The sequence below is a fragment of the Hesperophylax consimilis genome, chromosome 22, assembly GCF_061612785.1.
Source record: "Hesperophylax consimilis isolate HC1 chromosome 22, BYU_Hcon_1.0, whole genome shotgun sequence".
In the NCBI taxonomy this organism is placed as follows: Eukaryota; Metazoa; Arthropoda; class Insecta; order Trichoptera; family Limnephilidae; genus Hesperophylax; species Hesperophylax consimilis.
This window is the reverse complement of record NC_142857.1, coordinates 22746414-23034771: the sequence shown is the minus strand read 5'-3', so window position 1 is coordinate 23034771 and position 288358 is coordinate 22746414. Positions and strand designations below refer to the sequence as shown.

At 33.8% G+C, this 288358-nt stretch overlaps 8 protein-coding genes and 3 non-coding genes across 12 annotated transcripts; 5 read left to right on the top strand and 6 right to left on the bottom strand.

Annotated features, from left to right (window-relative positions):
- Positions 1–33919: 33919 nt before the first annotated feature.
- LOC149413265 (uncharacterized) lies at positions 33920–39042 on the top strand. The gene is made up of 3 exons (XM_089645647.1): positions 33920–34039; positions 36194–36415; positions 37841–39042. The coding sequence occupies exons 1-3, from the start codon at positions 33986–33988 to the stop codon at positions 38150–38152; spliced, it is 588 nt and encodes a 195-aa protein (XP_089501773.1). The 5' UTR covers positions 33920–33985; the 3' UTR covers positions 38153–39042.
- A 17667-nt stretch (positions 39043–56709) lies between these two features.
- On the top strand, positions 56710–62405 carry LOC149413264 (apolipophorin-3-like). Its single transcript, XM_089645088.1, has 3 exons — positions 56710–56841; positions 60080–60295; positions 61785–62405. Exons 1-3 carry the CDS (start codon positions 56794–56796, stop codon positions 62091–62093), a joined length of 573 nt encoding a protein of 190 aa, XP_089501214.1. The 5' UTR covers positions 56710–56793; the 3' UTR covers positions 62094–62405.
- A 29551-nt stretch (positions 62406–91956) lies between these two features.
- Cdk1 (Cyclin-dependent kinase 1) lies at positions 91957–112035 on the bottom strand. Of its 2 annotated transcripts, none has more exons than XM_089645553.1 (7): positions 111909–112035; positions 111489–111655; positions 108203–108482; positions 106075–106184; positions 104072–104185; positions 97543–97645; positions 91957–96073 (listed from the first exon to the last, which is right to left on the bottom strand). In XM_089645553.1, exons 2-7 carry the CDS (start codon positions 111635–111637, stop codon positions 95927–95929), a joined length of 903 nt encoding a protein of 300 aa, XP_089501679.1. In that variant the 5' UTR covers positions 111638–111655; positions 111909–112035; the 3' UTR covers positions 91957–95926. The 2 variants fall into 2 exon arrangements, with proteins under 2 accessions (XP_089501679.1, XP_089501681.1); XM_089645555.1 differs by lacking the exon at positions 111909–112035 and adding an exon at positions 111742–111788.
- A 19078-nt stretch (positions 112036–131113) lies between these two features.
- On the top strand, positions 131114–150552 carry LOC149413259 (apolipoprotein D-like). Its single transcript, XM_089645343.1, has 5 exons — positions 131114–131460; positions 136787–137009; positions 146523–146674; positions 146864–147041; positions 149704–150552. Exons 1-5 carry the CDS (start codon positions 131338–131340, stop codon positions 149871–149873), a joined length of 846 nt encoding a protein of 281 aa, XP_089501469.1. The 5' UTR covers positions 131114–131337; the 3' UTR covers positions 149874–150552.
- LOC149413262 (5S ribosomal RNA) lies at positions 147776–147894 on the bottom strand. The gene has a single exon (XR_016304481.1). It is a non-coding gene; the product is annotated as a 5S ribosomal RNA (ribosomal RNA).
- LOC149413261 (5S ribosomal RNA) lies at positions 148218–148336 on the bottom strand. The gene has a single exon (XR_016304480.1). It is a non-coding gene; the product is annotated as a 5S ribosomal RNA (ribosomal RNA).
- On the bottom strand, positions 148660–148778 carry LOC149413260 (5S ribosomal RNA). The gene has a single exon (XR_016304478.1). It is a non-coding gene; the product is annotated as a 5S ribosomal RNA (ribosomal RNA).
- Positions 150553–156829: 6277 nt separating the features above from the next.
- On the top strand, positions 156830–195280 carry LOC149413258 (phospholipase A2). The gene is made up of 6 exons (XM_089645529.1): positions 156830–157018; positions 186056–186222; positions 186374–186534; positions 187228–187422; positions 188259–188346; positions 193395–195280. The coding sequence occupies exons 2-6, from the start codon at positions 186068–186070 to the stop codon at positions 193498–193500; spliced, it is 705 nt and encodes a 234-aa protein (XP_089501655.1). The 5' UTR covers positions 156830–157018; positions 186056–186067; the 3' UTR covers positions 193501–195280.
- Positions 195281–195533: 253 nt separating this feature from the next.
- Positions 195534–221328, bottom strand: LOC149413257 (uncharacterized). Its single transcript, XM_089645564.1, has 3 exons — positions 221192–221328; positions 205219–205400; positions 195534–198784 (listed from the first exon to the last, which is right to left on the bottom strand). The coding sequence occupies exons 2-3, from the start codon at positions 205359–205361 to the stop codon at positions 195871–195873; spliced, it is 3057 nt and encodes a 1018-aa protein (XP_089501690.1). The 5' UTR covers positions 205362–205400; positions 221192–221328; the 3' UTR covers positions 195534–195870.
- A 14653-nt stretch (positions 221329–235981) lies between these two features.
- LOC149413256 (phospholipase A2-like) lies at positions 235982–241583 on the top strand. Its single transcript, XM_089644896.1, has 3 exons — positions 235982–236154; positions 239165–239317; positions 240527–241583. The coding sequence occupies exons 1-3, from the start codon at positions 235982–235984 to the stop codon at positions 240612–240614; spliced, it is 414 nt and encodes a 137-aa protein (XP_089501022.1). The 3' UTR covers positions 240615–241583.
- A 2577-nt stretch (positions 241584–244160) lies between these two features.
- On the bottom strand, positions 244161–265328 carry LOC149413255 (uncharacterized). Its single transcript, XM_089644863.1, has 6 exons — positions 264955–265328; positions 248374–248541; positions 247778–247859; positions 247577–247697; positions 246280–247016; positions 244161–244250 (listed from the first exon to the last, which is right to left on the bottom strand). The coding sequence occupies exons 1-6, from the start codon at positions 265117–265119 to the stop codon at positions 244171–244173; spliced, it is 1353 nt and encodes a 450-aa protein (XP_089500989.1). The 5' UTR covers positions 265120–265328; the 3' UTR covers positions 244161–244170.
- Between the last annotated feature and the right edge of the window lie 23030 nt (positions 265329–288358).

Here is a 288358-nt window from a genome sequence, read left to right as displayed (position 1 = left end):
AAATGAAAATGCACACGGTGCAACTCGTCAGGGTGGCTGGAAGTCCACCCTCACACTACTGCCTGAGGATAAACCGGAGACACCGTTCTCACTTCAGGATCCGCCAGAGGATTCCACGGCTGTGATAGAAAAGGCACAGCTACCGTTAACCCCTGTGCGGCAGCTTCATAAAAATGAAGAAAATGAAAATGCACACGGTGCAACTCGTCAGGGTGGCTGGAAGTCCACCCTCACACTACTGCCTGAGGATATACTGGAGACACCGTTCCCGCCTCAGGATCCGTCAGAGGATTCCACGGCTGTGATAGAAAAGCCACAGCTACCGTTAACCCCTGAGCGGCAGCTTCATAAAAATGAAGAAAATGAAAATGCACACGGTGCAACTCGTCAGGGTGGCTGGAAGTCCACCCTCACACTACAGCCTGAGGATATACCGGAAACAACCTTTGTGCAGCATCTTGATAAAAATGAAGAATATTACGAAACATTGTCGCTAAGTAATGTTGGCGAAAAGAAACGACTCGCAAGGAAAGGGGTCGACAACCAGGCACATAATATGGCGCTGATGGAAAGCGAAATTAATGATGCCGCATTATCATCCGGAGGCGTATGGAGCCCCGGAAACACCATTCACGAAGACGATTCAAGATTTGTAAAAATAGTGAAATCTGTGAAAATTGTGAAATCTTTGAAAAATGTGAAAATTATGAATCTGCCGAGTGACATTTATCAGCAAATTAATGTACGTGAAATCAGAACACCGGTGGAACAAGAAGTGTATCAACACCTAATATTAATCAAACGAGAGAATGGAAATGCCTTTGTTCCACAAGAAAAAAGTGAACAAACTGTTTATGTTAAGCCTATAACGACGCCCGAAGACACAAGCCATGAAAAAATAAACAATAATAACATGATTGCGCACGCGGCAGTTGTGCCTACAAAAAGTTTTGAAGAAATCTTCCAATATAAACAATGGAGAAAGTCAACTTGGTTCTTAGATACCGGACAAAGAATCGCCATTGCAGCGTAATTGAAATAAAGATTGGAATAAATAATAAGGAACCAGATAAGGTTCAGATAAACCCAATAAAAAGAGTCACATGAGAGACAGTAATAACAATAACACTGATTCACGAACTTGAACTACAAACGAAAGAATTGTTTATTATAAACAAATACCTCACATGTAAACACTTGACATGTGGGTCACATAACCGAAGGCCGCCCTTTACTTAACAGGCGATTCGTTCATTCATTCTGCTGAAATATGAAAGCTGATTACTTTAACGATCACTTCATGCCGTCAAAAGATACGGATTTTTAATTGAAATTGAAGACAACATAGCAGTACCTCTCAACGACAGAAACTTCAACGAATATCTACACTTGGAAAATACCAACACACCTGCTGTGAAAACCATTGTTCTTCACACCTTAAGAAGATACCTTGCTGTCCGAGGAAACTATTTGGTGAAAAATACTTTTTCACGTTGGGGGTGTACCGGACAGCAGGCGGATGGACATAATCATTAAAATAATTAAGGAAATGAATATTTACTGTTATCATGCAATTAACGATGCCGAATCCCTTTTGAAGCTTATCACCGGACACGTATCATGTTTCAAATGGGATTTAACCGTAGTAATTAAAATTTAGTTATTTTTTCTTGGTTCCTTAATGCTCTCATGCATCCTGTTTAGAGATAAGAATATTTGATGTTAATACACGTGTTGAATTCGAACTCAATAAATATGCAAACAACTGCCACAATCAGTCAGTTGTCCGACGACATTCGCAAGTTGTGTTTCTTTGAAAATCCTTACATAAGGTACCCCCGAGAGGAAACCGGCATTTACAGTCGATGTTACTGGCGTAGGTGTCCAGTACAAAAGGTTTAAAATTCTATAGCCCAATATTCAAGAGATATTTTGATGAGAGTTTAAGAGATGATTTTGGAGAGAGTTTTCCAAAAGTTTAAATTCTTGATTGAATTGATTTTAAATATGCTGAAACATGAATATTTTTTCAGCTGACATAAATAACAATATTTATTATTTTGAAAACAGGTACCTGTAAACCTGCTTATATCATTATTTGTTCCCTCCATCTGATACATAGGTATGTAAGCACCTACTTATCCACACCATCCATTTTTTTCCATTTTTCAAGGCTGTGGTGTAAAAAAATAAGGTTGTAGATAGAGGGAAGGTTTTAAAAGGGATCTTTATCACAACTCTCCTTGAATTTTCAAAACAACAACAAAGACTTTTACAGTTTGGCTCCTAGATCAGGATTTACCTGCCCTTTCGTGGAAAAAAAATACAGGTGCAAATACAGGTGCACTAGACAAACCGTGATGTTTAAAAGTTTTATTTTGTCAGTGGTCTTCAAACTTTATACTGACTGTGTTTTGGTAAAACACGTCAACCACATGTTTTGAGAATGTCAATTATGTTAATTTTTTTTTAAATACTAAACTAATGTTTATAAGACAAGGTTTTATGCATAGCACAAAGGATAACAAATAATTATAAGCAATAATTAGTCGCCTGAAATGTCAATACAAATTGAAAATATCTTCTCTTTATGCAAGCATAAAACCTTGTCTTATAAACATTAGTTTATTATTTAAAAAAATAAATAATAATATTTAACAAGTCAAATTATTTCCCTTAGGGCCTATGTCATCTCTGGGGATGCTGTATGGAGGGTATTTTAGAGAAGAGGTAGGAGTGAACATGGGTCTTGAAGAGACCCGTGTTGTAGGAGGGAGGAAACATAGAGGCCGTCAAAATGGCAAACTTGGTAAAGTAAGACATTTTTAATACTAAAAAAAGCATAGATTGGATTACTCAACCCTCAAATTTCTCAAAAGTATTAACTGAATTTCAATATTTTACATCAAAATTTTGAAAAACATTTTCATAAAAACTTCAAGATATCTAATTTTTCTTGTTAGAAACTTATATCCATAAATGGTGTTGTTATAAATAGAATTTACATATTTCCGCTAACTGGTTATTATTTATCTACGTTGTAAATTACAAAAATATAAACCTTTTTTTTTTTATTTATTCACATTTAAACCCGCTAAACTACTTATGTAGTTTGTCAGCAGGGACATAGAGACAACGTTTATACACTCATAAAATACAATTTGAACGTTACATAATTACATAAATTGGTTACATTGCAGAAAAGTTTAAATAGCAGCATAAAAGCCTTATATAATAAGCAAGTAAAAATAAATGTATGAACAAATTAGTATTATCAACAAGTACATCAATAGTTTCATAAATAGAGGTAGGTAGTCAAGAATATGAATTCCATTTCAGGGGCATCAGTATAGATCATTATTATCCAATAACCATTTCCTTAGATTATATTTAACATTAGCAGTATACATGTTATTATTTTTAATTGTCATTGGTAATAGGTTAAAAATTTTCGGTACTATTTAGTTTAAAGTTCTTTCACCATATTTATTAGTACATTTCGGAACTACCAGTCCTTCATTTTGAGTGAATCTTGTGTTATGTTTATGGCAAACTCTTTCCCTATATTATGAATCAGACAATATAACATGTTGACTTACAATATTATAAAACAATAATCCTCTGACAGGTAAAATATTCAGAGACTTGTATATTAATTTAATGTTACTTCTGTGTTGATTGTCATATTTATGGATTAACAATTTTATAATGGAGTTTTGTAATGTTTGTATATAGCTTATATTAGTTTTACAAGAATGTCCCCAAGAAGTAATTCCATAACGTATAGTGGATTCAGCCAGAGATAAGTAGATTAACTTTAAAGTACTTATAGGCACGAAATATTTTATTTTATAAATCCTACCCACAATAGCTCGAAGACGTTTACAAACATTAGCAATGTGTACATCCCATTTCATGTAGCAGTCAATAGTAACACCCAAATATACATAACTTTTGACAAAATCAATGGTTTCACATGAACAGGGCTGTGCAACATTTTTATGTATGCAGTCAAATGTGTGTGTATGTAATGAAGGAATTACATTACATCTGGCGTGTGGAGATCTGATGTGCATAATTTTAGTTTTTTTGGCGTTTATAAAGAGGCCTGCATCATGCGACCATTTCAGTATGGCAATAAAATCATGTTGCATAAGGTTCATTGCAGTAACCAGATCTTCGTGCGATATTACGAGCGCCGTATCGTCTGCATATACAAAATGTTTAACGAATGAAAACAATTTTCTCATAATTGAGACATAAATAATATAAAGGGTTGGCCCTAGAATTGATCCCTGTGCAACTCCTGTTGAGATATATTTTCTTTTGCTAAATTTTTTAAGAATTTTTACTCGTATTTGTCGATCAGTTAGTAAATTTTTTAATAAAACTAGCAGCTTTCCTCTAATTCCTATTGCCTCCAGTGTTTCTAATAGTTTATTTGTATCAATGGTATCAAATGCCTTAGAGTTATCTATGAATAAAACCAACACTTGTTTTTTTAGATTTAATTCATAATTTATGTGATTTGAAAATTCCTGAAGCAGCATTTCCGTACTTTTTTTCTTTTGAAATCCATATTGGTTGGGATCCAACAAAGAGAAAGATTCTAGATATTTATTAAGTTTTATGGAAATGTATTTTTCAAGTATTTTTTCTAGGGCTGGCAATATGCTTTGTAACGATTTGAAACTACTCGCCCCGTTGTCAAGCGCTTGGAAGAACTAATTAACTCAAGAAGCGTGCAATTGTGAACACAGCCACGGCCGGGTACTTAATCATAGACATCTGAGATTGCAAGCCAGTTCTAGGGAATTCGGACAACTGTCAGGACGTACGTCACGGAACAGATTCCAGAGAGATTTGCGCCGTTAAAAACGTGAGCGATTGTCATCATGCTAATTAGATTTTACAAAATGGTTTACTTTAAATAATATAAATTTGTTCTTCACAAGATATTTGGGAAGAGCTGGCGCCCTACATAATCAAGCGGGTTTAATATTTGAGATGTGAAACTTATCCTTTTAATTTTTACTACCCGCAGATTAACATTTTAGTATTGTATACTCTCATCACTAGTCAGATTTTGTTTAACGATCTGAACATGCCCTGATCTTAATAATGAACGTAGAGTCTCTTGCTATTTAACATGATATTAATGTAATTTAATAGATGAGTATTTTGATAATTAAACTCAATAAACTTTGTTCTTAGCATTCACGCAATTCTTTGATTTCTGATTCCCTTATTTAATATTGTGCAACACATGAGTTTTATGTTTACACACTTTTCAGAAATTACACACCAATAAATCTCGGTACATTTGGCCTCCCAACGTGGTTTAAACCTAGTGATGTGTTATTTTGTGGGTAGGATGTAAATTTGTGCTCAATGTTTTTTAGTGTAGTTAAAAATCTCAAGTGTTAATCTTGCTAATTTGTGAATTTATGATGACAGTCGCTCGCGGTTTTGATGCTCCGGGGATCTGTTTCGTGATGATATTCCATTAAATAATCATTCTACAAATTTTATATATTTGAGTGTCCCCTCTAGAACTCTAGCGCTCTGCGTTTTTCACTGTTTATTGACTTACAGTACGCTGTAGTCAAATTTTTTTTTTTTTTGGTACGAGGCAAGATTATTGTCGTCGTGTATATTTGGTACATGTGCTAATTATTTATTTCATACCTACAAAACCATAGTTTCTTCACGTCATGTCGGAACCGCAAATTGTTACGAGGAGTCAGGCCAAGATTCAGGATTCTGTGACAATGCTGAATAAAAATGAAGCTTCGCCGGAGGGACAGGCGGAAACGCAATCCTCTTCCTGCAAGCCATTCCCCGTGCACAAATGGAATCTGGTTTTTGACGGATCCACATGCGTACGCAATTTCATAGAACGTGTAGAAGAACTAGCAGATTCTCGTGGTGTAAGTACCAATAATCTATTTTCTAGCGCGATTGAATTTTTCACAGGCGATGCTTTGAACTGGTTCAGGGTGAACCGTTTTACTTTTAATTCATGGTCAGAGATTGTTGCGGGTTTGAAGGAGGAGTTCGAACTCTTGGACCATGAGAAACGTCTTGTAGCTCAGTTAAGAACTACATGTCAAAAACCCAAAGAAAACCTGGGTTCATTTATAACTACAGTCTTACTATTGAATAATCGCCTCTCTAAGAAATTGCCGGAAGAGGAAATATTAGAAATTCTAATGTGTAATATGTTGCCAAGATACATACATAAACTTTCTCTTACAGAGGTGACTAATATTACTGCTCTAAAGAAATTTGGAAAAATGATAGAATTGGCAGATAGTCGCACGGATACTAGAAACCATCCTGCAAATTCAAATTCTTACAATTCCAAAGCCAATAATTCTGCCAACAATACTCCATCTAATATTAATAACAGGGAGGCCTCTCGCAATAATAACAATTATAATCATAATGTCAAAAGAAATCAAAGGTATTTTTATAACAATAATCAAAGCGCTCAAAACGGGAATTTCAGAGAACCAGTGAGATGTTTCCGCTGTGGTCAACCTGGTGTAAAGACTCCTGACTGCAGATGCAAGAACCGAAAAAACTAGCAGCCCGGGTTACCTGTGCAGTGGGCGAGGAGACATCTTCATCTACTGTGCCGTGTGACCCGGAGTGGTCTAATTGGCTTGCTGTCGTGGAGAAATTCTACCAGGACCTTAGAACGTCAAAGGCGGAGAGAGCGGGTAATGATGGCCGTCCTCACATATCATTTCAGGTTCGAAATACTAAATTTTCTGGTTTGCTAGATTCAGGTTCTCACCTTTCTATTTTGGGAAATAACTTTCACACACATTTGGTGAGATTAGGATTTAGTTTGGCGATTTTAAAAAGAAAATTTTCTCTAACTTCTGCGACAGGTCACTCAGTACAATGTACACAACAGATAACAGTTCCGGTGCTGTATAAAAACATTGTCAAATATTTTACTTTTGTAGTTATGCCTGAGATCACTTCAAATGTAATTCTAGGTATAGACTTTTGGCAACATTTTAATATTTGTCCGGAAATTTGCAAATATATATCACCACGGGAATCAAAATCTGAGCCGAAATCAGTCACAGAGATAAAAGGATTAGAAAACAGCTTAAATTTATCGAATAGACAGAAGCATGAGCTTAAATGCGTTATAGACGAATTTAAAGATATCTCGGGAGACAGGTTAGGTAAAACCGATTTGGAATATCACGTCATTGACACAGGTGATGCTCAACCGGTAAAACAAAGATATTACCCAGTTTCACCACACTTGCTACCGGCGGTACATAAAGAATTAGATAGAATGTTAGAGTTAGGAGTCGTGGAACCAAGTCATAGTGCGTGGAACAGTCCGATCTTACTTGTTCCCAAGAAGGATGGGTCATTTAGGTTATGTTTGGACAGTAGAACTTTAAACTCGCTGTCGAAAAAAGACAGTTTTCCTATTCCTTATGTTTCAAGCATACTAGATTCCTTAGGCGGCCGACGTAAAATCATTCATTAGCAAATGTCACACTTGCTTGGGTCATAAGAGTACGAATCAGCTACCACCAGGTCTAATGGGTGATCCCAAATTGGTTCAACGTCCTTGGCAAATGATTGCCACAGATTTATTAGGTCCTTTCCCCAGCTCCTACAAAAAAGGCTATACATATTTGTTAGTAATCTCTGACTTCTTTACAAAATACTCTAAACTTTTCCCATTAAGAAAAGCTACTGGAAAGAATATTGTTGAGATCATGGAAAATGAGATATTTTACAAGTTTGGGGTGCCTGATACAATAATTCTGGATAATGGTCCCCAATATATTTCAAAAGACATGAAAGCGTTAGTTAGCAAGTTTCATATAAGACACCTCTTTTACAACTGTAGATACCATCCGCAAAATAATCCGGTTGAAAGGATTAACAGAGTGTTAGTGTCTGCTATTAGCTCGTACGTCGGTGGTGATCATCGGAGATGGGCAGATTGTCTACATGAAATTGAACTAGCTATTAACACGGCAGTACATGAGGTAACCGGATATACTCCCTTTTTCTTGAACTTTGGTAGGGAAATTATTATTTCAGGAAACGACTACAAGTCTTCAGACTTCAACCCCGAAGATATCAGATTTGCCGCACGGGATTCTTGGGCTTCGGATTTGGACGAATTGAACGATATTTTTTCACAGGTTCGTACGTCTCTAAGGCAGTCGTATGAAAAGAACAAAACTCAGTATAATCTACGTCGTAGGGACATACAATATGAAATTGGTGACATCGTTTGGCGCCGATCGTTCGTTCTTTCAGACGCTAGTAAGTATTTTTCAGCGAAATTAGCTCCCAAGTTTATTCGCAGCAAAATCATTAAGAAATTGTCTCCAGTTGCTTACATTTTAGCTGATTTAAATGGAAAACCTGTGGGAACCTTTCACATTAAGGATATAATCAAACATGAAATCTCAGATTAACGTCGGGTAGGTCAGGAGGGTATTTTAATTATTTTATATACTTTTGTTTCCATTATGCGCAATAGTGGAAGCGATTAAAAGATTCCATTTAACGTGAGAGCATGACTAAAACTTATGTTCTCACATTGAATGCAATTTTATATTTGTTTATGATGTTATTTTGTTTGTCCGTGTCCAGGTATTACTAATATATGTATTTTGCTATTTTTATACTTGTTCAGTGTGCAAGGGTGACCTACCCTTACCCTTGCGCATTGAATGTGTGCATATGAATGTACATAATACTAAATTTTGTAAATTTATATATTCAAGTCATCAAATATTAAGTTTGGATGTGTATGAGTACATTGTACATCCGTTTGGGATTTTGATGATTTTCATATGTACTTTTATAATATTCATTTTGAAATGGTTATGTAATTAACTGTTTTCAAGATGCGCTTGCTAGTCCGGAATGGTGGGCGTATCTTCAAGATAGTTTATAGTAGAATACGGTTGGGTTTTGTGTTTCGTTGTCTTGTTCTGTTTCTTTGTCTTGTTCTGTTTCATTATGCTATTATTAATAAGTTTTTTATGCCCTTTGGGGATGTCACATACTATAAGCTGGAGAAATAGTGCATTTTCAATTGCATGTGGTACAATACTGTGCCTATATTTTATCAAATTATTAATGTTAATTTGGGGTTATCCCATTCATTAATCTATAGTATCAAATGAGTATGTATATTCCTTGCAGGATCTGCTGGATATTAGTTACAATTTTCTTATAATAGATTAAATGATTTATAGTTAGTACTATTTATTATGTTGCTTTGAGTTAGAAGGCAAACCGAAGAGTTCATTAAGAATCTTTGGCATTGGGTTACTATTTTCATCACATGATAGCAATCAGATGCTTAGAATATCTATTTAGTAACTTTAGGAAGTTATGAAACCCTGCCAACGGTTTTCTATGTAATTTCTTTTGGTAGTGCTTATTTTATCCATTTGGGTTTTTTTTTCTTTTTGGATTCACATTTTATGTTGTTTTTTATCTTTACAAATTAGAATAAAAATAAATATAAATTAATTAAATAGAGAGATTTGAAATCCTCAACACAAAAAAATGCATGTGGCATATGCCAACGTCGGTTTACTTTTAATTTTATTTTAAAGATAATAAAGCTTCCTTCTTCGGGTTGCGGGGGCCATTCTTGAGCTCGGAATGACCTCAACAAGTCGAACTAGCATTCGATAATTCAATCAATACCTTGTTCTTGATCGAATCATGGAATGTTAATTGGTTCTTTATTCTTAGAGATTTACAAAATAGAATAAGAATAATTCAATCTTACTGCTAATTTCATCATCGGATTACATTTTAACTGAAAATTTAAATTTTGATTTATACTATACTACAATGGGGTATTACAGAATTTGTTTATTCACAAGCTAATTTATGTCTCAAATTTTATCAATATCAAAAACAAAACTTATTTTCACTCAGATCTATAGGAAAGATAATAATGTTCATCTTCATATAGAAATCTTAATATCTATTTCACAGTTAACAGCTTAAATTTTTAAACTTTGAAATAACTTGTTAGTAAAATTATAATAAAATTTATTTATAAAGATATTTAAAATATCATTCTATTTTAGAGGAGTGACATCTAGGTGGGCTGTTTTGAAACTTCAATTTATAACTTTATAACTAAACAATCAGTTCTAACTTAAATTTTTTTTTTCTAATTTTCATCAGTAAACCATTTTATAGTATAGCTTAGTCTTCGCAACATCAAGAATTAACATCAACGTTAAATCGCAATCATCACTACAAATTCAAGACCTTAACATATACTGCCCGGTGGAATTCATTGCTGCTTTTGGCCAAAACAATTACAATCTACATGGAAGGAAGAACTTCATATTCATATGGACATCTTTATACAAAATGGACCTGTCATCTGCACTGGACAATATCAAGAAGACTATCAAAATTGAACTTCAACTTTCTTCTTCTACATTGATCTTCGGCTTTCATCTGTACACTCTTTGGATGCTCATCCCAGCAGTTTCAAAATTCATCATGGCCAGATTAGGAGGAGGAGTTTCGCCTTCATACAATCACCAAACAAACCTCTAAGCTGATAATCACCACTTCTGCCTTCAAGACCTGGACCCTGTACGTGACCTTCATATTGGATACAAATTACCTGGTTTCAAGGATACATTCTGAAATCAATTCTTCCAGAGCATATCACCTATTGGCATGATCAGCAAGCTTCCTGTCTTGAGATGTGTAAAGGCGCCAGGAGGGCCTCAAATTTCCTTGGAAATTTTTTTTGGAGGGAAGGGAGTAATGTAACGATTTGAAACTACTCGCCCCGTTGTCAAGCGCTTGGAAGAACTAATTAACTCAAGAAGCGTGCAATTGTGAACACAGCCACGGCCGGGTACTTAATCATAGACATCTGAGATTGCAAGCCAGTTCTAGGGAATTCGGACAACTGTCAGGACGTACGTCACGGAACAGATTCCAGAGAGATTTGCGCCGTTAAAAACGTGAGCGATTGTCATCATGCTAATTAGATTTTACAAAATGGTTTACTTTAAATAATATAAATTTGTTCTTCACAAGATATTTGGGAAGAGCTGGCGCCCTACATAATCAAGCGGGTTTAATATTTGAGATGTGAAACTTATCCTTTTAATTTTTACTACCCGCAGATTAACATTTTAGTATTGTATACTCTCATCACTAGTCAGATTTTGTTTAACGATCTGAACATGCCCTGATCTTAATAATGAACGTAGAGTCTCTTGCTATTTAACATGATATTAATGTAATTTAATAGATGAGTATTTTGATAATTAAACTCAATAAACTTTGTTCTTAGCATTCACGCAATTCTTTGATTTCTGATTCCCTTATTTAATATTGTGCAACACATGAGTTTTATGTTTACACACTTTTCAGAAATTACACACCAATAAATCTCGGTACAGCTTATTGGCCTATAATTTTGAATATCTGTATGTTTGCCCCCTTTGTAAATTGGCCTTATGATGCTACTTTTTAGTTCATCTGGTATTACTGCTTGCGATAAAATTAAATTGATAAAGTGTGTTATAACAGGCCCTAAAATATTAATATGTGTCTTAATGTCAAACATTCGAATGTTGTCAATCCCTGGTGACTTTGAATTGTTTAATTTGCTAACAATAATATTGATTTCTTGGCAGGTAGCTCTGGGTAGGTACATACTATGTTGCACTTCATTCGGCCTGACGGTCGATGCTAAATAATCACATTTATCTATCATAGAGCTAACACTATTTGTAAAATATTCAACAAACTTATCTGCTACGGTTTCTTCATTATTCGTATTTAACATATATTTCGAGATTATTTCGTCACAACTACTTTTAGACTTGCGTCCTAATAATTTATTTATTTCATCCCAAGTTTTTTTTGTATTTCCAAAATAATTTTTGAATTTATTGTCAAAAAAGGTAGACTTACATTTAATAATTTCTTTTGTCACCTTATTTCTGAAAGTTTTATATTCCAATTCAAAGAATTGATTGCTAGGAAAATTCTTCCACTTTCTGTACAATGAATCTTTTTTTTTAATGTTTTCTAAGATATTAGAAGTTATCCAAGGTTTTATTGACAGAGGTCTTTTTTGGGTTTATAATTCATAACGATTTTACTCTGTTCATACAAATTCTTAAAGTTGTTTTTAATTTTACTATATAGTATATTGCAATCTTGTTCCTCAAGCAAGGAGTGCCACTTAAAATTATGAATGTTTTTGTCGATTTTGTTTTGCGATAAAAACGAAATTCTTTCCCCGTGTTCTGGGGCTTCTTTCCTTGCACTATATTTAATATTAACTGCAGTTAAAAAGTGATCCGCTATAGTAATATTATTACATACACATGAGGAAAGAGAATCGCTTTGTTTACATCCACTGTTAAATCGGACAAATGTGTGGTCTAAACAAGTACGAGTAACTTTTCCTGCTAAAACTGCTTCTCTAGTTACATCACAAATACATTTGATTAAATAATTATCCGACATTATATTTTCATATGCCATAATAATAGGGTTTTGACAATTTAACAAGTCTAGATTAATATCTCCTATAAGTAAAACATTTTCTTTGGGGCTTATAGTATGCAGAATGGCAGATATTTCATTAAGAAATTGTGGTTGGCTAGAGTTGGGGGGGCGGTATTTTGCTATGATGTTTAAAATACTCTTGTTTGGAAGTGTCATAGAGCCAAGCACACATTCAAAATGATTTGTTTCTATTGTTTTCTGTTGAAATGTGAATTCATTTCGAACATATAGCAATATACCTCCTCCAGATTTTTTAGTTCGGCAATAGTTGTAACAATTAAATCCAGGAATATTATACAGACAGACAAGATTCGGTGTTATAGCCGTTTCACATAACATTAACACATGAATATGCTTCCAACAAGTATTTAAGTAGACATTCAAAGTATCCCAGTATTTATAAATCGATCTAACATTCAACTGAACAATATTAATATTTTCCATATTGTAGTTGCTATGAAACTTTAGCCAATCACAGAAATTATGAGTATTTTCGTAATCTACCTCGTCATCTTCTTCAATGTAATTAGACGCCATAATCAATGGTTGCAAAGTCCTTGGCAAGGGCAGCCTTGTAGGCCGGGCAGGAGTCCTTGTCTCCAGTCGGATGTGCAGCGGGCTTCCCAAATCTTGTACAGGTGGCGCAGACAGGCTCGGCGGCGGCTTTTGGGCAGTTTATCCGGGCGTGACCTTCGCCTGCGCAGTGTCCACATCTTTGCTGGTCCTTGCAAAACTTGAAGGAATGTCCGATCATTTGGCACTTGGAGCACACTGTAAGTCCAATGAAGACACGAACACGGCACACATTCCAGTCCACAAAGACTTTCCCTTGCTCCACCAGCACGTGACGAATGTGGGCAGGAACCTCGAAGACCCGGTGGCAAGTTGATCCAGTTCGAGCGCCAGCAAGGTGACTTAGCTTGCAACTTTTTACTGCGAAATCTAGGCCTGCTTTGTCCTGGGCTCCTGCTAAGGCATTTTTCAGGAAGCACTCGTCCGTTAGGTCACGAGGAACGTTGAAGAAGATCACCCTTGGAAGCCGTTTTGTTGGTAATCGAGCGCTTAGAGTGTCCGAGTTTGCTAGACATGGGGTTTTCAGAATTTTGATTGGTGGTATCATCTTCTGTGGGCCATTTTTCACAATATCGGCAAACGAAAGGCTTGCTTCCGTGGCATCGGCTACTCTACGCATCACTGGTCCTAGATCCGACTCCAACTGCAATATTTTTTCTAACCTGTGTTGGTTTTCTGCTTTTTCAATCGCAATCTCTCCCTTTGCCACTATTAATTTGGCATTGACTGTTGCCAGATCAGCTTTGAAGCCCTCTCGTTCCAATAACAGCTGTGAAACTGATCTGAATACAGCGGATACATATGCGCTTATCCGCAGTTGTTGGTCCTTTGAGACTCTTGACTGCTTTTCAGCAAGGACATCTTGGAGTGCTCTTAGACTTGCTTCAGTGTCGTTCAGTATCTGAAATGAGGACACTGGGATTTCACTCACATTTTCAGACACGTCGGAACAGTCCGATGCTCCGTCAGATTCCTCATCTTCAACCACTGGAGAAATCATTCCTGAGGCCTTTTTTTGTAATGGGGACGTCATCATGTCCAGCATTCTTTTTTTACGCCGATGGCAGCATTCATCAGGCATCGGTGGGATGGACATTTCAATGAGAACAAACACACAATCTTAGGTTGTTGTAAAACTTTCGATAAAAATGTTTTCCGCTAGAATAGTATTATTTTATTACTGTTTTATCAAATAAACTTTTTTGGCAATATATACCTACATCATGTATACACGGAGTCCGGAAACTCGTAGTACAAGCGGGAAACTGGAGAATCTACACCACATGGGGAACCCAAATAAACATAAAGTTTTTTGATTTGAGCATTTTCACAAAAAAAAAAAAAAACCAAAAAAAAATATTATTCGGCTATTTTAGGGTTAAAGTTTTTTCTGGTGTTTAGGGTTGAACAACAGATGTTTTAACCCTGCAGAGCAGAAATATTTTATGATTACACCGGATTAAATGAAGGGTGATTTCAAAATAATGCTTCAAATCCGAGTTTCTTCATTTGTTTTACTTTCAAATAGTTTTAATTAGTTGGGTACTTTGATCTTCAGTAATAATTTATAAGAATTTGATTTAAAAAAATAAAAAAAAATCATCTTCTAACTCGATTTACTCGATAACGAAAGCTCAAATCAAAAAAAAATATACTACAAAATCGACTCCAAATGTGATGTAGATTCACCAGTTTCCCGCTTGTACTACGAGTTTCCGGACATCCTGTATATATATACTTTTTTTTTTGTATACCGTACAAGCGTCAACTGCTCCCAAACGCCTGAAGCCAATGAGATTATGGTATTCCCAATTGAGGTATGTTTATGTTGTGAGGCTAAAAGTTATGGGTAAAGGAAGGAGATGGAGAATAAGAAGTTTAGGAAGTGCCTGGCTATTCAGATCTGGTCACCAAACATGACCAAAGCCATTTCAAGCCACGTTTCAATTCTGAATGGTGGTCTTACAAAAGGACGATACTGATAGTATTATTTTAAATTTATTTAATTATACTGGGTTTTTCATCTTACTTACGTGAGAACAACCCTTTTATAAAAACTCAGTTAATATACAAAAAGGTACAACAATTACCAAAATCTACTCAGCCATAGGACACATTAATTTTCACATACCCAAATAAAGATTAAAATATAAAACAAATAAAAATAAAAATTTCAAATTAAAAATATATATGAAACACACATATTACAGAAAAGTAAGAGACGCAAGTAATACATAATATCTTCTTCTTCCTAGCACTATCCCAACTCATTGCCTAGGTAGGCTGTTGGGGTCGGCTCTTCTCGTTCTCAGGTTATAGCTTCTTCGGTTCTGAGTGTCGCTTTCATCTAGGCCGTTTCTTTGTAGGATTTTGGAGCATTGGGTCATCCAGGAGTTCTTTGGTCTACCTCTGGATGACTGTCTTTGAAGCTCTATAGACATTGCCTGCTTCACTGTGTGGTCTGGTGGTCTCCGTCTTATGTGCCCATACCATCTTAACTGTCGTTCCTCTAGCTTACTGTTTATGTCAGTGACACCCAGGCTACCACGAATGCGTGAGCTTTTAATTTTATCTTTTAATGATACTCCTGCCGTCCATCTAAGCATTCGCATTTCTGCTGATTCGAGTTGCCTAGAGTAGGAGTTGTACATAGTCCAGCATTCGGAGCCATACATTATTGCGGGTCTAACAATAGTCTGGTATGTCTTTCCTTTAAGTTTTATTGGCATTTTCGTGTCGCACAAAATTCCTGTTACGGATCTAAATTTCATCCATCCCACTCCTATCCTATGGTTGACATCCGCTGCACATCCTCCGTCTCTGTGGATGAGTGAGCCCAGATACTTAAATGAGTCACAGTTGGCTAATGTTACTCCATCCATTTGCATCGAAGGAGTTACAGCATTTGGGTCTTCAAATGGTAAATACAAATATTCCGTCTTTTTCCTGCTAATACATAATATAATCAGTGCAATATATTTTTTAACAATAGCAGTATTTTTTTCTGAATCCCTATAAATTATCGACTAAAATGTCTACTTCAGCACACTCAATCTTATTGTACAGTCGACACATTTGGGTCAGAGGGCTAAAATAGGCGATATTATTTTTGAAAATATTCAGGTGAAAAATCCTATGGTGTCTTAAACAGTGGGAATTGGGGACATATTCAAATAATTAAATAACACAAATCGATTAAATAAAATTTACTTGCGCACGCCAGGGTTTGAACCCGCAACTTCCAGATTACTAGTCGAGAGGTTTACCCCTCTTCAACGCAGAATATGTAAAAATATATTATGTAAGTGTGTTTATGTATCTCTTTGCTCATATATAAATCCTAGATTTATTATTACTAGCGCAGACTCGTGAAAAATCGCGGGATAGTCTGTATTCTTGATAAATGAATTACAATTCCGAAAATGAAAATTAATTTTCTTTTAAAAATATTATATTATAGGTATCACCGCTTTTGTTCACATAATCAGTTTGAATTTAAAAAATGACACTTAAATGCAAATCAAAATTGAGTTCATTGAACCAAAGTGACACAAGCCACTCTATTAACCTGATCACGAATGTCCGAGGGTATGTTTCTTATAATATTAATTCTATGAGTGACAGATTATTCAAACAGTTTGGTGACCACTGGTTTTTACCTGTGTTTATTATATTTTTGGTTATCTTTGAATATTTTTTGCTAAACAAGAACTTCACATGTTCAAAAATTAAAGGTTTTGAAGCATTGACTTATAAAACTACTAGAGGAACCCTAGCCATTAATTTATACCCCAGCAAGAAATCTTATATTGGTTACGTATTTTCCACGATAAGAAGAAAAATATTTTCACTGGAACTGAGTATTTTGACGTCGGGGAAAAATTGGAACGATAATAATAATAATAATAAAATGTTTGGCTTTTCCAGAAACTATAGAACATATTATATCAGGATATTCTATATTAGCACCGTCCGAGTATACATTTAGGCATAATCAAGTATTGAAAATAATTCACCAAAGTTTGGTAATTAAACATAACTTGATTGACTGCCGTAATAAAGTACCATATTATGAATACGAACCAAATTCATTTTTAGAAAATGAATTTTATAAAACATATTATGATAAAACTATACTAACAGACCGAACGATTAGTCATGATAGACTTGATATAGTTTTACATGACAAAATTAAAAAAAAAAAACTTATATCATTGATGTCTCTATTCCAAATTCCTGTAATATTCAAAAATCTGTTAATGAAAAAATAAGAAAATACACAGATTTATGAAATGAGATTAAAAGAATTTGGCATTCTCAGACTGTAAAAATATTACCATTTGTTATTTCGGCTACTGGCATTATTATACCTAGCTCTCTCATTCAAAATTTAGGCGTATTAGATCTATCAAAGAATTTATAGATAAAAATGCAAAAATCAGTCATTTTAAATACATGTAGGATTACGAAAGATTTTTTCAATATTTATATTGAGGGATCAGTAGGATTTATAGGTCCAATTAGAAGTCCTACCGAGTCGAACACTCTGATATGAAAATATCTGGAGTCGGTGAATTATTTTCCCATTTGATCTCTGGTGATTTGACGTATTGTTCTTGTATTGTTTTGTATTTATTACGCTTATATAATGCACTTGCATAATGTGGACTAGATGATTATTTGTGGAAAAGTGTGTGGAAAGTCTTAGTTTTTCCTGTGGGGAAGATTTAACCCGGTCATAAAGTCGGAAAATAAAGTATTGAAAGGATGAAAACTTATTCATTTAATAAAGTTATTTGTACAGCTACGTTGTTGTGAAAAATCACCTCAAAGGCGCTCTACAAATATATAATCTATTTATATAATGCTTCATATTATTACTAACTATAGACTAATCAAACTATTATCAACTTATGGCTAACATAAGACTAATGGCTAAGATTGCATCCACCACAGCTTCGTTGATCACCAATACGAAACTATATATACAATGCATTTGACCAATGAAGGCGATGCTGCGTTAGAATATACATATTTTATTATTTATTTTATATTCTGTACAGGAAGATAATATACAGGACCATACTTACCTCAGAGGTCACTTGAGATTAAAGGTGCTGCCACACGCAAAGCTCACATCAACAGATAATATAAAGCACAATAGCGCTCGCCATACAATCCCATACAGACCCGACACACGTAAAAAGATAACGCGCTATAAGTGTGGTTCTGAACTTCGCTAACCGAATTTATTTTACGTAACCGCTCCCGACGCGATATTTGAAAAGTTATGCGTCCCCCTCTCCGCCGTAAAAAGGAGAGGGGGTCATTTTAATTACGGAGCTACCAACTAAGTTCCGTGTTCCCTTTGACAGCAATGACATAAGCAGCCTAATAATGCATTTCTTATTTATTATGTTAGCTCATATCGTCATGTGTGCTAGTAAATTTAGAAACATTAAAAAAAAACTTTATTTGGCAAACACACTTAACATATATTTAAAATATAAATATAATCAATATTTGAATTTGAAGTAAACAAATTTTCGCCCTTTCAAAATTAATCATATTTTTAATCTCAGTATGTTTATATGGTAATATCATTCGGTTTTTTGATAAAAGTTGGACGGCTTGGACGAAAGTTGAGCTTATTTTACAATAATTTATTATATGTCGCTTTCGTCGATCGGCGTGCGAACTGCGAATTTCCTGATTCGACGGAGAGGTTATGTCAGGTTATGTGAAAATGCGCTATTTACGCGCTGATTGTTTAAAATCTAAAAAGTTTATAAATAGCATTTATAATTATATAGTTGGCGGCATCATCATCTGAGGATGAGCTGTCCAACAGATCCAGCAATAGGCGACAAGTATCATCCATTTCGAAAACGTGCTCAAGCTGTCAGTAAGTAAAGTTGTCACTTTGACAGATGAAATTATGTTCCTCGGCCGCTCTCGAATTCAACTGACCCCCTCTCCTACCATAGGAAGAAATATTTGATAGCGTCGTGTGTCGGTAGAAAAGATGATGCGCTGTACATTAACTTTTGATGTGAGCTTTGCGTGTGGCAGCAGCTTAACACTGCTTATTATTTATTAGAGAAATTTATATACAGTTCAACGCAGAGGAAATAATTTGAACACATGTAATTGGAAATTAAATTATTAATTCTAGTATTCATTTTAATAACACATATTATGGTTTAGGAAAGGAAAAGCAATATGTATGTTAGGTAGTACAACAGTACGAGGATTCGATTAGATTTATCTTCCTAAATGTGATTCGTCCCTTGGTAGGATAAAGATTAAAGGTGTAAGGCTTTGAATAATGTAAATCCAACGTAGTTTATTACCTGCGTAGACAGGTTACCTACATTTTTTGTGGACATATTACCCATTATTTGTTGTGAATACTATACAATAGTTCCAATTTCCAGGAGTCAGTGAAACTATTGCATCCTAAATTAGAAGTTTTGAGAGGCTGAAGGATGGGAAAGAAAAGACAAAGGATGGTAGACAAGTATAATTCAAATAATATAGAAAACATGGGGAATTTCTTGCACTGCTAATACCAGCCTTGTGTGCTGTTTTTTCAGTGTATTCAATACCTTTAAAGGTTTCCCTTATCGTTGAATACTTTACAGTACTCACTCAGACGTAAAACAAACCATATTAAGGGTCTACAAAGCCAAGTCTAGACGATTCTACTTATCTGTTAGCTGTAAAAAATGTACTTAGGCGCCCATCTAATGCACTTTTTTCGATGCACTTTCGTAGACTGTGTCACGTTCAACTAAACCCCATTTTTTACGTAGTTTTTTTTAAGCGCTTTAGGGATGATAACCTTGAATTTAAGTGGATACAAAGGGATCCAGGTAATTTTTTTTTGGTTTGTTGTTTAGGATTTAAGACACTATTTTGTTATGATTTTTTATGTAATTCTACGAGTCCTTTTGGGGAACCAGCTGTTCCGAGGTAATGCAGGTAACAAGGACTACCTTGGACATAAACAGCTGAGATACAGCCTTGAAAACAGTTTCAAAATAAAGAAAAAATAATATTGACTTGAAATTATGAGAGTTTTTTTAGTTTCTTTCAATTTCGTGACTTTCTCTAAAGGAATAAAAAAATTGAGTGGGAACTAATTTTTAATATTCTTACATCTTATACTTGTGTATTACATGATATCCATAAATGTTTTTTTAATAGAGGATTTATTAAAACAATTATTTCAATACAGATTTAGTTTTCTTCACTTCCCGACATTCCATCTAGCTGAAACTCAGCAGATAAAGTCGTTGTCGATGACAATGCATTAAGTCAAGTCGATTAAGTCAATGCGAAGTCAAGTCGAATATAACTCCTCGATATGGTCCCCCCATTATAAAATACATTCAGATTCAAAAGAAAAAATTCAACACAAATTTTTAAGACACATTAATTTTAAACTCGGTATTCCCATTGAAAGTATAAATTACTATAATTACTTCATGAAAAAATTAAATTTACTATAACTCTCAGATCGAAGAATTATATCCGACTTAATATTTATTTTCAAAATTGTAAATGGTAGTGTAGACAGCCTTAATTTAATTAACCTCATTGAATTTCATGTACCCATAAGAGCTACTCATTTTAAAACCATGTTTAATTGTATCTGTTCAACATCAGTTCTTAAGGCGATGCAATACGTAGTAATGCAAAATCATGTGTTTTTGGTTTGAAAATTTGGTCGCCTAGAAATGTTTCAGATCCTTCAATTAAATACTGCGAGTAGAATACATCTTGGCCTTTGAAATAATCGAGTATTTTTTAGATAAGTCTTTTTATAAGCCCAGAAAAAAATAATGTATAAGGCCTATGAAAACTGCTTTAAAGTTCAAAATCTATTACTTACGAACCCATTTACGGTTATGATTTTAATGTATAATGTGGACAATTAAGTTATTTGTAAAATTATCGAAAAAAAAATATATTTATGCCTGAACATCAACAAAATAAAATAAAAGGCACTTTTTGGCCATGTTTTTTTTTCTTGCATAAATCAAAACAGGTGGATGGTGTTAAGCGGGAATTTAAACCTTATCGCCATCTACGTAAGGGGTGTTACCGATAGCGGCTCGATTTAAAATATTATACGACGTAGTGCATCGCCTTAAGAGGGATTGCTAGGAGGCTAGGATTAGAAAAAGGCAAATACTCATATGATGAAATTGAACTAACTCTAAACCTCTCTCCTTTGGAAGTCCGTCGGGAAAGAAATGACCTAATTTGCTTCTTCAAAATTATAAATGGTATTATTGATTCACCTTCTCTACTGCAACTCATTCCCTTCAATATCCCCTCGCAAAGACTCATAAATAATGAACTGCTCTTCCTCAACCATCATTCGACAAATTATGGATATTATTCACCATTGTCCAGAATGTGTAGACTGGTCAACTCAAGTCAAAACTTAACTTTTTTGGGATAAGTCTGAATGATTTTTGCCAGTCGCTAAACAAGTGACGGAATATTATAAGTGTCCTGTGGTCCTGACCCACGGCGTAGTCTTGACTTGATTCGACTTGTCACTTTATTTTCTTATATTATATCTGCCTTATGTCTTTGCTTTCATGTACCTTTGTCTACTCCTGTATGTTTCATTTTACTGTATTCGTGTTATTATTTTGTAATTTGGACGATGTCCGTTAATAAATAAATAAATAAGTAATTCATTTAAATAAGTAACAATTCCAAGAGTGAGCATTTCAAACACTTGCTTGTGTACCTAGATTATAATGAAGTTCTAAATCATTACTAATACAATGAAAGTCTACTCATACTTGTTGACAATATTTTGTATGTATTTGTATCTCCTTCTAGTATTAATTTTATACTTTCTGTCATCATTTTATGATCAAATTCCACAGTTAATTGTTATTCTGTGACATGAATTATGATGTATGGAATATTTATACCGTTGATATTCAATAAATATCATTGTACTCATGCACGCACGTATTTGCTGAAATTGGATGACATTATATTTATTGAATATAAATTTACAGCAGTTAATATACGAAATAAATGTCGATACTATTCAATTAGAATTTGGCCGAGGTGTCAGTGGTGTTGACTCCAGTTCGTGGGGAGGATGGTTTAATCCTCAGTCAATTTTTTATTTTTTTTATGTCAAAAGTTATTTTTTTAAAGTTTACTACAGTTCAGCCCGTCCATTGGGAGGAAAGTTAGAGGGTAGGGAGGAAGGAAGTGCATATATTAAAAAAGGGCATCCCATAAAAAAACTTTGTTTCATATCCTTATATACTTATTTTCGTGAGTATTGCATTTATGATAAAACCATGTATGATCGTATGAGAAATGAGTAAAATTAAGAAAAGGAAGCTTAGATGGTTTGGGTATGTAGAGCGAATGAGCGAAGAAAGGAGTTTAAGGAGAATATATAACCCAAATGTGAATGGTAGCATGAGTCGGGGAAGACATGGCACGATCAAGGGAATCAGATACTCGAGTCGGGTAAGAATAATAGAAGAGTATGTATGAGACGATGTTTGAATGTGGATGAGGCAAGGAGTGTGTGCCAAGACGCCCAAGACCGAGTTGTTTCGTGGTCCGTTCTCCCTGTCGTCCTACGTGTCTGTAACAATCTTTCGCATATAATAACACTGAAGCGAGGGATTACTAGACTTGATTTGTTTAAACTTCTTGGTTCTGAAAATTCGTACGATTCATGACTCGACGATTATTTTTTTATTATATTTTACACACTTTACAAATATAAGGCAAAAAAAGTCCCGTTAAACTGCTTTTAGCAGTTTTTTTCTAACGGGTTCTTTACATTATAAATCTTATTAAAGTGAGTTTACAGTTAATGTTTACAATTATATGTATAACAAAAAAAAATTACTGAAATATAACAAAAAAAATTATGAAAAACATAAATAACAATTATAAAAGTCTTTAGAAAAATATATCATTGTAAGCTAATACAAATTAATTCTTTCAGTAAGCCTAGTCTTCAGTAAGTTCACCAATTGTTTGTTTTGGGCACAGTTTTTAATTTCAGCAGGTAACATATTAACAACTGGGAATCATATAGTTTAACATTCTTTGTCCATATTTATCTGTGCGCTTAGGTACAATAAGTCCTTCAACGAGTATTAAGATTGTGTTATAGCCTGTTTATATATAAGGGGTTATTTATATGCTGAAATATAATTTTGTACTACAGAATTGCTCTCACTGAAAGAATTTTGAGACTCTGATAGAAGTATGGAATATTATGCTTTTCTCTGTATAATTTTTTTTCAGCTAATAATTTAACCAGTGAATTTTGCACGGATCGAACATGGTCGATATTAGTTTTACAGGAAAATCCCCAAGCTTTTATTCCATACCTTATAACAGATTCAGCTAGAGATAAATAAATTATTCGAAGTGTGCAGATAGGAACAAAAACTTTAGTGTATACAATCTGCTTACAATTGATCTTAGTCGTGCACAAACTTTGTTTATTTGCATATCCCACTTGAAAAAGCAATCAATATTGACACCTAAATAAACATATTTTTATTTAGTTACTTTTTTAAATAATGAGGTACATTTTTGTATGGCACATGAAAAAAAATATATATATATAAAATTAAAACAGATCATTGAAGTCCTCCTCACTAGGAGATCCTGTGCTGAGGGGGACTATATATATGTTAGTATACGTTTTCAGCGACTAAGATGATGTTTTTAATATATTAGCTAGTTCTTCTTCCGATATTTCCTTAAGCCAAGATTTGATGTCTTTAATGTAGTTATTTTTCGTTTTCCTTTGTTTGATGTTGAGAGGGAGTTTATTATATAATTTTATTGCTAAAAATTCAGAGCTTCTTTGTCCAAAGGTAGAATTACATTTAGGAATATTTAGTATGTCTGTTTGCTTGGCTCTGGTTTTATGATCGCGAGAGGGGTTTGCCTCTGGTTTATGTTATAGGTGATGAACTAGAATATTTTTAGCATAGATTTTTTGTAAACTTGGAACATCAAACAGATTAAAAATATCAGTAGTTGGCGTCCTTACGGGGAGCTTTAATATGGTCTTTATGAACCAATTTTGAGTTTTCTTTAATTGTTTAAGATGGGTTGATGATGCTGAGCCCCATCCTATTATTCCATATTCCAATAGAGAGTGGCATAGAGCATAATATACACTCTTTAGATCTGTAGTTGACAAGATATTTCGTAATTTTTTGAAGAAATAGATGAGTTTTGTTAGCTTTTTTCAGGTTCCTTCGATGTGTGCATCCCAATGAAGTTTGTCGTCAATTACGATCCCAAGATATTTAATTGTTTTAGTTTGGACTATATGCGGGCAAGAACATTGCGGATATTTGTTTAGACGTTTACCTAATTTGAGTGTATGCTCATTCGTTGGTTGACCTCTTTTGTTTTTAAAGAATGTAAGATATTTAGTTTTACTCAAATTTAATGTTAACCAGTTTTGGAGTACAGTCAGACCTAGTTCCATATTTTTACATGTACACATGCAGGAATACCACCGTGTAAGCAATCTGAGGTATGGGTCTGTATTTCCGGTGTAATATATACCTTAACATTAGGGGATCTTATGTGTAACAATTTAGTTTCTTTGGCATTTATGATTAAGCCAGAATCATGAGACCATTTTAAAAGTTCAATGTAGTCTAGTAAAAGGTCTATAGAAGTTTGCAAATCACCGTTAGAAATCACTAAAGCAGTATCATCCGCATATACAAATTGCTTTACATGTCTAAAAATGTCAATTACACATTTACGTAACACAGAAAACTTAGACAGACAACAACAGTTGGTATCTTTCATAGCAAAAAAATAATAGTCAATAAGTGTAACGATGGTTCAATGTGTTGGAAGTTCAACGATTTGCAGGGGAGTTCAATTTACTAAAAAATATGCTTTTAATATCATGTTTAATCTCTTGTTCAAGCGAAATCAAGTTTTAACTCAACAATTTAGCATTTCATCTGTCTTTAAATTGGTTTCTAACGTTCCGTTCCGGTTCAAGGTGGTTGCCTTGTTGGATACAACCTTTTATATCACGCAAGAGTTCGCATAACGTGGTTCTTACTGATTAATCACTATTATGGTATAACCTGAAAAAATAATAGTCATTGAGATGGTGACGTTTCTTTTGAAAAAATGTATTATTCCTTTTTTGAAATAAAATAAAACTGATTGTTTAGAACGTTTGAGAATATTTAGAATTTGAGGTAAAAAAAACTCTTCTCTCTCTCTCTCTTCTAAATATAACACATCAAAGGGGATCAGTTCCAATTTTTAAAAAAGCAAATAAAATAATTTTCTGTTAAAAACTTATATTTTACGTACGTACTTTATCGCTTGGTTGGATTCTCTAAACAAATACTTAAAATTAAGCTAAAAATCAAAGCAAAATCTCTACAGTTCATTGAACCGAGGTTACAGACAGAGGCACAACCGAAATTAGTATTTTGAATGAAATTGATATGACATTAATTTGCAGAGTTTCCTCGGTGTTATAAAACACTTACTTTTTTAATGTGTAATGTGAATACTGTGCAAGAGTCCCAACTGATCGCAACTGTCGGGAGCGACAAGTACTAGTAATGATAGAAGATGGAAAATAGGAAATTGTGGAAGTACATGGTTATTGGAAGTAAATTTCAAAATGGTGTTTTTCCTGGGTGATACTGAGAGTGTGATCTACTCTATTTTTTCTAATTGAACTTCTAAGAACAATTGAAAACCTGCGGCACAAACACATATTAGATGAGGAAAAGAAACGATATAAGACTCACATTCAGAAAAAAACCACTGAGTCAAAAGTCATCGATGTACGAAGCATATATCTTCATAAAAATAATTATTATGATAATAATATTTGCGGAATTAATAAACAATGCAATCACTAATAATTAAATGCTTAACTCTCCATATAATATATATTGTCATAAAAACTCACATTTATAATATAAACATTAGACTATTTATAATCAGATAAACTAATAATAGGTACTTTATCGGCATAAGATATTAATATGTGAGCTGCTGTTTTCTCAGTACCAGACATAGTATATATCAAACTATTCTTAGGATTATTTGTCAACGTATCTCGTAAGAAGGTACGAGAAAGAAGCTGACTGAACCAGTTAAAACTATAACTGAAGCCAACGGATTTCTCTGATCACAAGCAACCTCCGATAGGAAAGGGCACCGGAAGAAGATGAATTATCGAGAATAAACTACACACACCATTCACTATTCATTCATTCCATTCACGCTATTCCGAAGAACATGCACGAAATGCATAAACATTCGCTTTTTTGAAGAAAATTCATCAACATTCACGTTTCCGAAGAACATGCACAAAACGCGTCAACTTCAGTTTTCCAAAGAATTTGCACGAAATGCATAAACATTCACTTTTCTGAAGAACATGCACGAAAGTCCTCAACATTCACTTTTCCTAAGAATATGCACGAAGAGCATAAATATTCACGATTCCGAAGAACATTCACGAAATGCATCAACATTCACGTTTCCAAAGAACATGCACAAAATGCATAAACATTCACTTTTCTGAAGAACATGCACAAAATGCATAAACATTCACTTTTCTGAAGAACATGCTTGAAACCCCTCAACATTCACGATTCCGAAGAACATTCACGAAATGCATCAACATTCACGTTTCCGAAGAACATGCACAAAATGCATAAACATTCACTTTTCTGAAAAACATGCACGAAATGCATCAATATTCTCTTTCCGAAGAACATGCACGAAATTCTACAACATTTTTTCAGAAAACGCATTTTTCTACTACTCACACTGGAGGACCTGAGGAAAATATTTTCTCTCAGGGGTCTGTCATTCTGAGTCGAGGACCTTTTAAGGAAAGGAAGGATTGGAAGATCTGAGAAAGGGTATGAGGTATGGGTTTTAGTTAACAATACTTTTAATCCCTCCTTTTCCCTCTCACTGCGGTGCAAGCCGTTGGGTCGAGAGAGCCTGGCTGGAGAGGTCAAAGAGCCACGTAGTTGGTCGGCAGACGCATCTGCCGTCAAGACCTGGACAAACCTCATCCCATGAACCCGGGCACTCCTGTTAAGTCATCGAACGTAACTTGGAGGTGGTTATGGCAGAGGATTTGGTTATCCTATGCATGTTTCCCGGGGCAGCGGTACCCATACATCCCCCCTAAATTAAAGTCAAACACATCTGTCTTCAAATAAAAAAATACTAAAATCACAACAATAACTTACTATTTTTCAATTTCAATTCAATACAGTTTTTTCATTTTAAAAATATTACAAAATTGTTAATTTTAATGCGTTTTTTAAAATACATTTGGTAATAAGAATTTTTACATTAATATTAACAGTGTGTATATCAACTATACCAGTAATAATAGAGCTTGCCTTTTAAAGGAAGCTTCATTGCTTTTATGTTTAATGTCCACCTATTATATAATATTTTAATTTTTTCCTGTTTTATATAATATTTTAATTTTAAAGTTCTTATTTTTCGTGCACTGTCACTGTCTTTTATTGTTATCCTCTACTAAAATAGCACTGTTATTGTTAAATTTTATTCTCTGCTTTTGTGTAAACCGTTTATTCTTTATTTCATATTATGTAATTAATTTTTTTTAAAAGGAACACAATAGGAAATTTTATTTTAAGTTTATTATAGTTAAGCGCACTTGAAGTGAAACAACACAAAACTGCGCTATATAAATGTTATGTTATTATTATTATTATTGATGCTAAAAATGTCGATATCCGAATCGATTCTGTTCAACAGCAAGATTGCTCTCCCCACAGGGATGACCAGCGCCCCTGAGGTGATATCTCACAAAAGCGGCGCTTTACAAATTATTATTTATTATTTTATTATTTATTATTATTATTATTATTTATTATTATTTTTTTTTTTTTAAACTTCTGATTTAGTTGTCCGGGTTAAATCTTCCCCAAAGGAAAAACTTAACCCTTCCACTCACTTTTCCACAAATGATCATCTAGTCAATCAACATTATGTAAGTGCATTATATAAGCAAAAAAATACAAAAAAATACAAGAACAACATGTCAACTCTCCAGAGATCAAATGGGAAAAAAAAAATTCACCGACTCCAGATATTTTCATATCTGAGCGTTCGGCTCGGTAGTACTTCTAACAGGGCCTATAAATCCTACTGATCCCTCAACATAAATATTTAAAAAATCTTTCGTTATCCTACATGTATTCATCAAATCAACATCAAAATGACCGACTTTTGCATCTTTATATATAATTTTTTTGATAGATCTAATACGCCTAAATTTTTAATTAGAGAGCTAGGTATAATGCCAGTAGCCGAAATAACGAATGGTAATATTTTTATAGTCTGAGAATGCCAAATTCTTTTTATTTCATTTCCTAAATCTGCGTATTTTCTTAATTTTTCACTAACAGATTTTTGAATATTACAGGAATTTGGAATAGCGACATCAATGATATAAGTTATTTTTTTAATTTTGTCATGTAAAACTATATCGGGTCTATTATGACTAATCGCTCGGTCTGTTAGTATAGTTTTATCATAATATATTTTATAAAATTCGTTTTCTAAAAATGTTTTCTAAAAATTTTCTATTATTATTATTAAATAATAAATATTAATATTATTTGGTCCAAATATTATTATTATTATTATTATTATCATTGGCAAGTTAGTCCTGCAGGCTGGGAGATAGAACAGTCTATGTTGTCGGTGACGGAGATAACCATCGGGAACATAGAAATGAATGCGCGCGTCCTTCCTGACCCGTGGATAGTTCATTCCGAGCATCCCCATCAGATAGATCCACGGGTAGTAGCCATACTCCGTAGAGAAATCTCAAGAATTTCTTCTGAACTCTCTCCAACATGAGAGAATACTTTACCTGTTGTGGACTCAAGTCTACTCCTTACTAAGGAATTAAATAAAACTAAAAGCACCCGATTATCTCTAAAATTCCTTGCAGTGCGTAGAACAAAGCCCAAAATTCTCAGTGAAGTGCTACAAGCCGTCTCAATATGAGCATGAAATGTTAGCCTACTATCAAACATGATTATAAGATCCTTCATTGTCGAGACACGTTTTAAACTTCGGGCGTCCATTGTATACCGGTAATCCCAGGTATGACTCGCCCTAGTGAATGACAAAATTAAACATTTAGAAATATTAAACTCATTCCGATTTATTTTACACCAGTCAACAATTCTATTGGAGTTGATTGCAGGCTTCTAAAGTTAATTTTTCTAAGAAAAGTTTTAGGTCATCTGCAAAGAGAAGAAACCTAGAGTGCAGAATTACTTCTGAAATTTCGTTATATTTATGGAAAAGAGGAGTGGGCCTAAATTACTGCCTTGGGGTACCCCCGATCGTACAAAGAAATGTCTAGATTGGAATAGTCCGTGAAACACAAAGTGTTTCCTGTCTGCGAGATAGCTAGCAAAAAAGTAAGTAGTCTTATGGGGAATCTTATTGTAGCCAGTTTATTGAGTAAAACGTCGTGATTAACACTATCGAAGGCCTTTGAAAAGTCATTGTATGAACAATCAAAATGAATACTTATACATTCCCACCTTCCTCTTCCCCAGTCCCCTCACCAATTCCTTCAGTCTCATAACATACCCCTATTGGGGATGCCATAACAGTTGGGAGAAGTTGAAAATCTTGTACGTTTTCACATAAAAATAAAATGCCTACCAACTTCTAATAATTGCAAATCATTTTTTGTCGCTCAATAGATGATACACCCTAGAAATGTAGATTTTAATGGAAACCAATGTCGCCACTGACTTAATAACTTTTGGTTCTAACCTATTTAGCACGCGCTCTGTCTCTTTTACACTTTCTTATATTATTATTATTTAAAAATATTACTATTTGTTATTTCGGCTACTGGCATTATACCTAGCTCTCTCATTCAAAATTTAGGCGTATTCAAACTGTCAAAGAATTTATTTAAAAATGAAAAAATCATGCATCATTTTAAATACGTGTAGGATTACGAGAGATTTTTTAAATATTTATACTGAGGGATCAGTAGGAATTATATGTCCAGTTAGGAGTTCTACCGAGCCGAACCCTCTGATACGAAAATATCTGGAGTCGGTGAATTATTTTCCTATTTGATCTCTGGTGAGTTGATGTGTTTTTCTTGTGTTGTTTTGTATTTATTATGCTTATATAATGCATTATAAATCGTCGGTAAATTATTTTCCAATTTGATCTCTGGTGAGTTGACGTGTTGTTCTTGTGTTATTTTGTATTTACTATGCATATATAATGCACTTACGCAATGTGGATTGACTAGATGATCATTTGTGGAAAAGAGTGTGGAAGGGTTTAGTTTTCCCTGTGTGGAAGATTTAACAAGGATATAAAGTCGAAATTAAAATAATATAAACATTGATGTACTTCATTCATTTCAGGGCCATTGAGATGATTTCTCACGAAAACGGTGCTACATAAATTAGCCAAATATTTAATATTATTATACTTGTTAAGGTATGTTTTAAACATGGAATATTTTATTTATAACGTCGAAATTATGTGTATATTCGTTTGTTGAACCATGTAAGCGAGGATTTGGCGAGTTTGCAATATAATTTATTTGTGAAGAGTGACAATTAAATAGGTCCTTATGCCTAGTGTGTCGAGTAGGTACTAGGTACTCTTAAAATAACTAGAGTTCGCAATAGTTGAGCTCCGAATTTAAGAACAATTTAAAAAAGAAGCATAATTTCCTTATTCTTCGTCCATCCTCAAGTGTATGTATATTTAAGTTATTTGATGAAAAGTGTAGTTTTTTGTATAGAATTTGACAGTCACCGTGGTCGAGAGGTAAAGCTCTGTACAAATGTCGCGGGTTCAAATCCGGGCATGCGCAAGTAAAATTTATTTAATTAATTTATGTTATTTCACAATTAATTCATTAAAAATAATATAGAGTATATTTGCGTCACGTTTCAGAGTGGAAGATACTCTCAGTATCGCCCTAATGTAGACTCAGAATTAAAACTTTGCTTGAAATTGCTTTGGCCGTGTTTGGTGACCAGATCTGAATAGCCAGATACTCTGCCCCATCTCCTTCCCCTCCCCGCTACCTTCAGCCTCACAACATACCCCAATTGGTAATGCCATAGTCTCACTGGCTCCAGGCGTTTGGGAGCAGTTGATGTTTTTACGGTATACACATAAATAAAAAAAATATGTACGATGTATAAATTTCATACTGTTGGGAACAGTTGGGACCTTTGTGCGGTAGTCACGTGTATAAACAGGATTTTCCAATAAGAGGTGTTATTTTGATATTCAATCGTAAAAGATCAATGGTTTCATTGCTTGTGTGGCACGTAGCGCCGTCTCGTTGAAAGTAAACGTTATCCAGATCAATACCATCCAATTCCGGCCATAAAAAATCATTAATTATCTCTCGATATCGCAATCCATTCACCGTAACTGTTGCTCCAGCCTCATTTTCGAAAAAGTAAGGTCCAATGACTCCGCCGGACCATAAACCGCACCAAACAGTCACACTTTGAGGATAGAGAGGCTTCTCAACAATAACTCTTGGGTTTTCCGAGCCCCAGATGCGACAATTTTGCTTGTTGACGAAGCCACCGAGGTGGAAATGGGCCTCATCACTCAAGATGATTTGCATTTGATTCACTCAAGTGAATTTTAATAATTTCAATGCGTTGTTGAAGCGTGTATCGTTTCATTTAATTATAAATATTAATGGCGTAGTTTCTACTTGTCAAATGTTAAAAAATGACAGCTTCAAAAGTAACATCTACCGAAAAAGCTGGCTATTCAAAATAACACCTCTTATTGGAAAACCGTGTATAAAAAAATCGCATTCAAATTAATAATTCCATTTTTAATGAGTTTTTTGTAATTATTTTATATTTATAATTTATTCATATTTATAATTCAACTTTGAAGAGTTCTTTTATTTTAAAAAAATTCTCGTTTAATCAAAAAAACTTTTTTTCTGTCGATTTCTAGGCTACAAAATTTTTTTTATCCACAGAAAACATAGGTTGTTAGAACGTATCTATAGTTGACTCGCTAGTTTTTGTAGCGGAAATAAATTAAAATAATGTTCAACCATTTTAATTTTAACCATTGCTTAAGAATTGTCTTCTGATTTGCTTTGAATGTCGCTTGTGGGGTGAGATTTATCAAAAATTGTTAAGTTTTATTACTAGATGTCATAACGTGTTTAGTTTATCTCTTGGTCATAATAATGTTCTGTATATATGTTAACGAAAAAAATATTTTTTTTTTGTGATTCATCCTCTGCACTATTCATGCACTGTATGTATGATGCATTCTTCCTGTAATGAATAAATTATAGAATGTTTATTTACGCTTTTAATTATTTCTGTAATATTAAATTAATGTTACAAGCAAAAGTGAATAATACAAACTTTATAGGAGAGCGAAAACAGAGATAAAAATCAACCAACAATTATGTTTTTTTACTGTAATACAACTATTTTTACTAATTATTTTCTCCCCGGGGACTGGCTCTTAATTATATTGAAATTTAAAAATATCTTTTAAAATTATAAAAAAATAAACGTATATTTGTTTGACTGAGGATTGATTCTTCCTCCCCAGGGACTGGCTAAAATGAGTGAACCGCGCTATTACTTAAGCAAAATTCTAATTGGATGGTACCGTGGTTTTATTTCGTATTATTATTATTATTAGGTCTGTAATTTTTTAATTAGTCATCCAATTTCAGAAAAAACGTGTGTGCACTCGTGTGTATGTATGATATAATGCATCGTCATCGACAACGAGTCTATCTGTCGATTTTCAACTCGATCGGATGTCGGGAAGTGGTTTAATTTCAATTTCCAAGATTCCATTCCATTCATTTATAAGATAAAACAAAATCTATGTTAAATTCCCATATAATGTAGGTATGACCTATTAGTGACTTGTTTATGTTTTTATTATAATTATCTTTATCGTAAAGCTGGTTATATGCGGAAGCCTACTGAAAAATCGCCAATAGACTGAATTCACGAGAAATCAGTTCCAGTATTGAAAATGGAAATTAAAATAATTTTCTATCAAAGTGGGTAGATTAACCATTTTTTTAATATTGTCACAAACATTACATTCAAGCCAAAAGTTCTAGAATTCATTGAACAGGAGTTACAGACGGTGTCACAATCGACAATATTTTAATAACATACATCAAAGCGCCCCTGAGGTGATATCTCACAAAAGCGGCGCTATACAAATTGTCCAATATTATTATTATTATTATTATAAGTAAAACGGTAACCGTACAACTCAACACAGTTAGATATAAAAACATTTTTAAAGGTGTGATGATTTGTCATTGTATTGAGCTGTTAGGGAACCAAGAAAAAAAACATAAAATTACACCCCTAAATAAATTATTTCAAGCGAAAAACGTTGGTTATTTTATTTTGTAATATTTATTTCTCTTTTCACTCTGTTGAAAAGTTTCCATAATAGACTAAGAAAACGTAGATATACAGTTATAATTCACAAATTACTTTACACAAATCAGGTATTTTATTATTATTTTGTTTAAACCCGGCCTCCAATTTAACTCCCCTACAGTTGTCCAGGTCAGAACAATTGATGCAAATAGCCCCCAGTCATAGTCAGGGGTATATAAGGGCCCCTTCCAGTGCTCCATTCAGTACGATTTCAGCTTCCTAACTGAAAGCACACTAGGTATATCCTCAAACTATCAGTTTTTTTTGTTCCTGACAAGATGGCAAACAAGCAATTCTTCTTCATCGCAGTCGCTGCAGTGTGCGCTTTACAGGTCAGTGAAAAAAAAATCATTGTATTTTTTTATAGCTCTTCTTTTGTGAAAATGGTTTTCTCGAGTAAAATAGAATAGTTTTTAAACCCTTTTAAAACATTTTAATCGAACTATAACATATTATGATAAGTTCACATAGAATTCATAACTCTTAAAAAAATAATTTTTTGCGCAAAATCACATATTATTATTATTACCTGTTAATAATCTACTAAACAAATATACGGGGTGTTCGGGGGTAAAGTGCGCTAACTTCGGGAGGTGATTCTACATGATAATAGAAGTGAAAAAGACGAACAACTTTTTTCGAAATTCCATTTTTTCCCATACAAAAATATTATACGTACAAACAATTCAACGTTTTTTTAACCTAAATACTGTCTTAAAACGTTAAAATTTCTAAAAAAGTGTTTTAAAGAGGAAAATCTCTAATTTTAATATTTAACCACAGATAATTTGAACAACTCTCAAACGAAAACGAAACAAAAAGATTCCTTCGAATCTATGAATTGAACACTTGATCAGGTAGAATCTTGCAATCACATATAAAGATAGCAGCCATTAAAATATGCGTTAAGAAAATGAAGATAATAAGCTCTCGGTACAGTTAAAAACAGTTGAATGATGTTGTCGAATTAGCTCAGTGGTAGGAGCACTTTCCCGGCAAGGAAGAGGGTCTGGATTCGGTTGTATATATTATTTTTTTTGTCACATTTAATTAACATCCCAGAGATATCAACATTTTATAAATTATAAACTATTTTTAATAACCGGTTTCGCTTTTTCATTTTTAACAATCATTGGAATATGACAGAATTAATATGACAAGTCAAGAGTCGGAATAACAGAAAAAGTATTTAGTATGTATGTATGTTAAGGTTGGAGAAACATTACGCTATACGTATCTTGGCTTGGTCTATTTCAGTACATCGCTCACCATACATTACCAATGCGAATGTATGATGAGCGATTCGCTGGAATAGGCCAAGCCGCGAAAATATAACGCGCTTATAGCGTTGCTTCTCACAGGCTTAATGCAGCAATAGGGTATAAGCCAAGAGTTGTGTGGCACTCAATGACACCTGCCTTCCCTGCGGGGAAACGGTGTGATGGTTAGTTAGTTTTTTAGAATTGAAAAACTGGGCAAAATCTGTATGTAGCGATTTTTTTTAAATTTAAGACATAAATTTAAAGCTCCATAGCTCGTGACGGAAATAATTTCGTGATCTAGGTTTTTTGCATTAACCCTTGAACATCTAGAAAGACAGAAATCTAGACTGTGGAAATTTCATGACGCCAGATCTTATTAATTGAGATTTTATGCAACTTTTTTTATATTAGCTCCACACAGGGTGAAATAATTTTCCTCAGAGCCTATGTCATCTTTGGGGATGCTGTGTGAACGTTCTGGGAAGGAAAAATTAGTGAAGGTTGTGTAGGAATCTGTGGGTCAGCGTGTTCAGGAGCGGTGGACTTATGAATCCATCCCTCCAACTGCGGTGTAAGGCGATGGGTCGAGAGAGTCCGGCTGGAGAAGTCAAAAGTCCTCCCTCAACCAGTATTTTCTCCATCCGGCCCACTATGTCTTCTGTCCACAGTTGGTGGACAGAATACATCAAGACCTAGAAAAGCCTCACCCCATGAACCCGAGCACCCCTGCTAGTCACCAAACGTAACGAGCACTTGGGGTGTTCTATGGCAGAGTTGTTGGTTATCCAATTAATGGTTGTTCCCAGGCGCTGGAATTTTGTGATTTTAATTCTAATAAATATTTTGTTTGAACAAATAACAAGGAAAATAGCATTGAACTTTCAGTTATTTCATGAAAAAATTGAAAATATGTTAAATTTCTCACGGTCAAGGTAATTTTTGTTGGCTACTGGCTTTAAATTTTGCGAAAAGTTTTTAGCTTGTAGAGCTTATGCACGGATAAAGACTATCACGGACAGCCTGTGCAGTGTCTAGATTTAATGGGAACCATTCAAATACTCGGCTTTTGAGATATTTATGTTCGTCAAGATTTAGTAGTAATCCTGACTGTAATTGAAATGAGACTGTAATGTTCCTGGGTACACCTAAAATACCGATCCTAAATTGCACGAACATAAAAAACATAAAAATAATGAATCTAACTTTTTTTCTTAAATTTTCCAGCTGTGCATCGCAGGCAAGGTGCCCGTGAACGAGCCACCAGCGGTGGTGAACATCTTTGACGACCTCTCCCAACAGACGGCGGCCTTCCTGAAGACCCTGGGCACGCAGGTCAATGAGGTGGTGAACTCCAAGGATGCCACTGCTCTGCAGGCCATCTTCCTCAACAGCACGCAGCAGTTCGCTGCTAAGGTTGGCGACATCACCAAGACTCTGCAGCAGCAGGTAATTTTGTTCTCCTTCTTCAGTCTTTGGACATCGACCTGTTTCTGCTTCTTCCTTGTAAGTCTTCTAGAATCCTGCTTTTTACCTGACCTATACCTTATTTTTGTTCAGGCATTCTTTTTCTTATTCTTCTGAGTTTTCTAACGGATTGCTTTGGACCTATATCTTTTTTTCTTCTGGCTACCTGTTTTGGATCTTTTTCTTCTTCTTTGTGGGTCTTTTAGAGTCCTGCTTAAGACTGATATCTTCTTTTTTCTTCTGGCATCCTCTTTTTAACTTTATCCTTATTCTTCTTTGTGAGTCTTATAGCGGCCTGCTTTAAACATATATCTTCTTTTTCTTCAGAGGTCCTCTTTTGACATTTTTCTTCTTATTTGAGGGTCTTCTAGCGTTATGCATATCTTCTTAACCCTGGAACCAATAATTGTATAATTTTATTTTCAACCCAGAAGAGGTCAAATTGCATGTCGACCTTGGGGAATACTACAATCAGTGCAAAAGTGATATCAGTAAACAAACTGAAATTACTTTATTGTGTAAAGCGCATTTAACATGATAACTATGGAATCAATTTTGTGATGTACGTTATCATAAATAGTCATAGATAGTCATAGATACTAAAATTGGTGAGTTTGGTGTGAATTTGTTTCAAAACTCTCTGCTACTAATTTCGTAGTGAAAATATAATAATCAAGCTTTATTATTTCCTCTCTTTCCATTGAAAAAAAATCATAATACGAACAAATAATTAAATCGCTCGATGTAAAAAACATAGATTTGGATAATTCCGCTAATCAGGAACAAACTTTATTCTTCGATCTCGATTTGATGAACCTTACAAAAATGGCTGAATCATTTGTATTATTAAGTGTGAACATAACACTGGTGCAGCCGGATATGATAGCTGTTCATTCATTGTACGATGATACGAGGTAATAATTAATGTACAATTTTGCATAGTCATTAATACAATCATGTCGAGGATGCTTTACACATTGGCGTGTTTATTTGTAATATTCATTACGATCAAATTTCGATGGAATTCCATCACGAATAATAACTATCAGTTTCAAATGCAGAATTTTGATAATATTTAGGTTATTTCATTGTGATGAACAATATTATATTTGAAAGGTTTTTATTTTAGTCCAACTCCACAAGTTTCCACCAGTATCAAGATACTACAAGCAGAATATGTGCCAAATCTAAATGACTCTCAAAACTTTCAATTAGCTAAATATCTTCAGCAATCTCAGCATCTACCCAAGTCCTCCACCCACTCTCATCCACCATACGAAGAGAAAGTATTTACGTAAATCGAATATCAAAATATCGCCAAATTTGCGAATTGAAGACAGTAGGCAAAATTCCATTTATCTTCCAACGATAAAAAACTCATGTATCGATTATTTCGTTTGCTTCCAGCTCCTGACTACCAACGGCGAGGTCGCTAAGGTCTTCAATCAGGTGGTGGCCAACCTAAACCAGACCGTGACCCAGTTGCAGACCCAGAACCCGGAGATGTCAGCCAAGGTCAAGCAGGTCGAGGAGAACCTGCAGAAGTCCTTCAAGACCGTCCTTGGAGAGGCAGACCGCGTGGCCAAGACAGTGGCCGAAAGCACCAAGGGAATCCAAGATGATTTTGGCAAGATCGTCAAACAGGCCTATGATAACATCCTGCAGTCAGCTCAGACCCTACAAAAGAAGCTGCATGAGGCAGCCAACAAGAAGAACTGATTGATTTTTGACTTATTTTAATGTTAAATATTTCCAGAAAAGTTGTTCGTGACATTGTGACATGTCAAAAGAGGTATCAGGTGTTGATTGTGAATTTTTGTATTGGGTTCCTTTACAATCATTAACAGCACATGATATGCATTCAGACAACTTTCCAATATATATAATATGTTGGAGGTTTTTCTGAGATTTTTTGGGGATTTTGAATGGTTTCTGTGAAATATTTTAAGCCTTTGGGAGATTTCTTAAAGTTTTTTTAACCCCTTTAAAGAATTCAATGAATTTCTTTAGAATCTTTGAGAGTTTACGTGAACCTATAAGTGATCTCTTGTATTGAAACCCTCATGAGGAATTCTATGGATTTCTTTAAGATTTTTGGGACTTTACGTGAACCTCTCGGAGATTTCTTAAGGTTTCTTAGAAGATCTTTCATAGGATTATCAAAACATTTCTTGGAGAATTTAGAGAGATTTCGTTTTTCTGGAAAGTCCTCATGGGTTCTCTAAACGGTTTCCTACTCGATCCAAGCGGTCCAAGGGATCGTTGAAAGTCTCATACAGTACCCTGACTGTTTTATTTGAGATTTCTTTCAGATATCGGGTTTTCTGAGAGATTGCTGGTGGACTGGTTTTAAAGAATTCTGGTCTTTAAGAGATTTCTCGTGATCTTCTGTGCTGGGAAATATTGTCATATAATTTATACTATTGCATCATTACCATTTTCATCATAATGTATGTGAAATGTTGCAGACTCCTGCAACCGCATTATAAAATATTGATAAAATTTCATGTACCTTGCCTCTTGAATGTATAATTATACTGATAAGTCTTTTTCTAAAGACATTGTAAGCAACGCATTTTTTTTCTGGATTGCTCAATAAACAAACAAACAAACCAATAAAATGTATTATTTCGATCGCCTAATCATTTGGCAGAATTCTGCTAATTTATTATTATTGGTTAATGAATAACTTCTAACATGTTTCAGTTGAATTATCAACAGATGTCGTTATGAGCAAAATACATACACGAAACTTTAATAATAATAATAATAGTAAAAATATGAATGTTGCTCCAGTAAAAAGGTTTCCCATATAAATATAAATCAGATGTTTATCCGAGACACTATCCAGGTTAAAAATAAATTCGTTAGACCTTTGTAATCATTCAAACAGATATTAGCCAAAAATATATTTTTTTAAATTAGTTGAAGGTGAATAATTAGAGTCGTTATCGTGGTAAGATGGAGATTATGGGTTCGATTCCCCGTTGCGACCATTACGTTTTTTTTCTGTTTATTAGTATTATTTTCTTCTTCAATGATAATTAACTAACGAACTAACCATCACGCTGTTTCTCTGCAGGGGTAGGCAGAGAGGGTGGACTGCCAAACAACTCGGTATTGGCACATACTCCTTACCTTATCCACATTCATACATCGCATCATATATAATCTTATGTTATTCCGACTAATGATATGGCCCGACACAATATCGGTTTCACTTGATCGTGCCATGTCTTCTACAGACATCACTGACTTCTTCTACCATTGTCATTCGCGTCCAATGCCCAAACTATCTAAGCGTCCTTGACTTAATCTTACTCATTACGCTTGCATTCTTTGAGAATCTCCACATTTCTCACACGATCATACACGGTTTTACCACACATATGCCTCAGGGATCTCATTTCAACAGCATTCAGTCAGCTTTCTTCCTTCTACCAGGGCATCGATTCTCGAAGAAGTCATTAAACTAGATTCTAGTGACTAGAACAACGAGTGGTTCGACCCACTAGTTATTCGAGTGGAATGACTTTTGACGTTTGTCGTATGCAAGTGTGTACCTTCGAAGAGAGTCAAGAAAAAGAATATCAACCAATCTACAATGTACACCAGAGGTTCCCAAAGTGGTCTATATGGACCCCCAAGGGTCGATATCGGCTTGCTGGGGGTCTATGTCAGAGAGAAAAAAATTTCTGGGTCCACGAGATTCAAATGGGGGTACATACGAGCGGACCCCCATTTACCTCAAGTCAACATTTAGGAGTTCCGTAAATGACACAATTGACCTAACACAAATATAATAGAAATTACTTATTTGATATTTGTATTTTTATATTTCGTAAAGTTGTTAATTGAGGTATATAAGAATTCAGAATTAATATATTCAAGCAAAACATTGCACATTGGAAGCCGCTAATTTTTCTAGTTCCCCAACTTGTTTATGAAAAACGTTCAGGGTAATAATAACGTTGAACATTTAAATGCACTTCACACAGACTACTTCAAAACTAAATTTGAGGACATTTGACTATGGAAATGGAACGTTGAAGAATCGGATATAATGTGACAAGAAGAACTGACCGGAATAAGCACTGATAAAGAACTTAAGGGGCAGTTCTGTAGGGCCAGCTACAAAAAGAAATTCCCGTTGCTTCATTTTCATTTGGTGTAATACCTCACAAGGGCGCCCCTGTCTGCACAAACAGATGATCTACATCGCTACCCGGTTGTTGGACAAGCAAGGGAAGGGAAACTTTTTACGAAAAAAATAAATGATTATCACATGGGGCGTTAATAATTTTAGGAAAATTCAATATTCGGCAGGCAGGGGGTCTACGGAAAAAAAAATTTTCGGCAAGTGGTCTACGGGGCAAAAAAGTTTGGGAACCTCTGATGTACAACTAAGGCGATTGCGAGCGGCCTGGTTTGGAAAATCTATACCCAGTACTACATTGTAGACTGCTAGTTTCTTGCATTTTCCCTTCTTGTAATGTCTCACTATTTCAATAATTATGCATTTATCAAAATAAGAAGAAAGGATTCAGAAAAAATATTACATTAAAAAAGTACTTCCTAATTAAAGTGGAGAATCGAGCCCCAAAAAGATTGTTCAGCAATTTCTTGGCGTAAAAATGCTGAAACAATATTTCGACTTCTATATTAGATAGGACATATAGGTCAATAATTCATCAATCTAGAGCACCTGACTTAGCGAGAACTTTCTGTTACCTAAATAAAATTATCGGAATCTGACTTAGGCAGTTTTAGCATTCACCCCCAGATATATAATTATATCAATATTACTTATATACATTGTAACATATTTATGGTAAATTATGTAAGTAACATTGAATACATAAATATATATTTAATATGTATTTATGTATATCTCTAAATGGTATAAAATAAAGTCGCTATCCGCTTCTGTCTGTTTGTGCGCTTAGTTCTTCTAAACAGCGCAACGGATTTCGATAGGGTTTTCGCTATAATTTAGACTATTTCTTCTGGATAGTGTTATAAAATAAAAACAGAACTTGAAAAAATCATTCACACAACTTGAAAATGAACTTTGAAATTTGATGAATTGTTCAAATTCTCCGAAACAACCCGTCCTAATGTCTAAATAGTATAATACAAAGTCGCTATCCGCGTCTGTCTGTTTGTGCGCTTAGTTCTTCTAAACTATGCAATTTAAAGTCGAAAAAAGTAGAGCAACGCCGGGTAAACGTCAGCTAGTAAACATTAAACAAAAAAGCCAATTGATAAAAAAGATAGGATACATAAATTAGAGACTTGAATATTTTCCTTTTTTAATAAGTACTGCACAAGAGTCCCAACTGCCATATTGCCACTAACATTATTGGAATCATCTCTTTTTCGGTGTTTTAACGAAAAAAATTTCGCTTGTTTATATTTTTAAGGCATAATTTGATTTTAAATATCAAACTTAAAAAGATAAAGACTTAAGGCGATGCCATACATAGTAATGCAAAATCATATGTTTTTGGTTTGAAAATTTGGTCGCCTAGAAATGTTAAAGGTGCTTGAATTAAATACTGCGAGTAGAATACATTTTGGCCTTTGAAATAATCGAGTATTTTTTAGATAAGTCTTTTTATAAGCCCAGAAAAAAATAATATATAAGGCCTATAAAAACTGATTTAAAGTTCAAAATCTCCTACTTACGAACCCATTTTCGATTATGATTTTATTGTATAATGTGGCAAATTAAGTTATTTATAAAATGATCGAAAAAAAAAATATTTATGCCTGAACATCCACAAAATAAAATAAAAGGCACTTTTTGGCCATGTTTTTTTCTTGCATAAATCAAAACAGTCGGGTGGTGTTAAGCGGGAATTTAAACCTTATCGCCATCTACGTAAGGGTTTCAATTTAAAATATTACACGACGTAGTGCATCACCTTAAAATAAAATAAAAATAAAAAAAATAATCTAAAAGCAATAATTGTTGAATGAAAAATGTGCCGACGTAGCACAGTTGTCCTGTGCATCTGACCGGCAATCAGAAGAATATTTTTTTTGTTTATATTTTTGTTTCAGGCTAATAATTATAGCTTATGACAATTCGTTAAAAAAGATAATTCTAATAAATCTAAATAAACATGAAACAGAACAAGGCACAGAAAAAAAAGATAACTAAGAATTGAACCCTGGATCTGTCTTACCAGTACAAGCGTCTTAAACCACTCGACCATTGGGACCACAGACATAGGAATTAATAGACGAGAAGATAATGGCGAGGGGTAAAATCAACTGTTGAAGAACGAAGGGCGTAAGGCTGACTGTGATTCGTCAATAAATCAATCTGACAGTAAATAGGCATCTCGCATTATAATATCACCATTTACTTCTTAAAAGTAAAATCTGCTTTTGAATGAATAGACATTTTTACATGGGAGCGCAAATTACTCGCCACGTTATGAACAAATTTGCGAAGTCCAAATTCGGCAAAAAAATTCGGTTCTATTTTCAGAGTCGAATATTTCGTTTAAGTATTTAGTTAAGACACTTTTATAAATGTTCATAATTTACTTCCCAGCAACCAACCAGCTTTGTGTTTCGCGTCCAGACGTTTCTCGATGTGATAGTATATGTTTCTAAAACTGATCTATATTATACGATGTGAATATGCTTAAAATAAAGTAAAATAATGCTTATATATGGAATGTAATACGACAATTGGGTTTATTCTCTTTTTAACATCTATTTTTACAAGTTTTCATAGTACAAGTCAACATTTTGCCGTGTTATTTCGTAAAATGAACCGATGATGCCTCGACCATAGTTCGCACAAGAATGATGACGTCACGTTTTCAAATTTCACTTGAGGCCATACGCGAGCACAGCCGGCTCCAATGGAACCGGTATGGGGAGTGGGGATAATACGCTTTTAATCACTTAGGGCAGGTCTACTAATATTCATATGTCTATGATTGGGACCTATATACTAAGTGTCATATTTGTCAGTGGCATTAATGCTATGTCCAGGGTTTTTTAGATCCATGGTTGAAGGTCTAAGCATAGACATGAGAAATCTGACGTCAATGGGTCTAACCAATACCTCCTAGAAACGGTCTAACCCGCTGCACTCCACCGACCATATCGACCAAACCGCAAAGGTTTTTATACCTTTTGCGTAACCAGGAATCGCACCCATGACGGCCTTCACCCGGAACAGATTGCCAGCATAAGTTGACCTTCCAAGTCGTTACAATAATAATTATTCAACGCAGATAAAAATTACGTAATATTAAATTGTCAATGGACTAACTGAACTAAGAGTGAACGATCTAAATTGGCCGGTAGGTATTTCTTTTGATACCATTATCAACAAGCGTTCTTAGAACAGCTGTATATTTCATCAAACGGTACCCGGATTTGCACCAATTTATTATTTTTTGTTTATACGATTACCACATCAGTGTGATTATAGGTTAGGTTAAGTATCACTGACTTCAATACATTTTATTTTTATCTGTCTGACTAGACTGGAAAACTATGTCGCCACCCGGTTGGGCAGCGTTGTGAGGCGGGTTAATGTATAGGATGTGGGAACGGATTATATGAAGGAGGAAATACAGAAGCGACCCGTTCTCATGAAACAAACTCAATGAAGGATCTATTGTTAGCCCCTTAGAGCAGGCTCCACTAAAATAAAATTGTAGAAATGGAAACAAATTTCGCCACTGTCTTAGTACACGGAAAAAATTGTGTATTGGTAATCCGGTTACAAACTGGACTGCAGGCCAATTCCTTACAAACTTTTAGTAAATTCATAAAATATCGGAACACGTGTTCATGCAAGTGCATTTGTCTTGAAAATATAGAATAAGGGCGATAATATTTTGAACACATTTGTGTTTTACTGAAAGTTTGTAAGGAAACTGATCAATTTATTTGTTAATAAAGGCCTGCAATCCCGTTTTAAACCGGATAACGAATAATTTGAAGAGATTTATAAACAAATATTTTCTCTGTGTGCGCTCTGTATCACTTACACTTGCCTGACATTGTATATTTCAATTGAATTTCGTAATCTTTGTGTAAACTTAATTTGTGTAATCTTAATGTAAACATTAAGGCGAAGCTTAATGGTAAATCACTATTTTGATTAATCTTTATAACGAATTGGTGTACATTATGAATACCAAAAATTATGCTTTAGATAAATTGAAGGTTTTCCTATCGTTTCGCTTGAGTAGAATACAAATAAATTACTCAATAAAAAATATAAATGTAAACTACTAAAAAAAATGTTTTTTCAATAGAAATGTATGAACGCGTAAAGGAAACAACTTTTTAAAAGTTCAGTATTATAGATAAGATTATCTGTGATAGTTTCACTTGATTAACTTTTTTGCTTTCTTATAAAATTATTTACAAAATAAATAAATACCAGTTTTGTGCTTGAAATCGAACGTTTCTAGACTCCGTTTGTCAAGCGATTTGAATGCCTATTACCTACAATATAAGGTATACGGCTGCTTCACTTACGTGTTTTATCTTTCTTAAGATTCGGGCTTTATTTTCGGGTATCACAGAGAGAAGAAAATCACAGGAAAATTGTGAGAGTGCAAGAATCGGGGAGGAAAAGGGATGAAGAAGTGAAAGGTTGTACCTGACTTTTGATGTGAATGCCACACAAGAATTCCAGCTGCCCGGAGCCAGTGAGATTATGGTATAATAATATAATTGAAATCTGGAAATGAATAGTGAGGAGGGATGGTGATGAAGAGAATGGTAGGAAAATAACCGAATATGAAATTAACTGATTAAGGTTCTCGACTAGCAATCCATAGATCGCAGTTCTAATCCCGACGTGCGCAAGTAAATTTAATTGAATTAATTTGTTTTATTTCATTTATAATTAATTTAAAATAAGATGATATTTAGTATATTAAGTACACGTAAACCGGCATTAAAATGCACAAAATAAATGACAACCTTCACGCATTTATAAAAATTTACTGATACATTCTTCTTGGCAGTAGAAATAATGATCTGTCAAATCTGCCAAAAACAGAGTTATGGAACAACCCTATGGGGGGTTAAACCTTGTTATTTTTTTTTATTTTTTACAAAAAAACCTGTTTTATCTTACTAAATATTGATTCTATCGACTTGGGAATGGTCTCATTCGATTCAGCACAGATGAATACGTAGTAAACGATACCTCACTCGACCTAATTTATAGTCATAACTTAATTGACAGTCCTGCCCGAATTTAATAGTGGCAACGATTTGCCACTATTAAATTCCACGTGCCAACTAGGAATACAAGACAAAATATAACATTCTTCTGCAATACATACACAACAAACTATCAGACACACTCACTGACCAATAGGATGTATGATCTGGGCAAATTGATATATTTACTTACTCCATTTAACTAAACATAATCTATACCAGAAGTTTGTAGAATCCTACAAATTAGAGTAACGTTGGTAACGCAGTTTTAGTGTTTTGTCTTATATTTAGTGTTGTTCTAGTATTATTTTTTTAATGTTACTCTTACGCTTTACTAATATTGTTTCATATTTAGTTTTTTTTATTATTTTTTAATACATTCTCATTATACTTGAAATCACATTTTTACATTTGTGTAATCATATATTTATTTTGTAACTACTTTATAATGGATTACATCTTTATACTTTTAATTTTTCCTATTTAATACAGATATTCTCCTATGTACACTGCATCATGTATCACTTTTATGAAAAACCCTTTTTAAGTGTATAAATAAGTTATACTTGCTGGACGTTCCAGAGAGGAAAATACTCAGTATCTGGAGAAATATCACAATTATAAAACGTTGCTTGAAATGGTTTTGGCCGTGTTTGGTGACCAGAACTGAATAGCCAGATACTTCCCCACCTTCTTTTTCCCTTATCCTCCCCCTCCCCCTATCCTATATCTTCACAACGTACCCTAATTGGGGTTGTAATATTCTCACTGGCTCCAGACTTAACACTCCATAGATTGAGAGCAGTTGGAAATCTTGTGATGTAATCACATTAAAAAAAACAGTTTTCTTTTATTTACATATCTTTAAAATGCACTTCTTAGTTTTATTTTTACTTGAAACTATTTAAATAAAGTTAGATTTTTTAAAAGAAATGTATGTATAATTTTACCATTTCATTCTTATAATTACATTTGTTCGTTTATATCTATGTTTTTATTTGAAGTTGTACCCCATTAAAAATATGCATGTGAAGTTGTGGGGGTGTTATTGATTGAAAAAAAAAATGATCGAAAAAAAAGTTTATTTTAAAATTTGTAAATCTGTCCAGTTCTTTTTACGTAATTTCTCGTGATTATTTTAAGAACAGTTCACTTCCGTTATCTTCTGTCTAGCCTAGATATTTCCAGGATTCTTCCGTAAACTATTTATAAGTTGTAGATATACACAATGTAAACAATCTTATCACAAAACACATTTGTTTATGTCTAGAATTGAAAAAACAAAACTGCATAGAAGAAATAATAGGATTAGGAACCTTGATTAATATTTTATTGGTTTAATTGCCTAATCAACAACAGCTTCTCACTCGACCGCATTTATTTTTGACTTTAGAGAAGGATTTTTTAGGACTTTAACATATAGTGGGTTGCTTTGAATTTATGTTTGAATTTATACATTTATATGTTTACATAAAGACTTATATTGTAATTATGACAAGCCACAAAGTAAATGTATTTATTGTTTATCAAGTTTTATTTAATTAAAGTCCATTTTAATTTTTGGTTTTTCATTCATTATGGTTTTTCATTCATATACATACATTTATCATATTATTTAATTTATGTAATTTCTATATGGAAATATATGAACTGCTTAATGCGGCTTAAAGCCAATGAATTCACCTAAATTTCGCTGTTCATTCGCTATATATTTTTAGAAGAATTCGCCTAAATTTCGCTGTTTGTCATTTATTAAGATTCGTTTTATGTAAACGCCCTAAGGGTGTAAACAAATTAATTAAAAAATATTTTTACCTTTGAATGTGTATATTTACCTTTTTATGTTGAATCTCCTCCCGATATTAGTACACTTTTCATTCCTTCATGCAGCACCTTGGTGTATTTATCTCAATTCTATGAAAAACTACTGGACTAAAAAATTAGTGAAATACAAATGCTCCGTTTTGATCTCATTTTTGTATACTTCATATTATATTTTATTTATTTATTTGATATTATAGGAACAAACAGTACACGAGTTACAGAGATGAAACAATATACAGGAATTACACATTTCATTTTTGTTACCTAGGATATGTTTCCTTGAAATGTCTGCTAAGTGGTATATTTACTCTTTAATTACCAGGTGACGTGTGTGTACATAGGTCTCTGTGTATGTATATGTATGCGCATTAAACAATTTATATTATTGACATGATGCCACGTTTAAATTTGGGTAGTGAATCCGAAAAATGTTAATGTTTGAGTTTCGACAAATAACACTTAGGACGGGTTGTTTCGAAGAATTTGAACAATTCATCAAATTTCAACGTTCATTTACGGGTTCTGTGAAAGTCCTATTCAAATTCTGTTATTATATTATTATAGGCTAGTTGCTTGACAGAGCTGAAATAAAAACAGAACTTAAAAATATCTTTCACAGAACTTGAAAATTAACTTTGAAATTTGAAGAATTGTTCAAGTTCTCCGAAACAACCCGTCCTTAGAGTATGAAGGCATATCGTGTACTTATCAAAGGTATGTTAAAATTAAAAAGGGAAAAAAGATCGGTACAGTCGATGTTAATTTTTAAAATTCTATGTATAAACGTTAAGTCAGCTACTAATCGCCTTTGCTGCAAAGATTGAAATGTACATTCAAAGTTTTTGTTGAATTTGGAGGTAATATATTTTATAAATTTGTTTTGGATACGTTATATCCTATCTATACAAAGTTTTTATTGTGGATTCCAAATTAAGATATGAATTGTATTATTCTCTTTCCAGCAGGATTACTTGGCTTGTTCGTATCTAATTACATATTACATTCACCTATTATCTTTATAAATGCTAATCATTTCTTTGGGCATTGTAATCCAAAGTAATTAAAAAATAATATTATTTTTTAATTTTAATGTTATTTAGTAGATAATATTCAATCCCTTTAGTTTTGGACAAAGACGTCTTTATGAAGAAATTAAAACTTTAATTAAAAACAGTAATGTTTATATTTTTACCTCTTTACTAATGGGCCTGTTTTAGATTTTTTGCAGCTGAGAATCAACCATTTACTCGATATTAAGGGTTAGTTATCAGTTGTGTAAGGTTTGAAACACATTAACCATCATGCAGCCAAGTGGGGGAGTGGGTAGTACCCAAAATTACTATCCTCCTTATATTAGCTTAAATACTTGATATATCATTTTAGTATTTTACGTATTCCTGCGCAAATACATTTTAGCGCAGTTACCTGCCAAATCACTATTTAGATTAATCTTTATAACGAATTGGTGTACATTATGAATACCAAAAATTATGCTTTAGATAAATTGAAGGTTTTCCTATCGTTTCGCTTGAGTAGAATACAAATAAATTACTCAATAAAAAATATAAATGTAAACTACTAAATGAATAGAAATGTATGAACGCGTAAAGGAAACAACTTTTTAAAAGTTCAGTATTATAGATAAGATTATCTGTGATAGTTTCACTTGATTAACTTTTTTGCTTTCTTATAAAACTATTTACATAATCAATAAATACCAGTTTTGTGCTTGAAATCGAACGTTTCTAGACTCCGTTTGTCAAGCGATTTTAATGCCTATTACCTACAATATACGTTATACCAAGAATATACACAGTAATCAGTTGTGTAGGGTTTGAAATACGTAAACTATCCCGCAGCCAAGTGGGGGAGTAGGTAGTACCCAAAATTACTATCCTAATTCTATTAGCTTAAATACTTGACATATCATTTTAGTATTTTATGTATTTCTGCGCAAATACATATACCATTAATAATTGGGATTTCTATATTTTAAAAGCCCATATAAGACAGAAAAATCCATGGGGTCGTCGGAAGACCCAATTGGCTACAGACGATTTGTTTGGCATCTTGGCCTGTCAAGAGTTAATTGGTAAGGCCCAACTTTTTTTTTCTAAATAAATATAATATATTGGTCATCATGAAACAGGCGGTTGGCTAGTAAGGTGAATCAATGAACCAATGCCTATTAAATAACCATGTACTTTAAATAAATAAAACTTTACTCCCGGATACATTGTATATAAAATCTACCCTATAATTTAGCTGAGTTATATTACTCACTTTATATTTTCATTTTCCAATGTCAACATTTATATCGGAGTCATACTTACCTATGTATCTACGAACATAATACAAACATTATTAAATTATTAATCTATGAGTGATATATCTAGTTATTTATAGGTTATAATATCATATTATTGTAAACCAAACTCCAACGATAATACCAATATTGTTAATTATGCCAATAATAAATATTTATCATTAAAATTATTTTTGTTTAATTTTACGATATCTAGTAAGTACCTACGTTTTCCTGACATGCTCTAATTAGTAGTTCAAATGGGTACTTTAGCCGGCATTGAGAAGTGTCGAAGAAATCAATGGAGAATTCATTTTATATTGCAGACATAATGTCTGATTTCTAATCTAATCAACACCAGTCCGATGTCAGATCGATAAGAGATTAATCAGAAAGAGTGAACAGATGTTAGAAGTGTGAAGATGTGAAATATGACTCGTAACTTTCCTCTTATCCGTCTCCTTACATTTCCGACTGCTTTCAGCCTACACACTCCAGTAAGGGATGCCATAGTTCCACTGGTTCTGGACAGTTGAAAACAGATAAGACTCTTTTTTGTGAGTACCACATAAGAATCTCAACTGTTTCCAATCTTCAGGAGGCAGTGAGACTATGGAATCCCCAATTGGGTTAAGTCGTGAAGCTGAAGGTAGCGGAGACGGGAAGGTGATGGCAAAGAGGAAAATTAATTGGTTTCGAGTTACATTTAAACTCTGTGAGTCGATTTGTGTGGATGTTTTTTTTATATATTTTGACAAAGAAAAATTAAAATACTAATTCAAAGATTATAATAGTTTCATTTCATTTATATTGTACATTATGTCAGCGTCTATCGATATATAGGGTGTCAGGGGGTAAATTGCGCTAACTTCTGGAGGTCATTCTACATCTACATTATGGTAGAAGTAAAATAGATGAATAACATTTTCAAAATTACAATGTTTATTTTCTAATATCAAAATATTTTTCCACAGATGAATATTTATTTTTCCATACAAACAATTCAACTTTGTAACCTAAAAACTACCTTTAAACATTAAAATTTTGAAAAAAGTGATTTCATCTTTTTTACTTCTAAAATCATGTAGAATCACCCCCGAAGTAAGTGCACTTTACTCCTTTTTTGGGACTGGTGTATCATTGTAAAGAGCTAAAAAAATCATGGTAGGTATGTCAAATTCGCCCCACTCTAAAAGGTCCAGAACCCCCCAAACACATATACAATTACCCCTCAAACACATATACAATTACCCCCCAAACAAGTACACTATTATTCGGCAAACACATATACAATTATCCCCCAAACACATATACAATTACCCCCCAAACACGTACACTATTATTCGGCAAACACATATACAATTATCCCCCAAACACATATACAATTACCCCCCAAACACATACGGTAGGGTAAGGTGGGGGAATGGCGGTCACTTAAGCGAAAAACGACATAATGCTTTTATTAAAGAATTTTGTGTAAAAGTAATAAAACTTTCATATAGCTAAAAAAGTACACTTTATGTTTACTATGTTGTAAATAACCCAGCTAAAGTAGCTTAATTATTTTTATACATTTTTTAAACCTTTCATTGACTGGTATTTCCCGCACTTTGCGGGAAATGGCAGTCACCATGAGGGGTAATAACAGTCGCTCAAAATCAGTAGAGCTTTGCATTAAAAAAAACTAATAATGACTAGAAATCAGTAAAACAATGTTTTAAATGTAACACAATGTTTTTATTACAAATATTTACCAAAGTTCTTATTTAAAAAGCTATACCTAAATCAAGGCGTTTTAGAACTTTATTTCTACGCACACGTATCGCACGTAATCGCATTCGTATTTGTCAGGAGAATCGGTTCTGGTGCATTCTTTGTGTGCCCACTTTCCACAACCTCGACATCTGAACCAAATTTCATTTTTCCCAAATTCTTTTCAAACGCAACATATTTCTTGCTCACTATCATCTATACTTTCAAGGTTCTCTTCATCTGACGAGTCTGGGATTGACTTTTTCTTCTTAGAAGCCAAAACTTCTTCATCTGAAGAAAAATATTCTGAATCGATCCTCGATTTCTTACAGGTCTTAAGCTGTCTTCGTTTGGTGGTGGTGTTTGTCTTTTTCTAATCAGTTTTCTTGTCAGTTTTTTTGTCCGTTTTCTTGTCAGTTTTCTTGTCAATCTTCTTGCTATCTTTTGACAACTTCTCTTGTCTTTTTCTTTCCTTGTTTTCTAAGTCTGCTTTCAGGGGTGTTGCTGTTAAGATAGCAGAGTGTTGTTTGGTATTTGCACGTTTTATGGCTTGAGTTGTCAAAAGTGGCAACGGAGACAATACAGCGTTCTGTATTTTGGCGCTCGTTCCTGGCAAATTATTGTCCTCGGGAGTATTCAGTAATTGGGCGCTTGTTTCTGGCAAGTTATTGGCCTCAGGAGTAATCTGTACTTGGGCACTGAGTCCTGGCAAATTATTGGCCTCAAGCAGAAAGGTAAAAGATGTTGCTTGATCATGGTCCAAAGGGTTAGCTGTGGAATCATTCATCACAGTAACAGTGTCGTTTTGAAAATCTAATAGATAGTCTGAGGCCATGAAATCTTCTTCTCCAAAAACGGCAGGATCGATAGGCATAATTCCACTCGCCTTAAATCCAGAAACTCCTTTCTGAATTGTAGCCGTGTCACAGTAGGCTTTGTTGAATATAGAAACCACATCATGTAAATTAGCCCTATATTTTTATATGAGGTAATGCCGGTCGGTGACTGACATTACCCACTTCGAGTAACTGGCATAACCCCAAAACAAAAGAAATGTTTTCTTTGACATTCACTAAAAATCTAAATAAGCTATCAAAAATCAAACCAGCACATCAAAAGTGATAACAAATTTATTATAATTGGTGATTAAAGCAAATCCAGCCGTAAATAATATACTTAAGCTTAGCTTTGATTGAAAATTCCAATTTTTAACAACAAAACACTCCGAAACATGAACGACGCACTGCCATACTGACGTGCGATGCAAGATGGCCACGGCCATTTAAATTAGTTGTCCCCAGTGAAGACAAGATGGTGGTATAGGAATCATTTTTTAAATAATTCAGGAACTTGGTATTCCACAGTGACCGGCATTTCCCGCTGACCGGCATTCCCCCACCTTACCCTACCACTTTTATATATATGTTAAGTCTCATCGTTTACTTCTTTCAGTGTTTTGTTTCCTAAAAATGCTGCATTTTTTTGCAATAGTAAGCAAGATAGGATATCCTTGGCATTCCAACCGGGCGATATTGTTTTGTTTATAAAACTTATGCTGATACCATTTAATAGTGGAAAAAACTGAGACATGAAGCAGAAGGTACAGTTGTACCTTGTACCTAATGTGACATAAGAAGGGAACAGTACAATAATACCTTATTAACCTTCAATATATTAATATGCCCTCCATGTGAGGGTTTTAAAAAAATCATTTATAGTAGTATGTGAAATTATTATATTTTTTCATTAATTAATTTTCATATCCCTGATATGAAGCGAATAGAAAATTTTAATGATTACAAATCAAGAATAAAGAGAGCTGAAAGAGATTAAAGAAAAAACTCTGAACAAAACATTAAAGACGACATAGAAAACTAATAAAACAGAAATGAATAACATTAGTCCACCTCAGCACAGGTCACCCTAGTGAAGAGGACTAAGAAATACAACTTACTATACATATATTTAACATCATATTTATCATCAAAAATTATTCATTACAAAATCATTACAAAAATACAAAACAAAATGAACCTTTGTCTGTCAAACTGGGAAGGATTCCCGTTTCAGGACAGCCAAATTGTGTATTTAGTACATAATATTCTTACAATAGTTATGCTGTCAAAACAGATTTTGAGAACATTGTTGATTGCGTTTGAAGTAACAGGATGGTTTCTTTATCCTTGAAAGAATCGTAAAGATGTAATTTATTACCAGGGTCAATTTATTAAGTAATTGCATTCAGAACAGACGAATGGTTTCTTTCGGGACATCACAAGTCTGAGATTCTTTCCAGGGCATTTTGGAGAACATTTACAATTGTATAGTTAGAATTTCCACATTTATAAATCAGTATAAGACATATGAATCCTATTGTACTATATTTTTAGAATTTCTTAGGTGATATAAATTACACATTACTAGACCAGAATATATGCCATTATGACATATGAATTTCCAATTTTAAAATTTCGAATCTTTATTTATTGAATCTTTATATAAATCCCTATTTTTTCAATCTTATAAAAATACTAGTGGATTCCCCGCAATGCTTCGCTAATGCCAATGTCTTTAAAAAAAACCACAATACATTCGACTCCGTATCTCATTACAGTGCAGAGATATTGCGTTAAGTATTAATCGGATGTCACTGACTTCTTCTACTATTTCAACATCTCTAAACACTCCTGGCACTAATAACAACAACATATCGGTCAGCTGCTTTTCGAGTTTTGCGAGCACAAACATACGAAGGCTGAATTTTTATATATTAAGATTAGAAACCATTTAGAATTTAACTCAAAAATTTGGAATACATTTTATAATATGGGACGTTGTCCTGCCAGAGATCGTTTTCTATGTAGGGAAGTTAAAATTTGTGGTAGTGTGTATTTTTGTATTTACGAACCAGCGACAGGTGATTTTTATATATGCAGATTAATTTCAGTATCCAATTATTTAAATGGTACTTTTGCAAAACTGACTTATTCCAATTATGATCAAATTTGACCAGTGAATGAAATATTTATATGTATGTATATATTTCTACACAATATTTTGGCAATACTTGTGAAAAATGAATTAAAAAAAAACAATGTTGTGTGTGTCTGTAATTAGTGATAGTATCAACCAAGTTTAACTAATGTAATTGTATTTCGAGAGCTTTGATATGAATCACTGTTGACAAACCTAAGAAAAAAAAAATCAAAAAAAAAATTAAAATACTATGTGGCAAAAGCTGCGTATTCCTATAGAAAAATAACTTTAAAAATGAGTGTTCTTGCAAACTCGTCTTATTCCATCTAATGTTAGTATTAATACAGGCTTATTCCATCTTATGTTACTATTAAAACAGAATTATTCCATCTAATGTTACAATTAAAATAGGATTATTCCATCCAATGTTACTATTAAAACCGGATTATTCCATCTAATGTTACTATTAAAACAGGCTTATTCCATCTAATGTTACTATTAAAACTGGCTTGTTAAATTTCAGCCAATAGAAACGGAGCATTTTGTCACATGAAAAAACGGCCAAAATCAGCTTGTTTCAAGACAGTTGGTAACAAAACTGGAATATTCCAAGATTTTCTCGCAAAACAGACTTATATGACGTACATTTTACGATTCAAAGAAATATAATAATGGAAATATATCACATATCTATTAGCTATTACTAAATAAACTAAGATATAAAATCACATATTTGACAACTGTATAAGTTTTGTGCCATTACCCAACAAAACTTTCAGATGGAATAAGTTAGTTTTGCAAAATACCCCTCATTTAAAAGTAAATAACTGAGTGTTTTGAAGGTAGGTAATTTAACTAGATTTTTTCACAGCAATTATAAGTAAAACGATGAATAACAAATAATATAACATCTATTTCATTATTAACATTAAAAGGCCCTGTCTAAAATGAAGAAATATAAAATAAATTGTTTAAAAAAAGGATAAAAGTACGAGTTCGAAGTCTGCGATAGACTGTAAACCAGTAGTGCAGACCGCAGACTTCATACAAGGCATAATCATGTCTGCGGGCTGCAGCTGTAGTTTGCAGTCTTCCGCAGACCTCGTTGTCATACCTTTATGATGGTCCAAAATTTAAATTAAATTGATTTATTTTTGGGGTATCACGCCGTGTTGCGCTACCTCCTACTTAGGCAACGTTTCGAACAGATGTGACTAGAGATGGCAAAATTTCGTTTTAACTAAAAACACGAAAAAATATTTATGGTTCGAAAATAGGGCATTTATAAGTTTTCTTTGCGTTTCAAGGCATTTGAAAGTGTTTCCAGTGATTTCTATTTCGCGAATTAACGCGAAAAACGTGATTTTGGCCGTATTTCAGCTAAATTATTCTATTTAGCGAAATAGGCGCGAATTCCCCGAAAATACTGGATATTAAAATAATATGTGAGAATTTCAAAAAATCGAAATTTATCAGCGAAAATAAGTGATTAAAAATCATCTCTAACTTCAGCTCGCGCTGTGAAGGTTAAACATATATTTTACCAAAAATACTTAAAATATGCACTAAAAACATTCAGGAAATACATTTTTCTCTATTTTGCTACAAAACGCTAAATTATGCCACAAAATGCTATAAAACGCTAAATTTTCAATTGTTAATGCGAAAAAATCTGAAAATTAATGCTGAATTTTGCCATCTCTAGATGTGACACATCTGCCCTGATGATGCACACTGTAATGCTGTCCGAAACATTGGCTAAAGAAGGAAGTACCCCAAAAATAAATAACTTTAATACTTTGGCCGTGAAAATCTCAAATCATATCTAAAAACGATCAATTTACAATAATTTTTCGTGGATATATAATTTAAAATATCCACCCGAAAAAAATTTATTGAAAACATGTCTTTTCCAAAGTTGCATTAAAATCATGAAATATTGTCTTCTAATAGCCTACATTATCAACAAAAAATAAATAAAATATTTCTACGCAGTACTAGTTATTTGCAATATCTTTTGAATAAAAAAGATCATTCAGTTGGTTGTGTATTTTGCATTTTGACCTCAAATCCAAAATTAAGTTTTGTGTGAAAAAGGCAGCTCAACCGTTTCCCTGATTAAAAAGAATTCAGTTAGTTTGAATGCTCAAAGCCCCCTCCCCCCAACCCCTCCCTCACTCTCCAGTCGATATAAAAGGATCGCATTTGGTGGAGAGATCAGTACAACTCCTGCTTTGCGAGAGACATCTTCAGTTTGTTCAGACCTATTCACTGAAAAATATTCAAAATGGCCGCCAAGTTCGTGTTCCTCTTCTTCACGGTGTGCATTCTGCAGGTATGAAAACAAAAGTTTAAAATATATTTTATACTGTTTAAAATTCAAATTAATTTAATTTTACATCAAATCTTATTTAAATATAGACTTGATGTTGTATCTTAAATATAAAACACCACTAACTACATCTTAACAAGATTCTAACAGAACGTTCAATATATTCGTGTATAATTTCAATACATTTTAATTATTTCATTTAGTGTTTGATATATAACGTTTGTATATCAACGTAATTTTAACACAATTTATTGAGTGGTAAAAATTAATGCCTCGCTTTGTATCAACGTAAAAAACTTCCTTTTTAGGCAAATTTTTAAAGAAATTGAAATGTTAAATTGGGGTGAGTCAATGATTTCCTGAGACATATGAATTAACTTAAATTAGAAAACAAAAATATTAGAAATTATTTAAATTGTTAGGGTTCTTCTTTCCATGCAAATCATAGAAAAGATAGGTAACTATTGCTTTTGCTGTAAGCAATTTTTAAAACGAAATTATTCATTCATTCATCCTTTTCATTTTTCACAAAAACTTTAGTAGATTTTATTTATTTATAGTCATTATTATTTCAAAGCAATCTTAACAATATCGGTATGAATATGCTATGTGCAAATTCAAAACGGAACTAACACAATGCATTGTAGTGAAGTGTCAAATGGGGTAAAACGTTAATAATGAATATAATTATCATTTATCATGTTCGCTTCAAGGGCGCTGTAATTGACGTAAATTGAAATATAAAATGTTAGTTTTGAAAGTATTTCGAAATAGGATAAAATTGTGAGGTAAATCAAATATGTATTACAGATGTATGCTATTTGTTTGTGTTTTAAATTATGATAGTATTATATAGGCCATTAAAGAATTGAACTTTTATTATTTTTACATTTTTTGTGTGCGACAAATTTGTGTTCAAATGTCAATCGGTCGTACGTAATTTAAATTTTCGTACATCAAAATGCTTTTTTAAATCAATCAAATTTTTTATTCCATCATATTTTTATTGAAAATAAGCCAAATTATTTTTTTAAATAATTATAATTCACTCAAAATAATTTTTAAGTTGCCTCTAAAATCATCAACTTTTGATTTTAACAAAATATCTTTCAGTTTGGTTGGTTATTTTAGCATCATATCCAAATTTAAATATTATATGAAAAGGGTCGCGCATTTCTTTTAATTAGTTATTTTCAAAGGTATTATTTTTTTCCGTTTTCTGTGCGTTATTCCTGCGTGAAATTTTATTAAATGAACTCAAATTTTGCTTTGAATTTAATTATCATTTTCGAAATTGCAACTGATTTTTTGATGAATTCAGACAAGCGATAAATTACCTACCTATAATATAACATTTTTAAAAAAGAATTATTTTGATTCCCATTTTCAAAATTCATACCATCCCGTGATTTATCGCGTGTCTGCGCTAGTATGCCTATAAATTGAACGAAAAAATTTATTACCTTACTAAAAAGTGGGGAAAATTTACATAAACAACTTTTATTAAAATTACCAAAAATACTCATTTTGTTTGTCTGTGCGTTAATCCTTCGTGAAATCTGAAGAAATTAACTCAAACTCAATTGGAAATGTTTTTTGAAAAATTCAGACAAGCGATAAAGTGCCTGCCTATAATTTAACATTTATAACAGAAAATTATTTTAATTCCTATTTTCAAAATTCCGACTATCCCGTGATTTTTCGCCTGTCTGTGCTAGCATACTTATAAACTGAACAAAAAATATCATTAACTTACCAGAAAGTGTAGAAAATTAAATAAACAACTTAAATTAAAATATAAATATCGTTTACAAAATTAAAAATTATCTTCTTTCTTACCTAATGAAATGTTTTATCTCTTTTCATAATAATAATCACGGTTGGGTCATGACCCATGACCTATACCCAACTAAATCAGTGACCCATCTTTCCATACATACATAATAATATATAAACTTATGCATATCAGTCTATGTACTCATATTATGGGTTTTAAAGCTGATAATTGGATTGACTCTAATTGGTTTGAATTTAATTCTGTTGATCCAAGCATTGACTTCTAGTTGGAATAATGGTTCCACAATCGCACATTGTCACAATTGCACTTACATGTATGACAGCAATCTGTGTTTGCACTGCAAATGCATTGGGATAATCTGAAATCTATTCATTTGCGCATTCATGTTTAAGTACAAGTTCATTTGAATACACGGAATAAATCGTTACAATTACAAAACAATTACACAGTGTAAATAAACTAATATGATTCAAATAAATTCTAATTTACAATTATGCTATTGAAAACAAAACGTAAACTAATAAAGTTACTAATTAGATTCTTACACGCCCGCTTAACGTTGGTGTGGTAAAGCTGGCCTAAAAGTTAAAAAAGTTTTGCGGTAAAGGTTTAAATAAATAAGTTTAGTTTTTCACTGTTATGCGCCGCGTAATATTTACACCACGTTTGTAAGGCTGTTATTGTTGATAATAACAGGAATAAACCTGCGGTTGAATTTTCCTTATTAAATATCAAAAATATAGTGGGAATCATAACGACATAAGTGATGAAGACGTCTAAAAAAATATTCAGCCCGCTGCCTGGCGTAATGGACGAACATACGGTCGACTTTGCCTTAGCAGGCCTAAAAAAGCATCATATTTTAATTTTCTATACGATGAATCCCTCTAGAATCATTTGAGATTTTAGTAATACGTTCATTAGAAATAATTAAAATGTGAGCGTCGAGCAAACCCCCGTTATTTCAGTCTTAAAACAAGAAATCAGTTTTCTGAAGCAGTACAAAAACCTTTGTCCGGAATTACTATTCAATGGGACTATTTTCAACTAGTTTACTTAATTCATTACCGTCCAGTTTTGAAGATCGCGACTTTCGTCTATACAAATATTATTTGGACAGTTTTAGCACTTTGAACAATTTGATCAAGTCCTTTTGAGCTGATCACAATTTGATCAAAAGCTAAAATAGGTCGAGTTGTTAAAAGGTCAAAAATGGCACTGATCGTCGATTTTATGATCGTCAACTGTATAATGTTTGAAATACCACAGTGAGAACGACATCATTAATACTAAAAATAATATATAAATGTTATTAATTTGTTACGAATTTAATAAATTGACAGCGAAGTAAACCCTTCCAATACCAGGTGTCACTGATAGCCAGCGTTCCATCGAAAAACTTACACCAATACTAATTTTCAATGTTAACCCTTTTATTGTCAGGTGTCTCTGGGAGCCAGGTTCGTCCGCGATGCTCCTGCCGCCGGGGGTCTGGATGACCTCTCCAAGCAAGCCGCTGATTGGCTCGCCAGCCTGGGTGCCCAGTTCTCCGAGGTCGCACAGGCCAAGGACATCACCGAGGTCAGCGCCATCGTCAAGAACGGTACCGAGAACCTGACCACTCAACTGACTGGACTCGTCACTGGACTGCAGTCGAAAGTAAGTCTTCTATTACATCTGATTTCATGCCTGCTAAAAAGCAGTCAATCATGATTTCGTTTTGGAGTATAATTCTCCTGGTCTTGCTAAATCAGGATCTCATTTTATCCGCTTTTTTAGCAACAACCTACAAACAATTTTTTGATTATTACACATTTTCTTTAAAATTTTATGCAATTATGCAACCAAAGTCTTTTATACTTTTACTAATATTGTTATATGGTATTTCATGTACACAATTTAAAAACCTCATGGGCGTATAATAAAGTAAATAAATAATGAACCTACTATTTAAAATTTGCCTGACATCACTGCCAATAACAATAATAATTCAAGCAATTTTTATACCTTATAATTTTTTTATAAAATTCATCTAAATGTTATGAGGTTTAAAAGATATTAATAATCTTCCTGGCTTCAGAAAAGTACTTCATTTCCTCTGCGTCCGCACAATCATTTACGTCTTAATTACCATGACTGTTAGATTGGACTTGGCCTTCTTCACAACCTCTAGTCTCTAGCCATTCGTCCTCAGACCTCCCATCCTACTCCTATATTCTTCCATGCTGTCAGTTCACATCTTCCTAGATCAGTCTCTGGATCGCTTCTTTTGCTCTTAAATTAAATTTCAAATATTGCTAATTAAATCTCAATTTTTTGGGTTAGGAGATAACGACCAAATTAATTGTACTGACCGTTTTTCTCCAAAACAAGATCAATGCCATTCATATATTGTTACAAATGTTTAATTTCGATACGATTTATCTATTTTATTCAAAAAATTGTTTAGATTATATAATCAGAACCTCTATTCCTCGATAATGTAATTTATTAAACGGGTGGCTCAACATTTTCAATTCACTCTTTCAATTGATAATAGCTGACCTGAGACAGTCTTCAATTGTGTCCAACTGATAAAAGCGTTATGCAAACTTGTGTTCAAATTATATCACAATTTATTCATTCACGAATGACATTGCGATAATGAACTTTCCCGATAAAAACCGTTTGAAAAATTACCTCACTTCAATGACCTCGAAATATTCTTGTCAGTGCGTTTTTACTTCCAAATTCGTGCTCTATACCATTCATGCTTGACTACCGTTGCAGAGTGGTAAGCTGCTTGGGTAATGGTCCAGAAGTTACTTGTTAAAAGCTTGGTAACACAAATTAAAATACATTTCAGTGAAACATCACTGCTGCTATGATCAGATACAGCCAATGTCCTTCACAACCTTTGTCTTTCATTTCTTCTTTTCCACTCTTCTTGTATGTGGGTGGAATTGTGCCAGTTTGCTTTTTTGTTGAAACATTCGAAACAGAACTTGAATTTTGGATTATTTTAATCTAGCTTAGATTTCTTTAAATCAGATAAAACATTGGGATATTTCAATCAACATTGTTGTCCAATGCCTATTGAGAAATTAAAATGGTTCATATAAACGTGATAGTCAATGCCCACGGAACTAATGATGAACTGCTTTTCCAGCTTACTGATGCCACCCAGGACCAGTCCACCGTCATTGGACAGGTAGTCGCCAAGTTGAACCAGACCATCGCCGACCTCCAGAAGGCCAACCCCGAGACCGCCTCCAAGGCCAAGGAGGTCAACGATCAGTTCCAGAAGGGACTGGAGACCATCGCCACCGAGTTCGCAAAGGTCCAGCAGACATTCACCGAGAACACCAAGGGTGTCCAGGGAGATCTCGAGAAACTGACCAAGCAGGCTTACGATGGCATCGTCAAGTCCGCTCAGACCGTTCAGGAACAGATCAAGGCTGCTTCCAGCAAGCAATAAATTGATTTCAACACTTTTAGAAAAAGCAATAGTGACCTTTTGATGCTATTTTAAGACAATTGACATTTTAAGTTCTATTCAGACAATTGGACACAATTTTAAGATTTTTCTTAAGGTTTGTGAGCAACTTTATGAATACTTTACTACTCGTTAAAACAGTTTCGTTGCTTGAGGCTGTAGTAGCGAAAAAAATAGATTGTCTTAGTTTCTGTGTCAAATGCAATAGTAATTCACGTCTAATGACAAAGTATTAATGCTATTTTTTAATGTATTTTTTTGGAAAAATATAAAAACCTACAACACTAAATATAATTTTATTCCATAAATCCTTCCTTTTTCTATGTATCTGTTTCCACTCCGATCTCTCTGCCCGAAGCCATTGGAGCTATGGCCACTCCATTTTAGGGATGTTGTTATTAAAAATGGGATAAAGAAGATTTCGAAACCTATAATTTTTTAAGATCTGTGGTTACTAAACATAACCAAAGCAAACAACAACGTTTCAATTCTGAATAGTGGTCTCTCAATAGGGCCAATTTGAGATAATCTTTCGAACAATAAAGATCATTTTTATGAATTTTTTATTTTTTCAAATTGTAAAGTTTTTATGCAAAAGAGAAATAAAAACAAAATGAAAAATATTTTTTTATAATAACATAATGAGTAAAAGCTCAAATTGTAATATTTAATTGTTGAAGACAATATTAGCGATTCCTAAACGAAAATTTGATACATAAAAATCTAGGACTCGAACCATTGGGTTATCGAACTTATCCGAGGTCCATACACCATATAGACTTACTTGAGTCAATGAATAGAATAAGCCTAGAAACGTGTATAAATCTATTGATAGTCCATTCCTCTTCAAATGCTATGGCTTATGCGTACATGAAAACTCTAGCCGTAGGCGTCATTTATCACCACGCAGAGAATGACAAGAGAAATTGTGTCTTTAAATGAATTTTCTCTTTTAATTACTTAATCAAGAGTAATTGCTTTACTTCCAACTTTATTAGTATAAATATGGAAACAATAATTTGATGTGACCCTTGATCAAGGGGATTATTGTTATGTCTGAGAATCATCTCAGTTTATGAACCACAGATAAACAACAACATTATTAATTACTGGTTTTGTATCACTTTGGACAAAGTTTAAAATCTTGATGCAAACATAATGTTATTCCTTATTACAAGGGTAACAGGGGGGGAAAAGCTTAAGGCGATGCACTACGTCGTGTAATATTTTAAATTGAGCAGCTATCAATAACAACCCTTACGTAGATGGCGATAAGGTTTAAATTCCCGCTTACCACCATCCGCCTGTTTTGATTTATGCAAGAAAAAAACATGGCCAAAAAGTGCCTTTTATTTTATTTTGTGGATGTTCAGGCATAAATATTTTTTTTTTTCGATCATTTTATAAATAACTTAATTTGCCTCATTATACAATAAAATCATAACCGAAAATGGGTTCGTAAGTAGGAAATTTTGAATGTTAAAGCAGTTTTCATAGGCCTTGTACATTATTTTTTTTCTGGGCTTATAAAAAGATTTATCTAAAAAATACTCGATTATTTCAAAGGCCAAGATGTATTCTACTCGCAGTATTTAATTAAAGCATCTGAAACATTTCTAGGCGACCAAATTTTCAAACCAAAAACAAATGATTTTGCATTACTACGTTTGGCATCGCCTTAAGGGGGGAATACTCTTAAATATGGTGGAAACAAACTATTAATAACTTTAATAATTTTCACAATCACGAGAAATCGTTTTGATGTTTTTTTAACCATTTTTGAGTAACATCTAAATGAATTTCATTTGTTTTCGGGAATGAGCAATCAACGCAAATCTTGGAAGCGAAAACTAACCCACTTCCAAAATCCCATCGAGCTGATAGTCGGTAGATAGACTCGTTATCTACTGTAATGCATTCTGTAAACTTTTGGTGACAATCACGTATATACACGCGAACATATATACATTTATCTGAAATCGAATGACATTACAGCAGTTAATATAATTAATAAAAGCAGTAAATAATAAAATACAGGTTTTCCAATAAGAGGTGTTATTTTGATATTTAATCGTAAAAGATCAATGGTTTAGTTGCTTGTGTAGCACGTAGGGCCGCTCTGATGAATTTAAACGCTGTCCAGATCAATACCATCCAATTCCGGCCATAAAAAATCACTAATCATCTCTCGATAGCGCAATCCATTCACCGTAACTGTTGCTCCAGCCTCATTTTCGAAAAAGTAAGGTCCAATGACTCCGCCGGACCATAAACCGCACCAAACAGTCACACGTTGAGGATAGAGAGGCTTTTCAACAATAACTCTTGGGTTTTCCGAGCCCCAGTTGCGACATTTTTACTTGTTGACGAAGCCACCGAGGTGGAAATGGGCCTCATCACTCAAGATGATTTGCATTTGATTCACTCAAGTGAATTTTAATAATTTCAATGCGTTGTTGAAGCGTGTATCGTTCCATTTTTATTATTGCGTAGTTTCTATTTGTCAAATGTCAAAAAATGACAGCTTCAAAAGTAACATCTACCGATATAGAAAAAAATAATTTAAAAGGCCTATGAAAACTGCTTTAAAGTTCAAAATCTCCTACTTACGAACCCATTTTCGGTTATGATTTCACTGTATAGTGTGGAAAATTAAGTTATTTATAAAATGATCGGACAAAATTAAATGTTTATGCCTGAACATCCACAAAATAAAATAAAAGGCACTTTTTGGCCATGTTTTTTTCTTGCATAAATCTAAACAGGCGGTTGGTGTTAAGCGGGAATTCAAACCTTATCGCCATCTACGTAAGGGGTGTTATTGATAGCAGCTCGATTTAAAATATTACACGACGAAGTGCGTTTGTGCCATGCATAAAAATATCATTATCCTGTCTTTTAAACGTTGGTTTATCATTATGAATAAACGTATAATATAAATAACGGAAAATAAAACACGGGCGAAGACGGACACGAAAGCTTGCTGTATATATAATATAAACAAATTTAAAAGAAACAGCTTTGCCAGCAACGCTTTCTTTGTAAACATATTTGGAAAAAAACTAAAAACGTTCTCTTTACTGACTTTTCTTTCTGAGAGCATATTAGGATGGGCCTTACCTGGGCGGGGACTATGTGTATCTTTAAAGCGGTTAGTCGCCGATTTGTTCAAGACGTAGGGTTCCTACACAGGCTGCCAACCAAATTTGGATGATGAACGAGAGTATGCGGATTTGACGGCCTCCGTGGTTGAGGGCTAAATCTCTCAACGTGCTGGCGTGCGCAAGTAAATTTGTTCTCATTAAATTGTATTGTGTCGCAATTTATTAATTGATTATCAGTGCCGCCCTGGTGAAAGACCACCATTCAGAATTTAAATGGTTTTAGCCGTGTTTGGTGACTAGATCTGAATAGCAAGGTACGTTCCCCACCTTCATCTTTCCCATCTCCTTCCCACTTCTGCCTCTTAACATACCCCAATTAAAGATGCCATAGTCTCACTGGCTCCAGACGGTTGGGAGCAGTTGGAATTCTTGTGATGTGCTCACATAAAATGACGATGCTTCATCAACGAGCCGCTCAGAGAAAGGTTGCCCCAATTGCGCCTGCATATGAATGAGCATGCTCAAGATTCTTTAAATGTGAAATATTCTGAGATTTGATGAATTGGTTAATTGGAACCCGTTATGGCATGATATCGATAGCTATCAGTTTTCTGAAATTGAAAGTCTGGGGTCATCCTGAGATGAAATTATTTCTATTGGAGAAGTCGACTTAATCAGTAGTTGACCTCTGCAGGTCACCGCGGAATATATTTATTTATTGAGATTACTGTTGACCTTCGACAAACAGAATAATTTCTCGGTAAAACAGATCGTTAATAACAAATGAGATAATGGAAACGGTATCACCCTGTTGTTAAATGATGTAATTGTGATCAGTAAATATAATTCGTTAACCAAAAGGTATAAATTTGATAACAGCTGTTTTGTGTCTTAAAATATAAGAAAGGGCTTATTAATTTAAAATAAGTATCTCTGTTGAATCTATTTACCTTTTCGGAACGTCTGTGTATTTGAAAATACATATATTTCAGAATTTTCTCCTTGTCTAGAGAGAATATATATTGGCGTTTTTCGATTTACAATTGCTGCAATTTTTATTGAATTTTACCTAATGTTTAGGCGGTAAAAATTTTCACATTTTGAAATGTAATGTTTTTGATCAATTTTTTTTAAATGTAGGCTTTGGAGGTATTTTTTCAATAATGATTTTTATAAAATATGATTTAAGATTTTCACGGCCAAAAGTATTTTTGTTATTTGATTTTGGGGTGTTATGCCGTGTTGCGCTAACTCCTTCTTTAGCCAACGTTTCGGACAGCATTGTCCATCTGTCCGAAACGTTGGCTAAATAAGGAGTTAGCGCAACACGGCATAACACCCCAAAAACAAAAAACAAAAAATGATTTTTTTTTAATTGAATAACTAACTAACTAACCATCACGTCGTTTCTCCACAGGGGTAGGCAGAGAGAACGGACCGCCAAACAAAAAAGTTTGTGTCTGTGTGAAGTGTGTGTCTTGAAGTGTGTCTTGGTGTGTGTCTTGTTTCTTGTCTTAAGTGTGTCTTGTGTCTTGTCTTTCCTCTTTCCGAAGTGTGTGTCTTGGCACACACTTCTTGCCTTATTCACATTTATACATCTTCTCATTCCCCGACTGCTACCATTCGCATTTGAATAATATATCCTCCTTATATTCCTCACACAATCATACATGGTAATTGAGTAAAATGTTATATTTTTTCTACACATTGTGTGCGATTTGTCAATGTTCTTTCAAATGAAATTATCAATAACTCAAATAGAATTTTCAAATAACTCTACCAATTGTTATCAAATATTTTCTACCACTGCCAGCTATAATTCATAATTAGGTATAACTAGCGTAGGCTAAAACCCGAATCTCTCACTTATTCATTTTTTTAAATGACGATTTGGTTAATTATATATATTTGGTTAATATAACATATCTATAAATATCCCTTACGGCAACGGTCCGTAACCTTCTTGGAGCTGCGACCCCAAAATCAAAGAAGGTTTGTTCTGAGACTCCAGAATTAAAAAATCGCACAACTTGGTTCGTGTATGTTCGTGTAACAAAAAGCTGGTCCTAGCTGCTTTTCATTATTTCATACGCAAATTTTCAAAAATAATAGGAGAGAGTACAAAAAACATACATTTTTATATATTTTTGTTACGAGGAAATAATTTAACATTTTATTTAATAGAATAAATTAGGTACACAATTTATTTGAAGGTGAAGATATCAATTGGCCTGAACACTTAGGACGGGTTGTTTCGGAGTATTTGAACAATTCATCAAATTTCAACGTTCTTTTCTAGGATCTGTGAAAGTCCAATTCAAGTTCTGTTATTATATCACTATAGGCTAGTTACTTGACAAAACTGAAATAAAAACAGAACTTGAAAAAATCTTTCACAGAACTTGAAAATGAACGTTGAAATTTGATGAATTGTTCAAATACTCCGAAACAACCCGTCTTTAGAGTCAAACCATTGAATCTTGGTGATATACGTATTAGAAAAAATAGTCTTTCTCAAATCCGGTTCTATATTTAGTCTGGAGCAATATTTTTATTTTTTATGGCACTCAATGCGGAAAAAGCTGTCTCACGCAGGAATGTAGATTCAAGTAGTAGTTGGGGATTTTTTAAAAAATAACAGTGGATACTCTTTTGCAGTCACCATCCAGAACTTGCATGGAAAGACCAGTGCTTTTGTAAATATCTCGAAAGACAATAAGTCCATTAGCGGCTCCTTTTCTTTAATGTTTAACATTACACTTTCATCCGAATCGTATTTTAATAATTAGTAAGGAAAAATAACTTTACTGAAATTCGATCTGTGCAAAATATTGATAATTTTTTGGCAATCTTGTTGTTCTGATCGCGACCCTATTTGAGATCGCGACCGCTGCCTTACGGCAAAAAAACTTTTCGAAAGGTCGAAGTAACCTAATAATCAACAATTAAACAACATTCAGTTTCTTTTTAGCAATATAATTATTAGATATTTACAAGAACTTATATTGGAGAATTTTCTAGAAAGCAGATATGTCTAGTAACTCTTCCACGTCTTCTTTCCTGGGTCGTCTCATAACTTCGCAACATACCCGAATTGGGATACCGTGGCTCCAGACGATTTGGACCAATTAAGACTTAGAACACACCCAACCTCGCCAAGGTATTTTAAGGGTTCCCCTATCCCTAAAACCTTATCTCTCCTTGAAAATACCATTGTAATAAAGATAATTCCTTCTACGACCCACAACAATCTTCACAATATTTATCTGGACTTATTCAGACGACATGTGACATTTTTGTCCATTTAGTTAAGTCATCATTTGCCTCATCAATGTTTAGACGAACATTCGACCATCCTTCAGGCAGATAGCACTATCTTTATGTATTTGTGGCTACTTTGCCATTAAAATAAATGAATGTATGAATTCCAGGGCTTGTATTGTCTAGGCCAGTACTTCTAAAACTTCAGGCCGTTAAGAGTAATAAATTCCTACGTTTTATCGTAGTTTCCATGGCAATCGACTTCTAGTTAGAATCTTATAAGAATTTTTAGTTTTAGTTGACTGGTGACATCCAAAATCTTGAGAAAAAATGAAAAATCGTAGAAAAAGTCTAAGTAATTATTACAAAGACGTCAGAGAAGCTGCATATTTAGCGCAAGCGATTCAGAACTTATTATTCCTACAGTTCCTTTGTACATAAAGGTTAAAATCGCTTTAAAAATGTAACCTTCTTTTGTATAGAGGACACTGGTTTCCGATCCACAGTTGCAAGCTAAATCACCTGAAAGGACTCCTGAGAGACAAGTGCAATCGACTAAAATTGTCAAAGAACCGTCGTCACACAATAATCAATGTCCAATCAACAAACTCCTTTTTCGCCTCCTATTTGAAATCCAGAAACCAATATGTGAGGATAAATAATCATGTATCCTAACAATTTCCAGCGTTGTCAGGTATTCCCCAGGGGTCAAACCTTGGTCCTATATTGTTCCTCATAGACTGAGGACGTGTGGATGTGTGCTGTGGACGACACCCGTCAGCGTAAATTAGGGCAGATATGTTCTATTTTAAATTGTTAATTTTGTTGAACGACTAAAGGACATAGCTATTCAGATCTGGTCCCCAAAAACGGTTAAAGCTATTTTACTTTTCACCAGGGCGATCCTAAGAGTAGGTAGGTACCTATTTACAACTCAGAAGAAAAATATTAGGAAGATTATTGTAGGTAGGTACAGTTTGTATACGGTGGGTACTTTCGTTATATCTAACTATCCATTACGCTGTTTCCTCGCAGGTGTTCAAGACGGATCGCCAACACTCGGTATTGGCACACACTTCTTGCCTCATTCACATTCATACATCGTCTCATTCATGCTCTTCTATTATTATGACTCTTTACATGGCCCGACTCAAATATGTGATTCACTTGATCGTGTCGTATCTTCCTCGGGCTCACCCGACTTCTGCTACCATTCACATTTACGTCATATATTCTCTTACAATCGTTTCTTTGCTCATTCGCTCTACATGCCCTAACCATCTAAGCGTCCCTTTCTTAATCTTACTCAATACGCTTATATAAGCCTTGGATTTTCTGCGGATATCCACATTTCTCACACGATTGTGCATATCTTATTATTGAGATCTTATTTCTACAGCATTCAGTCTACTTTCATACTTCCTCTGCCAGTTCCATTCCTCAATGCCGTATATCAGGGTAGATACCAGCACTCCATTAAGGACTGCTAGCTTATTTGAACAGTTTCTTGCTAGCGCCAACCGTATCCAGTCCTCCATTAATTGTATTACCTGCATTTACACTTCTTTCAATATCTCTGTCAACCTTCCCATCTCTCGTAAACATACTTCCTAAATACACAAACTCATTCACCTGCTCCAAGCATGTGTTGGTTCACTGGATATTTAAAAACTCCACAGTTTATGAAGGAAATAACGAATATATCTGAAAACAAACAAGATATTACAGATATTTATAAGAAACTAGCATATAGTAAGTCTTATTATTTATTTTCATTTTGAAATAAATTATTATTTACACATTCACATTGTCCGCATCAAAAATAAAAAAACTTTTTTTTTTTTTCTTCAATTGTAAATTATTTTCTTATTTAATTTTAAAATCTTCTGCTTCCTCCAATTCTGCGTCTTCTTCCAAAGACTCTCGTTAATAAACGAAAAAGTTTCCCCAGAAGAGAGATGATAGACCTCAGACCTCCGTTGGCTCCGCGAGGTTCATTGTAACCGTAGTGGTCCTCTGACATCCCGGCAAAGAGGTCTTGGTCCTCGTAGCGTTGTAGACCTGCCAGACCTCCTCGGTGACCTGTCAGACCTCCGAGACCCAGCAGACTTCTCTGACCTCGTAGGCCGATTGGACTCCTTAAACCTCCTAGATTTAGATCAATTCCCTGAAAAGGATACAAGAATATTTTATTTTACACAGTACATTTTGTTACAAGTGATAAATATACTAGTAGATTCTCATAGTTCACGTATGACCCTACAATACTTTGGTAATTTCATCTGGGAAAAAAATTGTTCTTACTCGTTACTAATGATGTAGGTACCAGTAATTATAATAGATAACAAACAATACAAAATAGAAATTAAGTGTGTGGAGAAATGAAAAACTAATGTTTATGAGACAAGGTTTTTTATGCATGGCACAAAGGATAGTAGAACAGGTGAAAAAATATAATAAGCAATAATTGTTAATTGTTGGAATAAGCCGACGCAGCTTACTGGTTCAGAGCACCTGCCCGGCAATCAGAAGGTGAGGGTTCAATTCCCATCGGCGGCATTTATTTTTACTCGGGAGATATTTTCAATTTGTATGGATATTTCAGGCGAGTATTGCTTATAATAATTTGTTATCAAGCATTTCATACTCACGAATTGTAATCGACTATTAGTAAAAATTTTATGAAAAATTGTGAGTACGTATATACAGGGTTTTCCAATAAGAGGTGTTATTTTGATAAAAGAAACTTTTCCCGTAAAAGATCAATGGTTTCGTTGCTTGTGTGGCACGTAGCGCCGTCTTGTTGAAAGTAAACGTTGTCCAGATCAATACCATCCAATTCCGGTTATAAAAAATCTTTAATCATCTCTCGATAGCGCAATCCATTCACCGTAACTGTTGCTCCAGCCTCATTTTCGAAAAGTAAGGTCCAATGACTCCGCCGGACCATAAACCGCACCAAACAGTCACACGTTGAGGATAGAGATGCTTTTCAACAATATCTCTTGGGTTTTTCGAGCCCCAGATGCGACAATTTTGCTTGTTGACGAAGCCACCGAGGTGGAAATGGGCCTCATCACTCAAGATTATTTGCATTTGATTCACTCAAGTGAATTTTAATAATTTCAATGCGTTGTTGAAGCGTGTATCGTTCAATTTTTATTAACTCTTAAACCCTACCTGGGGTACTGCAGTACCCCCCTGGTGTTTAAAATATCAACAATTTTAACAATATCGCACTGTTGCAAAAATCGCTCTAGCTAATCTACTCTCGATAATTGGCGCGTAAGTACGTCAGAAAGCCATGACCGCCCGGCAAGTGCAGTCGTGTCCACAGGTGTTCCGGGGTACCCCAGTACCCCGTGGTAGGAATAGTGTTAGTTCTTCCTTCCAGTTATACTTGAATTACTGAAGTTGTTTTTCGACATCTCTCTGGTAATTTTACACATTATTTATGATTTACTTTATTTTGTGATAATGGTTAGGTAACAGTGTTGATAGGGAGGGCCTGCGCCCAATAACGAGACATTCATGGACTAATAATGTGTTATGAATGTAATGACAGTGTATGCAGTGTAATGAGATATGACAATTAACAATTGGTTCACGTCTATACCCACAGCCAAGAAATTATTGGAAAAAGGGATAACATTAGTTGGAACTGTAATGAAAAATAAACGAGAAATTCCTCCGGTTTTCTTGGACACTAAAAATCGAGAGAGATGCACATCAATGTTTGCCTATGACGGACCTCTCACACTTTTGTCGTATTGTCCTCTGAAGTCAGCTAAAAAGAAAGTTGTAATTATGCTGTCCACCATGTATGACAGCCCTGACAAGGATAATGAAGTGTACCTTCCAGAAATAATACATTTCTATAGTAAAACCAAATGCGGAGTGGATGTGCTCAACCATCTTTGTAAGAAGTACTCGACGTCCAGGAAGACCAAAAGGTGGCCCATGTATCTCTTCTACGGGTTGCTAAATGCTGTTGATGTCAACTCTTGGGTCTTATTCAAGCTGTCAACTAACATTGATAAAGAGAAAATCACCAAGCGGCGTGAATTTCTAAGAGTTTGTCAATGGCACTCATAAAGCCTCATATGAGAGCAAAATTACAATAGGAAAGTTTACCCCGGGATATCAGAGAAACTATACGTGCAGTCTTGAATATTTATATTGAAGATCATAGGCCGGTCCCTGATAATCCCAAACCTGGTCGCTGCTGCTTTTGTCCGCGAACATAGGACATAAAATCTTGATCTGTCTGTAACACTTGCCGCAGCCATATTTGTGCTGACCATTTTTACAAAATCAGTCCTTCATGTAAAGTCAAATATGTTTATTAGTTTTTATTAATAAATTTTATTGTCTTTTCATATTACTTTGCCATAATAAAAATAATATTTAAAGAAATATCAAAAACTTCTATTTTATTAATCTTTTTTGCGCGGGGTACTTCAGTACCCCGTGGTAGGAATAATTACATTCCCAGAGTGGTAGGGTTTAAGAGTTAATGACGTAGTTTCTACTTGTCAAATGTCAAAAAATGAGAGCTTCAAAAGTGACATCTACCGAAATAGCGGGCTATTCAAAATAACACCTCTTATTGGAAAACCCTTTAGTTTTAAAACATACATATACCACGTTAAAAAATTAATAAATTAGTTTTGAATGTTAATGTTAGGGTACGTATACATTTGCGAATCGAAACGCGAACCGTACCATGAATTACGGGAAAGGGACGAATCAACTGCAAGCGGCGTTTCGCGCGATTTGCGGTTGCTTCGTTCCTTTCCCATAAGTTGAGGTTCAGGTCGGCAGTTCGGCTCGCGGATGTATACGTAGCATTAGCAAAGAATGTAGTAATTTTCCTTAGTGGGCATATGTTGTGATTGAGTGAGTAATTGGTGATTTATTTGCTACATTCGTGTTGTTGACTTCTGTGGGAAGATGTATAGTGTGCCTGGTACACCTCGTTGGAACATTTAAACCAATTACATATAGCAATTCGCGAATATATATTTAATTATCAAGTAGATTCTGTAGAAACAATAGATTTAACGTTATTCTTAATCAATCAATTGCCCTTAACTGTTTTTTAAATGTGAACACAGCACAATGATAATGAACTATGGAGTTCCATGATAACTCCTCAAAATGACAATTCAACACACCTTTCAAAGGTGAAATAAAGTCATTAAAAGTGATGAAACAAAAACTAGGTTAAATAGTTACATGTGTAACCTATTTTATAACGCTTTTTATAGGTGTGTTGAATTGTCATTTTGATGTGTTATCCGGTCACCGAACTATGGCATCCTCAAAGGAATATGTTTTGAGGGTGAAAATAGTGGGGAGAGGAAAGAGATGGGGGATAGGAAGGTTGGGAATCGATCGCTCAACAGTTCAGCTGGGGATGAATTGCCGACTTTCTTGTTTCTTCCCTTCAACAACATTAAATTCAATCTACAATCTCCTCTAAGGCCCCGTAGTAAGCGTTTAAAGATGGTTTGAAAAGGAGATAAGTAAATACGAATGTTAGAGGGAGCGCGCTAATATAAAAAAAAAAAATAATTGAGCGAAAATTGTGAAAATATTTAATAAAACGTCGTTTGAAATAGAGCAAAAATCTCGCAAGAAATGTTTTAGTTGCATTTAAATATACACTGTGATTTTTTCATGCCTATAACATATTAAATGACAAAACATTTTTTTTTCCATCGAGTGAATTTCATATAATTAACGTTTCGGGATAACATTTTTTTTGTTTATTTGTTATTATTTGTGTTTTTTACAATAAATATACAATTTTTACAAGTACTGTTTTAATTTATACTAAACTTCCATTAAAAGCATTTGCTTGTGGATAGACTCTTCCATCCACAAGCATCCACTCCTCTGAGCGTACTTTTGCGAAAAAATAATATAACTAGGTTACAAAGTTAAAAAAATTACAAAATTAAAATCCATACAAATTATTGTATTTGGAAGGAAGAAAAAATATATATTATGGAGGATAAATAGAGTATAGTAGGATAATTTGTGAGATTTTCAAGTGAAATAATGTATAGATATTATCCTTAGATTTTTTTGGAACTTAAAAACTGAGAAACTTGTTAGAAATCGGTAGAAATTAAGTATTCGGCCCTCAAGCCCTCCACTCAGCATACTCAAAAAAGACATTTTCCCTGAATTAATTAAATAAGGAGTTATTCTCTTCTGTCTCTTCACAGTGTTGAGATATTGATTACCGTTATAAGAAAACGCACAAAAATTATTGGGCAGTTGTAGGAACAACGATAAATAAAAATATACATTAACCAGTTAGTAGCTATGTGAACAAATGCATCGGTTCACCTAGGAACCGTTGGTTTAATTTATCTTCTAGCTAAGTTCTCCATCATCGCACAAGCACCATTTTGTTACAAAGTTATTAATATTGTCAGGTTATTCGTAACCCGGGAATATTTTTTTCTTTCAATTTAAATATCGAAAATGTGCATATTGTCGATGTGAGTAAATATATGTTTTTGCCAGTGCCAAGTTTATTTCCTGACAAAATCTTCTTGCGTATGTAATTTTTAATTTTTAATTTTTTAATTTTTAATTTGCCATTATGCACAATATTTCCGTAATTTTTAAACCAATAATATTATTGTAAATAGTGTTCATCTTTGTTAATTGAAAGCAGGGTGTTTCGAAAATTGCTTGTTTAAGATAAATCTTGAGTTGAAAGCACGTGATTAAATATATCAATGACTCATCAACGTAATATATCATCTTTTTATATGCGAATACCGCCCAATAGCCTCAACTGGTTGTGAGGCTAAAGGTAGTGGGGAGGGGGAGGAAATGGGTTAGAGGAAGGTCGAGAAGTACCTGGCTATTCAGATCTGGTCACCAAACATTGCTAACGCCATTTCAAGCAACGCGCAACATGCTGAGAATATCTAAAGCTCTCCTGTAAGTATATAAAACTTTCCTGTAAGTATATAAAACTCTCCTGTGAGTATTTAAAACTCTCCTGTAAGTATTTAAAACTCTCCTGTAAGTATTTAAAACTCTCCTCTAAGTATATAAAACTCTCCTGTAAATATATAAAACTCTCCTGTAAGTATTCAAAACTCTCCTGTAAGAATATAAAACTCTCCTGTAAGTATTTAAAACTCTCCTGTAAGTATATAAAACTCTCCTGTAAGAATATAAAACTCTCCTGTGAGTAAATGAAATTAATAATTAAAATATACTTACGTTCGTCAATTGAAGAGAAACCACTGCAAATATCACCGATATTAAAAATACTTTAAAATTCATATTTAAAGTTAAAATAACAGCAATACGAACTTCTTGGATAAACTAATTCCTTGCAAAAATAAAACTCTATTGACTTAAAAACGTGTTTTTCATTCAATAAATACCTAAAAATCTCATTTTAAAATATATTTCCATTCAGATAGAGCACGAAGAGAAAACTCTAATTCATTTTAGTCACCTTATCAAAACACGAAAAATATAATATATATATGCATATTATGCAAAGATGTCATTTTGTAAATAAAACATCGTATAAAAATGCCGACTTGCAACAATTTGTCAGTTACGATGGATATAAAATTAGTATTTGGCCTATTTTTTGTAGTTTTAACTTGAATTTAGTGTGATAAGGCTGTTTGTTATAATGGCCAGAAGAAGTTTTGTAGTGATTTTTTTGATAATTCTGCAGATTTTGCAGGTAAACGATAATCCTATCTTCCTTTAGATTGCTTAATATTTTCAGTTATCATAAAGCAACGTTTTTTTTATTCAGTATTATCGCAAGTTATGTGTCTATTTCGAATTATTCAATCAATCTACAAGTTTTTTGCTAAATCATAGATTCACGAGTGAATAGAGATAGTTTTTTTGCCTTTTTATTAAATTAATGGTCACACTTTTATTATTGATTAGTACCTAATACAAATTTAATTATCTTAAATTTTAAGGCGAAACTCAATGCTAAATCACTATTTTGATTAATCTTTATAACTAATTGGTGTACATTATGAATACCAAAAAATATGCTTTAGATAAATTGAAGGTTTTCCTATCGTTTCGCTTGAGTAGAATACAAATAAAAAATAAATTACTCAATAAAAAATATAAAAGTAAACTACTAAAAAAAATTTTTTTCAATAGAAATGTATGAACGCATAAAGGAAACAACTTTAAACAAATACAGTTTTATAGCTAAGATTATCTGTGACAGTTTCACTTAATTAACTTTTTTGCTTTCTTATAAAATTGTTTACAAAATAAATTTAAAAAAAACAGTTTTGTGCTCGAAATCGAACGTTTCTAGACTCGTTGTTTGTCAAGCGATTTTAATGCCTATTACCTACAATATAAGTTTTTTTTTGTTTTTTAATGTTTATTTATTTTATAAAATACAGTATAATTATTTAAATTTACATAGTAAGAACATATTTCAATAAAAATTAACATGTTTACCTTTACAAGACTCGTGTGTAAAGGGAAAAAAATAAAAATAAAAACTTAACATACATAATATGTAAATAGAAGAAAAAAAGAATCATAAAAGCATATAAAGTGAAGAGATTTTAGTTTTTTTATACAATAATTTATAAAATAATATAGTGAGATATCATCGTCATTCTAATTCGTTAAATTATTTAAGGTAGTGAAGTTTATTTTATTTTTAAATTTATTATACTCCGGTTCTAATCTCATCTCTGTCGTTAGTTGATTAAACCACACCACTCCAGTGTACGTGTAATAGTGTTGTGCAAAACTGGTGTGCATTAATGGAGTGCATAAGCGACCCATTGTATTTTGCCTATTATGCCAAGAATATACACATTTTTGGCTTGTAGCTTCCCCTTAACAATGGCTCGATAACGTAAGATTGTCAGTGAAGGAACTTCCTCGAAAAACATTAACAAACACAGGTCGGTAAAGTATCTACAAAAACCGTGTGCGGTATGCCGAGAGCTCACCGATCCATATATTTGTATTATAACTATATTTGACAGCAAGCAGTGCAGTGGGTCGGGGGCGACGATAGCTTTGGGATATACTTCCCGTCAGAGATGTGCTTTATTTCAAATAAATCCATTTCAAATGGAAATGCATGTATTTTGCATTTTAAATGCTTTTCTCAATGCATTTTCCATTTTAAATGCTTTTTTGCAACATTCTTCCTACTATCTCCACTCATCTTTTTTTCATAAGCCCCAAATATCAGTCGTTCCTCAGCCTCGCTATGAGAGATAATTTACATTTGTCAAGTTGCTCCCTGGTAGGAGCCCTGGCAATTGAGTGATACCATTACAAAAAATACTAATTATTATTTTTTTAGTAAACTAATGTTTAAGACAAGACTTTTTATGCATAGCACAAAGGGTAACAATTATTTTATAAGCAATAATTATTAGCCTGAAACACTCATCCACATTGAAAAATCTCCTGATAAAAGATACATGACGCCAATTATAATAAAGCCAAACCAAAATAAAGTTGGTTGTTTCAGGTGAAAAAATGTAACAAGCAGTAATTGTTGAATGAAACACTAGTATATATTGAATTATTTCGCGGACAAGAGATAAGCCGCTATAGCTCAGTGGTCAGAGCTGTCGACCGGAAATCGAAAGGACACGGGTTCAAGTCCCGTTGGCGTCATGTATCTTTTATCAGGAGATTTTTCAATGTGGATGAGTGTTTCAGGCTAATAATTATTGCTTATAAAATATTTTTTTATAAAAAATACTGATTCAAATACTGAACATGGGGCCATGACGCTGTAATATTAAATGTTAGATAGCAGTTTCTATGTTTTTACGTTGGCAACATTAGTCCCGCGCAAATTTTTTGTGGTTTCATAATCCGTAGTCGTGGTGTTTTTGGATTTACCATCATGTAATATGTTTGTTCTACATTGATGTCCATTATTAAATGACAAAATTGTTTAAAAATTCTATAATTATTTTGATTGTTTGACCTGAGAAACCATTTTGCATTTTCAATGCATTTTGAAAATAGGTATTTTGCATTTTGCATTTGAAATGCTTTTCTAAAAACCATTTTGCATTTTGCATTTTCAAATGGAAAAGTTTTGACCCATTTCCATTTTGCATTTCAAATGGTTTTGGGTACCCATTTTGCACATCTCTGCTTCCCGTATACAGCTAGCGGTACCAGGTTTCAGTGGACGTTCGACATTTATCCACAATTTCGTCGTCACTTGGTGACTGACTGGATTCACAATCGTTTGTTATTATTTATATTTAATTCGGCCGTCTCCTCAATCTCTTTCTTAATGTTCTAATTTATATTAATATATTAAATTACCTGTTACCATAGTACCCTTATAATAGTACCCGTGAGTCAATTTGACGATGAGAAGATAACGACATTCAGCATACAGGCGGTAAATGCAAAAACAGAAATCTGCAATACCGACAGTTTTCTAAGGTACAAGCTACATAGTACTGCCATGTGCAGAGATCATGCAACATATATCGCGCAACATTTCTCGCGTCTTCACAGCACTCAGTTTTTGTCGATTCCTTGCCGACCCGTGGGACGACAAGTTTAAGTTAGCATATCAGAAGCTGGGCATACTTACTGTGCGTAGTACGCAACTGCTGATCCATTTTTAAACATTAACTCCACACAGGAGGCCCTGAGGAAAATATTTCGCAGGGGGCCTATGTCATCTTTGGAGATGCTGTGAAGTGAGTCTTTTTTAAGGGAAGTAAGGAGAGGAAGTTCTGAGACGGAAAAGTTATGAGGGGTGGGTAGGAATCTATGTGTCACTGCGATGCAAGGCATTAGAAGACCTAGACAAACATCACCCCATGAACATGCCCCCCCTGCTAAGTCGCCAAATGTAGCTAACCACCTCAGGTGACCTACTTGAAAAAAACCCTTCACTGTGCAAAAACGGATGTACCGTTTGATAGATTCCCTATCAACAAAAGGATTTTTGGATTAACAATCTTTAGAGCAGAGGCGTCATTTAGGCATGCCGTCCTTATTCTACCGGTATTTCAATGGAAGATATTCTGAGGAACTAGCTAACATAGATCCTTTGGACACCGGTGCATAGTAGAGAAACATGCAAACACGCTCTCAGCATTTGTGCACAGCTAACATTTGCCACGAAAGAACGGGTCGTTTCTATGACTCGTTCTTGAGTTCAACAGCTCAGCTGTGGAACGACTCCTCACAAAATCTCTTCAAGACCCATGTTCACTCCTTCCTCTTCTCAAAAAAATATTCTTTCTTGAAACATTTCATTCTCATGTTTGGTGCCTGGATTCAAAAGGTCTTATGTAAATTGGCGACATCAGTTTTCTTTTAATCGGTATAAATCACACTTCTAGCTATTAGCTGTTGAATGGCGTAGCAGCAATCTTAATGTCATCCATACGAACGAAAGAGAGCTATTGCTGATTACTGATTTTTTTTCTAAATACTTTACAGGTTTTTGGAAATGATGACAAAGGCTGTGAAGTGCGCAGGGTGCCAAGATCAGATCCTGCAACCCCCAACATGATTAAATTCTCAATTGAGTGCTCCAATCCTCAGCCAGACGACCAAGTATCCGCCCCATCAGACATGGCCCGATCAGTAGTCGAACCACATCCAGACAGTCCGTATAGGTCAAAGTTTACTCCTAAACTCCCCAAACTGACTCCACTATTCAAGAATCGCTTGGCAGATTCATTGGATCCAAAGCTTTTTAAGGATCCAAAGATACCCTTACAGAAGTTCAGATCGATGTTCAAAAAAGCGCCAGAAGAACATATTCCTGCAAATATCCCAGACAAATTGTTCGAATTGCCTCAGGATATCATGGCAGCATTACCAAAACCTAAGACGTCACTGTCAGAATTGCTGAAGAAACCAAAAGTGCCAACATTCCGAACGCTTGACACGGCATCTTCGAATGTGGACCCAGTCAAAGCCTTCAGAAATCAACGTCCAAGATTTCCGTCTTTGTTCAAAAAGGCCGCAGAGGAACCAGAGAAACCTGCCGACTTGGAAACCCTAGAGGAGGCTTTGAAAAATACGAAACTTACCCTTCCCCGTGCAATGGCTAAGCTTTTAAAGAAAAATGCAGAAGATCCCACAGTATCTGCTACTTTTGACGCGAAACCCGTTGAAAATGCACCGGAACCGTCCGCATTCCTTCCAAAGTCCAAACTTTATTCGCTGTTGAAGAAACCAGCAGAAGACCCCATTGTGTCGGCAAGCTCCGATTCAGCCATGTCCGAGAAGCTTCCAAAATTTGAAAAACCGAAATTACCAAAACTTCGATCGCTCCTAAAGAAAAATGATAACGAGCCGGAAGTTTCCGCAAGTTCGCTAGTTAGGAAATTTTCTGAGGCTCCACAATTACCCATACTGTCAGCACTTGATAAAGTTCCAGAAGAAAAAACTTCACTGTCTGATAAACTAGCGGCGCTTAGGAAAGCACCAGAAGATAAAATAAAATCGACACTTTCAGAAAAACTGGCAGCACTTAGAAAGACAGCAGAAGAATCTTCCCTCCTAAAGAAAAATGATGACGAACCTGTAGTTTCCGCAAGTTCCCGAGTTGATAAATTTGTAGAGGCCTCAAAACTATTCGAACTCTCACCACTTGAAAAAATACCAGAAGAATTAATAAAAACTTCACTGTCTGACAAACTGGCGGCGCTTAGAAAAGCCCCAGAAAATTTAATAAAAACAACACTTTCTGATAAATTATCAACACTTAGAAAAGTACCAGAAGATTCAATAAAAACGACACTCTCTGAAAAACTGGCAGCACTGAGAAAGACAGCAGAAGAATCTTCCCTCCTAAAGAAAAATGCTGGCGAACCTGTAGATTCCGCAAGTTCGCCAGTTGATAAATTTGCAGAGGCATCAAAACTATCCGAACTCTCGCCACTTGAAAACGTACCGGAAGAATCGATGAAAACTTCACTCACTGACAAACTGGCGGCGCTTAGAAAAGCTCCAGAAAATTCAATAAAAACGACGCTTTCTGATAAACTGGCAACACTTAGAAAGATACCAGAAGAATCTTCCCTCATTAAGAAAAATGACGACGATGCTGTAGTTTCTGCAAGTTCCCAAGTAAATAAATTTTTTGAGGCTCCAAAATTATCCGAGCTCTCAGAACAAATAAAGGCACAAGAAGAATCAATAAAAACCTCACTTTCTAATAAACTGGCAGCACTTAGAAAAGTACCAGAAGATTCACTAAAAACGACTCTTTCTGATAAACTCGCAGCACTTAGAAAAGTGCCAGAAGAACCGTTCAAACCTGATATACCAGCATTCATAGAATCATCAAAAACGAAGACAGGAGAGTTGGCAGACAAGGTCAGATCTTTACTTCGAAAGCCTGATGATGATCCAAAAGAACCTACCAGCTCAGCAAGTGGACAGGTTCCAGCAATCAAAGCAAAGTCTCCATTGAAAACCTTACTTGAAAGATCTTCAAACAAAGATACGGAAACAGCAGCTTCTGATCTGGAACCCAAAAAATTCAAACTTTCGTCTCTAGTCAAAAAACCTTTATTTCCAAAGAAATCCTTGACACCTGACAACGATCCAATAGTGGAATCTTCTTTATTTAGCAAATTAACTCCTAAAATAGAGACTCCGAAAGCTCGAACAGCAGAAGAAATGACAACACTGCTCGACAAAATAAAAAATACACTAAGTGAAGCCGTTGTAAACGGAAAAATGGATCCACTAAAAGGAAGGTCACTACTTAAAAAGTTATCTTTGACTAAAGATTTAGATGACGGTGCTTCAGAAGTAAATTCAGTAGTTGCTGAAACAGACCAAGTTTCAGACGCAGCGAAGTCCGCATCAAACGCGGATGTCGTTGGAAGTGAACCAGAAAACGATATGATAGGACTAACACAGAAAGAGCTGGACAGCAAAAGCTGTGATCTTTGCAAATGCTTCATGAAAGCATTTCCGCAAAAGTTCGGAGACAGTACCAGTAGCAGAGCCGCTAGCGAAGTAGAGGAAAAAGTCTTCAAACCGACCAAATTCAAGAGACCGATTTTACCATCCAAGATATCCGACAGATTAAGAGAAGTCTTGAAACCGATCGAACCTGACTCTTTAGTCGATGCTGATAATCAAGCCCCATCGTTCTTGCCCCCTCCGGAAAATAGAGAAGCCGTAGGTGCTGATAACGAACTACTGGAAATTGAGAGAGGAGAGAGAATTCAAGAAGGAATTGAGAGACTTATTAATTTTGTATCGTTGGTGGGAGAGTTGGACCAGTATATATCGCATAAAACAAGAAACTTTATAACGAAGATGGCGAGATTATACGATGGGGACGAAAACCCACAACTTCTGTGAAAATAACTAACATATTGTAAAATTCGAGACATCTATAATGAAAATCTATTTATTTTACTTTAAGGTTAAACGAAACACAAGTTCTGTTCATAGATCTTCGTGTTCATAGATTGCGCCAATTATAATATTTTAGAAAAAAAAATGTTTCGCACGTTATGCTTTAAAATGTGTGATTGAATCACCAATACAATATTTGTTTCTTGAAAGAATTGAGTTTTTGTACGGAAAAAAACTATTTATTTATATTCATATTCCGTACACTAAATATTAAGATAGATGGCTTGCCAACAAGCAATTAAAATTAATATTTTAAAGCATGACATGCTAAAATGTTTGTTTGTATTTCTTACATGAATGTGTTTTGTTTAACTGACATTTATTTATTTTAATTTAAGACCTCTTTAATTAATAATACCATTTTATACGATTTATTTATTTCATTAGGGTAGGAAATATATGAAGAAAAAAAAATATTTATGTTATTGTATAAGTTGTACATTTTGGAAGTGAATAAATTAAATTTTAAGAAAGTTTTATAAAAGTAGTTGTCGTCATTTATTTACCCCAGATGCTAATAATTTTGTTAACTATCCCGCAGCCAAGTGTGTAGGTAGTACCCAAAATTACTATCCTCCTTATATTAGCTTAAATACTTGACATATCATTTTAGCATTTTACGTATTCCAACTATTAACAACTCACTGAATAATTGGGATTTCTATAGTAAAAACCATAAGACAGAAAGTCGTTGGAAGATCCACTTGGTTACAGACGTTTTGTTTGGCATCTTGGCCTGTCAGGGGTTAATCATAAGAACAATTACAATTGAAAAATACATATTGACTGTGTTTCAGTAAATCCCTTCAAACCTCATTTATTCAAGTTTTTTTTTTTCTTTAAAAGAAAGACAAACATTCTCGGGTTACTAATATCCTGACAATATTTGAAAATCTTGTACTACCACCACAGTAAGCGGAAAATGTTGCTTGTGTTGTGATGGGTCATCGACAGGTCAATGTTACTTTTCAGTGGTTTCATATAGAATAGTCTTCAAAGTACAACATGGTAAAGTTATTTTTGCTGATTAATAGGCATTTTTAATACTAAAAACTAAATTTATGCACACAATTTTTTTTACGTTATTTCGAGAAAATTCGTAGATTGTTTTTTAAAATTTACCCCACACAGGAGGCCATGAGAAAAATAATTTCCTTGAGGGCCTATGGCATCTTTTGAGATGCTGTGTGGAAGGTCTTTATTATGGAAAGAAAGGAGAGGAAGTTCTGGGAAGGTAAAAGTGTGTCCAGGAGTGACGGCCATATGAATATATCCCTCCTACTGAGACGCAAATCGATGGGTCGAGAGACCAGTTGGAGAGGTCAAAGGGTCTCCCCAAACCAACCTCTTCCGTTCTGGCACGCCACGCAGCAGGCAGGCGCATCCTGAACACACCTCACCCGATGAATACGGGCACCCCTGCTATTTCACCAAATGTAGCAAACCACTTTGGGTGACCTATGGCAAAGGTGTTGGTTATCCAATAAATTGTTCCTGGGGCGGCGGTACCAAAACTCGCCTCTCAAATTGAGTAGATGGAATTACTCAACCCTCAAATCTAACATAATTATAAATAGGGTTGTAAAATTAAACGTAAAAATTTTGAAAAACAAATAACCGCTTTCATACAAACTTCAACATTTTTTATTAATTTTTCAAAATTGTAAATATTCGTTTTTCTCGTCTCCTGTTTTCATTTTGTGGCTTGAAGAGTTTTACCAAACTACAGTCAATGGAGTCGCACAGTAGATTAACCGAACAGCATGACACAATTAAAAAATTTAAAACAGAGAGACATGGCACGATCAAGTGAATTAGATAGTTGAGTCGGGCCATGTCAAGAGTCAGAATAATAATGCATGAATGTGAATGAGGCAAGAAGAGTGTGGTTTAAATTCCGACATCAAAAATTGGCTGGTATCCTATCTATCCAATCGCTTACAAGCCGTGAGGGTTGGAAATAAATTGTCTAACTTCGCAACACTTTCTTCAGGGGTACCCCAGGGATCCGTTTTGGGTCCACTTCTCTTCATCCTTTTTACAAATGACGTCGCCAAAATAATCGAGTCATTTGTTCTCTTGTCTCACCGCTACGCTGACGATCAGCAAGTTTATTTTTACTGCGCTCCAAACGAAATCAATAGTCTCAAGATCCGTTTAACTCAGAGGTTCCCAAACTTTTTTGTTTCGTAGACCCCTTGCCATGTTTTTCTGTTTTTGGTAGACCCCCTACTTACCAGATATTGATTTTTTGAAAATTTCTAACTGTAGTGAAGTTTAGTGTTAAAAACTTAAAGTAAAAACACATGTTCAGTTTTATACATTTATTAATTGAATTTAAATTAAAACTACTCAAAATAAAATTTTGTATCTGTTATATAAAATAAACGTAACATAAAATAAACTAACCATTAAGTAAATGTTTTTAGTGGGAAGGATGAACCTGATGCTTTAATAATAAATTATCAACATTTGGCGTCAATTTTGTAAGGTTTAATCTTAAGTCTCCTCGGCTAATGATGTCCAGTCTGTTTCTTTTTTTCGTTAGGAGATTGGTAACAGCGCTGAACCCCCTTTCCACTAGGTATGACGATGGAAAGGAAATTAAAAATTTCCTCGCTATATTCCATAATACGGGATAAGTAACGGGTATGTTTTTTTGCAGCCAGAAGTGCTGATATCCGTGCTTAAACTGAACCTTAAGTTCTTCGTTTGTACTTATTTCAGTCAGTTCCTCTTGTTTTATGACATTCGTTTCTTCTATGTCACCATATGGGTTAATTATCCACGGTGGTATTACCATAGTCAAAACATCCTCAAACCTAGTTTCAAAATCTGAATAGAGGGCATTTAAATGTTGAACGTAGGTTGAAACGTCTTCTTCCTGGCAGTTTGTCTGTGACAAATTGGGGAACTGGGAAAATTCGCCCCGTCCAATATTTTGCTTCATTAGTTTATCTCTGGCAAGAAACGCTGATAAGATGGACTTTGTTTTAATCAAATTTAGATTGTCGCCTTGTAACTGCAAATTAACCATATTAAATTTTGTAAACAAATCTGTTAAATAGGCGATGTCTGTTTTCCACTTCATTAAATTGTCTTTTAAAATTTTATCTTTAGTATCCAGAAATTCTAAAATAGTCTCAAAAAGTGCAAAAAATCTTGTCAAACATAAGCCTTTCGACAGCCAGCGTACTTTAGTGTGAAGGAGTAATTGATGAAAGTGTTCGTCATTTTCTTCACACAACTGCGCAAATAACCGCGTATTCAAAGCGTTGCTTCGGATTCGGTTTACTGCATCAATGACTAATTGAAGAGATTCATGTAATCTAACACTCAAATTTTTAGCAACTAAATGTTTTCGATGGATGACAAAATGTATTGCTAACACCTTTGGCACATTTTGTTTTAAATAGCTTATAAATCCACGATAACGTCCAACCATGGCAGGTGCTCCATCTGTAGCTACTGACATTATATTTGATAAAGGGATTGCTTTTTCAATGAAGTAATCCTTCAAAACATGAAATATTGATTCACCTTTAGTGTCGGTTAAGTGTAAGTAAATAGGTACTATCAGTGTATGTTGAGATCCACTATCGTGGACCCCCATTTTCATTTCATGGACCCCCATTTTTTTTTTTCGCTGACGTAGACCCCTTGCAGGTTGTCATAGACCCCTGGGGGTCGATATAGACCACTTTGGGAATCACTGGTTTAACTGAATGTCTAGAAGAAAAACTCGTTGGATGTCTTCAAACAAGCTGAAGCTGAATCCATCTAAGGCTGAGTTACTCTGTAGTCAATCAACATCAGATCCATGAGAGATTTCTATTTAAATTCAATTACCACATAAGAGTCCCAAGTGTTCGGAACCAGTGGGATTACGGCTAATGCAACAGGGATGGAAAGGGGACGATAAAGAGCAAGGTTAGGAAATACCTGTCCATTCAGATCTAATAATTCTGAAGGGTTGTCTTTATAAAGAGTGTCAATGTGTATAAAATATTTTTATGCAGGTAACCTACTAAATAAATAAAAAATACTGTTAATTTAAAATGTTTTATTAATATTTTTATACATGGATTAAAAAATATTGTTTTAAATATAGTATTAAGACTATAATATATTATTCACCATTAAGATTCCAATACTAATTTACTTTTCATATAATATAGGCACATAGGAATGGTAAAATATTTTTTTATTACGTATCAATCAAATATGGCCGAAAGTAAAAAGGAATACTTCCATATAATTTACTTAAAATCAAAAAAAAATCACTTTTTTGTTATATTACATTATCCGTGACAATCACTGAAGAGATATTAATACCAGCCTAGTGCTCGACCGAGACACTGCTTTCGGCCAAGTGCTCGGCTGATGCGATAAGAACAGTCAGTACTCGACCTAATAGCGGGCGAATGATTGAGACGATGGTGGATGGAAGCAAGCCCCATGACTCGGTCGAGTAAATACCCCCTCCACCTGCATATTCAACTTGCTGCCTCCGCGGTCAGTGCGATCAGCCGAGTCAGTCAATAAAAGAAAAAAGATTCAAAAATTTAGAATATTTAAGGTTTGTGTGACGTTTGTTTTTCTCTTTATCCTCCAAAGCGAAACCACGTTAACAGCACTTTAAACTAATCTCAATGAACTGACTTGCTCACTGTTTCTTCTACATGTGATCACCTCTACTCCTCAATAAGTTAGTCAGCCGACAAAGCGAGTGATCGGCCGAGCACTCGGCAGGTGTAATTCGGCCTTAACTGATAGAAGCATACTACCCGCAGTAAGTTAAATTTTCCCTCACTTGAATATTTAAATTCTTCTTTAACCCTTAGAAGACGGCAAATATTTGTAAATATTGAAAATTATATTTGAAATAATTGAGAGGCATCTACAATGTCAACGTTTTACTTAGGAATTTTCATGGACACTATTGAAATGCGCAAAACTTCTAAAACCTAGCTCTGTACACTGCACATAGCAGTGCACCTGAAGGTAGTCATGATTTCGCTGAACTGCTACTGTAGTTGGTCGTATCCTAAGAGTTAAACAGATAATCAATTTCGTAAGCCTGTTTGGGGCCTAAGAAAATTGTATTCACCCGATTCCTCATGCTATTCTGTTAAAAGTTTACCAAATCGATCATATTATACTTTTGAGAATTTTAGGTTTAAATTAATTTTTAAAGCTCTGTATTTTTTTTAATTTAAATAGTGGATTATATTTTTTTGCATTTATTTTGAAACCAAAAGCTTATATAATTGATTTATATACAAGTTTTATAAAATAAGCTACAATAAGTACATATCTACCTAAAGCTCAACTGATTCGGTCCAGAATATTTCTCAAAACTTCGGAGCAATCCTTCAAATTAAAAATTTCTTCAATATCTCATTTCAAAAGTGTAACAATCCAATCATGGTTCTGAGTTAATTAGATAATTATTTAATCTTCTATTGTATATCGATTTTTTTGAAGATTTTTATAAAATTTTAGGTTGTCTAAAAATAATTGTACCCGAGAAGCAAACGGAAGCAATTCCAAAACGAAATGTTCAGGAGAGCTGAAAAATTGTGTGGTTTTAGCAAATCTCTCTTTATTTCCACAAATATTTTGATTGGACAATCGAAGAGATATTGTTTTTTATCAATGATCGACAATCGAAGAGATATTGTTTTTATCAATGATCGACAATCGAAGAGATATTGTTTTTTATCAATGATCTCTCAAAATATTTGTGGAAATAAAGAGAGATTTGCTAAAAACACATGGGTTTTAGAATCTCGTGAACATGTAGTGTTTAGGGGTTGCATCCGTATGCTTCTCAGGTACAGATATTTATAATATTATAAACATTTTTTTAATATTAATGAGTTTTTAAAGGTTTTTAAAAAATTTTCGTAGTTGTTATAGTTTGGATCTAAAGTAATTGTGGTATTTTTGATTTAGTGTATGGTGGTGATTTAGAGTTATTATAGTATTGAACTGGTAAAAATTTAAAAAAAAGTATAATTCTAAATAATAATAACCAGTAATTTGTGGTCAAATTACCACTTGAACTGGAAAATATCAGTATTCTAAGCATTTCCTCATACATAACTCAAAACTATTTTAGAGTTGTTACGCTTTGGAACTGAGGTATCGACTTGTTGATTCTGGATCTTACTAACTAAAACCTTATGCTAATTTGTTCGCTTTTGGGAACAACTCATATGAATGGTCTCATAGAAATCAATGCATCTCCCTCACTCTCATGGTGAGAAATTTGATCTAAACTGTGTTAGAAAGAGAAAACCTCACGCTTTACATTCAAATCAAGAAATTAACCACAGAAGAATTAAAATGTACACCTCTATGAACCAAAGGTTCTGGCCACAATTTGAAAAAAATTATGAAACTTTGCAAATTTTTTATCAATTATTTTATTTGAAACGACAGAAAAGTGAGGAGACATTGTTTGTAATACATTTGTCTAATAAAATGTGTGTTTGTATTTATTTTTTTGCTATTAGTAATTTAATTAGAAAAAACCTAAAGTGAACCATTTTAATTTTTTTATATTACATTGAAAATTTTAATATTTCAAAAATTATATGTTTATTTCTAACAATAATATTTTAAAGTAGATTTCATTTCCTTTCAAAAACAGTTTTTAGTTTCGGACACATTCAGAAATATTCCATTTATTTGGATTTTATTACAAAGCGGAAATACTCTGATCTTCTGACAGAATATGGCAGAGCCCCGAGGGTTAAGAAATCACATAAATAACATTTTTCAAAAGTAACAGATATTTATAAGAAATTTCTTTATAAGTACAGCAGACATACAGGTCAAAATAAGGATAGACATACTGAAGAGAGAAACTGATAGAAGTATGTTGTGGGCATGACTGCTCGAAGTAAGCTCAATTATTCCTTACTTGCTGAAATTGATACAAATATTGAAAAATTTTCATGACAGATAATCAATTTCGTTGACCTCTCTGGTGCCTAAGACTCGAAAGGTCTTATATGTATCAGCTTTTTTTTCAAATCAGTTCAGTTCCCCTCTTCCTAATTCACACTTATTTTCTCCTATAAGAATATGTATTAAGGCGATGCCATACGTAGTAATGCAAAATCATGTGTTTTTGGTTTGAAAATTTGGTCGCCTAGAAATGTTTCAGATGCTTTAATTAAATACTGCGAGTAGAATACATCTTGGCCTTTGAAATAATCGAGTATTTTTTAGATAAGTCTTTTTATAAGCCCAGAAAAAAATAATGTAAAATAATATGAAAACTGCTTTAAAGTTCAAAATCTCCTACTTACGAACCCATTTTCGTTTATGAATTTATTGTATAATGTGGAAAATTAAGTTATTTATAAAATGATTGAAAAAAATTAATATTTATGACTGAACATCCACAAAATAAAATAAAAGGCACTTTTTGGCCATGTTTTTTTCTTGCATAAATCAAAACAGGCGGATGGTGTTAAGCGGGAATTTAAACCTTATCGCCATCTACGTAAGGGTTGTTATTGATAGCGGCTCAATTTGAAATATTACACGACGTAGTGCATCGCCTTAATTGTGTTAGTGGTTAGCACTGACATCAGAACACATAGACATGCACTAAGGCAAAATTTTAGTATCAAATCGACAAGCTGGAGGCAAACCTCATAACAATCTTTTTTGCACCAGGAGAGGTCAAGTATGCCTTAAATGAACTACGAGATTCGTACAAGACGCTGCGCAGAAAAGTAAAGTTCGCTAAAGCTATAGTAACGGTTTGCGGCGCAGTCCGTTGTGGGACTTTTCTGCGCAAGACCTGAATGTTTATTTCTGACCAGACCGTCCGAGCGTTCACTTATTCATGTATAAGTGTCAAATTCAATGTTGGAAACAAGCCAAACATTTTTCACTCAATTTGAGATTCTCAATTACGTGTAATACATAGCGAGCAATTCGCATGCCGTTGTAAAAAGGACTAGTTATTCGTAAGCAGATTTAATTTTCGAACACTAAATAGTGAATCTATAATGCGAGTTGTCTGTAGATTTTTGTAATAATTTATTGACAAATCTTTGAAAGGGACACACCCAAGCCACATCCCCGCTCTGAGCAAGTTGGTTTGTTTCCCTCGCCCCTATGGGCAGGTAATACTCTTCTGTAGTAGTTAGACATTTTTCAAAAAAAAAAATGTAACCAATATACCGGTACGTATAAGTTGGGCTTGATAACTTCCTCATTAGGCACTACCCAATCTAAAACGAAATATTTAATAATCCAAAATTTATTAAAATATTCTTTCTTACCATAGACACACAAATTGATAGAGTTGCGTTAACATAAAATCTGTCATTTGCATCATTTCGACGAGCTGGGAACAAACCACGTGACCATATTTTTGGCACCAGGCACCATATATTTGGATGTCTTTGTTTCGTGTGCATATTTTAAAGCAAAAACTAAAAAATATGTTAGTACATACTATTATTGTCCTTATATGTGTTTCTTTCTCCCAATAAAACACTCACTTTCAATTGGTATAAATCACATTTCTAGAGATTAGCTATTCAGTTGTCCAATACATACTTCAGAATATTACGCTTTCATAAAAATAATTACATAAATATTTCATATAGAAATGCTGAAATAATTATTCATTTGTACTCCAAAATCCACATCTAATAATATTAAAAAGTGCAAAATTAAATAGAGCCTCGATAATTCGTACCCAGGCTAATCTGAATGCGGCTGTAATCCAAACTGTCAAACGATCCGACTTTCCTCATACAGAGGAAGCTAATGACGACATGAGAAAATTGGGCGAGCTGAGCCACAAATATCAGGAAAGGAATGAAGGAACGGCAAGACAGTTCGTTCCTTTTCAATAAGTCGTGGTTCAGCTCAGCTGTTTGGCTCGTGTGTTTGTACGCAGCCTAAGAGCTCTTGCGCCGTGTCCACGCTACTCTGTGCTGCACGTGCGTCACATGGTGTTTTAGGTTAACGAAAATAGATCAGTTTATGACTTAGTAAATGTTGAAACACGCTGTTAACATCAGTATGGTATAGTCGTTTTGACCATGTGCTGCATTATATTTACACCAAGTTTAAGTGAAAGGGTAAGAATATTGGTAGAAAAAGAAACTAGTGTTTTTAGGTTTGTGTTAATTTCGTGATTCAATTAGTTGGGGAGTTTTAAATAAGGGTAGATTTTTCGAAATTGTTATGCGTAAAACTTGAAAATATTGGAATATATTATGGAGAAGAAAGAGACTTGGGTAGAGAAGAGTACAAGGCTGATGTAAGCGTAATGAGTAAGATTAAGAAAGGGACGCTTAGATGGTTTGGGCATGTAGAGCGAATGAGCGAAGAAAGGAGTGTAAGGAGAATATATGATGCAAATGCGAATGGTAGCAGAAGTCGGGGACGCCCGAGGAAGACATGGCACGATCAAGTGAATCAGATACTTGAGTCGGGCCATGTCAAGAGTCAGAATAATAGAAGAGTATGTATGAATGTGAATGAGGCAAGGAGTGTGTGCCAAGACCGACTTGTTTGGCGGTCCGCCCTCTCTGCCTACCAGGAAACGGCGTGATGGTTAGTTAGTTAGAAAGGGACTTCAACTTTTCAGCACAGATAAAAAAAAACAAAAAAACATTGAAAGTTTGGTGGTTTTCAAATTATTGCTGTTTTACAGCATTTTATTTAAATTAATTTTTTTTTTCAAAAAATCAGTAGGTACTTGAAAATACAATACAATTTTTCCAGACATTTTTCATTTTACTTCAATTTAACTTTTTTTTTTTATCCTTCATAAAATCCTACTTTTTATCAAAAATTTAATGTATGTTACAAATAACCTGACAATACCAATAGTGGTAAAATTTTGCTTGTGCAGTGATGGTGAACTTAGCTAGCAGAGGATTGAACTCGCTACACCTTGGTGAGAACCCGACGCATTTGTCCATTCATCTACAAAGCGGTCAGTTTAGTCGTCGACGGTATGTTGAACAATTTAAAAGACGGTTAAAAATTTGTGTTTTTAAACAAAACTGGCTTTTTATTTAATATGTACAGAAAATAAAATAAAATCTTATTGTAGTATTACACAATACGGTACACGCAGCATCCTCTGATATATCCAACTTGTCTACATACAAAATTACTGGAAAACCAACACTGTTTACACGTTATGAACACGTAACGCCATTCAAGATCTTGAAACCTGAGGAACAAAACCAAGATGCTGAATTCAATAGTATACTGTGATGTCATCCAATTTCTGTAACAACGGGTTTCAAACAACGACAAAATATTTCTTAAGGCGATGCACTAGGTAATAATGCAAAATTATGTGTTTTTGGTTTGAAAATTTGGTCGCCTAGAAATGTTTCAGATGCTTTAATTAAATACTGCGAGTAGAATACATCTTGGCCTTTGAAATAATCGAGTATTTTTTATGTAAGTCTTTTTATAAGCCCAGAAAAAATAATGTTTAAGGCCTATGAAAACTGCTTTAAAGTTCAAAATCTCCTACTTACAAACCCATTTTCGGTTTTGATTTTATTGTATAATGTGGCAAATTAAGTTATTTATAAAATGATCAGAAAAAAATTTAATATTTATGCCTGAACATCCACAAAATAAAATAAAAGGCACTTTTTGGCTATGTTTTTTTCTTACATAAATCAAAACAGGCGGATGGTGTTAAGCGGGAATTTAAACCTTATCGCCATCTACATAAGGGGTGTTATTGATAGCGGCTCAATTTAAAATATTACACGCTATAGTGCATCGCCTTAAAAATAAAAGAGAGAAACTCTTGAAAACCCGCTGGATGACATCACTGACCATTAAGTAAACTTTAGTTAATACAGGTTTCTGAAAATATTTCACATGATGATTTCCGGACACCCTTGGAAACCCGCTGGTTGACAGCACCTGCTCACTCAATAAATACAGGTCACAATGTGATTTTGAAAAAAAATGCGTTTTCAACTAAGGGTTTTCCGGAAACCAACGGTTTCCAGAACAGCCTTGGTTTGATGACAGCATTGGCTCTCTAAACATTTTGGCACACTTCAGTTAATACAGTCCACAATAGGTTTTCGAGAAATAATACATTTTCATAAAACAGTTTCCGGAAAACCATTGGACAACACTGACGACTCTCATAAACATTTGACACAATTCATTAAAAATTCAGAGTTTCTTTTAAAATTAAAAACGGGTGTCCCCCGCAAACATAAAATTCCAACAAATGCTTTCCAGAAACCCGCTGAATAGCGGCACGGTTGGGGTGTTTCAATTGATGACCCATCACCATTTTGAATTTCTTATTCTCAGCCCGTTTCAGCTTTTTATCAAATTATTGATCGTAATCAAAGATATTGGAAGAACGAGATATGCTATGTTGGCCGCCGGACCGTAGGCGGAGTACTACCTAATTAGGGTACTTTGAATACTATCGGGACGTGTACGCACAAAAATCTGTTCTATGTATTAGTGCGGATACCTTAGCGTAAGCGAAGGTGTGCAGTAGTATTGGTGAACAAAACCGGCGACACTGGGCAAAACAATTCCACACAGTATGAACTGCTCATAGCACATCTCGTTCTTCTAATATCTTTGATCGTAATGGTCATGTTGTTATGCTTGTCAGCTGATCACAAATCCATCAGTTCGAGAATTGGCATTTAATGATGACATTAAATGATCTTTGATTTGACGCTAATCAAGTGGGATCAAGCCAACTTTTGAACATTTTCAGTTCAACTCAAAGCAGTAGAAGTGTGGCTTGTAAATGCAGAATTTGTCATCTAATAATACTTACCTACTCAGACGTGGAGAGATGTGGAATGTTAAAATCAAACTACATGGACTAACAAAGCTCCTTCCAATGCATATATGCATTTGGTGTGTACTCAGAAACAAAAGTGGGTCACTGCTGTGCGTAGATGCCATTTGCAGTAGTATGGGTAAACGATGTTAGCAACACTTATATGCAATTCGCTTCATGCTACTAAAGGTCCATCTCCCTTATTTATTTTATCTACGTCCCAAGCTGACTCTCCTTAAAACCGCAGATACACATTCTAGTGACTCCCTCAAAAGAATACCCCTAGCGGCCTTCAGCGTGCAAGCGTGTCGCTCTTAGTAACTCCCATGCTAGTAGAACGTATGACATTCATGCATGGTGTTTGAGAATGTCTGAACGCACTCTGCCAGTAGAGTGAACACCAGCGTGCGCTATGTTTTTGCTTTTTCTTCAACTTTGAACTTCATTATGCACTATCGCAGCTACCAATGCTTGTGGAATACAGATGCGCAGCCTTGCAAATATAAAACTGCGGTTCGTATATTATTTCTTCCGGAACCTAAATCTCAGCCAGCTACGTGCACGAAACTAGAGAGTAGGTATTATGCCTGTGTCTAGCGTGTGTATATTGACCTACAAGCACGCAAGTAGTTAACATGCCAACTACTCGCCAAAAGCATGCTTTTTCACTGGCATGTTTATCCACGGCCTAACACGTTAAAGGACACATGCAGGAAAATGACGGAAAACAGAGATTCGTGATAGGACACATGCTATCATATGTCTTTTGTCACAGGAAACATGTTAGTATACGAGTGTTTGCGTTGTGAATGGGTTTACATTTCCGACTTCAACTCAACTGTTCAACTGTACTACTGCAAATCGCATCTACGCGCAGCGGTGTTCCGCGTAAACGCATACCTTCCGTTGCCTAGCCCCACTTCGATAGTGCATGCAGTTTGATCGTAGTTTGCTGACAATCGGAACGCTTCTATGTCATATCTCCATGTGTTTCTTTCTATTATCTGTGAGTAAGTATAGTTAAACTTGGAGCAGTGAAAACATGGCTTCCATCATAACTAGTAAATGCAGAGATTGTCATCCAATAAAAATATTACCTATCTTTCCGACCATTCAGCCGATGGCATATTAATCTAACTTAAAACGAAGGGGAATTGGTTTCCGGGAAGGTGTGGTGGTTATTTGCCGTTCACGACACTGGCGGGTAGCTTCACGTCGGAGAAGTAGGTGTGACGCTGGGCCTCCAGGGCAGAGATTCGGGACACGGGGTCGTAGATCAGCATCTTCTGCAGGAGGTCCATGCCGAGGGAGTCCATGTTGCGTACCTGGGGATGCCATACAAATTTACATGTTATTATTTGGGTTAACTTGAAAAACAGTTGAACGTCACAAAAAAACACAAACATAGATAAAAGCATGTAACGTGTGGATTACTACCCAATAGTCACATAACTGCACACCCCTACTGATGCTATCGAAGGCTCCCGAACGTCCGAGCCAATGATAGATAATATCTTTGTACGAGCTAATCGGGCTCATTCAAGAAAGTACTTTAAAGGTGAGCGAAGTCCGGCACTCCAGCCGGGTTTCGAGTCCGGCCGCCATTCCAGTTGGATCCATAAAAGGAAGAAATTCACAGACTTGAGACTGGACGTTATACTGTGAAATCATGAAACAATATAGATATATAATCATGAAACGATAAGCTGTAGATGGATTCCATAACTACAAGATCCTGATCTTGAGCTGACGTATTCTCGGCTTTGCTCGCGGACTTGAATGAATGATTTGGGGTAAAGTTTTGAGGTTGTGATGATCTCATAAGGTTTAGCCAGCATTAGCAATGTAAGCGCCTGAAAATATTTTTGTTTACAAAATAAAACAATGACTTTTCTCTACTTTCTATACATATAATATGCATGTATTATACAGGGTGTATCGGCACTAACCCGACAAACTTTAACCAGCTATTCCTTAGCACATTTGGAGTAAAAAATGTTTTGGGCACTTTGCTGTCCGGTAGCATTTTTTTTTTCAATTAAAAACAAAAAAATTTAAAATTTCCACACTACATCACTGTCATTGGCATTGCGTTTCGTGTTCAACAGCTGTTATTAGCAAGTATGTCAAAAAGCATCTTCGCTCTTTCGCACACACTAAATAATAATAGTTAAAAATGAGACGAATGGTGCCGTGCCATTTCGTTGTGACTGTAAAAGTGCGCCAATATAGGTACACACATGCATTATTCAATGGAATTCGAATAAAATATTTGCCAGATGGGTTTTCAAACTTTGACAAAGGATAAAACAGTGGTGACATGTGGTGAAAATATGAATAATAAATTTTTTATTAAAAATAAACGTTACCGGACAGCAAAGTGCACATAAGATTTTTTACTCCAAATATGCTAAGGAATAGCTGGTTAAAGTTTGTCGGGTACGTGCCGATACACCCTGTATATACAAACCTTTCAGAAGAAATTCTCTAAATGATAGTGAAAACCCTATCAAAATCCGTTGCATAGTTTAGAAGAACTAACTGCACAAACAGACAGATGCAGATAGTGACTGCTTTATACTATTTAGAGATAATGATTGTCACTGGTAAAGTGGAAGGTGGGAGAATCACAGACGATGATCGATGCATTGGAATAACCATCTCTCCGTGTATGAAAAATCAGTATAAAAAATTTTCAAAAACTTTCTGTGAAGGAACATACTTCAAGAATACCGGCATAAGAAACATGATCATTGGAATGAGGAAATTACGGGTAAAAGGTAAATCAACATACATTATTCTCGAGGTTGTTGGTTGTCCAGCAGGGGAAGGTGGCTTTGTAATCTGGCAAGGCCGTCACTCCGGGCCAGATGTCTTCGGTGGGGGTTTTCAGTACCCTGCAAATTCAAATTAAATAAATTAGTAAATACTGCGATAGTTCGAGCTATGAGACATAGATGGCTCCAGTGTAGAAAGATAACACAGTTATCCAACAGATGTCACTAGTATATAGGGTCGCCACTCCACGGGTGCCAAGGCAAGGGAAGCCGCAAGGTTTCGAGAAGCAGAGATTTTGAGAGATAAGACGTTGGCCTCCAAGCCTGTGATGAAAGGCTTTAAATCACAGTGAAAGAAAAAACAGATAAACCATAGCTGCAAGAAAATATGCAAATTATTTATGAAAACGGACATGCTAACGACATCTGGCGGAGAAAGAATTGATCCAGCTTGCTTGCAGTAGACTCCTGTAATAGTTGAAATTAAATCAAGGTTCCGGGACGAGAGCAGAGATGTCGTAAAATCGTCTAGGACGACTGGTACTTCCCCTTTTCCTAGGCCTATAAATAAATATTGAATTTTGTCAACCAATAGATCTGAACAAAGAGCTATAAAATTTTGAGTAACCAATCAGTGAGCGGAGGGAGGTGTGTCTACGACGGACAAAGGAATAAACTTTGGATCGGGCAATAAAAAAAGATAATTAATGGCTTCTTCTTTCCCACAGAAATTAGAGGTGAACGCACTTTAGGGTCAACGTCGACTTTCAAGGTGACAAACTCCTGGAAATGTTTACAATAACTGAGGCATTTAGGTGATGGCGAACCATTGAAATCGAGTGCTTTGAAGATTTTACAAGTTGAAAAACACACACACGAAAATGCAATGGAAAAACTATAAACGTGATAGTATAAAAAAGGACGGGAAAAGCGAAGGAAAATCACTGGCAGAATTTTCAACTGTAGTACAATTATTTATGATAGAAGGAGGGTGTCATGTTCGATAAAAATCGTACTAAAGAGAGGTGAGAGTTTTGGAAACAATGGAAATTAATCGTTATCAATTTAAGATGAAACGGACATATTGGTAAATCAATTTTGAATGAAAAATCTCGCAAAAAAAATACACTTTTAGAAAAGTGCGGCGATCGAATGGAAGGATAGTACAGGGATTTTGGACTGCTACGAAGGTTCTAGGAAAATGAAAATTGAGTATTAGAAGAAGACAGTAAAATTAAACATATAGCGATAGATTAGATTCAGGAAAAGTAGACATTTTACATAATTATTAGGTTAGATATATATTAGAGTTACCCAATATTACGGAGGGATCGAAACAAGATAAAAGGTTGGCGGTCTCATGTATATTTTGAAGGATAAACAATCAAAATCCGAACATGATTTTTATTTACGTTAAGGTAATAAACGATTAGAAAAGCGATTAACTTTAACGTGGACCTTATGGAAGTATTTAGATTAGTCAAAAGAGATTAAAATTAATAGGTTTGAAATTAAACTAAATTTACGAGTCTGGTACCAAAATTTTAAACGTAAACAGGTGTCCAGACATATAATTTATGTGAAATCTTGTAAGTGAGGGATGGAGGATGGGGCGGAGATTGGATCAGGCAATAAAAGTGACAGATATCCCAGAGTCAAATTAGGTATATCTCCCATAGAAGTGTGGAAAACTATATATTAATTAATAATAAATGAAGTATGAAATTTCCCAGGAGACCACACACATCGGGAAAAGTGAAGAAAAGATAAAAGGAAGGGTAAAGAACGGAGATAGGAAATGATCCAAGTGGAAAAAAGTGATACAATTCAAACTTATCCGTGAAATAAATAAATACGACTTGGAAAATGAGTAATTATAAGAGTTATGAGAAATGACATAAGAATCAAGAAGAAATTGTGCAAGAAAACGTCGCGGATAAAAATAAAATTCAAAGATAAAGGAAAAACTCAAATCTACGTCATGGAAATAGAAAGTACGGGTGGAAATGGAAAAGCTCATATAAGTAACAATAAAATTAAGTAGAATTTAAACAAATCGAAATTCAAAAATGCATAGTAAAGATTTCGACATGGATTTAAACAATTTTCGCACGAGATGCATAAAATTGAGATCTGTATATATGTTATTGAGGACGGACCTATCGCGAATTGAGAAAAAAAAGGAACACAAAATCATGAGATTTTAACTACATTTTTGTATGAACAGAGGACAAAGGGAGCTTGGGCGATTAACGCAGACTTACCCGATTCGGACCCTATCGACTTAGATTTGTGAGATAAAAACTAACTACCGCCCAGAGCCGGAAAGCAGAACATCTTATGGAAGCAGAATCGATATTGATGGGAGGGATGTTCGGATTTACGAGTTGATAGGAGATAGAATTAAGCATCAAGAGAAATTCAGATACGTCTTTTGGAACCTGAGAGGGGTATAAAGGATGGAACACATCAGTCAGGAGGCAGTCGCGCCGAGGGTTTGAAAAGTTGTTACGTGGCAGTACTACGTCTATTGGTAAAATTCTAGTGAAATAATCTAAGTGTTAAATTCTGAACAAGTCCCCGGACTTTGTAAAAGTTTTGTAAAAAGTCTTAAATTCAGTTTCTAAATTCTGAAAACCCCACCAGTGAAGTTTTGTTAAATCAGTTTAATTTGGTTAAACAGTGAAAATAAATATAATTTAAACTCAGTGCTTAAAAGTGTTAAGTGAAGTGCAAAAAGTGAATTGTGAATTAATTAAAAATTTAAAAATAATTATTTCATTCAAAGTGAAAACATTCAAATTAAATTTAAGAGTTTGTTATCGTTAATCTAAAGTGAACGTGATCGCGTATTGATATTTAAAAATAGATTATAATTTAACGTCAATTTGGTTAAAAAATAATAATAATAGTAATAAATACTTCATCTTAGGTTAAAAGAAACACAAAAACAAAAAAAAAAGGATTCGATAATAATAAACGTTTAAATCTTTGTTCTAAAATTAACAGTTAGAAAAAATTTTATTTATTAATAGTCGAGTAAATTAAAAGTTTGCACAATTTGGAATAAATTTTCTTATAAAAATATATAAAAAGAAATTTAGAATTAATAAATTGTTCAATTAAAATCCATCGTGCGTATAGCGACAGTGTTAAAAGTGTTTGTCGTTTTAACCGGAATTTTAATCATCAGCCTATCATTTCGAAAAAGAATTTGAAACAGCTATCATTCAAAAGCCTAAACTAGAAAGGTGTTATTAAATCAACGGGTTTTCTGAATTAGGATTTCGTTCGGAAGAAAAATTAAATATCAGCTAATTTATACGATTCAAGCGAGAATAAAATATTAAATAGGAATAAATAGTCGAAAGGATTTATTTTGAAATTAGTTGAAAAATACAATTAATTAGGTAGGATTTCTTCATCAAGGTTGTTGTGTACTACCCGACCGGAAATACCTTGACGTGGGTGAGTTTTCCTTTTATAAATAATTTTCAGGTCCCAGGAGACACAGAAGGGCTGTGAAGTGGAAGTATATCAATTGAATATTAAATTAAAACAACAAAACAAAGAATTACACATTAATATATGTATATTGTATATTTGTATATATATTTATAAATATAAAGTAAAATATTGTATATAAAGAATATATATATGAGTAATGTAATTATATATATGTATTTTATTTATTAATCGAAGCATCGAAATGGTAGCGATTTTTAATACCTACCCGAGGACATATCTATATTATTGAAAAAGAAAATATGTATTTATTAATATTCAAGACCATGTAGAATCATATATTTTATATTTATTTATTAATATATGTACTCTTAGTTAACATATTTTGATAATCGAGATATGTGTACTTATATATGTATATTTATTCTTCAATTAAACCTAGTAAGTTTACTAAATTCGGAAAATGAAATAAATAGTTTAACTTCAATAAAGGATTTAAAAATATTTTAATAAATAGTGCGCAATAAAAGTAAAGAGGCACAAATGACTTCTAAGGAATTTTAAAATAAACAAATCTCACATTTAGGTTAGTGTGTCAGGAGATGTTTATATTATTTGTTTACAAATAAAGAGCTCACTGGAGAATTGGGTCAACCGCATAGTTTGGAAACGACCTTGGCCATAATTAGTTAGTCACAAAGGATTTTATTAATTACCCGAAACAGCTGGAAGATGCGTGTTCTCAAATACTTATCAATCACAAACGACAATTGAAAAATCACGGGTTAGCCAGATTTATATCGAAATTACATGAAACATTTAAATATCATTGATTAGATAGTCGCATAGATTTTTATTAATTACCCGAAATAGCTGAAAGATGCGTGCTCTCAAATACCTATCATTCACAATCGACAATTGAAAAAATCACGGGTTAGTAGGAAGACTTATATCGAAGAATTATACGAAACATTTGAATTTTATTGATTGGGTGCTCATACAAAACCCCATCAGTTGCCTGAGATATTTGAGGGTCGAGTACTCTCTAATGTGGCAATCAACCACTTGAAACAATTGGAAAATCACGGGATAGGATGAACAAAAATTAATGTTGAACCCTGGAGGTAAAATTTAAAACAAATACAGTTCATCAATAGGAGGCAGTGGTCGCTCCTACAACAAGACCATTAACCAAACCAAATAGAGATGACGATTCTCTTAAATAAAAACGTCAAAACCAAACAAACAAAAGCTTGGAGTTCGATAGCTCTCCAAAACAAACTATCAAATATGACCTTATTCTACTAGTATTTATTAGTATCACCTTATTAGTACGTATATATTCGGTTACCAGACCTAGAGCTTCGCAGAGTTCTTGGCGCGAGATCCGAGCTCGGGATGCGAGGTAGATAGCCTCGTATTGCGAGTTATAAACCTTTCCCAAACTGTATGTATACATATATTTATTCGTATGTACTGTTTACTGGAGAATGCGGACCTGCATACAGCTTGCATTTTAGGTCTTATAGACCACCCTCGCATTTTCTCTTAAACGTGGAATGAGGATTCACGACCCGTAAGTCCACACCAACCGTGAGTATATGATTGTATATAGGACGAAACCGGTTCGCCCTAAGTAAATTGTAGTCCAAGGAGGGGTCGGAATTTGGGGGTATCGGGACCCGGGGGGGAAACTTGAATGCAGTACATGATGACGTGGAAGGCTTCTTGGGACACGATAACTTAGGTATCAATCAAGGAGCCGTGTCAAAGGATTGTGCAAATTTCTAGTCCACTCCCGATCATCTCGTTTACTTGATGGAGGATTGGAGCCAAATTATGCCAGCAAATGGGCTATTCCGAGTTCGTCAAATATGCAATTAACTAATTACATTAACCTCCTAAATCAATCTTTACATGTACCTTATAGCAGCAGAATCATAAAGGAGTGGTGCCACACAGACACAAAAGTTCACCAAAATCAAATTTACTAACAATTAACCATTTGAGTTATATTAAATTACCTGTCCAAATAAACATGTATAATATCTTTTATCAGCGTTTAACTACGATTTTGTTAGGGTGCAGGGAATCAGAATAATTACAATAGGAAAGTTAGCTCATTCAGAAAATTCATTTAAGTCTAGGTTTGCAATAGAAAGACTAATTCAACTTTGAACTCAACACCTCGATCAGAACCAAGAGGGTTACCACAAAAATGAAAGTAATTAAAATCCTATATCATAAATCAAAAAAATTACACAACGTTTGATGGAATTTAATTACAATATAAATACGGGTATATTTGCGTTCAAGATCGTAAATAACGTATTAATTAGTTAAGTACATATGTCTATAAAGATATATAGTACAAGAGAGCTTTAAGTAGCTTTCTGTAGATATCAAAGAAGAGGGTCCAATTTTCATGGAGGCTTATGTGTTGTAGGGGAGGAATTTTCCATCCCTGCGAACACATATGCAAAGCCTTAGAAAAAAAAAATTAAACATCGGTCATAGCCAAGAGAGAAGAAAATTCTATATTGTTTGAAAAAAAATAAAAGAATGGCGAAAAGGCGAAAACATTACAAGCCGCCCTACACATTCATTCCTAATCATAAGAATTTTTAGTTTAAATAAAAGATATAGTTTATTGTTGTGAAGGAATAATTATTATTTCTAAAATCCATACACAACAACCACCATTTTGTGAATAAGCACATGAATCCATTTAATTTCGAGAGATTTAAAATTTTCCCACATTTTATGACTCGAGGTTTTTTTTATTTTTTATTCCGATTTGTGAGTGTGACAGTGTTTCTTGCTATTCTTGAAAAGGTATTTTTAATTTGACAGAATGAAGTCAATTTGGAGTGGATTTTTCTTCATTCGGGATAGGTGAGATTAAGAGATTTTTGCCACAATTTTGTATCAGTTTAATGAACTTTTTCCCAATGGCTTATACGTACATAATATGTACTTACTTACGAATAATCCCTACTTTCTAGTATTAGTCACCAACATTTATAACATGCTGAGGAGAGCGTAGTTAATGAGTGTCTTCAGTATCATGGAAGTACACACCTGAATATCCTGAAGAGCTGGTCGATCTCGGAGTCACCTTGGAAGAGGGGCTTCTTGGAGGCTAGTTCAGAGAATATGCAGCCAATGGACCACATGTCGATGGGACAGGAATATCTGCAATGAAAATTTTGATTTATTTATGAAAACTGGAAATTTATACAGAGAGAGAAGTGCAGTTTTTTACTTGCACATCATAACTGGCACTACAACTCTTGAAGAGTTCAGACCGCTTGTAGGAATAACCCCCTCTCATCGGTCTACAACTGTCTCCCCCCTCGAGCCCAAGGATGCAATGCAAGAGTCCATCTAGTTTAATAAAACCATGTTACTGAAGATTCTTCCAGTTAGTGTTGGATGAGTTTACCTCGTACACTAGATTTGTAAATGTCATATGTGTTAACAGTGATGTTAACACATATGACAGATATAACAGATGAGTTTTACCTTATACACAAGATTTGTAAATGTTGTTGTATGTGTTAACAAGTCGGCAACAGACGAGTTTACCATTAGATTTGTAAATGTTGTTGTATGTGTTAACAAGTCGGCAACAGACGAGTTTACCATTAGATTTGTAAATGTTGTTGTATGTGTTAACAAGTCGGCAACAGACGAGTTTACCATTAGATTTGTAAATGTTGTGTGTGTTAACAATCAGCAACAGATGAGTTTACCTTATACACAAGATTTGTAAATGTCATTGTATGTGTTAACAAGTCGGTAACAGATGAGTTTACCTTGTACAAAAGATTTATAAATTTCGTTGTGTGTGTTAACTAGGGAATGCAATCCCGCAAGAAAATGTCAATCCAGGTATTTGCGGCACTGAACAATCTTAGTCCCGCTGGATCCAGGTATTTGCGGGATCCAGCAGAGTGGACTTAGATATCTAACCAATCGTATTATAAAGACCTAATACCTCGATCTACCAACCTTGCTTTTAGAGTTATAAATTTATACCTATGATAAAACAAGTTATTTGGGACATTTTAAATGATTTATTAATAGGTATACCTTTAGTTAGACATATGTAAAGTTTAAGTCATAAATTGGCAAAGAATAAGATAAGACATAAAATTTACATAACATACCCGCCTCGTAACAGACTTTGTCTAGTGAGGTGGGTAAAAGAAATCTATGTACACAAATGAAAATAAAATAAACGCCCGGATTGCCAGCACTGAAACTGAAATTGAACTGAAACTTAAATTTAAATAATAACGTTCACACGATAAACAATATTCTTGTACAATGAGCATCATAAGTTTAATTAAACATTATTTTGGAAATAGCTTCGTAAAAAAGTTAAAGTATTAATGTGTGTAATCTGATAAACGGCTTCTGATATTGGACACAAGGTAGCCAGCGGCTGAAAAAGCTCGTTCAGCTTCCACGCTGGTTGGCACAATAGTCATTAGCGCATTGTAAGTGGATTGAAGGTATGTGCCTTTTAATCCACCGGACTCAAAGTAATTCAGAGTAAGTGAGGGTAAATCTGTAGTTGCTCTCTTTCAGCTTTAAAAGATCTTGAATAACCATCATTTTTAGTGTCTTGTCGTAATTAATAACCATTAATTTGATAGAATTAGACGATGTTGGTAAGTTAAAACCCCGGCTTTAAAAAGATCTCGCAAATCCAACGAGGTACAGAAAACTCAGAATGGTAAACCATCCTTAGACACCATTCGTGATACCCTTTTTTCGACGGTATTGTTTTCGCTTGAAAAATGGTCAGTGATTTTATTTTTTGAAGAACTGGACGTCGATGCAGTTGTAGAAGCTTCTCTGTAATCCCGCCAGTCCAGCGATATCCTGCAAAATTTTCGACCGAGATTAGTCCCGCAAAATGTCTGCGGGATCTCGGTATTTCGGGATCCCGGTATACCGGGATTGCATTCCCTAGTGTTAACAATCAGCAACAGATGAGTTTACCTTAGATTTAACAGAAGACTAGATTTGTAAATGTGGTTATGTGTTAACAAGTCAGTAACATATGAGTTTACCGTGTGCTTCCTAAGAGAACTTCGGGGGCTCTGTACCAAAGGGTGACCACTTCATGGGTGTAGACTCTAACAGGAACTCCAAATGCTCTGCCTAGACCGAAATCTGCCACCTGGAAACAGGACTCCAAATTATTAGATGTAATTAATTGCATTTCTTTTACCTTTAGAACGTTGGCCTTTCCAATGGATTCTATTCTATGCTATTGATACAATAAATGCATTTCAGTGAAACTTCATAGATCACATAATATGCTAAATCCGTGTACGGGGTAAGCTGTCAATGGATCACAAAACCATGCAATGTCTACTATTTTTAATATATTATCGTCTGCATGCAAAGTTAATTCTTCTCTAAGCTTAAAATTTTTAATGAAAGTGTGTTTATTTTAAGCAACTTGCCAGGTAAGCATGTTTTCTGTATCTGTTTGTAAATAATTAAATAAGGCCTAGGAAGTCATATTTTTACATTGCCCTTGAGGTGATTTTTCAAAACATGGTGGTATACAAATTAGCCAATTATTATAATTATATGCGACAGCTGCGTAGATCAGGTTAACACATTGCGGTCGGGACACGGCATTTGCCGTTTTTGTCGACTGTCGGTTTTTGGCGAGAAACGGCATTATACGGGCTTGTTATCAGCGTGAAATAAAACGCCTTGAAGGGTAATTTGCTATCTGGCTGCTAGGCGACAGTCTGTCGACGTTATTTGAGATGCCTTGTCCGGATTGGCTAGTGTGCCGCTTGTAAAGGCGTCGCCACAAATCTAGAGTTTTTATGCGATCTCAATCTCCAGTTTAGTTTGAGTCATTTCACGTATTGGACTATTTTTCATACCGCTCGCACTGTTTTGTTTACTGTTTGGTATTTTATTATTTGAATATATTATCATTGTATTGGACTTTATCCCTACAAAAATATATCCTTTACAAGCCAATGATACATGCACTTATGGTGTGTGATGGATTATCAACATATGAAGTGTACTGATTCCTTGAAAGAATAAATACTATCATTCATAAGTGGAATGGGCTCTTCAATTCTTCATTAGGCGGGGCAACCGCAAAAGACTCTTTTTTGACAAGAAGCAATTAAACTTAGTTATTGAGTGTTCGCCTTCGACCTTAGGCGACACTGTTCAATATTTACGCGATCAGATTTCACATATCTAGCGATTGTAAAATTGCGGGCATGGAAAATATATATTATTATTTACTATAAAACTATATGATATAAATAAACATGTTATCTTTTACATGGAGTTTTCAAATATTGAATGCTATTTACTGAATTAATATCAGGTTTTTATATTCAGATTTGAAATGTGGTGTAATTATGATTTAATCAAAGCAATTATAATTTATATTTGATGATCAAATGCCATATATGATTTCTTTGAAAATTTCAATCGAAAATATTATTTTGTTTAGAAATTGTATCAATTTTAAGAAAGCGATATATTTTTGCGTTAATCGCGAAAAACACCCGCTATAGGCTAGAGTCTATTGTTTGAAGCGCCCAACTACAATGTGTTAATATCTAAAATGACAGCAATGCCCAAAAGATGTTCATTTCAATTCCACAAATATATCTAATTTGTTTTGAATTTTTTTTACATTGGAACAGTTATAAAGTAAAAAGTAAAAAATGAAAATACAAAATATCAAGGAAATATAAAAAATATATGTAAACAAAAAATCCCACTAAGGCAAAGCATGTGCATGGGGTAATAATAAATTTTAACATATTTTCCCGGTCACTGTTTTCTCGCTTATGGATCCCCTGGAGAATTCTGCAGCGTCACTGAGAGGGGAGCTGGCACCCCCTCTCCACTCTCCCTTGGTTCCCTGAAGGCCCCTAGAGGGAAGAGTCAACAGAGGTGCCCTCAGCACTCCTCTCCGCTCCCCTAATTTCTCACGAGTATCTAGGGAAACAGAAGGTGCCCACCAGCAGAGCCCCAAATGCTGGGATAAGGTCTAAATACTGGGAGATGCGACCCTGTTTCTAGAAGGCACCGTTTATGACGCCTAAGCATGGTAGCTCAGATCTTGGCTTGGGATGGCATTGCTTGAGCGATGAGTTCGCACTCACTTCACACTCCCTACACTAAGAGTAATTGTGACCTTACCTTAATGACTCCATTCTCACTTATGAGGAGATTCTGCGGCTTGAGATCGCGGTGCAGGATGCGGCGTTTGTGGCAGAACAGGATGGCCGAGTTGATCTGGTAGAGGTAGCTTTTGACGGTGGCGGGCTCCAGGAACTTGTTGGACCCCAGCGTATCCATATGCTTCTTCAGGTCCATGGAGAGGAACTCGAAGATCAGGTACAGGCGAGACTCCTCCATCAGGACGTCTTCCAGTTTGACAATGTTGGGGTGCTGCAACTCTTTCAGGAGAGATATTTCCCTGGAATTATGGAGAGACATGGTTATTTTTATGGCATATTTTATTGAGTCTTATTTAGTTCATGTTATTGTGAATGTAGCGATGCTACGAGATTCATCTAGAATGACTCGTCAATACAAAAAGCATCGTAACCAGAACACGCCAGACATAATGCGAAGCGTTCCTACATACCTACCTGTCTACGGGCTACCGACGTCTAGAGCTACCTACGACAATACGTTGCGAGCTGGACTACCACATTACGCGCATTCGCTAGAAGGTTCTAGCCTATTGCCTAGGCATAATTCCAGTGCCATCAAAACTACCAGACGAATCTCGCTGAAGCGAGTGACCCGTAGTTTGCCAAATGGAAAATTGTTCACAGGCAACCTGGTAGAGCAGAAAGCTCCTTGGCTCGTGGATCGCAGGTATGCATGCTGGCATGGGCTAGTAAAATTTTATTTAATTGACATGGCTCTCATTACATATAGAAATCAAATGGATGCCTATGTCCAAGGTACTTGCGTCATCGATCTTTTCAGCAACTGGTGCACAGCCATGAAACAAAGCAAACACGCACCCAACATTTGTGCCTTATCGACAGCATCCCTAAAGATGACATAGGCTCCGAGGGGAATTATTTTCCTCAGGGCCTCCTGTGTGAAACTGATGGAAAAAAATAGTAAATTTTTTTAACATGTCAAAATGGGAAATTTTGAACATTGATTGAAAAAGTACAACTTTTATGAATCTTTTACCATCTCCCCAGATGTAAACAGTTGTTTTAAATAGTAAGGGGCGTACGGAAATTTTACCAAAGTTTTTACTCAAGTTTAGTGACCAGATCTGAATAGACAGGTATTTCCAAGCCATCCTCTTTCTCTTCTCCATTGACTCCCTCAAAATATTCTCAAATTATGGGATAGAACTTCATCAGCTGTTAAATTCAACATTTACATGACATACAGTGGAAGTTGTAAGTCAAGGCGAAGCTTAATGCTAAGTCACTATTTTGATTAATCTTTATGACGAATTGGTGTACATTATGAATACCAAAAAATATGCTTTAGATAAATTGAAGGTTTTCCTATCGTTTCGCTTGAGTAGAATGCAAATAAAAAAATAAATTACTCAATAAAAAATTTAAATGTAAACTACTAAAAAAAACATTTTTTCAATGGAAATATATGAACGCGTAAAGGAAACAACTTTTAAAAAATACAGTTTTATAGCTAAGATTATCTGTGACAGTTTCACTTGATTTACTTTTTTTGCTTTCTTATAAAATTATTTACAAAATAAATAAAAACCAGTTTTGTGCTTGAAATCGAACGTTTCTAGACTCCGTTTGTCAAGCGATTATAATGCCTATTACCTACAGTATAAGGTATACCAAGAATATGCACATTTTTGGCTTGTAGCTTCCTCTTAATAAGAACAGATACAGTGGATGGGCAAATAATTAGTTAAACGTGCAGCTGTAAAATATTTTTAAATAGAGATATTTTCTACTTTTATTTGTTTTTTTTAAGTAAATTTCTCTTACTATCAATTAATTATTTAATTTCAAATAATACATATTTGAGAAAAAGCACAATATAAAATGTTTAGAAAATCCATTAATATTTTGAACCTCCCTTGGCGTCAGTTACAGTTACTCAATGTCTATATGATGACGTAAGCAAAAGTAGCTATTAGGGGTACATTTATAATCTTGGTATTTCGCACTCCTAACTAGCGCAACTCCTTTGCACATTTTCTCCTGTATTCCGGGCAAATGTCACAAACTTGTCGACATTTTGAAGCAAAGTGAATCACTCTCCTCCTCATTTTCTATTTCTCTTACTTACCAAAGGTATTTTTCAATTAAGTTTACTAATAAAATTAGTAATAAATTTATATATGTATTAAAAGCTGTCAATTCTTAAATAATAAGAAAAAACTAGGTAATTATTTCCTTAAATGCCGCAATTTTAGGCACATATTATGGAAATCACAGTTTGTTTCAACAATTACTACAATATATATATACTATTTACCTACAAATATATAGGTTATTATTAGTTGGAGTTCATTATGTAATTTAGATGGAAAGGAAACTTTCGCAAGTCGTCGCTCTAGTTCGTTTTTATCCAACAGACCAAAACATAAATCGGGAGAAATAGCGCTTCAAAGTTTTATTTACGAAAAACGAGTATACAATGAAATTAGCTCAATTCTAAAATGATTTAGTGATAGAAATTATTATTTTTAAGTAAAATTCGTTCCAAATGTTTAAATTACGCAGAAAACACATTTTAAATTTGTATTTAGGACATAGTGTTGGATAAACACGCTTGGAATGTTGTTTAATTTTGGTGGATTTAAAGACAAACTGTGTCTTGAAAACACATTGAAAATATAGATTTTTTTTTTCACTTGTGTCGTATAAATAAATGCTTTCTTAGAACAACTGCATACTTAACTCAATTTCGCCAAAAATGGTCTGTTGGACAAAAACGAACTAGAGCGAGGAATGTTACTTATACAAAAAAAAGTCCAAAATGGCAGCAAAGGGATCATTATACAAGGAAAATTTTGAACTTTGAATAAAAATGGAATTATAATGCATCTTGTTCGTCTATCTTGACGTAAATCGTTGTTTCTTATAGTAATTAAGTTGAAACAAAGTGTAATTTCCAGAATCTGTGCCTATTAAAAGTGCAGTGGTTAAGGAAATATTTACCAAAAACTTTAATTAATAATTTGGCCACCTACTGTAGTTCATTAATTAATAGGAGGTTAGCAAAATGTTGACAACACAGTTGTGGGTGGACTACACTTTTTTGAGTTATTTTATTTACTGTCAATTGTACTGTAAAATTATCCAATCATTACTAGTATCATATGTGAAGATAATTGATGCGTACATCTATCAAATAGTGGTCACATATTATTATATTGTGGAAGAATCAAAATAAGAAATGAAATGTCAAAAAACCATTCTCGGTTGTGAAATATGTTTTATTATTTTAACCTATAAAATACCTGATTGCTGTGGAAGGTACTCCTTCATCTTCAGATTCCAGGCGAATCTTTTTCATAGCTACCAATTGTCCTGTGATCTTATTTCGGCCTTTGTATACGACTCCGTAAGTTCCTTCTCCTATCTTCTCAATCTTCAGAAAATCGTCCATGCTTACGGCTTTTGTACGCTTAAAAACAGAAAAACAACAATATTCGAAATAAAATGTAGTAAACGCAGGTGTGAACATAACAAATTAGCTAAAATAATCCTTACAGTTTGAAGAAACAATTCTAAAATATCGTTAGACCATCCCCAAAACGAAGCAGGTGCAGTCTTCAAATTACAGAATATTTCATGTCAGTTGTTGTCAATATGAACAAAGTTGTGGCGAAGATTTTATAAGTGTTGATGTAATGGATCGTTTTCTGTCTAAAACTTACCTCTTTGTGGGTGATGAGGGGTGGAAATGTGCACTAAATACAAAAAACAAAATGTCCCAACCGTAAATAAACCGCCACAACGTTTTTCGCGCTTTTGAAGTTTTATTCAAACGCGAGTTGTTGCGGGGTGACAACTGTCAAATAATATCGGACGAGAAGGAACTAACAATTGAAAATAGTATCCGGGGCATATTGTGCAATAATTCTATTTATTGTTTCAATTCTAAAGGTCTTGGTGAAAAGATTACAATGTATTTTAAATGCTGGTCCCAATTCAAATTTATTTTCAGAAAATCAAAATAGTTTATCTTATCTTTTGACCGCGCCTGCACATAAACTTATTAACTACAATTATAAAATGAGTAGGTACCTACATTATTTTACTACCCATTATTTCAACCTTACAAATCAATAAATGTAATTTTTTTAAAGTATAACAACTTATTGGATTGTGAGGAGAATAAAGAAGATATTTAAATTCAACGTTTTACAATTTTTTTATTGCGTCAAGGTATACATTCAGCACGGTAAAATAAATACTATCGTAGTTCTAAATATTACAGGTTAGGGAATAAACTTTTTCGCTGTTCCAATGTTATACGAGTAGATTTTTAAATTTGGTTAAATCCAAAAGTTTGTTAATGCGTTTTTTTCTCGATGAGTCTCGAAGTTCAGATGCAATATTTTTCTCTTCCACCATCCTGCTGGCTTTCTGCACGGACTTGTCTACTCTCGCCTGAATATGCCCCAACATCTTCGTGACGAGTCCATAAAACGATTTGCGACCTTCAAAGACTACTTCTTCATTGTTCGACGCAGAACTGAAAAAAAAGTTTTACTTACTGTGATACTTTGAGAGGACAAAAATAAGAAAAAAGGGGGGAGGGCTTAAAAAAAGCAGTTTCTCTACGAAATATGTGAGGATTTTCAAAAAGTATTGGAAACTATAGATTGAGAAATACAGTGGAACCTCTCATAACGAATTTAATTCGTTCCAGAATCTTACTTTTTATGTGTAACACTCGTTAAGCGAAACAATTTTTCGCATATAAATCAATGTAAAACATTATAATGCGTTCCATGACAAAAAATTGACTATTTTTAACGTTTATTCAAATAAAATTACATACTTATAAATTGTTATGGAGCGTAACAACCCGGAATGCGATTTAGATTTGCAGTACAAAAAGCGAAAAAAATAGTTTATTATTTATGAATGTATGACAAATAATTCATTATTTTTTACTAAACATCTGTCTAGAGACATTTGTTTTTGCGGACACTTCAAAATTTTGTGAAAATGTGACACAACATTATCATTGAATACATTTCTAGAAGGCATGGCCACATCCTTATTAGGGTAATGCTTCTCAATGTACGATGCAACAGTTTCCCATGCTTTCAGCAAGATTGTTGCTCTGCCACTTCCTCCTCATCCACCAACAAACTCTCCCCCATAACTTCTTGCTGTGAAACACAATGCAACTCCATAAACTCTTGACTGTACTCTTCCACAAGCTCATCAATATCGTTGTTATCCACCTCCAGTCCCATGGTATTGGCCAAAATAGACTGTAAACTCCACGGGTACTGTTTTAACCCCTTAAAATCACATTTGACAACGCTATTTGGCCAAAGTTTCTTCAAAGCAGAAGTGATGGTCCTCTTGGTAACCCCCTCCCACAGATTGCCAATCATCTTGAGGCAAGTAAAGATGTGAAAGTGATTTTTACAAAACTGAGAGTGAGACTTGTCCCTTTAGTCACCTCAAAACAACGCTCAAAGAGCGGAAAGTTTCTTTAAGTTAGAAATAACCTGCTGGTCCATAGACTGGAGTAACGGAGTGGTGTTGCATATATCTTCTTATTTTTATCACATGCGACACTAACGTACTAACGGAACGAGTGCTAACCAGAGACCATCCAGAGACTGACGCACTGGCGCAGAAGTCCCAGTGAGTGACCTGAAGATGGAACTTACCCTTTCTACGTCACTCGTTATGCAAAATGTCATAATAATAATAATAAATTCCTACTTTGGACTCGATTTACTAGAAAACGAGAGATCAAACCAAAAAATTTTATACCACAATCAACTCCGATTTTGATATGGAGTCACCAATTTCCCGCCTGTGCTCCGAGTTTCCGGAAACCGTGTATAATTATGGGATATGTACTTACGTAGCTACGTCTTCTTCAGCATGGCGGCCGTGGTCATTTTCACCAGCCTTCAGTATTTTGATATTAGTTGGATCGCAGCTTCCAATGCTGATAATATATGGAGCATCTCTTCGGTTTCGCGTGCTAATCTTACAGACGTCACTATCGGCTGATGTGAGGAACTGAAAATATTGTAAATAATAATTAATAAAATTATTATTAATTTGATTTAGTTGAGCCAGTTGTTTCATAGAACTTGAACAATTCATCAAATTGCAAAGTTCTGTTATCATTCCGACAGTTTTTTCACAGAACTCGAATAGAACTTTTTACAACAAAAATGATATGCTTATATGGATAAGTTTTTAAATGATGTAAGTAAAGCATATTGACAAATACGATAACATGTGATTGCCCTTATTTAGAACAGGTAACTAAAATTAAATACTTAGGTATTATTTTTGACAGCAATTTCAAGTGGAAACAACATATAACCACTACAGCAAACAAACTTAGAAAATTCATTTACTTTTTTAGACAAACTGGCAACTTTCTCAACCTAAGCCAGCTCAAAACAATCTACTATGCACTTTGTCAATCGTTAATAGAGTATGGTATCCAGAAATGTGCAAAATGGGTACCCAAAACCATTTGAAATGCAAAATGGAAATGGGTCAAAACTTTTCCATTTGAAAATGTAAAATGCAAAATGGTTTTTAGAAAAGCATTTCAAATGCAAAATGCAAAATACCTATTTTCAAAATGCATTGAAAATGCAAAATGGTTTCTCAGGTCAAACAATCAATTTGTCATAATAATGGACATCAATGTAGAACAAACATATTACATGATGGTAAATCCAAAAACACCACGACTACGGATTATGAAACCACAAAAAATTTGCGCGGGACTAATGTTGCCAACGTAAAAACATAGAAACTGCTATCTAACATTTAATATTACAGCGTCATGGCCCCATGTTCAGTATTTGAATCAGTATTTTTTTTAATGGTATCACTCAATTGCCAGGGGCTCCTACCAGGGAGCAACTTGACAAATGTAAATTATCTCTCATAGCGAGGTTGAGGACCAACTGATATTTGGGGCTTATGAAAAAAAGATGAGTGGAGATAGTAGGAAGAATGTTGCAAAAAGCATTTAAAATGGAAAATGCATTGAGAAAAGCATTTAAAATGCAAAATGGTTTTTAGAAAAGCATTTAAAATGCAAAATGGAAAATACCCATTTTGCATTTTGAATTTCCATTTGAAATGGATTTATTTGAAATAAAGCACATCTCTGATGGTATCATAGCATGGGGAGGAGCAAACGCTGCCGCCATTGATCCAATATCTAAAGCTCAGAAACTTATAATAAAGATTATCCTCAAACTACCAATCACAAGCAGTTCGGATGAAATCTTTAGGAAAATCTGTGTTATGGACATTAGGCAACTTTATGCCAAAAACATACTAGCATACCTCTTCAAACACAAAACTACTTTTGACAATATCCAAACTGCTCGTGATACTAGAACCAAAAAACATAATCTCTTACAAATCCCTTTCGCTAAAACAACTTTTGGCCAGAGAAATTTTAGATATTTTGCAACAAGGCTATATAATGCTCTCCCACTAGCCATTAGACTGAACGATTTGTTTTGAAATATAAAACAGACATCAAGTCTTGGATCATCAGCCAAGACAGATCCAAGATCAAAAATTTTATAAAAATCCCCTCATAAGTATGTACTCCAACTAGATGCTGATTAACCAATTTATCATTTATTATTATTATTTATTATTTTTTATCATTTTCACAATGTCATTTAATGTAATGAAATATTATATGTATCAAATAATATGTAAACATTAATTTATGTATTAAATACGTCTGTCTCGACAAGGTTTATCTTAGTGAGACAGACATCGAAAAAAAAACAGGTAAAAAATAATAAAAAATAAATATTAAAATAATATAAGAATAACTTGCAAACATTATGAAGACGATGTAAAGACAACATGAAACTAAATAAAGTTTAAAAACTACAGGCCGCCTCAGAACAGGAAACCCTAGTGAGGATACTGTGAAAAAAATTGAATTTACACTTATATTATACTTTATACCTACATCATGTACAAACTTTGCAATTCAAACTAATTCTAGTTGTATTTACGATGTCTTCATAATGTTATCTTACCAATATGTTTCAACAACAGCCTAACTGATAAAAAAACACTTCCCAATGGCGCTTTAGTTACACATTGAACTAAGATCGTAAAAGCTCAGGTTCGATTTGGTAGGTACTAACAAAAAAAAGTCTTTAACTCTGCTCCAAAGGAGCTGGCAACTTCGCATTTCGGCAGACTGATATGTGAAATTCCCGTCTTGAAAAGGTGATATTATTTCGGACATTTATTATGTAATTGACTGATACCGCGTGAATTTAATAAGAATTCCGTGAGTGATGTTTTTTAATGTGATAAATGTCTTATGCGTGTTTAGATAAATATGAATCATAGAAATAAATGATTTTTATTTCGCAAATAATGAATCCAAAATCACTTTTTTTTAGTTATTCTCTGTTTTTTTTTTTATTGAATAAACATTATAGAAATTGAAGTAACAGCTAAATAAAACGAACGTTTGAAGTAAAATATTCTCGTATGTAGTTTTTTTCAACTTTTTTCATGTTTGAAATTAAAATATTCCAAATTGTAAATATTAAATTATTTTTAAATACAATAATGTAAAAGGTAATTTTGTCTACTTTAAGCGGCATTTGCTTTTACGACATCTTCAAAAAGAAGAAACATACAGCCACCGCCATCTTTAATGCAGGCCGTGCTGTAGAAAATGAACTTAAAGTCTTAAAGATTTAGTATATAGTAGTACAATTAGTACAGGTTAGTAGCAGAGACTAGTACCAAACCCTGTTAAACCCAGTGTAAAAGTCCGAAAATAGGTCTCTTTAACTCTCAGCTAATTTTCTACAGCACGGCCTGTAATAATAAAAGGTGGCGGTGATATAGCACATTTAAAATACCTTGGAAATATTTTGAAATTCGATTTTATACAAATTTCAAGTTAATACAACAGATAAACAACTCTCTTTGACATATCTTTCCATGAACTATTGAATCTGAATAGTTCATCTTCGTCTTCACCATCTACTTAACCTTCCCACTACCTTCAGCCTCACATTGGACCCCAATCGGGGTGACTTAGTCTCACTGGCTCCAAACGATTGGGAGCAGTTGAGCTCTTGCGCGATATCACATAAAAAAGATAGATAAATAGATGTGGTTTACCTGGTGGAAAATGAAGAGAACCAAACAAGTCTTTATAAAGGTTTCCATAACTGCAGAATAACACATTCACACGTGTATACACAAACACACAAAGAATCACATGTATTTTAATCAGATGCCAACTATTCTCAGTAATTCCCGTAAGAAGGATAATGGTTATTTACTTTACTTCTAATCAATATTTTTGTGAGATTTTATTCACGAACTTGCTGAGTAAAATACTGTTTTTCTCTATTTTTTAAAGTTTACAAGCAAACACATCGACGCAGACCTACAGTTCCGATAGTGACAAAAATGCTTATTTATTTTAATGAACATTTCGCTTGTTTGTTTTATTGGGAAATATCATTTTCGCAATATGCATAAGCGACAGTATTTTTTTTTCAAATATAGGTCAACTACATACCTTAGAACATTTTACGTTAGAATCGAGGCAACACAAATCATGAATGTGTACATTATCTATCTAATTTTTTTATTATGTTGACCATTATTTTTAGTCAAAATTTGTGTAAAACCTGTTAAAAATGCACTAATATAATCAATGTGAGGTTTCTTCTGAAAAAAAACAGCAAAATGTATATTTAACTAAAACTTTACATTTCTGTCTATCTATCTATTTTTTTTATTATGTTGACCATTATTTTTAGTCAAAATTTGTGTAAAACCTGTTAAAGATGCACTAATATAATCAATGTGAGGTTTCTTCTGAAAAAAAAACAGCAAAATGTATATTTAACTAAAACTTTACATTTCTGTCCTAAGCACTCGTCAGAATAGTGCTGAAAAATGTATCTCGAAATATTTGGAAAAAATCCTGGTATTGTAAAAAATATTTTTTACATTATAAAATAATTTTTATAAATCATGTAACATAATTCTTTTGGAAATGTCACAGAAGTAGGTGTTTAGTTGTAGGTATATACATATATAAGTGATTATTCGTATTGTCAGTGAGGATAAAATTGATATATTGTCATTTATTTGTGTTCTTATATCTTATATTATTTTATTTTATTCAATATTTACAATTTTGTATTTTTTGTAAATATTTTTTTTGCCCACGGGTACTGGACCCGTTTGTTGTTATAATTTTATGTTTAGGTGAAAACCTACCATTAGATATTATTTGTATTGTTTGTAAAATTTATTATTTAAAGATGTAAAAAATCTGTTGGTTTTTCTAAATAAATAAAATAAAATATAATCAAAGATATTTTTCCACCTCCAGAACAAATTTAACATTCAAATCATGTTCGGGCGTCATTTCTGTCAAACGAGTTGCAGATGCGATTACAACTCGCGTAGCGTAACGGCACACAGTGTGCTAAAATTCGCCTTTCATAGACATACATAAAGACTTGAATTTTCAAGGATATTTTTTTTGGATAGAAATGGGATTCTGCTGATCATTACTATGCTATAAAATTTCGTATGAAGCAATTGCGTGTACAAATGAAGAAGTTATCATTTTTTAAAGAAAAATTTGTATGCCACTGACATTAAAAATGAGGTTATCTCTGGAATCATAAGGTTGGCCATTATATCCTTACGCCACAATACGAAGTATGTCAAAAAAATACAGATAAATAGTAGTATATCTCTGTGTAAGGATATAATGGTCAACCTTATGATTCCAGAGATAACCTCATTTTTAATATCAGTGCCATACAAATTTTTCTTTAAAAAATGATGACTCCTTCATTTGTACACGCAATTGCTTCATACGAAATTTTATAGCATAGTAATGATCAGCAGAATCCATTTCTAGCAAAAAAAAATACCCTTGAATATTCAAGTCTCTATGTCTATGAAAGGCGATTTTCAGCCCACTGTGCGGCACCAGCGTTGCCAGTTCTAGGGAAATTTCCCTAGATCTAGGGGAGAAAAAAAAATCTAGGGAAAAGGGAAATTTTCACGAAATCAGCACAAATCTAGGGAAATTTCGTACTTTTTGGCAAAAAAATTTTTTACATGACAATATTATTGGGATTGCCAGTGAACATAAATGTATTTTCATTTTTTATTTTTGGGATTTCCAGGAATCTTAAATAATGTTGATGTACATAAATGAAGCAATGTTATTTTTAACACTGACAACTCAAAATTATATTTATGTTCCTAAAAATATTAAAACCGGGGACTTCTTAAAAGTTTCAGATTACGACTTTGTCTATGATCATTACAATAAGAAATTATCTTCTCTCAGCTTTTCACTTTTGGCTTTCCACCTTCGGCAATTTCGGTTGGTTTACAGTGATTTTTATTAAGATTTCTGTTTTGAATTCAGTGGTAAGTACTTTGAAATTATTATTATCTCTTTCCAATTAATTAACATGTAAAACAGGGTTAGTGTAACACAAAGTTCAGCGTTCAGCTACTAAGTTTAAATTTTTTAAAAGCTACTTTCCAATATATTCATTGTTTAATTTAACACAACTTATACTATTATGTGTTTGGTATAAGTACACCCTGAATTTATAATATAGTATTTATTATAGGTCAACACGATGGATATACCTTCGACTTCTGGCGCAAGGAGGAACCTCCCGGATGAGGATAATTCAACTTCGGCCAAAAGGCCTAAAAAAATGTACGCGCAGAAGTACCAGGAGAAATGGGAGAGCGAAGAGGTTTGTAAAGACTGGCTCAAGAAGAGCAATAAAGGACCTAATTTTTTTTTTCTGAAATGCTTGTAGGAAAGATTTTGTGTGCGGAAAGTCGCAGATACAGAAGCATGCAAAGGGGGCTAAACATGCTGATAATATCCGAGCTGCTGCTTTTCAGCCTACAATACTCGAAATGCCAGCAATACGGCAAAGGGCGACAGAAGTCTCACAAATAAAAGAGGCTGAGATAACAATATATAATAATATCTTTGTAAATATCATGTAAATGTTATGTAATATTTTAATATTTGAAACTGTTATTTCGTGGTGGAATTCCATTATAAATATATATAAAGAACACAATTTTAAACTTTTTTCCACTTGTTTTTATTTGACCGTGACCGGTTTCAGCCTGTTAGGGCCATCTTCAGACTGGTACAATTTTTGTCTTAAACTAGGGTTTATATACATAGGCAAATTACATTGAGGGGAGGGGTTAACATAGTAAATTCAAATCAACCTACTATGTTAACCCATCCCCTCAATGTAATTTGCCTATGTATATAAACCCTAGTTTAAGACAAAAATTGTACCAGTCTGAAGATGGCCCTAACAGGCTGAAACCGGTCACGGCCAGATAAAAACAAGTGGAAAAAAGTTTAAAATTGTGTTCTTTATATATATTTAAATGTTATGTATTTTATAATCATCATTTGAAATGATAAGTATTTTATAATTATCATTTGAAATGTCAATGTCAAATTTGTTGTGTCAGTGTTGCCACTGTCGGCCACTGTTGCCATATAAGAAAAATAATTGCCATATAAGAAAGAGAATAAATAAAAACAGTGACTACGTACTGGTGTATATGTGGCGTATTTGGGTATTCGTGTATTTTATTACTACAAATAATAAATGAAAGTTATCAACAAAAACCAAGTACTTTTTTTCAAAGCTCCCCCCCCCCGGACGGATAGACGTTTTTAACTTGCTAAGGTGGTACCCCCGGAATCTAGGGAAATCTAGGGAAATTTCGACTCCCAATCTAGGGAAATATTGCAATCTGGACCTGGCAACGCTGCTAAGGAGTACTAGGTCCAGGGAGAATGGCATCCCAGGGGTTATGCTTGGAGTTCAATGTACGGGCTGACTCACCTTTTGTGGCTTTGACTACCAACTCTTTGTAATAGTAATGAACTGATCCTCATTGTTTAAAAATTACGTTGAAACTCATTTAAAACAACTGTTGAATTTTGTTATTTACGCAACATTGCCGATCCTTGTGTATTTGTACACTATTCTGGGAAATAATTACTAATGCTTTCAATATTTGAAACAGTAGTAAACAATAATGAGTGAGTGGAATTAGTAGGTAGGTACTCTAATGGCTATGTGTAGAGTCACACATTGCGTATGCATATTGGTAAATGAACAATGAAGGAACGATCATATTTTATTGCATTTATTTTTAACACCTATTGAGAGTATTTTTTGACTCTGATAGCGAGCTTAAAAAGCAACTGAAATTCCAGCAATTGGTTTGTTGTAATAATCCGTCCAGCAACTGGACAACTTATGTAAAGGATACGAAACATTTCCAACCGTTGGTTGGTTTGTTCTAATAACTCGTCCAGCAACTTCATAACATATGGAATGGATATGAAACATTGGTTGTGATTATCAACCTTAATTCTAAAATATTTATTGATATTTTCCTCATTATTTCCAACTGCACTTATTTCGTATAGTTTTATATAAAATGTTTGACCTCGGTTGATACTGGCAGGAGCTCAGATCCCACTTTATATATTAGTCATATGTCATGAATTTTGTGAACACGAAAATGAAAAAAATATATATACAGGGTGTATCGGCACTAACCCGACAAACTTTAACCAGCTATTCCTTAGCACATTTGGAGTAAAAAATGTTATGGGCACTTTGCTGTCCGGTAGCATTTTTTTTTCAATTAAAAACAAAAAATTAAAAATTTCCACACTACATCACTGTCATTGGCATTGCTTTTCGTGTTCAAAAGCTGTTATAAGCAAGTATGTCGAAAAGCGTCTTCGCTCTTTCGCACACACTAAATAATAATAGTTAAAAATGAGACGAATGGTGCCGTGCCATTTCGTTGTGATTGTAAAAGTGCGCCAATATAGGTACACACGTGCATTCTTCAACGGAATTCGAATAAAATATTGCCAGATGGGTTTTCAAACTTTGACAAAGGATAAAACAGTGGTGACATGTGGTGAAAATATGAAAAATATTTATTTTAATAAAAAAAACGTTACCGGACAGCAAAGTGTACATAAGATTTTTTATTCCAAATATGCTAAGGAATAGCTGGTTAAAATTTGTCGGGTACGTGCCGATACACCCTGTATATATACCTATATATGTATCGCACTTGTCTAAGTGAAGATATTAATTATGTCCATTTGCAATTGCATAATATATTAAGGCGATGCACTACGTCGTGTGATATTTTGAATAGAGCCGCTATCAATAACACACCTTACGTAGATGGCGATAAGGCTTAAATTCCCACTTCACACCATCCACCTGTTTTAATTTATGCAAGAAAAAAACATGGCCAAAAAGTGCCTTTTATTTTATTTTGTGGATGTTCAGGCATAAATATTTATTTTTTTTCGATCATTTTATAAATAACTTAATTTTCCACATTATACAATAAAATCATAACCGAAAATGGGTTAGTAAGTAGGAGATTTTGAACTTTAAAGCAGTTTTTATAGGCCTTATACATTATTTTTTTCTAGGCTTATAAAAAGACTTATCTAAAAAATACTCGACTATTTCAAAGGCCAACATGTATTCTACTTGCAGTATTTAATTAAAGCATCTGGAACATTTCTAGGCGACCAAATTTTCAAACCAAAAACACATGATTTTGCATTACTACGTAGTGCATCGCCTTTAACGAAAAGAAATCTTGTGGGGAAAATGCATCACATTCTGAGAAAAACAAGGCGCCCTTCGCATCTGTGCAAGCCAGTAAAACCTTACAAGTAAACAAAGGAATGAATCAATCAATAATGTGGTTTAATATCAGATCTGGTAATCGTTTCCTGTTTATTGTACTTGCTTGGTACAAACCACTAACTAAAGTCATTAGATGAATGAGCTACTTGCATTTTTTTTAGGAGTTATTAAATTAGTAGTACAGGGTTATCCAATAAGAGGTGTTATTTTGATATTCAATCGTAAAAGATCAATGGTTTCGGTGCTTGTATGGCACGTAGCGCCGTCTTGTTGAAAGTAAACGTTGTCCAAATCAATATCATCCAATTCCAGCCATAAAAAATTATTAATCATCTCTCGATAGCGCAATCCATTCACCGTAACTGTTGCTCCAGCCTCATTTTAGAAAAAGTAAGGTCCAATGACTCCGCCGGACCATAAACCGCACCAAACAGTCACACGTTGAGGATAAATAGGCTTTTCAACAATAACTCTTAAGTTTTCCGAGCCCCAGATGCGACAATTTTGCTTGTTGACGAAACCACCAAGGTGGAAATGGGCCTCCCATTTGTATTAATGGCGTAGTTTCTACTTGTCAATTGTTAAAAATGACAGCTTCAAAAGTAACATCTACCGTAATAGCGGGCTATTCAAATTAACACCTCTTATTGGAACACCCTGTATATTAATAAACAGGCGGTTGGAATAATCTGGACCCCGACCTTGAGGTTACCACCTTATTTATTAGTCTATTATTCTCATGGACCTAAAAAGCTCTGGACAGAGCATTAGTGCGATTTTGTATGAATGGCATTGAAGCCGAATACAGGGTTAGGGGAAATTACTTAGGAGCCATCTTGTATGACTAACTTTTGAACGAATTTGTATGCAAAGTGGTGCATAATAAACTACTATTATTTTATTTTTCTATTTTCAATGCATTTATAACGGCTTATGATTTTTTAAGGTTATTTGATGGGATAAGTCATTAAAAAATTTAAGTAGGTTTCTCACATCTTCCCCCGCACCCCATGGCTTCAAATTGTTCTCGATTTCCTCCGTCCAGGGCTTTTTAGGACCATGGTTATTCTCGACTGCTAACGCCATCTATGGGTAACCTAACAGACTAGTCTAGTGCCATCTATGGGTGAGCTCATATACTAATATCAAGGATATTAAAATTAGGTTTATATTAATATTAGATTAGAGGTTGGCATTATTTGCTAATCAATATTTTTCTACTTCCTAACCACAAGTGCTGCTCTACTGACTATATTTGCCGTAGGAAATTTTTTGATTTTGGCCAAAACCGCAATATTATGCCGACCATTTAAATTATTGCCTTTTATTAATTGTCTCGGAAATACAGGTGATTTTTTTTTTTTATTTATATTTTTCGAAAGTGCAAAATGCTTAGTTATTATTTGATTTTTATTTACGATCTTGAATCCTGTGGATAGTTGACTCAAAATTTGTTATGTCTTTTGATAATTATCATTGAAGATGAAAATAATACTAACATATAATAAATAAGGAAACATCAAACAGAACAAAACATAGAAAAAAAAGTAACGGTCTCAACCGGGAATCGAACCCAAGATCTCTGTCTCACAGGACAATACATTTGATAATACTCAACGGTTTATTTTTTCTTCTGTATAAGTCTCACTTGCCCGGTTGATCAAATAAAGTCTTCAACTTCACACATAGGTTATTAAGGCGATGCACTACGTCGTGTAGTATTTTAAATTGAGCCGCTATCAATAACAACCCTTATGTAAATGGCGATAAGGTTTAAATTCCCGCTTAACACCATCCGCCTGTTTTGATTTATGCAAGAAAAAAAACATGGCCAAAAAGTGCCTTTTATTTTATTTTGTGGATGTTCAGGCATAAATATTTAATTTTTTTTCGATCATTTTATAAATAATTTAATTTCCCACATTATACAATAAAATCACAACCGAAACTGGGTTAGTAAGTAGGAGATTTTGAACTTTAAAGCAGTTTTCTTAGGCCTTATACATTATTTTTTTCTAGGCTTATAAAAAGACTTATCTAAAAAATACTTGACTATTTCAAAGGCCAAGATGAATTCTACTCGCAGTATTTAATTAAAGCATCTGGAACATTTCTAGGCGACCAAATTTTCAAACCAAAAACACATGATTTTGCATTACTACGTATGGCATCGCCTTAAAAAGGATTTTAAAGACTATTAAAAAAAAAAAGAAATATTTAGAAATAATTCCTCAATCGTTTTTTTTTATTATCATGCAAGTGGCTCATTGCTACACAAACAAAACTTGCATTCATTTGGCATTACTTTGTATGAGTAATATTCATTAGTTTCCCGAAATACATTATTCTATAATCTACAGAAAAATCGAAACTTTTAGAATAATGCTTCTGTCGGTTATCAGTCAGCTTAGTGCACTGGAAAATAATTTCCCTCGGGGCATATTTCACATTTGGGGATACTGTGCCTCTTCTTCATATTAAAGTAAAGTAAGGAGACGAAGTTCTTAGAAGGGAATAGGTGAATTAATCCTTCCCCCCCTCTGGAAAAGGATTTCAAGGCGTTGGATCGAGATAATCCGGTTGGAGATGCTAAACGGATGCTAAATCGACCTCGCACGATCCGTCCCGCCACGCAGCTGATGGGCAGGCGCATACGCCGCCAAGCCTGGACAAACCGCACCCCATGATCCCTGGAACCCCTGATAAGTCACCAATCGTAGTGGACCTTACTGGTATTGGTTATCCAATGAATGGTTCCCGGGGAGACGATGTAATGGAAGCGTTTTGACATCATCGAGAATTGGACATTATTCCTTTCCTTCTCAACTTTATACAAATCAAGTACTTGACTTCCCAAATTGTAATTTCTGTGTTCTAGAAGTAGGAACTTTAAATCACCAATATTCTTTGGCTGTCCATCTCTAAAAAAAATATCCTCTTATCTGTCAAGCTTTATCTAAAATTGCCATCGTTCCATTCAACATCTCATCTCTTCTAAGTCTACTCTAAATTTCTATTTTATTTTGAAAATTGCCCTATCAAATAAAATTAATTTATAAATTCACCTTATACCTCTCTCCATAATTTAAAATAATTTCCCATAATCCCATAACACCTTCCATGGTGAAAACAAAAAAAACACTAATTTGCCACTAATCTTCTAATAAATGTAATACCTATCTGGTAACTCATGTAATGCATATTTTTTCTCTCTTTTTGAAATATTTTGTGTTTGTATGTACGGGTTTTCCAATAAGAGGTGTTATTTTGATATTCAATCGTAAAAGATCAATGGTTTCGTTGCTTGTGTGGCACGTAGTGCCGTCTTGTTGAAAGTAAACGTTGTCCAGATCAATACCATCCAATTCCGGCCATAAAAAATCATTAATCATCTCTCGATAGCGCAATCCATTCACCGTAACTGTTGCTCCAGCCTCATTTTTGAAAAAGTTAGGTCCAATGACTCCGCCGGACCATAAACCGCACCAAACAGTCACACGTTGAGGATAGAGAGGCTTTTCAACAATAACTCTTGGGTTTTCCGAGCCCCAGATGCGACAATTTCGCTTGTTGACGAAGCCACCGAGGTGGAAATGGGCCTCATCACTCAAGATGATTTGCATTTGATTCACTCAAGTGAATTTTAATAATTTCAATGCGTTGTTGAAGCGTGTATCGATCCATTTTTATTAATGGCGTAGTTTTTACTTGTAAATTGTCAAAAAATGACAGCTTCAAAATTAACGTCTACCGAAATAGCGGGCTATTCAAAATAACACCTCTTATTGGAAAACCCGTTAGTATTAAGTTATGTTTGTGATTTCTCTGTGTTTGCTTCACTCAAATGTAAATTGTTAACCTCGATCCAGGCTTAGTCCTAGTGAGGTTGAGTTTTATGAGAAATGCAAAAAATAAATATCAATTGAAGCTAAAATAACAACTGTAAAAAGTCGTATCTTCTCCAAGCTTACACTTTCTAATAAAAGTGCATTTATCTGAAGTGAACTGCCAGATAAGTGTGTTTTCTGTATCTGTTTGTAAATCATTAAATATAGCCTATGAAGTCATATTTTCACAGCGCCCTTAAGGTGATTTTTCACAAAAACGGCGCTCTACAAATTATCCAATTGTTAACATTCGATTAACATTATTCATTAGTTGAGGGGTAATGCTCTAAAGCAATCCAAAAGTTGCGGGTTCAAATCCCAGCAAATAAATTAAATTTGATTTTTTTTATTATTTACTGAAGTTATTTATTGAAAATACTCTCAGTATCGCCCTGGTGTAAGACCACCATTCAAAACGTTTCTTTAAATGGCTTTAGCCGTGTTTGGTGATCAGATCTGAATATCCAGGTACTTCCCGTCTTTCTCTTCCCATCTCCTTCGACTAGCCATTACCTTCAACCCCACAACATACCCCAAATTAGGGATGCCATAGTTTCAGACGATTGGGAGCAGTTGGGACTCTGGTGCGGTATCCACATAAAAATATGTATTATTATTAAGAGAGTGTTTAGCTGAGAGCTGCAGGTCAGTAAAGGAAAACATGATACGATCAAGCAAACTTGTTATATGGTTGTGGAAAAACCGAAAACCGGTTAGTTTTAATTGGTAGCTAATTGGTATTAGTATTTCCTCTCTTTACCGCTAGTTAGTTTGTTGACATTTTGAGAATCGCCTGATTCACCGTTTCGAGGAACTATTTCCGAAGTTGCCTTGTCTCTCATTTCAGAAGGCAATGATTAAACCATTTACCCATTGGCCATTACCTACACTGAGTGGTTTGTATCTTATATCGGCGGTATCTTAGCCAGGAAACGTCAACTTATTGTTTTAGGGACCTGAACATTTGACGTTATTTTTATGGCGAAATTTCGCGTCATTTTTTAAAGAAAATCGCCTCTTTTGTTTTGTGGGTTTTTAGGGTTATTTTTCAGGAATATACGGTAGAAGGTATGTATTGCAAAAATGGAAACATTTTGACATTTTGCAGTCAAAAGCGCTGCTTGTTGGAAAGCCATACACTTTTCATGCTTATCAATAAATATTTAGAATTTATAATATTACTAATATCTACCAGAAAATACGAAAATTTGTAATTTGCTAATTTCGCGTTATTTTCGTGAAAACATAAAAAAAATCAAATGGTTGCGTGAAATTTGTAGGTTAATACTTTTTGCTACTAATGGCCACTAGGTGTAAAATCGGTTTGCATTCACACCTATGAAATTTGCCTAATTGATCTGCAGCCAGTGGGTCAGTGGCATCTCTGGTTGGGGTATATTGTGAGGCTGAAGGAGTGAGAGGGAAAGGAAATGGGGAAAAGGAAGGTTCCTGGCTAATCACATCTGGTCATCAAGCCCGGTCGTCAAAAACATTTCGATTCTAGACAGGTTTGTATATTTATTTAGTGCAAATAAACTAAAACAACTAAATTACTAACTTTCTTAAATCCATCAACACAATATAATCACTCCGAGGGTCTGAAGTTTTCTTCCAGGGTATTTTTGTTGTTGTTTTAATGTTGGGCCATTGATTTATACCCTTTGAGACATGGTAAATATAATTATGCCATAATTAAGAACCATGGTTAAGTGAAAATACTATCTCATTTAAAGGGGAAAAGGTGGATTTACATTAACCCTAAAATAAAAACAAAGTGACCAAGAATGCGGCCCCCGCACTGTAGTTCAAGATACCAGTCCACGAACAGGGTTGTCTCAAATCAATATAAAATTTTATCTAAAGTCAACTGCTTGGAACAAAATTTTGACAAATGCAAACTTAGTTCATTTTATAGAGCGAAGAAACCAATTATTTTTTTATTATAAACTAAATTATCTTTACTTATCTACTGCGCTGTCTATCGAGGACCTTGGTGTCACTTTGGATTACAAAGCTGTCTTTTCGCGAACACATTGATAATGTGGTTGATAAATCTCTTAAGCTACTTGGCTTCATCAATAGAATTACCTCTGACTTCAAGAATAAAATTACCTTAAAAAACATTCTATGATGTTCACATTAATCTTATTGAATCCGTACAGCATCGCTTCTTAAGAGGAATTTCTTGAAGGTTAAGGCTAGAAAGAGGCGATTACTCGTACGATGAACTTGAAATAAAATTAAATCTTTCTTCTTTAGAAAAATGTAGGAAGAACTTTGATCTCATCTGCATTTTCAAAATTATTAACAGTATGATTGACTCACCTACTTTGTTGCAACTCATCTCTTTCAATATCTCTTCCCGTAGAGTCAGAAATAATGATTTGCTTTTCCTCAACAAATTATGTATACTATTAACCAATGTCCAGAATGACAAGACTTGTGAACTCAAGTCAGGACCTTGAATTAAATGAGTCATGACTCATTTTATAAAAAGCGGGAGTCACGGTACCGGCTCAATATTTTCGTACTGTTCAAAGAGTCGACCAATTGAACGGTAGCCGGCTCAGAGCGTATGAGCAATGAGAAAAATGTGTTCGCCCGATACAACTCGTCAATTGAATGATCGCATGACTTTTGGTACCCACTGATACCACTAAAAAATAAGATGCTAGGTAGTTATTAAATGTGGGTGCATTATGTCCAAGCCCAAATACCGGATTGTCAGACGCCATTCACGCCCCTGAGTATGTAATAACAATTAACACGTGTATAATTTTAATGGCCCCATTTTTCTAAAATATCTCCTGACAAAAAAACAATAACCGTTCGATTGAGCCGTTGTATAGTTTACCGGGAGTCGTACGAATACGGCTCATCAAAAAGAGCTAGCTCAATCTAGAGCGGCTCGTTCATGAACGACTCATCGCTACTCCGAAGGTTAGCTCAGATATTAATTCATGACTAAAGGTTGGCGTAGGTCACACAATTCAATATAACCACTTGAGTGATTTTCGGCATACTATGCCGAGTTTGCAAAACGGCTTGAGTGATCGCACGCCATAATATGCCATTTTTTTTAGAAGTAGCCTAACCATAGTTTGATAATGCCTCTAGAAGCTGAAATAACTGCCATGCTTAACGATAATAATTACACAGCAGATCTTAATATTATCGAATATATAAAAGAAAAACTTTAAATTTAGATATACCTAATATGTTACAAAATATTAGTATATTGATTAATTTTAAGATAAAGACAAACGTAAAGGTAAGATAATAATTTGAATGTAAGGAGTGATGATGATGAATAATCTAGAAACCAATAATCACGCAAAACGTATCAGAATATAAAAATATTACCATTTGTTATTCAGACTATAAAAATATTAATATTACCATTTGTTATTTCGGCTACTGGCATTATACCTAGCTCTCTCATTAAAATATTAGGCGTATTAGATCTATCACAAAATTTATATATAAAAATGCAAAAATCAGTCATTTTAAATACATGTAGGATTACGAAAGAATTTTTAAATATTTATGTTGAGGAATCAGGAGGATCTATAGGCCCTCTTAGTAGTTCTATCGAGCCGAACCCTCTGATATGAAAATATCTGGAGTCGGTGAATTATTTTACCATTTGATCTCTGGTGAGTTGACGTGTTGTTCTTGTATTGTATTTATTTTGCTTATATAATGCACTTGCATAATGTGGATTGACTAGATGATCATTTGTGGAAAAGTGTGTGGAAGGGTTTAGTTTTTCCTATGGGGAAGATTTAACCCGGACATAAAGTCGGAAATTAGGATATATACATAACATTATGTTTCAATATCATGCAAAGATTTTGAAATATTCAGGATACAACAAATACTACAATAAGTTTGTAGTTTATTATTCACCTTAGAACCGATATTGACCTAGTTTGGTGAACACAAATAAATGTAAATCTATAAGTAGGTACATTATACAAATGGATATGTTATTGTATTATATTCACGAATGACACAGTTGAGTCATTCAAAACAACAAACTAATGATCTTCGGTCGATCAAAAAATAATTAGCGTGAGTCCATGAGTAATCGTTCAAAGTTTGCCGAGTCGACAACCCTGATTATTTAACAACAACTTGCTACTGCCACTTATGACTAATAAAAATGTAGTCAGACATCCTGAGCTGTTACTCAGAACTCGAGAGAATGCTAATATAAAAGAAACAACTTTAGAACGAGCAGAACAATCTCAGAACATATCTCGACCGGCAGGCATTGCCGGAATAATTTCAAATTCGACTCATTCTGCGGTCAAACGCGGTGATCTAACAGCGCGTTCGAATTTGGAACTATAGATAAGTTTATTGCGTTCGTGCAAACATAATTAAGTTTGTTATACATTCGTGTAAACAAATCGCATCGCTTTTGTTTAGTTCCGTTTGTTAATTCAAAAATGGCGAAGTTAGCGTGTGTTTTGTTTGTTTTTGCAAGTGTTATTGCTAGTTCTTTGGCTCATTCTTATCACCTTGGAGGATGTCCTGCCGTGGAGCCGATGCCAGATTTCGACATGAATAAGGTATGTAAATTCAACTTTAAATATCTACTTATTTAGTATTTAACCTCCCTAGGGGTGATTCCGATAAGGAATTGTCCTTCACCTTAAAATGAACTTCTTTTTCGCTATCATCCGAAGAATCTGGAATCGCAGTTAATGAAAAAGAAGTTAATTTGAAGGTTAATTCCTTATCTTTCAGTAGAACCAGAAAAACTCCTAATGGCGTTAATTTTAAGGTTAAGGACAATTCCTCATCTTTGAGCAGAACCCGAAACGTCCTTCTGTTTAATTATATGGGCTTGCTGCAAACGAACACAACATCATACTGCTTACCCATGCAGTAAATAAATCTGCCGAAATTATTAATCTCGTACACAGGTTGTACAAGTACCGAGTGCCTACTTATCGAGTTTAAATCAAACATTGCATCATTGTGTATCAGACCTATTTACGAAAATAATGTTTTTACCTATTCATACATAAAGAGTGGGTACGTAACGTACGTTGTGATTTCTGCAGTCCCCATTGTGTATATGTATAGATCGATAAACTTAACTTCACAGTCGGTTTATATTGGGAATACCAATAAAAATTTATTCGTGTTTTGGCTTTTTTTTAATCAATTAAATTAAATACCGCGATGCTGACAGAAAAACACCATAATAACGAGATACATACATGGATGTCAATATCCTTGATAGTTATTTATCTCATTTACGTTGCTTTACATGATTAAAAACAAATACAAAATATTCGGAGAAACCCAATGGCAAATATATTTAGACAACTAAATAACAAAAATTGCCACTTTAATTCGTAGTCAGCTTCTGAAGTTAACCATTTCCAATTGTTTGTACGTTTGTTTTACTGTTATGTTACTTGTTAAATAATCGTAGGTAAATACATATATGCTCCCACTTATTAAATATTTTAACAAAAATGCATTGTCTTTCATGACATGACAAATAGGAATCTTTCTTTCAAATATTCTGGTATTCCTAAGAAAATATATACAAATCTTTATCGGTTATGACATGTGCCAGATAACTGACCTCTCGTAATCTTGTTTACATAGAATTATAAAATAAAACAAACACTCGCATAGCGTACGTAATAGGAAGGCATTTTTTTGTTTGGGAATGCAGTGCTATTTTTAAGTTTCATTGTAGTTTTTTTCGGTTCATTCTGATTTTTTTATTGTTTTAATCGTGTTTAGAAAACCGAAGATATTAATTGTTTAAAGTATGGCATTTTAAATACAGCGAAATTACAGTTGTTTAAAACCGGAAATGTGATTTTTATAGCAACATACATTTAAAAAAACCCACTTCGTGTGGAGCTCATTAAGTAACTAAAAACATAAGGTAAAAAATCGTACACATAAATCAAATAATTGAATATTAAATTGGATTTTGTTAAAACCTGCTAAGCTTAAACCGTTAATTTGTCATTTTTGAGTTAGATATTAATACATAAATAGGATAATAAACCCGATATTTTAAAAATAGTTGAGGCGAAACTTAATGCCAAATCACTATTTTTATTAATCTTTGTAACGAATTGGTGAACATTATGAATACCAAAAATATGCTTTAGATAAATTGAAAGTTTTCCTATCGTTTCGCTTGAGTAGAATATAAATACAAAATTAAATTACTAAATAAAAAATTTAAATGCAAACTACAAAAAAATATTTTTTTCAATAGAAATGTATGAACGTATTAAGGAAACAACTTAAAAAAATACAGTATTATAGCTAAGATTATCTGTGACAGTTTCACTTGATTAACTTTTTAGCTTTCTTATAAAATTATTTACAAAATAAATAAAAAACAGTTTTTTTGCTTGAAATCGAACGTTTCTAGACTCCGTTTGTCAAGCGATTTTAATGCCTATTACCTACGATATAAGGTATACCAAGAATATACTACACATGTTTGGCTTAGCTTCCTCTTAAGTAACGAGCCTACAACACGAATTTGCTTAATTTATTACGAAAAAGAATCTTATACAATTAATAACATTTACGATTTTTAGAAAATCTATTCACTTATACTAATAGTTAATAGACTATTAGTTTTTGAATTCAATTCGTTGTTTTTTTTATTTTGTTGATTTGTAGATTTACGAGTATATTCTTAGGTGTAAACAATTAATAAACATGTAGGAATTTTCACCTTCCAATGTTTGGCCGGAAGCAAGTTCTGCGGTAAATTGTTTGGCTGCGGTACACAGTCGCTTTATAGTTATCTTTTGAATCATAACATTGGTTTTTCGAGTCACGCGGAAACAATGAAACCACTGAATTAATTAATCATTTATTGTCTCTTGATAAGTAAATAGAAAATAATGATGCAAAATAATACCAAAAATATTATTTTTTTATTGGGAATTTTTGTGGGCTTACTAAGTGTGTATATTTAAAAAAATCATAGATTGTATATAATCTATGATTTAACCAGTAAATTCAAGAGATACTCACTGAGAATTATGACAATGTTAGCACAGTTTTGAGACAAATGTTTACTTACAACATGATCATCACACGGATAAACATTGCCTTTAACACTGTGTAAAATACCCAAAGAACTTATTAGCTTACATCGAAGGCATTCTAAGATATTTAGACTTCTGCTTTTCGCCTTATTATTTTTCATTTGACTGCAATATACAATGTACTCATCCTTCGTGGTGCAGTTAACAAAACAAATTTACCTTACATATTGTAATATTAAATAATTTTGCAGCATAAATGTTAAAATAAACTTTTTTTCTTCAAAAAATGTAGTCAACAGAATTGAAAGTCAAGAACATGTTTATTTCTTGTTATTTTATTTAACCATACAAATTAAACATTTATTATTATTTACTTACTATAAACATTTTTTATATGTAAAATAAGTAAATAATAATAATTATTACCGGTGGTACCCAAACCCGCCACAAGTGCCCCTGAGGTGATATCTCACAAAAGTGGCGCTATACAAATCGTCCAATAAACAATAATTCATGTCATTCGATTTTCCCGCATCGATTTCTTTGTTGTCTGTTTCTTTTGATATCAACACTGGCTAGGAAAATAATGTTTCTCACAGTTTTTTCTTCAGTTCCAATTCTTTCCAAGGATCTTTATCAAAGAGCAATTCACGATATTTATACATCCCGAATTCCTCCACTTATAAGTTCACCTTACTTCCAATCATTCCAATATTGTGTACAAGGTTTATTTGCTGCCCTAATATTTTGATGTGAATAAACTTATCAGCCATCATTGTCACAATGTGTTTTTTTTGTATTATCCGACATCATCAAATTTACATAATGATCCACTGCTTGAATTGACTGGCATTTTTTTTCTACCTCGTGTCCAACGTCTATTTTTTGCTAGAGCCAAATATTGCCAGAACATTATCAAAAATATATATAGTTCTGACCCGCGCAAGAGTCACTCCAAGCAATAAGGTGAGACTTGCTTTGAAGTTTTATGGTGTTGGCGAAGGCCATTAAACAACTGGCAATTTCCTCGCTCCCTCTGCCACCTTCGTTTTAACTCCAAATATAGAAATATGCCCTATTTAATTTTCTTAATCAAATGTGATAAAACAAATTTCATCGCTTTTGTATGCCTTTTTCACCAAGTTTTTGCATTTCAGCATTATACATATTTACATGAGTATCTTTTTTTGCTGTAGCAGGTCCCAGAAGTCTATGTCTTAGGCACACCAAACGATAAGTTGAAATCCTCTGTAAATCCAGTGTAGAAGAAGCAGAATGTCTGGAAAGTTAAAAATCCTCGATATCTTCGAGATTTAAAAAACTTCGGTTCATCTTTTGTGAATATCGGTGAATTTTAACTGAATTCGGTCGATTTTCACAAATTTCCAAATTTTGGTTGATTTGGAAGAAGTTATCAATTAAAAAATTACGGCAAGAACTTCTTGCCTTTATTTTATAAATCTATTATCACAGAAATACTTAGTTAACATGTTCATCACATTGATTAAGTTTGTCCTTGCCGTTTTTAATGGTGTTCAGTGGAAAGAGAGTACACGAATTAGTTTACAGTGCGTTCTAACTCTTCTCTTCTTGAACCAAAAACTTCTTGCCTTGGGGACTTCCATTATCTTTACATTCGACTTTGCGTTGTCAATATAGTATTCGCATTATCTTAACATTAATATAAAACTGTTACGTTAATGTTAAAACAGTCATAAGGCAATGGGGACTTTGCTCATACAATGTTAAGTCAGTGCAGAGTCAACATTAAGATAATTTTAAGACAATTCTTGACTGTGTTAAAACGGTATGCAGACAATTTAAGTTATTGACATGAAAACAACATTAAGATAATGTTAAGACAATTCTTGACTGTGTTAAAACGGTATGCAGTCAATATCAAGAAGACAATTTAAGTTATTGACATGAAGACAACATTAAGATAATGTTAAGACAATTCTTGACTGTGTTAAAACGGTATGCAGACAATATCAAGAAGACAATTTAAGTTATTGACATGAAGACAACATTAAGATAATGTTAAAACAATTCTTGACTGTGTTAAAACGGTATGCAGACAATATCAAGAAGACAATTTAAGTTATTGACATGAAGACACCATTAAGATAATGTTAAGACAATTCTTGACTGTGTTAAAACGGTATGCAGACAATATCAAGAAGACAATTTTAAGTTATTGACACGAAGACAACATTAAGATAATGTTAAGACAATTCTTGACTGTGTTAAAACGGTATGCAGACAATATCAAGAAGACAATTTTAAGTTATTGACATGAAGACAACATTAAGATAATGCTACAGACAGCGATAAGACAATCTTAACCCTTTAGGCTAATTTGTTAGAAATCGTTGAACCTCCCTTTCTGTCATGGTGAGAAATATGAACTAAACGATGTTAGAAAGAGAAAACACCATGATTTATACTCAAATTAATTTAAAATTTAAGTTAACCACTGATAAATTTATATGTGCACCTTAATGAAACCAAAGGATCTGAACGCAATTTGAAAAAAAGTTATGAAACTTTGTGATTTTTTACTAATTATTTTTATAGTTTTTAATTTTCGGATACGTTCGGAAATATTCCAATTATATGGTTTTTATTGCAAAGCGGAAATACTCGGAACTTATGTCAAAATATGGCAAAGGTCTGAGGAGTTAAGACAATGTCCGGTTTCATGTTTCGTTTACATTTATTAATATTATCTTCATGTTCGATGATTAGTATTACATTGATAGGTATATCCTTCAAAAAGTTATCGCGATAAAATTGTTAATGAAATCATTTAATTTGAATACAAAAAGTAACGATGTGTAAATATTTCCAGATGCTCGGCATTTGGTACGTTATTCAGAAGACGTCCACGGCTTCGCACTGTCTTACGTACAACATCACTCGTAACGAGGACCCGGGCGAGTACGAGATCGAGCAGGTCTCCCAACACTTCATCCTCGGCTTGACACCCCTCAAACACGACTACAGGTACACTGGCATCATCAAGACGAACGACCCCAGCATGCCGGGGAAGATGCGAGTCAGATTCCCGCTGAGTGAGTACTTTTTTTAAAATTTAATATACATAAGTGGGTACAGTGGTGTTATATAAATTACATTGGTTACGAAATATATTTATAATCGCAATCTCACCAAAGAAGAAACTGGTTCTTGTGCTTGGTGAGCGAGTTACACTAATTATAAGGAAAATAGAATAACATTATTTATTTTGTAAGAAACAAACAGCTTTTATATAATATACAATGATAGATATAAAGATACAAGTTAACTGAAGTCAAGCCACAGAAGTTAAGAAGATGTTAAAGTTCATTGGAAATGAAGTTTTAATATCTTAAAATCAATCTGGTGTTAAAGGAAGGGGAGAGGAAGAGGAAAATAGGAAGAGGATAGGAGATGCTCCCGATACATTCCATACTCTCATATTAATAATCGATCGTACGCATTACTTTTTTTTTGCATTAGGCAATTCACCCTAAAGAGAGTGCTATGTGCCGTTAAAGTTAAGGGAGAAGGTTATAATTTTATGGGAAATCTATACGGGAATAGGAAATCTCAAATATTGAAGTCATTCAAGTCTATGAACTTGTATAGAACTGAGAAAATGCGAGAATTGTTGAGAGAAAGTAAATAAGGAATACTAAGGGGAGATTGGTGGGTGATTTTTATAAGTAAACGATAAATGCCTTTGAAAGATGAATGATTTTTACAATTAAAGAAAACATGATCAAGAGTCTCATTTTCCATGCCGCACTGGCAGAGTGGACTATCTAGGACCCGGATTTTAAACAAATGGGATGCAATGGAGCAATGACCAATTCTCATTCTCGAGATACAGGATATAAATCTTTTGGATTTTTTTTACCGTGGAACCAAGGTTTACTTGGAATATGATTTTGTATTCCAGCATAAAAAACACCAGTTCGGGTTTTCGTATTAGTCCAATTTTCTTCCCAGGAGCGAATCATGTTGGATTTCAGAATTGGGATGACGTCAAAGATAGGAATTCTAAAATCTAAAGGATTAGAGCCAGAAATCGTTCCAAGTTTAGCTAGGGAATCGGCTTTCTCGTTACCCTCAATTCCTAAATGGCCAGGGACCCAAACCAATATTGTCTCGAAATTTAATTCATTTAAAGATTTAAGGGTGTTTCTGATATTATAAATAATATAGTCTTCTGGTTTATGGATATTTGAGGAAATTTTCAACACTGCGCTTAGTGAGTCAGTGCACAGTAAGGCTCGTCGAATATTGAAAAGCTGGATTTGACTCAAAGCTTGTTCAATTGCGAAGCATTCTGCAGTAAATATAGAAATTTCTTTAGGCAATTTATAAGACAAATCTAAATCGAATTCGGGAATGTGTACCGCAGCTCCACAATCTTTGTTATCATACTTAGAACCATCTGTGTAAATGAGTGAAAATTCTGGAAACTTAGAAGATGTAATGTTTTTAAATTTTTCCTCAACATTTTGATTAGATGAGGTTAAAATATCAGTTCGGAATTCTGAAGTTATAACGTTGGGGATATAATTGATAGAATCAAATGGGATGGAGAAAATAGGAAGGATAGGATCTTTTTGTAGATTTTGGAGGGAATAAGACAGAGATTTGAATGAAAGAAAACTTTTTAGAAGGAAAGGAAGTCGATTTTTATCTGTCGATCTTTTTTCGTTGTTTAAGTTATTGAACAAATAATCAAGGCTTTGTTCTAAAGGGTGCCGGGATATAGAAAAACATTAAAAAATATATTTATCAGCCAGGAATTGTCAGCTTAAAATTAAGGGGGGATCAACAAATTCTACCTGGAGAGAATTAATTGGAGAAGATTTCATCGCTCCAATAATTATTCTGAGCGCTTTGGACTGAATTCTTTCAAGTTTTTTGTCCAAATATTTAGGAAGAGGATCGAAAAGAAATGTTCCATAATCCAAATGGCTTCGCACTAGAGCACCATACATTAATTTAAGAGTAGTAGGATGAGATCCCCACCACACTCTGGAAACAGCTCGCATAATATTTAGCCCCTTTTCACACTTAGCCGAAATGTTCTGAATATGCGGGAGCCAGGAAAGTTTATGATCCAAAAGTAGTCTAAGAAATTTAATTTGCTTAACGATTTGAAGAGGGACATTATCAAAGCAGACAGAAAAGGGGGGTATTTTTCTTTTGCGCGTAAAAGCCACTACTTTGGTTTTAGACGTAGCTAAATTCATCCCATTTGTCAACAACCAAACTTTAATATTATGTAAAGCCTAATTTAATTCCTTCGCAGCGCGCGATAGATTTTTGTGTGATAAATATATAAGGAAATCATCAGCAAAATAAAGTCGCTTGATAGATGAAGGAATTACACTGTCTAAATCACTTATATATATATATATTAAATAATAATGGACTGATTATGGACCCCTGAGGTAACTCCTTCCATAGTTGGCGATTTATCGTTTTTGAGGAAAAGTGGATAATAATGGATCTGTCTGTTAGTAAATTAATAATAAATTGAACTAGTTTTAAGGGAATTTTTATTTTAATTAATTTTTCTTTCAAAATGTTAATTAATACATCGTCGTAAGCTGACGAAAGATCAAGAAATGTGGCCAGAGTGCAAGAATTAAGGGACTGAGATATACAGATGTCTGTTGTTAACACACTTAAATTATCCATGGTTGATTTCTTTTTCCGGAAGCCATATTGATTAGGAGAGATAATTCTGTGATTTTCAACAAACCATTCCAATCTGTTCTTTATCAAGTGTTCTGCTACTTTCATTAAACAGGACGAAAGAGCAATAGGACGATAGGATGAGATTTCAGATGGATTTTTGCCTGGTTTCAAAGTTCAAAAAATCGGAAGGATTTTTTGAACTTTGCAGACTTCCGGAATAAATCCCGTTTCGAACATGTAATTAATTAGGGATAAAAATATTCAACCGACATGTCTGAGAATGCTTTAATGAAACTATATAAGATTCCATCAGGGCCAGGAGAAGAGTCCGGGAAGGGAATTGATTACTCGATTTAATTCACTTACTGAGAAAGGAGAGTCCAGCCAGCTAGAGTGAGATGGATAAGAAATAAAGGAAGGCATTTCCTCACATCTGGCAACTGACGGAGGAGCTATCTTATCAGCAAAACCTATAATAATTTCTTTTGGAATATGTTTAGAACGCTGCGGAGTATGACGAACCGATTTTTTTAAAATTGGACCATACGGATGACTGGGGAGATTCAGGAGACAAGCTTTCACAGAATTTTCGCCATCCAGACCTCTTTTTGTTTTTCAAAACGCGTTTCGCTTCTGCCTGGGCGCGTTTCACAGAAAGGTAATTTTCGAAAGACATACATTTACGGAAAATAGAAATTGCTTCTCTTCTGGATTTAACGACACTAGTGCATTCTTCATCCCACCATGGGGTGGAATGTTTAATCTTAATGTTAACATTACGTTTTTTAAGTGTTTTTTCTGCAGCTTTTATTATCATGTTAGGAAATAATTCACATTGTAAACTAGTGTTGACAAGGGAAGACTTAGATGCTTGAACAATGGAGTCTAATTCTGAAGAAAAATTTCTCCAATTCGCGTCTTTCGTTTTAAATTTAAAACTATTGTTTATCGAAAAAGAATGCGTGGAAGATAGATGGTGGAAGGTAATTATTATAGGAAATTGGTCACTGGAAAGGGGATCTTTAAGAATGTTCCAAGAACATATGGGAATCACCGAAGATGAGCAAAGAGATAAATTGACTGCACTTTTCCGATGTTGAGGGGCAGTGAAACGAGTTGGATATCCGTCATTTAGTATACATAAATTATAGGTATCCATAAAATCTAATAGATTATGGCCAGAACGGTTTGTTAACTCACTAACAAGGATCGTAATTAATAGGGTAATTAAAGTTTGAATAAAAGAAGAATTTTCAATCGTGACTTTAGGGAAGATATCGGAAGTGGAACAGTGTTTTAAGGCAGTCCTATTGGGAGCCTGGGATTTATTATTCCCATTCGGGTTAAGTAAAAGTTCATTATGTAGTTTTTTATCGAAAGAAGGAATAAATTTTGGATTAGATTTTATCGGTTTGAAAATTGTTTCTTTGTGTGAAGATGACAGAGGGGATTTAGGGGAAGAAAAATGAAAGAGAGAAGCGTTGGACGTTATCTCTGCAAAAGATTTTTTTGTAGGAGGGAATAATTTAGAGGCCTGAAAGTAGGAAATGTTGTCTACAGCCATTGACTGTTTGATATATCTCTGTCTAGATAACTCTGGACAGGCCACACTAACAGCAGTATGGTTGCCCTTACAATTAATACAAATAGGGTTATTCGTTGTATTTTGACACTGTTCAAAGGGATGATCCTCTCCGCAATGGAAACAACGAGGAGAGGAACGACAAATAGGTTTTGAATGGCCAAAACGGCAACAGTTGAAACATTGGATAGTCGGGAATCTGTATACTTCAACGGGAAGAGAGTTATAATAAATAAATACACGGGATGGTAATGTTTGACCTTCGAAAGTAATAACAACGGATTGGGAAGGTTTCCATATAGTGGTGCCGGTGGAAGTATCCTTGAAATTCAAACGACGTGCTTTTAAAACTTTTGGAGTTAATTGAGAGTCATTAAGAGCGTCTACTATTTCTGTTTCTGATAGATCGGTTGGGATACCTCTTACTCTGCCCATTCTGGTTAAATTGAAAGTAGGAATGAAAGATTTAAATTTATTATTTGAAAGAGAACCTATTTTTTAACAAAATCATTAGGTAATGTGGCTGATTTAAATTCTATGGATAGTTTGTATCGACCTTCCGGTTTTATTGATCCATTTATAATACCGAGGTTATTGAGTTTTGGCTAAAAATAAATTTACCAAAATCCAGGGGATGAATTATTTTCCCCTGTTCAGTCCTTTGGACATTGACAATAAATGGAGCTGAAGATGAAATAGAATACATAAGCTCAATGGCTTTTGCTTCTGGAGGAATGGTATCATTATAAATTCCATGAGAGATTGGGGCTACGTTTGATTGTGAAAGAGATTTAATTTTAGGAGGTACATTAAGGCAAAGCGGAGGCCAACGTTTTCGGGAAGGAATGGTTACAGAAGTCTGGGTATCATCAGAATCGTAGTCGTCTACAATATTAGAAATGGGCTCAGGGTCCGGAGGTCGATTTTCATCTTCCTCCATTTCAACAAATTAAAAAAAAATAATTAATAAATAATTATTATTTTAGAAATAATAAATGATAGAAATAATATACGCAACTTCGTCGCAAACCAATAACACAAACAAAAATAATGAATACGAAAAGGTAACAATAAATAAATCTTATCTGTACGCCGCGCCGCCTTCAGTAAGCCGTCAAACACAGAGCACTGGTAAACACGACTACACACTTCCGAGGTTCGGTGACTAATCTACGCATTACTTCATATCGATATTTCTTTAGGTTATCACCAAAAATGCCAATGCTGTAAAATTTTTTATTATATTGTGCACATATACGAGGAATTGGGGAATTCTTTCGTATGTTTGTTCTACACGAGGGTAGATAAAATAAATCAGATTGTCGGGTTGATCTAGACGGAATAAGAAGGTGAAATAGGTGAGTATATATTTATAATAGGAACAATTGAAACTTCTGGATTATCTATATGTGTAGTTGTACATATATAGGATTCTGTTACATACTAAATACTGAGCAAATAAGAAAGTAATTAGATACATCTAAATAGTGTAGAGATGAATATAGACAGATAATAAATATAAATAAAGGGAAAAACAGGCAATTATTTAGTTTATTATTTCTGACAAGTATAACTTCAGTTTTAGTTTAAGTTTGTTGATATTGTAATATATAATAGGTATAGTTGTTTTGCATTTGTTTGGTATTTTGATGTTTTATTGATATCATGTTGATAGGTGGGTTTCAAAGTTTTTGATGATATTATCTTTATAAATTTGGCTAATTGCATTGTTCTTGAAGATATCCTCTACTCGTGGCACCCCGAAATCTGCAAATAGCGTTTCTGTTGGATATATGAAGGGTTTCTTGAGGATTATCAGGGTTAGAATATTGTTGTATGATCCCCCCTTCAATATTGAATGAACGACTGGATTAGTGCTTCGTGTACTCTTTAGGTTACTTCGTTTTAAAATATTTCTTAATCTTAAGAATATATGTACACACTTTCTGATACGCTTAACCAATTCACAGGTATTGCTCTTCCACTTCATATTTTGTTCTATTATCACTATTTTGAAAATAAAACAATAACTTGAGCCAGAGTTTATCACAAGCTCTATTATTAAATAAAACTCCGGCTTCAACAAAACACTTGGACTTTCAACGTGATAGATTAACAATAGGCTCTGATATCCTAATTAGCAGGCTGTTGGAATAATATGGACCCCAGACCTCAAGGTTCTTCCACCTTATTTATTATCCGCTAGGTTTCTATAATACTCGACAGCTAATGCCAACTATGGGTAACCCAATAGACTAATCTAGTACCATCTATGGGTGAGTTCATACACTAATATGAAGGATATTATAGGTTGTTTCACAGAATTTGAACAAGTCAAACAAACAAAAATCTTTGAAATTGGCTATTAGCCACGTGACGCAACTAGGTCCAAAAAGGAAAATAGGTTTATTTCGTTCGAAGTTCATCGTCTTAATTGATGTCGTCTGACAGAAATTAATTATTTAATTGATGTTTCCTCCGGGTTCAGACCGTATTTATGAGTTAATCGACATCTTCCGGTGTGCTGATCAAATCAAGGAAACATGTATGATATGTTGTATATAATAATAACACTCATTTAACTGCATTTTTATTTGTTTAACTGCATTTATTGTAATTTCGACGAACTCGTAACGATATTTATTTAGATTGATCCCTAAATTATTTATATTTAAGATTAATAAAAACATTACCTTACCATTAAAATATTTTATGTGAAACGGTTTGGAAATTTTATAAAACGGTTTTCAACTACAAAATTAGCCGTAATCACCAGATTTAATTTTTCTAAACGATGAATTAGTAACTTCCCGAGAGATCCTTCTAGAAACTTTGATATTTTATTAATACGTTCATCAGAAATAATCAAAACAAACTACACTTAAAGATCGATTTTCTAAGCCTGCTAGGGCAAAGTCGACCGTAGATTAGGACCATTACTCCGGGCCGCGCGCCGAATATTGTTTTTTCACTTACCACTTACGTCGTTAAGATTTCCACTTTATTTTAGAGATTTGATAGGGGAAATTCAACCGCTCTGTCCAAATACTTCAAGTCCGCGCGTCGCATATTTTTGTGCACGACTTCTTCACTTACGTAGTTAAGATTCTGGCTTTATTTTAAGGTATTGTATTATAAAGTGTATTCTTGTGGTAGACCACATAAAATCCTGCGATAATAAACTGACACATCATTTTTATCCGATGATTTAATAAATGTTTTTAATTATCTAACCAGTGTGCATCCGTAGAAGAACCACATTTTCCGCTGAAAAAAATTAATCTATTCTTTGATTTTTACCTCCTTTGCAAATGGTCACTTCTTATCTCTGTACTAAATAGTCATAGAAAACTCTTGTATAATATTTATGTACTTAAGGCGATGCACTACGTCGTGTAATATTTTAAATTGAGCCGCCATCAATAACAACCCTTAAGTAGATGGCGATAAGGTCTAAAATCCCGCTTTACACCATCCGCCTGTTTTGATTTATGCAATAAAAAAACATGGCCAAAAAGTGCCTTTTATTTTATTTTGTGGATGTTCAGGCCTGTTTTTTTTCGATCATTTTATAAATAACTTAATTTTCACATTATACAAAAAAATTATTAGCGAAAATGGGTTCGTAAGTAGGAGATTTTGAACTTTAAAGCAGTTTTCATAGGCCTTATACATTTTTTTTTCTGGGCTTATAAAAAGTCTTATCTAAAAATACTCGATTATTTCAAAGGCCAAGATGTATTCTATATTCAGTATTTAATTAAAGCATTTGAAACATTTATAGGTGACCAAAATTTCAAACCAAAAACACATGATTTTGCATTACTACATATGGCATCTCCTTATATTGTCTGCTAACTTGATTATTCGGGCTTCTTCCAAATTTCAACCACCCTGCTTTCAAATCATTGGACAAATCAAAATAATTTTGCAAACAATATGGAGTCTTGTCTTATTTTTAAATACTGTTTGAATTTCCCTTTTGTTTCCGGTAATGAAGCGGAAATTATCCCACTTCCCGACATCCGATCGAGCTGAAACTCGGCATATAGACTCGTTGTCGATGACAACGCATTCTATCAACTTTTAGTGGAAATCGCTCACACACCCGCAGACATATACGCATTTCTCTGAAATCGGATGATATAACAGTAGTTAAGATTCAAAATAAATGTAGGTCCTACCCGATCTGCATTTGTGAAGGTTGGAGAAAGGTTCAATCCTCAGTCAAACCAAAAAAAAAGTTTGAATGTTCTAAAAGACATTTTTAAATATGTAGTAATACTTTATGTTGTGTTCCCACAAAGAGTTCTCCAACTCGTCGTGGAAGGAGATTTTAAATAATAGGTTATTTTTGTTAAATCAGGGATTTATTCAATACTTCGCGTATTACAATGGTGACTCGATAGTCGACCTAACTAGGAGCTGGCTAAATGAGATCTGAAAACACCAAGTTTGTCTGGGAGCATTCTAACTGGTCCTGGCGACTACTGGCTACTAGCTGCCATCTTGCGGACTTCCAAGCAAGTTCTATGCACTGCCCTCTATGAGTGCATCTGTGAAGCTCTTAACTAACTTACTTCCCAACACTTTAGTAAGGGTCGATTTTAGAAGTCGCTTTCATTATCATAAGTCTTGTATAGGGCTAACATATTCCTCAATAGTGACCATCTACTAACCCTGTAAAAATCTAAAGTACTCTCTACAATTGAAATTGAGAGCCACCTCTCGTCTGGAGCCCCACAATACTTGATAAATGAGGGCGGTCCGTCTGATTTACAATCCGTTGTCATCTTTAACGCACAAACGCACAGTAGGTGTGCTGAATCTGTTCTACAGATATTTAATTGGGGCCTGCTCTACAAACGTCACTTTATACTAACAAAAACCAACATGACGGTAAAAGATGTTTGACAAGGGAAATTTTAAAAATTGATTGAAATTTTTTTTTTTTTAATGCATCTTTTTCCTTCTCCCCCGATGTAAATTCTTGTAAGTCTAATATATTGTATTTATGGGGGGAGTTTCACTATTTTGTGACATACGTCAAAAGATAGTTGCTGTCTTTAAGTGAAGAAGTTGTCTGTAAGTGACATTACAAATGTCGATGGTCAATGCAGAATCGTTAAGCAGTTGAGTCACTCTTGTTGATTGGCGCATTCTGATAGACAGAAGTCCTCGCTTTCGGAGTATAAAAAAGTTGGTGGAATCTCCCACTACTATCCTTGTTAGGTACATATAAATTAACCTCTTTCAATATAATGAAATAACCACCAACTGACCATTTTACTGTTATTTCCAGGCATCGGGGGCTCCGCCAGCTATACTGTGTTTATCACCGATTACACGGGATACGCTGGAATCTTCACGTGCCAGAAGTTGACCTTCGCTCACAGGCAGTCGGCCTCCATCCTCTCCAGAAGAAGGGACCTTGATAAGGATTCCATCGATAAGGTACACAAAAACAATAATAATATACAAAGGTATACAATAACAAACAATGAGAGACTTTAAAGGCAATCAAATGGTCTTAAAAGTTTCCTAAATACATAAGAACAGAAAAAATGTGCCTTAAATTTTGATAGAAGATATTCTTCTACGATACCCTTACAAAACAGCCAGCTAATCTGATTCGTTCCACAGATCCGCAACCGCCTTTCCAGGTCCGGCGTAGACCCTTATGACCTGTCCATCATCAACCAGAACGATTGTCCCAAGCACCCTGACGGCGCCCCCAACGGAGTCAACATCGATATCGACCCGGACACCTTCTCCGCTCACAACATCGCTGGAGTTGTCAAGAAGGCCGGTGAAAAGATTGGTAAGTTAACAACTATCCGTTTTATTTTCTTCCTCTTTTTTATTTCTTTCTTTTTTTCTTCTCCTTTTCGTCTTCTTCCATGTATTTTTCTTCCTTTTCCTTTTTATCTTTTTTACTTTTCACTTTCTTCTGCTAGTTTTCTTCTTTGGCCTTGATCTTCTACCCATTTCTGGTTATTCCCTTACCGCCTCTCCAGAATTACTTATTTTTGGTCAGGGCCTCCATTTTAGCCCTCACAATTTGTATGGTCATTGATCTATCTTCTATGGTCTTCTTAATACCTCTTTCCTGCTGGTCTCTAGTTCAGCAGTTATATTAACAATCTCTTTTTGAAGTGAAACTTCTTTACCCGCGTCATGCAATTTCGAGTACCGGAGTAAAACCAACTCATGACCGAAACGAAAATGCGGGACCGATTAAAGTTCATTTGATCTAGTCAAAGTTTTGAAGTAAAATATAAATGCTTCTTAGCTCATCTCGACAACTGGCGTTGGTGGTGTAATGGTCAGCGTAGTTGCTTTCCAAGCAGTTGATCCGAGTTCGATTCTCGGCCATCGCACATAATTTTTTTGTTTTTAACGCCTTTTTTTTTTTCAATGGTTGACCATAATATCAATCCACTAAGTAATATTTTAGGCCTGTAGCATACTTGAAAAGTTAAAGAATGATATAAAATTTTTTATGATGTTAACGATAAAAAAATAAAAAAAAACATAAAATTACCATAAAAAATGGGCCAACGGCACGCGGTGTTCCCAAGCGGTCACCCATCCAAGTACTGACCGCGCCCAATGTTGCTTAACTTCGGTGATCGGACGAGAACCGGTGTGTTCAACATGGTATGGTCGTTGGCAAACGCTAAACAATATTAATTTCTATTCTACCTGCCAATAAATATATGAAAATTAGTATAAAAAAGCCCTAATAATACTGAAAACATTAGCAAGGTGTGTGCGACGTTGATAAAAATAATCATTACATACGCGCTTGAAAAAGATCGTAATTACATCCATAACTTTGCAGGAATTTTTTTTTTCAATGGTTGACCATAATATCAATCCACTAAGTAATATTTTAGGCCTGTAGCATACTTGAAAAGTTAAAGAATTTTATGATATTATTAATGATAGTAACGATAAAAAAATAAAAAAAAACATGAAATTACCATAAAAAATGGGCCAACGGCACGCGGTGTTCCCAAGCGGTCACCCATCCAAGTACTGACCGCGCCCAATGTTGCTTAACTTCGGTGATCGGACGAGAACCGGTGTGTTCAACATGGTATGGTCGTTGGCAAACGCTAAACAATATTAATTTCTACTCTACCTGCCAATAAATATATGAAAATTAGTATAAAAAAGCCCTAATAATACTGAAAACATTAGCAAGGTGTGTGCGACGTTGATAAAAATAATCATTACATACGCGCTTGAAAAAGATCGTAATTACATCCATAACTTTGCAGGAATTTTTTTTTTCAATGGTTGACCATAATATCAATCCACTAAGTAATATTTTAGGCCTGTAGCATACTTGAAAAGTTAAAGAATTTTATGATATTATTAATGATAGTAACGATAAAAAAATTAAAAAAAACATGAAATTACCATAAAAAATGGGCCAACGGCACGCGGTGTTCCCAAGCGGTCACCCATCCAAGTACTGACCGCGCCCAATGTTGCTTAACTTCGGTGATCGGACGAGAACCGGTGTGTTCAACATGGTATGGTCGTTGGCAAACGCTAAACAATATTAATTTCTACTCTACCTGCCAATAAATATATGAAAATTAGTATAAAAAAGCCCTAATAATACTGAAAACATTAGCAAGGTGTATGCGACGTTGATAAAAATAATCATTACATACGCGCTTGAAAAAGATCGTAATTACATCCATAACTTTGCAGGAATTTTTTGAAGTGAAACTTCTTTACGCGCGTCATGCAATTTCGAGGACCGGAGTAAAACCGACTCATGACCGTGACGAAAAAACGGGATCATTTCGCTATAGGAGCCTAGCTAATATTATATACCTAGTTTAACTCACTCTCCTAACTCATCTTCGCTGTCTACAGGCAGAGCGCACGACTGTGGTCGTGAAGAACCGAGGTTCGATCCCCGCTTTAACTAATTTTTTTTTTCTTTTTTTATAACTTTTAATTTTTTTTATCACATGCTACTTATAAATATGTCAATAGACAGAAAAAAAGAGAGAATGAAATGAAAAGAGAGAGAGAGAAGAATACTAGAAGTTTCACTTCTGTCTTGCGTAGGCTTGACACACCCATTTTTTTTCTTACAGCTTGACCTGCACATTCCCATCTTAATTGAGTAATTATTTATGTGACTTCAAAGAGAACGCGTCGAGGCAAATCTACCAACGAGTGAGAAGCTTTGCTTGTATTCTTCTTCGTATAGTAGAGGGGAGTTGGCGGAGGTCATACGAAGATTGAGCAGCAAATCACTTGATGAAATTAATCAATTGATTCAGAACAGAAATGCCTCCGAAGAACTGGTGGTCTTCTACGATGAGTCTTTTAGGTCACATTTGAACATTATAATATATGCAGTGTCTATGCGTGCACTGGATAAAATTCTCTAATACCCACGTCCTTCGAAAGAGACAACCCTGGCAATCAATAATATAATTTATTTTTTTCAGGTGATGGAATTGAATACGTAGCAGGAGCTGGTAAGACAGTCTACAACAAACTGGCAAACAGTGACGACAAAAACGGAAAGTTAGAAAGGGAGCGGGAGAGCGAGGAATCATCGAACGTGGCCCTTTTTAGCCGGAGGAACCCTGACTTAGATGCAGAGTGGATGCCTTAAACAGCAACATCAGCAAAGTACAAATAAAAGAAACACACCAAATTCACAGAAATGTTGACAGAAGATGTCCAAATTTGAAGAGATTAGATTAAATAACTGTAGGAGGGTGTACTAGTGAAGCAATTCTTATAGGCATGGCTGAGAATGCACGGACTGTCACACTCAGTTGAAATTCGAAATACGTTGACCAACATATTGCTTTTAGTAACTGCTTGAAGCTGCCGATATTGACTGCTTGTCGAAGTCCACGTATTACCAGCCATGGTTTTCAAAAGACTACAAGAATTATCCCCTGTTCTAGTTTTAATGACACGTATTAAGTCAGTTTTTTTAAATAAAAAAAACCCATATAGATCATGAATCGTTATTAGGTAAGCATACCATAAATTTTTTAAAGTTAGACAAATTCTGTAATTTTATGATCGCTTAAAGCGATCGGCGAGTATCACGTCACAAACGGAAATCACACATTAATATCAATTTTTGCTCCCATTTCAAAAAGGGTTCTTGAATGATTGCCTCAGGCATAAATTTTATTTTTTTATTGTTTCGGGAGATTAATGAATAAGTATAGATTAGTCGCCGAATTTGGTCTATAAAGAGGTTTATTGATAATGATAAAATTAAAACTATGTATAATAAAAATATGCTGAAAATAAACGATTTTCTAGTATCAAAATAGGTTTTTCATTATCACGCCTTGTTGAAACTAAGTAAATACATTATTTTTTTTATTGTGTTTATTTCTTGCTAGATCAATCCCGATGAGTTACAGAAATAATTTGAATACTGATTTTACCTGGCTACAATTTAGCTAGACCTGAATAAAGCAATGACAAATTGCACAAAAGCATACATCAGTTATATAATGATATCTGAACATTGTTTTGATAAAATACATTATTCATATCATACGTGTTTCTAGTTACAGTGTAGTCCAGCCCTAATGAATGTGAACCATATACACAGAATAGTTATATATTAATCTTTCTATTTTTTTTAATTCTAATACAATGCAACAATATTTCAAGATCGTGCACGATGAGTTTTATTTTAATTTGACTAACCCAAATCCTCTGACATTTTGCTATGCATGTCTCATATAAAAATTGTCAGGATGCAGATTGCGCCAAAAATATGTTGTGTTTATAGGGTTTTCCAATAAGAGGTGTTATTTTGATATTCAATGGTAAAATATCATTGGTTTCGTTGCTTGTGTGGCATGTAGCGCCGTCTTGTTGAAAGTAAACCTTGTCCAAATCAATACTATCTAATTTCAGCCATAAAAAATCATTAATCATCTCTCGATAGCGCAATCCATTCACCGTAACTGTTGCTCCAGCCTCATTTTCGAAAAAGTAAGGTCCAATGACTCCGCCGGACCATGAACCGCACCAAACAGTCACACGTTGAGGATAAAGAGGCTTTTAAACAATAACTCTTGGGTTTTTCGAGCCCCAGATGCGAAAATTTTGCTTGTTGACGAAGCCACCGAGGTGGAAATAGGCCTCATCACTCAAGATGATTTTCATTTGATTCACTCAAGTGAATTTTAATAATTTAATGCGTTGTTGAAGCGTGTATCATTCCATTTTCGATAATGGCGTAGTTTTTACTTGTCAAATGTCAAAAAATGACAGCTTCAAAAGTAACATCTACCGAAATAGCGGGCTATTCAAAATAACACCTCTTATTGGAAAACCCTGTATATAACCTACTTGATCTCTGCGGTGATAATAAGTTAATAATTACGTCAACACTTAAACAATTTCAATGAATTATAAAGATGACAGAAATACAGATAATGAAAATATTTTTTTGGTTTTTTCCTCATTACAACATCAAACCTGATACTGTTTATAAAAATGGGGTTTATTTTCCTACTTCGAAACATTTATCCTGACGAAAAACCATTGGTTTTGAAACATGGTGATCTTTTCTGATTAAATTGTATTGTTTAAAAAGGGTGACCGGATAATTCGTCAAAATGACAATTCAACACACCTTCAAAAGGTGACATAAAGTTACGAAAAGTGATGAAACAAAAAATAGATTAATTAGGTTAAGTCTATGTTAGTTTTTCATCGCTTTAATTGACTTTATTTTACTTTTTAAAGTTGTGTTGAATTGTCATTGTGTTGAGTTATCATGGAACCCTTCACATAAAAAAATAAACATAAAAATTTGTTATCTACATATCAAAATTATAAAAAATAATTTAAAAAAACGAATTGAGAAAAATTATTCGAGACAAATCATCTATCGGCCAGGTTTTTTTTACATTAACCCCACACGGAAGTCCCTGGGGAAAATGCTATTATTGGGGATGCTGTGTGGAGTATCTTTTTAAGGAAAGAAAGGAGAGGAAAAAATGGGAAGGAAAAGGTACGAGGGGTGGATAGAAATCAAATATCAGTGTGTCCAGAAGTGACGTACGAATGATCTGTCTCTCCCGCTCTGGCACAATGCGATACCATAAATTATCAGACAGAAGGATTTTCACGGACTTGGTATTTCTATATAAAAATTCTAAATTATGCATTTGATAGTACAGAATTGCTAAGCCGTCGGATTCCTCTACGTAATGCTAAAAATCTGGATTTATTTCAGTGCAGAAATACTGGGACTAACTTCCATATGTATTCCTAATTGCCCTGAATACTCACGGAAGGAAATAATTATATCGAGTCAGTGGACATCCTTAATTTATCACTTAACAAAGACAAAAGATTTAGTCAGTTTAGTTATGTCATTAAATTTAGTTATTAAATACTATATGTATAACTTTTACTATTCTTTTGATAAAATTCCCTAAATAGGGCCTTAGTTAATAAATAAATAAAAACCCTGAGAAAATAACTAGATGACTTGAATCCGGCGTTGGTCGAATTTTCTCTACTTACCATAAATATAATTTGCATGAATCATAATATAAAACTTCCGGAAGAAATTCTCTAAATTATAGTGAAAACCCTATCAAAATCCGTTAAATACATAGTTTAGAAGAGCTAGAGGAAAATAGAGACACTTTTTTTTTAATTTTATACCGGTATATTTTTTATCGCTTATCGCTTACAAAAAATATATATAACAAATTTGTGGAATCTATGTACATCGTTGGTCTACTGGAAAAACAAGGCTTAATGAACCGATTTTTCATAGCGCCCTCTGTAATTTTCCACTATAACTACGTTTAGTTTAAAAACAAATTGTCTGATATTGAATGATATTATTCACAGAGAAGCTACGTTGGTTTTGTAACTGTGGTATAGATGACGCTAATGTGCAAAATTATATTCACTTGATGATTCAAATGAAAAATTTTCACTTGAATAAAAAACATTTATGTATTTACAATTTTGTTTCAAATAACTATTCTAATTTATTTTTAAATGAAAACCATTATTCCTCTGATTGCAAGTTGGTATTTATATATAAACCATATACATTTTGCAACACCATTTAAAAATTCCAATAATGAATTATGATGTTTAGGGGTATTATACAATCTGTCCAAAGAAACGTCACTATCTCAATGACAAATTTTTTAGATAATATTCTTGGAGTAGGTAGGTACCATAATATTGAAAAACTGCCAATAAGAAAGCCAAATTTGATCAACACGACAATTTCACATTAAAAAAATAATCTTGACTTGAAAATAGAAACGGAACACACAAACAAATTTACAGACCGAGTTAAAACAGGGCTTCGCTACGCTAACACATAGAACAACAAACAATTATTTTTTTAAATATTTAAAAGTTTTGACTTATCTCTGACTTCATAGGTACCGCCCGTAAGACTTGTCCACTTAGTATAGTACAATAGTGACATTTAAATTTTGTATTTTTTTATTGGGTACTTAAACATAATTGTTTTCTTCAGTTACAATAATGTATGTAGTTGTATACTGCAACCTACATAAAACTAACAAGCGTTTAACGTGTATTTAGTAATTTTCATCTCGATTATACCTTTTACATTTTATTTATTTGGCATTGGCAGAATTATTATTTTGCGTACCTTCATTCGCCTGTTATCGAGTAAATGTTTATTGATGTCAACTTACCTGTTAATAGTTCCTATTATTGACTTCCGTACTACTTGCCAGAGATGATGATGAATTATTGCTATTAATGAAAGAGGTATACCGTATTTTTAAGTGATTACAGCAGATAAATCGTAAGTGCTCATGCTTAAAACACGTGGGACTATTTATAGAATGATTTAGAGAATACAGGGTTTTCCAATAAGAGGTGTTATTTTGAATAGCCCGCTATTTCGGTAGATGTTACTTTTAAAGCTGTCATTTTTTGACATTTGACAAGTAGAAACTACGCCATTAATAAAAATGGAACGATACATGCTTCAACAACGCATTAAAATTATAAAAATTCACTTGAATGAATCAAATGCAAATCATCTTGAGTGATGAGGCCCATTTCCACCTCGGTGGCTTCGTCAATAAGCAAAATTGTCGCATCTGGGGCTCGGAAAACCCAAGATTCATTGTTGAAAAGCCTCTCTATCCTCAACGTGTGACTGTTTGGTGCGGTTTATGGCCCGGCGGAGTCATTGGACCTTACTTTTTCGAAAATGAGGCTGCAGCAACAGTTACGGTGAATGGATTGCTCTATCGAGCGATTATTAATGATTTTTTATGGCCGAAATCGTTTAATTTCAACAAGACGGCGCTACGTGCCACACAAACAACGAAACCATTGATCTTTTACGGGAAAAGTTTCTTTGAATATCAAAATAACACCTCTTATTGGAAAACCCTGTACAACGATGTTGAAGGAAAAAGGGGAAAAGATGGGAAGGGAAAGGTTAAGACGTTGTTGTTAAGTCAGTTAGAGTCACCAAAAGTTTCAGTTATTAATTGTGGTAAGTATTTAACCAGGTTATAAAACTATTTGCCACATTGCCACAAAGTTAAAATTTACGACTTTCGTGTAAATTCCATTTTTCTACGTTTTAACATTTAATTCGGTGTAAATCAAAAATACGTATGTGCGATAAAATGAGACGTACGTAAAGAAAGAAGAAAGAGGTGTAAGTATAATTTATGACGTGGAAGAGAATGGTAAAAGAAATCGGGGACGCCCGAGGAAGACCTGGCACCATTGATGTATTCCTGGCACGATTAAGTGAAACAAATTCATAAAAAAAAAATTCTTAAACCGTTCTTAATCCCGAGCAAAGCCGGGTATATAGAGCTAGTAATAATTTTAACAGAAAATTATTTGTCATTTTAAAAATTGGAACTGATTTGTCAATAATTCAGCCATCCCGTGATCTTTCACATATCTGCGATAGTTTGGTAATATTTCTTCATTGCTTCTATTTTTGTAAATCTTCCACGGTCCAGTTTTGGTAAGTAAAAATATAACTTCTTCCAACATTATTAAGAAATCATTGGTACCTACTTGTGATAATTGAACTACTATTGTAATATTGCTTTTCGTGTATTATTTATTTTGTTTAAGAATGACATGTGAAATAAGAATTCAAGCAATCTGTAGTATTATTAGTAAATATTTATTACAAATTATATGACATAGGTATAACTTACACTTAAACAGTAAACAAAATAATATTTTTGCTATAAAGACCTGAGAAACACTATGCTAGTATTCAATAAATAAAACATTAATCAATTTTACTCAGTGATGACGTGATAAGGCTAGATTTTCAATCATAGTTTTTTACTGTTGTATTTAAAACAATTAATTAATTTGATTGACATTCAAATTACTCTTTGTGTTCTTTTTTCGTTTCCTTTCTTCTCATTTTCACATGCGATGCATTAATGCTGTTTTTTTACAATACGCAAGACTTAGGACGGGTTGTTTCGGAGAATTTGAACAATTCATCAAATTTCAACGTTCATTTTCGGGTTCTGTGAAAGTCCTATTCAAGTTCTGTTATTATATCATTGTAGGCTAGTTGCTTGACAAAACTGAAATAAAAACAGAACTTGAAAAAATCATTCACAGAACTTGAAAATGAACTTTGAAATTTGATGAATTATTCAAATTCTCCGAAACAACCCGTCCTTAATTATATTTATTATATTGTGAGATACGCCGAGTTACGAATAGCCTCACAATATTTGAAAATATTCGTGACCAGATAACTCATTAAAATGACAATTCCACACACCTTTTAAAAGTGATATAAAATCATAAAAAGTGATGAAATAAAAACTTATTGTTTTTTCGGTTCCATAATAACACAGTGACAATTCAACACACTTTTAAAAAGTGATATAAAGTCACTAAAAACGATGAAAATTTTTTTTTTAACCTAACCTAACCTACTTAACCCAGTTAATAAAGTTTTTGTTTCATCACTTTCCATGACTTTACATAACTTTTTAAAGATGTGATGAATAATCATTGTGATGATTTATCCGGTCATCGTTTTTTCATCGCTTTTGTTGACTTTATATAACTTTTTGAAGGTGTATTGAATTTTCAATGTGTTGAGTTATCATGGAACCAATACAATAATACATCTATTTTTATCAATCTGTCAACTGTGGATACTGTGGTGTACTCCTTATAAAATTCGATGAAATTAAGCGATTTAAACACTTATGTACAAAAAAAACTGTATGAAGAATAAGATCAGAATCGCTTGCGCAAAATATTAATCTAGAAAATACTTTTTTATTTGATGTATATAGCTTCTCTGACGGCTTTGGAATAAATTATAATACCAAGATGTATTACGTATATTAACTGCTGTATTTTTTTATAATGTCATCCAACTTCAGAGAAATGCGTGTGATAAAGAAGTTGATAACTGCTAAGTCAAATCAACTTATTAATTCAATATTTACTTATTAAACCTCGATTGAAGAACGGGCATTTCATACAGCGAGAATTGAAAACCGCGCATCTAAGTCACACCGCTCAATGAGAGATTAGTTTATTTATCTCCGCGTCAAGAGTGGACGTCTCCCATTCGCCAATTTCAAATTTTAAATAAGAAAAGCGTAATTTCATCTAAAGTTGTTTATTTGTTTTATTCGCGGTCAGTTAAATCGGTTAGCCGAGAATGTAAAATAAAAGTTTTAATATTAGAAGGGTTTTTATTAAAAAAATATTGAAAATATTTTGAATTTTTTAAATAACGTAAGTATCAACCTACCTAAACACTGTTTTCTTAAATTGTTTTTTTTTTCCTTTTTGTTTTTTAGTTGTATAAAACGACATACAATATATTTTATATGATCACTTCCACAAACATTGTAGGTACCAGTGAAAAAACTATTACTTTTTTTAGTGGGTATCACTCAAGAGTTTCAATAGCAAGTGGAATTATGGTTTCTTGAATTGTAATCTATCTTAATTCTATATACTGAAGATTTATTAGGTTTTGGTTAGTTTTTTTTTTCTTTATTTAACGGCAATATTAAGTAAAGTAAAAAGGTACAATATTAGGTAAAATAAAAATATAAAGTGATGTAGTTTGTTCTCAGTCCTCCTCACTAGGTATTCCTGATCCGACGCGGACTGTAGGTTGTTGTATTTGTGTTGATCATGATTTCCTCATCTTCTAATTTGTTGGTTCCCACAAAAAAAAATTAAGCAAAAAGTATTTATGTTTGTTGTCTGTAGGTTGCGTTGGGGTTACTTCATAAATTTAATGATTTCCTCATCTTCATGTTTAGTTAGCCATAATTTGATGTCTTTTTTAAACTTTTCTATATCCATGGTGTTTTTAATGTATTGAAATTATTATGGAAGGGCATTATATAATTTTATAGCATGGAAATAGTGGTTTTTCTGTTAATAGATGTATTTAAGATATATGATTTTTTTTGGTTTTACTGAGGAATGAACCTTGTTATAGTTCTTGTCGGGTTTTGAACCTGCAACCTTTAGGATCAGATTAAAGGATTTTACCGTTTTGAAAGGGGGATTTGTACTAAAACTCGTTTCCACAGTACCATCAAAACATTGGGTTTTATTTATAAAAAAATATTACTATGTAGTGTGCCTTGTCTTGCCAGAAAACCCTGTCTTTAGAACAGACAATTTACAATATAATTTAATATAATCAAAATTAACATTATACTAGTGGTAATAGAGATAATTAAAGAGTATTTATTTATTTCTAGTTCCTTTTTAGGAGCTTTAACATATGAATAGTAAAAATTCTGCCTCATTAACAATCTTTTTTACTTAATAAGTGATAAATAAGAAGATATCCACTGACTCTGTATAATTATTTCCATCCATTAATATTCTGGTCAATGAGGAATGCATATGGTAGTTAGCCTCAGAATTTTACGTAGTATTATTGCATACTTAAATGAGATTTTAAAAAATCGTTAATGTTTTATCGGTCTTTGCCGGTGTCCAATTTATATTTAGCGTAATTTGTGTTTCGTATAATGGGAGTGCATTGTTTATCTTTGTTGCAAAGTATTTCAAATTTATTTGACCCAAAAGACCATGCCTTTTGGATCTAGTAAAGCAGTTTTTAAATTGTCAAATAGAGTTCTGTGTTGTCTAAATAAAAACATTAAATATGATATATAATAGCTATAAAAAATTATAACGCATTGTTAATATAGTGGAAGAGGGTAGTTAATTTGTTGTATCCACTTGAAATTTCTCATCGAGTTTAGGAATGTTTCCATTCTATTTTATAAATGATATATTTCTTCTTTTTAAAGGTATCGTCAAATCAAATACCATTTTAGAAAATGGATGAAATTACCCTTTTAGATTTTTGAAAAATACTTTATTATGTATAAATTGAAAATTTTAATTTCAAACATTTTTTTAATTCTTATTTTTACTCCAAACGTAAAACAATAGTATAAAATGCGAAATTTAGAAAGAGCATTCCTTTTATTGAAGGAATCTGCAGGGAAACTTTTACTTCACTTTTATCTCGTTTATAGGTGTGATATAATGATATTATAATAATACCCAGAGAATAACCAAAATAAAAATGACATTTTGGATTCATTGTTTACGCAATACAAATGTTGATTTTTTGGATTCACCCACACATGCATAAGCATGTTTTAAATTAAAAAATCACTTTTACGGAATTCTAATAAAATTCACGCAATAGCGGTCAATAAAAATAATGTGTCAGAATTAACTTAATCAAGACGAGAATATCATGTGTCAGTCTGCCAAAATGCGACATTGCCAGCTCTTTCGCATCCCAGTTAAAGAAAAAAATATTAGTAAGAATTCTTAAATCTTTATTCAATTAAAATATAAACACGTTTTAATAGTATAGCTGTAAATTTATATGAGAAACTAATCACGTATCTACCTAATAAATGCATTTGAAAAGTATACAAACGTACCGAATCAACCATTAGGGTTAATTAATTGTTATTATTATGTATCCAATATACTCGTAATATATATTTTATTTGAAATTCTGAATATGTTTACTAATTATCGCACATTTGTAAATAGACTTATCGCTGATTAATTTGTACTCGTGTCATTGCGGCCGCTCGCAGTAAACAAATTTTTATCCCATAGAACAAATAATAATACACACTAGAAATGTCTTCCATGTAGATTTGAATAGAAACCAATGTCGCCACTGACTTAGTACCTTTAGCATATTTAACACGCGGTCTGTCTCTCGTACACTGCCTGACATTATATATTGCCATTCCATTTGATTTCTGTATTTTCAATTTTAAACGGTAATTTAAATGGTCAGACTTTTGGTTCAGAAAACACGCGGATTATTTCATATGATCTTCTTTATTCTATGCATTATTCTAGATTCTATGCATAGAATAAAGAATAATACAATAAGTGCCTTGTGGGCGTGTTTTGTCATCCAAATATTTGCCTAATCGAGGCTTAATTTTTCAATACAAATTTTTCAAACAATGTTTACGAAATTCAAACAGCATGTAGGTCAACTACTTCTACGAAGTCAGGCGAGTGTAAGTGAGACAGAGCTCTGGGCTATTGGGATTAATGGAACATTTGTTTCCATTCAGAATTGTATGGAAGACACTTCTAGTGTTATTCTTTATTCAGGAACAACTTTTTATATTTAACTTATATTTAGGAACAATTTTTTCCCGGTAAGTCAAGTAATCCTGACTTCAATTCCTAGTTGTGACCGCTATCTTTTTTTTATTTTTCTGCGTTTTGTTCTGTTTCATCTTTCATTTAGATTTATTAGTATTATCTGCTTCTTCAATGATTTATTCTTTGAATTTATGTTTTATCCATTTAACTAGCTGAGCTGGGGGTTTTCCTTTGGAGTTAGACAAATACCGTCCTGGAATTTTTTATAGACCTTTTTAATATATACAATTCCGTAGTACATTATTTTGATGTATCTCATAAGGTTTCGCCAGCGTTAGCAATGGAAGCGCCCATAGTATTTTTTTACGTCTTTATTACAAAAACATCGACTTTTATCTACTTTATATAAATATACCTAATATGCATGTATTATATATATAAACCTTCCGGAAAAAATTCTCTAAATGATAGTAAAAATTCTATCAAAATCCGTTGCGTAGTTAAGAAGAACTAAGCGCACAGAGGTACAGACGTGGAAAGCGAATTTATTTTATACTGTTTAGGGATTAATTCGATTAAATATTCGGTACCACCCATAGACATATGAATATTAGTAGACCTGCCCTAAGTGATTAAAAGCGTATTATTCCCCACTCCCCATACCGGTTCCATTGGAGCCGGCTGTGCTGGCGTATGGCCTCAAGTGAAATTTGAAAACGTGACGTCATCATTCTTGTGCGAACTATGGTCGAGGCATCATCGGTTCATTTTACGAAATAACACGGCAATATGTTGACTTGTACTATTAAAACTTGTAAAAATAGATGTGAAAAAGAGAATAAACCCAATTGTCGTATTACATTCCATATATAAGCATTATTTTACTTTATTTTAAGCATATTCACATCGTATAATATAGTTCAGTTTTAGAAATATATTATATTATCACATCGAGAAACGTCTGGACGCGAAACACAAAGCTGGTTGGTTGCTGGGAAGTAAATTATGAACATTTATAAAAGTGTCTTAACTAAATACTTAAACGAAATATTCGACTCTGAAAATACAACCGAATTTTTTTGCCGAATTTGGACTTCGCAAATTTGTTCATAACGTGGCGAGTAATTTGCGCTCCCATGTAAAAATGTCTATTCATTCAAAAGCAGATTTTACTTTTAAGAAGTAAATGGTGATATTATAATGCGAGATGCCTATTTACTGTCAGATTGATTTATTGACGAATCACAGTCAGCCTTACGCCCTTCGTTCTTCAACAGTTGATTTTACCCCTCGCCATTATCTTCTCGTCTATTAATTCCTATGTCTGTGGTACCACCCAATGAAAATTATCGATGCTTTACCGTATTGGTGATTTAAAAAATGTAGGTTTCAGCATTTTTGAAGTGAATAACTAGTGATACGGGTTATCAAAAGGTTACAGTTAGATACTTAACGAATATTAATAACTATACATAAGCTAACATGATTTTTTAATAATTAATTCAGGTCACTAATTATTCTTAAAAATAGCTAACCCGGCGTTGCTCGACTTTTCTCCACTTCAATAAATATAATAACCATGTATTGTATACAGGTTTTCCAATAAGAGGTGTTATTTTGAATAGCCCGCTATTTCGGTAAATGTTACTTTTAAAGCTGTCATTTTTTAACATTTGACAAGTAGAAACTACGCCATTAATAAAAATGGAACGATACACCCTTCAACAACGCATTGAAATTATTAAAATTCACTTGAGTGAATCAAATGCAAATCATCTTGAGTGATGAGGCCCATTTCCACCTCGGTGGCTTCGTCAACAAGCAAAATTGTCGCATCTGGGGCTCGGAAAACCCAAGAGTTGTTGTTGAAAAGCCTCTCTATCCTCAACGTGTGACTGTTTGGTGCGGTTTATGGTCCGGCGGAGTCATTGTACCTTACTTTTTCGAAAATGAGGCTGGAGCAACAGCAGTTCCATTTTTATCAATGGCGTAGTTTCTACTTGTCAAATGTCAAAAAATGACAGCTTCAAAAGTAACATCTATCGAAATAGCGGGCTATTCAAAATAACACCTCTTATTGGAAAATCCTGTAGATAATAAAGATAATGAAGACACACGAAAATATTTAAGTTTTATTATATTTTCCAGCTAAAAAAGCGTTTTTCGTAATAAAAATAAGTTATATGAGGCTTCTCTGTAAATAAATACAGTCCAGTGACTTTTGAAAATCGGAATTATGAAATTTTGCGACGCGTTTTTTGACAGTCAAAATAAACATATTTGCAAGTGACGTAACTACGAACAAGAATAATATTAAGATACATCATTACATTGCCAAGCAAATAAAATATATTTTATTATGCTAGGAGCATTTTTATGGTTAAAACTAGCATAAAATCGAGGCAAGTGCGGTGAGCTACTAGAAAATCCACAGTTGATTCATTGGCACACTAGAGGTTAACAAATGCGTCGGATTCCCGAAGGTTAGATCAACTAATCTGTGTTATTTTTTTTCTTTACGTGAAACCAACATGATTAAGATTAAATTCAAGTGATTTCAAATTACACAGAGGGAGATGAACAATGTCACCTCCATTTGCTGAATATTGGGAGCAATTTGGTAGTCTGGTATAGGTACGTTTATTGGAAAACCAACACCCCTGCCATAGGTCACCCCAAGTGGTTTTCTACGTTTGGTGACTTAGCAGGGGTGTTAAGGTTCGTGGGGTGAGGTATGTCGAGGTCTTGACGGCGGGTGCCGGATCGGGAGAGACTGGTTTAGGGAGACCTTATGACCTCTCCAGCCGGACTCTCTCAACCCATCGACGTGCACCGCAGTGGGAGGGATGAAAAACACCCTCCACAAAAATTGTATTAAAAAAATATTTTTTTTAAACTATCGTACGGTGAGCTACGACGCAATTAAATTTGCGCCACTTTTCCCGCCAAGATTGTCTAGTTCCACGAAACTATTTTTAACTGCAAATTCGTTTCCATCGTGCGTTATGCAGCATTAAAATAACATTTAACTGCCAAAAAATAAGATAGAAAATTGGCTGTTCAATAAGAATACAGAATGTTCGAAATCGGGCGAAACCGGGTAGCAAAAAAATAGGAAATATTCAAGCCATATCCTTTAAAACTTATGTTCTTAACATTAATCCAATATGGATGGTAAAAAGATCTGGAAAATTCTCGTTTTACATTTTATAATATGGATTGCTTGGTTATTTACATACGGTGGAAGCACATGTTTGCCTACAAGACAGTTATTGAAACTATTTACAAAGCCTTGACCTCCCTGATCGAGCGGTTGAGATCCTGGACTACGAATTCGGAAGTCGAATAGCTGGTTTAAATCCTTCAAGTTAATTTCATCATTTACATTTACAATTTCATAATTTACATTGCAGTAATTAAAAATAATATTTTACTTTATATTTAAGGCACGTTGAGTGTTTGAGGTTGGGCTTTAGCCGTGTTTGGAGACCAGATCTGAATAGCCAGGTACTTCTCCACATTTATCTACACCAACTTCTTCCCCTCCCCACTACCTTCAGCCTCACAACGTATCCCAATTAGCGATACCATAGCCTCACTGGCTACAGACGTTTGGGATCAGTTGGGACTCTTGTGTGGTACTTTATGTCATTTTACGCCAACAAGTGCTTAAAATAAAGAAAATTAAACAATGTTTACAAATTTATGGTACCTGTTTACCTACTTTATGGACAGACAGCGCTTAAAAGTGCCTCCTATATATAAAAAGATGAAAAAAGACGTTAAAAAAATCACCCAGTAAAATCAAAGATTTTTGCTATGAAACGAAGGCGATGCCATACGTAGTAATGCAAAATCATGTGTTTTTGGTTTGAAAACTTGGTCGCCTAGAAGTGTTTCAGATGCTTTAATTAAATACTGCGAGTAGAATACATCTTGGCCTTTGAAATAATCGAATATTTTTTAGATAAGTCTTTTTATAAGCCCAGAAAAAAATAATGTAGAAGGCCTATGAAAACTGCTTTAAAGTTCAAAATCTCCTACTTACGAACCCATTTTCGGTTATGACTTTATTGTATAATGTGGAAAATTAAGTTATTTATAAAATGATCGAAAAAAAAAATATTTATGCCTGAACATCCACAAAATAAAATAAAAGGCCCTTTTTGGCCATGTTTTTTTCTTGCATAAATCAAAACAGGCGGATGGTGTTAAGCGGGAATTTAAACCTTATCGCCATTTAAGTAAGGGTTGTTATTGATAGCGGCTCAATTTAAAATATTACACGACGTAGTGCATCGCCTTAATTTATAAATTAAAAATAAATAAAATTGGTTTGACTGAGGATTAAACCTTCCTCCCCAGGGACTGGAATCAACACCGGTAATACCTAAATCATAACCTAATTGGATAGTACCGACATTTATTTCGCATATTAGCTGTTGTAAATTGTTAAATATAAAGTCATCCAGCATGTCGCCGAAAGTTTATAAAATGCATTATAATCGACTAATTTTAACTTCCATTGCAAGGAATTAATGTCCACCTTGTCTAGTTGTTATAATTCCTAGCTAGACATATTGCCTATCATTGGGAATAAAAATATTAAGTCGTAACGTGTTTTTTAATTGTTTTTATTATTTGTTGTTTTAACTATTCATTGTTTTTCTGTTTGTGTTTGTAACTATTCATTTTATTAATTATTTGTTGTTACAACTATTCATTGTTTTTATGATTTGTTGTTATAACTATTCACTGTTTTTACTATTCGTTACTGTAAATATTCATTGTTTTTATTATTTCTTGTTTTCATTATTTGTTGTTGTAACTATTCATTTGGTTTGGAATTAGTATGTTACGTGAGTTTAATGAGAAAAAATTTAAGAGTTTTTTTTTTTAGAAGGTTCTTAGGTACTACTATTTGGTACATTTTTGCCGAAGGATTACAATTAACATTACCCACATTAAAATATTCATAGGCATTGACTAAATACATACATCAACGTATTCAACCATATACTAATATTAGACATTAATATATCAATGATACAAGCTATTGAAATAAAACAAAATATATTCTTCAGTTTTAAAACGGGTATTCCAGAAGCTTTGTTGACCGGAATTCGGGACTAACTACCGGTTCTATGATATTTCATCAAAATGACAATTAAACACACCTTTAAAAAGTGATACCGAGTCATTTACCTATGTAACCTAGTTTTTGTTTCATCACTTTTAATGACTTTTTATCACTTTTTGTAGGTATGTTGAACTGTAATTTTTATGAGATGAGTGACCGGGTGGTCACCATATTTTGGTCAAAGATAAATGTGTATTTTTTGGTACATTGTGGTAGCTCTCACTGGGATTTTTAAATATTTTTTCTGGTTTTCCTGGTTTAACGGTTTCTGGTTTGATAAGTGTGTTCGATTACACCATTATATCCTTTACTTTTGTCTACATTTGAACCTAATACTCTTTATCGTACGTCCAGAACATTAAAATCTTTATAAAGCAATACACTAGGATACCTGAAATGTTTCCTGGTGAAGAATCCACGTATATCCGTGGTATCCGTCACTACGAACGCAATTGCTAAAACCAGTACCTAGTGAATAAACCAAACCTGCATAATCTAGTCTTTAGATATCACGATCTTGCCGGTTGAACTTGCGATGGAAAGTAAAAGTCTGCGCCCGCGATCTCACCACAGAAATTACTTTTAACACAGATAATTGTATCTACAAGAACACTTACCTGGTACCTGCTACTAAACGTGCCGGTAGCTAGTAGGAACATAGAACTTAGTGGAATCATCTCTAGTAGTTGTTGAAGAAATAAGCCGCTAGAAGTGTATTGTGGGCGTGTCCGTGTGCCCGAAGTAAACTCAATTATTCCTGACCTCATTGTTTTTTTTTTTTTTTTTTTTTTTTTTTATTGTTTAACTTATAACATTGTTACATTGTACATAAAATAAGTTAAAAATAAGTAATAGTGTAAAACATATGTTGTTGAATTTCTACTCCAATGAAGAGTGCTAGCTCTTGAGCTTGGCGTAGGAGTTATTTGACAATTATTTCATGTTTATATCAGTAATTAACATTATTACAGTACAATAAATATAAACTTAAAAGAGGATTGTGACGTTAATTTTGGTTGAAACATGAATTGAAGTTATAACATTTGATAGGTGATATTAATTTTTTTTAAAGATAAATTTGACCTTCTTTTTGAATAAAATAAAATCTGGTATTTTTTTCACTTCTTCGGGAAGACTATTAAAATATATTATGCCTTTGTAAATGTAGTTATTGTGCATTTGTTGTGTTGAAAATAGAGGAATTTGGATGTTAAAATTATGCCTTAAGGATGAGTTAAATTTAAGTTTTTTTACTACAGTTTCTTTATATATTTGTAATATTGCATCTTTTTTATAGAGGTCTTCAATTTTTGGTACTTCGAAAATTTTGAACAATGATGCTGAAGAGAAAGTTGGTTTTTTTTTCAAAATTACTTTGATAATTAGTTTTTGTACCACTTTAACAGAGCTTAAAAATTTTTCATATGCACCTCCCCACCCAATGATTCCATACTGAAGTAATGATTGGACTAGTGCGTAATAGACTTTTTTCAGGTTGTTTATCTTGAGAACATTTCTTAATCTAATGAATATATAGATACATTTTCTAATGCGTTTAACAAGTTCACATATGTGTCTGTTCCATTTCATATGTTGGTCTACAATTACACCGAGGTATTTTATTTCAGTTGTTTGGTTTAGTATGGTACATGATTCATTACAAACATCTTTGTTACATTTTTTGTTGTGTATTATTATATGAATGTTGGGGTTAGTTTTGAATTTATTTATTGTGAATGGTATATAAACTGTTTTTTTTGCGTTAATTGTAAGTAGATTTGTATCGAACCAGTTTTTTAGGATTTGGATGTCATTATTTGCATTTTCATTTACAATTTTCCAGTCATTACCCTTAATTATGATAATTGTATCATCTGCGTAAGATATAACTGTTCCACTGAGGTTTTGTTTGAAAATATCGTTTACGTACATGATAAAAAGTAAAGGACCCAAAACAGTACCTTGTGGTATCCCAAAATCACTTGTGAGTGGTAGACTAGATGCGTGATTAATTTTTACAACTTGTGTTCTTTGGTGAAGATAACTTTTTAGCCAACTTAATGCTGTGTCATTAAAACCTACGATCTTTAATTTTTGTATTAGTTTGACATGAGATATGCTGTCGAAGGCTTTTTGGAGATCAACAAAAATACCAACACATTTTAATGATTTGTCTAAAGCGTCTTGTATGGTACTAGATAATTTAGCAATGGCGTCTTTTGTGCTTTTGTTTTCCATGAATCCAAACTGATTTTCGTGAATTATATTATTAATCTTTATGAACTGAGTTATTCTTTTTTTGGCAATTTTTTCAAATATTTTTGCAATGTTTGATAGTAAAGAAATAGGGCGGTAATTGGTTGGTTCTTCCGGATTGCCGGTTTTAAATATTGGTATAATTACAGATTGTTTGTACATGGATGGAAAAACTCCGCTTTGAAAACTTGTATTGATTATATGAGTTAATGGTTTTGATACTTGTGATTTTATACATTTCAGTGTTTGTATTGTGACCCCATCAAAACCAGGGGCAGAACCTCCTTTCATACCTGTAATAATTTGTTCAATTTCTTCTGGTGTTGTTGGTTGAAATAATTCAAATTTATGCTCGTTATTTACTGTAGTATTTGGGTCATTTGGGGTAAGGCCTTGTTGGATTTTTTTAGCGAGGTTTTTTCCTACATTAGCAAAAAAATTGTTAAATACATTTGCGGCTTCTAGAGGTTTATCTTTACAGCAGATTTTTGAATCATTATGATTTACATTGTTGATTGTTTTATTTTTTAAATGTTTTTTAACGACAATTTCATTTATGATGGACCAAATCCTTTTACTGTCATTTCCAGATAATTCAAGTTTTTGTTTGTAGTAGTCATCCTTTGTGTTTTTTATTAGATATGTAAGTTTTTTTTTATAAGCTTTGAAATGTTTTTGTAATGTTATATTTTCCGGTTGTTTTGTATATTGTTTGTAGAGTGTTTCTTTGTGTCTAATTGAGATGATTAATCCGTGAGTTATCCATGGTTTGATTGGCTTTAGTTTTGAAGATGTTTTGTTAGATTTAATATTTCTACAAGCATTTATGTGAAAACTCAGTTTTTTATCAAATATTTTGCAGCATTCTTCTACATCGTTACATTGATATATTTCTTGCCATTCTTTTTCGTTACTTAATATTTTAGTGAGAGAATTTATATTAATACTATAGTTGTATTTATCAGTATTATTAACGGCCGTTGTGGTTGGTAATGAGAGGTTTTGATGTTTGTAGTCATATTTAAATATACATGCAAAATGATCCGTTACAGATGTTTTAATTACCGCAGATGATATATTTTGTATATCTTTGGTGTTTGTGAATATGTGATCGATACAAGATGGTCGTTGTCCGATAATGTTTCTGGTGTATGAATTTATACATGAAATGTAATTTAATTCTGCTAACATATTTAAATAGTTATCTTTATCGTTAGAGGAGTAGTCATTAGCGATATTTAAGTTAATATCTCCGATGAGTATTGTTTTTTTGTTTCTATGATGTTGTAATATTTTTTTTAATTCTTCTATGTATGTGGTTATAGCAGAAGAGTGTGTCCGATAAATAGCAATGATATTAAATGAATAATTCATAAAATTTATCTCCAAGTTTAATAAATTGACATTATTCACCATTATTTCATTTACACTTGTGACAGCGTAAATATTTGATACAAATATGGCGACGCCGCTATTTCTGTTAATTTTATATTTTGTTGCATAGTACGAGTAACCCGGTATATTATAATTAATTTCACTCGATGAATGCGTTTCTGATAGTATTATACAGTCAAGTGTATTTAATTGTTTAATAGTTATTAGAAATTCTTCGAAATTTTTTTCCAAAGATCTAACGTTCATGTGTATTATTATTAGGCTGGCTGTAGGTTTTATATCTATAAAATCGTTTGTATTATTTACCGTGTCAAAAATCCTTTCGTCTATTTTATATGAATTATCTATTGCGTTTATTATAAAGTCGTTCATTTTGAGGTAGTAATAAAATTAACAATAATGTTGGCGCTGGGAATACACTTCACATTTGCAATTATAATATTATATGTGTTTGCTTGTACATTATCACTGCGTGTTAACACTTTGCGGGCGGGCTTTTCGTAATATTTTTTTGAAATATTGTGCATATTATTTAGGTTTTCGTTACACTTGTAATTAATAATATGCATCATTAGTCGTAATCGATGCGATCCCTCGCAATTTTCAGCATTTTGTTTCTATAGTTGCACCTAATACTGTTGGCTGCGTGGTCCGTGGTGTTTTTTTCTCCATATTTAGAATTTTGTCTGGTGCAGTTTACACATGCTGGTACTGTTTTTTCTCTTCCCGGACATTTTGAAAGGATGTGATCGCCCATGCAGTGTGGGCAAATTGGAGGGCTGGTTCGGTGTAGGCATCTTTTAGCCGTATGCATGAACATACAGCAATGAAAACATTGAGTCAGTGGATCGCAATCTTCAATTTTTACTCGTTGAAACTGTATATTTAGTTTACCGAGTGCAAGGAGACTTTTTCGCATTTTGCCACTAGTTTCCATGATGTAGCTAGTGAACTGGCGCTGCTTTTCGTTTATGTTTGTGTTTTTTATCTCCGTTATAAGTGTGATTTTGTTGTCTTCACTTTCCTTGTAAACATCTTCAATTCCTTCGTTCTGGGTAATTATTCCGCAAACTATTTCGTCTTCAGTAAGATTGGATTTTAATCCTTTTATTATTATTTTTGGTCTTTTCTTTTGAATTTCATTTACCACCAAATCGGTATTCAGTTTTTTTATTTCGGCGGTTAAGGTATTTGCATATTCCTTTTTTGGGTATGATATTATTATTTTTTCTTCTTTTGTTTTTCTCAAACCATTTATTCCTATCTTTATGTTGCTTAAATTTATTTCTTTTTTTATTATCTTTTCAATTTCTTCTGCTTTAGCATTATTTTTGGTCGACGAAATGATGATTGAGAATCTCTCTTCTTCTCGAGGAGTGACTTTGGTTGTTGATAATACCTGTGCATAGGATGGTGTTGATGCGCTTTTCATTATTTTTTCAAAGTTTCCCACCAGTTGGTCGTTTTTTTCGATAAGTTTGTCTTGTAGTTGAATTATTTGTTGTTGCATTTTTAATATTTCAGATTTCACTTCATTGTCAAGATCAATAATAATTTTTTCGATATTTGTTTTAGTTTTCGAGTCTTTAACGGTTTGTATTTTTTGAACTTCATTTTTTAGCGTATTTAACAACTCTTCTACCGTCATGAAAGTGTTACGTTGCGGTGTAACGGGAGCGCGAAGACAGTACCGTGCGGGCTGCCGTTACGAGCGTAAGATTAATACTGAAATTTTAATGAAACATTTTCTTTTACCAAATTTCTTTTTGAAGGCGAAAAACTATGTAGTAATGCAAAATCGGTCGATTGAAGTTCCATCAATGCACATGGTCAATGGCATAAGCACAATGATAATTGACATTGATTGTCTCCGGATCCCTTTAGAGTTCCAAGAGCCTCATTGTTGTTTTCTTTTATGGCAACCACAGACATAGGAATTAATAGACGAGAAGATAAAGGCGAGGGGTAAAATCAACTGTTGAAGAACGAAGGGAGTGAAGCTGACTGTGATTCGTCAATAAATCAATCTGACAGTAAATAGGCATCTCGCAATATAATATCACCATTTACTTCTTAAAAGAAAAATCTGCTTGGGAATGAATAGACATTTTTACATGGGAGCGCAAATTACATTTCGACAAAAAAATTCGGTTCATTTTCAGAGTCGAATATTTCGTTTAAGTATTTAGTTAAGACACTTTTATAAATGTTCATAATTTACTTCCCAGCAACCAACCAGCTTTGTGTTTCGCGTCCAGACGTTTCTCGATGTGATAGTAACAACTGATTCATATTATACGATGTGAATATGCTTAAAATAAAGTAAAATAATGCTTATATATGGAATGTAATACGACAATTGGGTTTATTCTCTTTTTCACATCTATTTTTACAAGTTTTCATAGTACAAGTCAACATTTTGCCGTGTTATTTCGTAAAATGAACCGATGATGCCTCGACCATAGTTCGCACAAGAATGATGACGTCACGTTTTCAAATTTCACTTGAGGCCATATGCGAGCCCAGCCGGCTCAATGGAACCGGTATGGGGAGTGGGGATAATACGCTTTTAATCACTTAGGGCAGGTCTACTAATATTCATATGTCTATGATGGCAACACAAGATTCTAATAACGGAGATTTGCTCAATCCTCACATTTTAATTAATTCCGATGAATAACCACACATATTTAAGTTATTTATATTTAAGATTAATTAAAACCGCACCTTACCTTTAATACATATTACGAAAAACTATTTGATAAATTTGTAAAACTTTTTTCAACCATAATATTAGCTATAAGCACCAGATTTTAGTTTTCTAGAAGAGAAATCTGTAACTTCCCGAGAACATCTAAAATTTCAGTAATACGTTTATCAGAATTAATTAAAATAACCTCGGAAAAGGGCCGAATTTGCCCTAAGCCTGCTAGAGCAAATTCGACCGTAGGTCAGTCCAATACATCGGGGCCGCGCGACGCATATTTTTGTACACGCCTTCTTCACTTACGTCGCACAGTGGGCTGAAAATCGCCTTTCATAGACATAGAGACTTGAATTTTCAAGGGTACTTTTTTAGCTAGAAATGGATTTTGCTGATCATACAATTTTTTCTTTAAAAAAATGATAACTCCTTCATTTGTACACGCAATTGCTTCATACGAAATTTTATATCATAGTAATGATCAGCAGAATCCATTTCTAGCCAAAAAAAATACCCTTGAAAATTCAAGTCTCTATGTCTATGAAAGGCGATTTTCAGCCCACTGTACGCCGCTAAGATTCGGGCTTTACTGTAGGGTATTTTCTTAATAATATAAATCACACTGCTAGAGGTTAGCGGTTCTGTGGTCGTAGATCTTCCAACTTGAAACTTGCCAAGTGAGAATTGACCCAGTATCATGTGGTGGCCTGTTTGTTGTATGTGGATTACGGAGATACCTAAATCAAGTGCATTCCACTTGTTGGTTGTACACAATTGCTAACAATGTGCATGCTAGTATGTCCAACTGTTGAGTTTGGCAGCCACCTCTGGTGTGGAGCCCTTAACCGTAAAAAGCAGTCGACTGTGTGCAAAAATGTGCGATCCATTTAAGACTCTCCCATTAATGGAGGAATTGTAGAAACTTGTAAATAGAGGTCACATCACGTCAAACATTTTTCGCTTTGAAGGAAATAAATCTCATTAAATTGGTTTTTTTTTATCCTAAAATATTATTTTCCGAGTTTATGTCCGGGTTAAATCTTCCCCACAGGAAAAACTAAACCCTTCCACACACTTTTATACAAATGATCATCTAGTGAATCCACATTGTGCAAGTGCATTATATAAGCATAATAAATACAAAATAATACAAGAACAATACGTCAAATCACCAGAGATCAAATGGGAAATTATATTCCAGAACAACGTATAAATATAAATAATAGACTGTATTATTATTCCGGGTGTCTATTTCCTTCGATAAGTAATCGTTTTCCGAAACCAATCTTCGCGGCACTTCAAATCTTATATCTTTTGCTTGGGCCCTTCCTAACGAGCAATTCATTGGCACATACACGAACCAAAAACAATATCTATGTTCTGCAAAGTAGGTATATAAATGTATGTATGCTTGTTTTAAAATCAAGTTCCGTGTTTTATCCGATTGTAAATGCAAAATTCTGTCTGTAACAACGATCAATCTTAAATCTATACTTCCATTGGCGCCATAACCTAAAGGTTACGCCAAAAGCACAACGAGATGAAAAGGTACGTCGGTACTGTTACGTGTTTTTTAAATATACCTTTTTTTTAAGTATTAGAACATACTTCGTAATACCGTAATACCCTTTGGTTAAACGCAGCATCTGTTAATCTTGTAAGTACCTAGTACCTAAATAACTACCAACATTAAAAAACGGTTATATATTTTTTTAATTTATGACTACTAGATTGAGCTCTGTTATTAATGCATCTATAATCAAAATAAGCTGTAATTATAACAGACGAGTATAAATTTTAATCTCTAAATAGTAGCATTAAACAAAGTCGCTATCTGCGTCTGTCTGTTTGTACCACGGAGGAAGGTGGTTTGTACGCTTAGTTCTTCTAAACTGCACAACGGATTTTGATAGGGTTTTTACTATCATTTTGAAATTTTCTTCCGGAGAGTTTATGCATATAAAACATCCATAATATATTTTTAAAAGAAAGTAGAGAAAAGTCAAGCAACACCGGGTACACGTAAGCTGGTATAATGTACAGGGTTTTCCAATGATTCCGATTGAATATCAAAATGGTTTTCCAATAAGAGGTGTTATTTGGATATTCAATCGTAAAAGATCAATAGTTTGGTTGCTTGTGTGGCACGTAGCGCCGTTTTGTTGAAAGTAAACGTTGTCCAGATCAATACCATCCAATTCCGGCCGTAAAAAATCATTAATCATCTCTCGATAGCGCAATCCATTCACCGTAACTGTTGCTCCAGCCTCATGTTCGAAAAAGTAAGGTCCAATGACTCCGCCGGACCATAAACCGCACCAAACAGTCACACGTTGAGGATAGAGAGGCTTTTCAACAATAGCTCTTGGGTTTTCCGAGCCCCAGATGTGATAATTTTGCTTGTTGACGAAGCCACCGAGGTGGAAATGGGCCTCATCACTCAAGATGATATGCATTTGATTCACTCAAGTGAATTTTAATAATTTCAATGCGTTGTTGAAGCGTGTATCGTTTTTATTAATGGCGTAGTTTCTACTTGTCAAATTTCAAAAAATTACAGCTTCAAAAGTAACATCTACCGAAATAGCGGGCTATTCAAAATAACACCTCTTATTGGAAAACCCTGTAGTATTGTATTGTAGATTGTCATAATTTATTAGACTAAATGAAAACAAAAACTAGGACTAAAAATGAAAAACTAAAAATGATCATATTTAAAATACATAATTGAATTATGTCTCTGCTAATCAGTTTATCGGTGACCGGATAAATCATCAAAATGATAATTCATCACATCTTTAAAAAGTTATATAAAGTCATGAAAAGTGATGAAACAAACTTTATTAACTAGGTTAAGTAGGTTAAGTTAAAAAAAATTATATATATATATATTTATATAAGTATTAGAAACTACTTCGTAATACCGTAATTCCCTTTGGTTAAACGCAGCATCTGTTAATCTTGTAAGTACCTAGTATATATATATATATATATATATATATATATATATATATCACTTTTTAAAAGTGTGTTGAATAGTCACCGTGTTGAGTTAGCATGGAACCCAATTTATCAAATGTTTCTAAAGTTTTAATCCACCCAGGATAATTTGTTCTCTTTTGGTAACAGCTCAAATGGTGTTATAGAAATCATCATCATCATCATCAATCATCTAAACGAGTTAAGAAAAAGAAAACGCCACGCTTTATATTCGAATCCAGAAGTTAAGCACAGATAAATTAAAATATACACTTCTATGAAACCAAAGTTTCCGACCGAAATTTGAGAAAAAAATATTTTTTTATTAATTATTTTTATTTGAAACGACAAAAATGGGGTCAATCATTATGTTTATAACACATTTTTGTCTAATAAAATATGTGTTTTGTTTTGTTATCAGTAATTTTAGTTCAGTAAAAACGTAAGGTGAGCCATTTTTATTTTTGCATAAAAAAATATTATTATTTTTATTTTCAATGATAAAAATTGAAAGGGTATTTCATCACCTTTGAAAAGTAGTTTTTAGTTTTCGGATACATTATTTGTATTATATTGCACAGCGAAAATACTCGGACCTTCTGAAATAAAATGCCTGATAAAGCAAAACCTCCTAGATCACAAGGCCGGGACACTGAATTAAATCAGCCTCCTAACTTGAATAAGAACCAAAAAATAATGCATTTTTGTTTCGTTTTTTAAATTATCTAAAACATTTTAAGATGTTTTAATAAATAAGAATAAGTTGAAAAAAACAATCAAACGAAACTTTTTGTAAAATCCCATACAAGTGAGAAGGCTAAAAAAAATCAAAACCTCCTAGATCACAAGGCCGGGACACTGAATTAAATCAGCCTCCTAACTTGTATGAGAACGGTGACTGGATAAATCATCAAAATGATAATTCATCACATCTTTAAAAAGTTATATAAAGTCATGGAAAGTGATGAAACAAAAACTTTATTAATTAGGTTAAGTAGGTTAGGTTAGGTTAATTTTCATCGTTTCTAATGACTTTATATCACTTTTTAAAAAAAATGTGTTGAATTCTCACTGTGTTGAGTTATCATGGAACCTATGAGAACATACAATAATGTTTTTTATTTTGTCTTTTAAATTAACTAAAATATTTTAAGATGTTTTAATAAATAAGAATAAATTTTTTAAAAAATTAAAAAGAAACCTTTTATAAAATTCCATACAAGTTAGAAGGCTACTTTGAATGAGTGTCCCGCTCTTGTGATCTATGAGGTTTCGAATAAAGGCGCAAGTATTTTTTTTAGTTTTTTGTTGGTTTAATTGCTAATCATAATTCACATGCTTTAAAATTTCACCTTTCTTAATGTGGTTCTTGCAATCTATTTTGAATTTAATTATTAGTTTAGTTTTTATTGTTTAATATGTCATCCCTTTATAGGATAAACTGTTTTGTGTATTAAATTTATCCTTCTTGGTAATCTGATTTCATAGTACGTCTTGCGTTATGTCTTAAAAAGTTTAGGTAACTTGTGGTTTATTTTTTAATGTACAAATATCATCGCGTTCAATGTCAGCAGCGTTCAGTGTAACTATTAGCCAATTTAGTTCCTTTAACAATATAGTTACTTTTGAAAATCTATTTCGCCATAGAATTATTCTCATTGCTCTGATTTTGGAGAAATTGCAACTTATTTTGTTCTCTCGTTACATAAGAAAAGAATCGTCGAGCAGAAGTTAAAATGGTTGGAGTTAAATTAGAGTTGTAATTCGACCGGTCGGTGGCTGAGTTGACTTTGTGTTTGGGTCCCACCTAGGCGTAGTGTGTTCAATTCCTCGGCTGGCTAAGTCCTCCATCACATTACAAGCAACATTTTCCGCTTACTGTGGTGGTATTGGGAAATTTTCAAATATTGTCAGGTTATTCGTAACCCGGGAATGTTTGTCTTTCTTTAAAAAAAATAGTTATCTAGTTAGTAAATGATTGTAGTTTTTCTAAATATCTTTTGTACATACTCAACAATCTTAACATGCTTGTTAAGAAGAAGCTACAAGCCAAAAATGTGTATATTCTTGGTTTACCTTATATTGTAGGTAATAGGCATTAAGATCGCTTGACAAACGTAGTCCTAGAAGGGTTTGATTTCAAGCAAAAAACTGGTTTTTATTTATTTTATAAGAAAGCAAATAAGTTAATCAAATGAAACTGTCACGGATAATCATAGCTATAATACTGTATTTTTTTTAAGTTGTTTCCTTTACGCGTTTATACATTTCTATTGACAAACAATTTTTTTTAGTAGTTTACATTTATATTTTTTATTGAGTAATTTATTTTTTATTTGTATTCTACTCAAGCGAAACGATAGGAAAACCTTCAATTTATCTAAAGCTAATTTTTTGGTATTCATAATGTACACCAATTTCTTATAAAGATTAATCAAAATAGTGATTTACCATTAAGCTTCGCCTTAAAAGGTTATTTTTTATCATAATTTAATTGCTTAGTATTTCAAATTAGATAGTAATGTTATCTTTCAGGGAGGTTCCCGATTTTTCCTTCTATTCACCTCATCTTAACTTTAATACCGTAGTTACATAAGTAGTTCCTCAATTTGAAAAACGTGGTCTGTATTTTATTACACCTTATGTAAACCAAATAATTCAACTTGCTTGGTTCCTACGATGGATTAAAGTGTTTTTATTACCTCAATTATTGATTTCCCTATTTAAATTGATCGCGTTACATAAATTAATCGCTTGGTAGGGTTTTTCGAAAAGATACGGCAGTGGCGTACCTACCAAAAAAACTCTCAAGCCCTTTAGCAAGTCTGACAGCTAGCACTCAACCGTATTTTTTTATTTTTTTTTGATACATGCATAAAAATATAATTACAAAAATCAAGAATTACAAAAACAAGTTTTACATTATTAAAATTATTATAGTATTACAAAAAGCATTTCATTCACAGGTAAAGAAGGTACTATAAAAAATAAAAAAAGGTAGCTTTAAGATAAGAAAAATAAAATGATACAATTAAGAAAATTAATAAAGTGATGCTATATCTCAAAAATAAATATAAATAGTATGTTTCCGTGTTTTGAAGTATTAAAGAAACTTTATTTTCGAATGCATTGAGAATTTTAATAAGAAAAAAACGGTACCTAAGTAAATTGTCTATGATGCATTATTAAAAACAAATATTTTGTAATTTCTCTTTGATGATAGGAAAAAAATCGATAAAAATACACCTTGTAAATAAAAACATAGAAATATTTTTTATTAATTTAATTTGTAGAATTCCATATTAAAATAAAATTATGATATTTATTTATAATATATTAATTGAAAAATATTATAAAAATATAAACATTTTTTTTGTTAGGGGAGGAGAAATTCTGTAACAACTTCAATAATTCATTTATTCTAAATTTTACAGTAGTTAGTTACCATATCAAAGTCACATTTAATATTCATTTTGTTTATTGTTAATTTATTCATTGTATTCCTTATTAAGATAATAATTAGATAAAGAAACATTGTGAACATGTACTGAAGTTCAAGAACTACATTCCTGAATTATGGATCCTCCCCCCTACGCGACCAGGAAAAAAAATGTCGTTCGCTCAAAATTACGTAATATTTTTGGTGACCGGTAAAAAAACCATGTCTTGTACGACACCATGAAGGTATAAAAAACCAAAATATATGCTAATTTGGTTAAAACCATACACCTGGCATAAGTTCTTGCACGGATGCATGTATCATGAATGTGTATTTATTATTAATTCAGCAAAATCCTTTTCTGAAAATATTAGAAAAACTACCTATTTATGAACATTTTTTATGGTAATTATTTTAAAAAATGCTTTAATTGAAGCCATGTGAAGAAACTGTAAGTTAAATTTGAGATCATATAAAAATCTCGGTAAATAAGAGATCGTGAAATCTCCCCTGGCGACTGCCCAAGCTGCCCGGGAGTTTGATACGCCGCGCCACTGCAAACTTCATACCTTCAAAATTGTACCTATATGTACGTGTAAGTTCTTACAAACGTGTTATTAAGAATAGTAATTATTTTACATTTCACTTCTTTTACGAATAGAAAACTGAATAAATCTTACTTGTAAGAAATAGTACCAATATTTATTGCGTCGTGTGAAATTGTCAGTTTTTATAATAGATGCTATTTATTTATATCCACAAATCTACATTTTTTAGGAAAAATAGTGGCACGGCTTTAGAAATTTGACGTTTACCGTTTGAACTTTTTAAATAGATAATGAAAATGATCGCTTTTGCTTCCGCACATTGTACTTGATTTTTCTCCGATCACAAACTCTATGATCATTGATCTGTGATTAAAAAAAATAAAACTCAATACTTAGTGATACATGTTTAAAATTGAATACTAAGTGATACACGTTTGAAACTCAATACTATGTGATACATGTTTAAAACTCAATACTATGTGATACATGTTTAAAACTCAATACTATGTAATACATGTTTAAAACTCAATACTATGTGATGCGTGTTTAAAAAACTCAGTACTATGTGATACATGTTAAAAACTCAATATTATGTGATACATGTTTAAAAAATCAATTTTGCACTTTTGAAAAATCAAACCGATAAAAACATAGTTATTTTACTATAACGCTTTTTTTATTTGTTTGACCGAGGGTTGAACCTACCTCCCCAGGGACTGGCTCTTAACTACTATGAAGTTTCAAAACTAATTTTGGTAATGAACCACATAAGCCAAATCTCAATTGCATGGTAACGACATTTATTCAAATATTAACTGCTGTAAATCTGTATAAATAAAAATTTAAATGTTAGTTTGTTCAAAATCTTAAATCTCCATAACCATAACGTTGCATTCGAATATGCGTGTGTTTTTATACCTTTACTATATAGATGTCGCCTGTGACAGCATCTGTGATCTGCACAGGCAGACACTGACCCAAAGCAACGCGTGGCGGGGTACAGATAGTATATAATAGAAAGAGAACATTTCCGACTGACGGGGTACAGCTATTTGTTAAATATTATGTCTTCCAATTTCAGAAAAATGCATATGTGCGCGCACGAAAAGTTTTAAAAATAACGTAAATAGTCTCGCATTAACATTTTCTAAATGAATATTCGACTTTTAGCGCGCGTTGGAGGGATCTGGCATTCATTTTTTTAAAAGAAAGACAAACATTCTCGGGTTACGAATAACCTGACAATGTTTGGGAATCTCCTACTACCACCACAGTAAGCATAAAATATTGTGTTGTGATGGAGGACTTAGCCAGCCGAGGAATTGAACTCACTACGCCTGGGTGGGACCCAAACCCGATGTCAACTCTGTTTCCGGTGTTATTATTTACCCACAGCCATGCATCTCCTATATGGTCTCCTTTTAATACTTAAAAAAATTAATACGTAACTTACACCGTTTTCTATCGACTTTCTTATGATTTTGATTTGAAACATCTTTTAGCGCGCCTACGGGTCATCCCGTGACTCGTCCGCTCTTTCCGCCCGGCCACCAAAACTCTGTGCGGGAAAGGCTCATCAAAGAGTAAACATTGTTGGATGTTTTGTTATCATACCTCAAATAAATTTCTTCATTCCAAAGAAAAGTTTATTGTTGTGCAGTAAGGCTTACTTCGATATCAAAAATTTCACTGAAATTATCAATACATATAGAAGCTGATTTGCGGAGACCCTTTGATCTCTCCAACTGGTCTCTCCTGACCCATCATTGCGCTGCAGCGGAAGTATGGATTCATAACTCTAGATTCCTACCCACTCTTCATACCTTTTCCTTTCCTGAACTTCTTATCCTTTATTTCCTTAAAAATACCCTTCACACAGCATCCCCAAAGATGACATAGGCCTTGAGAGAAGTTATTTTCCTCAGGGCCTCCTGTGTGGGATTATTGTTAAAAAAAAAACATTGAGTAATCTGTGGTTTTTCTTTATTTCAAAATTATTAGTTTCCCATACAATAACTGATAGTACAACTTAACCGCATTGCATAAATACATATATTTTTAAAATATTTATTTGCGTACATTTTAATAATAATAAAAGAATTGTTTTATTATCAAAAACATAGGGACTTGTTTACTTTCATTTTCACTTCCTTCAATAAAAATCTATTTCGATGTTTCACACCTGCAAGGCATCCCGTGAAGGCTATTTTCTAAATTGCTGAAGGACTTCATAGACTGCCGTCAAATATTAAGATCTGTAAATATCCGATTCACGAGTTTTTGTACCACAAATTTCCGGACACCGTGTGTATTTAGCAACACCACCGACTGCAAAGTTAAGCGTGTCGAGTCGTACGTCAGAGCACTGGATGTCAGCATAATAAGACTAATCCAGGATGGCAAATTGGCATTGTATTATTTCACTGTCATTTGTGATTTGACGGTCGGCTACTTGTCTAACTCCGTCCACTGAATGATTCTATTGGAAAATGACGCTCGTCAAATCGGCTGTATTACTATACAGGGTGTATCGGCACGTACCCGACAAACTTTAACCAGCTTTTCCTTAGCACATTTGGAGTAAAAAATGTTATGGGCACTTTGCTGTCCGGTAACATTTTTTTTCAATTAAAAACAAAAAATGATAAAAAAATCCACACTCCGTCACTGTCATTGGCATTGTTTCTCGTGTTCAAAAGCTGTTATTAGCAAGTGTGTCAAAAAGCGTGTTCGCTCTTTCATACATACTAAATAATAATAGCTAAAAATGAGACGAATGGTTCCATGCCATTTCGTTGTGATCGTAAAAGCGCGCTAATGTAGGTACGTACGTATATTATTCAACGAAACTCGAATAAAATATTGCCAGATGGGTTTTCAAACTTTGACAAAGGATAAAACAGTGGTGAAAATAAGAATAATAAATTTTTTATTAAAAAAAATGTTACCGGACAGCTAAGTACCCATAACATTTTTTACTCCAAATTTGCTAAGGAATAGCTGGTTAAAGTTTGTCGGGTACGTGCTGATACACCCTGTATACAGTCTATACGCCGTGACCACTGAACAGTTATTCCCTAGAAGTGTAATTTTACGACTCTTATGATTGAACATTTATGCCAATGAAATAGATTATCTATTCGATGTTTGAAAACGTTTGATCAATTCCACCGGAAAAATGAAAAAAAAATTACCTTTCGTAGAAAAATATCAATATTGAATATTGCTAACGTATTAAGAATCTCTTCAAATTATTCGTAATCAGGTTAAAAACGGTATTGCAGGCCATTAACGAATGAATTGATTGGCTTCCTACCGGGCCTGCAATATCCTTTTTATCCGAATTACCAATAATTTTGAAAATATTTTTAATGAATTAGCAATATTCATTTTTCTCCGTGCGTGATATGCAAATAATGTAGTGTTAGTAAATTTTTGTTGTTTTCTGCTTGATTATGGACACTGTAATGCTGTCCGAAACGTTGACTAAAGAAAAAGGAAGCGCAACATGGCATAATACCTCAAAAATAGATCACTATAAATTTAATATATGTATATAAAAAAAAAATTTAACATGTTTGCTAAACGTTATTGAAAAAAAAATCAACCGAAGAAAGTTTTAATAATAACACATCTATTTTTTTTTAATCGACGTATTTTAAAATATACGTACACTTATATATATTTATTTTTTTGGCTGAGGATTGAACCTGCCTCCCCAGGGACCGGCTTTTAACTGCTGTGAACTTTAAATGTCTTTTGAAACATAAAAAATAATAAATTGGTTTGGCTGAGGATTGAATCTTCCTCCCCAGGGACCGGAGCCAATCGTGCTAACAACTGAGTCAAATCCCAATTGGGTAGGACCGACATTTATTTCATATAACTGCTGTAATGTCATCCAATTTCAGAAAAACGCGTACGCGTGCATATGCCTGATTGCCACCAAATAGAATGCATTGCTATCTACATCGAGTCTATTTGCCGAATTTCAGCTCGATCGGAGGTGGGTTAATTTCTTCTTCCAAGATTTGCATTCATTCGTTCACGTATTTAAAAATTACACAACATTAGAAATTAGAGTCAACATTTTTTTCGCAAATATCTTGTTCTGTATCTGCTTTTCGTTTTTACGTACATTTTTTTTAAATTTATTTCATATTTTTAACCATTATCTCCTCCCACAACCCTTACAGAGATTTAAAAGTAAAAATATGAACAGAAAAAAAAAAAAAAAATTACGAATTTAAATGACCTGGTTAAAGTTTTGTGGAAAAGGTGTTTATTTTTCCTCTCTATATTATATTTATTGAACTTTTTTCACAAGAGGCACTATAATACATTTATTAACTATGTTATTCTATTTTAATCGCTCATGTTGAACGGACCGAGTCTACGTCTAGTATGTTTAGCCTAACCCAACCTAACATCGCTTATCTCCCTAGATATAAGAGTGGAAGCGTCACGAATAGAGGAATATTAGCTAATAAATACTTCATCTTTTAGATACCCGCAGCAGAGATCAACCGACGGACAATTCCCCAATCAACAAGCTCAGTTCTCATTGAGCTGAGATGCCGCCTGCGTTGATTTACCAGAGTAGGCTTGGAACTTGACAAAAAAGTAAAATCTCAACTTAAATATCAGGGGGTCTAGCACAGTGAAATCGATAACTGTCGCGCTGTTGATAGTCAGACCGATATTGATAACGTAATAAATCAGAAATCGATATACGCTGGCAACACTGGCGCATCTCTGTATGAATAAATTGACATTGCTAAACTTTAAACAGCTAGGTACGTAAAAGTTAAAATAGTAATAACTTGACAATGCTAAATTAAAATATTAACTTTACTATATATTAGCAGTCCGGGTACACGTTTTGGCACTAAAAAGGAATGAATTAGTCCATGCGATCATTAATCATAAGGGGCCGTTCAAGTATTATGTAAGCAGATTTATTACAATTATTTACCCCCTCTTCCCCCTGTCACCAAAAGTAAGCCCCCCCCTTTTTAAGTAAGGGGGGGGCTTACTTTTGGTGACAGGGGGAAGAGGGGGTAAATAATTGTAATAAATCTGCTTACATAATACTTGAACGGCCCCTTATGATTAATGATCGCATGGACTAATTCATTCCTTTTTAGTGCCAAAACGTGTACCCGGACTGCCAAAAACGTTGGCAATTTTTGTGAGAACATAAGCAAATATATCGCACACTGTTTTGACGGCCGCTGCCAGGTAGAAAGAGGCTGTGCAAGAACGTCGTCCCGTCTTGCTACGCAAGAATCGGTTTTATCCAAAAGATATTTCAAATTAAATATAATTATTACAAACCCAATAATTCCGCTTTCTTGGGAGTATAATAGTGATCAACGTGTATTCTGATTCTGTTTATAAATTAATGTCAACGTCGTGACGACACCATTTGCAAAAATGACAGCATCTTCCGAAAGCGTGATGGCTTTTGCGCCAGTTTTATTATGAAACCCTGGAAATATAATCGATAGTTGGGCGTCGAGGTCCCACACAGGCGCACAGTGGGCTGAAAATCGCCTTTCACAGACATAGAGACTTGAATTTTCAAGGGTATTTTTTTGGCTAGAAATGGATTCTGCTGATCATTACTATGCTATAAAATTTCGTACGAAGCAATTGCGTGTACAAATGAAGGAGTTATCATTTTTTAAGAAAAATTTGTATGGCACTGACATTAAAAATGAGGTTATCTCTGGAATCATTAGGTTGGCCATTATATCCTTACACACAGATATACTACTATTTATTTGTATTATTTTGACATACTTCGTATTGTGGCGTAACTTGCGATATATTTTTTTAAATCCTCAAAGTTGAAAAAAAAACTTTTTATTCAAGATTCTAAACTCTAAATTTGACTGTTGCGAACTTCTGCAACTCATAAACTTATGAATACCTGCAATAACAACACGACAAAATACACTATTCCACTGCAACACACATAAGCGCAATTACATTGCGAACTCCCCAATACAACGGTTTCACACTGTGGGAAACCAATACTTAGGTGATGTCGATATATTTAATATTAACTTTGCGAATTTTGTGGATCATGTAAAAGACTTATTTCAACACTATTCCTAAATGGAAGTTAAATTTTTGTAAACCAGTCAAATCGCTGTATTTTTTAATTTATGTTATTTTTATTTTTAATTTTGTTTCTTGCACATATTATTTTTTAATGTAATTTTATTTTTACTATTTCTTTCTCATGTTTCAAAACTGTTTTTCATTAAAATTGTAACCACCTACATGAAAAAGCCCTCTGGGCGTTAAATAAATCAAAATAAAAATTAAAAATAAAAATTAATAATACAATAAGGAATCTGATTAAAAAACGTATTTACGTTAGGGTCGCAGAGCTGTTTTTTTTAGATTTGTAACATCCTTGTTTGAATCGTATATCTCGTATAATTAGTATTTTTACGTAAAGATGGCTGCTAATTGAGAGTTAACAATATCCATGTTGACCACTGACATTAGAAGAGATAGACTTGGCCAAACACGAAATCCGGATACCATTTCGACGAGCTGGTAAAAAACCACGTGAGCACATTTTTGGCACCAGGAGAGTTCGAGAATGCTTTGAATAATCTATGACATGACATCAGACGTACCTCGAGCGCAGAAGAATACACATTAATAATATATGTAACCAGAAAGTTGCAAAGCCAGCAATTTGCGTTTCCGCGTATTACAATGCGATGTGCCTGTATACTATCAGATTCACGTATTGACAATTCACTGACGGGGATACGCCGATGCCTCCACCCCTACTCCGTGAAACTTGGTTTGATCCCCTCGCCCTTATGGGCAGCTCTGGTTGCTCACCTGTGATGTTGACAATATTTTGCACAAAATTTGACTAAAACATAACTCAAAACTACGGAATAACGTATTTAATAGGTAGTTTTGAATTATCGAAGAATGCAAACACTTTGTTGCTTGACATTATATAAATTGCCCTCCCTTGGCTCCCCGTAGTTGCAAACATAACCCATCAAACATCAGGCGAGAAATTGCAACACTGAGGGAATACAAGAAGAATACCTTTGCACGAAGATGTGGTCTCCCACTCGGCATGCCGCTTGAAGTCCCCAAAGCCCTTCTGGGCGGAAGGAGAGAGGCTCCTCCGATTACCTCTCACCCCAGAAGAAAGGTGGAAACTTGAGTGGCAAACGGCCAACGTGGGAAATGCCCATCTCATACAGGACCCCATCAAGAGACAGCCTGGGTTCTCATTTTTTCGCAAAATCTGGTCCGCCATCAATACGTTAAGGTGCTCCCATAGCCGCTGTGCCCACATGATGCACTTATGGGGCCTTAAAGAGGCGATGTGTGAATGGTGGTGCAGTGCAAACCACCGAACATGTGCCCGCTCCATTCATTCCCCGGCGGGATTGATGAGGTCTACGTGACGACGCCTGAGGCCCTAGACTGGCTCGCAGACCTAGATGTCCCCCTCTGACCCCCGACCCCCTCTGACGGTCGACATAAATAACTCAAATAAAGCGGTTTAAAACAAAATTTTAAAAAAAATCATTTATACGTAGTTTTGAGTTTTTTACCTGGCCGTTAAATAATAATAATACTAATTGGATAACTTGTATAGCGACGTTAATTCAAAACTTTATTGTTCTAGAAACTCCTCGCCATGTTGCTACCAACCGAGGTCCTGGTCCTGGCCCTGGTCCTAATAATGAGTGCACTCCCGCAGGTGCTCTGCGAGGTGCTGGTAGCAGACCACACCATGAGCAGGATGATCGAGCTCACCTCGAAGAGTCCCTACTGCAAGCTGCATGGGGACAGGTAAGAAGTCGCCACTCATCCTTGTTATTATTGACTGCAATAATACTAACTCTTGTCGTTGCCTTACTGCTGATCGTGACCCCCAATGAATCTGGCTCCTCCGCTGCTTGCGATCCTGAGCTGTAATTAAATCTCAAAATTTGTATTCCAGGGGCGTGATTCAAAGGATGGTGCTGGCATCCGATCCCCGGAAGGTTAGGCAGATGACCAACGGAGCCATAACAGCGCTGGAGTCGGCCTGCAGGGATAGGAGCCTGCTATCTCCTCACCAGGGGGGTTTCGTGTACCCTGGGACCAAGTGGTGCGGGCCAGGTAAGAGACAGAACGGGGATCGGATGGAGAAGGGATGAAGAAGGGACGGGGATGGGACGGGGGAGGGCCAAGAGGGGACGGGGAAAGGACGGGAAGGGAACTGGAAGAGGACGGGGTTGGGATGGAGAATAAACGGAAAGGAACGGTGAATGGACGGGGAAGGGCCAGGGAAGGGATGGGGTAGATACGGGGAAGGGACGGAGGAGAATAGGGAAATGATGACGAGGGGACGGGGAGGAGAAAGGCGGAGACGGGGAAAATACGCAGGAGAGACTGTGAAAGGGTGAGGAAAGGATGGGGAGGGGACGAGGAAACTACGGGGAGGCTACAGAGAGAGGGGACGGAGGGGACTGGACGGGGTGGGGACGGGGAGGGGATGGGAAGAGATGGGGGGGGGGACAGGGGGGGCAGGGAGGGGACGAGGAAGAACGGTAAATGGATGGAGAAGAGACATGGAAGAGATGGGAAAGGGATGGGGGAAGAAATGGGGAAGGGATTGTGAAGGGATGAATAGGGATGGAAAAGAGATGGATAAAAAAGGGATGAGATATGGATGTGGAAGAGTTGGAGAAGGGATAAAAGTTAGGGAAAATCGACTGGTCAAATCGCATTATAAGAGTAGCATTTTATATTTTATTTTAGACTCCTATCATAATTTGATGATAAGTTAGAGTTATTTTGAACTGTGTGCAGGTAACAGGGCCTCCTCCTACAAGGACCTGGGAATGCACTCGGCCGAGGACCGGTGCTGCAGAGAGCACGACCACTGCCCGTCGGCCCTGGCGCCTGGCGAGTGCCGCCGGAGCGTGTGCAACCAGGGCCGCTACACCCGCTCGCACTGCGACTGCGACGCCCGCTTCCGCCGCTGTCTGCAGGCCCTCAACACGGGTAACAAACATACCAAAACATTTCAAAACATAAGCACAATAATGCAATGGTAAAGCACTATATTCATATCATAAACGAGGAGCTGGACGCAATAACAACCAACGCTTTTTTGGTACCTCCAATCCCTTCTTTATCTAAATATTACTTCTGTTGGTGTTACACTGACAGAGCTACATGCAAAAGTTTGAACAATAATTACAAGTTACTACATTACTACAAATTTAAGTTGTTTTTGCACCTCATAACGACAGTGAATAAAATGATAAAGGAGTTAATAACGCTAGGTCTTTAGGGTAAATGTAACGTTCGTTATAACCTAATCGTCCATAGATGGCGTTAATTTAATTATTTTATGTAAATACACTTATGCAAGTTTTGCATTTAAATACTAAGAGAAATTATTTCTTTGCGTCTGTACATACGCAATATTAATATAAATAAATAGTTTTATCTATCTTTATTTTATTTATTAGTGTGAAATTTCATACGGAAATGCTCGTCGAACTGCAACCCGTCCGTTGAATGAGGAATCTATACAGAGACCAGAGTTTTTTTCATGTATTAGGGCTCCATACCAGAAATGGCTGCAAAACTCAACATTGCATAATGTTTTACTCTCATTTAAAATTGTGTTAAAGGCATATACCTAACCTATTACCATCTCGGTATGTACCAATATGTCATGTTTCCAGATTAAAATATACACAAAGAAATATAATACAATTAAAAAGTGATTCCGTGTTGCCACGTTTGTTACGCAAGAATCGATTCTGCCCACCTAAAAGATATTTCACATAAAAATTAAAAAAAATCAACATGGACAATTTTCATTTCAGAAACAGCAAACACCCTCGGCGCAGTGTTCTTCAACGTAGTTCAAGTGACCTGCTTCAAAGAGAGACGACCTTGCTCGCAGTGGCAAAAGTAACACCTTTTATACTGATTCAATTACAATATTGCATTACCATAAACAATGTAATGGATCAAGCATGAAATTTGAGTCTCTATTTTATTTCGAAAAGTGCTTTGTTCTTTTGTTTGAAGGCATGTTGGTTGGTTTACCTAGGCGCCACTTTCTTTGATGATTATTTGTTTTCGGTAATTATTTGATTAATTGGTACAGATCCCAAAATTCAGTTCCTTTGGTCACATAGAGCCATAGAAAACGACTTAAATTTGCAACCTCATTAACATGAAAAAAAAATAGGTACCCGTCCGTTTTACAAACATAAAATAAGAACTAAGTAAGTAATTTATGTTTTTGCATGTGTAAACATTGTCTAACACGTAATCAAATCAAACATAGGCTCCAGAACCAGCGCTGTGACTCCACGCCAGTGTTTGTGAAGATGCCACACTACCAGAACCACAGAAACCCCTACTCCCTGAAGAACATCTTGCTCCTTGGAGACAACCAAGTGGCCAGGTTTAACCAGGGCATTACTGTCGCCCTGGGATCCGCTATCAAAAGCATCACAACTTTATTTGATTGAGCAAACGGTCACAGTTTAACAATGAAATGTAGAAATGATGGGAATTTTCGCAAAGTCCAATTTTGATCAAATTTGAACCATGAATGCAATATTTTTCTAGACAACATTTTTGCAATACGATGTTGCAAAAACTACTTATTCCCATGGAAAAAAAACTGTTTCTTAAAAACTAGTCTTATTCCATTTCAGCATTTGATCACGTGACAAAATGGCCGCCTGGTTGATTTGTACGAAAGTTGCGGTCAGTTGTGTTACATGGCATTTCAAAATCAGCTTATTCCAAGACAGTTAGTTGCAAAACAGGACTATTACAAGATTGTCTTGCAAAACAAACTTATATTAAACATTAATTGTAAATATCTTAGTACGTTTCAAAAATATTTTATGTTGCAAATCAAATGTTATTAAAGTAATCCATTACTAAAAACAAACACAGATATAGAATCACATATTTGACACTTGTGTAATTATTTGCGATTTACCTAAACGTTCAGGTGGAATAAGTTAATTTTGCAAATCTAAGCAACATATTTTCACTACTATGGCAATACCGAGTAACGCCGATGGGGCAATATTCTTCTGTCATAAGCAAAAAGGCAGCTGAGAATTTGCAAAGTTCACATCCTCATAATATGCGAGATCTATAGTAAATCAGAATGTGACTTTCGAAAAATCGCAGCTGCCTTTTTGCTTATCACGTCAGTATTGTAGTCTTTGAGGAAGTATATTATATTGGAAATGGTTCATTAATATCTGAAATGAACTGTCACTGCGGTTCCAGTTATAATCAAGAGAACGGTTCCTATTCCAGCTATTTTTGGAACCAGTTTTCGAAAAATTCCAAAAAGAACTGTTTCCCGAGAAAATTAACATCTTGCGGACAATGTAACCACGACACAAATATCGACCTTCTGTAAAGTATAAATTTTGTACATATGAACTTCATTTAGGCCCCACGTAGGCATCTTTCCCGAGCACGACTGCAGATCACAAACGAACAAACACAACTGTTCACGTTGAACTAAATGTGCTTAGTTTAAAAGTACATCTTAATAAGTATAAATCACGTGTCACTGTTTTCGTACACGCTAATCTCCGAAACCGCCAAACCGATTTCAATGAAATTTTGTGAATGTGTATGGTTGATTCCAGCTTGAAACATAGTATAGATAGGTATATATTTTTTTATTCAATTTCTGCATTGTAACTATTTCTCATAAATTAACGTTGGTTGTGTATATCTATTCATATTGGCAAAAGACGGATTGACAAAAAATAATGTTCACCAAATCGCACTACATTAAATTAAATTTCATTACTATAATTTTAAAACAACAATATTGTTTAGACTTCAATCTGTTTAAGAATCAATCTTTATTTACCTCATTTATAACATTTAATTTTTATCCATTGCCAATTAATAATTTTCATTTTTTTGTAAACACTTGAATATGAGATGAATAAAAAATTAAATAAAAAATGTATATCGAAAGTGTTTTCTGTGGATCGTATTCGTACGGCTGTCACACTGTGAAAGACATATACTTCAAGGCAGTTTTAAAAGTATACTCCACAGACATATGAATATATGTCTATGGTATACTCCCATTTTTACTTTTTTTTCCATCGTACTGAACAAAAATCACAATCTGCTGAAATGATCTATATCAAATGAAACGTCAAAAAAATATATACGATGGATGTGACTTGTGTACATAAATAAATACTTGTACATGCATTCTATGCATAAATAAACCAATCACTGATTGATTCTATATACCTATGTCAAGTGTATAAAATATCCAACAACAGATAAAAGGCGGTATACATAGAAGGCGGTCTGTGGCAGGACAACGTCTGCCCAGGCCCACTAGTATTATATAAATTTTCTTTACTGTACAAATGTTTTGTGTTTTTGTTTCGGTGTGAAATCTGTGATTTTGAAGTTTAAGCAATATTTTAGAATGAATGTATGCTCATAATTAATTGGCAAACAGTAAAATGACTTTCAATTTTGTACCTGAATATTGATAGGTTAGGTTTTTAAGCATTGTATGTTTATTTCAAAGATATTAGAAGAACGAGATATGCTATGTTGGCCGCCGGACCGTAGCCGGAGTACTACCTAATTAGGGTACTTTGAACGGTATCGGGACGTGTACGCACAGAAATCTGTTCTATGTATTAGTGCGGATACCTTAGCGCAAGCGAAGGTGTGCAGTAGTATTGGTGAACAAAACCGGCGACACTCGGCAAAACAATTCCACTCAGTACGAACTGCGCGTAGCACATCTCGTTCTTCTAATATCTTTGGTTTATTTAGTTATAAAAACTGTTTTTTTTATGTGACGATAAAATCCAACTTCCATGGGCAAGTAGGACTACGATACCCTCAATAAAAATTGGTATTGTTAGGCAAAAGGAATGGGATGAAAACAAGGAGAGATATAAGAAGAGGGATATTGTAGAACCTGCCTATCGGATCTTGTTAGTTACAATTCTGAATAGAATTTCTTCCTTGTTTTTTGTTGATAATACCTCTGCAATATTTATAAGTAAATCAAAAATTAGTATCATAGACTAAGGACGGGTTGTTTCGGAGAATCTGAACAATTCATCAAATTTCAACGTTCATTTTCGTGTTCTGTGAAAGACTTGTTTAATTTCTGTTTTTATATAATTGTAGGCTAGTTGCTTGACAAAACTGAAATAAAAACAGAACTTGAAAAAATCTTTCACAGAACTTGAAAATGAACGTTGAAATTTGATGAATTGTTCAGATTCTCCGAAACAACCCATCCTTAGATTTTATTATAAAAAATTATCTTTTTTACAATAATTAGTTATGTCATGTTGGTGTAAGGGTTTTTAGCCAAAAACATATGAACATATTTTGGGCTGTGGTAATTGTAAATTTCTTCCTATATCATTAAATTTAATTATAAAGCCATTAACCCTGGGTAGAGTAGGTAGGTACTGCATCTGGTTAGTCTAGAGTGGTAGATACTCTCAGTATTGCCCTGGTGAAGGCCGACCATTCAGAATCAAAATGTTTCATGAAATGGCCTTAGCCGTGTTTAGTGACCGGATCTGAATACTCTCGCTCCATTCATCATCACAACCATAGATAATAGAAAAAAGGGAGATGTGCCATTAACCCATCAGCATACTAATTTTTATTTATTTTTCGGAATAACTTTATTGAGTAAAACCTCAAATTGTAATATTTAAATATTGAAGACAATATTAGTGATTTCTAAACGAAAATCTGAAACAGAAAAATCAGAAAAGGAAATGGTCACATCTGGGACACGAACCCAGGAACCTTGTCTTTCCGGGACAGTGCTCTACCAACTGAGCTAATGGGACCCTATTCCCCTCGGTCACTTTTAACTGAATCATACTTCGAATAACAACTACTAACATTGTCTTCATTTTTTCACCGCACATTTTTATTGGCAACTATCTTTATGTATGATCGCAAGATTCAACCCGAACTAAATGCAATCCAGACAGCGTCTTTTTAGATAAACCTAACTTATTTTTTATTTTTTATGTGCGACATCTGTTGACATTTCTGCAAGTCTAGAATGAATATTTATTTTTCGGAATAACTTTATTGAGTAAAACCTCAAATTGTAATATTTAAATATTGAAGACAATATTAGTGATTTCTAAACGAAAATCTGTACAGATGTGACCGTTTCCTTTTCTGATTTTTCTGTTTCAGATTTTCGTTTAGAAATCACTAATATTGTCTTCAATATTTAATTTTTATTTGTTACATCTGTGCAAACTTCAGACTGATTCTTACTGTGCTTTGATTACTGATTTTTATTGCATTCTTACTGATTCTTTTTGCACCTCAAACGAAACACTTTTCCTACTATTATACAGATTTCATAAAAATTGTGATTTTATTATAATCTAACAAGTACGTAGGTCGTAGGGTGAGTTTTAGCGGCTCAAAATGCCGCTGCGAAAGAAATGAAGCCGCCCAATCTTGGCGGCGTGTATGCCGATAGGTTAACCATTATAAATATCAAACCGCGCGCATAAAAATGTCGCCAACATCGTTCACCGTTACTACTGCCAATCGAATGTTTGCATAGTAGCACCTTTTTTTCTACAAAACACATAAGTTTCATTGGCTCCGCCGCTTTAACAGTCCGTGCAATTTTTTTTATGCATCTCCACACGCTGTGCCTCTCCTCTACTTAAAAAGTTAAAGATTGATTTATTTCCAGGGCGGCAGTACCCATACCTGCCACCCAAATTGACTTGAGTTCGGTCATAGCTCAGCGACTTCAACATGACATATCTCCCACTGTTTCTATTATCTATGCTCTTAACATAGTTCCCATACTTCCACCGGCATCTGTCAGTAATTTTGTAGTGTTATCCTTTCTCTCCTAATACTTATACTAAAACTGGTGGTGGTATGAAACTAATTGCTGGTAAAATTATTTTGTTCCCCAGGACTGGTTACAATGAGGAGGAGGCCAAGGAGTTGTGCTCCCAGTGGAAATTCAGGCCTTCGGATAAGTACGTCCCGCTTATGCCGTTGCCTTCGCAGTATTTTTAAAACCCCCTTCCAATTACTACACATGTTTCCGATTACGTGACACGTGGAATATTTCCTCATTGTGTCACTTGGAATAATACCACAATCATACAATAAAGAAGGAAACTGCTTTGCATACAAATTTGAATGGAAACAAATGTTGTCACTGACTTAGTACCTTTTGTTTCTAGAACATTTACCATGTGCTCTGTCTCTCTTACACTTGTCTGACTGCCTGACATCGTATATCACCATCACATTTAAATATCGTAATGATGGTGAAACGCAGTCTTGTATTGGAAATTTAAGACTTGATTGGTTAAATATTTCACAGTCCACGTGGCATTTCTTGTGTTCTTCATTAATCATTAAACGGCACCATCAAAAATTGTAACTGTAACCAATTACTACACATGTTCCTCGTTACATCACACATGATATAATATCATTATACATATTCCTCATTACCATGGAAATAGCGAATTATAATTTTACAGTTGTTAACTATATTATACTTAACTATATTTTCCATATTATGTGACATAAGGAAAATGATAAATAATTGTGACTGTAACCGATTACTAGGTACACACGTTCCCCATTACGTGCCACATGGAACAATATTACTATAATGAATATTTCTCATTACGTGATCCATGGAAATGGAACACTGTAACTGTAAAAAATTACAACCCATGTTCCCCATTACATGACAAATGGAATAGGTAAAATGCAACTGTAACCAATTGGTTACAAATAGCATGTGTTCCTCATTATGTGACACATAAAAATAGCAAATTGTATCTGTAACCATTAGGTACTACAGAAACATGACATAGTCATGTTCTGTTTTACGTAACACATGGAAATGCCAAAATGTAACCGATACCAACTGCTCGTCATTGTGACACGAAAGTAAATTTAAAGTTGCTATCCATTTAGTTGCACAGAGATATAAAACAATATTGGAATTAACTTTTGTCCTACAAGTAACCTAACCTAACCCATACGGATTACATTTAAAGTGATAGCTATGGCAAATATGGATAATTTAGTTGCATGTTGTATATGGCTAACTTTTAATCCGAGAATTCATTATTTTTATCACAATTTACTAACCTTTTTTTAATTTAATTTATTCAGTGTGTTTGAACTACTAAGATAATATTACCATTGTATGTAATATATTAAAATCATCTCATTTGCAGTCTATCAATAAATCATCTGAATTAATGTTGTTGAGAGTAGTCGTATTGAGATAGAGAAACAATAGAGCGTGTGGATTTTACGTCCAACAGATGGTGCTGTTTTTTGAAAAAGCATGTTTTTACCTACCTGTGACTTCTATATAATATAGGTGTATATTTTCACACGCATTTTCGAATGCAACGTTGAAAAAATGTCAAAATTTCGAAGCAATCGGTGAAGATTTTTTGGAGATTCAAGATTTTGAAAAAACGTTTTTATTTATATAGATAGATTATTTTTTTACAAATGTTAAAATGTCAATGTAATTTTGTAGAATAAATGTTTTCCAAAACTATGAAATTTGTTTACATTATTGTTATTTGTTAACACTCTCACAGTCATAGTCCCACTGGCTACTGGCAGTTGGGACTCTTGCGCAGTAAAAGAGAAAGAAGAACACCTGAAATTATGTAGAATAGACAATATCGGTGGCCTAGCGCACACATGTGTTGAATGCAGTTTTAAGCTAAAGCAATTACATACGTGTTTTGTAAAGCATTTATCAAGATTACTCGCTGTGGATTACATATCTAGATGGCAAATTTACATACTTATTTCGTATAGAGTGGATACATATTCACATTAATTTTGTTACTTTACATTTTATAATTAACCTGGACTATTCTTATATATTGAATTTTCAAATTGCACTCAACACGTGTGCGATCTAGGCGATCAATATATAGTAAAGTTCTTGTTATATTCTAAAAGAATTACACACAAACCAAATAATTTTTATAAAGAAAATTTATTCAATATCTTACTTTATAATTTACAATATTTATTATAGATAACATTTTGTTGCAGTGTGCAAAACAAACAAAAAATGTTTTCACCATCTTCTAATCAAACTGCAGGTAAGTTCATTTAAATCAAATTTTGATTTAACTGAAATCAATATCGCTATATGCTTAAACATACTTATTACTTCATCAACATACGATACATATTATGTACACTTACATCAATCAAATTAACAAAAATAAAAATGACACTATGCATAAATACAAATATAAAAAAACATTTTTTTAGTATCCAATTCTCATGTTAGATAATGTTCCGAAGAAATGACTAAGACTAATTTGTCATAGTTGTTTTAGTGTCAATATATTGGGGAGGTGCAGATTCAACTATCAGGTTTGATTATAATACCCTAAGAGTGATGGGTCGATCTCTGATGCACTGCTGATTCAACTGTTTAAATGCGCGTTGGGCGTCAAAAGGAGTTCTGAAGGAAACTCGGGCGTCTCCTGTTGGATGTCCGTTGTCATTGAACCTCCTGATGACGTCGGATTGAGCAATGGAGAAACCGTTGAAGAACTCCAAGATCTCGTCAATGCCAGATCTGAAAGGGACATTTTCGAGAGATACGACGCAGCCGGGTTTGCCAAAGTTGTCGGGACCGACGGGATTTTCGTTTTGATTCATATTTTGCGGAGGACCATTGTTGAACCTTCCGCCTCTTCCTCCTGAGAAGTCGCCTCTTCCGGAGAAGTCTCGTCCTCGCATACCTCTTCCCCGACCTCGAGGGATGAATCCACCTCTACCGCCGCGGAAACCTCGCATCGGTGGACCAAAGTGGTTGTTCGTATTCTCTTGGGGGATTCCTAACGCCTCGTCCACAACTGATTTGGGTACAAGATCCACAGTCACCGTGTGGGTGTCTATTACCGTTCCATTTTTTGTCATTGCTTCTGCAGCTTCTTCGGGCTCCAGGAATTCGCAGAAGCAATCCCCAGACGGCTCGCCTTGCAGCGTGAGCATCAGGTGGATCTTCACCGGCACGACTCCAATAGGTGAGAAAAAGTCAATAATATCTGTGTCGGAGAAATGTAAAGGTAGACCTTTGAGGATTACGCAGTCTAATCTAACCTCGTTGAACCTCCCGTTATTACGGTCAAAGCTATTGTTGTGTGGCATTGCGCCCATGGGAGGGCCCAGATCCATTCCTCTTGGCATCATCGGTGGTCGGCCATCTCTGTCTCCACCGGGAACATAGTGATTCGGGTTGTTGTTCCTCCACTGGAACCTGGGATGAACGGCCGGAACTCCTGCATTGGGGAATGCTCCACCGTTATTGAATGGCACATTATTCTCTACCCTCGGGTTTTCAGATCTTCTCTGACGAGGGTCCCTCGATTGGACAACCGGTGTTTCTTCCTCTACTGGCTCAGGCTCCGTTTCAGCATCATTACTATCCTGAATATTTTGTAAAGCTTCTATCTCTGTTTTGGCTTCCTGATAGGCCACTTCCGAGCATGGTGACACCCGGATGGTTTTATGGCCGATAAGATGTTTGGATTTATTGTTCAAGGCTGCTTTAGCATCATCAGCATTGACAAACTGAACGTACGCAATGTACTGTTTGCGGAAATCTTTGGTAGCGGTCAAGAGAATGGAAAGCAAGGAATAATCTGAAAACATCTTCATGATGTCGTGTTCTTTGGCAAATGGTGGTAAGTCTTCCAAGAATAATACTTTGAACGGAGAGTCGAGTTTATCCTCTTGTTCCACAATAACAAGACTCTTCTGGGACTCTGTATCTTCTTCGCCAGAGTCAATAGAACCCTGACTTCCTCCAGGCTGGTAATTATCCACTCCGCTTTCAAATTCCTCCTCGTCCATATGTTTGATGGTGATGAATTCTCCCTTTAGGGATTTACCACTCTTTCGCAGGGCGTCGATTTTGGATTCCGGTTTGATGAATTTAACAAAAGCAGTTCCGGTACGCCTGCCGGATTCATCATTGATCATTTTCAGCCCAAGACCGGATATATACTGTCCGACGAAGAATCTTCTGATGTCCCCGTAACCAGTGTGGGTAGGCAGGTTGGTGATCTTGACGCAAACCCCTTTGTTGACGAATCCGCGTTTCCTGTGATCTTGCTGGAAAGGCTGATGCTCATCTTCAAAATTATTTTGAGGGGGAGGTCTGAGGCTATTATTGTTCTTTAGAAAGTTCATGTCATTGTAGTTGTTGAGTCGTTGCCGGGGATCTTGTATGTTGGCCGGAGGGCTGTGGTTCTGGATGGGCTCGGGATTTTGGAAAGCGTTGGGATTCCGTCTCTCTGACAAGTCTTGCAGACGATGCATGTCTTCAGTCTTATTCCCTTTGTTGGGGAACATATTGATGAGTGGGTTACTGGCGGGAGGAACTGGGAACTTGGGGTGGTTGGGCATCTGCATGCGAGGGTTCATGTTTTGTTGATTCTGCGGCCATCCCATCGGCGGATTGATGAAGGGGGGTCTCTGAGAGAGCATATTGGGCATGTTCATCATGGGGGCGGCACCCACGCCAAACTGCCTACGAGGGTCATTGTGTGTCAGGATGGGACCCGGGCCTGGTGGCCGGATTCCGAGTATCGGCTGCTGGAACATCTGTTTTGGTATTTGCTGCAAAGGAATGTTTGATTTAGGCAGTTCCACAGAGATGTCCACCTTCTTTTCTTCGTTTCTGAACGAGCTCCTTGATTCGCTCTTTTCCTTGCTGCGCTCCCTGTCACGACTGCGCTCTTTTCTGGTATCTCTCTTTCTCTCTCTCCTCTCCCTGCTGCGGCTGCGGTCTCTGCGTCTGCGTTCCCTTTCCCTAGACCTGTCCCTGGAGCGAGACCTATCTCTCTTATCCTTCTTATCTCTTCCCCTGTCTTTCTTATTTCTATCCCTTGACGAAGACCTGGATCTCTGCTTCCGATCGCTTCCCTTACTAACCCTCTTTGAATCCTTGATTTCTATGGGTTGGGCTTCTACTTTGGGAGGTTCGATGACAGTAGGGACTAGGGGTAGATTTGGTGCTGGCAGGCCCATGTGCTTGAAGTTCTGGGCCAGCAGGCCAGAGAGGGAGGTAGGAAGAGAGTTGGGTAGAGGGGTGTGGGTGTGGGTGGTGGTGGGCTGTGCAGGGAGTGCAGGTTGCGAGGCCAGCTGCATAAAGGAGACAGCCTGGCGGGCCGTCTCTATGACCTTGTGCATCTCGGAGCGGGAGCTCAGCAGCAGCTTGACCTGAACTTCCTTGATTCTTCCTCCTCCGGTGTTCATGGCCTGGCGAGCATCCTCATCAGTACTGCAAATTGAACACATCCTATCTTAGTACAACCTTCATTGTTACAAATGGCGTCTTTGAAATCCCTTGACAAAAAACAGTTTTTTATTATTATTGTGTTATGTGATTTCCAATATATGTTTATAATTTATAATATTTTATGATACAACTATATTGTATCATAAAATATTATAAACTCTCCAAACCAAGTGATTCCTTATAATTTTTTTAAGCAGAAAAAAACAAAAAGAAATTCCTCAATAAACTGGTGTCGAAAAGTCTGGTGCCTAATAAAGGTACAAAGTGCATTCTCTACCCAAACAACATATGCACAGGACTATAAACAATTCTTTTAGACCAGTGGTTCTCAATTAGTGGTTCACATCTCCCAAGGGTACGCACACGTACTGTATGGACATTGTGTGGTGCGTACCATGTGGACATTTTAGCAATAAGGGGTATGTGAATTTGGGTTCTTTCTCGAAGGAGTACTCAAACGAATAATGTATCCGTAAGAAAGATGACGACAGAGCTCTCAGCAGCAGGATCATAATAAGTTTTACTTCTCAACCAAAAAATTGAGAATTATTATGAACTGACTTTTTTTTAAATGAATAACAGACAAAACGTCTGTTTTTTTTTTACATTTTCAATGTCATTCTGTCAAATCAAGAAGGCATTCATTTACTTTGTTCCGGGCTGCAGTCTGCAAGGTGAAGATTGCCCTGATGATGGCCAACCTCTGATAGGATAGACCACCAGAAGAAGGTAAGGCAGAAACTGCAACGATTTTTTCTTTCCACATTTTCATCATGCCCTACTTTTCAGTTATTTTGTCAAACATGTGACACATCTATGGTTTGCGGAGCAAGAAATTTTTTAAAGAAACGTTATATTAAGATTGCCTATGGGTGCCTTTGACATCTTGGCCGCAATCTTGGATACTTCAGAATGCTTATTTGATTTTGCCATCAGTGACATTTCGGGGTCTTAAAAAACTGGTGTTTTGAGTTAAGCTTGGTTTCGGTAATGCCGTATAAGTGGTTGATGCTCTATCCCATCTCGTACATACAGCCGTTTAAGAGATACAGTTGGAACAAGCACAAGCATTCCAATCTTTATTTGCATTTATCTCAAAACTATGTTTTTGTAGATAGGATCCTAACCCTGTGATCCTAAACCCTCGATTTGTTATATTTGATTTTGACACTGGTGACAAAAATGTTATTAGTTATTGCATGTTTAACATTGGGAGTGGAGATTTAATTAATTTTCACTTTTGATGTCCACTGCCGCCATCTTGGGTTTTACAGATTTAATTCTTTTGACTTCCTACTTTAAATTTTAATCCTGTTATAACCACATTTTAAAACCCGTTGCATGCAGACGTCACAGCAGTTGGGTTACGGACGGCCATGCAGCATCTGCGTGACGTTTCTGCTGCCGCACTTCGCATCGAAACACCATGTATTTAAAGAGTTAATAATAAATATTTTTGTTGATACCAAGGCCCGGTATATCAGTCAGTCCGTATCCTCACTATGTGCGAAATTCCTCAATCAAATTTAAGCAGACTAAATCGGCCGCTTAAGCCTTGGTAAGCTGCAGAATAGTTCCCTTTTTAGACACCCGAGGCTCTACCAGTAACAAATGTCAAATATGACATTTACGTGATTAATTACGTTCTTCTATCTCACCGAAATATATGTAAATTGCATAATTTTATCAGTACGGACCATTACTATTATATTCATAGAGCGATGAGGGATGTCGATGTTATTAATTGATAATATAATCAATCGAAAATAGTCAGGGAATGTTCTGACAGAGTTTTCAGCGGTTTGTTCATCATAATTATTTTCTTGAACTCCAGTAAATTACTATTATCCAGTATAGTAATATACTACATACTATTTAAAATTTAATCAACTGCCCACATTCATGCTGATCGAAGTAGAGAATTTTATCAAAAAAATTAACTCGCAAATTAATCCCGCCTAAAACATTTGACATTTTAAAAGCTCTCAATCTCCCGATGACAGTACAGAGCACAGATGTACCACCCGTGTACACAGTAATTTGATTTTACATAGAAAAAATTAAGAAACTTCCTCTATTAAAATCAATGTAATATTATTAATATCTAGGCTTCCGACCTATATACGGATTATGTTGCAAGCTACGCTAAGCTTGACATTCTAACCAAGCCTACCTTTAAATCAATACTGGGCCTTATTATGTTTTCCATGTCGTGTCCTTTATTATTTCTTAAGATACATTCAGACGGAAGGAAAAAGCAACCGAGCCTCTTTCTAGCTATTAAAAAGGCCTCAAATCGTTGTGGAGGTTGCATTTTTACTGCTGTCTAAATGCGGCTATACTCATGACCAGTGCCGGTTCGTGACTTTTTGGTGTACTAGGTGCTAATATTACAAAACAATGGCATTATTGATGTTGTTATAACTGAAAACAATTTATTTTTTCCGAAAATTAGTTTTTTGTATGAAAATTTTCAGAACTGTTGATTTGTTTGACTGTTTCAGTGCTGCGCAGATTTCCTGGAAATCCCCATGCAAAAAATCGAATTTTGGAAATAAATAAAAAATCGTTTTCAGTTACAACTACATCAATAATGTAATTTTTTGTAATATTAGCACTCTAGTACATCCAAAATCACGAGCCGCCACTGCTCATGACCACAAAATATTTGATTGTCTCGGCAAAATAATTGGGAAACTTTCGTAAAACTCCTAGTGGAATATTATTTGCCAGAAAATAATTGTTGTGGATTTATTGATTTTTATCAATCTTTCTACATTCCCATTTCCCAGTGATGAAACAAAATATTTATTTCATATTATATCAACCGGCCATTTAAAATAATATCTTTAACAGTCAGTTAATTACAACAAAATACTTTACCAGCAATCAGGTATCATTCCCCAAACAGAAAATCACTAAAAGTGTGATCTATACCTACCGACTTACATAACCGACCTCTAGACTTTGAGGCCGCAGATAGAACGTTGAAATTGATTATCTGTTAAAGGTTAAATCAATTCTAAGTAAGGTAAAATTGATCTTACTTCAGGTACACCAGACATGCCTACAAAACAGTTATCTTGGTGATAATACCTTCAGTGATAGGATCCCTCTAATTTCAAAATTTACCATTGTGCCAAAATTACTAGCAAGAAAGCTGAATAAAATTTATTTTTATTTTTTATGTGAATACCGCACATGATTCCCAACTGCTCCAAACTGTCTGGAGCCAGTGAGACTATGACATCCCCAATTGGGGCGTGTTATGAGGCTGAAGGTATAGGGCAGAAGGAGATAGGGAACATAGTACCTGTAGTATGCAGATTGCTGGTGAATGAGTTTGCATTATGTACTCCCACTAAGAAAACCAAATTGAGGGACAATCTTTTTGTCAAATAGAAAATTGTAATATTTTTTTCTTCTTTTATCTTTTATAGTTCGTTTTTCTTAGGGTGTGTAGTTTTTCAGCATTTTTCAACTGCATGCCACTGGCCAGGTCGTTAGTTGAAGTCATCCTCTCTGCTTGCTTGCCTCTACTAGAATGCTGTGGTGCATAATAATAATACCTAATATTTGGATGATTTGTATAGTGCCGTTTTTGTGAAAAATCACCTCAAGGGTGTTGTCCACTTTTTCCAAGGCTCTATCCTACTACATACTAACTATAAACTACTTATAACTTAATGCAAACAGATTGCATCCACCAGCTCATCAGTCAACAACATTAGAACTAAACTGGAAGGTTGTCATGATTGGACTACTTTGTATACTTATGGACTAGTATATGAATAAGTAACTTTGTATATGTATACTAATTTATTATATGTAATTCAAGTCTTATCCATTTGAGCGATGGGGTATTATAAAAATAAAAGCCTTGAACGATGGAGAATTCCGAGCATTTGGTTTTGGATTCGGCTGCGCTCATTCAAAACAATCGTACCTCTGATAATCAATATGGAAACTGATTACTGTGGTTTAAGGCCAATGAATCCACCTATATTTCATTGTTTATCACAAATTTGTAGGTTTATAATTGAACTAATTGTAACCTAAATTTAGGCAGCTATCGCTCAAGGCCTAGAGCGATGAGACCTAAACATGGGTAACCATCGTTCGACTGATTATAGAGTTCCTCTTCTTCTAAGATAAGTGGTTACTACCTGACTTCACCAGAGTTTCTCTTTTTCAGAACCTTCCAACAAGTAAATGGCTATTTCAAAGCTCCATAGCTCACTACGGAAATGAATGAGGAAATGTCAGCTGAGTAAAGTTTCCATCATCTGCACACAGTTTGCTAAATATGTATTATCTATTTTATGGATGAGATAATCTTTAAAACACAACATTATCATCTTGGTAGGAAAGTTTATTTCATCACAATGAAATATGTACATAATTAATAATATACAATACAATACACATATATTAAATTGGAATTAATATATTAAAATATCACTTTAACCAGAGTTAGGATGGGTTGTTCCACAAAATTTGAACAATTCATCAAATTTCAAAGCTGATTTTAAAGTTCTGTGAAGGTTTTATTCAAGTTCTGTTATTGTATCATTATTGGCCAGTTGTTTTTTCAAAACTAAAATTAAAAACAGAACTTGAATACAACCTTCACAGAACTTGAAAATCAGCTTTGAAATTCGAAGAATTGTTCAAATTTTGTGGTACAACCCGTCCTTGGTTGCGAACATCCAAGTCAAATATGAATATAATTCAAATTTTAGGCTAAAAACAACAGACAGAAAAATGATACAAGTATTAGAATGGAAAGTGTAGCTTATATATTTGTGTTGTTAGTCATTTTATATTTATTAGGCTGGGAATACACGGATTGCTACAAGCAGCCAAAATCGACAGCTGCAAGCATTGACTGCATAGTTCTCACAGAAAAAACGTAACAAAATGACACAGTAGTTGGTGCATTCCGAATGTGGACTGTTTGAAGCAGTCTGTGCGTTGCCTGCCTTAGAAATCAATAATTCCCCGTAGGTTTAAAATAATAATTGATGGTAATAGTGTTTATATTAAAACTTTTAAATTTATCGAGATATTTTTTATGAGAAATTATTTCTTTAGATGATGACTTTACAGGAGATCAAAAATATAACTTTTCACATAGAATTTTTTTAATTAGATATAAATATAAAAATCCCTACAATATGTGGACAACAGGTTAATCGAATTTTTTTATCAAAGACAAGTAGATGTTCATGTAGTGTTAGTGCTATACTCCAGTACTTCTGTTCAGTGCATGTAGATATAAACATGTTTCTTTGGAAAAAATCAATTGAACTAAAGGCATACGATTTTGCCATTGACAGCGCTGTTTTAATCTATCTCTTCGTCTTAAATGTACAATGTAACAATTGAAATCTCTTCGTCTTAAATGTACAATGTAACAATTGAATGAGGTTAAATCAACATCTCCTTATACAGGGTTTTCCAATAAGAGGTGTTATTTTGAATAGCCCGCTATTTCGGTAGATGTTATTTTTGAAGCTGTCATTTTTTGACATTTGACAAGTAGAAACTACGCCATTAATAAAAATGGAACGATACACGCTTCAACAACGCATTGATTGAAATTATTAAAATTCACTTGAGTGAATCAAATGCAAATCATCTTGAGTGATGAGGCCCATTTCCACGTCGGTGGCTTCGTCAACAAGCAAAATTGTCACATCTGGGGCTCGGAAAACCCAAGAGTTATTGTTGAAAAGCCTCTCTATCCTCAACGTGTGACTGTTTGATGCGGTTTATGGTCCAGCGGAGTCATTGGACCTTACATTTTCGAAAATGAGGCTGGAGCAACAGTTACGGTGAATGGATTGCACTATCGAGAGATGATTAATGATTTTTTATGGCCAGAATTGGATGGTATTGATCTGGACAACGTTTACTTTCAACAAGACAGCGCTACGTGCCACACAAGCAACGAAACCATTGATCTTTTACGGGAAAAGTTTCTTGGAATATCAAAATAACACCTCTTATTGGAAAACCCATTATAACATATATTTCAAAAAGAGAAGTTGTAAGCTATTTTCCTGTCATACGCTCTGTAGAAGATATGCATGTTTATTTTTAGGTTACAACGGAGCTATCAGTGGTATGCCTGTTCACCAAGGTGTGCCAGTTTTTTTGACCCAAGAAATAAGGAAAAAAATACTATTACAAATTTGATAACTTATATAAACAATTGCCATGTTTTACATTAGTCTTCTTTTGGAGGAAAACTTCAAAACCTCTGTGAAATGCACACCCCTTCTACAAAGGATGAAAATCAGATGCATTCAAACTACCCCTCAGAATGATTTGTGTATGTTTCCAATTGAAATATTTGTATCTCATTGCTACATCATCTTATAATACACCCTAAATGAAATGTGATGTTATACCTGAAGGCTATAAAGGCATCTCCTTGCTCTCCTCCCACAATGTGTACGCCCCCCTCTGGGATGGACAGGCCCCGGAAGAAGTTCCGGATGTCCATCGCGTTGGCAGACCACGGCAGGTTCTGCAGCCGGATTATGACACTCATACTGGCGGCTGATGATGCGTCTGCTCTTCTTCTTCAGTCCTACAAACGAAGGAAAATGTCTTTCGATATTGCGATTCGCACAGCATTCAATTTGAACAGTTGTTGACTCTTTAGGAGATCAAAAGGAATTGGGAGTCTTATGTATAAGGGATAAATTAAACTAGTTTGTTAATTATTTGGTGTTTTATTGTTTGATATTGTTACATAGCGTAAATATAATATAAGTTCATTATATAAGAACATTTGCTTCATAATATCAAATGACGTTGCAATACATCTAGACTTCACACAAAATTAAAAGAAAATGTTTTCAGTAGTCTTAATTTAAACATTATTCATGTAAGACAAAGAATAAATGTGTAATAACGAAATAAACAATATCGGGTAGTGTTTTCCTATCTAAGAGTTGCCGCAGAGTACTACATTCTATATCACAGGCATGACGGAGATAACAAGATACACTTACTTGCTTACAACAAGACGAATACGGAATGCTGTATGAGACGACCTACTATCCTAAATTGTTCTTCTTATACTTATGTGTTGCTACGTTTGCTATCTATAATCATTAGCGAAACAGTCAAAGTATATATATTTTTTATAATAATAAATAATTTGTTCATATTTATTAATGAAATGTTATTCCTTCTCCTATAGAAGTCGACAAAAATCAGTAAAAAATATAAAATGATATATAGGCTACATACTACTGCAAACATAACTTCCCTGTCCGTGGTGACGAATCATGCCACATCTCCTTTAAAACCACATCAATAGACTTGTCCGTGAAGGTGTTAATTACGTTTAATGCACTTAATATTAATAATATGTATTACAGTAAATCATCAGGTTTCGATAATTATCCCTGATTTGGATTAATCTAGGTCTTCTGTTGTTTTACAGTAAATCTCTAAATAGTAAAAAAATAAAGTCGTCTGCCTGTTTGTGCGCTTAGTTTTTCTAAACTAAGTAACGGAGTTTGATAGGGTTTTCAATATCATTTATATTATTTCTTCCGAAAGGAGAGAAAATTAATATTTATAGAAAGTAGAGAGTAGTCAATGTTTATCCTAGAATTCACAACCTCAAACTTAACTCCAAATCATTCACAATCTCGAGCAATGCCAGATACACGTCAGCTAGTTTTGCTATAAAATCTTTACTCTGTAGAAACAAAAAGATTTTGAACTGTTGCAAAAAAAAAAAAGTCCAGACAAATAACAAACTTTCTACATACGTCTTTTATGTTTACCGAAACATTTTTTTGTGTTTTAATGCATTTACACAAGTTTAATTTTTTTAAATCACACGATTGTGTGCTCATATCTCATATGCACGTAAAATTAATACTTAATGTTACTGCTTACAACTAATCAACTTAAAAATTTTAAATATATTTTATTCCACCTCACAAAATTTTTGTTTATTGTGTGATTTTTTCCCCGTTGGCACGCCTTAAAGCATTCTGCCTTTTAATTCAATTGCTTAGAGAAGTAGTTTTATGTTGTCTTAACTTAACTAACAAGTTAAAGTAAAGAAGAATATACGATAAGGATAGGAGATGCTCCTGATTCATTCTACATTCATACATTAATTTGTAAAGATTGTTGTATGGGGTTCCATGATAACTCAAACATATATGTAAACATTTCTTTGAAATTTCATATTTTATTGTTTATTTCATGAAAACATACATATTATGTACATTGCTACTTTTCCTGAAATTCTGCTGGATCAAATAACAAAGTAATTGGATTGCTCTGAATTGTTTTTTGAATGGATTGTTTTTTTTTCTATTTAACATAATACAAGGTGTACTACAAGGATTAATTTCCATATAATAGAAATAAACTACTATCAATTTAATGCATCCTTTGACACCATTTAAATTAAGAGCATGCTGTGCCGAATACCAATATAAATTGGAATAGAATATACATTCTCATATCTATGTATTTGATTGTGAGAAAAATAAGTAGTAAATTGTTAAAAAAAGCAAGGCTAAGAAATACCCAAGTCGTAAAAGAAACTACCAAAATCACCATATACTGTTTTAAGTTATAATAAGGAAATACGGGATTTATGAATCTCGTTTTTATCACCTTTGTGCATAGCTTTCAATTGTGCGAGGATTTGGTCTATTAACCTGTTAACCGAGCGGGACGAGTAAATACGTCAAACGTAAACAGTATCGGGTACGACATATGACTAAGTCCTTGAAATATGTTGCACCCTGGAACGGACGGGACATATATTTCCGAGCATATCACACGGAAATTGAGTTTTGAATTTTTACGTATTTTAATTTTTTAAACTCTATGATTCTATTTTATTTGTGCACTTTTGTTTATTGTTCTGTAATTCTTAAATTTTTAATATTGTAATCTTTATAATTGTTTGAAAAATTTCTAATTTTTTAATTCGATGTTTCCATTTTTACAATGCATAAATAAATAAAATAATAATATGAAATTACATCCTCCGGGCGTGACGTACTGACACGTCCTAGTGAAAGAGTTCGCACCCGTTGTATGCTGCGTAATTCAAAACGGAATTGCCCGGTTAACAGGTTAAGGAATAACTTAACTTAAACATAGACTACACCAGAAAAATCGACTTTGGCATTTTTAGTACAAAGGCACAGAATTAATGAGACTTCACTTTTTAAAGCCCGTCACACATGGCGATTTCGTAGCTGCTATTTGAATAGTGGCGACAAAATCACTTCATATGAATTACTATCCGTCATTGGTTTAAATGTTCCAACGAGGCGTACCAGGCACACTACACTATTTCATATTGAAGCCAACAATACCAATGCAGCAAACAACTCAGTAATTACTCGCGCAATCACAACATACACCCATTACGAAAAATTACTACATTTAGACATCTTTCATGATTCCTTTCTAACATACAAAACTAACTTATTAAATTTCTTAGCATGACAAATTTCAAAAATATTTTCACATCATTTTTCAAAACTCCTATGTATTAACAGTCAATTACAATTCGTGAGCTTATTATAATTCTTATTTTCAATTCATTTATTATTATCTATCCACACACTTCCTTCCTTTTATAACAATCTCAGGCGAAATTACGTAATGACATTTTATGGACATACGTAATAGGTACTACAACTATGTAATTACTAAAAAAAATTCTAACTGTATCTTATTGTACTGTGTATGTCTTAACAAATAAATAAATAAATAAAATAAAAAGTCAATTATGTAGAAGCTTTTAAACATAGGGGCGATTCGATTAGGATATGTTCAGTACTAATGGAAATAATCGCACGATTTTTAGGTTCATATGACCTAGTTGCCGATCATGTGACCTCTTCGCCACTACACGGCGCTAATATAGCCTCTTCTGACATCTCAAATCGCTGGCTGTTGCAAGGTTTTTGGTTTGTTTCGTGTATTTTTCAGCGTGTAGAACATTTCACTCGCTACTTCCTTGACAGTTTCTGACTACTAGCGAATATAACATGTGGTGATCACTTGCAAACTCGGCAACAAAACAGCAACGAAATCGCTCCGTGTGACCCAGGCTCAAATTTGAAGTAATATATTATTATGTTCCAAAACCTGCTTTAAAATCATAATTTTTTTTCAGAGTTTCAGATTTTATCACAACTGGCATGCAATGGCAGCTTGTGACTTATGGGTGTACTAGAGTGCTATTATTACAAAAAATGCCATTATTGATATTGTTGTAGCCGAAAACGTTTTCTTTTTTTTTTTTTAGAAAATCAAATCCATGCGGCCGAACTGAAATTTCCTTAAAATGTTCATACAAAGACTCGAATATTCGAAAAAAAAAAATTATTTTGAATAAACATTAATGTGTCGAATTTTTCAAACATATCACTCTATCTAACACACTCAAGTCACGAGTCACCACTACTGGCAGGTCTAAAACTGGCACTCGACAGGGCCGGCCCTGTACAGGCGCAATTAGAGCAGTCCGCTACAGGCGCCAACTTGCCAGGGCGCCAAGGAGCTAAGGCGCTGATAATACCTGTGATGTCCTGTAGTAGTTTGAGAGGTCACTCACAGATGGCACTAGATAATAGTTTAAGAGGTTTATAGTAGTTTTATAGATGGCACATACTTAACATACCTAATAAATACTATTGCAACCTTAATAGGAAGGTACAAGCCAAAAATGTGTTTATTCTTGATATACAGTTATATTGGTTTAGGCCAGTGATACTCAACCTTTTTCTTCTGCGGGCCACATTCATATGTTTGTAAAGCTACGCGGCCCGCTACTGGTCGGTGTTGCCAAAACGGTGTGAGCTTGATTCCCCCTTTTATTATTCGAAATCCATGGGGGGGGGGGGGGTTGTTAGAGCCAAAAACCAGCCAAAAACATCATGTGTAATTCCCCACAACAATTTTTCGAAATCCATGGGGGGGGGGGGTAGCTACGGAATTCCATTTTCGAAAATTTCCAACTGTCAAAAATTTATGTATTGCCACGAGCAAAATTATTTGCGCGCATATTTGTCTGTCAAATCTTTGTTTTTTAGAGATCTAGCGTGTGCAGTAATATTATATAGATAGAATATTATACTTGTACTATCCTCTTCGGGTTTCAATGTCTGTACATCAAAGTCGCAATTAATCTCAAATTAACGTGATATAGAATGCCAGATTTTGTAAATGTTCCTGATATTAAATGTATTGAGGGCCGCACAAAATAGCTCGGCGGGCCGCATGCGGCCCGCGGGCCGCAGGTTGAGTATGACTGGTTTAGGCAATAGGCAAATTGCTCGACACATGGAGTCTAGAAACGGTTGATTTCAAGCACAAAACTGTTTATAAGAAAGCAAAAAAGTTAATCAAGTGAAACTGTCACAGATAATCTTAGCAATAATACTGTATTTTTTTAAAGTTGTTTCCTCTATGCGTTCATACATTTCTATTGAAAAAAAATTTTTTTTAGTAGTTTACTATTATATTTTTTACTGAGTAATTTATTTTTTTATTTGTTTTCTACTCAAGCGAAACGATAGGAAAACCTTCAATTTATCTAAAGCATATTTTTGGTATTCATAATGTACACAAATTCTTTATAAAGATTAATCAAAATAGTCATTTGGCATTAAGCTTCGCCTTAAGGTCGAGGTCCAGAATAATTTCTACCGCCAGCTAAAGAAGCCATCAGAGCTCATTGCATCTATCACAAATGAAATGTTTCGTTGACCCTGGAGTTTTATTTAAAGAGTAGACAAACCCGTTGTTACAACAATACCTAACACAAAATGCAGCGCTCTTGAGGTCGTTACTAACGCCAGGCGCTATTTTGACTCAGGGTTGGGTCAAATATTTAAAACAGCCAAAAAATAGACATTAATTTAGGACCTGTGTGGAATAACCCACAAAAAAAAACGAGAATCTAGAACTGTTTTTAAGTTTTTCTAAATTATGTTTTAAATATTTGTTAACCATCTCGTTATCGAGAATATTCTACATTCAAGCGGTCTTGATGTGATTTTTTTTCTCTTGTCTCAGCTGTTTTTCCATCTCTAGTCAAAAAATAATTATATTTGCTAAAAAAAACCATGGGGTTAAATATAAAAGAAAAAAAAAATCACTGTGATGAAAGTCCTGAAAAAAAATCTTTAAATCTTTAATCATGTTTTTTATTGAATAATGTTAATTTATCTAAATTCATGGAAAAACCTTGTTCGTAGAAACTCAACTATCATTTCGAAAGCAAAAAGTTGGCTGGCTGCAGGTTATCTTTTCTCAGCAATTTATTTATTATTTCTTTTGTCTTTAAAATGAGTTTTTGTTTCAAACGTTTGTTTAGTGATTGTAATTTTTTTTACATATCTTTGTCATTTTCGAGTTTGTATACACTTATAAAGTTCTTTGTTCACTGGGGTGAACATTTTCAAATCTTTACAAAATAACCTTTCACTCATTATGTTCTCCGTGGTCAAAATTGCCAAACCGGGTACGTCGTAGTAATTTATTTTTGCCAACTCGATATTATAACACAAGGACGAGCCACGAAAATATTAGCCCTTGTATCAAGAGAACATACGCAATCCAAAACTAGGGATATTTCCTATACTGGCTATGCATGGACTTCTCTCCCTTTGGCTAAATTTTCTTCTACTTCACAAACTCTGAACTATTTTATAGAACGTCTTTACCTACTAAGCGGTTCCAGCTCTGATGGTGCTCCAGATGATCAAACTAAAGTTCACGATGAGCCGAAAAATCGAGCCAAAGACGTTCCACTGACTATAATTTTACAGGAAATTTTCCCAACGCCATAACCCAATTATGATAATATTCCTACACTGTCATCTTAACCATGTCTTCCATCATTCTCTTCTCAGGCTAAGATGTATGAGTTATACCATCAGCAAGGAAAACTAGGTTTAAGATTGCTTTGACTGTTAAAAAATGGTTTGTGCTGAATTACAAATGGAAAAGGGCTGAATTTTGTCACAATTTCTACTATTGAAGAAAATTCCAATGGCTTGCCTGATGATGATTCTACTCTTGAATATTTTTATAAGTATTTTTCTCCCAACAGAACAGATAACAATTTTACTCTCAATTGAATTGATCGAACACGAGTTAACACAACACTTAATTTTCTAGCCATCCATATTATTGAGTATTGTTGAAATGTTTTTATACCTCGCCTACTGGAGTCGTAGATTTTGCTATGTGCAAAGAGAAAATATAATGCCGTTAAAGCCTAATTGGCAAATTCTGAAATTTTTCCTCTTTGCCAAAAATAATTTAGGTGATTAAGATACAACAAAATAAGATCAACCATAGGGGAAAATAGAAGGAATTGCCTGCAGCACGAGAACGAAAATAAATTTAGCATCGATGATCCTGTCTAAATGAAGAAAATTAGGGAACAAAAAACAGTAAACTATGAAGGATTAATCTAACATGTGGTTTACACATTTTATAAGAGCTGCGATTTTTAGTATAATCTACAATTTTATTCGAAAAAACCAAGAATTGTTTTTTTACTCTTTTATTCAAAATAAAAGATAATACATTCGCATTTTTGTAATTATTGGTAATAAATATAGATAACTACTTATTGTTTACAATTTTTCATTTATATCTAATTTGACCTCCTGCATTGTTCACCATAGTGAACATTTAAAGTTGATGCTCTATTATGTAACTTTAGAAATGGTCACCGTGGTAAACAATGTTTTCCTGAAAATGGCAGATTTTTTTTCTATTTTTCCTCTAACTAGTTACGACCCAGAAACCCAATACAAAAAACAGTCAGCATTAAAATTTAATTTTTGACATCTTTGCCAAATTATGATTATCTGCAAGACCTTGTAAGACGAAGGCAGATGGTAAGTAATAGCGGTAAAGGCGGCAACACAAATGTTTTTTATTACAAGAATGGAATAAAAGCTGGGAATTAAAAAGAAATTACAAAAATTATATTGAAAATGTCTTTGTGCATTGGCAGATAAACTGCCCAAATGGACATTAGATTGATATTCTAGAATCCCTTCTACGGAATCAGTAAAGGATGGAACGCAACATAACTGTCTTCGCACACATGCATCGTCTCATACTCTTCTGCTATAGGAACAATTGAGATAAAGTAATTTGATTCACTTGATCTGTGAATTATTCAAAGCTGTGCATCATATCACTTACATTGGATCTCTGATTTGTATGGTAGAAATGGTTTTACCTGCTTTGAACCTAAGGGACCATTATTATGAGGAAAGACTATTAAATTAAATCTTGCACATGGATATCAAAATGCAGATACTTATTTGCAGTGGAAATTTCACATAAATACTTTTGTCGAAATCAAAATGCGGGTGCCTACTTATACAAAAAATTTCTCAAAAATATTTCTACAGAATTTGACCCAGGGCCCTATGAAATCATAGTTCATATTCACATCACATGTTTATCGGCCGGCCGCAAATATGAACCTTTTTGACGGCTCATACCTTTTCGTAATATTCAGTATTTTCCAAATATTATAGAAGTTCTGCCATCAGCATGCTCAAATTAATACAATAAATTTATAAATAATAACAAATTTCGTAGCAGGAGACAACCTCATGGAGATTTCGCCATTTAGATGAAAATTCCCAATATATTCTCCAAATAAAAATTCCCCGTAATTTACCCATCACTACTCTCAGCAATTCCACAACAGATTTTGGGCAAAGATTTGTAGTTGCAACTACTAGTAGACGTTCGGCTAATTTCAGCAAGGTTGAAGGCTGGAACCCCTTTCCACACCAAATGAAACACGGCTTCAACTCTTGTCTGTTTAGGCTGACTATTTCATAATCCCTCACATATCATCAAAAATCTAAAATTTTCAACATGGATCTTTCAATTTGTTATTATTATATGGAAATCGTATTATTATTTTTATGGAACTTTATTTTTTTATATATTTTTAAAGTTTATTGTGGTAAACTTGTGGTTCAGATTCCACCAATTTCATCTGTTAGTGATGCATCTGTACTGTTGTCATGCATGGTATATTTAAAGAGGTGGTAAAAAAAAATATGGGCAATCAGTTGTTTTGATTAAGAATTATCGCTGACTCGTCACTCAGAATGTGTAATATATCGTTGTTGTGCTTGCAAAAAAGGATGTTTGCCAGATTTCAGCAAAACGTTTTTACTCCAAAAATATCAAGGAATCTCGGCTATGTGCATAAGTTTAACCGTTATCGCACAATACTCATTCAAATGTCATTCTTTGACACATTTGAATAGAAACTTTGCTTCCCTGTAAAATTTGGTAAAAACTCACATAGCCGGAAGTGCAAGCTCAACGACGATATGTAGATTTAACATTCCAAACCCTATCAAGTTTACAAAATTACAACAGATTTGAACAACAGTTTTTGTTATACCATGTATTAACTGAGTCTAAGCATAATTGAAACCAGGGAGGTCATTCACATACAAATAAATTTATCCTGATGCAGGAGGAAGAGGTTGTCTGCACTTCGGGGATTTTGAATATCTGAAAAACATTGACCTACTTTCACATATAATATTTTTATGTTGTCGCTAATTTTTTTCCAAATTCACTGATGATTCGTCTATTTTAACAGCATTCGTATTAAATTATAAAATTCTGATTTACTAAAAATTAATTGTATTGTTTTTTTTCCTTAGAATTTAATTTGATAATAACTCTAAGCGGATTTGTGTTACTTAACAAATAAATTTAGGTAGTGCAGCCGTTTCTTGTGACACTATTTGCAACTATTTTTTATTATTTCTTGTCACACTACTTGCAACAAAACTAAATACGTAGATGAATAAAAGAAAAGTGAAAATTGTCAATGGTGAACAGATAACCTAATGCTTAGGAGCCGAAAAAAAATAAATATATCCAATTGGGTAACCCTGCTTGTGTTCAATCTTTCTAGAATACAAGTGAAGAGAAAACACCTAGGATGGGTTGTTTTTATAGAATTTGAAAAATTCATAAAATTTCAACATTAATTTGTGAGTTCCGTGAATGTCCTATTCAAGTTCTGTTACTATACCATTATAGGCCAGTTACTTGACAGAACTTGAAAATAAACATTGAAATTTTAAGAATTGTTGAAATTCTCTGAAACAACCTGTCCTAATCTCTGAATAATATTGAAAAATCATAAGGATCATTTCACTTAGTAATATAATCCATATTGAGTCCGAGAGTAAATTCATGTGTTTTTTTTTTAAAGCTTATTTGTATTTTATCTTAAGTATAAAAATAACGTACATTATAATTTACAAATTCATAGACGGCCCTTAAGCGCCCCTTAGCTGATATCTCACAAAAGCGGCACTATAAAAATTGTCCAATTATTATTATTATTTATTATTATGGCGTTAATTTAGTCATGCTTTAAAATATTAAGACAAATTATTGTTTGCGCCTGTACATAACTAATATGAACATGAAGAAGTAGTAGTTTTGTCAGTAAAAAAAAACTCAATTCTTTCAAGAAAGGCATACAAATAATCTAATTTTGGATTAAATCACGGATACAATACTGTATGTATGCCTTTTCTTTAAAGAATTCAGTTTTTATACGTACTAAACTATTTATTCATATTAATTTTGTGTATCTACAGGAGCAAACAAATAATTCGTCTTAATATTGTACATCATAACATACAAATAGTGCTTTTAAATAAAATAATTAAATTAACGCCATCTATGAATGCATAGATAATAACGAACTTTACGTTTAACCTTAAAGCATGAATTCTATATATTATTGTATTATATGAAGCCGTGGGGTGTGAGGTAAATTAATCACCGAAGAGATGAACTAATTAATATCTGTGTGTGTGTGCATGTAAAGCTCAATTTCTCCTTACTTCTTACATCCATATTCTTTCTTGTAATTTCAATATAAAATTGACACCAGTTTTCTTTCAAATTGGTATATAACAAAATTCTAGGTATTATCTGTACAGTGTTAGAAGCAGTGCGAATTTGCTGACGTGCATATATTTGTTTGTATTTAGTTAAATACTGAAGTATGCTTCAAATGTGAGCTATACTTCGGTGACATAAGACTTCTTGTACACATGTTTTGCCAACGCAGGAAAAACATGAATACTCGTTAACACCTGCAAGTCATTGAAATTAACTTTACTAACAATGCCGGATATGCAAACTGTTTACTTTGCATTAGAGCTTTTCAAAAATATTTTCTACACGTTGAAAGTTTATCATCACCAATTCATTAATTTTTTAAATAAATAGTCTTGATATTTCACATAAATCCCCCATTACATTGGCATTAGGTCTAAGTTACCAATTTGTACACGCGACTTTGTTAATTGAGACAGTCAAAATAATTAACCGTATAATTTTATTTGTATTATTATAATGAATAAAATAATGTAAAGGAGAAAATATTAAAATGAAATTCGATTCAGGAAAAATGCAATTCATAAAATGCTTTAGTTTATTAGGTCAAACCTCTCTCTTTGATCACCCGACTGCAGTCATGGCATATCATCCAACAGCACGCAAAATGGTACAACATTTGGCCAAATAAAATTAGGTTAACTTCATGTCTACCACCATCTAGTGATTATTCAAAATTTTGAGTGACCCGCTCAGATTTGTTAAACTTAACAATCAATAGTTGGTTTAGGTTAGGATAACTTTGTGTTAGATATGTCTATGTAGCTTTATGTTGGCTGCCTGCTCATTGACGTTGAAACTCCAATCAATGTCCAGGGATTCAGGTGGGATTTAAATGAAATTGAAAAAATACATAGCTTATAGCCTACATTTTATAATCTAATAAAGTTTGTTGTGAGTGCATTCATCTTTGATGTTTAGAACAATGTAGGATTTGTGTCTTCCCGATTCAACTACAGAGAATCTTTATATGGGGATTATAGAAAGGAAGAATAATAATTATTATATTCATGGCATGAAATTCCTTAACTAAGCAATCTCAGTCGTAAATAAAACCGGTATGTTGTGAATATTCTGATATAGAGCATGATATGGCTTCATCAATCCTCAACGATTGTAGTATTGGTGACAAGTGGTTAAAAAAAAAAAATCAATGTTTCGCAATTGAGGAAATTGTGCCTACTTTGCTATGCACTAAATTTTAAGACAGTTTTCACATACTTTAGTTGTTTATCCAGTCAACAAACAAAATTACATATTGGTTGTTTTCTGGGGCTAATCGATGCCACGATGACACCCAGTGCAGGGATATAAATATGCAGGAATCATATTTTCAAGAATATAATGTAGGCATACAAAGATAAAGAAATATGTCCTAGCTTTGAAACCAAGATTTATTTTTTAGCTACCGACTGCTTAATTTTTTTTTTTCATTTATCTCATATCAATGCGATGTAGTCCTAAGTTTATAAAATCTACAAAACTAGTTCACACTTACTTCAAATACATAAATATCTTTGGCTGAATAATGTCTTTCTTTTTACATTTTCACAGAAATTATCATTTTCGCATTCATTGCATAAATTTAATTGATTTCTCGATGCAATAAAAAGATTTCTCTGACTTATAAGGCTGCATATAAACAGGACAAGATTTGAGCAAACCGAACTACGAACGGTGGGAAAGGAACGAAACAACCGCAAGCAGCGTTTTACGTTTCTTTCCCGTAATTTGTGGTTCGGCTTGTGCAAATTTTGTCCTGTTTATATGCACAATAATGTGTACACAAGTCAAAAAAAGGTATTTCTTTAATGGTTGATGATTCTGCCATAAACCTCTATCGGAAACAGGGGCATCTCAGACTTGACCAAATAAAATAAGGATAGATATGACAACATTAGCACTTGCATCTAAAGTAGTCCACAAAGAATTTGTAATATCATTTTTCTAGTATATTGTCTTTTCATTTTAATACAAGACTTGCGAGAAGGAAGAGGATGGTCGTCGATTATGTACTTATGACCTCTCTCTGGGAGTACTGTAGTTGGGTCCTTTGGTTTTCAAGCGATCACTGCAGTTAAAAGAGTGAGCGTATAGGTACACACGCATGTGTACCTATTTTACATTTATTACAGTAAAATTATTTATATACATGTATATTTTTTTTGGAGAAAGAAAAAGACCGGTTACATGAAAATATTTAAAATCTCCTACTATCAGTAAGTGGAAAATGCTGCTTGTGTCATGGAGGACTTTGCCAGCTGAGGAATTGAACTCACAACCTCTGTATGAGGAACCAGACGCTGTGCCAACTCAGCCACTACTGACCGGTCGAACATACAATGATGAAATAGATCCATACACTTTCTGTAAATGTTACCTCCGTTCATGAACATTATCTTTTAAGGTGGATTTTCATTTATTACAGCTGTCGAAACAAGCAGTTAATGTACACAGTGGCAATCAACAGTTAATGTATACGGTGGCAATCAAAATATAGAATAATAGGACCATGTCTAATTTTAGTAAAATATTTTTTTTTTTTAAAGAAAGACAAACATTCCCAGGTTACGAATAACCTGACAATGTTTGAAAAATCTACTACCACCACAGTAAGTGGAAAATGTGGCTTGTGTTGTGATGGAGGACTTAGCCAGAGCACACTACGCATGGGTAGGACCCAAGCACAATGTCAACTCAGCCACCGACCAGGCACACATTTTTCCACAAGATAGTGATAAAAATGAAGAGGCTAGATTAGAATCTTTGTATACTAAGTTAGTTCATAACTCTTTTGACTGTTTTGAGTTTATTATAGAATTAACATTGTTACACTTAATTCTGTTTTTGTACGGCGGATACACAAATACAGATTAACTCTTTAACGAGATGACCATACATACCGTACATCATTGTGGATTTGGAATTTAGTTACTTAATTGATTTTAGCTTAATTTTTGTTTGTTAGAAATCTGTGTATCATATCATCGCCAACCAACCTACAATATGCATTATTGAGATACTGCAAATTTGAAAGATAAAATATGTTACGTAAACTTTAAAATATGGAAGTATATGCAACAGAAATTTTAAAAAAAAATTCTGTCCGCATAATGGAACAAAAAAATTAAAGGCATTCAAATAACAAATCTCTAGAATCCAAATTTAGAGATCTCAAAACTTGTGCACGAGGATTGGTTACTTGCCTGAATGGCGATGATATTTTGATATTCCTCCTGATGTGATGAGATAAATATATTCAGTCAATTATTTCTTACATAACACTTACGTAATGGGCGCGTATGTTATGGGGATCGAATCTAGATAGAATTTCAAGTGATAAAAGTGATTTTGCACCAAACAAGCGAAAACGGGAGCATTTATTTTCTGACATTTACCTATGAATACCGGTACTGTCTTTTGTATACATGGGATTAACTTTGTATTGAATTATTAAGAATTGAGCCCCACTATTTGGGTGCACATAGTGATATGCATCCAGGAATATTCCCTGACCTTATATAAATTCCCCAAAGTCATGATTTTTAGTAAGAAAGTTCTGAATAAATTTGTCTTTTTTGATGAAAGTGAATTAGATTTGAAGAGTCAATAACGACAGTAAAATTAGTTTTTCGATATCTCCAAAAATGACGAAGTTATGAGCTTCAAAAAAGTGAAATCGGGTATAGCATATACAATTGTGTCTAGTGACATCATACGACAGTTCGTAATTCGAATGGCAGTGCTACAGTACTGCATAACAATACGAAATGGAATTTAAAACCTCATGGGGAATTCACCATTTAGATGAAAATCTCCACAATATACCCTGTTTAGGGAATATTTCCCAGGAATGAACCCATCACTGGGTGCAACTATTGTAAGCTATCTACCCGTGCTTGTTCAAGCTCCATGGTTTAACGCACATTCGAACATGTCGCAATGCGTGTACCTTCTCGTTCGATCCTTTATTGTTCGATAGCAAACGGCTCAATGCAAAAAAGATTCAAGGACCGTAATTCTTGCTCGATGTTAGATAGAAATTTACAATTTGACTGAGCGTCTTGGTGGTATATCTATAGGGTCTTGTGTCGAGCGTGTGGAAGCAACGATGAGCATGGTTACAAGTTAACATGTTCGATGAAGCCAAACTGTCGGGTATGGATTTATGTGGGTACATAGCTTACCCACACTTATGCGTCGGGTTTAAAATTAAAACTTAACAAACTGATTCAATTACCTTATTGCTATGTCAGACTTCCAAAGATGTCTCCATCAACTTATATTGTCAGTATTAATCCATACCAATCTAAACTATGAGAGTAAAATATATACTTGTTTAATTCCGCCTCAAGCTTAATATACAAAAATTTTTAAAATAGCACAGTTTCAACTTCACTACTATAGGAAACAACAACTATTTATGTCGGGGGAAATGACAAAAGATGAATTAAAATTCCATTTTTTCTCAACGACAGTTATGTTTGAAGGTTAGGAAATATGCATAAATTATTAAAATAACCCAAACAACCTATTTTATGCATGTATTACATCTCCCTCGACTTTAATAGTTGTTTAAAGTAGTAATTAAGTTGAAATCAAGTGTTATTTTTTAAAAAAATGCGTGCAAGAGGCGGAATTCGATAACCCAGTAAAAAAACGACAATTTCGAAAACAAACGCTTTATCATAGATATTGAAGAAATAAACACGTAGGTATCATTCCATAATTATTATCACTTGATAAGGAATCTATGTTTGTAAAAATGAAGTTGTTTCCTCATATCAGTGAGAATGACCTTCGGACTAAACATACATATTATGAAATATGTACAGGTAAGTACGGCATATATTCAGTTATATTATGCTATAATATCAGTATGGTATCAGTAGCACAACTAAAATATTTCAAATTCGAAGCGCAGTCACGAAACATCGTAGGAAACAAACATTTTGACACCATTTATATAAGCTTCAATCGTATATTATTACATCGCAAAATCTCACGTTAATAAATAAAAACATGGCAAATCACAATAAAAATTTAAATTATAAATACAATTTCAATGTTGTGTTCCACAACAAAATGCGTATTTTTTGGTAAACAGTAAAAATTCATTGGAACGCGTCCATCGGAGCCGCCATTTTAATTTACGTAGATGACAGAAAATCAAATCCGTCCCTGATAGTTCCAGGATAAATTAATTAGGTGAAAGAAAACTATATTATACATACTTGAAAGGGAAAAATAATTCCAACTACTTTCACAAACAATCGAAGCAATTCTCCAGGCAGCAAACGAATAATTCGCGAAGACAGCAATGCGGGAACCGAGGACGCCCGGGGCAGCATAAAAATTTTGTCCGGTAGGATTTCCTTTTGATAAACTCACCTTTCACAACTTTCTCATGGATCTGACGGTAGAATAAATCCTGATGTTTGTCTCCCCAGCGATCTTGTAATGTTTTAAATGTTTACGATTAAAATCTATTATTGAAAGAATACGCGTCACCAATCGACCAATACACATTCGGAAGTGAAATAATAAGGAAACAAAATGGCTGGCGTTCAGCGTTTATCAGGCTGACCACAATGATAATGCGAGCGATCAGAGCAGCCAACTAGCAAACACAAAATTTTTCGAGTAGGTACTAATTGCTACTAATATTGTAAAATATACCACACATGCGACGACAAGAATAATAGGTAAACTTTCAGAGTAGCTGAATACGAATATTTACTACGCAGTCTACGCACACGACTATATTTTTTTAAGTGACTTTTCGGTTCAACTTAATTACTATAAAATACGACTGCTTACATCGAGGCAGTTTTAGGTATTTATTTTGCAGAAATAGTATAAAAACCAATACATTGCAAAAGCTGTAAAGAAAATTGCAAAAAAATAGTTTGCGTAATAAATATAAGGTTGCTTGTGAGACAAAAAACGATTACATGTAGGTGGTACACACAGATAAAATTTAAATAATACTTTGTGCTTAAATTCGATCTAGGACTTGTGGAAAATACTAACATTTCCCGTAAGGCAGAATGCGACATATCTCCTAGAACTGAGTTGCATATTTATATCTCAATGTACCCAGCATTTCCGAGATAAATGCTGTTGGAAACAGCCATGGCCATTCGGATAAACACCAAACTCTCGTATCGTAAATTTTGGATATGATAAAAGATGCACTAAAATTCAATTTTTGTAAATTAAAATTCCATGTGTTTTGACAGTTTCGGCCACGTTTTATTCTTGTTTGCCCTCAACGTGACCAGCGATTATGAATTTTCTACGAATAAAATCTTAGGCTTTTTTTCATGATATCTATTTGTTTTAATTTTATTGCCGGTAAATATTCTGAATAATTTTTTAATAAATCCTTCTGATTTACTTTAATTACTATAAAAAGAAACTGACTGCATTTGGGATTTTTTTTAATGTTAGAATTTTTATTTTTAAGTACATAAAATGAAATTCGCTTTTGTTATATGGGATGACAGCCAAAATAATATCTGTTGATCACATTTACTTATGTTTGTGTTCGCGATGCGAGTGGCTAGAATTTTTATCATTTACTCTATGCAAATTAAGTAGGTACTATTTTGGCCGAACTCGAAAAATAAAATAAAGGTAATCAGGTTTGTTTTATAAATAAATAAAAAATATTAAAAGGTTAGGTTAGGTTAGGTTAGGTTATACCTAAATAAATAGTTCAAGCTTTTTAGGTAGGCACTATTTTGCCGGCATATTAAATTACATTATATATATACATTTATATTTTTTATTTTTTTTATTTACGTTTTTCAATTGCCTCTAGCCGGGTTTTTAGCCACTTATGCAGAATCAGACATACCATTGACAGAAATTATTTGAAATGGCTGTCATCTCATACAACGAAAACGAATTTTCATTTTACGTAATTAAAAATGAAAATGGTAGAATTAAAATATTCCCAAATGCGGTATGTTTCCTTGTATAGTAATTAAGGTGAATTAAAAGGTTTTAATTCAAAATATTTCGTATGAGCCGTGGCCAGCGATCCCGAATATTTCTCATTTCCTGTTAATTAGCAAACATGAGTTAATTTTAATGGTAAACTTATCGCATTTCGCTATATGCAAAGGCTCGTTAAAAAAACAACACTTGATTTTAAGTTAAATATCTAATGGCTATAACCATTTCAGTTGGGGATAGTAAACGTGCACAATATAGGTTTTTTGGGTTTAGTTTGGGTTATTTATAATTTATGGGTATTTCTTAACCTTCAGTCTTAACTTCGATTAAGTTCAACCACATAAAATAGTTATGTCTTGTTGTAATAAAGTTGAAACCAAGTGCATTTTTTTATTGAATATATAAACACATTACAATAATTTATAAATGTAGATATTTCGAGGCTGATTGCGAAAAAATTAGAAATTTGAAAAAATTGCCCAACTCAATTGAGAAATTATTTCTCGTGTTTGAGTTGGGGAGTGTTGTGAGTCATTATGGTTTATAGGTTGTAAAATTTCACTAGTTGATGTAGCTAAAAATTAACAAATAGCTATAAAACTAGATGATAAATTTGATAACTCTATATAATTAAGAAAATAAGAAATTTAATTACCAACTAAAAAATAAAAAATATAACTTAAATAATATAATAGTTATTAAACTTAGAAAAAATAAGATATAAAAATAAAAATGTACTTATTAGGTACGAAATAATAGTAGGTAGGTACAGTACTGGTAGTAAATTGTTCAAAGACCGAGCTGGCAATCTTGTATGAAATGGGTACTTAATAAAATGCAACAACAATAAACGCATATTAGCACATATTAGGAAGCGGATAATATAACTTTAGAGGATATGTATTTTTTTTTAAATATTAAATTTTGTTTATATATTTTTTTTTTATTAATCATTAATCAATTTTCCTAAATTCATAACGTGAATTTAGGAAAATTTAATTAATAAAAATTACAAATGAGTTCATATAAACAATTATTTGAAAAATGTATCCAATGAAATTAAAACTTGTGATTACCGTTGGGTTTATCTAAAAGTTGTTTGATTTGTGATTTGAAAGTTTTGTAATTTTTTTCAGTTTTAATTTTATCCGGAAGGGCATTAAACAATTTTATACCTTGATAATTATAATGGTGTTGACCAGCACTAGTATTACATTTAGGAATTTCTAAGTTACCACGTGATCTAGATCGGTTACTTATTTTTGTAGAAATTGTTGAATTGAAATGGTCTTTATGAATTTGTAACAGTGCATTCTTTTTAAAAAATTTGTTTAAGCTAAGAACCCTAAACGAGTCAAACAGCTCCGTGGTTGGAAATATCGATGGTTTTCTTAGGATGACTTTCAAAATTAACCTCTGAACCTTTTCTACAGGTGAAAGGTTAGTTTTGAAAGTCCCTCCCCAACCGATTATACCATATTGTAATATGGATTGGGCAAGAGAAAAATATATAATTTTAATCATATTATATGAAAGGATGTTTCTCAATCTAATGAATAAGTAAATAAGTTTTCTTACTCTGGTTGCCGTATTTTGGACTTGTTCGTTCCATTTTAAGTGTCTATCTACTATGATACCCAGATACTTTATACTATTTTTGCATATTATTGGTAAACAATTTACATTACCGCATTCTTTTTTATTTTCACATTGTGATGAATGGATTTTAATGGTAATATTGTTTTCAAAATTTTTTTCCTGCAAAGAGAATGGGATGAAATATGTTTTCTCGGTATTTAGTGAGAGACAATTTAGGTCGAACCATGTTTTGAGTATGTTTATATTGATATTGGCTATCCTCATTGTTTCCTCCCATGATTTTCCTTTTGTGATAACTACAGTGTCGTCTGCGTAAGATATGATATCTCCAACAATGGGAAGAGTGAAGATTTGATTTACATATATAATAAAAAGGATTGGACCACAGACATATGAATATATAGACTAGAAATTAAAGGTGAGGGGTAAAATCAACTGTTGAAGAACGAAGGGGGTAAAGCTAACTGTGATTCGTCAATAAATCAATCTGACAGTATATAGGCATCTCACATTATAATATCACCATTTAGTTCTTAAAAGTAAAATCTGCTTTTGAATGAATAGACATTTTTACATGAGAGGGCAAATTACTCGCCACGTTATGAACAAATTTGCGAAGTCCAAATTTGGCAAAATAAATTTCTTCTTTTTTCAGAGTCGAATATTTCGTTTACGTATTTAGTTAAGACACTTTTATAAATGTTCATAATTTACTTCCCAGCAACCAACCAGCTTTGTGTTTCGCGTCTAGACGTATCTCGATGTGATAGTATATGTTTCTACAACTGATCCATATTATACGATGTGAATATGCTTAAAATAAAGTAAAATAATGCTTATTTAAGGAATGTAATACGACTATACGACAATTGGGTTTATTCTCTTTTTCACATCTATTTTTACAAGTTTTCATACCACAAGCCACCATTTTGCCGTGTTATTTCGTAAAATGAACCGATGATGCCTCGACCATAGTTCGCACAAGAATGATGACGTCACGTTTTCTAAATTCACTTGAGGCCATACGCGAGCACAGCCGGCTCCAATGGAACCGGTATGGGGAGTGGGGAATAATACGCTTTTAATCACTTAGGGCAGGTCTACTAATATTCATATGTCTATGGATTGGACCGATGACAGTTCAATATATAGGGTTTTCCAATAAGAGGTGTTATTTTGAATAGCCCGCTATTTCGGTAGATGTTACTTTTGAAGCTGTCATTTTTTGACATTTGACAAGTAGAAACTACGCCATTAATAACAATGGAACGATACACGCTTCAACAACGCATTGAAATTATTAAAATTCATTTGAGTGAATCAAATGCAAATCATCTTGAGTGATGAGGCCCATTTCCAAGTCGGTGGCTTCGTCAACAAGCAAAATTGTCGCATCTGGGGCTCGGAAAACCCAAGAGTTATTGTTGAAAAGCCTCTCTATCCTCAACGTGTGACTGTTTGGTGCGGTTTATGGTCCGGCGGAGTCATTGGACCTTACTTTTTCGAAAATGAGGCTGGAGCAACAGTTAAGGTGAATGGATTCCGCTATCGAGAGATGATTAATGATTTTTTATGGCCGGAATTGGATGGTATTGATCTGGATAACATTTACTTTCAACAAGACGGCGCTACGTGCCACACAAGCAACGAAACCATTGATCTTTTACGATTGAATATAACACCTCTTATTGGAAAACCCTGTAAATATAATGTGTATATTTCTTTTTTGACAAGTTTATCATTTTTGGTTGTTATTATTATTGTGACACTGAGACCAAACGTGGTCGTAGATGATTATGGAATCAAAAATTTACAGTTTTTGTGCCTACACAATATTAATGTTAGAAATGAGGTATTCCAAACTTCATTTGCAGTTGCCGTGTTCAATGAAAACAGCAAGTAATTGTCCTATAAAACCCATTTTAAACTGTCACATAATAATCCTCTAATTACGGATTCAAGTGCCCGCGGAAAGTGAAGATAACGATTGTCGATTACCCCGTGCGGTTTTACTGCAAGAAAGATGACACCGTATCATTATAGATAAACACTAAATGTGAATAATTATTAATTCTTCGACTCGCCTTCAAAGTGTGAGGCGTAATAATTAATGTATACTTTTGTGGGTAGCAGGGCTGCCACACTATACTTATTGATCAATCCTGGATAGCTGGTTAGGTACTTTTCGATCTCACCTCCCCCCTCCCCCACTTCAAGCGGTCAGTCATACAACAACACGACAAACTCCCACCAGGAATGACATATATTTCGGAAGTTGAGACTCTTATGCCGATGGTATAAATAATAATACCCTTAATATTAGAAGAAAAAAGTTTCGCCCTAAACATGGAAAAATTTTCTTTGCATAAAATAACACCTCTTATTGGGTTTTCCAATAAGAGGTGTTATTTTGATATTCAAGCGTAAAAGATCAATGGTTTCGTTGCTTGTGTGGCACGTAGCGCCGTCTTGTTGAAAGTAAACGTTGTCCAGATCAATACCATCCAATTCCGGCTATAAAAAATCATTAATCATCTTTCGATAGCGCAATCCATTCACCGTAACTGTTGCTCCAGCCTCATTTTCGAAAAAGTAAGGTCCAATGACTCCGCCGGACCATAACACCGCACCAAACAGTCACACGTTGAGGATAGAGAGGCTTTCCAACAATAACTCTTGGGTTTTCCGAGCCCCAGATGCGACAATTTTGCTTGTTGACGAAGCCACCGACTTGGAAATGGGCCTCATCACTCAAGATGATTTGCATTTGATGCACTCAAGTGAATTTTAATAATTTCAATGCATTGTTGAAGCGTGTATCGTTCCATTTTTATTAATGGCGTAGTTTCTACTTGTCAAATGTCAAAAATGACAGCTTCAAAAGTAACATCTACCGAAATAGCGGGCTATTCAAAATAACACCTCTTATTGGAAAACCCTGTATTTTATTTTCTTGTCTCCAACGATTAAATGTTTTCAGAACATAAAACAAAAGAAATGTGGTCCTGCCCCAATGTTTCACGTTTGCGCAAACATTAATTGGTTCAATGTCTGAGGTAAAATGTCGCTGGAGATGCGGTTTTGCACAAATATTTTCAGAATATGCAGAATATTAATAGTTTAATACCCTTCTAAAAAAAAATTCTAGATGCTTTAATTTGCTAAAACAGCAACTGCAAGAATACATAATTTTGCTGACTTTCATATTATGTGGTTACGTATTTACACGCATGTGTTTTTTTGTCTACATAAGACCTGTATTATAACGAAACACAAATTTGTGAAACATTGTCAACATGTTATAAAAATGGTAAATATACCTACAGAAAATAGGGACACACTTAATACGCACATTTTTTTTAAACATACTTTCTAGTAATTAGAATATAATGAGAAGTATTTTAGTTTCTGGAAATTGAAAATAATACATTTAGGTAATAGTTATTTCGTTAAAATGAATACCTATTTTTATTTGGCGGCCATTGTTGTTGATGTCAAAGTTTTGAGGTTAGTTTTTTTCTTCTCTTTTAAACCAAAATGTGAACCTATGTCCCTAAAATAGGTTCTTAGGTTGTCAGCTTAGGTTTAATTAATACATAAATAAATAAATAGGTAAAAAACAATTTAATATTATTATTTCAAAACATGGCAGGAAGAAAGACGCTTTTTTATGAAGTAGCTACTAAAATCCATTATTTTCTATTTTCGTAAACTGAAAAACTTACCTACTTCTCATTGTTACCTAACTGATACACGGTGGTTTTTCCTATGTCCCTATTTTCTGTATATTATTTACCATGGAAAAAACAAACAAAGACATTGTCATCAAAAATATTATTTTCGATTTTGGGTCTGTCTATGATTGTAATTCTGGTTCAATGAACTCTGATTAGTTTTGAGTTACGTTTTAAAAATTGCAACTGATGTGTCAGTAGTTCAGACGAACGATAAAGTTGTTTTCTACTCTGTATTTGGAATGTGTTTTTCTTTTGTTTAAAATTCTTAGAGTTAATCTTGACAAGTCTGCGTTTTTTGGCTAACATCATCAATCTTACAAAAATTATAATATTTCGTGATTTTTCACGGGTCTGCGCTAATCTCTATCTCTTCTCTAAATAGTATAAAATAAAGCCATCCGCACTGTCTGTTTGTGCGCTTAGTTCTTCACTATTTTGATAGGGTGTTCTCTATCACTTAGAGAATTTCTTCCGGAAGGTTTATATATAGAATACATGTAAATTATGTTCATAGAAAATAGAGAAAAGTCGATGTTTTGAAATCAAGTCTTAAAAAATATGTTCGTGCGCTTACATTGCCAACACTGGCTAAACCTTATGAGATAGATCAAAATAATGCATTACGGAATTGTATGTCTATTTGTAAATGACTCATAGCATCGAAACCTCCGTGACTAGTACCTACGAATTTCTCTGACGATAGCTAACCTCCGATAGGAGATGATACCAGAAAATGAGAGTAATTAATCCATAACAACAACAACAATATTACATTGACTCGTTAATCTAGTATTTCGTACGTAATAATACGAGTATATTTTTCCAAGATTTCACCATAGAGTGAGCCCGGATTGTCTAACTGTTTATGTTTTATTTTAAAATGATGATAGTCAACCTCTGTTAGTAGAAGCCACCAGAAAAGAAAAAGCAGTAAGTACTCATGTTCGTATTATTCCTTCTAAGATCAATTTTATTGCCGAGCATTACAAAGGGCTTGATGGCTTGACAGTTTGAGAATGATTGAGAAGACAATGAATCAATTATTTAATTGAGCTATAAAGACTTCATTTTGCCAAAAATAACTACATCAACACATTAGTCTATTCTAGTCGGTACTGGGTAAGACAATAACCTTATCCAGTCGAGTCGTCAGCCATTTTTCGTTTTTAGTTAGTCAATTTTCCGCTGTTTTCAAAAATGGCGCTAAACTCTGTGTTGTCAGCCGATAAAATTGCTCTGGCCCTACTTATCCAGTCGAGTTTTGTAAATTGCTGGTTTTTCAACAGTATTTATTCTACTAACCACAAGTTGTTAGGTGAGGGGGACGCGGAAGGAGTCTATCCGATTCCTTATGAAGCCCCAGAGGATAATGAGATCAATGAAGACAATCCACCGGAACCGCCTAGAGAGAGAATCATTATGACGTGGCCAGGTCAGTATATAATACATATATATTTTTTTATATATATAAATAGCTGACGTTTACCCGGCGTTGCTGGGGGTTATTTTTACGAGATATACGATCAGACAAATACTATTTGAGACTTTTCTGTAGACCTGTTCAAGACGTACAATTCCGTAATGCATTATTTTGATCTATCTCATAAAGTTTAGCCAGCGTTGGCAATGTAAGCGCACGAACATATTTTTTACGACTTGATTTCAAAACATCGACTTTTCTCTACTTTCTATGAACATAATTTACATGTATTCTATACATAAACCTTCCGGAAGAAATTCTCTAAATGATAGAGAACACCCTATCAAAATCCGTTGCGTAGTGAAGAACTAAGCGCACAAACAGACTATTTATTTTATATTATTTAGAGATATAAATTTAAATGGCAAAAAAAAATTGTATTCACCACTATTTAATCAAAAAAACCGATTGTTTTTTTCCAAATGTTTCTGTCAAGGGTGTTCTAGACCATCATTTCAATTTATTGAGTAATTTATATAATTTTGTTTTAAATTGGCAAATTTCTAAATCATATGAAAGATTGTAGTCTAATTCAGACTTAGAAGAGATGTTGAATGGATGGGAGGCAATTTCAGACAAGGCTTGATAGAAGATAGGATATTTGTTTAGAGAGGGACAGTAAAAAATGTGGGATCTAAAGTTTCCACTTCTAGACCACAGAATGTACAATCTGAGGAGTCAAGCACATGAATTTTAACAAGGTGAGAAGGAACGGAACAATGTTCAATATTCGTCAGGATAAACTTATATTATATACAATTTTTTGTTGGAATATTTTTTTATTTATTTATTCAAACGCCTTAAAATGGCTTTTACAATATAGTGATAATCGAATTACAAGCGTAAAGTGGTAAACAGGATAATAATAACAATAAATTAAATAACAATTAATGTGTACACAAAAACACTATTGCAAGTGATGCAGTTATTAATATAAGTGCAAAATGCAAAATGCAAAATGGGTATTTTCCATTTTGCATTTTAAATGCTTTTCTAAAAACCATTTTGCATTATGCATTTTAAATGCTTTTTTTGCAACATTCTTCCTACTATCTCCTCTCATCTTTTTTTCATAAGCTCCAAATATCAGTCGGTCCTCAACCTCGCTATGAGAGATAATTTACATTTGTCAAGTTGCTCATCCCCGGTAGGAGCCCTGGCAATTGAGTGATACAATTACAAAAAATACTGATTTAAATACATACTGAACATGGGGCCATGACGCTGTAATATTAAATGTTAGATAGCAGTTTCTATGTTTTTAAGTTGGCAACATTAGTCACGCGCAAATTTTTTGTGGTTTCATAATCTGTAGTCGTGGTATTTTTGGATTTACCATCATGTAATATGTTTGTTCTACATTGATGTCCATTATTAAATGACAAAATTGTTTAAAAATTCTATAATTATTTTGATTGTTTGATCTGAGAAACCATTTAACATTTTCAATGTATTTTGAAAATAGGTATTTTGCATTTTGTATTTGAAATGCTTTACTAAAAACCATTTTGCATTTTGCATTTTCAAATGGAAAAGTTTTGACCCATTTCCATTTTGCATTTCAAATGGTTTTGGGTACACATTTTGCACATCTCTGAGTAAGACAATGCATAATTCAAAAGAAATATATACCAGTGTAACAATAGTTGAACTAATTTATACTAGGATGTTTAAGTAAGACCTATCATAAGTCGAACTATGAGGTGTCTATGATCATAGTCAGGTTTTGAAGGTTGTACCCATCAATTTAATATGATGAAGAAGATGTTAAACAGTGACCTTTTTATTTTACTGTGTGTTTTTTTTTACATTAACCCAACACGGGAGGTCCTGAATAAAATTATTTTCCTCAGGGCCTGTGTCATCTTTTGGGATGCTGTGTGAAGTGTCTTTTTTAAGAAAATGAAAGAGAGGAAGTTCTAGGAAGGTAAAAAGTAGGAGGGTTGGGTAGGAATCTAGGGATCAGTGTCTCCAGGAGTGACGGACGTATGGATATATCCGTCCCACTGCAGCGCAAGGCGTAAGGTACCCCTGCTATATCACCAAACGTAGCGAACCAGTTGGAGTGACCTATGGCAGAGGTGTTTCAGTACCAAAACCTCCCAAATTGCTTACGGTACGGGGCTACTATCAACTGTTTATTTAAAAAAAAAGTTCTCTATGCGATGAAGATTTACGGGTTTCCCGATTGTACCACTAGTTTCCAGACACCGTGTATACGCTAATAGGTATTCTGTATACATTAAATGGATGTAGGCCTCTGCGAATCAACATAATAATCACATCAAATTCCTCTTCGTAGAGGTGTAAGCTATTCAAAAAAAAAACTCGAAATTCTTGAATTTTAAATACCTATTGAAATTCGCCGTTCGAATCTCCTAATGATTGGACTAGTTGATTCAGTTCCCAGTTTGTGTTCCTTCAAAATGTTGATATTTCTTGGTCGTTTTAGTTATTCTGTGGTAGTTTTATACTTTATAAAGAATTCTCCATCATGGAATCCTGCACATATAACAAAAGGTAATTACTTCAATTATTTATTTATTTATGTACGCCCTTGTGGCTTTAAAACAAAATAAGTCTTAAGGCGATACACTACGTCGTGTAATATTTTAAATTGAGCCGCTATCAATAACAACCCTTACGTAGATGGCGATAAGGTTTAAATTCCCGCTTATCACCATCCGCCTGTTATGATTTATCCAAGAAAAAAAACATGGCCAAAAAATGCCTTTTATTTTATTTTGTGGATGTTCAGGCATAAATATTTAATTTTTTTTCGATCATTTTATAAATAACTTAATTTTCCACATTATACAATAAAATCATAACCAAAAATGGGTTTGTAAGTATGAGATTTTGAACTTTAAAGCAGTTTTCATAGGCCTTTACATTATTTTTTTTCTGGGCTTATAAAAAGACTTATCTAAAAATACTCGATTATTTCAAAGGCCAAGATGTATTCTACTCGCAGTATTTAATTAAAGCATCTGAAACATTTCTAAGCGACCAAATTTTCAAACCAAAAACACATGATTTTGCATTACTACGTATGGCATAGCCTTAAGAAATTACATTTCTGCATTAAATATACCATAATAATAATAGTTCAATTCCCAGCTACATGAATGTGATATGCAATTCAATGTATCTTATTTCCACTTTTGCAAATAGTTGAATATATTGAAAATAATAATTTGGGAACAAAGTAAATCAACGTAATAGGTCGTAGGTACAAAAAATACAAATAAAAAGGGTATTACTATACCTGCCACTACCAAATAACCAAAACCAACATTAAAAGAAAAATTAGGTATTTGGTCATAATAAATATTAAAAGAAAAGTTAGGTATTTTTTCATAATAAATATTAAAAGAAAAGTTAGGTATTTGGTCATAATAAATATTGAAAGAAAAGTTCGGTATTTGGTCATAATAAATATTAAAAGAAAAGTTAGGTATTTTTTCATAATAAATATTAAAAGAAAAGTTAGGTATTTGGTCATAATATATATTAAAAGAAAAGTTAGGTATTTGGTCATAGTAAATATTGAAAGAAAAGTTCGGTATTTGGTCATAATAAATATTAAAAGAAAAGTTAGGTATTTTTTCATAATAAATATTAAAAGAAAAGTTAGGTATTTGGTCATAATAAATATTAAAAGAAAAGTTAGGTATTTTTTCATAATAAATATTAAAAGAAAAGTTAGGTATTTGGTCATAATAAATATTGAAAGAAAAGTTCGGTATTTGGTCATAATAAATATTAAAAGAAAAGTTAGATATTTTTTCATAATAAATATTAAAAGAAAAGTTAGGTATTTGGTCATAATAAATACTAAAAGAAAAGTTCGGTATTTGGTCATAATAAATATTACAAGAAAAGTTAGGTATTTTGTCATAATATATATTAAAAGAAAATTTAGGTATTTTGTCATAGTAAATATTAAAATAAAAGTTAGGTATTTTGTCATAATAAACATTAAAAGAAGCTTACAAATTATTATAATATTAACGAAACAAAATGTTACAAATTTCTGATTTAAATTTTAGCTAGGAAGAAATGAAAATATTGACTTATTTATATTATACGCACGTACGGGCTTTTACAAACGTGTGATATATTTTAAGGGCCTCCGTGGTCAAGAGTTAAGGCTCTCGACTAGCAAGCCGAATGTCGCGGGTTCAAAACAAAATTTTATTTGATTATTTTGTGTTATTTAACAATTTATTATAATAATACATATATAATATACTTGCGGTACGTTCCAGAGTGGAAGATGCTCTCAATATCGCCCTGGTGTAAGACCACCATACAGAATTGAAACGTCGCTTGAAGTGGCTTTAGACGTGTTTGGTGACCAGGTCTGAATATCCAGGTACTCCCCCAACTATCCTCTTCCCCATCTCCTTCCCCTCCCCACTATCTTCAGTCTCACAACATACCCCAGACTCACTGGCTCCAGACGTTTTGGATTTGTTGGGACTTTTGTGCGGTATTCACATAAAAATATATGTATATCATAGACATATGAATATTAGTAGACCTGCCCTAAGTGATTAAAAGCGTATTATCCCCACTCCCCATACCGGTTCCATTGAGCCGGCTGGGCTCGCATATGGCCTCAAGTGAAATTTGAAAACGTGACGTCATCATTCTTGTGCGAACTATGGTCGAGGCATCATCGGTTCATTTTACGAAATAACACGGCAAAATGTTGACTTGTGATATGAAAACTTGTAAAAATAGATGTGAAAAAGAGAATAAACCCAATTGTCGTATTACATTCCATATGTAAGCATTATTTTAAGCTTATTCACACCGTATTATATGGATCAGTTTTAGAAACATATACTATCACATCACAATGTAGCGATTCTCAAGTGTGCTCATCGTTGTTTACTGGGGTAAGTAAATTATGAGACATTTGTAAAAGTGTCTTAACTAAATACTCTGAAACTAACTACGACTCTGAAAATAGAAGCTGCCTTACTTTGCCGAATTTGGACTTCGCAAATTAGTTCATAACGTGGCGAGTAATTTGCGCTCCCATGTAGAAATGTCTATTCATTCAAAAGCAGATTTTACTTTTAAGAACTAAATGGTGATATTATAATGCGAGATGCCTATTTACTGTTAGATTGATTTATTGACGAATCACAGTCAGCCTTACTCCCTTCGTTCTTCAACAGTTGATTTTACCCCTCGCCATTATCTTCTCGTCTATTAATTCCTATGTCTGTGATGTATATTAATTTAGTGGTACATTATTAAGAGAGATGGAAAGGCTAATAGAGATATTGAAATAAGAATAAATTCGGCAAACTCCATTTGGAGGACTAAACGCGGTTGGGGCTAGTAAAAAAAATGTCCAAAGAAGCGAAGCTAGCAGCCCACACTGGAGTTCTGGTACCTACCCTGAAGTGTGGCAGTGAGGCATGGAACTGGCAGAAGAAGGACGAAAGAAAAATGTGTACGAACCATGTATAATCGTGTGAGAAATGTGGAGATTCGCAAAGAATGCAAAGCTGATGTAAGCGTAAAGAGTAAGTTTAAGAAAGGGACGCTTACATGGTTTGGGTGGTGACCAGCTAACTCATCAAAATGACAATTCAACACATCTTTAAAAAGTGATGTAAAGTCATGAAAAGTGATGAAACAAAAACTAGGTTTAAATAGGTTACGTAGGTTTACATGTTATGGCTTTTATTGACATTGTCATCGTGTTGAGCTATCATGGAACTACGTATGAATGTGAATAAGGCAAGGAGTGCGTGCCAAGTCCGATTGTTAGCGGTCCATCCTCTCTGCCTACCCCTGCGGGGAACCGGCGTGGTGGTTAGATAGTTAGTTAGTTATTGTAGCTTTCTTGTAACTAAATTCTGTGCGGTTAAACACATCTACTATTTCTGAGAAAGTATTGCCAACTGCATGCAATCTTTATCTAGGTACATAGATTATGACTATATACGACTATCTAAATGAAAATTAAAAATAATTTTCGGTCGAGCATTTCTAGTTGGTATATGAAAGATAATAAGGCTAAATAAATCATAGCTGTCTGTAGTAACAAAAACAATTTTTAAAATAACATTCAACGGAACTGAATTTATTTCCAAGCCTATGAAGCATTTGGACTCGGGAATGAAATGGTTTGTTTTTGAAGAATCGCTGGGGGATCCATGATTATCTACGTGACGTTCGCCTGTGATATTTACCAACTATGTTAATGTGCAAGTCAACAATCCGACTACCGACCCCCGCTGAATTGCTTTATAAACTTTGGGCATTAAGTAGGTATCACAGGTATTCATAGGCAGATCGGATTAATTCTCTTTGACCTGTTGGGTGAGACGAGGTATTCTCGTCATCTTACAACATACTTAGGAATAATGTGTGTTTATGATTGTTTCAGGAACAAAGTGGTGTGGGCCTGGCAACATCGCCTACAACTACCACGACCTGGGCATCTACAACCAGACGGATAAGTGCTGCCGGGCGCACGACCTCTGCAGCGACATCATACCTGCCGGACACACAGCACATGGACTCAACAATGAAGACTTCTACACCAAGTAACTAGCAAGCTTATGATATAAGATTCAGGATTAATTGTCCTGATGAATCAGGAGCCTTCGCTCCTCACGATTACGATTTACGTGCGCAGCAGTCGTTCAGGGTCCTGTGACACTAAACTTAATCACTGATCAGTGATCCGTGACCTTCTCCTGCCTTCATCTTTGTCAAGTTTTTAATTCGGCGATCGATGTGCCGAAATCATCTCAGGATAAGTTGTAGTCAGGCAGTTGACGGCTAATGTTCTAATGCCTACCACTTCCAGAAAGGATAGGTTGGTAGCATCACATTTGGAGGGCGTCTACCCATTTTATCTTGTTGGCTCTAAGCTTTGAATGTCCTTTTTTCATACTATATATGAACGTGGGGTAATTCAGGGCCCTCCACTTGTCAAATTTTTAATTCGGCGAGCAATGTGTGTAAATTAACTCAGGATAAGTTGTACGCAAGCAGTTGACGACCTATTTGAATGCCTACCACTTCCAGAAAGGAAAGGTTGGTAGCATTACATTTGGAGGGCGTCTACCTATGTTATCTTGCTGGCTCTAAGCTCTAACGGCCGTTGTTCCCAACTTTTCGAAGGATCAATCTCAGGCTCCGATCAGCCAAATAGTTTGTTCAATAACATTCGATTCGTCTGTTTCCAAACAGCTTTACCATTGATTATCCTAACTGGCCCCGCCCACTTTCATAGACAATAAAATGACATCAAAGTAAAAACTTTCAATGTTAAATTAATATTGACGAATTAATTATTGTGTTTATTATTAATGCATAGATTATTTTTTACTTAAACATAAACATATATAATATATTAAAAATAAAGTGTTTGCTTGACTTTAATGCCATCGTGTCTTGGCGTCGCGAATATTTTTCATTCTGTCGACACTTTTTATAACTAGTCATTTACTGAGGTAGGCTTCATCCAGTAACTTGCCTTCCTTAAATTTGTAGATCGCTCAGTCGTCACCTTTCCGTTGGAAAGAGCGTAGTTGTGCCCTTGAGCAGTGTTGAGCCAAAATTTCGGCTTGACTGTTGATCAGTAGGATTGGGAACAGCGGCCGTAAGTGTCCTTCTTTTCATATAGAAACATGGAGGAATTCAGCCTCCAAATCAGTCCCATATTAGTGTTTTTCGTTAAGCCATGTCACACCATGTTCATGGCGTCTTTTTTCGTGAAATTCTTACATTCACATTTACTTAGAAGCCTCCTTCGCCATTTAAAAGCCGCTTCTAAGCCTTAGTTTTGTTTTTGGCTGGTTGATCAGTGGGCTTATATTACGGCTTTCATCCACTTCTTTAGCGAGGAGGTGTTTAATTTCTTCTTTAGAAGAAGCAATGAAGGTAGTTTATCGAAGATTTGCGATTATCTCGCCATCAATGTTATTTCCCACCTTCCCGACCATAGGACCTTACTTATTATTTATTTATTTATTTAACGCCCAGAGGGCTTTTACATGGTTGGTAGTATAATTTTAATTTGACAGATACTTTGAAACATAAAAAATAAGAATAAAATTACATTTGATAAAAGCTATGCATCAAGTCATACAAATACAAGAAACAAAAACAGAAAATTACAGCTATTTGTAGGTTTACATGATGTGTTTAGGAGTATTGTTGAAATAAATGTTTTAAATGATCCACAAAACTTGCCAAGTTGGTATTGAATATGTCAACATCACCCAAGTAATGATTTCCCATGGTGTGAAGTCGTTGTATCGGAGAGTGGGCAATATAGTTACGCTTATGTGTGCTGCTGTAGAATATTGTATTTTGTCGTGTTGTTACTGTGGGTGTATGTATGTTTATAAGTTGCAGGAGTTCACAACAGTCGAATTTAGAGTTAAGTATTTTGAATAAGAACGTTAAATCGTTTATTTTACGTCTATCTTCTAATGTATGTATTTTTAGAGTATTTAATAAGAAATTGTATTTTAAGTCTTCGACAGGGATATTTAATTTAAAATTTATAAAACCTAGAATTTTTTTTTTGTATTTGCTCAATGTTGTTAATGTGAATTTTGTAAGATGGAGACCAAACTACTGAGTTATATTCAATTAGACTTCTTACTAGAGATACATATAATAGTTTAATGGCTTGTAAAGAATTAAAGTTTTTAGTTGTTCTTAATACGAAGCCTAGTGTTTTCATACCTTTGTTCACAATTTGATGGATATGATTGGTGAAACTTAGTTTTTCGTCCAAAATAATTCCAAGATCTCTCATTTCCGTGACTCTTTCTAAAGTTATGTTATTGATGGAATATTCGAATAAAACAGGATTTTTGTTTCTGAAGAAAGTCAAGGTTTTGCATTTTACTACATTTAAAAATAAATTATTTTGAACACACCAATCTCTAAACTTACTAATATTTGACTGTAGTATATGGCAATGATTTATATCAGTTATTTTCTTGTATAGTTTGATGTCATCTGCAAAGAGCAATACCTCGACATCGTTGAAGCAATTGGTTATATCATTGATGAAAATGAGGAACAAAACCTGGCCAAGGTGACTACCTTGCGGTAGGCCACTGGTAGCCCGGAAAGCTTTCGACATCCAAGATTTTATTTTAATGAACAGTTTACGATTTGACAAATAGCTACTAAACCATTTTAGCATGTTATCCCTTATTCCTAGAGCAAATAGTTTTTGGATTAGTAGTTTATGGGATACTTTGTCGAATGCCTTCGAAAAGTCTGTATATATACAGTCGACTTGTTTATTTTCTGCAAATGATTGTATAATGAAGTTTTGAAATACCGTTAAGTTAGTTGCGGTGGATCTTCCTTTGATAAAACCGTGCTGTTTTTGATTAATTAATTTTATTAATTTGGGATAGATTTTATTATAAATATAATGTTTTTATATAATTTTTTTTATATAATGTTTTCATCATAAAATAAATGGAATCTAAAATAAAATAAAGACTAATCAAACTAAACCTATCGTTTTCCTAATTCCAAAACCTTTTTTTGTTTACTCATTTGCCTTATTGTTTTCAGACTGAATTGCAAATGCGATGAAAAGTTTCACATGTGCCTGCACAAGTCCAAAGATGGTCTGGGAGACAATATTGGAGTTTTGTACTTCAACATTATAGGAACGCAATGCTTCCGTAAAGATTTTCCTATCGTCAAATGCATTAAAACGAGAGGGTAAGAGAGATAATTTTACTATAATGAGATATACACTAATAAACTGTTCTGGAAAAGTTACACGTTTCAATGTTTTTGTGAGAATTTTTGCGTGTCGTTTGAAGAACTGCAATATTTTTAAACAATTTAAGGCTAAACCAATTTTTTAAATGAGGTATGCAGATTTGTTTCGTCTTGTTTGTTATGTTCGTTATCTGGATATTGTCATGTTGATTGCTTTTATTGACAGGTAAAAGTTGGATAGGTAAAAAAATAACAGAGGGTTTACCTTTTTTTGTAAATTTGAAATTTTACGAACTTCCAATAAATTAGATTATTGATGTGTAACTTTATGAATATTAGATTATTGACCCATCACTTTATGAACGTGGAATAAAATAGATTATTGATATGTAACTTTATGAACATGGAATAAATTAGATTATTGATCTGTAACTTTATGAATATAAGATTAATTAGATTATTGATCTGTAACTTTATGACCATGGAATAAATTAGATTATTGATCTGTAACTTTATGAATATAAGATTAATTAGATTATTGATCTGTAACTTTATGAATATAAGATTAATTAGATTATTGATATGTAACTTTATGAACATGGAATAAATTAGATTATTGATCTGTAACTTTATGAATATAAGATTAATTAGATTATTGATCTGTAACTTTATGACCATGGAATAAATTAGATTATTGATCTGTAACTTTATGAATATAAGATTAATTAGAATATTGATCTGTAACTTTATGAACATAGAATAAATTAGATTATTGATTCGTAACTTTATGAACGAGCAATACATTATGGATGGGTGAAGTGCGTTTATGTGTGTTTATCGCCGGCTTACTTTCAGCAATTACATCCATAGATTGTCTGACTCCATAAATTAAAACAATTATTGAAACAATCGAACTTTTATTGTTCATTTAAAGTTACAAGTTTTACCAGTAAATTTGTCGTAAATGTGGGGAAAAGAAATAAATGTCAACTGTCAACTAGGCGCGCGAAATCTCGAATGAATTCAAAATGGTTTCGTCGAACAGCTGACGGCACGAGGTAGAGTTGCCAACTTTCAAAGGTTGCCAGCGGCCAAAAAGAATATCTCTACAACATTAAATTATTTATGTTTATAATTTAGATTATTTTTCTGTTACATTGTGTAATAAAATAGTTTGTTTATCTATATCCAACTTTATTTTTACAGATTATTGAGGCCAAAATGTGTGGAATATGAACTGGACCACAGTAAACCAAAGCTATACCAATGGTTTGATGTCCCCCCATTTAAATAAGCCTATATTTTAGTAATTATTTATCAAGCTTTAATTTAAATCTTCTTCTTTCGTGTGGTGGGAAGTCAGAGGGGGTCAGAGGTTTGCAAACCAGTCTAGGGCCGCAGGAGTCACCCGGTGGACCCCGCCAATCACACCGAGGAATGAATTTGAACTTAATTTAATTATTCACCAATATAACCAATAAAGTATTATTATAAAAAAGATATTTTTTCACACTATCCCACACGGAAAGAAAGGGAGGAAGTTCTGGAAGTGAAAAATGTATGAGAGGTGGGGAGGAATCTAAAGATTGATGTGTCCAGTAGTGACGGACGTATGAATATATCCTTCCCGCTACGGCGCAAGGCGATGGGTCAAGAGTCAAGAGACCAGTTGAAGAAGTCAAAGGTCTCCCCAAACCAATCTCTCCCTATCTGACAGCTGGCGGGGAGGCGCATCCTGAACACTCTTCACCCGATGATTCCGAGCACCCCTGTTAAATCACAGTTAAAAATAATGACACCAGTAAAAAAAAATGATTTGAACCCGTTGTCATCAAACCTAAGGCCCTTGTATTATAACTCCAGTTACATTTGATGTCATCACAAATCGACGTTCAGTTTGATTTTTTGTCTTTTGAACTGTCACCGCATATTTTCAAGTCAAAACTCACCTTTTAAATCTTAAGTTGGATTGTTTAAACCAGTGCTCCGCAACCGGTGTGCCGTGGCACACTGGTGTGCCGTGAGCCGGACACAGGTGTGCCGCGGTCAAATTCAATGTATTTGACATTTTACAATATTTCATTATGTATTTAATACATGATGACAAAATATTTTTCATAATATTGTCTATTTTTCATTGTCTGCAAATACTGTTAAAAGACGTATTCACAATATATTAGAAACACTGATTAGAAAACTGTTATTGGCTAAAAAATTTGCGCTTCAGATCAACGAAACAACCGATATTAAAAATAAAGCATAGTTGATAGCTATTGTACTTTTCGTTGACGAGGACTTTATTAGGTCATTATTTATTTTGTAAGGAGGTTCCAAAGCGACCTACCGGTGAAGAATTTTTTCAAGTAACCGATGATTTCTTAAAAATATACAATAATAAATGGAGCAATTGCATTGCTGTTTGCACGGATGGCACTGCGGCAATGACGGGTAGTAAAAAGGGTTTTGTCTCTTGTGTAAAACAAAAAAATCCAACGTTACAATTTACACACTGCTGCATACATCGAGAAGCATCGATGGTCAAAACTTTACCGGAGGAACTTATGAATACGAGATATTTTAGCTTTGGTGTGCCGAGGAATTTTAGGAAGAAATTTGGTGTGTCGTAGGTGAGAAAAGGTTGCGGAGCACTGGTTTAAACCATGGATCAATATTGATCAGTCATCAATTAAGGCACAGTTATTTCGCAGAAATTCATGTGTGACAAAGTCATCAAATGGCCATTGGCGCCATTTTATTTTTTTGATATTTGAAATTCTAGGTGCGTTTCAGCTTTCTATCGAATTTTAATAACAACCGACTTAAAAACATGAGCAAAATGGCGCTGAATGACAAAGTTACGTTTGAATTTCTGTGAAACAACCTGCCTTAAATCATCAAGCATAACGGCCATACGTTGACGGGCCGAAAATTGGCGGATAATTGCCGATTTGGTGATGACGTCAAATGTGACAGGAATTTAAACAACTAGGCCTAAGTAATTTATTTTGCAGGTCTACGAACTTCATAGTACATTCACCTAGATTTAATTGGTTGATTACCTTGAGTTACCAATTATTTTCTAAAAATGATTTGCACTCCAAATCTAGATGACTCTAATTAGAATAATTACGTTTTTGGTCGTGACACATAATATAATAAATAAAACACAAAAAATACATTTCACGTTCAAAAAAACACAAAATAAAAAAATAAAACGTATTTCTTGTTTATTTGTATTTATATTGCGTGTTACATTATTACAACATAATGAAACGAATTTTAGAATTAACTTAAAACTAACAAAAATTTTATTACAACAAATTTTCTTTAACTTTTGAAGGTTATATCCATCAATGTAATATATCATTTAAGGCGATGCCATACGTAGTAATTCAAAATCATGTGTTTTTTGGTTTGAAAATTTGATCGCCTAGAAATGTTTCAGATGCTTTAATTAAATACTGCGAGTGTAGAATACATCTTGGCCTTTGAAATAATCGAGTACTTTTTAGTCTTTTTATAATCCTAGAAAAAAATTATGTAAAGGCCTATGAAAACTGCTTTAAAGTTCAAAATCTCCTACTTACGAACCCATTTTCGGTTATGATTTTACTCTGTAATGTGGCAAATTAAGTTATTTATAAAATGATCGAAAAAAATTAAATATTTATGCCTGAACATCCACAAAATAAAATAAAAGGCACTTTTTGGTCATGTTTTTTTCTTGCATAAATCAAAACAGGCGGATGGTGTTAAGCGGGAATTTAAACCTTATCGCCATCTACGTAAGGGTTGTTATTGATAGCGGCTCAATTTAAAATATTACACGACGTAGTGCATCGCCTTAAGAAATAAAAACGATTTTACGTTTTATTGTGTATGTAGGTACTTGAAATTATTCTTTAAAAAAACTGTAAAAGAATACCCAATAGCATACTGGATCTTCCTCGAAATCCTAAAAATAAGTTCTTTGGGAGAATACATCAGAAATTTAATTTCTCCCAGACTCCGCGCAATACGACTAACATAATACTATTTATTAAATGAAAAAAATACCTTTGTAATACACCACTTTTATTGTACTAATAAATGACGGCTAACCAGATGTCTTAGTTAATATATAAACCCTGACGAAGCTTGAAATAAGCGAAACCTGGTTGGGTGTCATTTATTAATGCTTTAGACATATTACGCTTTATTATGCGCGCATAATTTGGGCGTGGTATATACGTTTTATATGTCGGGGTGACACACTACGTTATAAACTTCCTTAGGAAAGGGGGTCAGATCTATTGGGGAACTGCCGCGGAATATCATTTTTTGTGTGGGATCTGTTACTTTGGCAGATGACGGTCATAATTTTCAAATATAGCTTGACTAGCAGATCACGGCGCATATCGTCGCCACACCCACACTTATAACACATCATCTTTTGGGTGTGACAGGTCTGTATGGGATTGTATGGTGAGTATTATGGAGTTATATAAAACGCTTAGAACTTATACGTTATCTGTCACCCCCTAAATTTAGTAAATGTGGTGAATTATAAAGTGCGTTTTTTTTCATTTAATACACAATGACACCCTAAAGTTATTGCTTCATACGAAAAAAAGTATTATTTCATTGCGTTTGGCTATATCAACGCACTGTGTGTAATTCGTAACATAAAACTTCAACTACATTATCTAAAGAATATAATAATACTGTAAATTATAGTAATATCCTCAGATATTTCACACTGCTCTATTACATAATATACTAATCTAAAATAGTTCGCCGTTGGGAATAGAGTTCATGGCTTGGAATTACAATTCGATGGCAGCGGCTTTGTAGACGAATTATTTCCTTCATCATTTACTGTCGTTGAGAAGTGATAGTATTGGATCGTTTTCTCTATCAAGTCCTGAGTAATATGAAACGGTGAGAGGATCTGAAAATAAAAGAAAAATCATATTAGATAATCGGTTACAGTATAGCTTCCAATAACTTCCAATCGATTCCCTTGGTGACAAAGAGGGTTTCAAACACAGATAAATTTATATTTTTAAAAGTACAATCAATGTCCATTTGAAAGGATGCTAATCTTGTGAATTTAAATAACTGCACGGACGATCGATCGATAGATAGTACCTGTCAGTAAGCCATATTTGCAAGCACGGTCAGAATATGATTCCGACGGTCGGTAGACAAAAGCCGCCACTTTTAGCGCGCTGTCAATATGCACAACTTTTTGGATAATGTCGTTCATTATGTAAAATAACTCGCAACATTAATAAAATGAATGGGTGTGTACTAATTGAGCTCTTAGAACTGAAAGAAATCGTATACACAACACTTAGACCTCATTAATGAATCTAAGACGCGATCAATTGAATCCGTTTCAGCTTCGAGAAACAAAAGTTATTGGTTATGAGTTATGCATAGTGGCGGCTCGTGACTTTTGAGAGTGATAGAGTACTTGTTTGTAAATTTTGACATAATTGATGTTGTTTAGTCCAATTTTCATAAAATTTAAGTTTGGCTGTGGGTGCACAGATTTCCTGAAAATCTTCATTTAAAAAAATTTCTAAAAAATAAGAAACACTTTTTCGGCTACAACAATATCAATAATGCCATTTTTTGTAATATTAGCGCTCTAACGCAACCAAAAGTCACGAGCCGCCACTGGTTATGACTAATGACCTCATTTAAATTTATTTATTTCATCAAAAAAATTACAGAATATATAATATATCATTAGTAAGTAAAATACCTATATGTAAGTTATTAACAATGACATTGTTGAAAAACTAATGTTACATTAATAGAACAGTTTCTGATAGAAGAAAAAGTAAATATGTATATAAGAGTGCTATATAGATATGGCATAATATACTCATATTATGAACTTATTAACTACATTTTTAGTGTCAAAAAGTACATGCGTACTTCCAATGAATATTAAATTTAATATTTCAATTCGACATTGTCAATTTATTGGTATTGTTAACGTTTAGGAATGTCAATTCATAGAGAGGTGCACCAAGCCGGCGAATATCGAATTCTGATTTATTGCATTATCAACATTGGTCTGGGTATCAACAGCGCGACCGTGCTCGATAAATCGGTAGTTAAGCCAATCAATTCGATAGTGTAAAGTCATCGATTTCACTGTGCTAGACCCCCAGATAGGCCAATGAAATTGATTACCAGTTCAATAAATAATTTCGACTTTGAGAACGTTTGCCGGAAAATTTAAATCTATTATGGGCATGTTCGCCATTCCAAAAAACAGTTTTTTTTTTGTTTAAATAATCAACTTTTTATTGTAGACAAATTTTTAAACTTTCTTGAACTAACCATCAATTTATTACAAAATGGTAATGTGGAAATATTTGTTAATTCTTACGTCTGTTTAGAATATTCATTTTGATTTAAAAAAGCTGGTTTTCATTCATAGTGTGGTGTTGAACAAAGATAAACAAATAATAATCTTGTAACATAAGTGCTGAATTTAATGTTACAAGATATAAACAGGTACCCATGTTAACAGATTCAGAATGACTCATTCATATGGTATCAGTCATCAATGTTGTGATTATGGACATTTTATCATTGATCATAATATGATTGCCTACATCAAAAAAACATTTTTGACTCCCCGCCAAGCTCGAAAACCGGATTCTCGTTTATGGTTTTATACATTATTTAGGTATTAAATAAAAGTTAATAAATTATTTTGCATAACGAAGGTGATATTTCTCTAAGGCCCGATATGTTTGGCGATAGAAGAAAACCCCAAATAACTTGATCTGTTGTACTGTGGCAAAAAACGTACCCAACACATTTGAAATATTTGCTACATGAGAACGGAATAGGGAGAGTACTGCGAAAATTGATTATGCACGAGCGAATAGAAAAAGCAGTAATCAAGTGATATAATTGTTTGAGAGTTAAAATGAACGGATTTGATATCTTACCAGCGCATAGACCACCATAAGGACAGCTATTATATCCTTTAGTATACATCCTCGCTCCGGGATACAGTCCAGTTGGTCCATAATTACAAACGTAATACTCAAACTCCTTCCCTGAAACTACCGTGTGGTCTGGTTGGAACGAATATCCCTTCTGGATGTAAGGATTTAACTTCTTGGTTCTTGCAATCTTGTCCTTTAACCTCTGATCGTGGTACAAAACTCTGGTATGGATGTTTGACAAAAGCTCGTGCTTTTGTTCAAGCTCTTTGAATAATTTGTATTTATTTTCGTAACTAAGGTAGGGAGAATCCAATTGTTTCATTTGGTCCAAGTAATTTTTGTAAAACTTCAATTGCTTCTTGTGGATATCAGAGGTTTGTTGAACAGGCTTTGGTGTCTGTGGTTCTTCTGAATAGTAGTATTGTTGGTTATTTGTTGCCGTAGGTTGTTGTGCGTAGTAGTTTTGTTGATATTGATCACTGTTTTGGTACCCTTTATCTTGTCCAAATTGGTTTCTGCTGTTTGATTGGTAGTTACCGATTCTTCTGGCTTGTCTGATGTTTTCTTCTTGAGCCTCTCGGAAGTGCTCGTCCAACTGCGGGGTGGATTCTTCAGCGTGGCTAATGTCTCTTTTGTAATAGCGTTTTGGTCTTTGGGGGTAAGTTCTCTTGCCACAGCCGATACGACGAGTGTTTCCCCAAACCATTTGAGCGTAGTGTCCAGTCACCTCATCAAAACTAGAAGTAAAACAAAAACGCCTTTAAAACAACCACGAAAAAAAGAGATCTGTTAAAAATATAAGGTTTTCAGACAAGTTAAATGATATATTTTTTTTTTTTTTTTTACAGTAATACCGCACAAGAGTCCCAACTGCTCCCGTCTGGAGCCAGTGAGACTATGGCATCCCCAATTGGGGTATGTTGTGAGGCTGAGGGTATTGGGGAGGGGAGGGAGATGGGGAAGAGGAAGGTGGGGAAGTACCTGGCTATTCAGATCTGGTCACCAAACACGGCTAAAGCCATTTCAAGCAACGTTTCAATTCTGAATGGTGGTCTTACACCAGGGCGATACTGAGAGTATCTTCCACTCAAACTGATATGTTTGGTTTTGACAACTATAGCTAGTTAACATAGAATTATAACCTGCCGTTCAAAAGTCTGATGAACTTTTCTAGGGAACAGTTATTTTTTCGCAGAAATAGATGATTTTATATTAATCAATAATTTCATGAAAAATTATAAAACTATTCAGCCGCTCGCAAAGTTAAGCTGTCAAAATGACAAAATTTGATACTTACATAAAGTTGTCGACATTAGCAGCATCCATAAACTCCACCTCGCTGTACCATGAGAGAAGGGCTTGTTCCCAGGGAACTCCTCCCTCAGACAGGAACACGTTCTGGCCAACTGAGAATCGAGCTACAAAGGGAAATAAAAGATGTTAATACTCAGCAAGTTCTATTAATTAAGCACAAAGAGTTTTGTGTTGATGTGCTTACGATCCAATCTGCAGGCATCGTGGCCAAAGTCACATTGGTCTGCCCAGGCCTGTGCTGTGCGGGCTAGCTCATCGTCCCATGTCTGCAACACAATAAATATATACATAATGGATTAAAAAAACTATTAAAACGGTATTGGATGAAAATGTATACACTTGGAACGATTTCTCCAAACTCTTCAAAAACACGGTCTATCTAGCCAAACCTACTGAAACGCACAGATTTTATATTCGATCTATATAATATTTAGCTCGAATATATAATCAATCAAATAGACTCCATCTACGTAGATTTTAAAATGGATCAAATCATATGTCCCAAACAGAAGTCAAGCAGTTAGAGCTAAAGGTTTCTCCTCACGTTTCTATAATATACCATCAGGAATTCCACAAGGATCTTATCTCGGACTTTGGTTATTTTGTATATATCAGATGTTTTAAAAACTCTAAATCGTACTGCATCAAGGTTATCGAAATGATTGTAGGTACGACAATAAATTAGAGAATTAAAGAGTGCATAATTGTACCAGATTACAGTCATTGTTCAATAATGCAGGGTGCATGTATGGCCATATAACTGAAGTGTATTCGACTTACCAAGTACTGCATGTCAGTAGCGGAGGGCTGGGGGCCCGGATAGCCTCTGGTCTCGCCCCCAAGGGCCACTAGAGCGCGGAGGCTGTTGTGCGTGTCCAGAATCACCTGCTTCTCGGCCTCCGACAGGGAACCCCCCACTGAGGTGTATCCGCACTTGCTGCCGAGACCCTGAACAAGAAAAACACGATATATTTAAAATCCATTTGATCGTCAATACTTCAAACATATACAAAAGTACAGGGTTTTCCAATAAGAGGTGTAATTTTGAATAGCCCGCTATTTCGGTAGATGTTACTTTTGAAGCTGTCATTTTTTGACATTTGACAAGTAGAAACGACGCCATTAGTAAAAATGGAACGATATACGCTTCAACAACGCATTGATTGAAATTATTAAAATTCACTTGAGTGAATCAAAAGTAAATCATCTTGAGTGATGAGGCCCATTTCCACGTCGGTGGCTTCGTCAACAAGCAAAATTGTCACATCTGTGGCTCGGAAAACCCAAGAGTTATTGTTGAAAAGCCTCTCTATCCTCAATGTGTGACTGTTTGGTGCGGTTTATGGTCCGGCGGAGTCATTTGACCTTATTTTTTCGAAAATGAGGCTGGATCAACAGTTACGGTGAATGGATTGCGCTATCGAGAGATGATTAATGATTTTTTATGGCCGGAATTGGATGGTATTGATCTGTACAACGTTTACTTTCAACAAAACGGCGTTACGTGCCACACAAGTAACGAAACCATTGATCTTTTACGATTGAATATCAAAATAACACCTCTTATTGGAAAACCCTGTATTATGTTAATTAATTAAGCCGTGTTGTGATTTCTTCTCCTCTTTGAGCCAACGTTCGTTGCTTGAAATGACGTTAACCTTTTAGGTGACCAAATCTGAAAAGCACGGTACCTCCCCACCTTCCTATTTCCCATCTCCTTTCTCTCCCCTCTCCCCTCTCCCCTCAGCCACACAACTTACCCCAATAATTGCCTGCAGAAGTTGGGAGCATTTGGGACTCTTTATTTATTTATTTTAAGGAACATAAACAGTCTTAATTTTAATTTAATTTACAGCAGAGGATGGAAAATAAACATACCAATGATAAATGTTCATAGATGGTTGAATTAGTAATATACAACCGAGTATTTAGTGAATGTAGACTTAAATATAAAAAGAAGAATTAAATACGAAATTTAAAAGCAGAACTAAGTAACAAGTATAAAAAAAATGGAAGTAGAAAAATGTAATAAACTTATATAATGAATTATTCAAAAATATATGTATTTATAAGTATACAGGATGGATAGAGTAGGAAACAGATTTTGGCGTTGGAGCAGGATGGAGGAAGAAAAGGATGAGGGAATGTTGCCTGTTGAATATTTTTTTAAATAAAAAAATAATAAAGGAGCAATTTAAAGATAAAATGAGGTACAATTAATTCAACCATCGTGATTTTTTGCTATTCATACCTAAAATGAGATACAATTAACTTCTGTTACTATAGTAACTAGCAGTGAATATATCAGCATGTATGTCTATATTTGCAAGTTTTTTGTTGTACCAATTGCAGGTTCTGTTCATAAATAATAACTTTTGTACGATATTAACAAAAATCTTTATTCGTTAACGGATTAGTCAAAGTTTTAAAACTTTATCAAGATAGATTTTAGTCTAACATCGTTCCGAAAGACATTTTTTTAAATAGTAATCTTTTTACTTTTGACCAATATTTAACCTTGTAAGTTTTTAGATTCTCACGGCCAAAAGCATTTTTGTTGTTTGTTTTTGGGGTGTTATGCCGTGTTGCGCTAACTCCTTCTTTAGCCGACGTTTCGGACAGCGTTGCAGTGTCCATCATCAGGGCAGATCTGCCCTGAAAAATATTTAACCTTTCTTGAACTAACCATCAATTCATTACAAAATGATAATATGCAAATATTTATTAATTCCTACATCGTCTAGAATATTCATTTTGAGGAAAAAAAGGTTTCCATTCATGTTGTCGTGTTGAATAGAGATATTAAATAATAATCTTGTAACATAAGTGATGAATTTAATGAAACTAGAAATAAATAGGTACCTATGTTAACAGACAAGTCATATGTTCATATGTTATCTACTACCAATTTTTGGCTACCGCCAAGATTGAAAATCAGAAAGAAGCATTGAAATTTAATCAAGGATTGATTCGCCGATACAATATTTTATTTGTATGCCTTTCTTGAAAGAATTGAGTATTTTTTCAGACAAAATTATTTATACATATTTATATTACTATGTAAGGGCGCAAAAAAATAATTCTTCTTATTATTTTAAAACATAACTTGCACAAACTGTATTTTAATAAAACATCAACTCTACCGTAAGGCTAAGCTCGACGCTCGTTATATTCTACGTGTTCATAGATGGCGTTAATTAATTTATTTTATTAAAATACGCTTTTTGCAAGGTATTGCTTTACAATATTAAGATAAATTATTTGTTTGAGCCCGTACATACGCAATATCAATATGAATAAATAGTCTGTTCGTTTAAAAGCTCAATTCTTTCGAGAAAGGCATAAAAATATAATATTGTACCCATGATTCAATCCAATATTATATACATTGCAAAATGTATTTTAATAAAAATAAATCAATTAGCGCCATCTATGAATACGTAGAATATAACTATCGTCGTGTTTGTGAAATCACTATTTAGATCAATCGGTTTTACATTATGAACAAAAAAGTACAATTAACACAAAAGCATTAATTACTTTATAATATAAGCGTTAACTACTAAAAATGTATTTTCATTGAAATTTATAAAAGCATATAAACAACTTGGTTAAGATTATCTATTACAGTTTCCTCTAACTAACTTTTTTCTTTCTTAAAAAAATATTTACATAATCATTTAAAACTGCTTTTGTGCTTGAAATCGAGCGTTTCTAGGTTTTTGCCAAGCGGTTTTTATGCGTATTGTTCACGCAATATATATAAGAATTGGTGGATATGAATTCTCAAATCCTGTAATTGTCCTACCTACCCACAATTGCTGTAGCAAGATGTCAATAAATGTGACAGAAGGCTCAGTGAAGCTTGGTGCTCGGATGGTGCAAATTGACACCTCGGACTGATGTTTGAATTACTGCAGACCGCGGAATATTAAATATGGTGTGAATTGACACCTCGGACGGAAAGGACGGATGTTTGAATTACGGGAGACCCTAGGATTATTATATATGGTGTAAATTGACACCTCGGACGGAACGGGTGGATGTTTCAATTACTGGAGACCGCGGATTGTTAAATATTGTATAAAATAGTACCTCAAACAGGGAAGATTGACGTATAACATAACCACAACCTTGGAATAAATTATTGTTTATAGGATTGTGATTATCGCCAATTTTAATGGGTTGTTGGCTAAATGATTCTGTGCGTGATTACTCTCGGTGTGTAAAAATGAAAATTCGAATATTTTCAATTTAGTTTTTATTTTAACAAAACTCACGTTACAATAGTTTTATGAACAAAACAGATCGCGTACGTTAGTGGAGATTTAGGACTAATCCGGCGGCTTGACCACTGGAGAGAGAATGAAATGGTTTCAGTGTGAGGCATCTCGCGGGAGGTTGTAATGTTGCCAGTCGCACGTAAATGTGGGGAACTGTACATATTTTTGCTATTTTCTGGAGATGTGAACTCTCTATAAGTTACCCTACAATTGTGAGTATAATTTAATATTCATATTTCGAGTGCATCCAGAATTTGGCAGACTGGCCCCAACTGCGACAGGTGAGTTCCTTTTTGTCTAATAATCCAATCTGTGTTTTTCTTATGTTCCAGAAGCCCATGTTTAAAAATTTAGGAATACTGTCTGTCAAGTTCAGCGGATGCATTAAAAATAAATTGTCCTTTATAACACTGCAATTAACATAGTTCTGGGACTGGTCCTTCGGGCATGTTGCGTAGGGCTTATTCCAGCAACACTAACTAATAGAGTAAACACCACGTATTACTTATATTAGTGGCGATATATGGCACACTAAGAATTACATGTTTGACCTGTGGCTTCCTCTTAATTATTTAATTATTTTGTAAGAAACAAACAGCTTTTATATAATATACAATGATAGATATAAATATATTATACAAGTTAACTGAAGTCAAGCCACAGAAGTTTCTTATGTTAAAGTATATTAGAAATGAAGTTTTAATATCTTAAAATTAATTTGGTGTTAAAGGAAGGGGAGAGGAAGAGGAAAATAGGAAGAGGATAGGAGATGCTCCCGATACATTCCATACTCTCATATTAATAATCGATCGTACGCATTACTTCATATCGATATTTCTTTAGGTTATTACCAAAAATGTCAATGCTGTAAAATTTTGTATTATATTGTGCACATATACGAGGAATTGGGGAATTTTTTCGAATGTTTGTTCTACACGAGGGTAGATAAAATAAATCAGATTGTCGGGTTGATCTAGACGGAATATGAAGATTTATTAAATTGGTAAGTTCTGGTGAGTCCAGACCATTATTTAGGATTTTAAAAAGATTTGATCAAAAATTAGTCGTCGTGTTTGGAGGGAGTTAAAATTATGAAATTTAATGGATTCGGTATAATTTGAGAAGTGTAAGTTTTTTTTTAAATTTATGTGTTTAAATTTTTTTTAATTCTTTCTATTCTTTCGATATGGGCTTGGTATAAAGGAGTCCAGATCGGTGTACAGTGTTCCAGGTGCGGGCGAATATATGAGGTGTAAAGAATATCGAGTGTTTATGTTGTGGAAAGGTTTTGCTATGCGAATTATAAATCCCAGCATTTTATTGGCTTTGTTAATGATGTCATCAGTGTGTTGGATAAAGTTTAATTTAACATCCAGTGTTACCCCAATTATATACATACTCATACAGGACCCCACCGAGAGACAGCCTGGGTTCTCATTGCCTCGCAAAACATGGTCCGCCATCAATAGGTGAAGGTGCTCCCATAGCCGCTGTGCCCACATGATGCACAGATGGGGCCTTAAAGAGTCGTCGATGTGTGAATGTGGTGCGGTGCAGACCACCGAACATGTGGTCAACGAATGCCCGCTCCATTCATTCCTCGGCGGGATTGATGAGGTCCACAGGGCGACGCCTGAGGCCCTAGACTGGCTCGCAGACCTAGATGTCCCCCTCTGACCCCCCCACCATACAAAAGAAGAAGAATTATATAATGTGGATCAAAATCCCCGTGCACTTAACTGAATATTTCTAAAATATAATATGAATGACCCTGAAAACTCTACATGGTAACAGCAAAAGCGTTAATCTGGGTTGTTTTTACTATTCAGGCGTGAATTTACGAGTTTTCCCAACCTACTTTGCACACCTGACACGAAAGTTGATATTCGACTCTTGTTCTAGTTTATTTATTTCATTTAAGTGAATGGTGGGCAATATTTACATAATGTAAAGGTCCTCTGTTCGTATAAAAAAGAACTCGTAAATTATGTCGTTTAAACATCGAACAACAATATTAAATATATCGACGGTTTTAACCCATAAAAATAAAATTTCTTTAAGTCCTTTTGAGCAAATTCTGGTTATTTATATTTACATTGCAAAATTCTATCAAAATAAAATATAGTTTACTTAAACACATTGTAAGTTATTAAAAATGATAGAGATTATCTTTGCCGATTTAAAAAGTTATTATATGAAATTCATGAATGCTCCGAAAATTATGAAAACCACATCTGGTTCTGTTATTTAACATGTTACAGGTATGAAAAAAAACGTTGTTTCTTTAAATGCCATTTGAGATTTTGTCTATGCTGAAAGCCGTTGACTTATATGTGCCTGACAAGTGTAATCGTGGGAGATTTCACGCACTTTTGTATGCTCCGAAAGCGAGGACTTCTGCCTATCAGAACTAGGCAATCAACAGAACGAGTCAATTGCTTAACGATTCCGCATTGACCGTCGACATTTTCAACGTCACTTACAGACAGACAGTTCAGAAACTATCTTTTAATTTTCAACTTAAAACTTTACTCCAAAACCAACATAGCCCCGAGAAACGCCCTCGACTAGCAATCCGAAGGTCGCAGGTTCAAATAATGGTGTGCACAGTTAAAACTTAATTTGATCAATTTGCGATATATCATAATTTATTCATTTAAAATAATATAACTTGCGGCAAGTTCCAGAGTGGAAGATACTCTCAGTATTGGTCTTGTGTAAGACCACCATTCTGAATTGAAACGTTGTTTGAAATGACTTTAGCCGTGTTTGGTGACCAGATCTGAATAGCCAGATACTCCACCTTCCTCTTCCCATCTTCTTCTTCAGCCTTACAGATGTCATAGTTTCACTGGCTCCAGACGGTTGGTAGCAGTTGGGATTCACATAAAATCACATGACTGTATCAGTCCTTAAAAAACTGATTTATAGTTCAAAATCTCCTACTTACGAGCACCTACTTGTCGGTTATGGTTTTATTGTTTAATGTGGCAAATTAAATTCTTAGTTTAAAATTTCAATATTTGTGCCCGAACTTCGCAAAATAAAATAAAACCCCTTTTTTGGCAATGCTCTTTTACTTCAAAAATCAAAACAGGCGGCTCGTGTTAAGCGGGTATTTAAATTTATAGGTAGGTACTAATAAACTGACTGGTCGAAAATTTAGGGAAGCGGTCGACAGTGTTATGTATTATCTTATTGACTGTACAGTTTAGGAGTTTTGTAAACGGAAGTGGTGCCCTCTGTTATTTTCAAACGAAACCGTTGAAGTTTTCGAACAGCATTCCCGATGAGAAAATTTTCAAAAGAAAATATACAATACTTAGAATTTCTCAGTTTCAAAAACTTTTACACAAATTTTTAGACTCTGCTATCAGAGAAATTCACTCAATGGGCGAGGGCCATTGTTAGGAGCATTCGTGGCCTAGTAGCAAAAAATCCCCATTTAATAGAATAGAATTACCATCTAATTAGCGAAGGATTCAGTTGAAATTCGTGTCGGCATTAGCAAACCTAATCACAAATCAGTAAAGCCGTTCCATAATGTTGACAAACTTGATTTGCACTTAAAACTTTAATAAAAAATACTGGTTGGGTGAAAAAGTCATTGACATATTTTTTAACGCTTTTACGACTTTCTTCGAAGCCGAAGTTCTGAAAGAATCTATTGTTTTCTTTGTGTGAACTTCAGACATGCGCTGCGGTGTTTAGAAACTTTAATGAAAGAAAGAGTCGAGCTTGGTCTTTAATAGACCATTTTCGTAAGAGGGATGAAACACAGGAGCTGGCATATCATACAACAGTCGAGCGTAACAGTGAGCTAATCAAGAACAAATCGTAAAAACGACTTGTTCTCGCGCTACGCTTAAAAACGATAATCGTTGACTCTAGTTCCTCGCACCTTCAAATGAAATACCGGTTAAATTACGAAAATATGTGATGATTTATCCGAAAACATAATTATATAAAACATTTTTCTAGGATTTTATTGGGATTTAAAACATCACAAATCAAATAAATAAAAAATTATAAAAAACAAATATTGTCATTAATTAATTATTAAGGCGATGCCATACCTAGTAATGCAAAATCATGTGTTTTTGGTTTGAAAATTTGGTCACCCAAAAATGTTTCAGATGCTTTAATTAAATATTGCGAGTAGAATACATTTTGGCCTTTGAAATAATCGAGTATTTTTTAGATAAGTCTTTTTATAAGCCCAGAAAAAAATAATGTAAAGGCCTATGAAAACTGCTTTAAAGTTCAAAATCTCCTACTTAGAAACCCATTTTCGGTTATGATTTTATTGTATAATGTGGCAAATGAAGTTATTTATAAAATTATCGAAAAAAAAAATAATATTTATGCCTGAACATCCACAAAACAAAATAAATGGCACTTTTTGGCCATATTTTTTTCTTGCATAAATTAAAACAGGCGGATGGTGTTAAGCGGGAATTTACACCTTATCGCCATCTACGTAAGGGTTGTTATTGATAGCGGCTCAATTTAAAATATTACACGACGTAGTGCATCGCTTTAATTGTTTTTGTGTATAAATTGTGAAACTCCATAAATTTTTTTTTAAATTTAATGTAAATCAAATTTAATAATGCTAAGTTTTTACTTATTATTGTGATAGCTGTTTCGGCGTGCAAGGCCATTTTCAAACTGTGGTTAGGCCACGTTGAGACCACTTATTTATATTATTCTATTTACCCCCGTTCAATTTTAATTTTTTTAATGTCTTTTTTTTAAAAAAAAAGATTTATTACCGGAGAAACTAATAAAAAACAGAAAAACAAAACAAATATTATCAATTGTCTTTATAACGAAATTTGTAATTATAATTTTTGTGGCAAATAATAGAGATCCAAATTCCCTTTCGAATGAAGAACTTTATTAAACTTTAAAAATTATTAGTGTTTCTGGTGTAGATCTCTCAATTTTTGGATTATTTATTTTCGCGCTCAAATACTCACTACGTTTTCGAGATAATTCAAGTTTCTCGTTTTTTTTCGAAGATATTTGCATTGTCATATCTGAACTTCCGTTTTCCTAGTTCCGTTGCCTGTTACACCTTTATTTTTTCCGTTCATTTTAAACTACACTTCAAAGAAAAGGTTGAGGTTTAGTAAGTTTTACTCACTTGAAAACTTACCGATATAAAATATTGCTAATTTATTAAGAATCTCTTCAAACTCTTCGTAATACGGTTAAAAACTGGATTGCAGGCATTTAATAAATTAATTGTGGTTTCCTTATAAACATTAAGTTAAACACGAATGTGTGATCGCGTCTTCGGATTCGCACTTCGTCATTTAATTATATAATATCAGGACAAACATAGGTGCAGTTGTTTATTAGGAAACAGCCTGCAGTCCCGTTTTTTACAGGAATTTAATAAATCAGCCATACTCATTTATCTCCGTGTATGATCTTATGGATGCCATATACCCTCTGGATTCAGGTAGTTGTCACTCTTGTGTGGTGGTCACATAAAAATCATTTAAAAAAAATCAATTAATTCCAAAAAACTGCCATCAATTATTAAAAAAAATAATATCCATATTTTCTTGGCCCACCGTACATTTACATGATTAGCACATTACATAATGTATGTAAATGTTAGAATAATAATTCCTCGTGTATACATAACACGGCAATACTATAATTGAACACTAACTTTAACTTAATACATATTATGTTGATCTCTCAAGTGAATGATTATCCAGTTCTATTAAAGGTCAGGTCTTCTTGACCAAAACTGAAAATGTGCGGTCAATGACTCGATGATTTTGAATTTCTAGAGTTCATCAATCAATCCGTTTTATCACGAATTTAATAATATGAACTGAGTTTTTTTATTACGAAATTCGTGTTATCTGAATCACGAGTCACGAGTCCGTTTTTTTATTTATACTAAACAAGCTGTATTTATAAATATGTACTTATCTATTGATTTACCTACCCAGACTCCTTAATTAATTTGGAAATCGGAACCCTTATTAAATTTCATACAATTTTGAAGACAAAAATTATATTTTTTTATCATTTTAATTATTTGAGTAATTGCGGTATCTAGATATACTAGACCGGACTGGAAAGGGTTAAGCTGAAATCAAATGAAGAAAAACTGAAATCTCCACTTAAGGCGATGCCATACGTAGTAATTCAAAATCACGTGTTTTTGGTTTGATAATTTGGTCGCCTAGAAATGTTTCAGATGCTTTAATTAAATACTGCGAGTACAATACATCTGGGCCTTTGAAATAATCGAGTATTTTTTACATAAGTCTTTTTATAAGCCCAGAAAAAAATTATGTAAAGGCCTATGAAAACTGCTTTAAAGTTCAAAATCTCCTACTTACGAACCCATTTTCGGTTATGTTTTTTATTGTATAATGTGGCAAATGAAGTTATTTATAAAATGATCGAAAAAAAAATTAATGTTTATGCCTGAACATCCACAAAATAAAATAAAAGGCACTTTTTGGCCATGTTTTTTTTTTGCATAAATCAAAACAGGCGGATGGTGTTAGGCGGGAATTTAAACCTTATCGCCATCTACGTAAGGGCTGTTATTGATAGCGGCTCAATTTAAAATACTACACGACGTAGTGCATCGCCTTAATATTATTTTAATTTTCAAAAGTAGAATTTATGAAGCAAAATTATTTCTTCACAAAGGTAGATTCTTTCAACAGCGCTCTGGTGAGGGCCTTGCTTTAAATGCCTAAGTTTAGTGACTAAATTTGAATAGCCAGGTACTTCTTGATCATCCTCTTTCCATTATCCTTGCCAACTTTCTTTAGCATCAACTCAACACACTTTTAAAAATCGATATAAAAAGTCATGAAAATTGATGAAATCAAAACTTGGTTAAATGGGTAACGTATGTTTGCACACTTTGTCGGAGAAGGGTTTTTCTACCTTTTACGCCGGTCCTGCTTGAATGGCGGAAAAGGCATTGTTAGCCGATAATTTTAAATATTTTTTTATACCAATCTCTTTTTGCGGGTCTCGACTATATGTAGATGTGAATGAGAATTAAAAATGCGAACCAAGTCTTCCCATATCTTTAAATCCTTATCTTTTGTATGGAATATTTTATCAAAAGTAAACTATGAGATATTTAAACCCGTAGAACAGGTAATACTAATATTCCACATATTGCACCGGAAATACGAAAGTCTTTTGTTATTTTGTAATGATTAAAAAAAAACTTTTTTGTAAGGTAATTAAAGAATACGTATTTTTTTACAAATAAAACTTTACTAAATGGCCCAACACTGTTTTTTGTTTTTAATGAGTTTTTATTATTCACAATGTACATTTGTTACGTATAAATTTTTTATAAAATTAGCGACCGGTTTCGACACGTCCGTGTCATTAAATAGCTATTTTAAAAATTTAATAAAAAATTTATACGTAACAAATGTACATTGTGAATAATAAAAACTCATTAAAAACAAAAAATGTCTAGAAATTGTTACATAGTATATGCCAAAGAAATACAAAAAAAAAAAAAAAAAAAAAAAATGGCCCAACACTGACTTCAACTTCAGATTATGGAATCGTACTACAAACGTAAGCTTAATTTCAAACAACAATTTCATAGTTGGGTTGTGGTGAGTACTAGGTAAAAAAATTCATCAAAATATATGTATTATTTTCAAAGATATAGCTGTTTAAAAACTAAATACATTTTCTCGAACGGGACCCTTTCGCCCTTATAAAGTGGGTTATGTTAACACGATATTTTTTTCGTCGATTTTAATTACTTTATATCAGTTTTTAATAAAGGTGTGTTGAGTTATTATGGAACCCATAATTTCACCAACCAATCCATGTTACACGACGAAATTACACACACGTGAGTACACATGCGCGAAATTAAAAATGGAGAAAAACATCCTATAAAAATTACACCTACTGGAATTACACACATCAAATGAAAATTAATCTATCTTTTTTTTCCAATTCGAAATTTACTTAGCACAATCACACTCTAAAATTCAAAAATATTAATATCTTGTGATATTGTTAAGAAATCTAAGATTCAATCGAGAATCAAAGCTATAAGTGAATCAAAAAAGTATTTTTTTATTGAAATCGATTTGACGCATTCCGGGTGTTATGTACTAATGCATTTTTTTTGTATGTGATCGGTGAGTTCCAAGAACAGTTAATTTTTTAAATACATTGACTGTAAAGGCTCAGTATGAGTTGCCCAGGGGCCCGACAATTCTCGCTACCACACTGCTTATTCTCTATTATCGATTAGGAAACGGTAATATTTATCGACCCTACCATTCTTGTTTCTTGAAATATTTAAATAAATACTGTTACGCTCTCTACCGCTCTACGCTCGCATCTCTAAAAATAAAGCAGATAATATGCTTGTTAGATGAATCAGAAAACACGCTTAAATTATGAGCTCAGTCGTAATGAAATTTACACAGCTTTTACATTTTGGAATTTCTAGGTCAGTGCAACTATTTTCAATTCACAAGATCATTTTCATCATGAGATTGGAGTTTTGAAAATGATCTTGTGAAATCTTAATTTTGGATTTGAGGTCAAATACTCAACAAAACCAAAGATATTTTTTATATCAAAAGGTATAGCAAATTACAGATGTCAGCTATTATATTTATTTATGTTTTAAATTATAAAACATAAGCTATTTAAAAACGCGATTCTTTGTTATTTTAGAGGCAAATTTCGACAATAACTTACGTACTATATAAATATATTAAAATCTATCTAAATAATGAAGTTAATGTTCGTGTGTTCCAAATCTTAAATCTCTCAAAGTTCTTCACGGATTGCTTTGAAAGTTTGACACAACTTTGCATTCGAATACGTGTGTGTTTTTATACATCTATATTATATAGATATCACCTGTGACCAGAGAAGTGCAAAATGGGTACCCAAAACCATTTGAAATGAAAAATGGAAATGGGTCAAAACTTTTTAGAAAGGCATTTCAAATGCAAAATGCAAAATACCTATTTTCAAAATGCATTGAAAATGCAAAATGATTTCTCAGGTCAAACAATTAAAATAATTATAGAATTTCTAACCAATTTTGTCACTTAATAATAGACATCAATGTGTAACAAACATATTAGATGATGGTAAATCCAAAAACACCACGACTACAGATTATGAAACCACAAAAAAATTGCGCAGGACTAATGTTGCCAACGTAAAAACATAGAAACTGCTATCTAACATTTAATATTACAGCATCATGGACCCATGTTCAGTATTTGAATCAGTATTTTTTGTAATGGTGTCACTCAATTGCCAGGGCTCCTACCAGGGAGCAACTTGACAAATGGAAATTATCTCTCATAGCGAGGTTGAGGACCGACTGATATTTGGGGCTTATGAAAAAAAAATGAGTGGAGATAGTAGGAAGAATGTTGCAAAAAAGCATTTAAAATGGAAAATGCATTGAGAAAAGCATTTAAAATGGAAAATGCATTGAGAAAAGCATTTAAAATGCATAATGCAAAATGGTTTTTAGAAAAGCATTTAAAATGCAAAATGGAAAATACCCATTTTGCATTTTGCATTTCCATTTGAAATGGATTTATTTGAAATAAAGCACATCTCTGCCTGTGACACATAAAACGTGCTCTTTAAAAAAAACGGCGTAATCAGTTGGACAAACATGCTTTTTTTTTAAAACAGCATCATATGTTGGACGTAAAAGTAACACGCGATATTGTTTTCTATATGTTCAGATAGACTTAGCCACAGCTAGGCATGGCGGGGTATAGCTAGTATAAAAAGAAATAGATTGAAAAAAATCATTTTGTTTGGGTTAAATTTAAATTACAAACGAATAGCCAAAAAACGCCTATTTTACAATATTATTTTATTATATCATGGTAGGAAGGAAGACTGTTTTTCAACGATTAACATTCGCACAAAAAATTCCCAAAGTTGCGTCTGACATGTCATGGCGAAATCGAATTCTTTAATGGCACTATATTTTATAACTTAAAATACATTTAAATAAAATAGCTCATATCTATACTAAATATTTGTTATACTTTACTTAAAAAAGAAATTATTATTTTGGCCTGATATCCAAAATTAAGTTTTGTATGAAAATGGCCGCGTAGTCGTTCCTCTTAATTGGTCAATATTTTCAATGAATCATTGAACAAAGATACTTCAAATAACTGCATTGCAGAGCGGTAAGCTCCTTGTAAATATATAATTCGACACCATTTTCTTTGATTTATTTTTCTTTTAAAGCATTTATGGGAAAAAATATTTTGAAAAAACCCAGTTTAAGCCATTTATTTATTGGACAATTTGTACAGCGCCGCTTTTGTGAGATATCACCCCAGGGGCGCTTGCGTTATATTTAAATATAGAGTCTACATTCCTTTCAATATCAGTGTGAAATATTGTTCCCGTGCGGGAAGTAAGAAGGGGGTGTGGCGGCTGTCGATGTCACCCGAATCCTTCCGACCGCCAACAAACTCAACGAACGAGTCGAAAGGGCGTGTTCCACGAGTTTTTAACATCAATAAGTCAATTTACACAACTACTGATTATAGTAAAACCCTATTAACGGATGAAAGGTATTGATTTCCCAATATTTTTTAGAACGACTTGTACAATATCTCAGCGTGCATGTCGGAAATTTTACGTTATCGCCGGAGACCTGTAACGTGAAATTAACGACTTTAGAGATGATTTCGGTTCTATTTATGGATATGGAATTGTCCTTAACTATAAAATTAATGACTTCAGGGGCGATTCTGGTTGTGCTAAGGATATATAAGAGTAGTAAAGGAATATATAGGGTTTAAAACCGAGTGCTTACGTAAAAAAAGTATAAATGCAGTCTTTTCTCACATTACAATAAGTTCTATAGTCGATAAACCTTTCTATCCTAGCATTATATTTACAAAAAACACCAATAATGTTAAAATATATCTACTTTAGACTTAATAAACGAGGCAAGTTATAAATTTAGTAATAAAAAACCGTGGTATTTAAAATACAGCTGTCTAAAAGCGTCAATTATTCATAGATGATGTAAAAAACTATTATGTAAAAGACATTTGCTGTAAATAAATAGAAATAAAAGAATACAAAAAATTGTTTTTTTCTAAAAACGAACTTAATTAGTCTACTTTTTTCAAATCCTTTTTTATTTAAATTGGCAGGTAGGAACTTTTTTCATCGAAATATAAATGTTGCCAGTTGATATTCTTTTCAATACGAGTAGGTACTGGTCACACAACATTCTCAAAGATTATAAAACCGAACGATCTGATCATCGAAAGCTTTATTAAGAGGAAGCTACAAGCCAAAAATGTGCATATTCTTGGTACACCCTATATCGTAGGTAATAGGCATTAATATCGCTTGACAAACGGAGTTTAGAAACGTTCGATTTCAAGCAAAAAACTGGTTTTTATTTATTTTGTAAATAATTTTATAAGAAAGCAAAAAAGTTAATCAAGTGAAACTATCACAGATAATCTTAGCCATAATACTGTATTTTTTTAAAGTTGTTTCCTTTATGCGTTCATATATTTCTATTGAAAAAAAAAATTTTTTAGTAGTTTGCATTTATGTTTTTTATTACAAGCGAAGCTATTGGAAAACCTTCAATTTATCTAAATTATATTTTTTGATATTCATATAAAGCTTAATCAAAATAGTGATTTGGCACTAAGCTTCGCCTTAAATAGGGTAAAAAGGTGCGCAATAAGTTAAATCTAATAACTGAAGATGTACGAGTATTAATAGGAACACAAAAGCCAAAAATGTATATTCGTAATGTGCCTTATGTCACCACGATTACAGGTATTGCATAAAAATCATTTGGCAAACGGATGAAGAGTAATGGTTTTTACTTATTTTGTGAATAATTTTATAAGAAAAAAGATGGTGAAGAAGGGAATCTGTCAAATCTTTCCCATAAAACAGTTTTTTTTAAATGTGTTACTTATTTTTTTTTTTTTAACTAACGCTTATATTTTACATAAAGTTAATAAAATTTTTATTTTAATTCTACTCAAGGGAAACGATAGGAAGAGTTTCATTTTATACAAAGCATATTTGGTTTTTAAGATTTAAACTTATTCGTAGTAAAGATGAATCATAAATAGAGACTTCACGTTAAATTTTTTTCGCCGCATCGAAATTTATGTGACAAATTTGGACGAGTGCAATTCCTCAGCGTTGCTCCGGGCTGCATCCTGCAAGCTGAATATTATAACCCTAATAAAATAGCCAACCTCCGATAGGAGACTGCACCAGAAGCGGTAATGCTGCAACGTTTGGTTTACATAATGGATTCATAAGAAGAGACCTGAAAGTCACGTTTGCAATAAATTTTGGCATTTTCATGCGAAATTCGTATTTTCACCGCGTTTTTCTGATATTTGAAAATAAGAAAGTATTATTAGACATTCGAAATATATATTTGTTTATAGCTTGAGTATTCATAAACGGGACACAGCTCACTTCACGTCAGAAACTATATGTTCATTTTTCCATACATATAAAAAAAAACTTAAAAAAGGTGTATATACCGCCACCAAATACCAAAAAGTATAAATCACTTTGTGTGTTGCAAAATACCACCACTTTTCCCAAAACCAACGCGAATTTGGCTCAAAATAGCGAATTTGACGCGTACTTATTAGGTTTTTCTTAAGTAGTGCATAAAACATTGTGACAAAAATTCTATTACTGGAGCCAGTGAGACTAAGGCATCCCCTATTTCAGATTATTTGGGCATTCTGTGAGAATGAAGAAAGTGATGATGTAAATAAGAAAGAAAGATGAAGGTTGGGAACTACCTGGTTACTCAGATTTTAACTCAGTAACTGTAGTCTCTCACCAAGGCGACACTGATAGAATAACCTTACCTCTGATTTTTTATTTATTTACAGTGAAAGTTTCTTTAAATACATTATAAAACTTTTTTTTTTAAATGCTTACAAAACAATTGTGCAATGTAAAAGTACTAACATAATTAAATGTTAAATAAAACTTGACATATTTCGATATAATAAAAAAGTGAACTTACTCTGTAAATGCATCTTGTATGGTTGCTACACAACGCGCAATAATCTGTATACTGGGAAATAACTTGTCCCCATAGACACACTGCCAAAACAAATAATATTTTTATATTCCTCATAGTTGACACCTGGCCGAATAATCCATTCCCGCAAATATCGCCGGTACACATTTTAAAAATTATTTAAAAGTTCTTATTTATCTATGAAATTAAATTATTAAAAAAAGACGAAAGCATGAAACTCCAGTCTTTTTTATATTTTATCTGCGTATTCAAATTTTGAATTTGGAAAAGGGCGCGCGCTCGTGTCGGCCTTCTGTCAAAACTTTCCGAGGAAGTTCTCTACAGAATCGAATGGCGGGACATCTACTCGCGGCAAAAACTTTTGAGCGAATAACTTGAAATTCACAATGACTACGACTTTTATAAAACTTGTTAGGCATCACCCATTAGTCACCATTGTGTATATTGACTACATTGTGCCGAACAGACTATAATGAACAGCTGAACAAAATATTATTCATTTTCCTGACTTTTTTATGTTTATTTATCATGCATCTTCGCGACGGTTGATTAAATATTTATTGAGATGCTTGGAGTGTCTCAGTCCGACTTAAGTATTCGCGATTAGTTGAAGTTTGAGTAAATCTGGCTTCCGAAAACAAAAAATTGTTTTTAATTTCATTTATTATCTTAAAAACAAAACCAATTTAAGGTTTTGTTTAAGTATTGTGATTATCTGTGATTAAATGAGAGTACCTGCGGCGGCGTGACTTTGTTATTTGTACAAATCTGCAATTTTAATCAGAGATTGATGAAATTTTGAACACTTGACAAATAAGAGAAAGCTGTTTACATGAGAATAAATCAGAATTTTTTGATACTTCTTCGTGAAATTTTGTACATTTGATGTTTAAAATTACATGAAAATTGGTGTTTATATCTGATTTCAAAAACTTTCTGCAAGCCCGTGCAACACCGGGTACATCAGCTTGTGTGGTTATAAATAGAAATAGCGTACAAATAGAGATAGATGTTGGAGTAGAAATTAGAGATGGCGAGGAAATCAAATGAATCTATATAGGTAATAGAAATCGAAGTATTGTATATATTCTACGTTTTTTTTCTATTTTATTTATTTGAATGACGCATACAATTACCGACTGCGCAAAGCTGGTGGGACTATGGCATCCGCAATTTGAGTATGTTCTAAGGCTAAAGGATTAAAGTGAAAAGAGATGGGGTAGAAGAAGATCGGTAACGTATTAGTTAAGCTACCTGTTAGGTGCTTATTTGAAGAAGCTTTTACAAATGCATCTTACAGTGACATATTTTTCACAGTTTTTTTTTATGAAGATTTTTAGCAACTCCTGAAAATCCGTGTAGAAAAAAAATTTTTCAATCAAAAATCACGAGCCGCCTCTGAATACAGAGACGGTATGCACTTAGCTCTTTTGAGGTGTCACATAAAAATACAATATAAGGAAACCTCTACGACAATAACATTGGAAAACGAAATACGGTGCTAAATATTTTCTTTGTTCAATGTTCAAAGGAACTAATTAGAGCTACCATTATATTATATTATGTTAAGGAAAATGAAAAGGTTTGTTGATTACCATGCGTCGATGTATTTTCGTAAGAAAAATACATTTTTAATTATTTGTCAATTCTTTGGAGTTCCTTTGTTTTTTTTTGTTATTTATTTAGTTCAGGAAATGCATATTGTTAATTTTTTGAGTGTTTTGACTGTCCAAGTAGGAGGAATTATTGTTATTAAACTTAAAATAGATCCACTTCCAAAATATTCAAAATATAAATCAGAGAATTGTTTGTGTTAAAATGAGGACTACGTAATATTCTAATATTCATTATTATATAAATATTTTAATATTCATAATTACAAACACTAAATATTCTTAATCTTGATGCTTACCACTCTTCTAGACACAAGCGCCAGCTTCTATAGAAGAGGAACATTAAAAAATCAATAGCAGTGAAAACTAATTGTATGAATTATTTTAGTTAACATTATTGATTATACTCTGTAATACTATTATACTGTCAATTGAATAATTATTTAATAAATACTTATATAAAAATATATATATATTTTCACGAAAGTAGGGCTTTTACATAATACATTTCTCGATAAATTAAATAAGTGCGTTAAAATTTACATAATAATATTAATAGTTCAATTAGCAGTTACACAAACGTGATGATATGGAAGTGAATAGTAGAAAAAGTTGAGGATGATGCCATGGCACGATCAAGTGAAACAAATACATAAATAGTGCGCTTACACTTATGAATGGTAAAATTAGGCGTATGTGATGAAAGAAGAGAGCGGTGTACAGATAATGTATGACGTGGAAGAGAGATAGAAGTAGGTAATCGAGGATGTCCGAAGAAGACATGGCAGATCAATTGCAACAAAAACATACCCTTTTCAATTTTGCACCCAATTTTCCAGCTTCACTAGAATTCACGACCTCAAAACTTTGCTCTAAACCAGAGGTTCCCAAACTTTTTTGCCCCGTAGACCACTTGCCAAATATTTTTTTTTTCCTAAAACTATTAACGTCCCATGTGATAATCATTTATTTTTTAGTAAAAAGATTCCCTTCCCTTGCCTGTCCAACAACCGGGTGGCGGTATAGTTGCTCTGTCTTTACATTGTACAGACAGGGGCTTGTGAGGTATTACACCAAATGAAAATGAAGCAGGATAATCAACGGGAATTTCTTTCTGTAGCTAGCCCTACAGAACTGCCCCTTAAGTTCTTTGTCAGTGCTTATTCCGGTCAGTTCTTCTTTTCACATGGTATCCAATTCTTCAACGTTTTATTTCGATAGTCAAAATGTCCTCAACTTAGTTTTGAAGTCTGTGTGAAGTACATTTAAATGTTGAACGTCATTATTACCCTGGACGTTTTTCAAAAACAAGTTGGGGAACTAGGAAAATTCGCTGCTTCCAACGTGCAATGTTTTGCTTGAATATATTAATTTTGACGAGAAAAGGAACGTAGATTCTATATATACTCTCTTTATATACCACAATTAACAACTTTACGAAATATAAAAATGCAAATATCGAATAAGTAATTTCTCAGTCTATTATATCTGTGTTAGGTCGATTGTGTCATTTACGGAACTCCTAAATGTTGACTTGAGGTAAATGGGGGTCCGCTCGTATGTACCCCCATTTGAATCTCGTGGACCCCCAAATTTGTTTCTTGCTAACATAAACCCCCACCAAGCCAATATCGACCCCTGGGGGTCCATATAGACCACTTTGGGAACCTCTGCTCTAAACCATTCATAACCCTGAGCAACCCCGAGCAACGCCAGTTAGTTGTTTTATAAATTATTGAACTAGTTTTTTTATAGAAATTTTTAATAATTTTTGAAAGGAAAGACTTTTTTGCGGAATAATATAGGAATTTTCTTAAGGGCGTATCTTTGAGTCTAGAATTATTCTCAAGCACTTTATATTTAAACTTTTCCACGGTCTAACGCCAATCGTAATTTCGGTTACCAATGATTTTCTTTCACATAATCGATTTCTTTGTTATTTTTGTGGAATCATATTCATCTGTCCGCAAATATTTATTTATTTATTTGAGGAACATAAACAGTCTTAGTAATACAATATACATAAGAGGATAACAAAAAAACAGACCAATTATAATTGGTCTGTTTTTTTGTTATTAATAATTATTAATGTTCACAGATAGATATTCAGAAACATAAAAATAACCTGTAAACTAGAATATTTAATAAAAATAGGAAAAAAAAACAGAATAAAGCAGCAAATAAGAAAAATATAAATACGAATGTAAATTCAACAAACGATAATCCTATAATATGACTACCGTAAACAGCAATAAATAAAAGTGATTATAACTATACTTAAATATACTTAGGTTGGAACGGGAAAGGGGAGGAGAGGGATAAGGAAAAGTTGCCACGAAAGTATGTAATATTAAAATATTAGGTACAATCAATTTAACAGTCGTGAATATGAGTTAGAATTTTATACAATGAAATTATGTAGTGATAGTAACTAGCAGTGAATATGTCAGCATGAGTGTCTATATTTGCAAAAATATTATTATAGTAGTTACATGTCCTTAGCATAAATTCATTTTGATTGGAATTGGTATTGCATCTATCAATGTAGAAAAGGGGTATTATCACAGACATAGGAATTAATAGACGAGAAGATAATGGCGAGGGGTAAAATCAACTGTTGAAGAACGAAGGGGGTTAAGCTGACTGTGATTCGTCAATAAATCAATCTGACAGTAAATAGGCATCTCGCATTATAATATCACCATTTAGTTCTTAAAAGTAAAATCTGCTTTTGAATGAATAGACATTTTTACATGGGAGCGCAAATTACTCGCCACGTTATGAACTAATTTGCGAAGTCTAAATTCGGCAAAGTAAATTTCTTCTGTTTGCAGAGTCGTAGTTAGTTTCAGAGTATTTAGTTAAGACACTTTTACAAATGTTTCATAATTTACTTACCCCAGTAAACAACGATGAGCACACTTGAGAATCGCTACATTGTGATGTGATAGTATATGTTTCTAAAACTGATCCATATAATACGGTGTGAATAAGCTTAAAGTAAAGTAAAATAATGCTTACTTATGGAATGTAATACGACAATTGGGTTTTTATTCTCTTTTTCACATCTATTTTTACAAGTTTTCATATCACAAGTCAACATTTTGCCGTGTTATTTCGTAAAATGAACCGATGATGCCTCGACCATAGTTCGCACAAGAATGATGACGTCACGTTTTCAAATTTCACTTGCAGCCATACGCGAGCCCAGCCGGCTCCAATGGAACCGGTATGGGGAGTGGGGATAATACGCTTTTAATCACTTAGGGCAGGTCTACTAATATTCATATGTCTATGGGTATTATCGAATTGGCGCATGGAAATTTATTTTGTGAATATAGATGCTTTGTTTGCCTGCCCGTGACATTACGACGTGAAATTGAAATGAAATGATCATTCCGATAAATAAATATATTATTTATTTACATAATTACCTATGTATTAATCTACCTACCCAGTTATTGTTTTAAATGGAAACTTCTGTTCTTTTCATTAATTCATTAGCAATTTTTGTGATATTATTAATTATTAAAGATTATTAAAGATCAAATCAATCAAACCGTCAACAAAATAAGAAAATTAATTTATATATTTACGAAAATTCAAAATGTTCTCTCATTGGAAATTCTAACATCAGTCTACCACGCTTTAGTACAATCAAATCTCCAATACGCTGTCATCTGCTGGGGAGCTGCATACAAAACAAATCTACTGTTGAAATGGTACAACGTCTAATTATAAAAATAATATTGAAAAAACTAAGGACGGGTTGTTTCGGAGAATCTGAACAATTCATCAAATTTCAACGTTCAATTTCAAGTTCTGTGAAAGACTTTTTCAAGTTCTGTTTTTATTTCAGTTTTGTCAAGCAACTAGCCTACAATGATATAAAAACAGAACTTGAATAAGTCTTTCACAGAACTTGAAAATGAACGTTGAAATTTGATGAATTGTTCAGATTCTCCGAAACAACCCGTCCTAAGAGATTATCCAACATACCTAATTTTTGAAGAATTTAAATTATTCAAATATTATCTTGTCCAAAAAAAACATAATAACTCAAATAATAATTAATAATAGGAAAAAAAATCACAGCTTTTTCTATGAAAGTCGTACTCGTCAAAACGATATATTTCCAACACAAAAATGTAACACCACTTTTGCTCAACATCATTACATATATCTAGGGAAAAAATACTTCAACAGCCTACCTGAAAATATCAGAACAATAGAAAACGATAAACACCTACTAAAAGTTCAATGTAAAAATACCAAAATAATAAAACTATCTTTTTAATTAATTATAAATTTTAAAATTCATAATTACAAACACAAAATATTCTTAATCTTGATGCTTACCACTCTTCTAGACACAAGCGCCAGCTTCTATAGAAGAGGAACATTAAAAAATCAGAAGCAGTGAAAACTAATTGTATGAATTATTTTAGTTAACATCATTGATCTCTGTAATACTATTATACTGTAAATGGATGAATTATTTAATCAATACTTATATAAAATATATAAAAATATATATAAAATATATATATATATATATATATATATATATATATATATATATATATATATATATATATACAGGGTGTATCGGCACTAACCCGACAAACTTTAACCAGCTATTCCTTAGCACATTTGGAGTAAAAAATGTTATGTGCACTTTGCTGTCCGGTAACGTTTTTTTTTAATAAAAAATTAATTAAACATATTTTCACCACATGTCACCACTGTTTTATCCTTTGTCAAAATTTGAAAGCAACATCGCAACTCTCGCGTGTTGCTGCGAACGAAGCCCGTATTACATAATCCAGTACCAGAAAAGAAATATTTTATTTAACAATAATGATTATTCACATTTTTCGTATGCGAATCACTGATTGTCTTCTTGTATTGTACACATCAGTTTTATTTTTGTATCTAAATTGTTTCACCTCTGGAATGCTTTGGTTTCACCTCTTACGCGTTTCACGTATTAAATAGTCTAATTTTGAAACTAAGAAACTAATTAGTAGATTTCCTGAATTTATAATCGAAGTCCAATAATTCTGAGCACTTTTAAAAACAATTTTCCTCACTTAGGTACTTATCAATAATAATAATTGGATTATTTGAACAGCGCCGTTGTTTTTTAAATCACCGTAAGTGCTCTGTCAAAATGTTACTTGCTAGGCTATCCTACAACGTATATTTTTTAATAAATTTAGTTATTTACAACTTCGCGGAATGTGATTTATGAATATTATTGCTTATGTTAAAAGCCTTCCAGAATTACCGGAATATAACGAGCAGCTTGACACACTTAAGTTTATTTCCACTAATTTGAAGGTACAAAGAATGTATAGTTTTAAAAACAATCCCGATGAATCAAAAAACGGTTCATATAAAACTGCTGCGCAACACACTGAGACAAAGGAAAGCACTCACACAAACGTCATGACTGCATTGGATTGACCACCTGCAAATGAATGCTGCCAGATTGCTAATTTATTTAAACAATAATTATTAAATTTTATTTAAAATATCGCAATTTTTTTAAAAAATCGACAATAAATTACAACTATAATTTAAAAAAAATATTCTTAACCCCACGCTTTTTCGTAATTGATTAATTAATTCAGAATTTAAACGTTGCTTGAAATGACTAGCCGTATTTGGTGACCAGATCTGAATATCCAGGTTCAGAATTTAAACGTTGCTTGAAATGACTAGCCGTATTTGGTGACCAGATCTGAATATCCAGGTTTAGAATTTAAACGTTGCTTGAAATGACTAGCCGTATTTGGTGACCAGATCTGAATATCCAGGTTCAGAATTTAAACGTTGCTTGAAATGACTAGCCGTATTTGGTGACCAGATCTGAATATCCAGGTTTAGAATTTAAACGTTGCTTGAAATGACTAGCCGTATTTGGTGACCAGATCTGAATATCCAGGTTCAGAATTTAAACGTTGCTTGAAATGACTAGCCGTATTTGGTGACCAGATCTGAATATCCAGGTTTAGAATTTAAACGTTGCTTGAAATGACTAGCCGTATTTGGTGACCAGATCTGAATATCCAGGTTCAGAATTTAAACGTTGCTTGAAATGACTAGCCGTATTTGGTGACCAGATCTGAATATCCAGGTTTAGAATTTAAACGTTACTTGAAATGACTAGCCGTATTTGGTGACCAGATCTGAATATCCAGGTTCAGAATTTAAACGTTGCTTGAAATGACTAGCCGTATTTGGTGACCAGATCTGAATATCCAGGTTTAGAATTTAAACGTTGCTTGAAATGACTAGCCGTATTTGGTGACCAGATCTGAATATCCAGGTACTTCCTCACCTTCCACTCCTTCCCTTAGCCATAAAACTTACCCCAATTCAACATAAAAATTGTTTAAATTATCGGATGTAATGAAATGCATAATAATTAGACCCCAAAATACTTAATTATTCAGGGAAATAAACCCCTGAGTCATCAGTTGGAAATACCAACGACATTAAGTGAAATTAACAATGCAATAATCCTATTATTGCATTGTTTAAAATTTCACTTAATTATTAGCATTAGCAAATAATATTGGGATTAGCAAATAATAATTTACGACAATTTACTCGGAAATCAATAAAGCCAGAATAATAAAAAAAGAAAGTTATCACTTACGTCGTCTGTAAGTGGCTTTACCAAAGTTTGATAATGCCGTCAGAAGGTGAAACAGCTGTCACGCGTAATAATAATTACAACTAGCAGAACTTGTTTATAAACACACTGTTTTTATAAATTTTTTAATAAGACTGTTAAAATAAAAAAAATCTCTAAATTGAAATGGAGTTCTACAAACTAAACTTAAAATCAAATAAATTTATTGCGAAGGTTCAAAGTACTGTACTGTAATATTATATTAAATAATTTTTACGTGTTTAATTATTGTTTAAAGTCAGATTAAAGCGATTAAAAAACCCACCTGGCAATTCTTATTCGAGTTTCGTTGTTTTTACGTATTGGCGCGCTTACAAGCATCAGTCGTCTCATTTTTAACCATTAATATTTAGTGTGTAGGAAAGAGAGAAGACGCTTTTCGACACACTTGTCGAAAAACTTGTTGAATGCCGACGGGCATACTCTTCTACAGATTTTATTAAATATTGATATGTAGGTAATATTGATGTGTAAATGAATGACATTGTGAGAATTTTACCAATAAATAATAAATGAAAATGCGGACATGTAGTTTATGTTAATTTTTTTATTGGAGCATTTGTTCGAAGTGACTACCATTATTTTCGATGCAAGCGTGTAGTCTTGTTATATTTTGATTATTTAAGTTTGCAGGATTTGCTTTAATTTCTGCAGCGGCTTCCATCACTCGTTCGAGCAGTTGCTCTCTTGAGGCTATTGGCTTAGCATACACTTTTTCCTTGAGAGCCCCCCACAGGTAGTAATCCAGGGGGGTCAGGTCGGGTGATCTTGGTGGCCAAGCAATGGCCGGACTTCCACGGCCTATCCAACGACCAGGAAACTCGACATCCAAGTAGTTCCGCACGGCAATCGAATAGTGTGGTGGGGCTCCATCGTGCTGGAACCACATTCTCCGTAGTAATTCGAGGTTCACATCTTCCAGAATCTCGCCCAGTTGCACTTGTAAGAACTCCAAATACATCGGTCCATTTAGTCTGGGAGGCAACTCGATTGGACCGAGTATTTGATTTCCCAGGATTCCTGCCCACATGTTGATGGAAAATCTGTCCTGGCTCGACGACTCCCGAACAAGCTTGGGGTTTTGTTCAGCCCAATGGTGCAAGTTGTGCACATTTAGCACTCCTGTTTTAGTGAACTGTGCTTCGTCGGTAAACAATATGTTTTTCATGAAGTCTGCATCTCTTATGACATTATGCAGCATTCTTCTGCAGTACACGACTCTGGAAAAGTGGTCATTCTCCATGAGGCCTTGGCAGCGCCTATAGTGAAAAGGTTTGAGCCCGTGCTTCTTCAGAACTCTCCATACCGCCATGTGTTCCCTGTGTCCTATCATCAGAGCGACCCGACGCACGGACAGCGTGGGGTCTTCGGTAATTAAGTTCAGGATTCTCTCCTCAACTGCCACAGGAACGATGTTGTGTCCTCCGCCGGCGCCTTCAATCCGTCCGATGCCACAGTCACGCAATTGTTGATACATCTGAAACAAAACAACAAATAACAACTGCTTTTATTATTCAGCTCAGTAATAATGTCAAATAAACAATCGCGGGCTTTTTCACTCATTTTATTTTTAAAGAACACTTATTTTAGGCACATATCAGAAAACTTACGTTTTCTCTTCATTTATTTCATTTTTTTATAGTAAAATGTATAACAAAGTGTTTTAAATTATAATTTTCTTAACTAGGTACGGTTGATATCTTGGATTCACAGGGGTGAAATTGAATTCAAGTAATTTAAATAATCCCATGGTGAGAAAGGGAGTGAATTCAATTGCAGTGAATGATGCATTTATTAGAGATTAAAATTAATTAACTTTTTAAAACGCCGTTTAGTGACCACTGAACACAAATCACCTAAAGTACAATTTACATTTTTAAAGTTGGTGGCCCCTTGTTATGTTTTTAATGTTCCCAGTTTAAATTTCAAAAGCGCTTTTTGGCATTATCAATGAATGTAAATAGTTTCAATAAACAATTGATAGGGTACAAACCTGGACAAAGGTAGCATGGTGTGGGACGCGTCTTCCAGGAAACCTCATGCGATACTCCCTTACGGCTGCTCGTGAATTTCCATTGCAAAATCCATAAACAAAAACAATATCTGCTTGCTCGGCAGGTGGATAATTGAGGGGCATATTTCAACAGTAAAAACTTAGATAACAAAACAAAAACGAAACTAGAAACTTGATGACATGCGAACTCCCAAAACAGCACTGACCACTGATACGAGACGGGGTGGCGGGAACCACACGGGACTTGAGACAGAATATGTGTGAAAGAGATGACAGTAGCGCGGCGTTGCCAATTATTTTACCCCTATACTGTGGGCAGTAGCGGAGTGTGGAAATTTTATTTATTTTTTGTTTTTAAAAGAAAAAAAATGTTACCGGACAGCAAAGTGTACATAACATTTTTTACTCCAAATGTGCTAAGGAATAGCTGGTTAAAGTTTGTCGGGTTAGTGCCGATACACCCTGTATATATAGATATATATATATATATATATCTATATATATATATATTTGTAAGGAAAGTAGGGCTTTTACATAACACATTTCTCGATAAATTAAATAAGTGCGTAAAAATTTACATAATAGTATTTATAGTTTAATTCGCAGTTACACGAATGGGATATGCAATTCAATGAATCTATATTGGCACTATAGCAAACAGCATAATATAAAAAAGTTGTAAAAAAATGATTCAACGCAATACTCGTACAACATACAAGTACAACAAATAGAAAGAAGAGAAGAGAGAAAAAAAATTATGATACCTGCCTACAATAAATATTCAAAATCAACATTAAAAGAAAAACGTCAGCAGTGTGGTGAAAATAAATTTACGGAAAGGTAAGCGACAATTTTGTCAAAATTTATTTAATTATCAAAAGTATATTTTTAAATCATTTTTGACTAAATTGCCGCATACGCCTTTTTGCCTTTTCTATGAACTTTCGGACTGGCGAACGAATGAAATAATTAAATTTGTTTTCGACGAATAAACAAAGAACAACTATGGAAGACTTGTGTACGTTTTTGTACTTTATTAGCTTTTTGAGTCATGTATAGTAATTTTATTATTATTTACATTGTTAATGTGTAAAATAATGCAACAAAATAAAAAAAAGGAGTAAGGTCAAATAATATTTAACGTGACATCTAAAAATCAAAATATTTGTACAAATAAGTACGTCAACTCAAATGGTATTTTCAATTTAAAAATCAATGTTTACATAAAAATTCTTGTAATTTTTTATGTTGAAAAATAATAATCCTATGTAAATATTTTTGTTTGAATTATAAATGCGCAATATGTTTGTAGAACATAAAAATCCATTGAAAATAAGGTTAAAATTTCATCGACCTTAGTCAATATTTTGAACGCAAGAAATATAATTTATTATAGTCAGGATCGGATTTGATATCTCTAAATGGTTAAGTACCTCCATAGTTCTTTTTATTTAATCCGACAATAAGGCATAGAAAAAATGGGCAGACAATAATAAATTATGATAGATGCATCTTAGACAGGGGTATTCGAATTATATTTAAATTCAGCGATTCACCACCCGCGGCCCGCGGGCTGCAATCTGTCCACATAAATATCGGTCCTGTTCACTAAATATACCAATGAGAGATTATTGATTTCACAATAAGGGCCTTTCTAATAAACGTGTTTTAAATTTTAAACAACTGATAAAAAACCATTAATGTATCATAAATGATTGTTTATCAGTTGTGTAAAATTTAAAATACGTTTATTTGCAAGGATGTTAAGTCAGAATTATTTATTAATGTTGATAAAGGGACTATATATCCCAGGTACTGGAAGCCAAATCTCTATCGAATAGAATCGACATTTTTTTTGTATATTACCTGTTTTAATGTCATCTAATTTCGGATAAATGCATATATGTCCGCGTGCGTAAGCGTGATTGCCACCAACAGTTAATAGAATGCATTGTCATTGAAAACGAGTCTACCTGCTGAGTTTCAGTTCGATCGGATCCCGGGAAGTGGATTAATTTCCACTTCCGAAATATGCATTCGTTCACTCACGAAAAAAAAATTTCAAAAAGATGTATTTCAAAATATTAATTTATAATTACTTTTTCATTATCAGTACTTCAATTATGTTTACATTTATTAAATATTTCCCCAAATATCGAATTTTAACTCTTTTGCAATTGTCACTAACAGTTAACTCAGTTTTGATTGAAGAAGTGGTCGATAATCATCTAATTTGTTGAAACTCGAAATAGCTCTTTCGCCTCTGTTTTCACCTGAGTAGCTAAAATTTCCAATATTAACCTATACAAATGAAATAGTGAAAGATGATGACGAATTTAGTTTGAAGTGTTTGTTAGTTTTCTAAAAGCACTTTAAAAAATAAATTATATTTGTGTTTTTAATGATTGTCTCTAATGTATTTAAATATTATTATAAGTGTTTGCCTTTAGGTTTTCTATTGACGTCATCAGTGTTCGTACCTCGGCTATTTTTAGTAGGTAGAGAGGTAGTATATATAATATATGTAATATACATGTCACTCCAATCTTTGTCCTTTCACTCTGTGTGTCCAAAACCACCAAAGTGTTCAAGAGCTGTTAATAGCCAAGAAACCAATAAACAATCTACGATTGTTACTCCAAATAAGCTTAGGAATAACTGAAGTCTGTCGGGTAATTTATTTATTCAGTTTCGGTGCCGATAAATCGGCGTTTATTAACCCTTTGGAGACGATGAGTATACTACATGTTTTGTTAGTTTGGTCGTAATATTTTTCCACATCTTAAAACTTTAAGGCCCAGAGTAGCAAGCTTTCAAAGATTTTTTGAAGATATATGCAAATACGAATGTTGTAGCTAATATTAAAAATTTCTATAGTAACCAAGCGAAAATGGTGAAAATATTTAATACAATGCAACTCGTTTGAAGTAGAGCAAAAATCTCTTGACAAATGCTTTAGTTGCATTTAATGATACACTGCGATTTTTTTCATTCCTATAAAGTATTAAATAACAGAACAAAGCGTGTTTTAATAATTTTTGGAGCATATTGTTTTCTATTTGATATTATTAACGTTTCAGCATAACAAATGTATAGATATCAGCTTCAAAAATAACTTTTTTGGAACTTAAATAGTTAACGAGAAACGTGTTATAAATCGGTAGAAATTGGGTATGCGGGGCTTAAATTAACACTATAATAATATCTTTTATTCAACTTATGAACAAGATACGTTCAAGCTTTTGGGGTGACCATATTATTATTTGAAAGTACCGATAGTCCGAGGGATTCTTCATGATAGTACATTTTTCTAAAAAGTCTTGTATACTTCTACCATCGTGTAGAATCACTTCCCGAAATTAATAAGCTTTACCCCCGGACGGTTCCATGATAACTCAACACAGTGACAATTCAACACACTTTTAAAAAGTAATATAAAGTCATTAGAAACGATGTAAAAAAAATTTTTTTTAACCTAACCTAACCTACATAACCCAGTTAGTAAAGTTTTTGTTTCATCACTAATTATTGCTAAGTCCTCCATCACAACACAAGCAACATTTTCCGCTCACTGTGGTGGTAGTAGAAGATTTTCAAATATTGTCAGGTTATTCGTAGCCCGGGAATGTTTGTCTTTCTTTTAAAAAAATAATAAAAAAATGTAAAAAAATAAAAAAATAATAAAAAAATAATAATAATAAATAAAAAAATAATAATAATAAATAAAAAAATCACTTTCCATGGCTGTATATAACTTTTAAAGATGTGATGAATTATCATTGTGATGATTTATCCGGTTACCCCCCGGACACATGTAAATTAAAATATAATTATTTTTTCTGCAATCAGTATACATATGATTACCTTCTGGTATTGTCTCCACCCAGTTGTCATATAGTGGCATTAAAATCTTGAGAGGCAAATTACAAATTTGGTCGTGACAAAGCGTCCGATGTTAATTTTCCGTAATTAATATATGTACATATCCACAATCAAAATCAGCCAAAATTTGTCAATATTTGTACAATATTTGTCTCAAGATGTATGCAAGACAGTCTTACTTGTATACTTATTCCTCGAGCAGGTAGATAAATAAATAAAATATGAGATTCAAATAATATTAGGAAAATATATATTTTCGAGTCATTAAAATGGGGTAATTTTCATTTCCAAGGATTTTGCATTCCGGGCATAATCATAATTAAAGGGAGAATTTACTCTTGATTTCACAGAAAATGTGTTCAAACAAGCTGACGATACTGTATACGACCATTCTGGCTAAATATGGATCGTCCGGAAAGGGTTAAAATATTAGGTATTTTGTTAGGTTCTAATGTATTTACTGGGTGTGTAATTTGTTCTCAGGTATTTACTTTGACATTTATTTTTCCTTACTGGGTGTGTAATTTGTTCTCAGGCATTTACTTTGACATTTAATTTTCCATACTGGGTGTGTAATTTGTTCTCAGGTATTTACTTTGACATTTAATTTTCCTTACCGGTTGTGTAATATGTTCCGAGTTATTTTATTTTGACATTTGTTTGTCACATTTTATAATATTTCTTTACTTGATACGCTAGTTTTCGTCGCGTTGTAGCAAGTAGTCCACGACTTTATTTTGAGTGAGATGAAAAAAAAAATTAAACATGCATATTATTATAATAATGAAAACACTAAGAATATTGTTGAATAAATCAAAACAATAGAGGTATATAAAATATAAGACAGGTAAAAATTTCATTTACCCGTTATATTATATCTAGTGATTTCAAATGATTAAATGGCTAACTATATTATTAATTCGAGTAAAATTAGAAAAAAACGGGGATTAAAAAAAAGTTTTGTTACATACTGAAAAGAACGAATTAATTAAATTGACTTGACGAGAAATCACTAAATAAAACGTCTTTCTTAAATCTAATATTGAATACCTTTCGTAAACAAGATGTTTTTATTTTTGGTCTACCTTATTGTGTATAAAAGGACACTTTGAAAGAATATATAGTTTACAAATGTTTTTATTTGATAGTTTGATAATAAGTTTCCAGTTTGAAGCTTTCGAAAGGCGAAAAATCTATCACGCGTGATAATAATTACACAGCTGAACTTGTTTATAAGTAAACCGTTTTTTTTAATAAATAAACTGAACTTTGTCTCATCTCAATTCATTTTCGTATACATTGCGTAAAATGGGTTTAATTTTAACAATAGCTAGCCCAAAGTTTAAAAATAATACCCCAAAAATAAATCACGATAATTATGATTAATGTTTTTGATTTTGCTGACGGTCTCCGTGATTTAAGGGTAATGGTAGACTAGCAATCCGAGTATCGCGGCTTCAAATCACAGAGTGCAGAGTATTTTGATTTTTTTTAATTATTGCCCTCAATTCAATTCAAAAGACGAAGATATTCTCAGTATTACCCTAGTGAAAGACCACTAGGGTTATTTAGCCGTGTTTGGTGACCGGATTTTTTCCCAACTTCCTCTTACCCATCTCCTTCTCTTCCTCAATATATTAAGCCGTACAACTAACCCTACTTTTTTTTTTTAAAGAAAGACAAACATTCCCAGGTTACGAATAACTTGACAATATTTGAAAATCTCCTACTACCACCACAGTAAGCGGAAAATGTTGCTTGTTTTGTGATGGAGGACTTAGCCGGCCGAGGAATTGAACACACAGATATTTTCAAATATTGTCAAGTTATTCGTAGCCCGGGAATGTTTGTCTTTTAAAAAAGCAAAAAAAAAATAATAATTAAATGTATGATATTTGAATCTGTATTATGTTTTAACTGGTGTTATTTGGGATGCCATAGTCTCACAGAGCACTTGTGAAGCTTGTGCGGTATTAGCATTACAAAATTAACGATATTTTATCTCACCGTAGTCAAAACCTTTTTCACAACCCTTGACACAAAGCCTCTTCACAATCCAAGTATAATGGCTAAGTATTTTTAAATTAACATTTTATTTGCTTTTTGTATCGAGTTCATTTACATTCACCTCATGCATGTTTGGGAGCAAAATATTTCCATAACAAAGATTAAATTCCTTTTAATGCCATAATAAATCTCAACTGAACCTCTTAGAGTTTCTTCTGATGATGTTGGGCATTGTCCTTTTTTTCTGTTGAGAGAATTGATATAAAATAACAATAGATTAACCCTCTCATTTCTAATTTCAATCTGAACATAACACCATCTAAGAGTAAATTTATAATACAAGTCTTGATGTTTTTTTTATTTGTGTTTTCAAGTTCGTGAACACGAAGTAAGATATCTTCATATTGTTTACTCATTGTTGCTATTGTGGTGAGGATTTGAGTGTTTTGTTCTAGTATTTGGTTTTGTTTAGTCAATAGCTCGCTGTCTAATGATGATTACCCGTAGGTACAACATTTAAACATTTCTTGCATTTAATTTGTGCACTCTTCTCCTTGCTAAGGAGTCGGTATGTACTTTCAGCCACTCCCCCGCAGTGAAGATGAAAAGTTCCTTTGCATGTGGTGCACGCGAACACAGATTCGGCGGAGAATGTGGGTTCCTGGCAGGCGTTGCAGTTTGTCATGTTGATTAGTTACTGTTTATTATTGAATGGGAACGTGTATAGTAATGCAGAGCGCTGCTCACACGAAGTGAATTCACTTTTATATTTATTGGTATATTTATAATAGTCTTTGCACTTGTGTTTTTGTGTATTTAACGAAGGTACGAACTACAGGAACAAATAGTTGGGTTAACTTGACCATTTCAATCACTGTCAGTTCACAGATCTTTTATTATATTATAAATCACTGTAAATAGGCCGTTTAGGTTCAGCTAAATAGTGTTCACTTGAGTAATGTAAAGGTAAACATCAACCGACGGATTGAACGATTTTTATGATTTATTAACTGTGTAATAAGATTAGTTTTGAGGAGCGATTTTTTTTGCGTGCGCACTGTTGTATGTAGGTAGTTATTTCCCCTTGTTTTACAAGCTTCTAAAAACTTACGCGAAACCAACAAAGATCGTTCATTTTGTGGCAAAAGTGTTGCCGTAATTCGTTGCGTGACGTAGTTGTTTTGCTTGAAATAAGTGTGAAATTTTTTTATCAATTTTTATTTTAATCGATACACCGCATCGAAGCTATTTTTAAGGAATATATATTTTTTTATATTCATAGCTGATTGTTAATGATAAAGTCCCGTGGATCCCCTACCGAAAATGATGTTAACTACCTCAAATTCATTTTTGAAAAATGATCGGCACAGCTAGACTATTGAGCGTTAGAACGAACTTACATTCAAATGACCAGCCAATCGGGGAAAGGGTCACAAACCAAGTTACGCGGAGCGCGGGAGACGACGAGATCGTCCTCATTTCTTAACTAACTAACTAAACATCACGCCGTTTCCCCGCAGATGTAGGCAGAGAGCACGGATCGTCTTGGCAAACACTCCTTTCCTCATTCACATTAATACATACTCTTCTATTATTCTGACTCTTGACATGGCCCGAAGTATCTGATTCACTTGATCGTGCCATGTCTTCTTCGGGCGTCCCCTTTCTGTGATTTGTCAATAAATGAACCTGACAATATACTGGTAACTTGCATTGAAATATCACCATTTGGTCTTCTTAATAAAAATTTCCTAGTCCTTTTTACAATGGCACGCAAATTGCAGCCTGATTCCTAAATTTAATATTTTGTTGCATTATTTTTTAGACACTTTTACAAATATGTTATCATTACCAAACTCACTCAATTTTAGCTACGCAGGATCTGGATGCGTAGCAAAGTGTCATTTTTCTGCGAATGATCTGACTATTTCAAGGTGCGCTCTTCGGTACGTACGATTGATATCGTAGTTTATGAAAAGCGTTCTCGACCCCTATTGGTGCCAAATATATGGTCACGTGGTTTGTCTCCAGCTCGTCAAAATGATACCCTGATTTTATGTTAGGGCAATTCTATTAATTTTGATACATAATATGTCCATGGTGCAGACTGCAGACCAACAAAGGGTAAAAAGTGATGCTTCTTTCGATCTTTCGACAACGAATGTACAGGGTTTTCCAATAAGAGGTGTTATTTTGATATTCAATCGAAAAATATCAACGGTTTGGTTGCTTGTGTGGCACGTAGCGCCGTCTTGTTGAAAGTAAACGTTTTCCAGATCAATACCATCCAATTCCGGCCATAAGAAATCATTAATCATCTCTCGATAGCGCAATCCATTCACCGTAACTGTTGCTCCAGCCTCATTTTCGAAAAAGTAAGGTCCAATGACTCTGCCGGACCATAACCCGCACCAAACAGTCACACGTTGAGGATAGAGAGACTTTTCAACAATAATTCTTGGGTTTTCCGAGCCCCAGATGCGACAATTTTGCTTGTTGACGAAGCCACCGAGGTGGAAATGGGCCTCATCACTCAATATGATTTGTATTTGATTCACTCAAGTGAATTTTAATAATTTCAATGCGTTGTTGAAGTGTGTATTGTTCCATTTTTATGAGTGGCGTAGTTTCTAAAAATAACAACAATATTATAATTTAAAAAAAGATATAGCAGGAAATACAATATAGCTGTTAAATTGATAACACGCTAACTGATGAACGCCTGAAATAATAATTTTAATAAGATGTTATTAATACTTAAGCATATGCATAGATTTTGTTATTGACATTTACTAAAAAGTGATGAGTTAATTTGGTTCTAAAAATGTAACGAAAATTTCAGCTACATCTATGAATTAATTTGCAAGTCTGTGAATCTTTTCCATGGCAGAAATCAACACAAAGTTATTGTTGTGAAATAATATGTTCCATCTAGTGTGCTTAGTTATATCTAGTCACTTTCAACTATGGCTTATAACCAGTGGAGGCTCTTGACTTTTAAGTGTTCTAGAGTGCTAATATTACAAAAAATCGCATTATTGATGTTGCATGGCATTATTGATGTAGCAGTTTTTTAAATTAGATTTTTTTTATGCGCCGCACGGATTTCCTGAAATACCATATCATACAAAAAAATATAACTTTCGAAAAAAATCGTTTTCAGCTGCAACAACATCAGTAATGCTATTTTTTTATAACTCTAGAAGACCCAAAAGTCACGAGCCGCCACTGCTTACAACTACTGACTTAAAACTAGTGACACATCTCAGGCTTATTATTACTGACATAAAATATTCATATTCGAGATCGATGTGTGGATTTAAAAATCAGGATTATTGATGTCAGCTTTATTAAAACCGAAAACATCCAATTTACGTTAATTTATAAAAAAAAAAAATCGATGGTTAAATTAAAAGGGTTTCTTTGCCTTTCTAAATTAGGATATGAAGGACGGTTATTAAAGGACCCTTTTGGAATTAGGATAGGTGACACGTGATCAAATTTATCTGCACAGCAGTGGCGCTCGATGACTTTTTACAGAAAAGAGATGATGGACGATAATTAGTTGTATACCATGGAAGTAAGATGGTGTATACAAACTATCAAATATACAAATATATAGCCCACGGACAAGATGCACTTACTGACAAAAATATTATATTAATTTCGATTATTTTTCGAAGAGTCCCAATTGCTCCAAAGCATCTGGAGCCAGTGAGACTATGGAATCCCCAATTGGGGTATGTTATTATAATTTATTTATTTATTTATTTATTTATTACACGCCCTAGAAGGCTTTTCTTTAAAAAAAATACAAGCATTTTGTATCAGCGTAAACACTTAAAAATTAATACAATAAAGAAGAATGTAAACATAATGGCAAAAATGAATCCTCACGCATATAATTGAGTTTAAAAGATTCAACAAAACAAAATAGTAGAAGCGGAGAAGTTATATGGGTACATAGGTCTATTTGTGTCTAGAAGAATAAAAGTGATAGAATATACAACATTTATACTGATTAGTTTTCAAATGAAATACATAAAAAATGAGGCTGAATGTAGTAGGAAAAGAAAGGAGACGGGGAAGAGGAAGGTGGGGAAGTTCCTGGCTATTCAGACGTGGTCAACAAACACGGCTAAATCCATTTCAATTCTGAACGGTATTCTTACACCAGGGCGATACTGAGAGTATCTCCCACTCAGGAACGTGTCGCAAGTTTACTTTATATTATTTTTAAGGCGATGCCATACGTAGTAATGCAAAATCATGTGTTTTTCGTTTGAAAATTTGGTCGCCTAGAAATGTTTCAGATGTTTTAATTAAGCGAGCAGAATACATCTTGGCCTTTGAAATAATCGAGTATTTTTTAGATAAGTCTTTTTATAAGCCCAGAAAAAAATAATGTAAAGGCCTATGAAAACTGCTTTAAAGTTCAAAATCTTCTACTTACGAACCCATTTTCGGTTATGATTTTATTGTATAATGTGGCAAATTAAGTTATTTATAAAAAAAAAATATTTATGCCTGAACATCCACAAAAAAAAATAAAAGGCACTTTTTGGCCATGTTTTTTTCTTGCATAAATCAAAACAGGCGGATGGTGAATCTAAACCTTAATGTGGGAATTTAAACCTTATCGCCATCTACGTAAGGGTTGTTATTGATAGTGGCTCAATTTAAAATATTACACGACGTAGTGCATCGCCTTAATAAAAAAATTGTGAAATAACACAAATTAATCATCTTTAAATCCTTTGCGCTTAATCCGTAAGAATTAAAGTAGTTTTTTGTACGTTAGATGCTGTTGTCAAATACATATAAAACCCAGGAATGCGGATTATTGCACTCACATTAATTATGATGGGAAATCTTGAAGCCGAATTTTTTTCGCTACGCCACTGAACCTGCCCATGCTAAAATATACTACCAATAAAATTCACGTTGTAACCTGGCCCTTCAGGCGATTATTTATGCAAAAAAGATTTTTTTATATGCAAGTGTGATACCGTGTATTACCGACTGTAAATCCTCCAGCCCACATTACATGGGGCGTTATTTTGGAGTGCGGAGGAGTGTATGGGACCTTTAGTTACTAACAGGGATTTGGGAATATTATCAGTTACATTACATCTTTCTCCTAAATTCAAGGTTTTATTAGCATTCCAAAGAGAAGATGGGATCCCATATACAGATATTTATTTAAATATGGGATTATCAAATGTATTTATAAATAATTTTATGTAAAATATGTATTGCTGTCGTCATTTTTAAGCTCTGCTCTTTTTTTCTTGCTGTAAAACATTTCCCGATGAGTGATAAAATGAATTTTCTTTTTATAATCATTTTTACGCGTCAGATCTGTTTGGCTTTTGACTAAATTATATGCATTTTATTATAAGTGGTTCTAATGAAATGATAATGATAACTGCGCGAAAAGTTCACCGCCCGTAATTCACCGCGGGGAAAGTTCACAGAACGAAAATCACTGCGGGAAAAGTTCACCGCCCGCAATTCACTGCGGGGAAATTTCATCGATTATTGACTTTATTTTTCACATTTAAATGTGTGTTGAATTGATAGAACCATTTTCATAATAATAATTTGTATCTGGGTAAATCCCGAATAGGGGGTCTGCAGGCAAAATTCGACCACTCTGCCCCTCAATTTTAACCAACCGTAAGGTTCATTCGACCGGAATTCCTAATTCTGTTAAACCCCGCCCACTCTTACACGTCCCCCTCCTGCTACTTCTTCTTTCCAATTATAATCTATATTTAATTTTTGACTTCGGTTTATACTTACTCCTGATGAGGTGAACTTCGTTCATGAAACATGTAGTGGTTGTATATAATAAAGTGATGTAAACAGAGTTATTTGTGTTTTAATAAAATAAAGTTTAATAAGATTACATTATTTTATCTATTTCCGTTGTACATCAATGCATATTAACGCAATAAAATGTAAACATTATAAAGGAGGAAATCCATAATTGGTTTTATTTTACTATATAATACTTTTGTACAAACTGATTAAATGTAAACTGTCGATTTCCCGAATATGAATAAATAAATAAATATTTTAATAAACTATTATTTCATTCTTATTTGTTATAACTTTAAATTTTATTAGATACAGTAACAGTTGTAGGTAAAGAATTACCATCAGTTGGAGTAAAATTTAAACGACTGCTAATCTCAACGCACAATTACGCTGCTTTTATTCATAAACAAGGGTACAATTAATCAATATGTAATAATCTATTATTTCAGTCAACTTTGTTATAACTATCTTTAATTATTGTGACAAACTATACGATATTGATTTACCTTATTGACATTGACGGTTGTAACACATATTTAAGCACTGCAAGTCCCCTATGAGCAAATTGTATTAGATATGGCAACAGTTAATATCAGTTGTAAACATGTGGTGAATAATAGTGTTTCATTTGAAATAATCCATCACAAATACGTAAAATTTAATTTATTCAAACAACTGTCATTCTTATTATGCCTAAATTGAGCATTTTACTATCCATTAACTCCTTACTGTTCCATGTTTTAACAATATATACTCACCTTCTCTCTGTGAATAACCTAACATCTACTTATTAAATGTAACTGTTGTTAAGATCGCTTAAACTGGGCGAAGCCCAACCAAGTGCCCCTCGCAGGGCGGGTTTTTAACTGCTAGTAAATAATAATATCACAAATCGTAGTATTATTGCTATAAACCCATGGCGTTTGTCACACTTACGTGTAGTGGCCTACGTTTAAATACGCACATGAGACTAACTTTTTTATTGCGTTCTTGAGACATCGTGCTATTTTACACAACGCAAAACTAGGAAAGAAACGCCATTAATTAAGCAGGTGGCATCCAATACATAAGTTGTAGAGGTACATGTTACCTACATCACGATGCCAGAACTTGTATTGTGTGTTATTTAACCTGTGACCTCGCGCCATATTCCAAACAACAGATCCTGCAGAGACTGTTTAAAATTCAACGCTAAATCATAATAAAGTTTCAATTTATTAGGATTAACTTATTGACACCTACGAACCTCATTGTAATAGTTAATCTTTGAAGATGGTAATATCGACAATTCAGTAAAATGTGAAAAAGACAAATACAAAAAGTTAACAGTCGCAACATCGAATA

Coding starts and splice junctions, on each gene's coding strand:
- LOC149413259 (XM_089645343.1), top strand. CDS start 131,338: ATGGCGAAGTTAGCGTGTGTTTTGTTTGTTTTTGCAAGTGTTATTGCT. Junction 137,010..146,522: donor GCGAGTCAGATTCCCGCTGA/GTGAGTACTTTT, acceptor TGTTATTTCCAG/GCATCGGGGGCTCCGCCAGC. Junction 146,675..146,863: donor ATAAGGATTCCATCGATAAG/GTACACAAAAAC, acceptor TTCGTTCCACAG/ATCCGCAACCGCCTTTCCAG.
- LOC149413257 (XM_089645564.1), bottom strand. CDS start 205,361: ATGAGTGTCATAATCCGGCTGCAGAACCTGCCGTGGTCTGCCAACGCG. Junction 198,785..205,218: donor GATGCCTTTATAGCCTTCAG/GTATAACATCAC, acceptor TTCAATTTGCAG/TACTGATGAGGATGCTCGCC.
- LOC149413264 (XM_089645088.1), top strand. CDS start 56,794: ATGGCCGCCAAGTTCGTGTTCCTCTTCTTCACGGTGTGCATTCTGCAG. Junction 56,842..60,079: donor TCACGGTGTGCATTCTGCAG/GTATGAAAACAA, acceptor TTTTATTGTCAG/GTGTCTCTGGGAGCCAGGTT. Junction 60,296..61,784: donor TCACTGGACTGCAGTCGAAA/GTAAGTCTTCTA, acceptor CTGCTTTTCCAG/CTTACTGATGCCACCCAGGA.
- LOC149413255 (XM_089644863.1), bottom strand. CDS start 265,119: ATGTGTACCGGCGATATTTGCGGGAATGGATTATTCGGCCAGGTGTCA. Junction 248,542..264,954: donor ATACAAGATGCATTTACAGA/GTAAGTTCACTT, acceptor TTTCTTGTTCAG/GGTCTCGGCAGCAAGTGCGG. Junction 247,860..248,373: donor CTACTGACATGCAGTACTTG/GTAAGTCGAATA, acceptor ATTGTGTTGCAG/ACATGGGACGATGAGCTAGC.
- LOC149413258 (XM_089645529.1), top strand. CDS start 186,068: ATGTTGCTACCAACCGAGGTCCTGGTCCTGGCCCTGGTCCTAATAATG. Junction 186,223..186,373: donor TGCAAGCTGCATGGGGACAG/GTAAGAAGTCGC, acceptor TTTGTATTCCAG/GGGCGTGATTCAAAGGATGG. Junction 188,347..193,394: donor CCTTGCTCGCAGTGGCAAAA/GTAACACCTTTT, acceptor TTTGTTCCCCAG/GACTGGTTACAATGAGGAGG.
- LOC149413256 (XM_089644896.1), top strand. CDS start 235,982: ATGATTGTTTCAGGAACAAAGTGGTGTGGGCCTGGCAACATCGCCTAC. Junction 236,155..239,164: donor AATGAAGACTTCTACACCAA/GTAACTAGCAAG, acceptor TATTGTTTTCAG/ACTGAATTGCAAATGCGATG. Junction 239,318..240,526: donor AAATGCATTAAAACGAGAGG/GTAAGAGAGATA, acceptor TTATTTTTACAG/ATTATTGAGGCCAAAATGTG.
- LOC149413265 (XM_089645647.1), top strand. CDS start 33,986: ATGGCAAACAAGCAATTCTTCTTCATCGCAGTCGCTGCAGTGTGCGCT. Junction 34,040..36,193: donor CTGCAGTGTGCGCTTTACAG/GTCAGTGAAAAA, acceptor TAAATTTTCCAG/CTGTGCATCGCAGGCAAGGT. Junction 36,416..37,840: donor CCAAGACTCTGCAGCAGCAG/GTAATTTTGTTC, acceptor GTTTGCTTCCAG/CTCCTGACTACCAACGGCGA.
- Cdk1 (XM_089645553.1), bottom strand. CDS start 111,637: ATGGACGATTTTCTGAAGATTGAGAAGATAGGAGAAGGAACTTACGGA. Junction 108,483..111,488: donor GTACCTTCCACAGCAATCAG/GTATTTTATAGG, acceptor CCATAATTCCAG/GGAAATATCTCTCCTGAAAG. Junction 97,646..104,071: donor CAGCTCTTCAGGATATTCAG/GTGTGTACTTCC, acceptor TTGAATTTGCAG/GGTACTGAAAACCCCCACCG.